At 44.2% G+C, this 288,358-nt stretch overlaps 2 protein-coding genes and 1 long non-coding RNA gene across 6 annotated transcripts in view; 2 read left to right on the top strand and 1 right to left on the bottom strand.

The window, feature by feature from the left end:
• Positions 1–4,730, top strand: part of CDYL2 (chromodomain Y like 2) — a 149,285-nt gene extending 144,555 nt beyond the window's left edge. Inside the window, exon 7 of the mRNA XM_025268438.3 lies at positions 1–4,730. This exon is cut by the window's left edge and continues 1,929 nt beyond it. The gene's annotated coding sequence lies outside the window, so the exon portion shown is untranslated.
• Positions 4,731–60,963: 56,233 nt separating this feature from the next.
• DYNLRB2 (dynein light chain roadblock-type 2) lies at positions 60,964–71,178 on the bottom strand. Its single transcript, XM_006041951.3, has 4 exons — positions 71,042–71,178; positions 68,509–68,584; positions 62,239–62,406; positions 60,964–61,212 (listed from the first exon to the last, which is right to left on the bottom strand). Exons 1-4 carry the CDS (start codon positions 71,042–71,044, stop codon positions 61,169–61,171), a joined length of 291 nt encoding a protein of 96 aa, XP_006042013.1. The 5' UTR covers positions 71,045–71,178; the 3' UTR covers positions 60,964–61,168.
• Positions 71,179–71,228: 50 nt separating this feature from the next.
• LOC112580196 lies at positions 71,229–272,207 on the top strand. 4 transcript variants are annotated; one of them, XR_006546283.1, is made up of 4 exons: positions 71,229–71,356; positions 157,628–157,663; positions 256,444–256,625; positions 271,559–272,207. It is a non-coding gene; the product is annotated as an uncharacterized LOC112580196 (long non-coding RNA). The 4 variants fall into 4 exon arrangements; XR_006546284.1 differs by lacking the exons at positions 71,229–71,356; positions 157,628–157,663 and adding exons at positions 235,526–235,625; positions 252,067–252,132; XR_006546282.1 differs by lacking the exons at positions 71,229–71,356; positions 157,628–157,663 and adding an exon at positions 235,488–235,625.
• The last annotated feature ends 16,151 nt before the right edge of the window (positions 272,208–288,358 follow it).

The raw sequence follows: 288,358 nt of genomic DNA, 5'->3' as shown, positions 1-288,358 counted from the left end.
GAGGCAGCTGGACACCCTGGGCCGGGCAGGTGGAGAGGACTCATGGTGCTGAGCTTTGCGTTTCGGAGGACAGGTGGAGTCTCTGCACTTGAACTAGAGACTTAACCTGGGTTCTCCATCCTTCAGATGGTCTTGGCTCCATCTGCAGAAAGCCCCATTCCTTTTCCTGTGACCTCAAGAGAATCAGGGAAGAGCACATGTCTCACTTGCTTCTTCCTTCGGCAAGAAGACAGCTGCCTTGGCTAAATCCATCCACGGCACGATGGGTTGAAGTCCTGTGTACACCACCCCCACCCCCTGCCTACCACTGTGGTCCACGTGGGATCCTGTAGGAACTGTTACCATAGGGAAGCACCTCCCTTTGCCCAGATACCTGTGGTCACATCTCTATTTGGGTTTGTCTCCTCCTTTGAGAAAGCCAATGTGTGCTCTGCCAGAGCCTCTGGACAGCCTCGTTATTGGCAGGTAATCTCTCTCCCATCACTAAGTCGTCTAAAGAAAGAGCACCTTGCTTTCTGTTTACCTTCTAGGGACAACCACTTCATCATCTCTAGAAGCAGAGTTAGGATTCCTGTTGGAGATGGAAGACAATGTTTGGAAATTTCTTTGGCTCAATGCCCATCTTTGTCCCCTTGCCAGAAAAACCAGAAGTGTTTTAGCTTTGGACTAAAATGTAGCTTTGGATCATCAAATCCAAACTTCTAAACACCTCCAGGATCTCTGATGATAAGGTAGGAACGTGAAACCATCATTCAGGTGGAATGCCTGGGCAGGTTCCACGTATAAGAGGAGATGTTTTACCCGACAGTCTGTGTTTGGCTGTTTCTATACAGTCAGTTCAAGAAGGATGTTCCACAAATTGGGCAAAAGTCAGTTTAATCTGTTGGCTACAGGGTAGACCAAACCACTGAGTTTTTCACTTTCTGAATAATTGCTTTGATAATGCAGAGATGAGATCCAGGTAACTTACGGCCAACTTACGACATGGGTTGTCGACTTACGGCCGACGTGGGTTGAAATTTGCCAAACCTGTGGCTGTGTCACGGTTTGTCCTCCATAGCCTTCTTGAGATGGGGCCCAGGTTTTCATTACTTATCTTCTACCCCAGAACCTTCTCTCCATCCATACGATCCTTTCTCCCCTCTCTGTACTCTGTCTCGCCCCCTCCCCACCCAGTCGGTCATGTCCCAGAGCCTGGGCAGGTCTTAGAGGAATTGTACTTGGTCTTGGCAGCCCTGTCCTGGGGTTGCCTTTGGGGAAGATGAGGGCACTTCTTTAGTCAAGAAGTCTTCTGGACAGTGCCCCCTGTGCCATCCTGTGGGGCATGCGTTAGGCCCCCCTCTCCTCCAGCCCCTGGTGATTAGCATCCAGGGCCTTGCAGTGGAAGCGCCTGAGTTAACAGCATGGTTCAGGAGGGCTTTTTGGAGAACTTTGCAAAGATGGTCAGAGCTCCAATGGCTCAGCCTAAGGCTGATATCCCCATATATCCCTTCCTGCTCTGAAATAATGTCTGTGGGTGAAAACCATAAAAAATGACCCTCTAGGAAATGAAATTGGATAACTCTAAGAAGCTAGTAGAGAATTGATTTAAAATATTATTCTTGTTTGGTATAAAGCAAACTGGGAAGTGTTCTCGCTGAAGCATGAAAATAGGTTTTTCCCATGTGGAGTTTAGTATAAGGATGGAAAAATGATAATCACACTAGACTTTGACCAATGCAACTCTATTTCCAGATATCCATGTTGAAAAATAGCCTTCACTGGATGCTGAATTGCATTTCCCATGATTAACTGTTGGTTTAAAAAATTTTGTACACTTTTTTAATTTGAAATTTAGTCACATTCATATAATTTTTCAAGCCAGTTTCTGTGGAAATTTTTTTAACAAAGAAGAAATATAGAAACACCTTCAGATCTTCCTAAGTGAATATTTAAAATGCAGAACTGCTTCTCTTCTGTGTTTCTGTATTCAGATACTGAGATCTGTTGTATATATTAGTTTAGACATCCTCACTAATATACACAGTATTTAAGACTCTAAATGAGATTTCTTAAGTATTTTATTTTATTCTCTGTAAATGGTTTTGTATGATCTTTAAAAATCTACACTTTGCTTTTGTAGATATTTAAGGGAAACCATTTGGGGGTTGTCTTGCATGTATATTTTTGTTGTAGATAAGTGTTGCTTAGTTATTTCTGCAAATTTTGGTTGAAATGCGTACAGACTTTAATACAGTATATATATTTTCAGAATATAAACTTTTATATTTCTGTGGTAAGTTAGGATCTGCGTTTTAGGCAATCTTTTCCATTAATATCACTTGTTCTTTCAAGAAATAGCATTCTGGTTTGGTGCCAATGGTTTTCTTTTTTTTTTTTCCCGTTAAAATCGAGTGCTCCTAAATTGTTAGAGAGCCGGTTAATTTTCGTTTTTTCAAAGTAATTGAGTTTGAAAAAATGTATTGAATTTGTGAATAAGCCTTACCATTAGGATCAGTAAAATTTTCCAACCTTCGCAACTAGGTATGTAGTTGAGGATCTCCCCATAAATTCTCACTGTGTGGCAGTTGATGGAGTTTGTGAACAGAGCCTTAAGCTTGTTGCAAAAAAAAAAAAAAAAGGTAATACGGGTTGTTTTTTTAAGCCGCGTAAGCCATGTGGATGGACTCTGTGCAGTCTGTACAGCATGGCTAATCTGGAGAGTGCGGTTGAGTTCACGGCAGCAGGGACCAGTTAGACACTTGGCGACTGTCTTGGCCATACTAAGGGGCCCCGGACAGCTGTTCTGGAGTCCCCTGCATACTGTTCATGTGGTGTAGACACGGCCACAGGGAGGGCCGCTGGTCCATTGTTTGTTTTGAACCAATGGCATTTCCTGCTGCTGACCTTGGCGGTTGACCCCAGGTTCCTTGCAGGTGACCTGGGAACGTCCAGCCTGGCTGCGGTCAGCACTCCTTGAGAGATGTTAACAAAGTTTACATGTGAGTCTTACTGTGTAGACAATCTGAAGTCGATTTCAGTTACGTCATCCGCATTCCCACATGTGCTGAGTGTCTTGTCGGTGAAGTAGGTGTGTTAAGCCATACTGAACCTGAGTGTAGCAGGGCAGAGGCAACCTAGGCGCGCAATGCACGCATCAGCCGAGCCGGTCTCAGCCCGCTCTGGGCTGTTTGAACTGCGCGTAAGTCGTGGAGCTCACTGGACGGGCGTCCACCAGGGTCTGATAAAACCAAGTAAACTCTGAAAATTAAACTTAAAAAAGTGATTCTTTCTCATTGGCCCTGCTTCTGTAGTTACCTCCTGGTTCTCCTTATCAAGGTTTCAAAGATGATCTTGAGACCAGGGCCATAGAATGGCTAAAGTCAAGTTATTCGGTTCATCTCAAAACATGTGTTCATAAAGCCAACCTGTCTCCCACTAGGATGGAGACTGGCTTCAAATATTTGCAGTGTGTGTGTCAATCAGAAAAACTGACATCTAGTTTTTAGCCTCTGCTCTGACCTCTCTGTGGGTTGACCCTGCCTTGTTGGCCCAACACCTGGCCTTGCTCTGGAGCTCATAAGGTGACCCTGGGCACTTTGGAGGGTGTGGGATTCTCCGTATAGTATTAATGTGTCCCTGCGCAATCAGTCCCAGCCTGAAGTCATTGCTGATGCCCGTGTTGACAGGACTGTGAAAATACTGCCTTTCATAAAACCAAGGACCAAAGAATTCCATTATTCCAGCAAAGCACGAGTTCCATAGATTGTGGGCACATGTAGGCAGAGGTGTGCATGCTTCATGGCACAGAGAAGCTGCCCCCGGCCACCAACCTCATGCTCCCCCCGGCTGGCCCTACAGAGGGATTTGTCCTCCCCTCGCGAAGGCTCTGGAAGATGAGTTTCTCAGATTGAAACGCGCTGTCCCAGGCGGGTGTTTCTGCTGTGTAGTCCCAGCCTTTATCCATGTCAGTACCATAGAGAGTGGAGGTCCGGCATCCTTCAGGGTCCCTGACCAGTGTGTGATTTGTCCATCCGTGTAGACACCTCCAGCGCGCGTTCTTCAGACATGTCTACACTGAGCAGCCAGATCCTACAGTTGCCAAATTTCCACCTCCTTTTTGTTCTCCATCAACCCATTCTGCTTCCTGTTTAGCCCTGGAAGAAATGTCTTCACTTCTCACACTACGTAGATGCTCCATGCTCATCCACAATGAAACCATTCATCCATCGGCTGGCTGAGAAATGATCTGATACTGAAGAAGTGGGATTCTAGTGGTAAGGCTTATTACCAAACCTCTGATAATGAAGCAGGCTACCAAAAAATGTATCCGGCCCACCCCGGCAGTGTTCAGATTTGATCATGGATCTAGCGCACACACCAAAATCCAAGGAGACCTTTGCAAATTAGGCTACTTGTTTTCTTTCGCCAGGTTATCATGGGAAAGTCTTTAACTAGTTCTGAATATCTGTAAGTATGAGTACTTCATAGACTTATAAAGCAGGTACACCGCCCCTTTCTCACCACGCTGTAAATATTACCCGAGACTGGGTGCGGTACTGAGGGATAATAATCTTCTGATTTATCAAATGCTGACTGTCTAGAGCAAATTGTACACTCTCTTTGTGAATGGTCCTGTACCGTGTATGAACACATTTCTGGGTGCCTTAGAAGTTGTATTTTTCATGTGTGCTAATATGCAGTATTTATACATCGTGAGAAGCTGCTTTGAATAAAAAGGTTGAAACTTGGTCTGTGTTCACTCGTGTCCTCCCTTTGGCAGCCTGGCAGGTGAAGTTCACAGATGAGTTCTGTGGTTTCCAAACAGAGACGTTTCTGGGGTCTCCAGGGGGTTGCAACAGCTGAGGCTTCTCGGTTGAGTCTGAGTTCCTAGGGAGCAAAGGTGCCTCCCACCCACGTCTACCTTGAGCTTCAGTAATTCAGGCTGGTGGATCACTGGGGGGCAATGGGCTGGTAACAGAGGACCTGGAAACGAGGAGGGGTGCAGGTAGGATTTGTCAGAAATCGGTAGGAGCATCCACCCCTTCCCTGGCCCACCCAGCATGTTTCTTTGCATAGCGATCCCTCCTCACTGGAGGTAAACCTCTGCAGAGCTTGGTTTTATACAGTCCCAGCTGCACACGTGGCTCACGAGCATGTTTGTCACTATGGAATTACACGAAGTCTCTTCTCTTTGCCTTGGTCTTCACGTCGTGGCTCTCAGAAGCATGCTGCTGAGGATGCCTGGCTCTGGAGATGACACGGGGGCCACAGGGAAGAGGAAGAAGAAGTCTGTCAGGGGCTCGAGGCAGCAGGGAACTCTGTGGAAGGAACTTGCACAAGGTCACATCTACCTGTCTGTCCATCCAGCGGTGGTGTTGAGCCCCCAGCTCTGCCTTGAGGCCACACCAGTGCTGACAGGCACAGATCACTCAGTCCCTGTCATGCAGAATCTTGGGGTCCAGAAGTGTGAGAAAGACATGTCATCCTGCCTTAATTCTCAGACTGCCCACAATGTGGTACTGGAAAGAAGAGCTTACATAATCTCCAACACCCTCAGAATCTAGAAGATGGTGTGGTGGTGTTAGTTCTCCATCAAATCCCCATCCAGCAGTGTGGACCAGCCAGCCTGGGCTGGAGTCCAGGATCGTCCCGCTGATGGTCCCCTCTCCTTTCTCTTGTTCTTGGTGTCCTCAGTATTGTCTTGTGCACCTCTCTGCCCTTTCTCTGAAGTCCTGACACCATCCTGAGTAGTCAAGGTCAAACCTGGAAACTCCTTTGCTCCTGACTGTGTCTGGTCCTTCCAGAAGACTGGATGAAGCCTTTCAGATGTTTCAGGGTGAAGCATCTGTAAGACTAACCCTTCTTCTTCTGACTGTCTCTCCCAGGCTACCTTTGATGCGATGTGATACTTGAAGGAAGCCCTCACCCAGTGGTGAGAACTGAGCTGAGGGTCTCACGTGGTCAGACACATCAACAATTAAACGGACCGCCAGTATGTTGGATGAACAGTAATGGAGTGTAATCCCCAAATTTCGTCTCTCACTGTTTTTTTAAGTTGGGTTAACTGAATAATCATCTCCTAGATGAAAACACAGGTAGGCTGTCAGTTCAGTCCAGTCACTCAGTCGTGTCCGACTCTATGCGACCCCATGGACTGCAGCACGCCAGGCTTCCCTGTCCATCATCAACTCCCAGAGCTTGCTCAAACTCAGTGTCCATCGAGTCAGTGATGCCATCCAACCATCTCATCCTCTGTCATCTCCTCCTCCTGCCTTCAGTCTTTCAGCAAATAATACAGTGTCACAAACACAATGTCAGTTCAGTTGTCAAGGATGGTTATCTTCCATTTAAGCATCAATGCTTCCAATTTCATTCAACGTCAAGACTTCACTCATTCTTACCGACTCTCATTTCCTTTCCTGGTTGGATTAGGGAGCACTTGAAAGATTTTATAAGGACCAAGTGGTGCTCTTGTCACATGGGGGCTCTCCTTCTCTGGGCCCAATAAATGTTTATACTGACTCTCAGGGAACCCATATGGCTTTCTTGGTGATTTCTTCAGTTGATGGTGGCCAGTCTCTTACAGTTGCCAAGTAAACTCTGCATCATCAGCACATCACTCCCTCCTCAGTCCCTAGGTAGTCTGGGGTCCGCTGCCAGCTTCTTCAGTGGACGTCTGGTTGTCCCTGTAGGGTAAGATGATCCCACATACCTAGACCCCATCTGGCTCAGGGGAGCATTCATGCAACCTCTGTTCACACAGACCAGGGATCACAGGCTGAATCCCAAACAGCAGCGACTGCCTCCCTGGTGGGCTAACTAGTCAGCTAGTCGGCCTCTCGTTCACTGAATTTCTCAGGCACGAGTCAGATGCCAATCTGCTGTGTTCCCTAAGGTTTAGGGGATACATATAAATTGCTAAAGCCTCGTTTCCTTTGACTTCAAATGAAAGGGGAGGACTTCTCACTCACTCCGGGGTGTGTATGTGTGTGTGTGTGAAGGGGTGGTAGGTAGCATAGTTCTCACCAAAGAAATTCTTAAAAACCCTCCTTAATAGATGTTAGATTCATACATTACATCCCAAAATGATTCAGGCTCTTGCGAGTGGTGGTTTCAACATGCTGGCAGGTCTTCGCATGGGAGACACGTGCTGTATGGCCTTGTGGGTTGTGCTGAGGATTCAAGTTTCCACTCTAAGGGAGGTGGGAGGGCTTAGGAAGGAGCAGCCAGGACTGACTTGTGCTTTTAGCAGATTTGCTGTAGTTTTGGGCAAAAGGGAGCTGAGGGCAAGGGGACCCAAAGGAGACCCTGGTAGTTGTCTGTCTGCCCTCGATGAAGGCTTGAATTGGGGATGGGGCAGTTGAGGTAATAGGAAGGAGTGACATCCTGAGTGTATTTTGAAGGCAGACTTAAAACGAGTCAAGTTTGGTCCTGGGATTTGGGGTTGCCCCCTAACTGAGGCAGGGACCGCTCTGGGGTTTGGGGGGGCAGATCTGAGTTGGGGTGCTTGGAGCTCACCTGAGTCCTGGTATCACATACTCAGGGTGTTTGAACTTGCTTAGCCTTTGGGAATTACAACTGTGCTCGCCTTCTAGGGAGTTTTTAAATGATTAAATGAGATTTATAAAAACATATGTATATATGTGACTGTATGAATATGTGAGAGTTTATATATATGAGATTTATTTACATATACAAAGGACATTAATTATAAAATTAGATTATGTATATTTATAAGAGTTGGCATGAAGTCTTTTTTAATGATTATATGAGATTTGCATAATTATATAGAGTCTCTAGAACAGTTGCTAACATAGTCCATATTTAATGGTTAAGTGAGATTTTCTTATATATGCAAAATTTATATAAATGAGATTTATATATAAGTATCATACATAAAGATGGAGAAGGCAATGGCACCCCACTCCAGTACTCTTGCCTGGAAAATCCCATGGAGGGAGGAGCCTGGTAGGCTGCAGTCCATGGGGTCGCTAGGAGTCGGCACGACTGAGCGACTTCACTTTCACTTTTCACTTTCATGCATTGGAGAAGGAAATGGCAACCCACTCCAGTGTTCTTGTCTGGAGAATCCCAGGGACGGCGGAGCCTGGGGGGCTGCCGTCTATGGGGTTGCACAGAGTTGGACATGACTGAAGTGACTTAGCAGCAGCAGCATCATATATAAATTTTAGAGATTATATATAATTATCAGTATATGTGGACTCAGATAGTAAAGAATCCGCCTGCAACGTGGGAGACCTGTGTTGATCCCTGGTTGAGAAGATCCGAATGGCAACCCACTCCAGTATTCTTGCCTGGAGGAGCCCATGGACAGAGCAGCCTGGAGGGCTATAGTCCATGGAGTCGCAAAGAGTCAGACACGACTGAGTGGCTAACGCACACACATACACACGTAAATGAGGTTTTATCTATGTGCAAAATGTTTAGAACAGCTGTTGGCACATAGTCGCTTTTTTAAATTGAAATATAGTTGAATTACAGTGTTGTGTTAATTAACGCTGTGCAGCAAAGCGAGTCCGTTGTACATAGACATCCTTTTGTGATATTCTTTCCATTATCGCGGGACACTGAATGTAGTTCCCTGTGCTCTGCAGTAGGACTCTACTGTTTACAAAGTCCATATATAATGTCCGCATCCGCTAATCCCAGATTCCCAGTCCGTTCCTCCCCATTGCCCCTCCTCCCTGGCAGTCACCAGTCTGTTCTCCATGTCCATGAGCCTGTCTGTTTCATAGGTAAGCTCCTTTTTGTCATATCTTAGATTCCACATATAAGCGATATCATATGTATTTGTCTTTCTGTTTCTGACTTCATTTAGGATGATAATCTGTAGTTGCATCTATGTTGCTGCATAGGGCCTTATTTTGTCCTTTTTTGGCTGAGTAATATTACTTCTTCTGTATCCATTCATCTGTTGATGGATATTTTGTCTCCATGTCTTGTCTATGTGCATAACCACTCTTTAGTGATGAAATGAACTTTACATATATGCATGAGTTTGTATATATATTCAGTCAGTTAAGTCGCTCAGTTGTGTCCGACTCTTTGCGACCCCATGAATCGCAGCACGCCAGGCCTCCCTGTCCATCACCAACTCCCGGAGTTCACTCAGACTCACGTCCATCAAGTCAGTGATGCCATCCAGCCATCTCATCCTCTGTCGTCCCCTTCTCCTCCTGCCCCCAATCCCTCCCAGCATCAGAGTCTTTTCCATGAGTCAACTCTTCGCATGAGGTGGCCAAAGTACTGGAGTTTCAGCTTCAGCATCATTCCCTCCAAAGAAATCCCAGGGCTGATCTCCTTCAGAATGGACTGGTTGGATGTCCTTGCACTCCAAGGGACTCTCAAGAGTCTTCTCCAACACCACAGTTCAAAAGCATCAATTCTTCGGTGCTCAGCTTTCTTCACAGTCCAACTCTCACATCCATACATGACCACTGGAACAACCATAGCCTTGACTTACATGGACTTTTGTTGGCAAAGTAATGTCTCTGCTTTTCAATATGCTATCTAGGTTGTTCATAACTTTCCTTCCAAGGAGTAAGCGTCTTTTAATTTCATGGCTGCAGTCACCATCTGCAGTGATTTTGGAGCCCCCCAAAATAAAGTCTGACACTGTTTCCACTGTTTCCCCATCTATTTCCCATGAAGTGATGGGACCAGATACCATGATCTTTATTTTCTGAATGTTGAGCTTTAAGCCAACTTTTTCACTCTCCACTTTCACTTTCATCAAGAGGCTTTTTAGTTCCTCTTCACTTTCTGCCATAAGGGTGGTGTCATCTGCATATATGAGGTTATTGATATTTCTCCCAGCAATCTTGATTCCAGCTTGTGTTTCTTCCAGCCCAGCGTTTCTCATGATGTACTCTGCATATAAGTTAAATAAGCAGGGTGACCATATACAGCCTTGACGTACTCCTTTTCCTATTTGGAACCAGTCTGTTGTTCCATGTCCAGTTCTAACTGTTGCTTCCTGACTTGCATATAGGTTTCTCAAGAGGCAGGTCAGGTGATCTGGTATTCCCATCTCTTTGAGAATTTTCCACAGTTTATTGTGATCCACACAGTCAAAGACTTTGGCATAGTCAATAAAGCAGAAATTGATGTTTTTCTGGAACTCTCTTGCTTTTTCCATGATCCAGCGTATGTTGGCAATTTGATCTCTGGTTCCTCTGCCTTTTCTAAAACCAGCTTGAACATCAGGAAGTTCATGGTTCACATATTGCTGAAGTCTGGCTTGGAGAATTTTGAGCATTACTTTACTAGCGTGTGAGATGAGTGCAATTGTGCAGTAGTTTGAGCATTCTTTGGCATTGCCTTTCTTTGGGATTGGAATGAAAACTGACCTTTCCTGTCCTGTGGCCACTGCTGAGTTTTCCAAATTTGCTGGCATATTGAGTGCAGCACTTTCACAGCATCATCTTCCAGGATTTGGAATAGCTCAACTGGAATTCCATCACCTCCACTAGATTTGTTCGTAGTGATGCTTTCTAAGGCCCACTTGACTTCACATTCTAGGATGTCTGGCTCTAGGTGAGTGATCACATCATCGTGATTATCTTGGTCGTGAAGATCTTTTTTGTACAGTTCTTCTATGTATTCTTGCCATCTCTTCTTAATATCTTCTGCTTCTGTTAGGTCCATGCCATTTCTGTCCTTTATTGAGCCCATCTTTGCATGAAATTTTCCCTTGATATCTCTAATTTTCTTGAAGAGATCTCTAGTCTTTCCCATTCTGTTGTTTTCCTCTATTTCTTTGCATTGATCACTGAGGAAGGCTTTCTTATCTCTTCTTGCTATTCTTTGGAACTCTGCATTCAGAGGCTTGTATCTTTCCTTTTCTCCTTTGCTTTTCGTTTCTCTTCTTTTCACAGCTATTTGTAAGGCCTCAGACAGCCATTTTGCTTTTTTGCATTTCTTTTCCATGGGGATGGTCTTGATCCCTGTCTCCCATACAATGTCACAAACCTCTGTCCATGGTTCATCAGGCACTCTATCTATCAGATCTAGGCCCTTAAATCTATTTCTCACTTCCACTGTATAATTAAGGGATTTTATTATATTAGATTTATTTAAAGTGTGAGATTAAGTGGGTACTTACCTACATACATATACAAACACACTCCCATCTTTAGGACCATTGTTGGCAAAGCATTGCTACTGAATCAAGAGTAGCCTTATCAGTACTTATGCTGGTGGAGGCCGGGGTGAGAGACTGGGTCACATCAGTCGGGGACTCGGGTATGTCTGTTAGACAGGAGCAAACGCAGGTCTGGGCTCAGGCAGAAGGTGGGTAGGAAAGTAATGTCCCTCTGCTCTCCCAGGTGAGAACTAGTCTCTACTGGTGGCTGAATGGACACTTCCCCAGAGAAGGCCCCTGGCTGTGACACCATGGCACACCCTTTTCCTCACTGGCCTCTGTGTCCTCCTGCATGTGGGGCTCATGCTGCTGCCTCTCTTAAGGTTATTGGGAGGATTTGATGAGAACGTGTGCGAGGCCTTGCTGCCCTTTTCCTTGGGGATTCCCTAAGGCGGCTCCGTCAGAAGCTCTTGGCTTCTGAGGTTTCCAGTGAGGTCTGTACTTCTCCATCCTCCAAACCCCTTCCTGGAAATGCAGATGCAGAGGCTTGGGCCCAAGGATGGTCCAGGAGCCTTCCTAAGCTGGGGGTGAGGACAAGAGCCCTTTGGGCACCGAGGCAAGTTGAGAAATCAGCGTCCAGGAGCCGATAGGCATCATGGAGGCACGAATCTGGAGTGGCTGGGAGGTTCAGGGCAGAGAGTGGGAGGGGGACACTTTATAGGGCAGCTGCCGTTTTGTTCAGGGATCAGGAGGAGACTGTCCAGGGCACCCCGCAGGCAGGAAGCACCAATACGTGTATGTACATCAGTGATAATTCCTTCTCCAAGGCTGTCAGTTTGTGAGAAATGTGGAGAGATCTTGCTGACAAGTGACTGGAGAGATCAACGGCAATGATGTCAATGGAAAGAGCATGATGTATATGATTGTTATACGGGCAGAAAGCCTTGCATTTACGTCTCTGATCTGACTTCATTGAATGGCAATCTTCATTTCCTAATCTGTGCAATGGGCACAAGAACTCTCACTACAGGTCATTATGATGCTCATGCAAGCTGAAGGCAGAAAGTGCCCGCAGTAGAGCTGGCACGTAGTAGGTGTCCTATACATGTTGATTGCCTGATACCTACCTCCTCCCCTTCCCCGTCTTTAAAGCAGTGGAAACCTGTCTGGAGCACAGGGGAGGAGCGGACGATGCAGACTGGGAGGCAGCAAGGGTCTCTGCAAGTCAGTCATCAGAGACTGACATTCAAGCTGGTGTAATTCAAGAAGTGCCAGGAGACCCCACCCACGTGGGAACCCCCCAGCCAGATGGTGACTTGTGGGGTGTAACTTAACCTCCTGGATTAAGGGCCTTAAAAATGATTTGTGGCTGTAAGACAGTTGGGGTCCACGGGCTTAGCCACCACGTGCAGAGCACACACACACACACACACGCACACACACACACGCTAATAGAGCACTTGTGGACTTGCCTGAGGGGCAGGGGTGGGGGACGCGTGTCCTTGGGATTTTCCATCTATTGTCAAACATGGGGCCTGGGCTCTACCAGGACAGATGGCAAATGAGCTGTCTAGCGGTGCCAGGGGGCCCGATGGGTTCTAGCTTCAGGCCACACTCGGTGTCCCAAGACGCCTCCTTGTCTCGCGCAGACACGCTTGTTTACACTTTCACTTCCAAAGAGGGGCCCGCAGGCTGCTCTCACAGCAATGTGGATGGTAACAAGCAGTTACTGACAAAAGAAGAGAAAACTCAGACGTTGTGGGCCAGTTCCTGGCAGAGGAGATCTGTGGTTGACAATTAATTTTTTTTTTTTTAAAGGAGTCTTGCGGTTGTGTCTTTAAGATTGTATCTCCTCTTGGCCACATTTCCTGTTTGATTGCGGAGTCTTTTCCTCCCCCTTCTCCTCCTCTCTGTGTCTTGCATTGGTTGTAGTATTATCATCATAGCAATGGCCAAGAGGAAGCCGGAAGCGCCTGGCGTTTGGTGTCAAATGGAGCTGAGTTCACGTTCTCCCTCCATCATGGTGTGATGTCATGTGATGACTCAGCTCCTTTTGCCTTCGGTACCTCTTCTAGGTTTTGTTTGTTTGTTTTAAGAATTAAGAAATATCGTAGGCAGACGCTTTATTGTCTGAGCCACCAGGGAAGTCCGTATGCAGACATACAACTGAAAAACGTGTACTCATTTTGTACCCAATTTCTTTGCCTGCCTCAGTCTAATAGGAGAGAAAAACTGGGGCTCAGAGAGGTGAAATGGCTTGCCCAAGGACACACAGTAGTAAGCAGTGAGTGGGAATTCCAGAGCGTCTTTCTATCCTTTCATTCTAAAATAATTTGACTTACAAGAAAGTTGCAAAAATTGTACACCCCCAAATTACACATACCCTGCACCCAGATCCCCCAAACGATAACATCTTGCATAAACATGGCAAGGTTTTAAAAATAGGAAATTAACATTAACAACAATACTATGATCTAATTATTTAGACTTTACTGACTGTCCCACGATTGTCCTTTTTCTGGTCCCGAATCCAACCCAACGTGATGCGTCACATTTAGTTCTCCTATTCCTCTTTAACCTGGAGCAGTTCCTTCACCTTTCTGAGATTTTCTTGACCTTGACAGTTGGAAGAGAATATAAGAAGCTAGTTACCTTTTGCAGTTTTGGGTTTGTCTCATCTTTCCCTGTTATTAGATTCAGGTTATGCATTTTGGGAGGAGGATCACAGAAGCCATGTCATGTCTCTCTGAGTGCATCGCATCAGGGCCATTTGTTCTCTTTCCGATGATGTCAACTTGATCATTTGGGTTTAGATTTCAAGGCTTCTTTTCTTTTGACTGCACCATGCTACCAACAATCTGATTTCTATATACTGGACTCAAGCTGTCAGAACTGATCCTGCCGTTAAAGCTGTTGAAAATAATATTAAATGATACCACAACTCAAGATGTTGCTTTTATACTGTGAGTTTCCTTGAGGGCAAATACCGATTTTGAATCTTTGGTGCTTTTGTGCCTTGCACAGAGAGAAAGCCAAGATGCTGTTTGTTGAATGAAAATAAATAAAATCATGAACATATGAGTGAATGGGATTCTCAGTTCAAGTTGAGGGCAGGAATATATACCTTATATATCCCTTTACTTTCTATATTGCCTACAAACAATGGATACTCAATAATTTGAGTGAATGAAACTAACACTTCCAAGTGGATATTTCCTGACTTACAAGAAGAAGGGGAAAATATCTATTTTGTATTTTTAAAAATGAAAAATATTTATTTTTTTCACAGCTCTTTCTTTCTTATTAAACAAAGGTATTTCTGCTTTGATTCTGGGTGTGTAAAAATAACTTTCTTATCTTTGGTTGTTTGTGGTGTTTCCACAGATGGAGACCATAACTGTTTAGTTTAAGAAAGCTGGTTAATGATTTGGGCCCGTGATAGGCAGAATACTGAGATGGCTTCAAGATTGCCACCCGATATAATCTCCTGTTCTTGAGTGAGGTGGGCCTGCTCTAATTGGTTCAACCATTAGGAGACTAGAGGTCAGAGATGGAGTATTCAGAGATTCAGACTTGAGAGACCAAAGGGAGAGAGTCACATGGTAGGGAATGGAAGGAGGGTTCTAGGAGCTGAGATCAGCCACCAGTCAGTGGCTTGTAGCAAGAAAACAGGGACCTCAGTCCACAAACACAAGGCACTGAATTCTACCAACACCCTGAGTGAGATTGGAAGGGGACCTGAGCCTCAGATGGGACCCAAACCCATTGACACCTTAATTTTGCCTCATGAGACCTTGAGCAAAGAACTCAGCTATACTGTGCCCCAACTCCCAGACCCATGGAAACTGAGATGATACATTTGTGTTGTTGTAAGTGGCTAAGTTTGTGATGCATTGTTACACAGCAATACTTTGGCCTTTTCTGAATGTCACATAGTTGGAGTTATGCAGTATGTGGAGAAAGCAGTGGCACCCACTCCAGTACTCTTGCCTGGAAAATCCCATGGACGGAGGAGCCTGGTAGGCTGAGGCCACGGTGTCGAGAAGAGTCGGACTCGACTGAGTGACTTCACTTTCACTTTTCACTTTAATGCATTGGAGAAGGAAATGGCAACGCACTCCAGTGTTCTTGCCTGGAGAATCCCAGGGGCGATGGAGCCTGCTGGGCTGCCGTCTATGGGGTCACACAGAGTCGGACATGACTGAAGCGACTTAGCAGCGGCAGCAGCAGCAGCAGCTTTTTCAAATGGGCTAATTTCACTTAAGTTTCCTCCATGTCTTCTTTGTGACTTGACAGCCAATTTTTTTTTTTTTTTTACTGCTGAATCAACTTGAGGCTCTAAGAGTCACATGGCCAGGAAATGGCAGAATCATACTTTGAACCTAGCTCTAGTTGAGTCATAAACACACATTATTTCTTCTGGAGGTCACAGCATGGGGTAGTCCCTGTGCCTCAGAAGAGGTGAGGGTGGTTTCTTTGTCTCTCTTCAGTCTGCCATTTTCCTCGGGTCTCACTCAGAATGGTTTTCCCTATCAGCTTGTAGATTAGGTTGTTATCAAGGGAGGGGGATAATTATTGATTACTTTCCATACACCGGGTACCATACATTGCCTTAAAATTTTTTTTAATACAATTTTAAAGGTTAGTTTCCATTTACAAAATATTGGCTATATTCCCCGTGTTGTACAATAAATCCTTACACTTAGCAGTTTGTACCACCCCTCCTTTTCACCCTCTCCCTCTGCTGATAACCACTAGTTTATTCTCTGTATCTGTGAGTCTGCTTCTTTCCTGTTGTATTCACTAGTTTGTCATATTTTTTTAGATTCCACACATTAGTGATATCATACAGTATTTGTCTTTCTCTGTCTGGCTCACTTCACTTAACATAATTCCCTCCAAGTCTATCCATGCTGCTGCAGATGGCAAAAATGCATTCTTTTTTGTGAGTAACATTCCATTGTGTGTATGTGTATACCACATCTTTATACATCCATCTGTTAATGGATGGTGAGGCTGCTTCCATCTTGACTATAGTAAATAATGCTGCTATGGACATTGGAGAAGGCAATGGCACCCCACTCCAGTACTCTTGCCTGGAAAATCCCATGGATGGAGGAGCCTAGTGGGCTACAGTCCATGGGGTTGCTAAGAGTCGGACACAACTGAGTGACTTCACTTTCACTTTTCACTCTCATGCATTGGAGAAGGAAATGGCAACCCAATCCAGTGTTCTTGCCTGGAGAATCCCAGGGATGGGGGAGCCTGGTGGGCTGCCATCTATGGGGTCGCACAGAGTCGGACATGACTGAAGTGACTTAGCAGCAGCAGAAGCAGCATGGACATTGGGGTGCATGTATCTTTTCAAGTGAGTAGTTTTGGGTTGTTTTGTATGTATACCCAGGAGTGGCATTGCTGAGTCATGTAGCTGCTCCGTTTTTAGGTTCTTGAGGAAACTCCATACAGTTTCCCACCGGCTGCACAAATTTACATTTCCATCAACAGTGTATAAGGGTTCTGTTTTCTCCACATCCTTGCAAACATTTGCTATTTGTGTTCTTTTTGATAGTAGCCATTCTGACAGGTATGAGGTGATATCTCACTGTGGTTTTGGTCAGCATTTCCCTGATGATTAGTGATGTTGACATCATTTCATGCCCACTGATCGTATGCATTTCCATTTTGAAAAGTGTCTGTTCAGTTTTTCTGCCCATTCTTAAGTAGAGTTATTTGTTTTTCTGATGTTTGTATGAGTTGCTTACTTATGTTGGATTTTAACCCCTTATCAGTCATATCGTTTGCAAATAAATATTTTCTCCCATTCAGTCTTTTCATTTTGTCAATGGTTTCCTTTGCTGTGCAAAACCTTGTAAGTTTAGAGGAGGAGCCAAGATGGCAGAGGAGTAGGACGGGGAGAACACTTTCTCCCCCACAAATTCATCAAAAGAGCATTTAAACGTCGAGTAAATTCCACAAAACAACTTCTGAATGCCGGCAGAGGACATCAGGCACCCAGAAAAGCAGCCCAACTCTTCGAAAGGAGGTAGGAAAAAATATAAAGACAAAAAAAGAGACAAAAGAGGGAGGGACGGAGTTCCCTCCCGGGAAGGGAGTCTTAAAAAGAGAGAAGTTTCCAAACACCAGGAAACCCTCTCACTGCCGAATCTGTGCCGAGCTTTGGAAGCACACAGGGCAACATAAAAGGGAGGGGAAAAAAATATAAACAATTAAAAATCGAGGATTGTGAGCCCTACGGTAACTCCCCCAGCGGAGAAGCAGCGCAGACGCCTGCACACGGCATTAGCAAGCGGGGGCTGGGCAGGGAAGTGCGGCGCGGGCTGTGTCCCTTAGAGTAAGAATCGGGCCGAATGTCCTGAGCGCTATCTGAGCGAAATAATTTGGGCTAGCAAACCAGACTGTGGGATATCTACCACGCGAAAAGCCAGCCCTAACCTAAGACACCGCCAGGCCCGCGCACAGAACAAAGGACTGAACAGAGATAGCCGGCTGCAGACCTTCCCCCTGCGGTGACAGGCAGCCAGAGCCGGAAGGGGGCAATCGCAGCCCCAGAGAGACACTATATATAAAACTGTAAGCAGGCTTCTTTGCTAACTAAAACTTCTTGGGGGTCTGGACGGTCAACATCTGCCTGAGAAGGTGCGCGGGTTTTACACCCAGATAACCGAGTGGCGGGGAGGCGATAAGTCACAGCATTGGCGCCCGCCAAACACCTCATCACCTGAGCTGCTCGACCTGGGAAGAACACAAAACGCAGGCCCAACCGAGTCTGCGCCTCTGAGGACTACCCGAGTGCCGGAACGTGAGCGGCTTGGACCTGGGAGCTCAGTCCAGGGCCGGCCTCTGATTGTTCCCTGCGGAACAACCTAGAGCCCAAGCAGTGTGGGCAGGGAGGCTACACGCGCAGTGAGCGGGGGCAGACCCAGTGTGGCTGAGGCACTGCGAGCGCACGCCAGTGTTATCTGTTTGCAGCATCCCTCCCTCCCTCCCCACAGCGCGGCTGAACAAGTGAGCCTAAATTAAAAAAAAAAAAAAAAAATAGTGTCCTCAACCATCCCCTTTGTGTCAGGGCGGGAACCAGACACTGAAGAGACCAGCAAACAGAAGAAGCTATAACAGAGGGAAACGCCTTGGAAGCTACAGGCCATAGATTAAAACCCTGTGGTTACTACGGATTACATAGGAAGGGGCCTATAGATCTTGAGAAATATAAGTCGGACTAAGGAACTGCCAAAAATGAAATGAACCCACAATACTCACAACAAAACCAGAGAAAGACCTAGATATATTTTTACTATTTTTACGATCAATCTTTCTTTCTTTTTTTTTTAATTAAAAAAAAATTTTTTTAAGTCCTCTATTGTCCTTTAATTTTCACTTTTATAACTATTACTTTGCAAAAAAAAAAAAAAAAGACCCTATTTTTTTTTTTTTCCTTTTCTTCTTCAGCAAACTTCATATATATATTTCATAATTTTTTGACCGTGGTTTTTTTTTTTTTTTTCTTTTTTCTTTTTCTTCTTTTCTTTAACATTGCATTTTTGAAATTCCAAACTCTACTCTAGATTTTTAATTTTAGCCTCTTGATATATGTTATCAATTTTGTACCTATAGTTTTTTTCATAATTGCTGTGACTTTCTTTTTTTCCTCTGTTTCTTTCTCTTCTTCTTTTATATAACATCGTATACCTGCAATTCCAAACTCTACTCAAGATTTTTAATTTATGCTTTTTGGTATTTGATATCAATTTTGTACCTGTATTTTCTTTATAATTTTTGCGACATTGTTTTTGTTGGTTTGTTTGTTTTCTCTCTTTATTTTTCTTCTTCTTCTTTTTTTTTTTTTTTAACGTTGTATTTTTGAAATTCCAAACTCTACTCTAGATTTTTAATTTTTGCTGTTTGGTATTAGTTATCAATTTTGTACCTGTAGTTTCTTTATTACTTTCACAACCTTGTTTGTTTTTCTTTGTTCATTTTTTCTCTCTTTCTTTTCCTTCTCCTTTTCATTAACATCGCATTTTTGAAATTCCAAACTCTACTCTAGATTTCTAATTTTTGTTTTTATGTATTTGTTACCAATTTTGTACCTTTAAGAACCCAATCTTCAGGACCCATTTTTCACTAGTGTACGAGATTACTGGCTTGACTGCTCTCTCTCCCTTTGGACTCTCCATTTTCTCCACCAGGTCACCTGTATCTCCTCCCTAATCCCTCTCTACTCTACCCAACTCTGTGAATTTCTGTGTGTTCCAGACGGTGGAGAACACTTAAGGAACTGATTACTGGCTGGATCTGTCTCCCTCCTTTTCATTTCCCCCTTTTATCCTTCTGGCCACCTCTGTCTCCTGCCTCCTTCTTCTCTTCCCTGTATAACTCCGTGAACATCTCTGAGTGGTCCAGTTGTGGAGTGCACATAAGGAAGTGACTACTGGCTAGCCCACTCTCTCCACTATTGATTCCACCTCATCTCATTTGGGTCACCTCTAACTCCCTCCTCCCTCTTCTCTTCTCCATATAACGCTGTGAACCTCTCTGAGTGACCCTCACAGTAGAGAAACTTTTCATCTTTAACGTAGATGTTTTATCAGTGGTGCTGTATAGAAGGAGAAGTTTTGAAACTACTGTAAAATTAAGACCGATAACTGGAAGTAGGAGGCTTAAGTCCAATCCCTGACTCCAGGGAACTCCTGACTCCAAGGAACATTAATTGACAGGAGCTCATCAAACGCCTCCATACCGACACTGAAACCAAGCACCACACAAGGGCCAACAAGTTCCAGGGAAAGACATAACAAGCAAATTCTCCAACAACAAAGGAACACAGCCCTGAGCTTCAAGATACAGGGTACCCAAAGTCACCCCAAAACCATAGACATCTCATAACTCATTACTGGACATTTCATTACACTCCAGAGAGAAGAAATACAGCTCCACCCACCAGAACATCGACACAAGCTTCCCTAACCAGGAAACCTTGACAAGCCACCTGTACAAACCCACACACAGCGAGGAAACGCCACAATAAAGAGAACTCCACAAACTGCCAGAATACAGAAAGGACACCCCAAACTCAGCAATTTAAACAAGATGAAGAGACAGAGGAATACCCAGCAGATAAAGGAACAGGATAAATGCCCACCAAACCAAACAAAAGAGGAAGAGATAGGGAATCTACCTGATAAAGAATTCCGAATAATGATAGTGAAATTGATCCAAAATCTTGAAATTAAAATGGAATCACAGATAAATAGCCTGGAGGCAAGGATTGAGAAGATGCAAGAAAGGTTTAACAAGGACTTAGAAGAAATAAAAAAGAGTCAATATATAATGAATAATGCAATAAGTGAAATTAAAAACACTCTGGAGGCAACAAATAGTAGAATAACAGAGGCAGAAGATAGGATTAGTGAATTAGAAGATAGAACGGTAGAAATAAATGAATCAGAGAGGATAAAAGAAAAACGAATTAAAAGAAATGAGGACAATCTCAGAGACCTCCAGGACAATATTAAACGCTACAACATTCGAATCATAGGGGTCCCAGAAGAAGAAGACAAAAAGAAAGACCATGAGAAAATGCTTGAGGAGATAATAGTTGAAAACTTCCCTAAAATGGGGAAGGAAATAATCACCCAAGTCCAAGAAACCCAGAGAGTCCCAAACAGGATAAACCCAAGGCGAAACACCCCAAGACACATAGTAATCAAATTAACAAAGATCAAACACAAAGAACAAATATTAAAAGCAGCAAGGGAAAAACAACAAATAACACACAAGGGAATTCCCATAAGAATAACAGCTGATCTTTCAATAGAAACTCTTCAAGCCAGGAGGGAATGGCAAGACATACTTAAAATGATGAAAGAAAATAACCTACAGCCCAGATTATTGTACCCAGCAAGGATCTCATTCAAGTATGAAGGAGAAATCAAAAGCTTTTCAGACAAGCAAAAGCTGAGAGAATTCTGCACCACCAAACCAGCTCTCCAACAAATACTAAAGGATATTCTCTAGACAGGAAACACAAAAATTGTGTATAAATTCGAACCCAAAACAATAAAGTAAATGGCAACGGGGTCATACTTATCAGTAATTACCTTAAACGTAAATGGGTTGAATGCCCCAACCAAAAGACAAAGACTGGCTGAATGGATACAAAAACAAGACCCCTGCATATGTTGTCTACAAGAGACCCACCTCAAAACAGGGGACGCATACAGACTGAAAGTGAAGGGCTGGAAAAAGATTTTCCATGCAAATAGGGACCAAAAGAAAGCAGGAGTAGCAATACTCACATCAGATAAAATAGACTTTAAAACAAAGACTGTGAAAAGAGACAAAGATGGTCACTACATAATGATCAAAGGATCAATCCAAGAAGAAGATATAACAATTATAAATATATATGCACCCAACACGGGAGCACCGCAGTATGTAAGACAAATGCTAACAAGTATGAAAGAAGAAATTAACAATAACACAATAATAGTGGGAGACTTTAATACCCCACTCACACCTATGGATAGATCAACTAAACAGAAAATTAACAAGGAAACACAAACTTTAAACGATACAATAGACCAGTTAGACCTAATAGATATCTATAGGACATTTCATCCCAAAACAATGAATTTCACCTTCTTCTCAAGCGCACATGGAACCTTCTCCAGGATAGATCACATCCTGGGCCATAAAGCTAGCCTTGGTAAATTCAAAAAAATAGAAATCATTCCAAGCATCTTTTCTGACCACAATGCAGTAAGATTAGATCTCAATTACAGGAGAAAAACTATTAAAAAATCCAACATATGGAGGCTGAACAACATGCTGCTGAATAACCAACAAATCACAGAAGAAATCAAAAAAGCAATCAAAATTTGCATAGAAATGAATGAAAATGAAAACACAACAACCCAAAACCTGTGGGACACGGTAAAAGCAGTCCTAAGGGGAAAGTTCATAGCAATACAGGCACACCTCAAGAAACAAGAAAAAAGTCAAATAAATAACCTAACTCTACACCTAAAGCAACTAGAAAAGGAAGAAATGAAGAACCCCAGGGTTAGTAGAAGGAAAGAAATCTTAAAAATTAGAGCAGAAATAAATGCAAAAGAAACAAAAGAGACCATAGCAAAAATCAACAAAACCAAAAGCTGGTTCTTTGAAAGGATAAATAAAATTGACAAACCATTAGCCAGACTCATCAAGAAACAAAGGGAGAAAAATCAAATCAATAAAATTAGAAATGAAAATGGAGAGATCACAACAGACAACACAGAGATACAAAGGATCATAAGAGACTACTATCAACAATTATATGCCAATAAAATGGACAACGAGGAAAAAATGGACAAATTCTTAGAAAAGTACAACTTTCCAAAACTCGATCAGGAAGAAATAGAAAATCTTAACAGACCCATCACAAGCACGGAAATTGAAACTGTAATCAAAAATCTTCCAGCAAACAAAAGCCCAGGTCCAGACGGCTTCACAGCTGAATTCTACCAAAAATTTAGAGAAGAGCTAACACCTATCCTGCTCAAACTCTTCCAGAAAATTGCAGAGGATGGTAAACTTCCAAACTCATTCTATGAGGCCACCATCACCCTAATACCAAAACCTGACAAAGATCCCACAAAAAAAGAAAACTACAGGCCAATATCACTGATGAACATAGATGCAAAAATCCTTAACAAAATTCTAGCAATCAGAATCCAACAACACATTAAAAAGATCATACACCATGACCAAGTGGGCTTTATCCCAGGGATGCAAGGATTCTTCAATATCCGCAAATCAATCAATGTAATACACCACATTAACAAATTGAAAAATAAAAACCATATGATTATCTCAATAGATGCAGAGAAAGCCTTTGACAAAATTCAACATCCATTTATGATAAAAACTCTCCAGAAAGCAGGAATAGAAGGAACATACCTCAACATAATCAAAGCTATATATGACAAACCCACAGCAAACATTATCCTCAATGGTGAAAAATTGAAAGCATTTCCTCTAAAGTCAGGAACAAGACAAGGGTGCCCACTTTCACCATTACTATTCAACATAGTTTTGGAAGTTTTGGCCACAGCAATCAGAGCAGAAAAAGAAATAAAAGGAATCCAAATTGGAAAAGAAGAAGTAAAGCTCTCACTGTTTGCAGATGACATGATCCTCTACATAGAAAACCCTAAAGACTCCACCAGAAAATTACTAGAACTAATCAATGACTATAGTAAAGTTGCAGGATATAAAATCAACACACAGAAATCCCTTGCATTCCTATACACTAATAATGAGAAAACAGAAAGAGAAATTAAGGAAACAATTCCATTCACCATTGCAATGGAAAGAATAAAATACTTAGGAATATATCTACCTAAAGAATCTAAAGACCTATATATAGAAAACTATAAAACACTGGTGAAAGAAATCAAAGAGGACACTAACAGATGGAGAAATATACCATGTTCATGGATTGGAAGAATCAATGTAGTGAAAATGAGTATACTACCCAAAGCAATCTATAGATTCAATGCAATCCCTATCAAGCTACCAACAACATTTTTCACAGAGCTAGAACAAATAATTTCACAATTTGTATGGAAAAACAAAAAACCTCGAATAGCCAAAGCGATCTTGAGAAAGAAGAATGGAACGGGAGGAATCAACCTACCTGACTTCAGGCTCTACTACAAAGCCACAGTTATCAAGACAGTATGGTACTGGCACAAAGACAGAAACATAGATCAATGGAGCAAAATAGAAAGCCCAGAGATAAATCCACGCACATATGGACACCTTATCTTCGACAAAGGAGGCAAGAATATACAATGGATTAAAGACAATCTCTTTAACAAGTGGTGCTGGGAACTCTGGTCAACCACTTGTAAAAGAATGAAACTAGAACACTTTCTAACACCATACACAAAAATAAACTCAAAATGGATTAAAGATCTAAACGTAAGACCAGAAACTATAAAACTCCTAGAGGAGAACATAGGCAAAACACTCTCTGACATACATCACAGCAGGATCCTCTATGACCCACCTCCCAGAATATTGGAAATAAAAGCAAAAATAAACAAATGGGACCTAATTAAACTTAAAAGCTTCTGCACATCAAAGGAAACTATTAGCAAGGTGAAAAGACAGCCTTCAGAATGGGAGAAGATAATAGCAAATGAAGCAACTGACAAACAACTAATCTCGAGAATATACAAGCAACTCCTACAGCTCAACTCCAGAAAAATAAATGACCCAATCAAAAAATGGGCCAAAGAACTAAATAGACATTTCTCCAAAGAAGACATACAGATGGCTAACAAACACATGAAAGATGCTCAACATCACTCATTATCAGAGAAATGCAAATCAAAACCACTATGAGGTACCATTTCACACCAGTCAGAATGGCTGCAATCCAAAAGTCTACAAGTAATAAATGCTGGAGAGGGTGTGGAGAAAAGGGAACCCTCTTACACTGTTGGTGGGAATGCAAACTAGTACAGCCACTATGGAGAACAGTATGGAGATTCCTTAAAAAACTGGAAATAGACATGCCTTATGATCCAGCAATCCCACTGCTGGGCATACACACTGAGAAAACCAGAAGGGAAAGAGACACGAGTACCCCAATGTTCATCGCAGCACTGTTTATAATAGCCAGGACATGGAAGCAACCTAGATGTCCATCAGCAGATGAATGGATAAGCAAGCTGTGGTACATATACACAATGGAGTATTATTCAGCCATTAAAAAGAATACATTTGAATCAGTTCTAATGAGGTGGATGAAACTGGAGCCTATTATACAGAGTGAAGTAAGCCAGAAAGAAAAACACCAATACAGTATACTAACGCATATATATGGAATTTAGAAAGATGGTAACAATAACCCTGTGTACGAGACAGCAAAAGAGACACTGATGTATAGAACAGTCTTATGGACTCTGTGGGAGAGGGAGAGGGTGGGAAGATTTGGGAGAATGGCATTGAAACATGTAAAATATCATGTATGAAATGAGTTGCCAGTCCAGGTTCGATGCACGATACTGGATGCTTGGGGCTGGTGCACTGGGACGACCCAGAGGGATGGAATGGGGAGGGAGGAGGGAGGAGGGTTCAGGATGGGGAACACATGTAAACCTGTGGCGGATTCATTTTGATATTTGGCAAATCTAATACAGTTATGTAAAGTTTAAAAATAAAATAAAATTTAAAAAAAAAAATTAAAAAAAAAAAAAAAACACCTTGTAAGTTTAATTAGCCCCTTTTGTTTATTTTTGCTTTTATTTAGTTTAGGAGATGGATCCGAAAACATTGCTGTGATTTATGCCAAAGAGTGTTTTGTCTGTTTTCTCCTAGGTGTTTTATAATATATAGTCTTACATTTAAGTGTTTAATCCATTTTGAATTTATTTTTGTATATGGTAGTATAGAATATAATTTTATTCTTTTCCACATAGTTCTCCAGTTTTCCCAGCACTGCTTATTGAAGAGCCTGTCTTTTCTCTATTGTATACTCCTGGCTCCCATGTTATGGATTAATTGACCATAAGCAAGTGGGCTTAGTTCCGGGCTCCCTGTCTTGTTCCACTGATTTATGTTTCTATTTTTGGCCAGTACCACACACTGTTTTCATTATTGTCACTTTGTAGTTTAGTCTGAGCTCAGGGCATGTGTTTCCTCAACTTCTCATGCACTGCCTTTTATATCTGCTGTTTAACTCTTACAGCAAACCAGTTGGGTAATATTATGGTTGGGTAATATTATGATCTTCTTATTTTACAGATGAAAAAAATGAGCCTCAAAGTCATTAAGTCACTTTTCCAAGTCACAATTAGTCCCAACTAGTAAATGGCAGCTGCTGGTTTGGAATGTGGAGTGGTCTTGTTTTAAGCTTTATGACCTGTACTCTGTGCTGATGGCCCTCATTCTTCTTGGTCTTAGGCACCTCTCTTTCTCTTAAAAGAGATTGGGCTGCAGCCCCTCATGAGTTATTACATTTAGCTAATTAATGATTGCCATTCCTAGTAATTTCACCGAAAGGGAGTCAACTGGACATTATTTTTCTCCTCATGGAAAGACATAATACCACCTGTCTCTAAATTGGGCTTGCAATGTCCAGGAACTGTATGCGAGAGGATATGTTAAGCAAAACTCTATCAATGCAATTAGTCAAATCTAGAATGGAGAAAAGTGCAGAAAAAACTATGTCAGCATTTGGTTCCTTTACTAGATGACTTTCAAAGGAGAAAATATCAATGGGAGAAGAGAACCTAGGAGAGACATATGTACCAAACATCATATGTAGATTGTGTCAGATCTTGATTTGAACAAAAAAAACTGTGTGCATGTGTATGTGTGAATAATATTAAGGAATTGCTGGTAGTTTTTGGATAGGATACTGACACTGTAGTTAGCCTTTTTAAAAATGTTCGTCTGGACTTCCTTGATGGTTCAGTGATAAAGAATCCACCTGCCAATGCAGGAGACACAGGTTCGATCCCTGATCCGGGAAGGTCCCACATGCCACGGAGCAACTAACCCTGTGCACTACAGCTGTGGAGCCACAAGTACTGAGCCCAGGAGCTGCACGTACTGACGCCTGCATACCCTAGAGCTTGTGCTCTGCAACACCAGAAGCCACCACGCTGAGAAGCCCATGCCCTGCAACTCCAGAGTAGCCCCAGCTCGCTGCAGCTAGAGAAAAGCCCTCACAAAGCCCACCGAGCACAGCCAACATCAGTAATAAATAAATCAAATTATTTTTTAAATGTTCTTCCATTTAAAACCTGTGTAGTTAACTTCTAAGTGCTTTACTTATATCACTTCCTCCATTTTTTTTTAGACAAAGTTAGAGGAGCCCCTGGAAGCTGTTTGTCAGTTTCACACCTGGGACGTGGCAGAGCTGGGCCTGAGGGCAGGAGACGCAGGCAAGTCTGTCTAGGTACAGCTTGTTGCCGTGCCTTTAGTCTCTGGTCAACCTTTTTCGGTGTGGATACACGTCAAACCATGTGACAAGCCTGCCAGTCGAGGAATTTCAAGCTGTGGCTTTCGCGGGATGCACTTTAGAGGTTTTTCTGTGGCAGTCCCTTGGTACAAATTTGAAAAATACTCAGAATCAGCTCCATACCAGGAGAGGTAGTTGCTAAAAGCAGCCTGATTGAGACCGAAACTCCAGATGTCATCAACTTTGCAGACACCCGCAGTTCCGTGGTGAGCAGCGAGCGGCAGTGGAGGCTGCTGACTCACAGGCTGGGAGCCACGGGGCCGGGGCTGTTCCTTCAAGGACATTTTGTAAGCCAGCTGCCATCTTGGCATCACCATGTGGGCTGGGCTGTCCTCAGAGTTGATGGTGGTCCTTCCACATTTGGGGGTCCTTCTTCATTCCAAACATGCACGGAGTTCAGCGAGCGCATCTTGCTTTGGAATTTCCGGTTGACAGCTCAGAACCTCATCTTCCGTACGATTAGCCCATGGGGTCGGGACGTGGACTTGAAGAGGTGAAGCGATGAGTCGGACCTCCCACGAACACTTGACCTTCCTGATGAGATGAGTGCAAGGAGACAGGAAGGAGGTTTGGCCCAAATCACTGAGTACTTACCACGAACTGAGAAGCACTCACACTGCCAAGCACTTATCTCAACAGTGCACAGGGTTTCTTACAACAGCAGAGGGAGACTGTGGGTGAGTCAGGATGAAACCAACCCAGAAGGTAACCGAAAGACATGGCTGTTCAGCAGCTCAGTCCCAGCCGGACAGCACCAACTCGTGTGTTCACTCAGAAGGCAGCAGAGTCCAGCAAGTCTAAGGGATGATGGGGTGGCCTCGTGGGGTTATTCGCCCAAGGCTTCTGGAAAGAAAGGTTCTGAGGGAAGAAATGTTCCTGGCTTCTAACCAGGAGCAGGGGCATGTGAGGACCTGCCATAAAGCCTGAGCATAAAATCAGAAGCCTGCTATCCATCCAAACTTGGAAAGGCGTCGAGAGCCCACGGCTGTGGTGTTCTGTAACCAGGGAAACAGGATGTAGCACAAATGGGGATGGGCACTTTCACAGTTGGGGGGGCTGTTGGAGCACAGAATGAGGTCATGCTACAGGGTCTCATGCTGGGCAGTGGGGCTTTGGGGACAGCAGTGACCCTCCCATAGAGAAATGGAGCCAGAGCTGGCCAGGAGGGCCATAGGGCAGACAGAGTACATGGGGTATCCAAGAGAGGCATGTTCTTGGGTTTATGCATGGCACCCCCTGTGTACTCAAGCAGGGAGCTGAGGTAATGTGGCATGTGTCATAGGGTCAACATGGGAGTTAAATGAAAGAATAAGAAAAGCATTGGTATTGTTATTGCTGTTTCATAATTTTAATTGTTATGTCAAATAAACCTCGGTTCTGATATCTATCTATCTATCTATATACACATACACAGAGGAACCTGGTGGGCTCCAGTCCATGGGGTCACAAGAGTCAGACATGACAGAGCGACTAACACACACACACACACACACACACACACACACACATACATGCCTGCATGTGGGCTCAGTCGTGTCCAACTCTTTGCGACCCCATGAACTGTAGCCTGCCAGACTCCTTTGGTCCATGGAATTTTCCAGGCAAGAATACTGGAGTGAGTTGCCATTTCCTGCTCCAGGGGAATCTTCCCGACTCAGGGATCAAATCTTCAACTCTTGAGTCTTCTGCATTGGCAGATGGATTCTTTCCCACTGTGCCACCTGGGAAGACCCTCGAGTTGGGCCATAAAGAAGGCTGAGCACTGAAGAATTGATGCTTTTGAACTGTGGTGTTGGACAAGACTCTTGAGAGTCCCTGGACAGCAAGGAGATCAAGCCAGTCCATCCTAAAGGAAATCAACCCTGAATATTCATTGGAAGGACTGATGCTGAAGCTCCAATACTATGGCCACCTGATGGGAAGAGCTAACTCATTGGGAAAGACCCTGATGCTGGGAAAGACTGAGGGCAGGAGAAAAAGGGGATGACAGAGGATGAGATGGCTGGATGGCATCACCGACTCAATGGACATGAGTTTGAGCAAAGTCAGGAAGATGGTGAAGGACAGGGAAGGCTGGCGTGCTGCAGTCCATGGTGTCACAAAAAGTCAGATACAACTTAGTGACTGAACAACAATGTACGATTAATAATTTAATTAAATTATATAAATTACCAATGTCTGTACATAGTAAGTGCTACGTACAGCTGCTAATTGCTTTTGTTATTTTTATGATTATGATTATCAATGGAGATGATGGTACTAGAATAGCAGGAGGACTTTAAAGATGGAGAAATACATTTTGATTATAATTACCATGATGCCTGTTTTTAATCCTGGGACTAAACATGGAGCCTGGAACTCATGGGTAATATTGAAATAAACGTGTTGAACTCAGTCAAAGAGAAGGAGAGAGAGACTCAGAACAGGGACTTTCAGGCTGCAGCTTCCATCTTGGTTCAGCCGCAGGGGTTGGGTGTCCACCCTACGCTGCCGGGTTAGGTTTGCTCGTGGTCCAGATGAATATGACACAGTTGGAGTAGACAGTAGGAGGCTGGAGATGCTTGTCTAAGATCTCCAACTGGTTGGTGTCAGCAGCCAGCACAAACACGTGAACTCCCACCTCTGACTTCAGATCCCTTCCTCCTGCACTGCTGTCTCAGGTGTGGGAGAGGCCCCCGGGGTCCTGGCTGTCCCTGCTCATGGGGACGAGCATGGAGACAAAGCGGGTTGGGATCCAGGCTCCCATCCGTGTGGCTGCCTCTCAGAAGAACGCCGTGGTCCAGCCCAGGGGAGAGGTGCGGGGTGAGCCGGAGAACTGGTTTGGCAGAATGTTCTAAATTTAGAAGGGGACTTGGATGCGCCCTCTGTGGCTTTCGACTGGTGCCCAAGCGCGGAGCGTGTTGGTGTTTTTCCTCTTTGGTTTCCCCGCGGGGTGGGGAAGCTGCCGCCCTCTCAGGTTCCTGAGGGCTCAGGCTCCGGCGCCAGGTTTATAAATACCCTCTCTCTTCCCTGGCCAGTTGTCAGTGATTCCAGGGCTTCTCACAGAGCCTCTGCGCTTCATTTTCTGGGATGAGAATCCAGGGTGGTGGGTCGCCCCCAGCGCTGGGGAGGGTCTGCGGCAGAGGCTCCGGCGGATGCGTTCTGGCGCTGCCTCCCTCCTCCCTGTGCCTCACCAGGCAGTCAAAAGCCTTGTGGGGAAATAGCACTTTCCTTTGTCCCATTCAGAGAAAACCATTTGGAGGTTTGTTCTGTCATTATAGGGGTGGGGACGTGAAGACAAGGTTGGGCCTGGGGCATTTGTAGACTGTGTGCCAGGCTTATGCCCGGTGATTTAATGCTGGTTGAAAACGTGAGCTGATAATGCGTGTTCTATCTGTGAAAGCTCCATGCAGCTGTTTTTATGCGGACTGTCTTATTTATTCACCTGTGTGATCCTTTAACATCTGTAGAGTGTTTTGTGGCTGAGGCACCTGAGGATCTGAGAAGTGATGGGACTGACCCAAGTCACACTTCACTTTCTTCCTTTCCACAAGCGCCATGTTGAGAACCCCTATCATCTCTAATTTGTATTTAATAGCATCCTGGGCAGTTAAGCAACTTAAAACATTTTGAAGACATAGTATAGTGCATGTGTGTGCGTGTGTGTGCTCTGTCGTGTTCGACTCTTTGTGACCCCATGGATTGCAGCCCGCCAGGCTCCTCTGTCCATGGGATTCTCCAGACAAGAACACTGGAGTGGGTTGCCATTTCCTCCTCCAGGGGATCGTCCTGATCTAGGGATTGAACTCCCATCTCCTGCATTGCGGGCGGATTCTTTACCACTGCACCATCTGGGAAGCCCAAAGACATGTAGACCGGGGCTCAAATCACAGCACTGCCACTTGCTCTAAGAATCCTCAAATCCTTTAAACTTATCTGAGCCTCAGTTATCTTACCTGTCAAATGGGAAGGAGAGTAGAGTCAGTGTGAGGACCAATTGAGACTGTGTAAAACAACTTGGGAAAGAGTGTGCCCTGAATCAGTGATAATGAATAATTGTAATAATAATAAAATGTTAATTCAGTTGGCCCTCCCTATGTGTTAGGCTATTCTGTGCACATTGTATTTTTTTATTTAATGCTCTCAACCATCTTAGGAAGACATGCTTTATTAACCTCAGTTTTCAAAAGATCTGAGGGTTAAAGAGGCCAAATGACCTGCCCATGGTCTCATAGCTGGTAAATGGTAGAATGTGGATTTGAATCCAGAGAGACTCCGAGTCCATATTCTCACCTCATGTGTGCTGCCTCTGTCATGTTAGCATCGTCATTTATCGTCGCCATCCTCGTCATTCTCCATCACTGTCATTCTCCATCACCGTTATCACCGTCGTCAGTATCCTCACCACCAGCATCACCATCACGCTCCTCACTGTCAGCATGGTACCACCCTCACCACCATCACCACTCTCATCACCACGATCCTCAGCAGCAGCTCTGTGATGATGTCATGGTTATCATTGTTCCTAACTGTGTCTGTCAGCTCTGGAGCATCTCTTGGATGGGGATGGTGCCCACACGAGCAGTAGGATCTCAGCACGTGTCTGTGGATTGGAAGCATGAGTGAGATGACCCTTCATGAGCTCAGCTCATCCAAGAGGTTTCTCATCCATGTCCCCAGAGCAGTCGAGGGATGCTGCTGCTGCTAAGTCGCTTCAGTTGTGTCCGACTCTCTGCGACCCCATAGACGGCAGCCCACCAGGCTCCCCCATCCCTCGGATTCTCCAGGCAAGAACACTGGAGTGGGTTGCCATTTCCTTCTCCAATGCATGAAAGTGAAAAGTGAAAGTGAAGTCGCTCAGTCGTGTCTGACTATTCGCAACCCCATGGACTGCAGCCAACCAGGCTCCTCCGCCCATGGGATTTTCCAGGCAAGAGGACTGGAGTGGGGTGCCATCGCCTTCTCCGGCAGTCGAGGGCTGCTGCTGCTGCTGCTGCTAAGTCTCTTCAGTCGTGTCCGACTCTGTGCAACCCCATAGACAGCAGCCCAGGGCTAGTGGATCTTAAACCTGAAATTCTTGTGGAAGGGTGCTCTGAGAAGCACATTGTTGCCAAAAACGCTCAGAAGCTGAGGATTCTCTGTTTTCCCTGCACTGTCCAACCAAAATGGAAGCCACTAGCGACTAAATTTTAAAAGTCAATTATTTAAAATAGAATAAAATGTTAAACTGAGTCCCATAGTCATGCTAGCTGCGTTCCCTCACTTGTGACTGGTGGCTACCGTGTTGGCTATGCAGCCGTTGACCGTTGATTGTCTCATTGCTAAAAGTTCTCTCAGTGCTGTCCTAGAAGGCCCTAATTCTCAGTCCCCATGTGGCCTCTGAGTACATTAATCTTTTCAGATAAGGAGGCTGGTCTCAGGCTTGGAGCCTGTGGTCACTGTGGCCAGCGCGCACCAGTGGGATGGGGAGAAGAACCAGAGAGAGGCTCCTGGCGGACTCGTCAGTCTTGCCGCCGTCCTGCCTAAGCTCACTGGGCTTAAGGTAAGGTGGTTGAAGTTACCAGCATTGGAGTCAGGGCTCAGATCTCCAGTTTTCAGCTGTGCAACTTTGAGAAAATTAATAAACCTCCCCGGGCCTCAGTTTCCCCAACTGTGAAATGTGTGTGCCACAACTTCATAGGGACTCATGGGAAGACTGGAAGCGCTGTGTCAAAAGCACTTGCACACAGCAGGTTATGAAGTATTAGTTCTCTTCCCCTCCGTCAGAGAGGGCCAGGGTGGGTGAGGTTCAAAGCCAGCACAAACTGCAGGGAAGTTCCCCTGCCCTCGCCTCAGCCTGCTTCTCTGGACCTGCTTAGTCCTGCTTGGAACCTTATATATTTGGGCATTTGGTGAGACGGAAAGTTGTTACATTTTGCTACCATCACCAGTAAACAAAATACAAGGCTTTCCCCAAAGGAAGCCATGCACAGGGGACTTAGTAAAGAGTTCTGTCAGCCCCAGAAATCAACTCCCTTCACCTACTCAATGCCCCTCCCCTTCCCCCCATACTTGCCCCACAAGACCCCATTTCCCTACAAAAAATCAGCACCTCTGTGGCTCTGAATTTCAAAATCACTAGTAGCAATCATACTCATAGCTATTGATTGTTGAGGTCCTTGATGTGCTGGGCGATGTTCAAAGGTGTTTACACACAGTATCATGGAAACCCTCTGATGGGCCATACCAGCCCATTTTACAGATGATGAAACTGAGGTCCAGAGAGTTTGACTAGCACACCCATAAACTGTTAGTTCAGTTCAGTTCAGTCGCTCAGTCGTGGCCGACTCTTTGTGACCCCATGAATTGCAGCACGCCAGGCCTCCCTGTCCATCACCATCTCCCAGAGTTCACTCAAACTCACGTCCATCGAGTCAGTGATGCCATCCAGCCATCTCATCCTCTGTCGTCCCCTTCTCCTCCTGCCCCCAGTCCCTCCCAGCATCAGAGTCTTTTCCAATGAGTCAACTCTTCGCATGGGAGGTGGCCAAAGTACTGGAGTTTCAGCTTTAGCATCATTCCTTCCAAAGAACACCAAGGGCTGATCTCCTTTAGAATGGACTGGTTGGATCTCCTTGCAGTCCAAGGGACTCTCAAGAGTCTTCTCCAACACCACAGTTCAAAAAGCATCAATTCTTCGGCGCTCAGCTTTCTTCACAGTCCAACTCTCACATCCATACATGACCACTGGAACAACCATAGCCTTGACTAGAAGGACCTTTTTTGGCAAAGTAAAGTCTCTGCTTTTGAATATGTTATCTAGGTTGGTCATAACTTTCCTTCCAAGGAGTAAGTGTCTTTTAATTTCATGGCTGCAGTCACCATCTGCAGTGATTTTGGAGCCCCCAAAAATAAAGTCTGACACTGTTTCCACTGTTTCCCCATCTATTTCCCATGAAGTGATGGGACCAGATGCCATGATCTTCTTTTTCTGAATGTTGAATTTTAAGCCAACTTTTTCACTCTCCTCTCACTTTATCATAACCTGTTGCGTGGCAGGTAAAAAATGGCAGAGCAGGACATTGAATTCAGGTCCACAGGAAGCCTAAGTCCCTGCTATTCCCACCATTTCACGTTTCCCATGGGGTCAAGAAGATGCTTATGTAAGAGTGACCAGCATAGAGTTTTATAACCATGATGGTCCAACTTGGAGGGGAGAGCTCAGGCTTTGTGGCACCAGTTCAGCTTTGAGATCTGGCTCTGTGTTGACTGCCAGGGCGATTGTGGACAAGCTGCCCCCTTTTATTAATAAAAACCACTTTAAGTTTCAGTTTCCCTAACTGTAGAATGAGGATGGTGATTAAACCTCATAGTGACATTTTGAGGATTCAGGGATTGCGAGCTGTGTTTGACCAAGTGTTTGACCTGCAGTGGGTGTTTGGAATTCATTAGAAGCTTCTGCTCCTGCAGGCTTCTCCCTACCCTGGACCAGAGTTTCTCACCCTCAGTGCTCCTGACCCTCTGAGCTGACAATTCTTTGGTGCGGAGGCCGTCCATGTTACAGGATGTTAACAGCATCCTTTGCCTCTACCCACTAAGTGCCAGTTGGAACAACCAAAAAGGCTTTGCTAAAACTGCCCCTGGAGCGGCAGAATCCCCCTCACACCCTCGGGGACACCTGCTGGAGCACCATCTCCAGTGCCACGCCAGACAGGAGGCTGCGATCAGCCTGGGGTGGCCGGTGCTGGCGCCTTTTGAGAATTGGCACCAGGCTCACTTTTTCAGCTGGCAATTATCTGAACAGAAGTATTCTAATTGCCTGAAGATCAGGTTTCCTCTGGGGGTCATTTCTTTGAAGGCTCCTGCTGCTGTTTATTTATACTCATCCCCATAAAAAACATGTGCTCAGCTGCAGGGGGTATTAATGATGGGAGGGTCGCTCCAGACGGTGCCCAGGGAGGCTCCTGAAGATCTCTCCTCCAGAGGTTTCTCATTTGCTGGATCTGCCTGGCAGGGCCCTGGTGGGAGTGAGGTGGGGAGTGTGTGTGCATGTGTCCGTGCACCAAGAGTGGGTGTTTGTTGCCTTTCTGAGTTAGCATTTATAATAACACAAATACCTCCCCCAAGGAAGCTTCTGCCCTCACATCTGGCCACTAGACTGGGCCTCTGCCAGTCTGGACTTCCTGCACCCATCACAGGCCCCTGTGGCTTCCAGTTTGACTCCTGGGGATGATGCCGAGCCGCAAAGCTAACCCAGCTGGTTATCCCCCTGGAGGGGAACTAATGAAGTAATGAGGATGCCATGCATGTGAGGGCTCCGTATTAGCAACAAGCTTTCTCATGGTGATTGTCACAATGTGGATATTAAATAAACAGCCTTTTCTGAGCACTGACTGTGTACCAACCACTGCACTGTCCATTCCTTCCTTCCTTCACTCGCTCATTCATTCACACAGACATTGAAACAGACATGTTTTGAGTACCACTAACCCCAGGCATCATTATAATGCCAGAGCAGTGAGAACCAATCAGATAAGCAATTAGCTCCCATGGAGCTGACGATTCGGGGAAGGTGGAGGGGAGACGGAAGCTCCTCCTCCCCTGCAATTACAACATTGTAAGCACAAAAATAAAAAAATGAACAGGATTATTTCAGTTACTGATAAATGCTCAAAAGGAAGTAAAACGGAGGAAGAGGGCAGAAATTTGTTAAGGTGAGAGGGGCCTCTTGAACAGGACGGAGCCATCAGAGGAGACCTCAGGCCAGGCCCTTGATGACAAAGGACGGGAGTGTTCTTAGAAGAGAAACAGCGGAACAAATGCCTTGAGGTGGCAACAAGCTGGAATTACTCATGGAGCAGAAAGGTGTCCTCGGAGGCTAGAGCCAGGAGAGGGAGGAGGTGGTTGGCGAGACTGGCAGGGGCCAGAAGTCAAGAATGTCTTCGGCCGCAACATTCGAGTCTAAGTATTGGGTTGGCCAAAAAGTTCATTCTTACTTTGGACTGATTATTCCATTTCTGCCCCACAAACAGCCCAATGAGGGCATCTTATTGTCTCCATTTTACAGTTGGGAAAAGTGAGGCTGAGAAGTGGGGCCACCTGACCAAGACTCCACGGGTGGAAGGTGGGTCAGGGACCCAGGTCTGCGTGACTCCAAAGCCACTGCTCCTAATACCTCCCCACCCAACCCTAGCAGCATGTTGCTCAGCAGTGAGGCCTTAGTTGAGTGGGTTATGTATTCGACCTATCTCTTACCTTCCGTGCCACAAGCCGTTGGGAGACTGGGGGCTGTCATCTTGTTGAGGCCTTTTCCCATTGACCCCCCCAGCTGGGGGACTGGCTGTGTCCCTAGCTGGCTGTCCTCTCACCCTGATGCGCCCACAGGCTTGGGGTGCTGTCGCGCAGATAGGAAGGGGCTTGGATAAGAGTCAGTGCGGTTGTGCTCTATTGTGTGAGGTCGGAGGGAGACGGAGACAAAATCCCATCTTCTCCTCCAGCTAAGCAGAACTCTTCTCCACCCCACCACAGCCGTGGGGGCACCTTCTCAGCTTTGGGGGTGGCTGCAGGGCCAGTGGACGCACCCCTATGACCTGGGACCCTGAGAACCCAGGTCCTGCTGCCAGCCTGCTCCGTGCCTCCAGGCCCTTAGCGTCTTCCAAGGGCTGGAACCGAGAAGGGCAAAACCATCGATTCTTCTTGCTGGAAGGTGTACCCTCTTTAAAAAGGCTGCTTGCTCTCCCTTGCCTTCCTTCCTTCTCTCCTTTACCTCCTCCCTCCCTCCCTCCCTCCTCTATCTCCTTCATCTCCCTCCTTCCCTCCCTTAGGCCCTGGGGCGCACAGTGGGGCAGGAAGCCAACCTCATCGCTGCCATCCTGAGGCTGAGGGCCTGGCCCAGCAATTCTCCTTCCCCTTGGGAAGCCACAATCTTGGAGGAACAGAACTGGAATAGGTGGGAGGTGGGGGTTACAGTCGAGTGGCAGGTAGTCAGCCTTCTGCAGTTTTGGAAATGTCTCTAGTTGATCCTAACTCCCGGAGGAGGGGGGGGGGCACTGAGAAGTCCTGGTCTGGAAGTCTCCTGGATTAACCCAGTAACTCTAAGTAGCACAGAGCTGCAGCCCTGAAGCGCTATGGGGGTGAGGAGTGTGGTCCAGAGGGGTTATTTGGGAGGTTGGACTTGGCTCAGGAAGTTAAGGAAGGCTTCCTAGATGAAGTGACTTTGGGTTGAGTTCTGAAGGGCAGATGGTAGGAGTGAACGAGGTAAAGAGGTGAGGGGAGAGGGTATGCAAAGTCCCTGTGCAAGCAGGAGCATGGTAAGGACACTGACCAGGCACTTGGAAGAACGGGTGGGTCTGGAGTTGTGAGGAGGGGTAGGAGGGGAGGAGGAAGGGGGAAGAGACTTCAGTGGGGGGTGGGCTCAAGGTAAGGAGGGGTGGGACAGGGGGGCAGGGGTCACACCACTCTGGCTTTGTGGGCCCATCATCCCGGGGCAGAAGCTTTGTCTTTATCCAGAGATCAAAGGGAAAGTGTGGAGGTGTTGAGCAAGGGTTGGCATGCCCACACTCACAAATTTGCCATGGGCTGTGCACGGAATGTGCAAAGAGGGAGTTCCAGGGTGCATCTTGGGGAGACCAGTCAGCAAGTCGCGCCCCAGTCCAGAACGGAGGCCAGGGACAAGGGATCACAGTATTAGCAGTTAGGAAAAGTGGCCAGGCGCCAGACGCTAAGTCACATGGCTGGGTTCTGCAGCCAGCCAGCTCAAACCCAGTTCAACTGCACAGTGCCCATGTGGCAAGTCATTCTGAACGCAGGTGTCCCCCTCATGGATGCGTGACATCATTTTTGTGGGTCACAACCAGCATTTGCAAATATATATATATGTGTGTGTGTGTGTGTGTGTGTGTAAAAGGAAAAGGAATGGAATGGAATAAAGTCCAGCACAGAGTGCTGCAGGTGGTAAGGGTGAGGATTACTTCATGCAGATGTGTTCTGTTTTGTATTCGGATCTACCAGGATGTGATGCGGCCAGTCATGGCCAAACAGGTCTGGAGAATGCTGCTCTGGGAGGTTTGGGGGTTCCTCCTCCACCCGCTCTCTACTGCTGAGACTGGATCCTAGTAAATGAGTCAGAGGAGAGACCGTCCCCCACTCTCTGAGCACCTCATGCTTTCTCATAATGCAGTGCTGTGAACTGGGGGCCAGAGGGGCCAGATGCATGCCCTGAGCCTCCATGGCGGGGATGTCCAGGGCTGAGGGGAAGGCCACGTGAATCCCCCATGACTCAGGGTCCAGCTCAGTCCAGACCCCTGCTGGCCGAGAGCTGGGTGCTCCGCCCCACCCCTCCTTCCCCGTCTGATCTGCCGCAGCATTCAGTGCTGCCAGCCCCTGCTGATGAGTCTGAGTCCCCGTGGCCCCAGCATCAGCCCCCCATCCCTGGCCTGTGAGGCAGGAGCAGGGCTGAGAGGCCTTTAATTTGTTTGATGTAAGACTTTGTCTGCAGATGGTGTGCACCGCCAGGAAGGCTTGGCCTGGCCTGGCCCCTGAGAACGCTCCCCCACACATCCCACAGACCCGATCCTGGAGGGCAGGAGGGTGAGGGGCATGCCCTTGCCACCCTCTGCCCAGGCCCCGAGAATCCCACCGGCCCGGCCCAGGGAGGAAACAGAGGGTGCTGGGCTTCCAAGTCCCCTCTAGTGGGTTCTGAGTCCCAGCTGTGGCCCTTCAGACTGCTTAACTCCCGTGTGGTTTGCACATGGCTGGCCAGCTTTCCCAACACCGCTTGCTAATAAGAGGAGCCTGGATGCCTCTCTGAGACTTCTGTTTTCATTGAGATACAGGACTTCTCATGTGGCTCAGTGGTAAAGAACCCGCCTGCCAATGCAGGAGACACAAGAGACTCCGGTTCCTTCCCCAGGTCGGGAAGATCCCTGGAGGAGGAAATGGCAGCCCACCCCAGTATTCTTGTCTGGGAAATCCCACAGACAGAGGAAGCAAAGAGTCAGACACGACTAAAGTGCCTAAACGCACACTCATGCATAGTTCATATGTACATACACGTCACTCTCTCAAAGTATATAATTCAGTTGTGCAGTTCTCGCCACTAGTTCCAGAACACTGTCCTCACTTCAAAAAAGAAACCCTGCACCCCTGAGTACCTTCACCTCCCCCCTCCCCCTACCTGTGGCAATCTCTAATTTACTTTCTGCCGTCTCTGTCTTACCTTTGCTCCTGGATAAGCAGGTCTAATCTTCCCTTAGAGCTATTTTTCATTATTTGCTCAACATTTGAATCTCCTTCCCATATGTGTGGAATTCCATAGTGTATGGCTAATTGTCGGAGGCCTTCTATTTTTTTTTTTTTTAGATTTATTTATTTTTGGCTGCACTGGGTCTTCATTGCTGCTCGTGGACTTTCTCTGCTTTCAGCAAGCAGGGGCTACTCTCTGTTGCAGTGCACGGGCTTCTCATTATGGTGGTTTTCTTATTGCAGAGCAGAGGCTTTAGGTGCTTGGGCTCTAGAGCTCTGGCTCAGTAGTTGTGGCACACGGGTTTAGTTGCTCTACGACATGTGGGATCTTCCTGGACCAGGGATCAAACCCGTGTCCCTTACATTCAGTTCAGTCGCTCAGTCGTGTCCAACTCTTTGCAACCCCATGGACTGCAGCTTGCTAGGCTTCCCTGTCCATCGTCAGCTCCCAGAGCTGCTCAAACTCAGGTCCATCGAGTTGGTGATGCCATTCAACCAATGGCATTCAACTGTCTCATCCTCTGTCATCCCCTTCTCCTCCTGCCTTCAATCTTGTCCAGCATCAGGGTCTTTTCCAATGAGTCAGTTCTTGGCATCAGGTGACCAAAGTATTGGAGCTTCAGCGTCAGCATCAGTACTTCCAATGAATATTCAGGACTGATTTCCTTTAGGATTGACTGGTTTGATCTCCTTGTAGTCCAAGGGAGTCTCAAGAGTCTTCTCCAGCACCATAGTTTGAAAGTGTCAATTCTTTGGCGCTCAGCTTTCTTTATAGTCCAACTCTCACATCTGTACATGACTACTGGAAAAACCATAGCTTTGACTGGATGGACCTTTGTTGGTAATGTCTCTGCTTTTTAATATGCTGTCTAGGTTGGTCATAACTTTTCTTCCAACTTTTCTTTTAAATTTCATGCTGCGATCACCATCTGCAGTGATTTTGGAGCCCCCAAAATAAAGTCTCTCACTGTTTCCACTGTTTCCCCATCTATTTGCCATGGAGTGATGGGACTGGATGCCATGATCTTAGTTTTTTGAATGTTGAGCTTTAAGCCAACTTTTTCACTCTTCTCTTTCTTTCAAGAGGCTCTTTAGGTCCCCTTACATTGGCAGGCAGATTCTCAACCACTGGACATCAGGAAAGCCTAGCCCTGTCTCTATTAAAGCTTTTAAAAAAAGCTGAATACGTGCTTTCCCAGACTCCCTTGCCGCTGGATCCCTGATGTGGGAGGCTTAGCCAATGATTTTAGCCAATCATTAACCGATGATTTAATGATCAACCAGTTAATCTTAACCAGTCTGGAGTTAGTGGCCCCCGAAGTCAGGGGCAGTGGGGAATCTCTTCTGGGAGCTGTGTGGCCTCAGTGATCGTGTCCAAGCCCATGGGCAGCTATGGTGATGGGGCCAGGGCCATGCTCAGTGGCCCTGGTGTCCCACTGGGCTGGTTGGGGTTCTGACTGTGGTTCTGGCCGTCAGACTCCCGCATTCCTGGCCGTTGTTTCAGCTGGGTCCTGCAGCCTTCCTGGCTCCTGTGTGAACCAGACCCTCTCTTTAGAATAGATTCCCTTTCAGCTAAAACCATCTTGAGTTTATTTCCATGCATGCAACTGAGAACCCTATCTCAGTTTCATGAGACATGTTTTATAAGACTAAAGTCTGAACAAAACAGCTTTGTAGAGATTATCCCCTAGAACACTGCATTTGGAGTGTGCCACATTTTAAAGACTGGCCCTGCCTCCTTCTGTGTTCTTTCTTATTCCTGCTGCGGTGCAGTGGTGAGCAGGCTTCTTCCTCTGGGAACATCCCCTAAGTAGCAAGTGAGCAGAGATGGACATCGAGACTCCAGATCAAAGGTGTTAAGTGTTCACCTGGGGGTCCCTCAGTCAGGGAAGAGGCCAGGTCTCTCCTTATCCTCTCTGAATCTCATTTAGAAAGTTAGAGTTTCTGGTTCTGGCTGCTTGTCCTCTGTTACAGGTTGAACTGAGTTTTCCGGAAAGATACATTGAAGTACTAACCTCACAGTATAAGAATGGGACCTTATTGGATAATGGGCTTCCCTGATGGCTCAGACAGTAAAGAATCCACCTGCAATGCAGGAGACTTGGGTTTGATCCCTGGGTTGGGAAGATCCCCTGGAGAAGGGCATGGCAACCAACTCCAGTACTATTGCCTCAGAGCAGCCTGGCAGGCTGCAGTTCATAGCGTTGCAAAGAGTCAGACATGACTTAGTGACTGAACAACAACAGGAAGTTAAACCACAGTTTGAACCCAAATCCCTGGCAAAAGCTCTGCTTAAGAATCTAGCCCTAGAGGCAGGCGGAACCGAGCGTGGGGCTTAACTCATCACTACCAGACATGTGGGTCGAGATCAGCCATTCACCTTCTTGGAGTCTCCATTTCCTCACCTGTGAATCAAAGATGAACGGACTTCTTTCAGGCTGTTAAACACTGGGACTTCTGTGGTGTCCAGTCTTCTAGTGCAGGGGGTGTGGGTTTGATCTCTGGTTGGGGAACTAAGATCCTGCATGCCAAAAAAAAAAAAAAAATACTGTTAAACATTGGACATAGTGCCTGGCATATAAGTGGCAACTATTGATGTTAACCAAGTGCTCCCTGTCGTTCTGAGGCCCCCATGATCTCTTCCTGTTGCGGGGAAGACATCAAAGCCTGCTCTTCGAATACAGATCAATGCCACGAATTATTCACAGACAATGAATTTTCTTTTCAAAAGAGAGGATAACTCCGCGCATGCTGTGTCCCCCAGCCTGCACCGTCTTTTAATATCTTTTTGTACTTCTGAGCTTATGTTGCAGGAAGACCCCCTTCTCAGGAAGGGTGGGTGCTAACAAGCAGGGGAGGGCCCGTGGCCCAAGGACAGAGACCTCCTCCCTGCCAGCCAGGCAGGGTCGAGGGGTGCAAAGGCGGCTCGGAACGGCTGGTGGGAAATCTGGCCTCCGATCTGGGGAGGCTGGGCGCAGCAGGTGGCTTTAATATCCGCTCTCCACGGCTTCATCTCCACTTGAGATGGCTGCTGATTGTGGCACAATAAAGCTGGAGTGATGGTGGGGGTGGCTCGGCCGTCCCCAGTTATTTCACTCAAAGGCAGCTGTAATCCCCTTCAGGGAGAGGTGGGCGTGATTCAAGGTGTTTCAGGAGCTCAGGGCTCCAGGACGTGTGCGGTTCCCTCTAGCCCGGGGGGTCTCATGAATCGAGGCTTGCGGCCCCGCAGGAGGGCCATCCTGACTGCAGACATGGGAACAAATTTAAAGGTGCATGGGTGGCTTATACAGCAATTATCCACGACCCTTGTCTGAGGGCAGTTTCCTTAGAAGTGGGCCCTGCCCGCGGAGTCCTGTGCATGGGACTAGTTCAGGAGCAGGGCAGGGCAGAGGAAGGAGGCGGCAGAGCTGTGATTCCAGGCTGAGACCCGTGGAAGGGAGCTGTAGGCTGCTCCCGCAGGGGCCTCTGAGTGGTACCCTGTACCTCTCCTGGGTTTAGAGGAAACTAATTCTACACCCTACCCCCAGCACCCACTGGCTGAGGGCCCCTGTGAGCTGGCACTGCCAGAAACCTGTTTGCACTGGGTGCTGTGGAATCCTCGATTCTCTGAGTGCATGAATCATCTGAGTATAGAATGGAATCAGGACCCAGGAAGGGTCCCTGTGTGTAAAAACTGAAAGATGGGCTTCACAAGGAGCCCAGGCAGAAGGAGGAGGGGGACGTTTCCTTCCTCGTGGGCGGCAGTTGTACCAGCATGGGAAGGGATGGTGGTCACAGATGAGGGATTGGTCCCCAGAGGCTATCCATGATGTTTGGAGCCCTGTGGCTCTGGTAGGAGCTCCAAGAGGGTTGGAGCAGTGAAGGCGAAGGTCATGAAGATGCCGCTTTAAAACTACTGGCCTGACACATGGGCAGCTGAGGTATCCCAGGGACCCCTCAATGCCTGTGTGTGAAACCTGGTTGGGGAATCAGCTTTGCCTGGATTTTCCAGGTCATCTCCTTCCTCTTTTTTTCTTTTTTTTTTGGTCAGGATTGGGGCATAAGTTGACTGCCATATGGCATCCTTTTCCTTGTCTCTCTAGCTCTTACTATTAGCCAGGCTTTGGGGGGCCTGTGCTTGACAGTGGAGGGAGATTTCAAGAGAACAAGGGTGGGCTGGCGGTGTTCATAAACTCCCATCCTAACCCCTCTCCCGGGGACGCTTGTTGGCGGAAACATAGGTTTCCTCATCCAACTTCAATGGGAAGAACACAGGTCCCTGGGAGTCTTTCTAAACCCAGAAGCAGGTTTAGTCTTTCTTAACCCTGATTCAGCAGGTCTGGGGTGGGGTCCCTGAAGGACTGCTGTGTGTAAGTGTGGTGGGGCGGGGCGAAGAGCAGGGAAGGGCAGAATGAAGCGCACCGCCCCCCCCCCCAACTTCAAGGAGAGCGAGCAGCTTTACTCATCGGTGTGCGTGAACGACGGTCTATTCCTAAAGCGAGATCGAAAGACCGCTGACCTAGAATGTGCCTCACTTTACACACCCTTAGCCCAGGTTGCTCTTTATCTCCCCCTAACTTTGTAAACTCCTGTTCGGCCTTCAGCCTCCAGCTCAGGGATATTTGCTTGCAAGCCACTTTCCTTAAACACCAAGCCTTGGTCAGTCCTTTATCTGCGTGGTGTTGGCACCGGCCCTCACACAGACTTCTTTGGTCACCATCATCTCACTGTGTCGAAAGTGCATTCTTTGCACGCCTCTCCTCTTTCTACGCCCAGAGCCCTTTGAGGGCGGGGATGACGTCAGTCATGTCCCCTCCTGGGCAGGCTGCTCCGATTTCCATGCTGAACGAGGCACCACCTGGTTCATACTTCCCTGACTAAGAAACACACCTCCTTTCAGTTCTCAGATGGAGCCAGTGTTTTTTATTCATTTGTAATTTCATAAATGATTATTCATCTCCGCCTGCATCTCCCGGAAATTACCTGGCTTGGGCAAGAGCAGGTAAACACGTTCAGATAACAGCCTCTCTCCTGTCCTCCTGACATTACAGACGGTGTTGTGTGTGCTTTTTTTTTTCCTTTCCTGAAGATACTAGATGTTCACATTCCCCCTCTGTCCCTGAGATATGATCAAATACCCAGCCAAAAGGTTCAGGGTTTGTGAACAACTTAAAGTTCATGTTGGTTAAAGGATCTGGCTGACAGCACCGTTTGGGGCATTATAATCTGATGAGGCTGGCGCCAGCCCATTCCTGTGAGGTCTGGGACTTGCTGACACAGGCCTCCCATCCACACTTCACAGAGGGTGCAGCTGTGAATACTGGACCTCTGCTGAGAAGCTGGGCCTTCTGCTCTCCTGGCATTGACGGGGAGGCCCCAGTATTTCCTGGGAGCCATTCAGGAAGCAGGAAGTTGTGCAGGAACAGATGCAGAAGGAGGCCCGTGGCACTCAATGAGCTGCTTTAATTCATTCTGCAATCTGAATCGAGACATTCTAAAGCTTCTAATTGGCACTAGCGGTAAAGAACCTGCCTGCCAATGCAGGAGATGTAAAAGACGTGGGTTCAATCCCTGGGTTGGGAAGATGCCCTGGAGGAGGGCATGGCAACCCACTCCAGTATTCTTGCCTGGAGCATCCCCAAGGACAGAGGAGTCCCCAGGCTACAAGCCCATAGGGTCACAAAGAGTCAGGCATGCCTGAAGTGACTTAGCCTGCAAGTGCAAACCTTCCAATTGGTCAGAACCCTGTCTTGAGTATTCTTGGAGGATGCGCACTTCAGAGGTGCTCAATAACTTGGTGAGCCCCTTTTCAACCAGGCCCATGATCCAGTGAACAGTGTTTCTAAAATAGGGCCTGGGTGGGAATAGAGATCTTGACTATTTACCCTAAGGACTGAGCACCCACCCTGTGCCAGGGTTTCAGCCAGATGCTGGGGTAGGGGTAAGGACAAGGCAGAGTCTGCATCCTTAAGCCTCACAGGCTGCCAAATGCACAATGTCTCTTGATTGAATTGTTGAAGCAATGCAGCCAGTTAATACGGATCAGAAAATCGGTCTGATGGATTGAATTGATCCATCAATCCAGACTGAATAAGAAAGCTGGTGATGTGCGTACACAGGGTAGGGAGAGGGAAGGAAAGAACAGTTCAAACAGGTTACAAATGTGGATGATAGGGGAGGGGGATTAAGCATAGTACAAATTAGTTTTATTGTAGACATCCTGGGAGGGGTAAAACATAGGCTTGGTCAGCATATTAAACAGTAGATGCCTTCTTTTTTATTTCTGATTGGAGGATAATTGCTTTATAATACTGTGTTGGCTTCTGCCATACGACATCGTGGATCAGCCACAAGTACACACGTGTCCCCCGCCTCCTGAAGCTCCCCCACCCCTCTAGTTGTCACAGAGCACCAGGCGGAGCTCCCTGCACCCCCGCAGCAGCTTCCCGCTAGCTGCGTATTTCACACACGGGAGTGTACATGTGTCAATGCTACTCTCTCAGTTCGCCCCACCTTCCCTTCCCCCCACTGTGTCAAGTCTGTTCTCTCTGCCTGCATCTCTATTCCTGCCCTGCAAATAGGTTCATCAGCACCATTTTTTCTAGATTCCATATGTATGTGTTAATATACACAATTTGTTCTTCTCTTTCCGACTTACTTTACTCTGTATAACAGGCTCTCGGTTCCTCCACCTCACTAGAACTGACTCAATTTCATTTCTCGATGGGGAGATTGGTCCTAAGAGCAGTCCCTGATATAATGACATTGCATGAATGGAGTGGTGGTTTGACATTGGAGACCCAGATGGATGGTTGATTGCTGGAGTTTGATGAAAGGATTAGCAGTAATTGGTCTACGTGATGAACCCCACAGGATACTGTCAAATGTCGACATTGTGACACTGATCATATCTCTAATGATGATGTAATTGCTGTGATGGTCATCTCCCGGCTCTTGCTGCTTCTCTAGAGAGTACTGATGATCATAGCAACTCCCCTTTGTTGAACATCTCCTCACTATCAAGGGCTTTATGTAATTTCTTCTTGTCTCCTGACAACCTACATTGTAGGAATTATGGCCTATATATATATTTTCAGTTAAGGATGCTAAGGCTCGGGCTCCCCTGGTGGCTCATGCAGTAAGAGTCTGCCTGCAATGCAGGAGACCACTCCAGTGCAGGAGACCCAGGTTCGATCCCTGGGTTGGAAAGATCCCCTGGAGGAGGGCCTGGCAACCAGCTCCAGTATTCTTGCCTGGAGAGTCCCATGGACAGAGGAGCCTGACAGACTACAGTCCATGGGGTCTCAAAGAATCAGACATGACTTAGAATCTAAACAACATCAGGCTAAAGTTCAGAGAAGTTGTGGATACTGCCTATAAGTAAGTAGTAGAGTCAGACTGTTGGTCTTATGATGTTTCAACTGCCCCATATTTATATCTCATGGGGTTTAATTGACCAGAGAAAGAGACTTTGAAAATCATTTCTGCCTATAGCAGGAATGTTCATGGTTGAGGGCGTCAAGAGAGGCAGTCCTGAGGTCATGTATGGTGAGGGGAAGAAGGAGGGGAGGTTTCCCAAAGTCAGAATCCAGGAGGAAGTCTTTTTTTCTGTGTCCAAGACATGGCTGAGCACATGGCTAATCCAACCTCTAGGTTAAATCTTGCCTAAGAAATACGGAGCAAAGTGTTATTCAGTTCAGTTCAGTTCAGTCGCTCAGTCATGTCCGACTCTTTGCGACCCCATGAATCGCAGCACACCAGGCCTCCCTGTCCATCACCAACTCCCGGAGTTCACTCAGACTCACGTCCATCGAGTCAGTGATGCCATCCAGCCATCTCATCCTCTGTTGTCCCCTTCTCCTCCTGCCCCCAATCCCTCCCAGCATCAGAGTCTTTTACAATGAGTCAACTCTTCACATCAGGTGGCCAAAGTACTGGAGTTTCAGCTTTAGCATCATTCCCTCCAAAGAAATCCCAGGGCTGATCTCCTTCAGAATGGACTGGTTGGATCTCCTTGCAGTCCAAGGGACTCTCAAGAGTCTTCTCCAACACCACAATTCAAAAGCATCAATTCTTCGGTGCTCAGCTTTCTTCACAGTCCAACTCTCACATCCATACATGACCACTGGAAAAACCATAGCCTTGACTTACATGGACCTTTGTTGCCAAAGTAATGTCTCTGCTTTTCAATATGCTATCTAGGTTGCTCATAACTTTTCTTCCAAGGAGTAAGTGTCTTTTAATTTCATGGCTGCAATCACCATCTGCAGTGATTTTGGAGCCCCCCAAAATAAAGTCTGACACTGTTTCCACTGTTTCCCCATCTATTTCCCATGAGGGGATGGGACCAGATGCCATGGTCTTCGTTTTCTGAATGTTGAGTTTTAAGCCAACTTTTTCACTCTCCACTTTCACTTTCATCAAGAGGCTTTTTAGTTCCTCTTCACTTTCTGCCATAAGGGTGGTGTCATCTGTATATCTGAGGTTATTGATATTTTACTCACCTAAAATATTCAAGATCCTAAAAGTAATCCAGACTTCCCTGGGGATGCAGAGTGTCCCTTATTAGAGATGGTTTTGTATTAGGGGGGCATTCCAGACCCGTGAGTCCCAGGATTTGAAATACTGGTTTGTCTTTTGTAAGACTCCTGATTGGAGGTGTTACCCTAACTCTGAAACGTCTGCTGTGGCCCAAAACATGATCTACTTTTTTCTTAAAACAGGAACTGTAAGACCAAATATTGGTTGATTGACTACCTATGGCTGTATTTATTCAAGGGCATATATTATTACACATTTTCTAAATGCAGAAGAATAAGGGTATTTCCCCCCATGTCAAAGACATATTGAGGATTGTGATTTATTGAAGGCCAAGAAAAGAGTGGGGCAGAATCCAAGTCTTAATCTATGGCAATTTTTGCTTTTGAAGAGGTGAAAAAAAAAGTGAAAATTGTTAGTTGCTCAGTCATTTTGACTCTTTGTGACCCCATGGACTGTAGCCCACCAGGCTCCTCTGTCTGTGGGATTCTCTGGGCAAGAATATTGGACTGGGTTGCCATGCCCTTCTCTAGGGGATCTTTCTGACCCAGGGATCGAACCTGGGTCTCCTACACTGCAGGCAGATTTTTTATCATCTGAGCCACCAGACCTACCCCTTTGAAGAGGTGATCTAGCTCAAAAGCCAGAACATACACAGTGAAAGTGGCTTTGAGAGGCAGACACTCTCTGGATCTTTGGGCAGTTTCCTGACCATCCTCTTCTGAAATGGGCTGACTGTTCAGTGATGAAAATTTGGGAGCTCATCATGCTAATGATGTGTAAATGCATTTTAGCTATTTTATTAAGCTGGTCTTCCCAGGTTCATTCTCATTAATATTGATGGTTGGGATATGTTCCTCCAGAGAGTCTGTGAATAGCTCTCCTATTGTTCAGATAAAATTTATAGCAAGTTGGACTAAAGGGAGGCCCCAGTGAGTCCAGGCTTGTACTTCTCACAGGAAATGAAAACTCTATCCGTGGTTTTGTATGAATGTGGACCTTGAGTCTATAGATACAGACATCTTGTGATATTTTTTTAAATGAGCTAATTTACTCTGCTGTTAGGAATCCGAGGGGAGTGTGAGTTTCTCTCTGCTGAGGCACAGAGACGTGGCACAGATTTCCTAATATCACATCCTCCTCCACTGTCACTGGGTTTGGCAAGTTCTCTACCACAGTCTCTGTCTCCAGCAAAGGGTTACAGTTTCCCTTGGAAATGTGCAGGCAGGACCGCAGCAGAGTTCCCTGCCCGGTGGAATGGAGGGAGGCTCTTGCTCAGAAGAGCCCACACAGAGTCCTGGCATGCGAAGCGGTGGCACCTGCGCCTGCCAGAGGTTTCCCACTGCTGCATCTCAAATGGGGCTTGAAATTTCTGGCCTGGCCCGGAGGGAGGAAGTGGCTTTCCCACTCAGCCGTGCATCTGCTGTTGAGCTCTGGGTGGGCTGGGAAATGATGGGGAGAGGACAGATTTGGGGATTGCAATCAAACATTGCCTCTGGTACATTGTATAACAGTGAGATAATCTCTACCTCCTCAAAACAATTTTTTCTGGGGGGTATGGAGGGGGTCTCACAAGAGCATGAACCCTCTGATGAGATCATGAGCCCCGATTCCAAAAAAGTGAAAAGTGAAGTGAAAGGGTTACTCGCTTAGTCGTGTCTGACTCTTTGTGGCCCCATGGACTGTAGCCCACCAGGCTCCTCTGTTCATGGGATTCTTCAGGCAGGATTACTGGAGTGGGTAGCCATTCCCTTCTCCAGATCTTCCCGACCCAGGGATCGAACCCCAGTCTCTCACACTGCAGGCAGATTCTTTACCGTCTGAGCCACCAGGGAAGCCCATAACGTGACCAGTTCAGTACCAACTCACATATTCGATTCCTGAAAGACATTGCACACCGGGCTCAGGTGAAACCTTCACCCCTAACACCAAGGACTGAGAGAGATGATGTCAATGATCCTCTCTGTCAACAGTGCATTTCCTTGCTGCTTGGCTTCTCACGAGATGCTCTTTATGTTGGAGATGGTCAGCACACGTAGATGTGTCCCCCGGACCACTGGGTATTATTATGGTACCCAGCCCTCTTTGGGTTGAAGGGTGAGGTTGGGTCCGTGGTGGTATGTCTGGTCTCTGAGTCATGACAGAAGGCAGGGGAAGCAGTCACCAGTAATGAAGACCTGCTCTAGGGCTGAATTTCCTCTACTCTTACTGGCAGCCCCTGGGTCCAATCAGGAGGGGCTCAAGGGGGATGGGGAGCAGATGGCATGGGGGACTCGAGGGAGAACAAGCACAAATTTGATACCACCTCGAAGTGGAGAATAGAAAACAGGGGTTCTGAAAACAGCTGAAAAGCTAGAGACATGACCACCCAATGTGACATGCTACCTTTGATAGAATGCAGGATTAAAACTTAGCTATAAAGGACAGGAGGGGACCATTGTGGAAATTTGAATATGACTATATATTAGATAATATTGTTATATCAATTAATACATTTCTTAAGTGTGATATTGAGGCCATAGGTATATAATATACCCATATAGTCTATATATGGAGAGAGATATGAAGAACTGTTGTAAAATATTGAGTCGGTAAATGTGATGAAACTTATGTGGGTGTCGATTCTTCTTCTGCAATGCCGAAATTTTTTAAAATAAAAAGTGTGGGGGGAAATGCTTGAAAGTCAAAGATGTGCCATAGTATACAGGTTCTCTATTCTGCAATCTGTCTCTTCTGTGTTTATTCATCCCCTTTTAGGAAGAACTCACTTCTGCTGTAATTTAAGCTCATTTCCTCATTTGTTCTGTTCTCTCCAGAGACAGAGTCAGCAACCTCTTTGTAAATCTAGGGCTCAGCTGGCTGGACGATGCGGGGGAACTGCAGGGCTGTTCCCAGGCTGGAACTGGTATAATATTTATCTGTTGCCTTGGGCTCCTCTCCTCCCCACCCCAGTAAGACCCATTGTTGAGTAACAGCAGCGGCTGTCAGCCTGGAGCCATACTGCAAATATCTGGAGAGCATTTTCAGAGTATATGCATGTTGGTCTTGCTTTCCAGGGGGCGCTGAGATCTGCAGTGGGGTGCAGACTTCTGTTGTGCGGATAGACTTAACTGTTTGGCTTCAGCCACCATGGTCTCTCTCAGCCTTGACCTGCCTCCTCTCCCGTCATCACGTGCTGAGTAAACCCATTTCATCTGAGGGCTTTGCCTCGGCCCTTGCTTGCTGCTCAGGTTACACGATGGTCTGCTTGAGTGGGGCTTCCCTCATAGCTCAGATGGTAAAGAATCTTCCTGGAGTGTAGGAGACCCAGGTTTGATCCCTGGGTTGAGAAGATCCCCTGGAGAAGGAAATGGCAACCCACTCCAGCGTTCTTGCCTGGGAAATCCCACAGACAGAGGAGCCTGGTAGGATGCAGTCCATGGGGTTGCAAAGAGTCGGGCATGACTGAGCGACTAACACATTGCTTGAGTGGGGCCACGGTAGCCCCCAGGATGCCAGCTGGCGCTGCGGCAGTGTGGAACTAGACTTGTCCTGCGCTGTCCCTCACTGTTGGCGTGCCTTGGAAGAGTTGTGGGGAAGTGCCTGTGGACCCCTGTGCAAGGTAACTTGAGCATCCAACAAGAATCCTCTGGGTGGGCTTCCCTGGTGGTTCGATGGTTACGAATTTGCCTGCCAATGCAGGGGAAACAGACTCAATCCCTGCTCTGGGAAGATTCCACATGCATGGAGGCAACTATGCCCATGCACCACATCTACTGAACCCTCTCTCAAGAGAAGGTGCCAGTGAGAAGCCCATACACCACAACTGGAGTGCAGCCTCCACTCACAGCTAGAGAAAGCCCGGCCAGCCGCAGCCAGGCCAGTGCAGCCGAGATAAGTCATTCGATACATCTTAAAACAGACAGACAGAAAAGCAATCAGCTGGGAAAGGAGAGGGCCGAGGCCTTGAGGGACAGATGGGCTTCAGTTGTACCCATAATGTTTTTTAATTTAAAAAATTTTAACAGTTAATGTTTTTTAGGGATTCAGATCAGTACATTTATTATTTAAAAGAGGAAGAAACATGCCAGCAAAGGATACAATCCTATTTAAAGCAACTCCTTTCTCCCCATAAAATTATATATACATTGTGTTTTAATCTTTTTAATTCAAGTGAATAATCAGAAATTTCTCTTATTTTTTGGATGAATCTCAACAAAACCGTGCTGAGTGAAAAAAAAGTCAGTCTCAAGAGGCTACATCCTGTGTGATTCCATCTATTGAACAACCTTCTGGATGTGACAGAATTATGGAAATGGAGGACAGATTGCTGGGTGCCAGAGGTTTGGGGGCTTGCTGCAAAAAGGGTTCCATGAGGCACTCTGGTGTTTATGGAAATGCCCCATGGCTGGGCTGAATTGGGGTCCACTTCCTGGTTATGATGTCGCACTATAGTTTTGAAAGATGTTGCCATGGCGGAAGCCGGGTAGAGTACACAGGATCTATGTTATTTCTTACAATTTCATGTGAATCCTTAGTGATCTCAAAATAAAACAATTATTAGGGGAAAAAAAGGATATAAGGCAAATATGCAAAAGGTTAACATCTATGCTCTGTGGGTCGTGGAAAATCTGTTGTATTTGTTCTATCATCGTTATTGTTTTTGGAGTGTTTGAAATACTTAGTAGAAATAAAGCTTCCTGGGACTTCCCTGGTGGCCCAGTGGTTAAGACTTCGCCTCCCAGTGCAGGGGGTGCAGGTCTGATCCCTGGTTGAGGAGCTAAGATCCAACATGCCTCCGGGCCACAAAACAAAACCATAAAACAGAAGCAGCATTGTGACAAATTCAATATTTTAAAAATTGTCAAAAAAAAAAAAATACCCTTCCAGAATTATCTAGGCAGTCTTAGACATGTGTGTCCTTGCTCAGAACCAGCTCCTGGTTTGCTCAGGCTAGTGCGATGGAGGAACAAGCCGGAGGAGTTTTGCAGGTGGTGGTGCTGATCCAACTGAAAACCATGCTCCTGACTTCTTACTGTCCTTGTTTAACCTGGGAAGACACTTAACCCTCCTCGAGGGCTGGGACACCCTGCTTCCTCTCCACCCCACAGGACTCTGCTGAATCTCCTGGGCATGTCAGCGAAATGGGCAAAATCACACTTCTGATTCTTGGTGGCCGTTCAGTTCAGTTCAGTCACTCAGTCGTGTCCAACTCCTTGTGACTCCATGGACTGCAGCATGCCAGGCCTCCCTGTACATCACCAACTCACGGAGTTTACCCAAACTCATGTCCATTGAGTCGGTGATGCCATCCAGCCATCTCACCCTCTGTCATCCCCTTCTCCACCCACCCTCAATCTTTCCCAGCATCAGGGGCTTCTCAAATGAGTCAGTTCTTCGCATCAGGTGGCCAAAGTATTGGAGTTTCAGCTCTAACATTAGTCCTTCCAAAGAATATTTGGGAGGCTGAATATTTACTTCTAGACTAAAAGAACTGTCACAAGGAAGTCTGCCTTGTCAGCAGAATGCTTCAGTTTTGGGTATGGCCAGAAAGTTCATTTGGTTTTTCCATGACATCTTATGGAAAACCCTGAACAAACATTTTGGCCAATTAAAAAAAAAAAAAAGAGAGATGGCATAACTATCAGAACTTTAAATCACAAATTTACAATACATTCAAAAGGGACTAAATGAGACATGTAAAGAGTTTAAATGTAAAAATAGAAAGGACTGTGCAAAAGATCACTTGGATTGGATTATAATCTCAGGAATCTTTAAAGAGTGAAGTGTTTTCAGCCTGGCATCACAGGGCAGAATTTGGCTGTTGCAGGTCTATTCACATGGATTCTGAATGACGATCAGAAGTCATTCCTTATCTGTGGAGAGAGATGGACAAAGTTAATCCACCCTAAAAATTTCTTGTGGTTAGTCACTAAGTCGTGTTTGACTCTCTGCGACCCCATGGGCTGTTCCCCATCAGGCTCCTCTGTCCATGGGTTTTCCCAGGCAAGAATACTGGAATGGGTTGCCATTTCCTACTCCAAGGGATCTTCCTGGCCCAGGGATCAAACCTGCATCTCCTGCATTGGCAGGCAGATTCCTTACCACTGAGCCACCAGCAGAGCCCACCTTATGTGTTCAGTTCAGTTCAGTTCAGTCCCTCAGTCGTATCCGACTCTTTGTGACCCCATGAATTGCAGCACGCCAGGCCTCCCTGTCCATCACCAACTCCCAGAGTTCACTCAGACTCATGTCCATCGAGTCGTTGATGCCATCCAGTCATCTAATCCTCTGTCGTCCCCTTCTCCTCCTGCCCCCCATCCCTCCCAGCATCAGAGTCTTTTCCAATGAGTCAACTCTTTGCATGAGGTGGCCAAAGTACTGGAGTTTCAGCTTTAGCATCAGTCCTTCCAAAGAAATCCCAGGGCTGATCTCCTTGCAGAACAGAATGGACTGCAATGAGAATGGACTGGGTGGATCTCCTTGGGAGTCCAAGGGACTCTCAAGGGTCTTCTCCAACACCACAGTTCAAAAGCGTCAATTCTTCAGTGCTCAGCTTTCTTCACAGTCCAACTCTCACATCCATACATGACCACAGGAAAAACCATAGCCTTGACTTAAATGGACCTTTGTTGGCAAAGTAATGTCTCTGCTTTTGAATATGCTATCTAGGTTGGTCATAACTTTCCTTCCAAGGAGTAAGCGTCTTTTAATTTCATGGCTGCAATCACCATCTGCAGTGATTTTAGAGCCCCCCAAAATAAAGTCTGACACTGTTTCCCCATCTATTTCCCATGAAGGGATGGGACCAGATGCCATGATCTTCGTTTTCTGAATGTTGAGCTTTAAGCCAACTTTTTCACTCTCCACTTTCACTTTCATCAAGAGGCTTTTGAGTTCCTCTTCACTTTCTGCCATAAGCGTGGTGTCATCTGCATATCTGAGGTTATTGATATTTCTCCCGCAATCTTGATTCCAACTTTTGCTTCTTCCAGCCCAGCGTTTCTCATGATGTACTCTGCATAGAAGTTAAATAAGGAGGGTGACAATATACAGCCTTGATGTACTCCTTTTCCTATTTGGAACCAGTCTGTTGTTCCATGTCCAGTTCTAACTGTTGCTTCCTGACCTGCATATAGGTTTCTCAAGAGGCAGGTCAGGTGGTCTGGTATTCCCATCTCTTGAAGAATTTTCCACAGTTCATTGTGATCCACACAGTCAAAAGCTTTGGCATAGTCAATAAAGCAGAAATTGACATTTTTCTGGAACTCTCTTGCTTTTCCCATGATCCAGCAGATGTTGGCAATTTGATCTCTGGTTCCTCTGCCTTTTCTAAAACCAGCTTGAACATCAGGAAGTTCACGGTTCACGTACTGCTGAAGCCTGGCTTGGAGAATTTTGAGCATTACTTCACTAGCGTGTGAGATGAGTGCAATAGTGCGGTAGTTTGAGCATTCTTTGGCATTGCCTTTCTTTGGGATTGTGTTAGGCTATCCTAAAAATTAAATTTAATAAATGAATTCAGCTCATCTGCTTGTCTCTTCAGCACATCGCTTGGACCTTGTGTAGACCAGTGGTTTACCAGCCTGGCTGCACGTCAGAATCACCTGTTGAGCTTTCAAAAACAAAAAAACCATTACCTGGGGCCCAGCCCCAGAGATTTGACTTTATTGGTCTGGGGTGGAGTTACAGGTATCAGTAAAATTTTATTTATTTTTAATTAAATGATAATTGCTTTATAGAATTTTGTTTTCTGTCAAACCTCAACATGAATCAGCCATAGGTATACATATATTTCCTGCCCTTTGAACCTCCCTCCTATCTCCCACCCCATCCCACCCCTCTAGGTTGATACAGAGCCCCTGTATCAACTAATCTGAAGTCAGGAAGATTGATTCCTCCAGCTCCATTCTTCTTTCTCAAGACTGCTTTTGCTATTCAGGGTCTTCTGCATTTCCATATGAATTTTTTTGTTCTAGTTCTGTGAAAAATGTCATTGGTAATTGAGTTTCCTAAGCCACACTGCAAATTCCCATTGGCTATTTTACATATGGTAATGCAAGTTTCCATGATGCTCTTTCCAACATCTCGCCCTCTCCTCTCCTCTCCCCATGTCCATAAGTCTATTCTCTATGTCTGTTTCTCCATTGCTGCCCTGTAAATAAATTCTTCAGTACCATTTTTCTGGATTCCATATATATGTGTTAGAATACAATATTTATATTTCTCTTTCTGACTTACTTCACTCTGGATAATAGAGTCTAGGTTCATCCACTTCATCAGAACTGTATCAAATACATTCCTTTTTATGGCTGAGTAATTGAAATCAGATTGATTATATTCTTTGCAGCCAAAGATGGAGAAGCTCTATACAGTCAGCAAAAACAAGACCAGGAGCTGACTGTGGCTCAGACCATGAACTCCTTATTGCCAAATTCAGACTTAAGTTGAAGAAAGTAGGGAAAACCACTAGACCATTCAGGTATGACCTAAATCAAATCCCTTATGATTATATAGTGGAAGTGAGAACTAGATTTAAGGGCCTAGATCTGATAGATAGAGTGCCTGATGAACTATGGAATGAGGTTCGTGACATTGTACAGGAGACAGGGATCAAGACCATTCCCATAGAAAAGAAATGCAAAAAAGCAAAATGGCTGTCTGGGGAGGCCTTACAAATAGCTGTGAAAAGAAGAGAAGTGAAAAGCAAAGGAGAAAAGGAAAGATATAAACATCTGAATGCAGAGTTCCAAAGAATAACAAGAACAGATAAGAAAGCCTTCTTCAGCGATCAATGCAAAGAAATAGAGGAAAACACAGAATGGGAATGACTAGGGATCTCTTCAAGAAAATCAGAGATACCAAAGGAACATTTCATGCAAAGATGAGCTTGATAAAGGACAGAAATGGTATGGACCTAACAGAAGCAGAAGATATTAAGAAGAGGTGGCAAGAATACACAGAAGAACTGTACAAAAAAAGATCTTCACGACCCAGATAATCACGATGGTGTGATCACTCACCTAGAGCCAGACATCCTGGAATGTGAAGTCCAGTGGGCTTTAGAAAGCATCACTACAAACAAAGCTAGTGGAGGTGATGGAATTCCAGTTGAGCTATTCCAAATCCTGGAAGATGATGCTGTGAAAGTGCTGCACTCAATATGCCAGCAAATTTGGAAAACTCAGCAGTGGCCACAGGACTGGAAAAGGTCAGTTTTCATTCCAATCCCAAAGAAAGGCAATGCCAAAGAATGCTCAAACTACCGCAGAATTGCACTCATCTCACACGCTAGTAAAGTAATGCTCAAAATTCTCCAAGCCAGGCTTCAGCAATATGTGAACCGTGAACTTCCTGATGTTCAAGCTGGTTTTATAAAAGGCAGAGGAACCAGAGATCAAATTGCCAACATACACTGGATCATGGAAAAAGCAAGAGAGTTCCAGAAAAGCATCTATTTCTGCTTTATTGACTATGCCAAAGCTTTTGACTGTGTGGATCACAATGAACTGTGGAAAATTCTTCAAGAGATGGGAATACCAGAACACCTGATCTGCCTCTTGAGAAACCTATATGCAGGTCAGGAAGCAACAGTTAGAACTGGACATGGAACAACAGACTGGTTCCAAATAGGAAAAGGAGTACGTCAAGGCTGTATATTGTCACCCTGCTTATTTAACTTATATGCAGAGTACATCATGAGAAACTCTGGACTGGAAGAAACACAAACTGGAATCAAGATTGCTGGGAGAAACATCAATAACCTCAGATATGCAGATGACGCCACCCTTATGGCAGAAAGTGAAGAGGAACTCAAAAGCCTCTTGATGAAAGTGAAAGTGGAGAGTGAAAAAGTTGGCTTAAAGCTCAACATTCAGAAAACGAAGATCATGGCATCTGGTCCCATCCCTTCATGGGAAATAGATGGGGAAACAGTGGAAACAGTGTCAGACTTTATTTTGGGGGGCTCCAAAATCACTGCAGATGGTGACTGCAGCCATGAAATTAAAAGACGCTTACTCCTTGGAAGGAAAGTTATGACCAACCTAGATAGCATATTCAAAAGCAGAGACATTACTTTGCCAACAAAGGTTCGTCTAGTCAAGGCTATGGTTTTTCCTGTGGTCATGTATGGATGTGAGAGTTGGACTGTGAAGAAGCCTGAGTGCCGAAGAATTGATGCTTTTGAACTGTGGTGTTGGAGAAGACTCTTGAGAGTCCCTTGGACTGCAAGGAGATCCAACCAGTCCATTCTGAAGGAGATCAGCCCTGGGATTTCTTTGGAAGGACTGATGCTGAAGCTGAAACTCCAGTACTTTGGCCACCTGATGCGAAGAGTTGACTCATTGGAAAAGACTCTGATGCTGGGAGGGATGGGGGGCAGGAGGAGAAGGGGACGACAGAGGATGAGATGGCTGGATGGCATCACTGACTTGATGGATGTGAGTCTGGGTGAACTCCGGGAGATGGTGATGGACAGGGAGGCCTGGCATGCTGCGATTCATGGGGTCACAGAGTCGGACACGGCTGAGCGACTGATCTGATCTGAATATTCCATTGTGTATATGTACCACAACTTCTTTATCCGTTCATCTGATGATGGACATCTAGGTTGCTTCCATGTTCTAGCTTTGTAAATAGTGCTGCAATGAACAGTGGGATACCTGTGTCTTTTTCAATTTTGGTTTACTCAGGGTATATGCCCAGGAGTGGGATTGCTGGGTCATATGGTGGTTTTATTCCCATTATTTTAAGGAATCGCCATACCATCTTCCATAGTGGCTGTGTCAATTGACATTCCCACCAACAGTGAAAGAATGATCCCTTTTCTCCACATCCTCTCCAGTATTTATTGTTTGTAGACTTTTTGATGATGGCCATTCTGACTGGTGTGAGGTGCTATCTCATTGTAGTTTTGATTGCATATCTCTAATAATGAGTGATGCTGAGCATCTTTTCATGCGTTTATTAGCCATCTGTGTCTTCTTTGGAGAAATAACTGTTTAGGTTTTTCCCCCACTTTTTGATTGGGTTGTTTGTTTTTCTGCTATTGAGTTGTATGAGCTGCTTGTATATTTTGGAAATTAATCCTTTGTCCGTTGTTTCATTTGCTATTATTTTCTCCCATTCTGAGGGTTGTCTTTCCACCTTGCTTATAGTTTCCTTTGCAGTGCAAAAGCTTTTTAAGTTTAATCAGGTCCCACTTATTTACTTTTGTTTTTATTTCCATTACTCTAGGAGGTGGGCCATAGAGGATCTTGCTTTGATTTATGTCATCGAGTGTTCTGCCTATGTTTTCATCTAAGAGTTTTATAGTTTCTGGTCTTACACTTAGGTCTTTAATCCATTTTGAGTTGATCTTTGTGTAGGTGTTAGGAAGTGTTCTAATTTCATTCTTTTCCATGTAGCTGTCCAGTTTTCCCAGCACCATTTTTTGAAGGGGCTGTCTTTGCCCCATTGTATATTATTGCCTCTTTTGTCAAAAATAAGGTACCCATAGGTGCATGGATTTATTTCTGGGCCTCTACCTTGTTCCAATGGTCTATAATTCTATTCTTGTGCCAGTACCATACTGTCTTGATGACTGTAGCTTTGTAGTATAATCTGAAGTCAGGAAGGTTGATTCCTCCAGCTCCATTCTTCTTTCTCAAGACTGCTTTTGCTATTCAGGGTCTTTTGCATTTCCATATGAATTTTTTTGTTCTAGTTCTGTGAAAAATGTCATTGGTAATTTGATAGGGATCACATTGAATCTGTAGATTGCATTGGTAGTATAGTCATTTCCACAGAATTGATTCTTCCTACCCAAGAACATGGAATATCTATCTGTTCACATCATCTTTGATTTCTTTCATCAGTGTCTTATAATTTTCTGTGTACAGTTCTTTTGTCTCCTTAGGTAAGTTTATTCCTAGATATTTTATTCTTTTTGTTGCAGTGGTGAATGGGATTGATTCCTTAATTTCTCTGAGTTTTCTTTGTTAGTATATAGAAATGCAAGTGATTTCTGTGTATTGATTTTATATCCTAAAACCTTGCTAAATTCACTGATGAGCTCTAGTAATTTTCTGATACTATCTTTAGGGTTTTCTATGTACAGTATCATGTCATCTGCAAACAGTGAGAGCTTTACTTCTTCTTTTCTCATCTGGATTATTTTTATTTCTTTTTCTTCTCTGATTGCCACAGCGAGGACTTCCAAAACTATGTTGAATAACAGTGGTGAAAGTGACACTCTCATCTTGTTCCCAGTCTTAGGGGGAATGCTTTCAGTTTTTCACCATTGAGAATAATGTTTGCTGTAGGTTTATCATATATGGCCTTTACTATGTTGAGGTAGATTCCTTCTATGCCTATTTTTAAAAGAGTTTTAATCATAAATGGGTGCTGAATTTTGTCAAAGTCTCTTTCTGCATCTATTGAGATTACCATATGGTTTTTATCTTTCTATTTGTTAATATGGTGTATCATATTGATTGATTTGCATATATTGAAGAATCCTTGCATCCCTGGAATAAACCCAACTTGATCATGGTGTATGAGCTTTTTGATGTGTTGCTGAATTCTGTTTGCTAAACTTTTGTTGAGGAGTTTTGCATCTATGCTCATCAGTGATACTGGCCTGTAGTTTTCTTTTTGTGTGTTGTCTTCGACTGGTTTTGGTATCAGGGTGATGGTGGCCTTGTAAAATCAGTTTGGAAGTGTTCCTACCTGTGAAATCTTTTGAAAGAGTTTTAGAAGGATAGGCATTAGCTCTTATCTAAACATTTGATAGAATTCTCCTATGAAGCCATCTGGTCCTGGGCTTTTGTCTTTTGGGAGATTTTTGATCACAGCTTCAATTTCAGTGCTTGTAATTGGATTCATAATTTCTATTTCTTCCAGGTTCAGTCTTGGAATATTGAACTTTTCTAAGAATCTGTCCATTTCTTCCAAGTTACCATTTTATTGCCATATAGTTGTTCATAATAGTCTCCTATAATCCTTTGTATTTCTGCATTGTCTGTTGTAACCTCTCCTTTTTCATTTCTAATTTTGTTTGATTCTTTCTCTTTTTTTGTTAATGAGTCTGGCTAAAGGTTTGTCTATTTTGTTTATCTTCTCAAAGACCAGCTTTTAGTTTTATTAATCTTTACTACTGTTTCAGAAACTTATTTATTATATAGTTAAATCACAAATTTATCATACATTCAAAAGGGATTAAATAAGACATGTAAAGAGTTTAAATGTAAAAATAGAAAGGACTGTCCAAAAGATCACTTGGATTGGATTATAATCTCAGGAATCTTTAGAGAGTGAAGTGTTTTCAGCCTGGCATCACAGGGCAGAATTTGGCTGTTGCAGGTCTATTCACATGGATTCTGAATGACGATCAAAAGATATTCCTTATCTGTGGAGAGAGATGGACAAAGTTAATCCACCCTAAAAATTGGTTGACTCTCTGCGACCCCATGGGCTGTTCCCCCCCAGGCTCCTCTGTCCATGGGTTTTCTCAGGTAAGAATACTGGAATGGGTTGCCATTTCCCACTCCAAGGGATCTTCTTGGCCCAGGGATCAGACCTGCATCTCCTGCAGTGGTGGGCAGATTCCTCACCACTGAACCACCAGGGGAGCCCATCTTATGTGTTAGGCTACCCTAAAAATTAAATTTAATAAAAGAATGCTTCAGCTCATCTGCTTGTCTCTTCAGCACATTGCTTCGACCTTGTGTAGACCAGTGGTTTGCCAGCCTGGCTGCACGTCAGAATCACCTGTTGAGCTACCTGGGCCCAGCCCCAGAGTCTATTGGTCTGAGGTGGAGTTCCAGGTATCAGTAAAAATTTTTAAAAAGATCTCCAAGCAATTCTAATGTGCGCCTTGTGTGAGAACACAGGTGCAGGTAAAGCTTTATTTAGTTTGTGGGCGACTCTGATTTTACAGCTGCATTATAGAGAAGTTTGCTCTAGACTAGATTGAGGAACATGAGTCCTGTTTTACACTGACATCCACTAACATAGTGAATGCACCTCCTTCGAGGAAAGAAGCATTTCTGTGGCGGCTGGCTTTTAGTGGCCCCAGTGAATGGGCTCCACCCCAGGGAAGGTTTGAGACCCAACAGACCTTTGACCCACCCTCTGCTTTATCCCCTGGATAGGAGACATTTCTCCCACTCTTCAGGAGGTCCGTGTGCTAAGTTCACGTAACAGGAAATCCATACCTCCTAAACGTTTTACTAACAACAGGTACAAACGGGCAAAATCCAACTTCTTGACTAATTTCAAGGAATTTTCAGAATCAAACTTCATTTTACAATTGAGGAACATGATGTGTCGTAGTGTATGTTAAGACCCACAATCCCCATCCTTTGAGACACAAAGCCTTTATCCAGTAAAGTAGAAAGATGCCTGAAATGTGACATGAAATGGGCCAGATTACCTGGAGCTACCATGATTTCATGTTTCTTGGATCTGATCCTAAGAAAAGTTAGGTCGTTCTGAGGGTCAATGTCACGGACGGTGCTCTTGGCTTTCATGGTCAGCTGATGAAGGAGACCTGCGTACTGAACTGTTGTTGAGTTGTCCAAGGTTGTTCGAATGGGAATGCCTAGTACAAGATTTAATTAAGGGTTAAACATTTTTTTTTCTTTTTATAAAAGTAATAGGTGCATCATAGAAATACTGGAAAATACTGGTCATTTTAAAAAGGAAGAAAAAGTGATGACTCATATTACTCACTGGAACAATTTTAATTTATTTCCTTCCAATCTTTCTGCCTCCACATGGATTTTAAAATTTAGTTGGATCAAATTATAAAAGTAGATTTGACTGTTGCTTTTTTCTTCATTCAAAGGGCAGCATACAAGTTTTCCTTGTTGACGGTGCCATCGACATTATTTTTAATGGCTCTAGACTTTACTATTCTTTGGATACAATATAATATAATCAACCCCCTACTATAGGATTGTTAGGTTGTGTGTTTTTGTTTTTGTACCTAATGGTGATGAACACTTTTGTATACAAATATTTTGGAAGTTGTTAATTGATTATTTCAGTAGTAACATGTTTCTATATGAAATGCATTCCCCTAAGCATCCTGTCTGGAGAAGGCAATGGCACCCCACTCCAGTACTCTTGCCTGGAAAATCCCATGGACAGAGGAGCCTGGTAGGCTGCAGTCCATGGGGTTGCTAAGGGTCGGACACGGCTGAGCGACTTCCCTTTCACTTTTCACTTTCATGCAATGGAGAAGGAAATGGCAACCCTCTCGTGTTCTTGCCTGGAGAATCCCAGGGATGGTGGAGCCTGGTGGGCTGCCATCTATGGGGTTGCACAGAGTTGGACACGACTGAAGCGACTTAGCAGCAGCAGCAAGCATCCTGTCTACAGTGAGGTGAGTTCACTGTGAGAAGCTGTGAAAAGTTCACTTATGACATGGTGCTAGTTTCCTGAGAACAGAGATAGAAGGGGGTATCTGCACCTGCTAGAGAGTGTATCAAAAGGGGTTTTCAGAATTTCTTTGTAACTTCCTCATACAGTATTTTGCAAACCTTAATTTTTATGCTAGAAAACACAGCCACAAAGATGCTGTAGTTTGGCTGGGCATGCCCTGGTTTGCACTCATTCTTGATTTAAGCGTGATTAGATTTGGCTACTTGTGTGCTCTATTGTTTCATTATGAGTGTAAAACAGAAGCTATTAATTTAGCAGAAAAAAACCTAGCCAGACAAATATGCGAGTATAATTTCATTCCGTTCAAATCCATCCAGCCTCTCTTCAGGTCACTCCGTGCTTATTGTGGAACAGGTGCCGTGCTAGCTGTTTTACATATATCATATCTAATCAGAGCCGACCTTCATATTATTTTGAAAACTACCAAATAAGCCAGGGAATTCCAAGGATTTGATTTGCAAATGTGCCTTGAGTTTTGGGGGACACATGAAGGTGAATCTGGGATTGCTGTCAAGTTCCTCAGGAACCCAAATGAAGGCCCATCAATAAAAAAGGCTAAGGTGGCCCTCTTGGTTTTTTCCCTCAGAGAATGTAGCTCCAGAAACTGGTCTGAGTGCTTCTAACTTGGGACTTTGTTTTTCATGAAAACCTTTTGAGAGCCTCGACTCTGACTTTGAAACAGACTAATTTCCTTCCCCTTTAAGAAATCTATTCTCTCCAGAGTAGGTCTTGCCAAACAAGATGAGGAGGACAATATTTATAAGGAAAATCTTTTCAGTAAATAAGGTTTCATAGAAAGCTTGTTAATTTCTGTATTATTGTTTGCTGGCCACTTTCTCTCCAGAAGTCAGTTCTGTCTTTCACACCTGGCGAACCATCACGTATGTGTCTTTACCAAGCAGGAGACTGAAAGTGGAGCAAGCACTCCACCTTTTAAGGGCGCTTTTTGACCAAACAGTTTTATTTTGCATCACGAAGAGTGACTATCTACAAAGTCTGCATTGCTCAGTGTCAAAAAAGAAATACAAGTAGAATAAATTATTTAAAGTGCAGATGACAAGATTATGAATCAGATGCTCGGGCCTACTTAGTCAGTCTATTCATGATCCAAGTCAATAAATAATAGACCTAGCCTTCCTGAATAATAAGTGTGCACCGTGGAAACTCTTGGAGTTCTTCATATCGCTGTGGACCCTTGGGGAAAAAATATCAATCAACAAATATTTATTGAGTTCTTGCTTGGGACCATGTGAGGTAATTAAAAAATAATTTATTAGGAAGTAATTTTAGCACATGGTATAAAATGCACCCACTTCTCCTTCTGAGAGGTAACCACTGCTCTCAGTTTCTTTGGTGTCCTTGCAGAGATAGTCTAAGTCTATTTAAGTATGTTCATGTTTGTATTCTTTAACTGTATCATTCTCTATTCTGTACCTTAACTTCTTCCATTTGATACACTTGGAAAGTTGTTGCCTTCTGTCCACATAAGGCTAGGGCATTCCCGTTAATGGCTGTATAATGCGTCTGTTGAATGGATGCTTTGTAATGCACATAACTAATATATCTTCCCGCCAAGCATTTGGGCTGTTCCCAATCTTTGCCTTTTATAAACAAGGCGACAGAATATGTCTGTGTGGATGCCATTTCACATTTGTATATACATGTGGGTAGGATAAATTCCTCAAATGTAACTTCTAGAACAAAGAGGATAAATCCAATATTCCTAAATTTACGACACTGCTTTAAAAATATGAATCTTTATGATCCCACCAAGGTGGCACTCTTCAACTGTACACTTGTATTTTGGTGCTAGATTATATTTCAAAAATAAAAGGAAATGGCTGGATGGCTGGATAAAATCTAATGAAATCCAAATGATGGATTGTTAGAAATGTCAAGAATATTTAAAATTAAGAGCCTGCAGAAATCAGGCTTATATACATAAGAATATACAACGGATATGACTGTCTAGGAAACAAATATGCATGTTCACCAGTATCTAGTTCAGTGATCAGGACTGTAATATGGTAAACAATGAATTATTTTATAAATGGGGAACCAATGTTAACAAAGAATCTAACAAAAACCTACACCCCTCAGCATTGGGTTAAACTGATAAGCTCATTTCATTGTCATGGATAAGTCTATGTTTCAAATAGTGAAACCAAAGGACTCTGCTGAACATGGCAGAGGATGAGTTTAAATGTATAACATGGTAGAAGGCTTACCTCACCACAATCAAAAACCTAAAAAACTGTTAAAATGATTTGCCGGGAATTAGTCAACTAAAACCATTGGTAGAGAGCAAGAACACACAAACAGCAGCTTAGTCAAATATTTACAGTGTTAAATTTCATGGGACTTCTGAATGCTGCAAAGCTACATTGTAATAAATGGCACTTTTAATAAATTCATTTAAACTTGAGTAGGCTGTTGAGATGGAGTATTTCATTTCATTCGAGTCACACAACTTATACCATATGCTATTAGTAAACATCCTTGTCATACACTCTGGTTGTTAATAATCTGACCATAAAAATAAGCCCCTCATTTATATTTTTTGCAAAAAGGTTGATTTGGCTTTCAGAAAAGTGCCCCGAACCTTAACACAACCTTTTCCTAGTAGAGGTTAATTAGAAGTTAATGAGTATGAAAAATAATATTGTGTTACCCTTGGATGAGAAAAGTGTTAATTGAGAGACCTCAGGAAAATAAAAGTCATTTTTAATTCAACTGCTCAAGAGATAATCACCGTTAACACATCCCTGCCTTTTCTTCCATATTTCAGTGTGTATGTATGCCTGGCTGTATTTAGGATTTAAAAATACTGGGTACTGCTTCGTTTCCTGCTTTTTTTTCATCTAATATTGTGAGTAGTTTTTCATGACTCTAAATATTCTTCAACATTTTAAATAGAGTAATGGTTCATAAAGTAAATGTTACATAATTAATTCAAAAATTTCCCTACTGTTGGGAGAGATTTATTTGCTTATTTGTCTGTGTATTTATTGTGGGAGAACTGGGTTCGATCCCTGGGTTGGGAAGATCTGCTAGAGAAGGGAAAGGGTACCCACTCCAGTATTCTGGCCTGGAGAATTCCATGGACTGTATAGTCCACGGGGTTGCAAAGAGTCAGACAAGACTGAGTGACTTTTGCTTTATTGCTGTTATATATGATGCCTCTCTGAGATCCTTTGCACCTAAATCTTTTCTTCATTACTCCTTAAATAAATTCCCAGGAGTGGAATTACAGATCAAAAGGTATGGATATTTTTCCGACATTTAAAGCATATTGCCAGAATTATGAACTTTAGACTAAGTCTGCCATTAGATACATTGTCCTCAGTGTCAGGATTGGTGAATGAATGTACCTGAGTTAGTCGCTAAGTTGTATCTGACTCTTTGAGACCCCATAGACTGTAGCCCACTAGGCTCCTCTGTCAATGGAATTCTCCAGGCAAGAACACTGGAGTAGGTGGCCATTCCCTTCTCCAGGGGATTTTCCTGAACCAGGGATCGAACCCAGGTCCTCTGCATCGCAGGCAGATTCTTTACTGTCTGAGCCACCAGATGGGTTGAATAGAGTCCCCTCCAAATTTCAAGCCTCCCCTAAACCTCAGAATGTGATCTTATATGGAAATAGGGTCTTTGAAGATGTGAGGTCATACTAGATCAGTGTGGGACCTAACCCAATGACTGGGGTCCTTATAAGAAGAGGAAAAAGAGTATGAAGAGGAAAACGCACATGATGAGGGAGGCAGAGGTGGGAGTGATGCGTTTACAAGCAAACACACAGCAAGGATTGCTGGAACTCACCAGAAGCCGGGAGAGAGGCAAGGAAGGATGCTTCTTTGAAGAGATCCTGGACCACTGACACCTTGATTTCAACATCTAGCCTTCCAGAACTGAGAGAGAATAAACATCTAATCTTTTTAAGCCACTAAGTATGCAGTGCTTTGTTATGGCAGCCAAAGAAAACAAATACAGCCTCTCTGTGAAGTCCTTCAAATCTTAGGGGGTGTGATAGAGCTTATGCAAATGCCTGGAACTAAAATCAGCTCAACCAGAACAATGGACTCAGACTGGATGGCCCCCTGGAAATATTAGGCATAGCTCTTGATTTACCTGTAGGCTGATGTTAAAACCTCTCCCTCCTGATCACTCAAGCTGGGTGAATTTATTACTTGACATTCTCTTGACATTGAGCATTTTTAAATTTTATTATTTTGTAAAACACATCAAATATTTTATCTGTATAAATAAATTAAAAATTTCCACATTCACAGAACTACTTCATTACAATTCTGTTAAGTATTGGGTATTGTGCCTGGCCCTTGACAATTATTATTTCACTTACTTGTCACAATCATCAGTAAAGTAGGTTATTTTCCATTTTTAATAATAAGGGATTGAAGTTGAGAGCTTAAACAGACTTTCAGTGGGTAGTTGCTCAATAAATATTTATTGATGGATTTGCTCCATAATAATGATTAGCTGTGAGAGTCCGTTGCCAAGCACTGAGTTGGCAGTGTGCCAATTCCGTGGTTATACCATGAATTATGTGAAGTAGCTACTCTTGTTTCAACTAACGTTCTGGGATCTGTGGCACCTCTCGCCCTTACAGATGCCTGAATTAGCAATGAAGCCAGCAGAAGCCTTTAAGAGGCTGCCACCATAGCTGAGCATGGAACAACGTGCCAGAGAGAAGGCTCTGTGGACTGTTAATAGGCAAGTTTCTGGAATACGTCTACAGATTTCATAGGTGGAAATGTATTGGCCCTCCTTTAACTATAACCATGAAGACTATACTATAAATTACATTAAAATTAATTCTCAAAGATTTCATTTACTATGGTGAAGGAACAGTTTCTTTTCAAATGAAGATTGAAACTCTGTACACTTTACAATTTCAAAATGAAAGCAAACTGCCAACAATGGTATTCTTATCTTCATTGTAATAGTTTTATAGCTCCTCCTGAAATGTTAGAAGAGAGTTTACCAAAGCTTTAAAAATTAGACAATGTACAGCACTTCTTAGGAATATATATACATTAAAATTTTTATTTCCCTACCTTTTAGCAGAGTGCTTGGCATATAATTAATAGACACTCAATAGATGTTTGATAAGTAAATGATTCAGCTAAAATATGTAAGATATACTTCTGACTTAAAATTCCAAGATGTTTGCCTAAGACTTCAAAGAAAAGGCTCTTGGTCTGCTTCTGCGTGTCAAGAAGGCAGCCTGTGATGTATTTACCTTCTGCATTTACAACCATTGTTCCTATAACCCCTTTATGGCTCTGGATCCTCTTTAGGGTTTCCTCCACCTCTGCCTGGAAGAGATCAGGAAAAAAATTAGCCAGAGTCTTCATGGTGATCCCAGTCCTAACAAGAGTAATGTTTAGAAAGATCCCTATTCCTCTGTCTCCTTAAACTAAGGTATTGGATGTTAAATCTCAGCTTTTGGAAGAGAGCTTTGAAACTGTCAAGACCCATATGCAAACTTATATAAGACTCTCTACATACAACCCTGAAAAATATCTTGCCCCGAACTTTTGTTGATACAGAAATCTTGCCTCACAAGAGCGTACTTCATTTTTATCTGTCTCTATTCACTGGAAAAGTATTCTTTATGTTGAACAGAAATCTGCTCCTGGTCATCTTTCATTCATTGATCTTTCTGTATTCATACAAAAAATCCCATTTCTACATTATAGATTTAAAAAAATATTTATAGAGCTATATTACGGCCTCCTTCCTTCTAAAAGCATCACTTAATAAAAAATCATATTCTCAGTTGTAAATGTCATCTAACTGGGAGTTCAGATGATTAAATTAAAAATATTCTGTGAAAACAATGTATCCCAGGATTCTATTGGTAACTACAACCTGGATCTCAGGGCATGCTGAATGTTCAACCATAAATGTTATAATCCCATTATTGGGTTTTAAATTTAGCTTTCTGAATCTTATGCATAGACTATATTGTACCAGTTTATTTCCTTCTACAAATGCTAAACTAAAGAATATTTTTTTCCAGCCTGCATATTTTTCATAACAGAGTAATCACTGGATATTCTGAATTCAAACAGTATTCTGCAGAGTCTTTTGATGAGAGTTTATAAAATAATTTTGTTTACAACATTGTATGGGTGAATGTTATGTTACTTTTGTCAAAAGACAGTTTTCTTTTGACTCAGTTTTCTTTTGACCCTAACGTGGGCGGGAGCACTTATTTCCTCTTTCCACCACTATAGCAGGTGTTTTCTGAATTTCAGGCATTCGTGTACCAGCTTTTCAATTTCTGCCATTATAAATAACATCTATATTATTCACCCAGCACATTTTTAGAATTATCTCACTGCTAAAAGTTTAAATGAATGCATTTTAAAAGGAAACTATACATCACTACCACAAATGCAAATCCTGTATCATTTGTCACAGGCAGAAATAATCATAAAAAAAGAGAGAACATATTATTAAATTCTACTCCAATGAAAATTATGAGCCTGAGGTTTGCACTTCAGGTGAAAAATCAAAACTACTTGATGATAGATGATAGTGGCATTCAGTTCAGTTCAGTCACTCAGTCGTGTCTGACTCTTTGTGACCCCATGAATTACAGCACGCCAGGCCTCTCTGTCCATCACCAACTCCCGGAGTTCACTCAAACTCATGTCCATTGAGTCGGTGATGCCATCCAGCCATCTCATCCTCTGTCGTCCCCTTCTCCTCCTGCCCCCAATCCCTCCCAGCATCAGAGTCTTTTCCAATGAGTCAACTCTTCGCATGAGGTGGGCAAAGTATTAAAAGGACCTAAAAGTGCCAGAAAGTCTCTCCTGGATATAGTCTAGAGGCTGAAAAAAATGAAAGAGGAATAACTTTCTCTGATGTGATTCACTCTGTGGTTTTTGGTATTTCTGAGCCATCTTAAAGTAGCAACTCATGTTTGCATCTCACTTTGGGAAACACTGCACTAAAGCATAATACCTGTACAGGGGATTAAATACTTTTTCTGTGCCATCTATAGGACAACGTCTACAGCTCCTTACAAGATCTGCTGACCTCTTTATTTCTGTTTTACTTCTCTCTCCCTGGTCGACCCAGCCTGTTCCTCTATTTTCCCAGGTGTTTTTTCCTTTCGTGATTTCTGAGCCCTCTTGATATAGTCTCTTAATTCCCATCGCCAATACCTTTTCATTCCTTTAAAACACACACACACACACACACACACACCAAAAACACTTTTGGTTTGTTCTTTTTCGACCTTTCCTCTTTCTCCATTTTCCTTTTCTTCGCCTCCCTTCTCCCATCCCTACTTCCTCTTTTCTCTTTATTTTTCTTTCTTCTCTCCTCAACAGCTCCTCCTTCTCGCCCCTCTCCATTCCCTTGAGCTCCCTGTCGCATGTCTTTCTTTCCCCTCGGGGTGATTTTTCTCTCCTCCATGGTGCTTCTTCCCCTTTCAAACTTCCCTCGCTGTCGAGGAGATTACTCATTCCCCTCAGGATCTTTCATCCCTTCCGTATCTCTTTCTCGATATTCTTCCTCCTCAAGTATTACTCCCAGAAGACACCCCTAGATATCTATTCCCCAAGAAAGCTTCCCCCATCTACACATCTTCCCTTCCTCCACGGTCGCCCCCTCTGGTCCCTCCAGCGTCTCCGTGCCGCCCCTCCAAGAAGCTTCTGGAGCTCCTAGCCTTCCCTGCGGCCCCGAGAACTGGGCAGCGAAAGGACCCTGCCTGTCGGCACCCTTGGCGGGCGGGTTGTTGACAGAGATCCCGGATTTACCATCTTAATGGGCGGCGAGACTCTGGGCTCAGACCTGCGCCACTGCGGCCTTGGATGTCAACAACGCTTCCAGCCGTTGCTAGGAGACAGTGGAGGAAGTGATCTCCCGGAAGCGTGGGTACCGGGGCCTGCGTGCGCGCGGGGCGGGCCCTGCGGGGCTTGCACTTCCGCCCGGAACTGGCTTGACCTTCCCGGCCGCCGTAGCCAGGGGCTGGGGACCGTTGCCCCCAGCACTCACCTGAGCTGAGGAGAACTGAGGTACTTAGGCCAGGCTTCGAGTCGGTCGTTCGAAGTTTCAGTCAGTCATTCCTTGAGGTACGCGTTCGGTAACCGCCAATTCCCCGTTTAAGAACGATTTATTGACCACTTACCGTGTCCCGTTCTCTGGGCCTCTGGTACATTCTAGAACGGGAGACAGACAAAATGCGCGAAACGAAGCAGTACTGTCCAAGTGTGATACGTGTTCTGGAGCAAATAAACCGGGGTGGTTCCGTCTGACCCCGGGGTGATATTAGGTATAGACTCAGCTGCCCTGTGACCCACAGAGTTCCTGAGGCGCTTGCCTTGTGCCGGGCTGACACATTTGTTCCCCCGCCCACCAAGCGCATTTCTTTTTAATTGAAGACATATATATATACACACACACATACAATAAGTATGTATATAGTAATATATATTTATTAAATTCCATCTCCCCACCCCCGACACCGTAGGTGAAGTGCCATCATAACGTCTCAGGTTCTCCTGGTGTCTCCTCACCCCCAAGCTGCTCTTCCCTCACTTGTAGAGCTGCTGCTACCCAGTAGTTATATTTAACCCACTAGAACTTTATTTTATTTTTTACAAAGCCATTTGCCCACATTTCTGAGTTGCTGAAAAGCGGCAGGTTAGAGCTGAGTTTCTGCAAATCTCGGTACAAGAGCAGTCCATTGGGTATTTGAGGAACTGAGGGAGGAAACAAGTTAAAGGTCAACTAGGGATGGTTACAAGTCTCTTGGTCTTCCGAGGGGCATTGATGTATCTTGGTAGTCTGGGAGGAAGAGACAGAGTGTACGCGAGGCACAGTGGGAAAATTTTGTGGTTGGGTCGGCATCTCGTCCTGGGGTTTGAAGAGAACTCAAATGACTGAACTCTAGACAGGTCTTCCCTGGTGGCTCAGTGGTAAAGGATCTGCCTGCCAAGTAGGAGGCACGGGTTCTATCCTTGGGTGGGGAAGATGCCCTGGAGAAGGAATTGGCAACCCACTCCATTACTTGCCTAGAAAACCCCATGGACAGAGGAGCCTGGTCCATGGGATCAAAAGACAGTTGGATATGACTTAGTGACTGAGCATGCATGCACTAAATATAAATGGTCGAGTTGGGACTGCTTCTCCATAGGGACCCCATTATAGCGGCTCCCTGTAATACTGACTCAGTTTGTGCTTTTGTTTCCAATAAAGTGCGTTACACCAAACAAGGCATGGTTATTGCTAGGGAAGTCATCTAGAATCTGAATAGGTCCTTGTCTTCCTGGTCAGGGATGCCCTGGAAAAATTTTGAACTTGGCTTGGGACTAGATGATCCATTTCAACTTGGAGTCTTACCCTTTTATGATACTAGGTTATGTACAGAAACACTCGCTGAAGCTCTAGTTCTGCTTCAATTTTTTTTCCTTTGAGAAACTTACTGCTTCTCAAAAAGCCAAGTCACAATGGCTAACTCATACCGCCTTGTCCCTCCAACTTGACACTCCAGCCAAGGTCGTTTGGAATGGGCAACTGAGATTCTTGGGGAGGAGCTGGTGTGTGTGTTTGCAGATGTAGTTCTGCACTGATAACTTGTATGCTTTTCAGTGATAAAAGTGCAGGCATATACTGCAATACTGGATGAACTGTATAAACACTGATTCTTGGGCTCTCTGGGTGTTTTAGATCCAGGAGATCCCTACTTGGTTGTGCAGCCATTTGTTTTGCTTCTAAAAATCAGTGGCAGTGCACCGTGTTATCGCTGATGTCAGTCAGCTTTAATGAAGGAACTGACTGCGTATGCGTGGTCCGCGAATCCCCTCCTTTCTGAAGTCAGGGTGTCAAACTCATTCAATAGCTGACAGCTGTGATTAGAGCAAAGAGAGACTCCGGCATGAAAGGCACTGGCAGGAGTATCCAGCTGCTGGAAAAAGTAATAAGAAGTAGCCAAACTGACTTCAACCAACAGTCAAGTTTGACTCACTGTGCACAGAAAATCAATGAGGAGAATATGAGCCATTTTCTCCGTATTGATTTTCACTTCTAATTATTCCTTAGAGGTAGCATGGTTTAATTTTTATGCGTTTTGAGGGACTATAATGAATATCCAGAGCTGTGCTGTATAAAGTATCTTGGCAGCATCTATCACGTTCCCTATACCCATGCTCAGTATATGGAAACCTCTGTTTCTCTTTTTCTCTTCTGTTCATCCCCTCACCACTTCTTTTGACCCACAGTAAATGCTAACTATAGTTCAATAACTTTGAACTAAAGTGAAAGACTTAATGAATAATACTTTTTGCAACTACTCTTGAAGTGACCACCAAAGTTGTGGTACATGCGAAGATAAAGTCTACTGTTCTTCACATATAATTTTGTGAAAGTGAGATGATTTTCTGCTGGAATCTCTCTAATAATTTGTTTATACTCTCTGTTTAATCTGAAGAAATCCAGGTAACTTCATGAGCTCGAGTTTTATCTTGGTATTTTCAGTACCATCCCATATAGAAACTGGCATTCCTGCCAGTTGGCAAATACTAAATAATGAGCCAAGGAGTATACTTTGTGCCCATTTTCTCATAAAATAAGGCATTATTTGTCAGTTTAAACACAACTTCTCCTAGTACTCTAGTGATATTGCTCAAAAAAGTGTACACTAGATTCTTTGACTTCCCTGATGGCTCTGTGATAAAGAATCTCTCTGCCAGTGCAGGAAACTCGGGTTCACTCCCTGGATTGGGAAGATCCCTTGGAGAAGGAAATGGCAACACACTCCAGTATTCTTACCTAGGAAATCCCATGGACAGAGGAGCCTGGCCTGCTACAGTCCATGGGGTTGTAAAAGAGTTGGACATGACTTATGACTAAACGGCAACAGCAACAACAGTTTGCTTGAAAATTGCCCTTAATACTGAAGCAGAATTAGGGGATGTCAGTGACATCAGTAAGTATTATAACTGACCCAGTACCATTTTAGAATGACAGATTTAAAGTTTCAGAAAATCAGCCATTTTCTACTTTATATTAGGACAAAGGCAACCTCTAGGGTAATTCTTTTCAGGACTCAAGTGTAATGTAAGCATTTACTTCCTGTAAGAGAATCTTTTCTGTTGTAATTAAATGGTTTCCTAGAGCACAGAATTTGGAGTTACATGCAGCTAGGAAGGCAATGGCACCCCACTCCAGTACTCTTGCCTGGAAAACCCCATGGACGGAAGAGCCTGGAAGGCTGCAGTCCATGGGGTCGCTGAGGGTTGGACACAACTAAGTGACTTCACTTCCACTTTTCACTTTCCTGCATTGGAGAAGGAAATGGCAACCCACTCCAGTGTTCTTGCCTGGAGAATCCCAGGGACGGGGGAGCCTGGTAGGTTGCCGTCTGTGGGGTCGCACAGAGTCAGACATGACTTAAGGGACTTAGCAGCAGCAGCAGCAGCAGCAGCAGCAGCAGCAGCAGGGTGATGTTTCTAGGTGTGTTTCTGTGAGTAAAGTAAGTTTTAAGAGCTTCTGTTTCCTCACTTATGAAATAGGAAAGACAGTATGTCACAGAGTTTATGTGAGGTGTCAAAGATATCATGTGGGTGAACTACTTGGCTTGTGTCAGGTGCCCACTATGGGTCATTTAGCCACATTACTTTCTGTGTCATTTCCTTTCTTTAGTGTCCTTCCTTATTTCTTCCATTCCTTTACTCCCTTCTTTCCCTCTTTCTCAGCTTTCTCTTTCTCTAGCCTTTCCCTCCTTACTTCCCTTCCCTATTTCTGTCCTCTTTCCCTTCTTGACTACTTTCTCTTCAACCTCCTTTTCCTTCATGCCCTCCCTATGAAAAAAAATCTATAATTTGTATCATTGACTTTCTCACTAAAGAACATCTTTCCCTTTGTTCTCTTATTCCTCTTCCCCAGTTATTCACTTAAAATGTTCATCTAGTGTAATTTATCTACCTCTCATCTCATTTTTTCACAATTCCCATTTTTAAACTAATCGCTCCAGCAAGCAGTTTCCATCGTTGTGCACTGCACCCAGTAGATAGTCTCAGTATCTTAGGGGTGAGGGAAAATTGTTACTATTTCCTGGTTTTTAATTTTGTTCAAAGAAAGGACTGAAGGGAGCAATAAGAGAACCATGTACTTTATATACCCCTTCTTTTTTCCTGATAATACAGTCAAAAGGTCTCTAGTCTATTTAGTTCAGAATTACTTTCATTGTTAGGTATAACACACAAGACAGTTTGGTGCACAAAAGTTGATTGGTGAGTTACTAACACAGGCCATGTGCCTAAAAGAAAATATACAATCAGTGAGTTACCACAAAGTGAACTCCTATGTAACCCCCAACCAGGTCAGGAGATAGAACACTGCCCACATTCCAGAAGCTTCCACATGGTCATTTCCAATCATTACCTTCACATTGTATGGCCTGAAAAGCCTAAAATATTTACTGTCTAGATCTTCGCTGAAAAACTTGGTGACCTCCGTAATAGACATTTTTTCCCCCTCTTGAGTCTTCTAAATATCTTTGATGGTTGAAAACAAAACATTGTTAAAAGTATGTAAATGCAATGTGTAAAATAATCACAACACAGAGTAGGGAGGCTAAAGGGATGTATCCTGACATTCTACTTGATGTGTTCAAGTAGTATTTCTAAGTAAACTCTGAAGTGAGGTGTGTAATCCATAGAGGAACCAATAAAAATTTATACAAATACAATGAAGTGAAGTCGCCAAGTTGTGTCTGACTCTTTGCGACCCCGTGGACTGTAGCCTACCAGGCTCCTCCATCCATGGGATTCTCCAGGCAAGAATACTGGAGTGGGTTGCCATTTCCTTGTCCAGGGGATCTTCCCGACTCAGGGATCGAACCCGGGTCTCCCGCATTGGAGGCAGATGCTTTAACCTCTGAGCCACCAGGGAAGCCCCAAAACTCCATTCAGTTCAGTTTATTTCAGTTCAGTCACTCAGTTGTGTCTGACTCTTTGCGACCCCATGAATTGCAGCACACCAGGCCTCCATCGGAGAAGGCAGTGGCACCCCACTCCAGCACTCTTGCCTGGAAAATCCCATGGACGGAGGAGCCTGGTAGGCTACAGTCCATGAGGTCGCGAAGAGTCGGACATGACTGAGTGACTTACCTTTCACTTTTCACTTTCCTGCACTGGGGAAGGAAATGGCAATCCACTCCAGACTTCTTGCCTGGAGAATCCCAGGGACGGTGGAGCCTGGTGGGCTGCCGTCTTTGGGGTCACACAGAGTCAGACACGACTGAAGCAACTTAGCAGCAGCAGCAGGCCACTATAGCATAATAGATAAACTGGAGTACTAAAAATTGTTCAAATAACCTAAAAGAGAAAGACAGACAGTGGGATGGAAAACAAATGGAACAATCAGAAAAAACAGATATAATTGTAGAATTAAATTCTGATTTATCAACAGTTACATTAAATGGATACAGACTAAGTACATGGAGAGATTGTCAGAATTCTTCAAAAAATGACCAGTGATTTCTGTTTTTGAAAGATGGAGTAGATGTATGTTTCCTTATTCTTCCCATGGAATATAACTAAAAGTCATGCAAATTATATGTACAAACCCAAGAAGACTTTGACAGATGGAGTAAATCAGGCAGATTGCCCAGGGACCTTGGGACCCAAGGAATGACATGAGTGTAAGTTACCTGGGTTTCTGTTTTGCCTCCTATATCCCAGACTAGGAACTGAAGAAGCTGGTAATGCAGAAATGCCGATAGGCACAGAAATGAAAAACAAAAAATCCAAAACCCTACTCTTGAGTCCAAGGATCAGGAAGGGCCAGCCAGCAAGATGGAAACACTTTGAAAATAACCACTGTACTCTAGCCAACTACTAGCAACCAGCCACCTTCATGTGGACAGGCAAACCCTGGAGAGACACCTCCAGCTGTGTTTATTAGCTCTCTAGTCACTTCCATTAAGGAGCCAGAAATACCATGTAAACATTAATCCAAATAAGCAAGAATGTTAATATCTCATAAATAGACTTCACAGCAAAGAAAATTACCACATATAAAAGGAAAATTATTTAAGGATAAAATGATCAATCCACAGAGAAGGTACAGCAAATCTAAAAAGGTATGCATCAAACAACAGAGCTGCAAACTATAGAAAGTGACAGAATTAAAAGAAATAGACACATCTTCAATAACAATTGAAGACTTCAAGACCCCTTTCTCAATGATTGATAGAAGAATAACAAAAACTACCAGTGATAAAGAACTTGGCATTATCAACCAACAGAATCTACTTGACATTTACAGAACACTCTAACCAACACCAGTGGAATATATGTTCTTTTCATGTACCCACAGAGCATATACCATCCTGGGCAATAAGACAAACCTCAACAAATATAAATGAACTAAAATCAAACAGAGTATGTTTCCAGGGGCAGTGGAGTCAGGTTAGAAATCAATGACAGATAATATTAAAATCTCCAAACATTTGGACAATAAACAACACATTTCTGAATAATGCAGGAATCACAGAGATCTTAAGAGAATAGAAATACAGTGAACTGAATGGAAATGAAAATACAACATATCAAAATTGTGGGATATAACTAAAGCAATGATGAGAGGGAAATTTATAGCCATTAAATTATTACATTAGAAAAGGTAAAACATTTTAAAGCGAGCTCTCATATCGAGAACCTACAAAAAACCAAAGGAAGCAGAAGAGTGTAATCATAAACATAAGAGCAGAAATCAAACATTTAAAACCAGAAGACAATAGAGAAGATCAGAATTGGTACTTGGAAAATATCAATAAAATTTGCAAACTTCTAGAAAGATGGACAAAGACAAAAATGGGAGAAAACACGCATAAGCAGTATCAGAATGAAACATGGAATGTCACTACATACTTTGCAGAGATTTAAAAAGTTAGGGAATAGTATGCACAACTTTGCATGCATACAGTTTACAGTTTAGATGAAATGGACCAAATCCTTAAAATCACCTGCCACAAAAACCCAGTTTGAAATACATAATTTAAATAGCTGTGTACCTATTCAAGACATTGAATTTATAATTTGAAAATTCCCCAAAAGAAATTTCCACTGGAGATTCACCAAAGAAATCTGCAAAATGTTTAAAGACTAATTAATATCATTTATACACAATCATTCCAAAAGTAGAAGGGGGAAGACATACCAATTCATCTTACGAAGTTAGCATTATCTTGTTATAAAAAACAAAGAGTATTAACAAAGGAAGAGAAGGAAACTATAGACCAGTATCTTTCATGAGTGTACATGTAAAACCCTTAACAAGATATTAGCTAATAGAAATAGCAATTATAAAGAATTATAAGCCATTACCAACTGGAGTTTATCCCAGGGAATGCAAGTTTGGTTCATCATTCAATAGTCAGTCAGTAGTCAATAGTTAACAGACTAAGGAAGAAAAAATAATCACATGATTAATAATTGATGCAAAAAGAGGAATTTGACAGAATTCAATACCAATTCATGATTAAAAAAAAACAAAAAACAGCACACTTGGAATAAAAGGGAATTTCTATAACTTCCTAAAGTGTTAGTCAGTCATATCCGACTCTTTGCAACCCCATGGACTGTAGCTTTATAAAGAGTGTGTAAAAAGCTACAGTTAATGTACTTCATGCTGAAAGACAAAAGCTTTTCTCCAAAAATTGGGAAAAAGAGAGGATGTCCTCTGTTGCTACTCCTTAACACAGTGATGGACCAGTTAGCCAGTGCAGTAAAGCAAGAAAAGGACCCAAAAGGCAAACGATTTTCAAAAGATTGAAAATCAAGAAATAAAACTGTCCCTATTTGGAGATTATTGAATATGTAGAAAATGCCATTGAATCTATGAAAACAACTTGTAGAAATGAAATCTTCAGGTGTAAATACAACAAAACTTGCATAGGGTTTGTATGCCTCATACTATGAACTGCTGATTGAAGAAAAGGAAGATCAAAGTAAATGAAGGGATGCCAGTTCTCTCCAAACTGATGTACAGGATCAATTCCTGCCAAAATCCCAGCAAAATTTTTTGAAGATTCAGAGAAGATTATTCTAATATTTGTATTGAAAAACAAAATATAACAGCAGAGACAATTCTGAAAAGGAAGAATAAAGTTAGAGAAACCACTGTACTAAATTTCAAGATATATAGCTACAATAATCAAGACTAGATTATGTTGGTAGAGAGGTAAATATATAGATCAATGCAGCAGAAGAGAGAACCTCAAAATAATCCCACACAAATATTCCCAGCTGATTTTTGTCAAAGGTGAAGAAGCATTCGGTGAAGGAAACATGGCTTTTTCAATAAATGGTGCTGGAGAAAATTGAACATCCATAAACAAAAGAAACAAACTAAATTAAAGCAAAACGAACAAAATGCTAGGCATTTGTTGTGCCTCTTGAAACTGTGGCTTGGTATCTTTTGTTCATTTCAGGAAATTCTTATTCTGTTTTTCCAGTTTTCAGTAATTATGATAAAAACATTTTTTTATGAATGAATAAAAAGTATAGCTTTGTCTAAGGTGACTGAGTGAAAAATGTTTACTCATCATACTCTGCATGTATATTTCCATCCATACAATTGCAAATATGGAAACAAAATGGCACAACTATATATGGTGTTACCCCTTTATTGTATCCTATGTGATCTCTACCACGTTCTTACTCTCAGAATCTACTGATTATCACTTAGGATATGCTTGGCTAATTTTTCTATAAGTTTTCTTTCTTAATTAAACCCATGTGAGGATGTAAGCAGTGAAATATTCTCTCCAGACCCTTAAAAACTAAATATAATTGGTATTGGGGAAGTCTGTGGTCCTTCTGTTAACAATTTCTTCTCTCTCATTTTTTGTTAGCTTGGCATAGTTTTCCAAGCACTTTGATATACCCTGCCTCAGTTGCCCTCACAGCGACTCCTTGAGCCTGTCAAGCTTGTAGATACAGTCTCTGAGGCAAAAAACCCAATTGACAGAATAAGAGTCCAAAGTGATAGATCCCATTTCATATCACTCTGAAATTTCCCAGGATTTCTCTGAGTGCCTATTTTACACTCTTGCGTTTACCTAGTTCCAAAATATCATAGTCCTTCCATGGATACAGTAAGTGGTCCAATCAGAAACAAAGATATCTTCCTTTTATGCTGTTAGGCCAACTGCATACAAGAGAGAAGACTTTGTTATCTACTTGTAAAGAGGGAGGGCTCTCATCTTCCTCCCAGTTGACTGCTGCTTCCTAAGAGAACACCAGACATCGGAGAAAGAGCCATCCTGCAAATATAATATTTTGATTGACCACTTCTCTTGCAGTGACGTAGTAGCTGAGATGGGTAGTCTGCAGATCCTAGAATCAGTCTGGAGATTGTGACCAGGCTGCCAAATGGAATTGCTGTAAGCCTTGACTAGCAAGAAGCAGCTTACATTGTGGAGTCTTGGGCTTTTCTTCTGACCGCTGTAGGGATTAAGAGGACAAGGTAAGTGAGGAAGCACAACTGAGGCACGTGTTTGGAAGGCAAAGTGATGGAGATAATATATGAAGCCTCAGAGTCCTTCTTGAGGTGAATCATACTTACATAGGGGAATTGTTCCTTCAAAAATATTGATGGAGTGTTTGCACAAGAACCATGGGAATACATGGGAATGCAGTGAATAAAATAGGAATAGCCCTGCTTTCATAGCACTTGGGGCTTCCCTGATAGCTCAGTTGGTAAAGAATCCACCTGCAATGCGGGAGACCTGGGTTCTATCCCTGGGTTGGGAAGATCCCCTGGAGAAGGGAAAGGCTACCCATTCCAGTATTCTGGCCTGGAGAATTCCATGGACTGTATAGTCCATGGGGTCGCAAAGAGTCAGGCACGACTGAGCAACTTTCACATAGCACAGTCATAAAGAATCAGACACTCGTTAGGTGAACAGATGTGAAGGTTGAATAAAAGGGAAAGAGTGGGCAAGAAAATGAAAGATGTTTCAGAGAACTAAGATTATTGCAGTTTGGTGTGACTTTAGCTGTGGCTTTTCCTTACCGAATGGGAAATGAGTTCTCTGGCTAAAACCTAGTCTTACTTCGAAAAACTAGGTTGAAGTGCTTAACTTGAAATTTAGAGAATCACCATGACTGTCCCCCACTGGCTCCCTACTGTTTACTAGTGTGTTTATGTAGGAACACTGACTTCCTATACACAGGCAAGAAGGTATGGCTAACTCAGATTTCTACATTTTGTCTTGCGTGGCAAGTTGTGAGTCTGTCCGTCCTGAGGCAGACAGCACCCTCAAGTGGCAGTGAAGATGAGCACTCTGCCTGCCTTACGGAAGGTGCATTTCTGCCATTCCCCCCTGAGGTTGCAGTCAGCTGGGAGAAGAGTCGGCTGCAATTCTGAAACCAAATAACACAAGGAGAGTGCTAGTTCTTATGAAGAACTCACTTATTATCTAAACATTAATCCTTTTAATTTGCCTCCAAAGCAGTTACCTGGTTGAGAAAAATTACAAAAAAAAAAAAAAAAAATGAGGACTATACAAAATGGGAAATGTTTTGTCTTTTCCCTTTCAACCCCACCCCCAGAACACTGGGCAGCAGAAGGGAGTTAGTAAGTGGATCTGCTGGTGTGAACAATAGAAAGTTAACTTCTTGACTCTTCTAAATAAATGTTGGAATAAGACTTTGACCTGTTACCAAATAGCCAGTCTGCTTTAAGTGCTCACCTGTCTGGGATTTAGGACAGAATAAGGAGGGTTTGTGCCCCAGGGAGGGGGACTGCTGTGGTTCACGTCATAATGTCCCAGGACACACCAATTCCCCTTCTTCTTCCAGGGAGAAAATTGGGATCCTCTGCACAAATGTGTTGTGATTTTCAGCATATTCAATTTTATTTAGCTATTCTGTAGAAATCTAAAGATTTAAGAAGGTGCCAAATAGATGGATAGAACTGCTCTAAATGACAGAAGACCCAGAATGCAGTACCTACTTTTCTTTCTGCCTAAATAGGAAGAAGGGCTGAGTCCGGGGAAATGACCCTGTGATGTTTTTAAGAATCCTCTAGGTGGCGCTGTTGCAATACATATCGGCTAGAAAAATTTTAAGCACTTAACTATCAAACCAAAACTTACTGAACGTCTTATATTCATGGTAATTGCTAATATGATCCTACTGATAATTTATACTATCACATTTACATCTTATTCTCCTAAGAGTGAGCCTATACACATAAATTCCACAACAAAGTAATTTCAAGAGTTGAAATACATGTACTTCTCTGGTTATTATTGCATAAAATAATGGACTTCCTATATGGCTGAATTCTTCCACACATGTTAAAACTGGCTTCAGGATTAGCTCTTTCAACCTCAAGTTGTGTTGGATGGTGTAGGACAGTGCCTTGTACAAAGTGGGTGCTAAATTAATATTTATCAAAGAAATTGATTCTATTTTGTTTTTCCTCTTTCACTACTGATTGGAAATGACGTGACTGCCTGGATTAAGGTTTTGCAGTGCTGGTCAGACATTGAATCTTATCTTTGCTAATGCTAATAAAAAGACTTGGGGGCCATTTTTTCTTTATTTTTTGAAAATAGCCTGAGGTATGTGTGTGTGTGTGTATATATATATATAAATATATATATAAATATATAAATCACTTCTTCATTTAAAAGCAAATTAGTTTTTAGGTTGGTTTCATTGAAATGCAGGAATGGCATGAAAAATCATGTTTGATAATTGCTCGAATATTAATCAAGATTTTATTAAAATCAATATTTGATATGCTGCTCAATTTAATTAAACTAAACCATAGAGAAATGGCTAATAAATGAGCTTGAAAATCAATCACAGGATAAGCTATGTTTCTTTTAATTAGTTTAACCTATGAAATGTTGGGTTAAGCAATTGCTGACCACAAAAGGAACAACAACAAAAATCACCACTTTTATTTCTACAGTATGGACAGCTAATATGAATGCGCACATACTCTGTGCCAGGCACTGTGCTAAACCTTGTATATTTAGTTTCTCCATTTATTTTGAAACAAAATCTTATAAGGTCTGTCTCCTCAGTTGAGCCAGCTGAGGAGTATCCCAGGTCATTCAGCCAGTAAATGGCAGAGGTAGGTTTTAGCACAATGATCCAGCTCTTCCCACTCCGTTAAATTGCTCACAACGAGGAAGAAAGAGAATGACTGTGGCTAATTTTAGAAAAGTTCATTGGTGATCATTTTCTTCCTAAGAGAAGTGTTGCATTTAAGACGACTGATGGATGAGAGGGGGAAACCCAAATCAAAAGGCCTGAGTGTTGACTTAGCAACTCTGAGTCTCATGAACTGGGAAAAAAAAAAGAGGTTCTTATTTTTTTGGATAGATACAGAGTATGATTATTTACTATATAATTTATGTTTATTGATAGTGGCAGAGATTTATGGCTTTAGTAAAAAAATGTTCTAATTGGGATTAGCTAATGAAAAAGTGGTTGCACTGGAGAAGGAGAAAGTCGGAAAATGTGATTTCAGTGGAGGTGTTTCTTCTCTCCTGGGAGGCCAACAAAAGGGCTAGTGTGACACACTAGGGCAAGAATCATACTTTTAATTAGGCCTTCAGCGTGCGGCCTGCACTCTTGGTTCTAAGTGTTAGCCATCCAAAGAACCGGCTCTAGGAAACTAAAGATATTCTTGTTAAATACCACTGACAAAGAAAACTGAACTGCAGCTTCAGTTCAGTTCGTAATAAGAACCTCCCTCATTTTTCTTTAGTGCTCGTTCAGTGGGATGAAAATGAAAAACCAACAACAGTCACAACTACATAACTGTGCGACTTCTCAGCTCTGGGTAATTCTCAACTTCTCAGGCTGAGGATAATTTTTCTTTCAACTCACGGCTTCCCAAACAACAGTCATTCATGTATCACATGCACAGTTTTTGACATCTCCCTGTACCTCTTGTGTTACTTAATATTTTCACTGAAAATGGTTCATTTTTAAAAACTGAAATTAACTACATCTATTTTAGAAGGAAACTTTATGTCACGACCACAAATGGAAGCTAAGGTTACTTGCACTAAGAAGGATATGAGTGAAAAGAAATATAGTTAGGTCAAAACACTGTTATCAAATTTTAACTCCAGGAGAGTACCCAGAGGCCATAAAGACATACTTGTATCAAACTGAGACTTCCTCTTTTATTGTATCCAAGGAATAAAAAAGATTTGAAAAGGGAATGATTTTTTTCATTACGTGAATCAATTTTGTCCAGCAAAGTGTCTATATACCACTTAAAATCATGTTCCCCACCAGAGGTGCATCCTCCAATCTTTATGATCAACAGCCCGTGAAGCTTTGTCTGCTGGTCACACAAGCCTTTACTGCTTCCCCCCACCCCATGCCCTGCCCTTTCTTTACTTCTTGGCTTCCTCCCAATAGTATTTGAACCTTGCTCTCCACCCATCCAATGCCACTGACCTTATTTCTTAACATTTAGAGAATGCTGTTAAGCAGACAGACTTGGGATGGGAAGAAGATTACAAAGTGAATGGTTTCTATTATTGGTTAACACTTCTGTTCTCCATATATGATGTTTGAGATAATTTTTCTTTAACCAAATGTGGCAAGCTTCTAAGAATAGTAAAGTAAACATTATGGACACGATGTCTGTTGCCACTCCTGACTTCATATACCCAGTTCTTGCCTCCAGAGGCAACCGCTGTTATCACTTTTTCTGTATTCTTTCAGAGGAATTCTGTGTATGTGCAAGTTTACTTGAACCCGTATTCCTCTACTTAAATGTCACACAAATGGAAGCACACTCTACGTGTAAATGGATAGAATGCTACATTTTGTTTATTTTAATCCAACAAAGTGTTTTGGATGTAGTTTCATATTAGTATCTATAACCCTAGCACATTCTTTTGAATACTGCGTAGGTAGATTCTTTGCATATGGACAGGGAGGCCTGGCGTGCTGCGATTCATGGGGTCGCAAAGAGTCGAACATGACTGAGTGACTGAACTGAACTGAACTGAATCCCCTTACTATAGGCACTTGGGTCATTACTTTTCCTTCTGTAAACAATGCTGTGTGCAGTATCCTTGCATAATTCTCTTTGGGCCCATGATGACCGTTAAGAAATAAATCTGATGCTGGACAGTACTCATTCAAGTGGATGGAGTTCTAATTATAATAATTAGAGTGGGCAAACACAGGCATAATTCTTTCAGGAAGATTGGCTTTCTCTTCTTGTTCCTTACGCATAATATAAATCCGTCTTTGCCATGGTGCCCTGCACAGTGTGAAGCATCTTGATGTGCATGTGTAGTTGTGGGTTCTAAGTTATGTTTGTTTCATTTGTCTAATACTGTTTATTTTTTCCTTGTCATGATCACATTTGAAATTAGCCCTATAGTTTTGTGCACAGTGCTTGTCTCTTTCAGTGGATGACAAACTCCATGAAGCCAGGGAGGGACCTGGGGTTGGTGAAAAGTCCTAAACTTCTTTGACCTTAGGGAAAATTATTGCCATATAATTTTACTAACAAATAGACACACATTCCTAGTGCAGCCTGAATGGGAAATATGAAGGGAAAAAAACAGAATGGGGAAACAATCCATGAGAGTTAGTGTTGCTATTTCTGACCAAACTGGAATTGGGAAATACCGAGTCTCATAGGAGATCTTATCCCTCTGGAAGACCATCCTGTCCTCTTGGCTGAAGAACTGGCATGTGTTTCTGTGTATATAATACTTTCAGACCCAGACAGAGGGCCAGTCTACCTTCTGACTTAGCCTGCCATTTATTATCATTCACAAGGTGGTGTTAGATGCTCAGCTTTTAAAAGAACTGGCTTTTCAGCAGTATTTTTACCCTTGAGAGTGTATAGAGAGAGCTCTGTGTTGTATATTAATCAGAGATTTCACGACTCTCTTTGAATGGTATTCGAAGTGTGTCTGGGAGTGTGGTGAATGAAATATGCCCAAAGTGTGCTCTATTATTTATTACTCAGGAGTCTTTCCATCTGAGACATAGGCTGAAATTAAAGGAACCAAATACCTACCTTTAATAACTCAACATTCTTCACAGCTTCTGCTCCATATATGCCCCTCACCCCCAAAAGGGGTGATACCTCCCCTTGATACCTCCTAAGAGTCAGTTTGTATCTAAAGTTGTACTAAAATTTGTATTTTTAAATTCCCCAGTCTTTCTGTAGATGTGTAGACCTCAGAGCACACAGTGCTATGCAAACATTTAACACATATGCCTGAGAGCTTTTCCTTCTAGAACCACTTCCCTTCCTTTCCCAGACGGCAAATCTTACTCATCCTGCAAAACCTGGTTCAAATGTCACTTCCTCCTCTGTCCTCCCTGATGGTCCCAGGCAGTGAGTCACCCCTTTCTCTGCTCTCCCAGCATCTATTTTATATACCTTAATCACATGTCTTCTCAGTTGGGCCAATATTGTCCCCAAGGGAGCAAAAATTCATTCTTGGGGGACAAAATATATTCTTTTAATGTCTAAAACACAGATATACATATAATACATAAAATATACTGTATATAAAATTTCATGGTGGGAGGAAATTAGGAAAACAGTATCCAAAAATGCTTGATTTGGGACTTCCCTGGTGGCTTAGTGGTTAGGACTCTGAGTTTCCACTGCATGCATGCATGTGCATGCATGTGTGTGTATGTGTGTGTGTGTGTGTGTGTGTGTGTGTGTGTAGGGTAGGGGGAGGTGTGCATGGGTCAATCCCTGTTTGGGAACTAAGACAGTGTGAGGCACAGCCAAAAAAAAAAAAAAAAAAAAAGAGAAAGCTTGACTTTAGGTTGGAGAGATCATGGAAAAAGGTTGAGAAACTGCTTTATTGTAACACTTGCTTCTTTTGTGACAGTCATTTCTTTGTATTATACTGTGTATCTCTTACTACTACTACTAAGTCATTTCAGTCGTGTCCGACTCTGTGCGACCCCATAGACGGCAGCCCACCAGGCTCCCCCGTCCCTGGGATTCTCCAGGCAAGAAGACTGGAGTGGGTTGCCATTTCCTTCTCCAGTGCATGAAAGTGGAAAGTGAAAAGTGAAAGTGAAGTCTCTCAGTCGTGTCCGACTCTTAGCAACCTCATGGACTGCAGCCCACCAGGCTCCTCCATCCATGGGATTTTCCAGGCAGGAGTACTGGAGTGGGGTGCTACCCTGGCTCTGAAACCCAGCCTCTAGCATAGTACTCATATTTACTGGTATTCACCATTTATTCACCATTTCTTCATCTGAAGAAATAGATGATGATTGAGATGTTTGCTTCTAAGTGTAACTGCTCCACATCAGAAACTCCTGTAAAGATCATTCTTAATACCAATTTCCAGGAATTACCTCCAGGTATGGAGTAGGACCCGGGAATATGCATTTTAAGATGCTTCTTGAGTGAATTTGTGAACTATCACTCCAGCCCTAGAATCACTTTCCTTTTCTTTACAAAGGTCTCCATTTATAAAAACAAAATCAGAATAGATGTGGGTGAGAATTTTAGATTGCAGGATCCTGTGAATGTGGCGGACAGTGTGGTCTGGCTCAACACCAGGGGAGCCCCGGGCAGGGTTTCTTTTGCTAGCCTCTGAAAACGATGGACAGATATGAAAAGTTAGGTGGTTTGGGTACTGAGTGAAGGTTTAGGGTGCTGGTTGATGGAAGTGTTGGTGATTTTTAGTGGCATGACCTGAACTCTTTAGTTCTGTCCTGGGAAAAATTGTTTCCTGGAAAAAATTGAATGGCACAGTGGGAGACACATTTACCAGATCATTGATGACACAACTCAGGAGGAATAACAATTGATAGAACAACAATTCTTTAACAACCGCCCAGTAGGTTAGAACCGAGATTCGCAGTCCTCTCAGGCCCAGTGCTCTCTCTATAGAAAATATTTTGTTATCCCACTTTTGTTATTGTGAGAGGAATGTCAGAGATGACATAATCTACCTATTCATTATGTATGTAATTCCCAAATATCACTGTAATGTCATGAATGTAATGACAAGAGAAATAAAAGGGAAGCAATTTTAGAATAAAATGATGCTAGATGTATGTAGTACATTCGGTTCTGCCATCATACTTGTTTTGGAAACATGAATTTGTTTCAATGTGACTGTAACATAAGGGCACAATTTAAGCATTTGTGTTTGCTTATGCATGGTTTTATCCACACAAAGGGAACGCAGAAAACCACACCCAAATGAATTCAGCCCATAGAATGCACAAAATAAGTGTGTGCACCACCCAGACATCGACCAGCCACCTCAGTTCACCTCGAGTTGGAAGCCGTGCGTGCCTGTTTAGTTGCTTTAGTTGTGTCTGACTTTGCGACACTATGGACTGTAGCCTGCCAGGCTCCTCTGTCCATGGGATTCTCCAGGCAAGAATACTGGAGTGGGTTGCCGGGCTATCCTCCAGGGGCTCTTCCCCACCCAAGGATTGAACCTGGGTCTCCTGTGTCTTCTGCATCGCCAGGCCACTCGGTAAGCCCCGAGTTGGAAGCCGCATTGACCCAAATCTGGTGTTACAGCTTGTCTCGCCATCCGGTCAGCCCACTCTCCTCCTCAGTAACACAAGCTGCAGCCCTTCCACTGCTCAGACTTGTACAAGCAAACCTCAGATCTCTTCCAAGATGACATGCCTCTAGTTACTTATGTATTCCTTGGCGCCGCCATTTTTATTAGGTTCTTTTTTTTTAATGTGTTGCTATTGAAATTTCTGAGCATTGCGGCCCTCATTCCACTTTCCCTGAGGCCCTGTGATTTATCAGGTGGTTTGCTGTAGAGAGGTGACTTTTTAGGAATGCATACATTGTGTTTTGTCAGAACCAACCAGATTCTTGCCTCTGATACAATGAATTAGTTTGGATTTAATAGATGTGAGACAATCTTCAATTGAATAGTATTGACACTTTTTCTATTGGACATTTTGAAATCAGGATGAAATAAATATATTAGGACATATGCATAGAATTGTCTTACTATAGCAGCTCAAATGCTGTGGAACTACGCTGGTGACCCAGATACCAGTGGTGCCATTGTTATAAATGATGTGATTTTTCTAAAACGATGAGTAAATTCTAAAGTTCTGACCAAACAAAGCATATCTCTCCCTTGATTTCACAGTAGCTGCATTCCTAGAAAAGTAGCTTACATTAAACTCATGCAAAACCAACAACAACAACAAAAAACCCTAAGTAACCATATTTATAACTGAAAGGGAATTTTATTCTGTCCAGGTATGTATAAGCATATTTTTCCATCTATAGGAATGACATGGGGGAAGTGACTTCTCTTAACCTCTATGAGACGTGCAAGGCCCTGCCCACTAAATAACTGTAGTGCCCCTCCTCATCATGTGACAACCCAAATTGCCTCCCCCCAGATTTCCAACATGCCCTTTGGGCTATTTCAGTGGACTTAGGATAATTAGAATCAATGTAAGTTCTTCAGTTGGGCTGAGAAAAATTACTGTATGGAAAACAGAATGGAGAAAAATGACTTTCCCAAAGAAGGGATAAGAAAAGTGCAGAAATGTTTGTTGACAGTAAGTGAAATATGAGTAAATAGGTCCATGTCACCTAATGGCCTTAGGCTGCTTGAGAGAGCACAATTACTAGACCAATGCTGTTTGGTAGAAATATAACATGAGTACGTATATAGTCTCAAGTTTTGCTCCACGGCAAGAAAAGCCACTGCAATGAGAAGCCTGTGCTCCATAACGAAGAGTAGCCTCCGCTCGCTGCAACTAGAGAAAACCCTCATGCATCTGTGAAGACCCGATGCAGGCAAAAATAAATAAAATTTTGAAAAATTTCTAGTAGCCACATTAAAAAAAAAAGGTAAAAAGAAACAGATGAAATTAACTTTATGAATATATTTTATTTAATCCAGCATATCCCAAAATATTTTTTCAAGGTGTGATCAGTATGGAAACTATACTGAGGTATTTTTATACCTCTAATACTAAGTCTTATTTTAAATTCTGTGAGTATTTTACACTTAGAGCACGTCTCACGTTCCAAGTGTTTGAAGATTCTGTACTACTACCAGCTAAGTCTTACTTGGTTATCACAGAGCTTAAATGTTACAACTTGAATTCTGTATTTTCTAAGATGCTGTTGAGGGCAAGTTGAAAATCCCCAATGCAAACTGCCTTAAACAATGAGAACATTTACTCTCTTACTTAAGTCAGGAGTTCAAGTGTGCCCTGGGATTGGTCAGTTCGGCAGTTTGTGATGTCATCCAGGCCATGAGTTCTTTCCATCTTCCTGTCCTGACTTCCTCTGGCAGGCACTCCTCTCAAGGTTGTAAGAGGACATCCAGGAGCAAGTTGATAGCTCACACTTTCTTGTTTGTGTCCAAAAGGAGGGATGAAGACACTTCTCCCCCAGACTTAGAATATTCATTCTTTCTTTCAGTCTTATTGGGCCAAATGCCATGTCCCAATTGGCTTACACAAATCATCTGGGTCAGACTATTGGACATACTTGTATCAGATGCAAGAATGCCTTTGGGCATTCCCTCTTCATTTATTCACCATTAGAGACACCATTTGTTATTGTCTTATACTTGATTTCTTTGTTCATTTACTGTATTCCATTGTCTCTCGAAGTGGTTGAGTTTGTGACCTCTTCATAAAACCTGGGCTCCAATAATTTTTGGCCAAGCCACACATGCAACGTTGTATATAATTTTGGTTTAAGAGGATATTAAAAAATGGAGTAGGTTTAAAGGACAGACCTAAGGTGACAAAGAGAATTGAAATCATATTATATGAGGAATGTTGGAGGGAAAGGCGGTGTAAACCCATGAGAAATAGAGGGCTGGTGGGCAGGAATAGAGTGTCTTACATGTCTCAGGGATGACAGTAGGTCTATTTGTAACAGTTCTCTGCTCCCATCAATTTAGCTGACTCTAATTTGTTCTGGAACTGGAAGCCAGATAATTAAGCCTGTTAGAATAACATGTACTATGAGAACAAATAGGCTGTGATTGAAAGGCTGAGGTGCTTGCCTAAGAATAAAGTATTTAAGCATCAATCCTTGAACTTGGTTACCCATCGTCTACCTCTCTACCTCTCTCAGGTATGCTTGATGCCTGAGCTTAGTTCTGACTAGGTAATATGATTTTATCACTTTCTAGCATATGCTAATAAATTTATGAATTATCACTAGTAAATAATACTATTGTGTGTGTGTGTGCTCAGTCTCTCAGTCGTGTCTGACTCTTTGTGATGCCGTGGACTGTAGCCCACCAGTCTCTTCTGTCCATGGAATTGTCCAGGCAAGAATACTGGAGTGGGTTACCATTTCCTACTTGAGGGGATCTTGCCGACTCAGGGATTGAACCCATGTCTCTTGCATCTCCTCAGTTGGCAGGCAGATTCTTTACCACTGTGTGCCCATGGCATCACAAAGAATTGGACATGACTGAGTGGCTGCTTCTCTTGGAATTGTGCAGAATTGTTTTACCAGCGAGGAAATTTTCAGTTAATTTTGCAGTTCACACCTGTCTCCACTCTTGGTTGACTCCACCTGTTTGAAGACTGTATATCCCTCACCTGCATGTTGTAGAGATTGGTTCATATTTAGGACCTCAGACTTTATCTGTGGGTAGTGGCATGCCATTAATACATTTTTGAGAATGGGAACACTGGGATCAGCCTTACAGTTTATTAGGATTCCTCTTACTTCTTTTGGGGAGATGGGATCAAAGTCAGAAGCCAAGGCAGTTCAAGAGCCTGTCTTTCCCAGGGCATATTTCCCCATCATCTCCAAGTGTCAGCCCAGCTCCACACAGCACTGTAGTCACCTCCATCAAATGTCAGGGGGATGGAGGCAGTGTGTCCAGAAACGGCATTAACCAACCAGCCAGCACATCTCCAAAGGGTCCTCCTGACCTCCTGTGTCTGTGCATAAGCCCCAAAGGAACCAGACTCTAACCTCTATTAGGCCCATTCATGACCAAATGAATCCCTGAATCATATAATAACTAGGGGGAAATTAGAAGGCCTTCTAGGACAAAGGGAGTATAAGCCATTGCCATTTTCTGAGAGGAAACTGAGAATTGAGGGCTGAAATATTCCTTAATTGCAGGGCAGTTCTAACAGCAGACTTTGACCATACCCTTAATATGGGCCATGCATTGTACAGAGTATGTTACATGAATTATACTTTATTCCCATCAGAAACATCTGAGGGAGTATTCTTATTCGCATTCAGCAGATGAGAACATTGAGGGCTCAAGGAGTTTGACTGACAGTCTCAGGGTCACATGATAGTAAATGATGGAGTCAGTTTAAACCCAAAAACTGTCTGACTCCAGAGCCAGCACTCGACACCCTAATGACTTTGGTTTCTCTGATGTTTAATTCAAGAAAGCTGAGACTGTCCCCTTCCACAAAACGATTGATGCCATACAATGAAACATCGCAAGGCTGAGTACTGCTGCTCTGCAGCACTGCCCAAGTATCACATGATCCTCATCACATGCAACTCAGACATACCTGTAAACATATAATCTCCACATTCCAGTGTGAGGTGCACCATCAGGCAGAATGCAATCAATTGTCAAGCAGATGGCCCTGGCAATTGAGAATTAAACCATCTCTACAAGGTATAAATAAATAACAACATGGAAAGAAAGAAGTTTGCTAGATGCAAGATGCCAGCTGTAATTTCAAGAAAATGTTGATTGCATGCTTCAGGAACTATTTCACAAAGCTTGCTCCAGTACAGATTTTCCTTGTAAGGTAGCACGAAAAAAAAGAGAGAGATTTTTATTTTTACTTGGTGTTTATTGTTTCTTCGTCAACAGCTGTGCCGACGTGGTGTTGATTATGCAGAGAAGAATTATTTTGATTATTGACAGTTGGCATTCTTCTCATAATTTGGAGTTCTTCATCTCAGAATTGTTTCCTCACCTCCTCTCCTGTCTGCACATGAATAAAAATTTAAAAGCACTTGCCAGGATTCTTCCCCAAAGCAGCTGTTAGGAGGAATGTAGTTGAAAGTTCAGATGCAATTTGATTTTAAACTCTCCCTGCCGTTTATTCCTTTCTTTGAGCATCACTTCAGAGCAGTGGAGCTTGTGGGGTTCATCACAAGTGTCTGAAAGGCCTCTCGAAAGGACGCCACACTCTTTATGGATTGCCTTTCCCATTCACCTTTGTTGGCAGGATGTCCTGTCTTTCCTTGCCATTCTATTCAGAACTGTGCGGCTGCAGATTACCAGTTAGACTTGGCTAAAATGAATAGTCTGTGCTTCTTTCCATATTTTTTTTTCTCAGAAAAAGACTGCTTGAAAAGCAAAAATGATCTGAAGGTCCCCCTTTTGGGTAATTTTCCCTTGGTGTTTGTAACAGATTCCTTTGGTGTCTCATGTCAAATCTCCTTACCTATCTGTTTAAGCTTGATTTAAGACAAATCACCTCTAGCACTCTTTCCCTGGAGGGAGTTAACACCCCTGAGGACAGTCTTCCATTTAGGGGGTCAGAAGCCAGTGGAAAATGACCCAGCTCCTCCTCCTGTGGGTGGGAAGTTCTGAGAGGCATTTTATCTACTTCTCAGAAATCCTGGAAGATTCAAGCATATTGCCTACATCAGTGACCCCAAAATACTTCCTTATGTTGGCTTTTTCTCTTCCTTAGCACGTACCTCTTAACCAGGAACATGCACCCAAATCCTGGTCTCAGGCTCTGCTTTTGGGGAAACACAAAACATTCTTTGTAAAAAAAATTTTTCCCACTGCAATTCTCTATTACCCTCTTGCTGTTCTTATCCATTTCTTTTGTGTTGGAGTAAGTAATAGAGTCTATTCTTTAAAAAAAAAATGTAGAGGTTATATAGATACATTAAAAATATTCTTTCTCTTCTTATATATATGTTTTAAAGTATATGTACAAATGTGTATGTGTATCTTTAATTTTTGCATCTCTTTGTGGATAAAGTACATTGTAGGCAGAACTGTCTTGGGTCAGACACTTGGGGTTGAATTGCAGCCCTGTAGCCTTCAAGTCTTCTGAACTTGGGGTAGTTATTTACTCTTCCTTGGCCTTAGTTCTCGCTCCCATAAACTAAAGTGAGCATATTTATAGGGTTGTTAGGCATATTAATTGGAATTGTGTGTTTGTAACGCACTAGCATGGTTCCAAGCATTTAGCAAGCACTTAGCATATCTTCTCTGGTAGCTCAGCTGGTAAAGAATCTTCCTGCAATGCGGAGACCCTGGTTCAATTCCTGAGTCGGGAAGATCCACTGGAGAAGGGATAGGCTACCCACTCCAGTAGTCTTGGGCTTCCCTGGTGACTCAGATGGTAAAGAATCCACCTACAATGTGAGAGTATTTGGGTTCGATCCCTGCATTGGGAAGATCTCCTGGAGAAGGGAACGGCTACCCACGCCAGTATTCTGGTCTGGGGAATTCCATGGACTATATATAGTCCATGGGGTCACAAAGAGTCAGACACAACTGAATGACTTTAACTCACTAGCATATCTTAGTGATTATTATAAAAAACAAAACAAAGCAAATTTCTCTATCACACTGTACATTCTTCCCCTACTTTCTGGGGAGGGATGGGATGGGGGCAGGAAGGAAACCATTGTGTCTGCTGTATATCTTTCCAAAACTTTTTCTGTGTTTGCACAAACTTAAAAAATGTCTATGTATATGTATTTTTGTATATTTACTTTCTCTTTTATGTGTGTGGGACCATAGTATACATACTCTTCTGCAATTTAACATCAGATCATGGACATTCTCGTATGTCAGAATATGTACATCTGTTGCATTAAAAAATGGCTGTATGATATTGTTTTGCATGAATGAACCCATTTGGGAAGCTAATTTTATGTGTCAACTTGACAGGGCCATGGGATGCTTAGATATTTGGTCCAACATTATTTTGGGTGTTTCTGTGAGGGTGTTTTTGGAGGAGTTTAACATTTAAATAATTAGAGTAAAGCAGATTTCCTCCCTCATGTCGGGTGGGCCTCATCTAATCCACTGAAGGCCTGAATAGAACAAAGGGTTGATCCTCTCCTGGGAAGGGAGAATTTCCTCCAGTCTTATTGCCTTCAGTATGAGACATCAATATTTTTTCCTGCCTCTGAACTCAAACTAAAACCCTCTTCCTGAGTCTTGAGCCTGTCTGCATTTGGACTGGAGCTGTACTATCAGCTCTCTTGGGTCTCCAACTTGCTAACTGTACATCCTGGGACTTGTGAGCCTCCATAACTGCATGAGCCAATTCATTATAATAAAAGAGCAGAGACATCACTTTGCCAGCCAAGGTCCATATAGTCCAAGCTATGGTTTTTCCAGTAGTCGTGTATGGATGTGAGAGTAGGACCATAAAGAAGACTGATGCCGAAGAATTGATGCTTTCAAATTGTGGTGCTGGAGAAGACTCTTTAGAGTCTCTTGGACTGCAGGGAGATCAAACTAGTCAATCCCAAAGGAAATCAACCTGAATAGTCATTGCAAGGACTGTTGCTGAAGTTGAAGCTCCAATACTTTGGCCACCCAATGTGAAGAGCTGAATCACTGGATAAGACCCTGATGCTGGGAAAGATTGAAGGCAGGAGGAGAAGGGGTGACAGAAGATGAGATGGTTAGATAGCATCACCGACTCAATGGGCATGAATTTAAGCAAACTCCAGGAGATAGTGGGGGACAGAGGAGCTTGGCATGCTACAGTTCATGGGGTTGCAAAGAGTCATACACAACTTAGTGACTGAACAACAACAACAACATATATCTATATCCATACTGTGTGTGTTCTACTGTGCTTAGGTGCTCAGTTGTGTCTGACTCTTTGTGACCCCATGGAGAAATGCCCACCAGGCTCCTCTATCCATAGGGATTCTCCAGGCAAGAATACTGGAGTGGGTTGCCATGCCCTTTTCCAGGGGATCTTCCTAACCCAGGGATTGAACCCAGGTTTCCTGCATTGCAGGCAGATTCTTTTCCGTCTGAGCCAACAGGGAAGCCTGAATCTATACGTGTATGTAAATTATAGGGGAGACATTCATACATTACATAACTAATGGGGGAAAGGGCAAAACAATGGTGTATTAGCCAGGCTTCTCCAGAGAAACAGAACCAGTATGTACATGTATGTTTGAGGGAAGCTGGTAAAATGACTTTGGTCTTGTCACGGAGACTCTTTGACTTTTTTAATTCACCAGAGACTTCCCCATTCCCACCAGCGCCTTTAAATAGATCAGCTTTCTTGGACTCAGTCTTCCTTCTTGATTTCCAGGCTCACTGCCTACTGTTTAAGGATACAGTCCCCAAGGATGTTGTGATGATGCAGGATAAAATCACTCTCAGGAGGATAACAGTCCTGGCTCCAAAGCTGACCCAAGGGAGCTGTTAGAACAGTGCTCTCTGGAAGTTCCTGTGCCTTCTCTGAAGATATGAGACATCTAAGAGTCAGATGGATTTTCATAACCTCTTAGCAATATCCAGGTCCTTCAATGTAGTGTTTCTGATGGCTGTAGGCAGACTATGGCAGACCCAGAATTCTTTATCTGTAAGTTTACTTCAAAAGCACTTTGTTCTGGACATATTTTTATGTCCAGCATCAGCAGCAGCCCTGAGCATGGAGCTTTCCAGCTCCAAGGAAGGCAAAGCTTAAAAGGGGACCATCTGCAGTTTAGGGTTTCCCAGCTTCTCTCCTACCTGGAAGTAAAAGAAGATTCCTGGTGTTGGATGCTCTGAACCGAGGGTCTCCAGGATGGAGTGGACTCTCCTCTGTTGAGTGGCCCTATTTTGATCTACAAAGCCCAGCATGAGCTGCTATGGCTCTCAGGAACCAGCTATTCACACAAGTTCCACCTCTTGGAGACCACAATGTATAAAGAAATAAGAATACTGGAACAAATCAGATGTCACGCAACTGTTCTGTTCCATTCTCCTCTCTTCTATTCCCTTCCACTCCATTCCATGCTGTTATATTTAGTTACTAGACATTCTAGTCTGTGTGGTCCCATTCCATTTGAACTTGGACTTTTTATTCTATGTTATTCTGGTTCGTTCTATTCCATCTCATCTCTTCCCACTCCATCGCATTCCATTCTATTTTATAGCTGTGTAGAATGAGTTCTTGCCTAATGCAAGGGATTTTACTAGATGTTACAAAGAAAGGCTGTGTGTGTGTGTGTCTGTGTGTGTGTATGTACACACGTGTTTTGAAGAATAGTTTTCAGGATATCATTATAGTAGACAAAAATTCCATATTTCTTGCACCTGTCTCTAAAAATGTTCAAGAGGCAGTTTTAAGTGAATTTGAAATGTTACAAAGTAAAGATTTACCTGGGCTTCCCATGCAGTCAGTGGTAAAGAATACGCCTGTCAGTGCATGAGACACAAGTCCATCCCTGGGTCTGGAAGATCCCTGGAGAAGACAATGGCAACCCGGTCCAGTATTCTTGCTTAAAGAATCCCATGAACAGAGGAGCCTGGTGGGCTACAGTCCATGGAGTTTCAAAGAGTCAGACACGACTGAGCAACTGAGCATGCATGCACAAAGTTTACCTAGAGAGCATTGGTACTTGCAGTGAGTTAAGGAGAATTCAAGGCTTTAAGTCCTTTATGTTTCTTTTCTAGTGCTCTGTTAGAGACCATGTTTACTAGCAATGCAAATCCTATGGTAAATTAAGATGAATTTTGGTCTATATTTAAAAGTTTAAAAGGTGGAAGACACCAAATTACAAACAGAACCATAAGCTGAATGTGTGTGTGTGTGTGGGTGTGCTCAGTCGTGTCCGGCTCTTTGTAACTCCAGGACTGTAGCCCACCCGGCTCTTCTGGCCATAGGATTTCCCTGCATAGACACTGGAGTGGGTTGCCATTTCCTCCTTCAGGTGATCGTTGCAACCTAGGGGTCAACCTCGTGTTTCCCGAGTCTCCTCCACTGGCAGCATATTCCTTATCACTGAGCCATCTGGAAATCCTGTAAGGTGAATAGAGAAGGCATATGCTTTCAAATGTATTTCTCAGCTATTCTTCTTCAGTGTTGGCTACAATGTGGACATGGACATCTTTTTGTTTTTTTCTTGGAAAGTCAGTTATTCTGGGAATAAAATATGTCCTCAAGAGGTAGTCCAGTATCATTGTTAATAAGATCATAGGCTTTTATAAAGAACTGAGTTAGAAGGTCAGTTCTAATTCTAGCCATATGAACTAGGGCATGTTCCTTAACCACTTGGATAATAGTCTCTTTCATGGTGTTCTTGAAAAAATTAAATGAGATAATACATATGGAGTGCTTAGGGTCATATTACCAATATTAAGTGGTCAATAAATGTCAGTTACTAGTTGAGAAATAGGGACAGTATAATGCTTTTAGGGATTTTTTTGAGGATGAACTGAGATGTTTATAAAGCATTTAGGTCACATGGTAAGCCCTCAACTAGATGTTCAGATCATCGACACCATTGTTTTTGTTATTACATCTTATCTGTACAATATGGATAATATAATTAACAGTATAGTTGTAAAGATGAATTGAGATAATGTGTGTGAAGTATATTTAGTGAGAACCAAATAAATTTTAAACTGCTGGGGGACAGGAATTGTGTTACTTACACTGAGCACCCCAGCCTCATGCTTGACACATAGAAGGTATCCAATAAGTATTTTGTAAATAAATGAATGAATCACTGTATTATAAATTAGGTTCTATTCTATCACAAATGTAAAAGGAGATCTTGGAAAAATGTTCTGGTCTCCTTTAGAATCTGATGACCCCTGAAAAATGAGGCATAAAATAAACCCGAGGAGACAGGATGTTCCCAAACTCTGAGATCATCATCCTAATCCCCTACATTAGAAAGGTCTTTATGGTTCACAAAGAATGTTCACATCCATTATGTCATCCAATATAAAAAAAATTAAAATAAAACAAGCAAGAAATGTCCTTAGGGTCCGCCTGGACAAGGAACTCAATCTCTTAAAAATGGTTTAAAGCCCCCTCTGTCTTCCTACAGATATTGCTTATAGAAAACTTCAGGCACAGAAATGCTACCCAGCTTGATTTAGCTTAAAGAAACCTTTTGTGACCTTATAAACAAACACAGCCCAGTGGGAACTCAAGTGGAATTTCAGAATTTTGAAGATGAGCTGAGAGAATTTGCTCAGAAATGGGGCATATTAAAACAATCTCTACCAAAGGAGTGAAACAATAAAGAGATTGACTCAGAAGAGAACAAAAAGGCTAGTCCTGCTTATTGGTGAGCAGTGAGCTCCTGACTCATTAGAACTGTTGACTGTAGCAATAATGTTTGGGAACATTGCAGTCTCATGAGCGAGCTTATAATGATGTTCATCTCGTGTGGATGGACGGCCTTACATAAACTCTGACTGCTCGTGGAAAGAGCTTCTTATCCTTAAAGTATGCTATGAGAATGAGACTGGGCAAGGCTGATTAAAAGACATTTTTATGAATGTAAATGTCAACTTTGAAATGCCTGTCCTCTGATACAGTGCTGTGTGTTCATGCATGCATTGGGTAAATGTGTTTTGACCTTTTGTCCTGAGTGAGTGGGTTAGGCCAGTTGGTTAATTGAGTCATTGAAAGAGAGACAAGTGATGTATTGGTCGAGGTCCCAGCAAGAAACAGATGCTCAAATGGAGTTTCAAATGGAGGGACTTTATTGACCAAGGTGTGAACAGAGCTGCTCCCAGATAAGTCAAATGAATAGACAAAAGGACTGAAGTGTGAGCAGGGTTACAAAGTAGGGACAAGGGGTTGTGAGTGAGGTCCTAGACACTAGCCGTAAGAAGCTGTGAACCCCTCAGGTGTATCTAGCATTAGGGCAACCCAAAAGCTCACAGGAGCTGTGATCCTGGAAAAACACAGATGCCATCATAGATGCGGGGAAGAAGGGAAGAGGCTCTGGCCTCTCTCCCGTCTCTCACTCTGGTTCCCTGCAGGTATTTCCCAGTGGTCATACCCCTCCGGTTGCTAGCAGGTGAGGAAACCTGGGAGGCAGTCTGCTGGGGCTCCCAGGGACAGAACAGGGCAGGAAAAGATGGGTCTCGGGGTGGGTCATACCATCTTTGTCACAACTACTCTTTCTGCCATTGTAGGGTAAAAGCCGGCATAGATAGTAAGGAAATGAATGTGTATAGCTGTGTGTCATTAAAACTTTATTTACAAAACAGTGGGCCAAATCTCCAGTTACAGTTCACTGACCCTTGGCCTTAACTTCAGGCTTATCAGAGAATGGTTTATACATGGAGTCCAGCATAAGCACAGTTACTGAGTTCCTGGGTAGCAGCAGACAACAGCAGCAATGTCCTCATTAACTCTTTCTGGCTGGGACCTATCTCCACTTGGTTTCTGCCTTGGTATCATATAAGTTGAAGCAATTGCCCCACACAGGCTTGATACACACCAGAGAAGTCTTTGGTGGAAGCCTTCAGCACACTTGAAATGAGGACATAAATAATTCAAGTGAATCCATAAATGATTCAAGCTTGTTCCAGTGGTGTGTGCAGGGACACAAGTGTGTGTGGTGTGTTCTGTGTCATGAGCAAAAGGGCAGCGTTGAGACTCACATATGGGTCAGTGGGCACAGCTCAAAGGCACATAATCTATCTCCTTGTTAAGCCAGTGGACTTTGGGGAGGTGAGAGCAGAAGTAAGCAATGACTACCCCAGTAAGAACAAACAGAAGCCTTTTATTAAAAAGCCTGTTATAGCAGGAGAGTCAACCACCATCACTGGTGTTTGGCAAAGACTCAGAGGCATGCAGGGGAGAGGGAAAGTTTTATAGTGAGAAAAGGGAAGGCTTCAGTGTGTGCTGATTGAAGGCTGTCCTCCTGGGGAGGCTGGGGGCAGGCCAGCTAGGAGTGGGGCATCCTAGGGGCTTGGTTTGGGAGCATATTTGGCTTTCTTTCATTGGTCCTGAGTTGGAAGAGAAGGCAAAAATGAAGGAAGCTGGCATCATTGACCAAGTCCTGCCTGGTTTGAATTGATTGCTACCAAGTTTGTGGTTTGGCCTCCCAGTCTGGGTGTTCAAGTGGTACAGTTGGTCTGGCCATCGGCCGTTTATGTATTCAGTCTCTCATGTTATACAGGTTAGTGCTGACTGTCTGTCCTGGCTCTGTCTCCACTTGGATGTTGTTAAGACAGGAAGAGCATCTCAGCAACCAGCTCCTCTGCTCTGTACCAACTCACGTGGGCCTCCGTGGCCATGAACATTTTTCCTTACTGCGACTCACAGTGGATCTCCAGTTGCCTGATTATCACAACACTGACTTAGTGTTACCAGGAGGAGCTATGGCCTCATTCTCTGAATTCCCCTATAAAATCACTCTTAGATCAGTCCTTTTATATAAATCTCACATCCTTCCCTCAATGACCTCATCCTTGCCAGCATAATCTCCTTGTTCCTCCCCAGGTCTCCCCATGAGGTGGACCCATGTACGCATGCTTCTCCAGTCATTCCTTACCTCATTTGCATATAGTTTGCTCATAATTTTATCACCCCAAGAGACATTCTTGAGCCAGGATGACCCTGTGTGGAGTGTACCTAGTGGAATCTCCATTCAGGCCTAACCAGCAGTGGTCAGATTCCTTCTGCGTCCAGGTTTCTCTTGTGTAGTGTGGGTAAAAGATTGCACATCCTTTCACAGGACTGTGCATTTTCTCTTCTTGCCTTAGTTCTTCCTTCCTACAAGGTTTATCTCTCTCTCCTCTGCACTTGGTTGGATTGAACTGTTTGTCGTGAATTTGCTAAACTACTGGATGCCTTCCCTTTCTTCTAAAATAAAATGTATAGCTCCCCAAATTTAGTTTCTGATCACTTCTCTCTCAACAGCCACTACCCTCTCTGCTCTGAATCAGATAAGCCTTGTAGGTAGTTTCTTTGTGTGTTTGTGTGTGCGCACGTGCATTTGTTCACCTGAGTCAAATGGCAACATTCTTTTTCATAGACTTGCAAACCCTTGGAGCTGAAAGGGATCTCAGAAGTCAGGGAGGTTAATATTCTCCAAATGGGATGCATAATTCTGGATGGGTGTACATGGTGATGTTGGCTAAGCATTTCATGTAATTTTAGTTGTTGTGTATTTATTTTAATCTATTAGAAAAATTTATGTAATTGTTACATTAAACTACGTGAGTTCATAAACATTACTGTCAAGGATGAGGCTGAGTCATATGGTATCTTAGAAACTTATTGTTCTCCATGTATATGAGCTGCAGGTACTACGGGTAGTACCTAGATATGACTAACATCATGAAAATAGAATTTTTGGAAGTGCTCCAACCTCCAAAGGCTACACAAGAGGAAACTGAGTCTTTGAGAAGAGACGAGTTTTATCCAGGGCCCCTCAGCTTGAAAGAAGCAGAGCTAGAGTTAGATCAGGTCCAGATTCCCAGCGTTCTTTCATTCAGTTCCCAAAGACTTCTCCTTGGAAACTCTGAGTTCAGCTGCAGAATGGAGACCATGATCTATAACGGCTCCTGGGGGATGGATTTGCAAAAGCACAAGAAGCTGGACAAAAGCCTATTCTAACTACATGGCGAATTACCTGAACAAGTCCAAGAGCCTCATTTTCAGAGATAAAAACTGCTCGTTTATTGGATCTAGAACAACGGAAACTTTGCTGGATAACAAGGTAAATGAATGCATTGCACCATTCACTGCTGTGGAGGCCCACAAGCTGCTGGTTGCTCTGCGTAATGGGAGATTCAGAATGCAGTTAATGGGTTAGTGTAGTTTTTATTGTAAAGGCAAACTAAATTAAACTGATAGTTTTAATTAAATTTGAATTGGCTGTGATTTTACTCAGTTTTAAAGGCCACTTGAGACACTAGCGTTGCACTTAAAATCTAGTGTTGTAATTAGTGACATCTACATTTATTATAATGGTTACTGCACTTTATTGAATTTATTCAGGGGTAAACAAAAGCTCAGCATCTAAAGAGCGTGTATTCCAAGCTAGGTTGGCTTTGGGAGCCTGTTTTGTTTCTGTTAGAATGTCAGGTGATGATGCTGATCTTAGAAAGGGAGGTCTGGGGTTTAGCCCTCCAGCCGCAAGCTTAACATCATGGGCTACCTCAAACCAGAACTGTCCCAAAATGCTATACTTTTTACTGTATTGTTTTTTATCTGGAAAATCCAAATTAGGTGTGTGTTTGAGCATCCCTCAATCCTCCAGTTCTTCTAGAGTTCAAGGTCCACTAATCTAGATTTGGAGACACCATCAAGCAACCATTAATTTGATCTGGAAATCATAGGAGCTTTGTGGCAGCTCCAGGAAATGTTAGCGAGGGAAGGTGCTGGCTTCTGGAGGAGGGCAGTGCCTGGGCGGCTCAGTATCATCTATTGTCCCCAACAGAACTGGGCCCTAAAAGGGGGTTCTCATAACTTGGTTGTGTGGAGGATTACCTGAGAGGCTTGTTGTAATGCAGTGTCGGGGCTTCATCTGTAGATGTTCTGGTTTAGTAAATGCCCGGGGAAAACCTCATTTTGAGAAAGTCTGCTCAAAGTGTTAATTCAGTCTAATGAAATCCTCAGAAGGACCCCTGATTAGCATAAGTGGGAGTATTTTCTCAGAGGGTCACCGTGTTACATACTCTGTCATGAGGCCTGTGTGGTAATGGTCACTTAGAATTGTTTGGTAAGAGTGAGATTAAAGCAAGGATTATATTTTTAATTAAGAATTAGTAAATGCTTATAATTCAGAAGTGTGTAACAGAAAAGATGAATTACTCTTGGTCCAGTCAGTCCTCCTCCCCAGGGCAAATAGCTCACTCTCTGGTATATGACTTCTGGAGAGATGTCTGCTTCCTCCTTTATAAGCATAGCTATAAGTAGATGCTTCCCTGCTAGAGTACCCTGCTTGTTACTTTGTTCTGTGTTCCAAGGGATTTCCTCTGCTTTGTCTTTTTATGTTCTTTGTTTATTCCTTTTATGTACCATTCTATTCTTGTTTAATGGATATAAAAACTTTCTCAAGGTTTTTGAAGATAACAGGTTTTTTTGTGTGCTTTTTTGCTTTTTGGATATACTATCTCAGTTTTCTCTGTTACCACATTTCTCATTGTTTTCCTTGATCTTTTTCTGGCAAACAGTAGGCATAGTGGTTCCCTGTTTCAGATATGAGAATGGACGCAAAAGGGAACTCTGGGTTTGGAGGGGACTACTTGACTATCAGATTTCTCTTCTGGTACAACAGGCAAGGATCTGAACTCTTTGCTTTGGGACTCCTAATGCCAACACGTGGCGTGCTGTCCACATTCAAACTCACTTTAGCTGCCCTGTTTTTCTCTTGTTTATTCAGTTTTTTTAGAGGAAGAGTTCTTGCTATTGTTATTGCAGTTTTTTTTTTAATTGCAGGTAAACATCTGCCTTTAGGACATTCTGAATATCCCATGTGTAGGAGTTTAATTAATCCCACTTTCTTCCTTCCTGTTCTCATTGATGTTCATGAATTCCAAACCTCACTGGAACTCTCTTTTTTAGACAGAGTGGGCAAAACTCAGAGTTTTTCAGGAGCATGACACATATGCTTACTAACCAGTCTAAAATTTGAACAAACCAGTACTAGTAAACAAACTTGGGTATTTTAGTAGGGACCAATACTTGGGCGCTTCCACATTATTCAGGTGAATTTTAGGTTTGAATCTGTAGGAACTGTGTCTGTAAAGAGCAGTGAACTTTGGTCAACGATGAAACAAATCTGAATCATTTGTGTCTGATTCCTTCACCCCAAACTTATTGACTTGGAATCTATAGGACTTGAGTCTATGTAATGGCAATCAATCAAACAATTAAAAAAAAATAACAAAGAAAAATCCCAAATTCAATGAACATGAATACAACAGGAAAAATTTTGTGATTTCTTTTTAATCAATATAAATTCAATTACTTGTATTCCTGTTTTCAGTGTCATCTTCTGGAGCATTGAACACCAATTTCAGAATTCCAGAGTTTGTTCACAAGAGCTATAATAATCAAACTATTTTAGACCTTGATAGGGCCTTAATGTATTGGTAAAAAATGAAGGAATCCATATTGGGAAGAAATTAAAAATTTAGGCTTTGAATTTAGGTAGGTCTGGGTTCTCATCTGCCTTAAAGGTGATACTATTGCTTCTCACATTCTGCTAGTGTCAGAACTAATCACATGACTCTATCCTCTGTTACATGACTGCAGGAGAATTTGAGAAATATGGAACCACACAGACTATTTGGGGAGCTCTCTTTGGCAGGTTCATTCATCGCCATTATCAAATCCAAAGGATGAAATACCTTTTGTTTTGTCTACAGAACCAGTCCAGTCATAGGTAGAGTTATGTTTTGAAGCAAGATAAGGAGTTTTGAGCCACAGTTGAGGGCTCTTATCTTTTATTCAATGTTACAGTTAAACTTCGGTTCCCAGAAGCTGAGCAATCTTCTCAAGATGTGGGATGAATTAGGAGTAGAGCTGAATTTTATTCTTTCTGCTTAACCACCCTGCCTGTCTTCTCCTGGATATTTCTGTAGTATCTTTTTGTAATTATTTCTGTGACGTTTTTCCTCCAAATTACCAAATTGTTTATTATCACCTAGAAAGAATAAGTCTTTCAGTGAAATGTATGAGCATGTAAATTTTATGATAATGAGAAACACTTCCTCCTAAAACTAGGATAGAGCATCTGGAAACATAAAATTCATATTAAAATGACTGAAGAGACGCCCCTCCTCCCAATCAAAGTAATTAAAGCTTGGTTGCAAGGATTTGTATTAAGATTAGGAAATTCTTCTTTAGGTTATGTTGTGGTGAAATCTTGTTACAATAACAAAACAGTCTTCTAACATGTGGGTGACCTCGGGGCTTCATTGTTGAAGAGCATTCTTCCTAGCAATATGAGTCTGAATATTATGTGTCAATAAAAATGTGTGAAGTTAGTGGGGGCTATCTACTTACTAGGTTGGCCTTCCATTTTGGTGGATTAAAAATGGCCACAGATTCTTTAACACACTTCCCAGGGAAAAGTGGGTTTCCCCTGAGAGAACAGCTCTGTGGCTGCTTAGACCAACAGGCTGAAAGAATATGGTGGGAGGGACAGTTTCCAGCGTAAGTGTACAGGCCCAGGCTAAAGCAGCTGCCATTTCATATCTCTGAAGATACTCATTCTGGAATCCTTAACCTTCATGCGGACAGACAAACCCTGAGAGAGAGGGCTCCAGCTGTACTCAGCTCTCTAGTCACTCCTGCTAAGGCGCCAGACATGGGGAAAAGAAGCCATCTTGGACATAGACCCCTCAGCCCCAATTACTGTGCATAAAGCTGCGTGGATCAGAAACAAAGGACCTGGCTGAACTTTTTCTGAATTCTTGGCCAATAAAACTGTGAGCAAATAAAATGGTTGTTTAAGCTATCAACTTTTTCTTATTTATAATTTTATTTCCCATTATGGTTTATATTTTTGTTGTTTCTTAGTTGCTAAGTCATGTCTGACTCTTTGCAACCCCATGGCTCCTCTGCCTGTGAGATTTCCCGACAAGAATACTGGAGTGGGTTGCCATTTCCTTCTCCAGGGATCTTTCCAGCCCAGGGACTGAACCTGCATCTCCTGCATTGCAGGTGAATTATTTGCCACTAAGCCTCCTGGGAACCCCTATTGTTTAGCATAGGATATTGACCTGATGTGAAGAGCTGACTCATTTGAGAAGACCCTGATGCTGGGAAAGATTGAGGGCAGGAGGAGAAGGGAATGACAGAGGATGAGATGGCTGGATGGTATCACCGATTCAATGGACTTTAGTTTGGGTGGACTCTGGGAGTTGGTAATGGACAGGGAGGCCTGGCATGCTGCGGTTCATGGGGTTGCAAAGAATCGGACACGACTGAATGACTGAACTGAACTGAACTCATTGAATATAGTTCATTGTGCTGTACAGCAGGACCTTGTTTATCCATTCAGTGAATAACAGTTTGCATCTGCTCACCCCGGATTCCCAGTTCATCCCACCTCCAGCCCCCTTGGCAACCACAAGTCTGTTCTCTATGTCTGTGAGTCTCTTTCTGTTTCATAAAAGTTCATTTATGTCATGTTTTCGATTCCACATATAAATGATATCATATGGGATTTGTCTTTCTCTTTTTGATTTACTTAGTATAATAATCTCTAGTTCCATCCATGATGTTACAAATGGCATTATTTCATTATTTTTTATGACTGAATAGTATTTCATTGTATATATACACCACATCTTTTTTATTTATTTATCTGTTGATAGACATTTAGGTTTTTTCCATCTCTTGGCTATTGTGAATAGTTAAGCCATCAACTTTGGGTTGCTTTATTACATAGAAATTGGTGACTGGTACGTCTCTCACCTATGATTCATATCTAGTTTTGAGTTTAAGCTCTGGAACTAGCCTTCTTGGGTTTAAACCTGATCACCAAGTCTTAGTAGCCATGTGATCTCAAACAAATTATTTTAATTCTCTCTGCTTCAGATTTTTCATCTATAAACTTAAAATACTGAAATTCATCTCATAAGGTAGTTGTGACTAAATATGTTAAATATGGTACTTAAAACAATGCCCAATAAATACTTACTCAGCAGTACACTGAGAACCTGCTGCTGCTGTTGCTGCTAAGTCGCTTCAGTCGTGTCCGACTCTGTGCGACCCCATAGACGGCAGCCCACCAGGCTCCCCTATCCCTGGGATTCTCCAGGCAAGAACACTGGAGTGGGTTTCCATTTCCTTCTCCAGTGCATGAAAGTGAAAAGTAAAAGTGAAGTCGCTCAGTCGTGTCCGACTCCTAGCGACCCCATGGACTGCAGCCTACCAGGCTCCTCCGTCCATGGGATTTTCCAGGCAAGAGTACTGGAGTGGGGTGCCATTGCCTTCTGCGACACCAAGAGCCTACTAAGTGGCAAATACTGTTCTTAGTCAGTTCAGTCGCTCGGTTGTGGCCAACTCTTTGCAACCCCGTGGACTGCAGCATGCCAGGCCTCCCTGTCCATTACCAACTCCCAGAATTTACTCATGTAAACTCATGTCCATTGAATCAGTGATGCCATCCAACCATCTCATCCTCTGTTGTCCCTTCTCCTCCCGCCTTCAATCTTTCCCAGCATCAGGGTTTTTTCCAGTGAGTCAGCTTTTTGTATCAGGTGGCTAAAGTATTGAAGTTTCAGTTTCAACATCAGTCCTTCCAATGAACACTCAGGACTAATCTCCTTTAGGATAACTGGTTGGATCTCCTTGCAGTCCAAGGGACTCTCAAGAGTCTTCTCCAGCACCACAGTTCAACAGCATCAATTCTTTGACACTCAGCTTTCTCTATAGACCAACTCTCACATCTATACATGACTACTGGAAGAATCATAGCCTTGACTAGATGGACCTTTGTTGGCAAAGTAATGTCTCTGCTTTTTAACGTGCTGTCTAGCTTGGTCATAACTTTTCTCCCAAGGAGTAAGCATCTTTTAATATCATAGCTGCAGTCACCATCTGCAGTGATTTTGGTATCTAAATAAATAAAGTCTGCCACTGTTTCCACTGTTTATCCATCTATTTGCCATGAAGTGATAGGACCAGATGCCTTGATCTTTGTTTTCTGAATGTTGAGCTTTAAGCCAACTTTTCCACTCTCCTCTTTCACTTTCATCAAGAGGCTCTTTAGTTCTTCTTCACTTTCTGTCATAAGGGTGGTGTCATCTGCATATCTGAGGTTATTGATATTTTTCCCTGCAGTGTTGATTCCAGCGTGTGCTTCATCCAGCCCAGTGTTTCTCATGATGTACTCTGCATATAAGTTAAATAAGCAGGGTGACAATATACAGCCTTGACGTACTCCTTTTCCTATTTGGAACTGGTCTGTTGTTCCATGCCCAGTTCTAACTGTTGCTTCCTGACCTGCTGTTCTAGGCTTGGGGCATATCAGTGAAAAAAATAGGCAGAAAGTCCTGGCTTTTTATAACATTTATCTTTTTTTTTAAGATTAAAAAAAAATGTGGACCATTTAAAAAATCTTCATTGAATTTGTTACAATATTGCTTCTGTCTTATGTCTTGGTTTTTCAGCCCTGAGGCATGTAGGATCTTAACTTCCTGACCAGGGATCGAACCCACACTTCCTGCATTGAAAGGTGAAATCTTAACCACTGGACTGCCAGGGAAGTTTGCCATATACATCTTAAATGAGCAGATGAATAAAACCCAGAACTCATGGAATCAAGGGCCTTCTTAGACTCAGGATGTATCAGTTAAATTGTGCTCCTTTGTGACATTTCTGCACAGCTCTGCTTTCTTATGTGGATAATCTTTGACTATGGTGATGGTTAAGTCACTATAAGAGAGATTATGATGACTTACAGGGATGATCAAGAGCAGCCTTCAAAAGGAAAGCAGCTGTGTATGGACAGCTGAACTCTCTGAGTCAGTTTCATTATCTGTAAAATGGACCAGTTATACTGAAAGCAGTTTAAGGTCTCCCCTATCTCTGATGACTTGTGTGTGTGACAGGAGGCCACCAAGAAGGGTGTGTGGGGAGGGAAGTTGGCAGTGGTGAGGGGATTAGAGCCATTTGGATGTTTTTTGCTAAACTTGGAATTTGCGTCCATAGTCTGATAGTCTAAGTGAAGTTTCAGGGACAATAGAAAAGCATATTTAAAGAGTGATTTGAGAAAGGTGAAGCACATGACTGCCATGCTGCAGAGTTATTTGCATGTAGGTGGCCATGAAGAGGATATTTGCACCAGCACGAGGCTCCTTCATTCTCATGCTCAGACATTCAGCACACAGCACTCTCTCTCCATCTCTTTCTCAAATTCACATGCCTTTTACAGCAGGGCAATCACTCTGATTTATTGAAGTTACCAATACCTCTGCTTGGAGCCTCACGAGTTGGTATTTTCATTTATTCATGCATTTGTTCTAGGACCGTGTGCAGTGCAATCATTTAGTGCTGGATATACACAGGCAACTGTAGTGTTTTGTGTTAATTGCACCAACAGAAGTTTTCCCAGGATCCCATAAGAGCTGGGGAAAGAGGCTTTGAAGGCTGGGAGGCTCAGGACAGGAGTCAAGGACATCTGTTGTTTTTGTCTTTCCAGCACCCCTTCCCTTCTTTGCAGGCAACAGGCCTCTTTCTAGTGAAGGATAAATCCTACGTGTTCTAAGTGGGACTGACTCAGCAACCCCGGCATGTGACCCAGACACATAAATGTCTCCCGTAGCAATTTTACGACACAGGCATTGGCAGAGACTCATTTTCTTAGGGTTGCTAATCTGAAGGGGTATACATTTGGGATGGCCACCGGTCATCTTTCCAATCATTTGAAGTAAGTCCAATTATGAATGGAACATACATTAAAACAGCTACAGAGACACTTCCCTAATCAATGGAAAGTAATTGAAATTTGGCTGCAAAGATTTATATGAAAATCAGAAAACACACCTTTTAAATTTTAGGCTGCTGCTTTCCTATTATAGTGATGACACTGTCTTGGAGGGAAAGACAAAGTCCTAATAAATAGCATTCAAGGGCCTGGATCCAGCCATGCCTGAAGCTAGACATTTAGTTCTGTGTTTGTTATATGATCCAGTGAGTTGCTCTCCCAACTTTTTTCCCCTAAGTTAGTTCAAGGTAAATTTGTATTATCTGCAAGTACAAAGTTTTGCTGGAGTATATAATGACTTAGCTGAGTTTTAATGGATGAATAGGAATTCATTAGGTGAGTTGAGGATGAGTAAGATTTTCCAGCAGATAGATCATACAACAAAGGCTTGGGGAGAAAATTTCTAAGGAAAGTATCTATACAAAATAATACAGTGGGAATTGTCCTTGATCCAGGCTCTTCACTTGGAAAAAATACTGCTATAGAGTGGCCAAAATTAATTTAGAAACAATACCCACAAGAGCATGGCCTTCTGAGTAAAATCCACAAAGCAGTAATGAGTTGGAAAAATATTAGCTCATAAGACTCACTTAAAAGACTTCTGGGATGAAGTTATAATTGTGGTAGATACATAAGAAGTGACAGAAATATTACCTTTAATAAGAAGTTCCATTTAATCTATTTGGACATGCTCAGAAACATTGGGGGAAATCAATCACATTCATTTGATGGTCTTGTTTATTTAGAATGGCTGAAAACTAAGGTGTTTTATAATTGCTATGGCTAAAAAACCATTTCACCTGAGATCTGCCAGTTTTCAAACACCACATACTAACTTTAATTCAGCTAATGATGAAAATGAATCTTTTGTGTCTTTCATAGCCAAAAGTATTTTCAGCACATCGGTCTCCTTGCTTGAAATGAGTCCTGTCTCCTATTCTCCTTTGCCATCTGGATTTACCCATCCTTTAATTCCCACTTCAAATTCTGTTCTTTCAAAAAGTTGCTTCTGAATGCTATAGCAGAATCAAGGCCACCTTCTTCTCAATACGTGTCTGAGGTTACCTCCTGGCCTAGACCACACTTACTGTCTTTATGAAGTTAACTTTGAATTACAACTTAACTTTGGATTAGAGGCCTACTTGGATGTAGCATCTGGGGCTGAGGGGGCTTTAATATCTGATCTTGTAGCTGCAGAGTAGATTCTATATATTACTCTCCAGGAGTCCCACCAATATTCCCCTCCCCTGAATGAAAGATATAGCCAGGAATTATAGTTTCATGGGGTACTGATAAGCCTTATGAAAAAAATGGACCTGTAATGAACATGTTTCATGTATTAGATGTAACAGTGTAAATTCAATAGTTCTCTAAAGTGAAGGATTTATCAGAGCCTTCAGTTGATTTTTAAACAACACAAGTTTGAACTGTGTGGGTTCACTTATACATGGATATTTTTCAGTAAATAAGTACTACCACACCACATGATCCTGGTTGATTGAATCCACAGATACAGAACTATACATGTGGAAAGTGAAAGTGAAGTCGCTCAGTTCAGTTCAGTTCAGTCGCTCAGTCGTGTCCGACTTTTTGCGACCCAGTGAATCGCAGCACGCCAGGCCTCCCTGTCCATCACCAACTCCCAGAGTTCACCCAGACTCACATCCATCAAGTCAGTGATGCCATCCAGCCATCTCATCCTCTGTCGTCCCCTTCTCTTCCTGCCCCCAATCCCTCCCAGCATCAGAGTCTTTTCCAATGAGTCAACTCTTTGCATGAGGTGGCCAAAGTACTTTAGCATCATTCCTTCCAAAGAAACCCCAGGGCTGATCTCCTTCAGAATGGACTGGTTGGATCTCCTTGCAGTCCAAGGGACTCTCAAGAGTCTTCTCCAACACCACAGTTCAAAAGCATCAATTCTTTGGCGCTCAGCCTTCTTCACAGTCCCAGTGAGGAGATACCCCTCGTCCAAGGTAAGGAGCAGTGGCTGCATTTTGCTGGAACAGCCGTGAAGAGAAACCCAAGTAAGACAGTAGGTGTTGCAAGAGGGCATCAGAGGGCAGACACACTGAAACCATACTCACAGAAAACTAGTCAATCTAATCACACTAGGACCACATCCTTGTCTAACTCAATGAAACTAAGCCATGCCCATGGGACAACCCAAGATGGGTGGGTCATGGTGGAGAGATCTGACAGAATGTGGTCCACTGGAGAAGGGAATGGCAAACCACTTCAGTATTCTTGCCTTGAGAACCCCGTGAACAGTATGAAAAGGCAAAATGATAGGATACTGAAAGAGAAACTCCCCAGGTCAGTAGGTGCCCAATATGCTACTGGAGATCGGTGGAGAAATAACTCCAGAAAGAATGAAGGGATGGCGCCAAAGCAAAAACAATACCCAGCTGTGGATGTGACTGGTGGTAGAAGCAAGGTCCGATGCTGTAAAGAGCAATATTGCATAGGAACCTGGAATGTCAGGTCCATGAATCAAGGCAAATTGGAAGTGGTCAAACAAGAGATGACAAGAGTGAATGTCGACATTTTAGGAATCGGAGAACTAAAATGGACTGTAAGGTGAATTTAACTCAGATGACCATTATATCTACTACTGCAGGCAGGAATCCCTCAGAAGAAATGGAGTGGCCATCATGGTCAACAAAAGAGTCTGAAATGCAGTACTTGGATGCAATCTCAAAAACGACAGAATGATCTCTGTTCGTTTCCAAGGCAAACCATTCAATATCACAGTAATCCAAGTCTATGCCCCAACCAGTAACACTGAAGAAGCTGAAGTTGAACGGTTCTATAAAGACCTACAAGACGTTTTAGAACTAACACCCCCAAAAGATGTCTTTTTCATTATAGGGGACTGGAATGCAAAAGTAGGAAGTCAAGAAACACCTGGAGTAACAGGCAACTTTGGCCTTGGAGTATGGAATGAAGCAGGGCAAAGGCTAAGAGAGTTTTGCCAAGAAAATGCACTGGTGGCTCAGTCGTGTCCAACTCTTTGCAACCCCGTGGACTGTAGCCCACCAGGCTTCCCAGTCCATGGGATTCTCCAGGCAAGGATACTGGAGTGGGTTACCATTTCCTTCTCCAGGGGATCTTCCCGACCCAGGGATTGAAACTGGGTCTCCTGCATTGGAGGCAGATGCTTTAACCTCTGAGCCATCAGAGAAGCCCCATACATGTGGAGGAACCACATATATGTGGGGCCAACTGTAAGTTATATGCATATTTTCAAATGTGCAGAGGGTCAGTACACCTAACCTCCACATTGTTCAAGGGTCAGTGGTTTATATATTCATATATTATCTTGGTCAACCTGTTTTCCATATAATTTATTCAACACTAGACTCAGTTTTCTAGAGGAAGATGTATTACACTTCTGTTGCTCAATCAATGGCTTCTAGAAACATCTCTTCTCAGATACCTGTTTCACTTGGGAGGCAAAATATTGCAGGGTTGTCATTTTACAATAGGAAACACTCTTGACCCAAGAGACTATGCAGTATTTGCTGGACTTTCAGTTCTTTCTCCTTCTTTAGGATAAGCCAGCAATGAAGACTGAAGGAGTTTATTTTACTAAATGAAGAATTCTATAACCTTCATTGCCTAGCAGAAACATACTCTTCTTTGTGAAAACCTAGTTCATAAAATGGCCAACTGGTTTTTCCTGCTTAACTCTTTCAATCATATTTGAATGTAAGAACTATTTTAAACATAGTAATTCACCACATTTACCTTGACTTTTATTTATATGTAGGAATTATACTTATTTCAAGTGGATTTTATGAACAATGATTTCTGTGCCTATATTTGGAAATGCTAGAAAGACTGTTTATTCTTCCTTTTACTTACGGAATTGGTGATTCTGGGAGTCAGGATGTAGAAAAAGTGTGGGCTGTGGAGCAAACCCAACTTGGATACCTGTTCTATTTCTTGCTAACTTCATGGATCTGGGGAAGGATTTCACCTTTCTGAACCTGTTTCCTCACAAAATTAGAACCCACTTAACCTCATTGGAAAGTTGTGATGTTCTTCTCTTGCCCTCCCTTGTCTTTGCAAACTGAAATGTGAGCTGATGCAAAGCCTCATTATTGCCCTGTGTCCATCTATTGCTCACCTTGTTTGAACCTGCGTTTCCCTCTGTTGTGACACTTCTTTTTTTCACACTGGCCTGCGCTCACCATCCATGCCTCTTCAGCACTCTGACCTTTTCTGCCTGTCTTATTGCCAGTTTTTCTGCACACGTGACATCCATGAGCAGTAGGTATCATGTGATTATTTCAGAATGTGTTTGGTCAATTAGGTCTTGATATTAAATTCTGGATTGTTTTGTTCAAATAAGATTGCCCAGTATTGGGCCTTATATGCCTTCTGTTCTTTTCTGAAATACCTTGGAACAAACTTAACTATAAGAGAAATCAACCTAAATTTATCCCCTAATATTTATGCAAAGCATAATAGTGTATGAGCCTCTTTTTTTGTATTGAGGAATTTGTTTTAACTTTATGAAAAATTTCAGACATACAAAATAGAGATAATAACAGATAATAGTATAATGAAATCTCATGTACCTGGCACAAGGCTTTAACAATGACCTGTTTATGGAAAATTTTGTTTCAACTTTATCTTCCGCTTTCTCCTTACCACTGAATTATTTGGGGACAAATCCAGTATATCTTTGCATTTCATTTGTGAATGTATCAATATGTATATTTTGAAATGATAAAGGCAGCTTCTAAAAATCTAACTGCAATACAGTTATCACACCAAAAAATTTAGAAGTATTTAAAAAATTTTACGTCAATCATTTTGAGTGGCGATGGTAGGGGGAGATAAAACGTGCAGTAGTTGAGGTTCACTACAGAGCCATGCAAACTGAGAAAACAATGCTGTGCAAAGCCTGAGTACTTTGTGACCCTGACCTTCACCCTGGTTTACAGATCAGAAGAATCTGGCAAATTCTAAAATCATGAAAAAGAAGGAAGGGAGGTCTCTGGGATGACCACCCAGTATTCCTGCTCCTACCCAGCAAAGATTACAGGGAGCCACAAGTTTCTGGAGATTGGTAGACACATTTCAGTTCAGTTCAGTTCAGTTCAGTCGCTCAGTCGTGTCTGACTCTTTGGGACTCCATGAATCACAGCACGCCAGGCCTCCCTGTCCATCACCATCTCCCCGAGTTCACTCAGATTCACATCCATCGAGTCAGTGATGCCATCCAGCCATCTCATCCTCTGTCGTCCCCTTCTCCTCCTGCCCCCAGTCCCTCCCAGCATCAGAGTCTTTTACAGTGAGTCAACTCTTCTCATGAGGTGGCCAAAATACTGGAGTTTCAGCTTTAGCATCATTCCTTCCAAAGAAATCCTAGGGCTGATCTCCTTTAGAATGGACTGGTTGGATCTCCTTGCAGTCCAAGGGACTCTCAAGAGTCTTCTCCAACACCACAGTTCAAAAGCATCAATTCTTTGGCGCTCAGCCTTCTTCACAGTCCAACTCTCACATCCATACATGACCACAGGAAAAACCGTAGCCTTGACTAGACGAACCTTTGTTGGCAAAGTAATGTCTCTGCTTTTGACTATGCTATCTAGGTTGGTCATAACTTTCCTTCCAAGGAGTAAGCGTCTTTTAATTTCATGGCTGCAGTCACCATCTGCAGTGATTTTGGAGCCCCCAAAAATAAAGTCTCATACTGTTTCCACTGTTTCCCCATCTATTTCCCATGAAGGGATGGGACCGGATGCCATGATCTTCATTTTCTGAATGTTGAGTTTTAAGCCAACTTTTTCACTCTCCACTTTTACCTTCATCAAGAGGCTTTTGAGTTCCTCTTCACTTTCTGCCATAAGGGTGGTGTCATCTGCATATCTGAGGTTATTGATATTTCTCCCGGCAGTCTTGATTCCAGCTTGTGCTTCTTCCAGCCCAGCGTTTCTCATGATGTACTCTGCATATAAGTTAAATAAACACGGTGACAATATACAGCCTTGACATACTCCTTTTCCTATTTGGAACTAGTCTGTTGTTCCATGTCCAGTTCTAACTGTTGCTTCCTTACCTGCATATAGGTTTCTCAAGAGGCAGGTCAGGTGGCCTGGTATTCCCATCTCTTTGAGAATTTTCCACAGTTTATTGTGATCCACACAGTCAAAGGCTTTGGCATAGTCAATAAAGCAGAAATAGATGTTTTTCTGGAACTCTCTTGCTTTTTTGATGATCCAGCAGAAGTTGGCAATTTGATCTCTGGTTCCTCTGCCTTTTCTAAAACCAGCTTGAACATCTGGAAGTTCACAGTTCACATGTTGCTGAAGCCTGGCTTGGAGAATTTTGAGCATTATTTTACTAGCGTGTGAGATGAGTGCAATTGTGCAGTAGTTCGAGCATTCTTTGGCATTGCCTTTCTTTGGGATTGGAATGAAAACTGACCTTTTCCAGTCCTGTGACCACTGCTGAGTTTTCCAAATTTGCTGGCATATTGAGTGCAGCACTTTCACAGCATCATCTTTCAGGATTTGAAATAGCTCAACTGGAATTCCATCACCTCCACTAGATTTGTTCGTAGTGATGCTTTCTAAGGCCCACTTGACTTCACATTCCAGGATGTCTGGCTCTAGGTGAGTGATCACACCATCGTGATTATCTGGGTCATGAAGATCTTTTTTGTACAGTTCTTCTGTGTATTCTTGCCACCTCTTCTTAATATCTTCTGCTTCTGTTAGGTCCATACCATTTCTGTCCTTTATCGAGCCCATCTTTGCATGAAATGTTCCCTTGGTATCTCTAATTTTCTTGAAGAGATCTCTAGTCTTTCCCATTCTGTTGTTTTCCTCTATTTCTTTGCATTGATCGTTGAGGAATGCTTTCTTATCTCTTCTTGCTATTCTTTGGAACTCTGCATTCAGATGCTTATATCTTTCCTTTTCTCCTTTGCTTTTCACTTCTCTTCTTTTCACAGCTATTTGTAAGGCCTCCCCAGACAGCCATTTTGCTTTTTTGTATTTCTTTTCCATGGGGATGGTCTTGATCCCTGTCTCCTGTACAATGTCACGAACCTCTGTCCATATTTCATCAGGCACTCTGTCTATCAGATCTAGTCCTTTAAATCTATTTCTCACTTCCACTGTATAATCATAAGGGATTTGATTTAGAATGGTCTAGTGGTTTTCCCTACTTTCTTCAATTTAAGTCTGCATTTGGCAATAAGGAGTTCATGATCTGAGCCACAGTCAGCTCCTGGTCTTGTTTTTGTTGACACATTTACTGGGCTACAAGTTTTGAGGCTCTCACTGATGTCAGTAATTGCTGCATCATTGACAGAGGTGGTCCCTTCTGTTTTGGAGCTGATGGCGTCTGCTGCAGCATGGATTTTGGTCCCAAATGGGAGAATCAGTACACTGATGATACCATCATTCCTCTCAGAAACTAAAAACAAGGAAAAAGGAAAAAAACTCACCAAAATAAGTTCTAAATGTGCTACTGAGGACCAGTCAGTATCCCTAAGTGGTAACATTTCTTATCAAAGTGTGACAGAAGTTCTTTTCTTAGAAAGGTGCCAAGTTAATTAGCACCTTATAGGGCCTTGCTATAATGCAGAATGACTTTCCATCTGCTGAAAATTTAATCGGTATACACGTGACACAAGGAAATCGAGCTTCACATTCCATTACATAATGTAAATCGGCAGTCAGTGAATGCTGCTTAATAGCTTGATGTCATTAATAAGGTTGTTTCTTAAACTTATAGCAAATATGAAGTTGTTTTCTCAGTAGGTTAAAAAATTAGAGCCAATCCATGTGGCAGTTTTGAGAGGTGAACAATCTGGGCACATCTGCCAGGCTTCTGGAAGTCATGGGCTGCTGATGGAAGAAGATCATGTGGGCACTGAGCTTGTTTGAGGTCAAGAAGGTTCTAGAAGGACATCCTGTAGGGAGGGCAGGGTGAAGGACCCTACAGCTGCCACTCTCCCAGGTTGTCTTTAGCACTGGGCTAGGAGTGAGGGATGGGTGCTGGTCCCACTCTGGAGGCTTGAGCCTGGCTGGCATGGAGATGCAGAGAGGCAGTGCTACACTGGGATGAGGGAAGAAGAGCTTTGTGAGCAGGTGGTCCCTTCTTATGCTCCACAGCCTTTCAGCACGGGGTCCAGAACGTTCTCTGCTAACATTCTGGGAACCCCTGAGGTCTGGTGCCCCAGCAGAGCAGCCCAGGGAGTCACCATACAACTGGGGGCAGCATGAGCCATGTCCTTGCTCCGACCCTCATCCCAGGGCCAGCCTGCATGGTGGGCTCTGTGCTGCCTGGAGAGGGGGCCCCTCCCCTGCTTGTCCCTGGAGTCGTTGGCCTCGCTCCATCCGTGACTTTGTTACATGCTCCCTCTCAAACGTCCCATTGCAGGTCAACAAGGAAATCCTTCCCACCTCTTTCAGGTGGAGTGGGATTGTGTTCAAAGTTAGGACACAAAACCAAAGCAAACAGACAAAAACATAGCCAAGTCAACAATGAAAACCTCTGTTTTCATTGGCAGGAGCTTTGGGCTGGCTGCAAGGATCGTAACTGTAGAAAGATCAGGTTGGGTGGAACAGAAAGACTGAAGATATCCTTAGATTGCTCAGGGTGTGGGCTGAGGGTTGACAGGAGTGGGTGTGACTGTCAGCAGCCTGGGAGGGTCTTGGGCACTGGGCACCAGTGAAGCAAATATGTCTGCAGCCTGGTGGGTAAAGTGCAGAGAATTAAGTCAAACTGGAGGCAGTGCAAGACGTGGTGGCTATTTAGCCAAACTACTAAGCTCCCAAACTACGTGAAATAGACTCCAAATCCAGCTTGCTCCAAGTTCTTGGAATAACAGACTGCCTAGCTTGAAACCTGTGTCTGTTTTCTTTTTGGTAATAAATTCATGGTGATTTCAGAAAATCATGAAATTTAAATAGTAAAAATAAAGACAAGCAAGGCACTTCCCAAATATTCTATTATGTAGAAATAAATCAGTCATAAATTTGATGGATTTTCTCCTTTCTTCCTTTCCTCCTTCTTAATCTCCTCTCATGTATTTGTGTGAGTGTATAAATATATAAGGGAACAGTGTCAGACTTTATTTTCCTGGGCTCCAAAATCACTGCAGATGGTGACTGCAGCCATGAAATTAAAAGACGCTTACTCCTTGGAAGGAAAGTTATGAACAACCTAGATAGCATATTGAAAAGCAGAGACATTACTTTGCCAACAAAGGTCCGTCTAGTCAAGGCTATGGTTTTTCCTGTGGTCATGTATGGATGTGAGAGTTGGACTGTGAAGAAGGCTGAGCACTGAAGAATTGATGCTTTTGAACTGTGGTGTTGGAGAAGACTCTTGAGAGTGCCTTGGGCTGCAAGGAGATCCAACCAGTCCATTCTGAAGATCAGCCCTGGGATTTCTTTGGAGGGAATAATGCTGAAGCTGAAACTCCAGTACTTTGGCCACCTGATGCGAAGAGTTGACTCATTGGAAAAGACTCTGATGCTGGGAGGGATTGGAACAAGAGAAGAAGGGGACAACAGAAGATGAGATGGCTGGATGGCATCACTGACTCGATGGACATGAGTCTGAGTGAACTCCGGGAGTTGGTGATGGACAGGGAGGCCTGGCGTGCTGCGATTCATGGGGTTGCAAAGAGTTGGACATGACTGAGCGACTGATCTGATTTGATAAATATATCATATATATATATATATATATATATATATATATATATATAGTATTCTACCTTATATCATACTTTTCCTCCTTAATATTGAAGACACATTTTCCTGTGTCTGTAATATTACTATTGATCACTGAATAGCATTCCACAGTATGAGTTATTCAATCTCACTGCTTAATTATTGACATGATGGTCTTTCTAGTATTTTCTTTTGGGAGATTATATTTCCTGACCTGCACCTCTAATCATGAGCCCCTACAGTTTGCTGGGAAGAAATGAGGAATGCTTATAGCCTCACAGACACTCAGGATGGGAAGAGAACTTGATTGCGGTTTTGGAAAACTCCGACCTCATTTTTTTGTGTTTTTGGTGCCATATATAGCCACCTCACCTCTTGGGTGGTCCAGCCTGAATTGACAGTGACTGGGAAATCACTATGTGAGAAAGTCAGCAACGAGCTTATTAAATACACATCAGAAAATTTTTTTTTTTTTCCATGAAATGATCCAGAATCTGCTTTAGAACATGGGGATCTGGAGCCAGATAGACTGAATCTGGTGTCCTGGTTCCTTTGCCCGCCAGCAATATGGTCTTGGACAAAAGGCTTAAAGCTCTCTAACCCTTAGTTTCCTCCTATGGAAAACAGGTATGATAAAAAAGGAGGTGCCTCAGATGGTTGTTAGGAATATTGAATGAGATGAGGCATGTGGAATGCATAGTAAGCGCACAATAAAAGTCAGCTGTGATACAATAATATCTGCACATTATTGTAACACAGAATATACTCAGTCACTGGCACCCGACAGACCCGTGGCAATTTAAAGGTGCTGCTGTGTCATACCCCTTACCCTGGTTTTCCTTTCTTTCGGGAGAGATTTCATAGGACAGCAATTCATATTCCTTCATCCCATCCCACTCTCTCTGCTGAATATACTCCACGTCTACCCACTTCTTCCTTCTCTTCCCACCCACCTCCACACTTCCCCGGACAAAACCTAAAGCCTCAGGGTGCTTGGACCTTCCAACAGTCTCCCCTGCCTCTCAGTAGTTTGATTAGTGAACACAGGAGAAGAAAATTTTTCTGTGGAGACTTTTCATGCATCAGTATTTTTAAGAAAAATGAAATACACAGTAGAGTTTTGGTTGGCAGAATTCCTAACCTTGACACAATGGGTAACTCTTTTGGTGCTGGTGACTCAAACTTTTGACAACTCATGTGACTAGAGCTGTCTGCTAAAAACCATTGTGTGACCAACAAGGTTGAGTGCTTTTCCAGGTCTTTCCACTCTGACCAGACATTTTGTCCAGCCTAGTGTCTTCCTCCCACTGGAATAGATCAGAGAAAATGGTGTCTTGCCTCTAATTATATTCTCATCTTTGCCCAACTGTTTGAAAGGGCAACTGTCTTAAACCTTTGAACTTTATTTGTAATACAAAACTTCAATTAGATAAAGGACAATAATTAGCAGATCTTTTATCTTTGGGCATAATTAAATCTTTAAGAAGGGACGTTTTAATCAATGAGTTGTAATGACAAGTTCATAAATTAATTAATCCCACCAATAGAGGCTTGGCAGTAATCAGTGGATCTTTAAAGAGGTTCAGGGTGAGGGGACACGGCTGTGGGAACACAGATGCTCACTCAGTTCAGTTTGGTGTAAAGATTCTAATTTATTAAGGATTAGCTGGTTCAAACGATTACCTATTTATTCAAGGGAAAATCATTTAAAATATTAACTTTTAATGGGAGGGAAAACCTTCTTGCAAGTTTTTGCTTTTGAATTTTCTTCTTAGAGCACTCAACTCAGACAACTGCTGCTGACATCCGTTTATACCCTTGTTCTGGGGCTGTTTTCCAATTTACTCGTTTGACAGGTAGCTTGAATTAGAGAAACCAAAACTGAGAATGACCACCCTTAGATGTTTAAAGATTCTTCTTCTAAAACCTCTAAAACCTGAGGGAGTCAGCAAACTCCGGCCCACTTGCCAAATCTGGTCCCCTGCCTGTTTTTGTGAATAAAGTTTTATTGGAACACAGACATGTCCATTTGCTTCTGTATTGTCCACGATCATTTCGCACTACAAAGGCAGAGTTGAGTAGTTATTCCAGGGACTATCTGGCCTCAAAGTGGAAGATATGTACTATCTGACTATTTGTTTTATAGAAAAAGATGTTTGTCAGCCTCTGTTTGAAAACATTGTGTCCTTTTTACCAAACCTTGAGAACTGTGGTGAAATTTAAACCCAATACAGTACTACATAGATGGTGTTTACTGTAAGAATGTAAATTAAATATTTGAAACATGAGGTTCTTTGGCTTTAATATCCTCTAAACCAGATTCCTGGGGGGGAAAAGCAAGGGAAAAGAGCAGCTAAGGGAAGAGTATTGTTGCTGTTGATGGCAGTGATAGGACAGCCATGTAAAAGCAGGAGCCTGGTGTGTCCCACAAACAGGAAAAACACGAGGGTCATGAGTGGTGTAGCAGGAGCTTGGGGGTGGGGGGCTGTGAGGCAAAACTGGAGGCTGGAGCTGTTATCAGGGGCCAGATAAGAAGGCTGGAATTCATTCAAACGGTGAATGGAAGCCATGGGAAAATTCTTAGTAGGGTGCACTTGCTTCCTGGAGGTGGTGGTGGGGGGGGGTGTCACACAAAATACCACAAACTTCATGGCTTCAAACAATGGGAATTTGCTTCCTCAGAGTTCTGAAGTCCAGAAGTCCTAAATTAAGGTGTCAGCAGGACCCTGCTCCCCTGGAAGGCTCTAGGGGATGAGCCTTCCTTTTCTATCCCAGCTTCTGGGGGCTCCAGGCATTCCTTGGCTTGTGGCCGTGTCACTCCAGTCTCTTCCTCTGTCTCACATGGCCTCTCCTCTGGGTCTGTGTATCATGTCTCCTTTCTTTTATAGGAACACTAGTCATTGGATAGAGGGTCCATCCTAAATCCAGGATGACCTCCTTTCAAGGTCCTTAAGTGCCTCTACAGAGATCGTTATTTCTAAATAAGGTCCCATTCATAAACACTGGCACTGACTCAATGGACATGGTTTTGAGCAAACCCCAGAAGACAGTGAAAGACAGGGAAGCCTGGTGTGCTGCAGTCCATGGGGTTACAGGGTCAGACATGACTTAGCAACTGAACAACATAGGTATTGGGGGTTTGGAAATAGACGTATCCTTTGGGGGGACACAATTCAACCCATCATCGGGGGGCTAACACGATCAATCAGCTTTTGAATTTAGGACCACAATGCCTGCTTTCCTGGGGCAGGAGATGGGATCGAAGTGGTACAAGCATGAAACCAGGAGGCCAGCTCAGAGGCTGCTGTGAGCTTTCACCACTCCCAAATGTGGTGGCTTTGTGGTGGGCAGGGGATGGAGAGGTGCCCAGAGCAGGACCTGTTTCTCCGGAAAGCTGTCTGTGACTTGGGGGGTTCTTTTACAAAGTTAGGTGATTTTTTTTCTTGCTTTCCTAAGAGTGAGTGTTCAAAGAGAAGGACTCAGAAGATCAGGGAGACATGAGTTCTTGGAAGGGTCTAACCCCGCACAAAGAAGATGCTCAAACACTCAACATATGCTGGTGGAATAGATGCAAGCAGAGGATTATTCCAGAAGCTTCCTTCTCTGAGTGTATGTTGGCTTTGGGCAAAGATGCAGGTCTCCCCTTCACAAACTGTTTTGAAAAATAAACTCTTTTGAACGGGGCTTAGAATTCTTTGGCAGGAAGACATTGGACACTTGGAAATATTACTATTATTTCTGGAGCCAAATTTAGCAAGGACGGCTCTGTCTTTAATTACTGGTTGATGCTGAGTTGTACAGGCAAATGATTACATGCACAATTAGTTGTTCCCACAAGTAGCCAATTATGGGAACGATTATTTAAGAAAATTGTGGCTCCTGCTAAAGGGACTTTACATTGTAGCCTCAAAGTACATTTCTGTATAAAATTTCCTTTTATTGCATGTATTATTATTTTTTCCCTTCTCCCGGGCTGCTGGAGAAAGTGGCCCTTGTGGTCTCATTTGTGGGGAGAGAGTCGTGGAAACCCAGAACTTTGGGACATGTTGAGACTCGGGCAAGAGTGGGGTTGACAAGTGGGGTTGGCAGCTCTTCCAGGGCCCCTTTTGCTCTGGAGACTGTGTCTTAACCCCAAAGGTGGAATGACTGGAGGAAGACTTAGGTCTCTGAATGGTGACAAGGGATCATCTGGAGGCACATGGAGCCCTGTAGCACAGCCACGTGTTATTGTTGACTCAATCTTGGCCTTTTCCTGCTTCTACATGACTGTGCTTCTTACCTAGGCCTCTCCTCTCCCGGAGCATCACAGATCCCACCACGTACCCAAACTGTCCTAAAACCATAACCTCTCAGAATCAGAGGGGCAGAAACATCATCTGGTCCATCTGTCTTATTTCAGAGATGATAAAACTGAGGCCAGAGAGGAGAAAGACTTGCCCAATGTTCATAAGCCCAGCTGAAACATGACCCCACCTTGCCCAATTCTAAAGCCTTGGCTCTTCCCACTGTGCTGTGCCAGCTTCTGGGGGCAGCAGCCATGGGGCAGTGCGGCCACTGGCATGTTGTGATCATTACAACTGAGGGGCTGATGGCTCCCTCCAGGCCCGACACACACTGGGAACCATGCCAAGGCACGGGGAAGGGAATCCAGAGAACCTTCTAGTTCCTTTCATTATGTACCTGCGTGGAATTGGAAAATATATTTACCTGAGATCCCCTTCTCCCTTTGAATATTTCTTATGATACAGACCCTGATACCTGCATGAGCAACCCTGACCTCACTCATGTAGGAGAAACCACAAATCCAAATGCCAGTGTTTGGCATCTGGTCCATAAAACCCTGTTCCATCCCCTCAAATGTTCAGTTGTGTTTCTGTGTTAACTGCTGTGGATAAAGAGTCTTTGCCCGCCTTGTTTTCATAGTGACACCTACTCTTCTGTCCTAATGTGGCTGTATTACGTGACAGCCCAACTCTTCTGAACCCTGCACTGGTATTTTACAGTCATACCCCTGCCACAGCCTCACGGTGCGTGAAATGTACTCTCCTGTTTTTGAATTTGGATTTGGCCATGTGATTTGCTTTGGCTAAAGAGTTGTTAATATATGTGGTGTGAGCAGAGCTTTGGAACGTGCCCGCACATCTGGCCTGCTGTTTGTGAAGGACTGTATCCTCAGTCACCCCACTTCTGGGCCACCCTTCGAATGTCTGGAATGAAGGAATGAAAGGGCAAGACACTGCTGTACTCTGACCGCAGATGTCCGTGCAAGCAAAGGATTCCTTTGTGTCATATTAGGAGAGAGACAGCAATGTAATGGGTGAGTTTTACATGTAGCTGTCATTTTCTCTCTCCTCGACATGAGATAAATGGCTTACAGCATTTTATAGCCCTCAAGTGGCTGTCTGATAAAGTCACCTGGCAAGACCTAACAGCATTTTGTGTATCTTCCAAAGACCACTGGTGACCTTTGCTCAGTAAGCTGGAAGTAACACCCGGATCTGCTAACCACAAATTTCTCTCCATGGCCACTCAGTGTTCTTTGCCTTTTGTGGAATCAGGATCTGGCCAGCAAAGATGCTCTCTTCACCTCATGGGAAAGCAAATCTGATTTGTTCACTGGGGGGACCATGGCATAACCTTCCCTTCTTCCAGAACCAAACCTTTCATGGCTTTCCATGACCTTGGCACATTTGAAGAGCACTAACCAGTTATTTTGTAGAGTGCCCTTCAGTTTGGGTTTCTCTGATGTTTGCTCACGATTAAGCTGAGGTTGTGTGTTGTTGGCAGGAAATCACAGAAGGGATGTGGGGCCCTTAGGTCTCATTGCTGTGAGGTTAGTCTTGATTACTTGGTTAAAGTAGCATCTGCCAGGTCTCTCCTCTTTAAAATTACTCTTTTCTTCTTTGTAATTAATAATTATCTTGAGGGAAGATTCTTTGAGGTTATGCAAATACCCTGTTTCTGCATAACACTATCAGCCCACTAATTTCAACATCTGCGGTTGGGGTTGCTTCTCCTCCTGCCTTTTAAATTGGGAATTCTTTAGGCCTTGGTCCTAGGCCCTCTCAACACCTTCCTATCTTTCCTAGGCAAACTCATCCCCCCCCATCCCCACCACAGCTTCACTCCTGCTAGAAAGCTGAGAGTTTCCTTTGATAAACTTTTTATTGATTAATCACCAATACCTGTTGATTCTGTCTCCTTAATCTTTCCAGTCGTTTCCATGTTCACAGCCAGTACTACAAATCAAAACCACCATCTTCATCTCTACCCAGGACTATTGCTTTGCCCTTAAAACTGGTCCCTGGTGCTTTGCACAGAGCACCCAAATGCAAGGCTATTCATGTCTCTTTCCTATTAGGTAGGAAATGTTGTGTAAATCTCAGAGACCCGCACTTGGGATACTGTGTAGCCATTGCTAACAGTGAGCTGATTATGAACTAGGGGACTTGAGCTTATCGAATAAATGAATGAATACATGAATGATGGAAAAAAGGGAACACCTTTCTCTCTCCTTATGGTGCCAGTGGCACCTTCCCAGGGCTAAGATTAGAGGCAGACAAATGAGGCATCCACCTCAGGGTAAAACATAAATGGGGAAGAGATGCCAAAACATTCTGTAAGGAAGATAATATTTTTAATTGAATATTTAAAAAAATTAAAGCAAAAATCTAAAATGAACAGAAAATCAAAATTTAATTTTTCTTGAAGATTGTTACTTAACTAACCCCACCCCTGGCCTTCCTATTACTAATGGGAGAATTTAGCCCTGCAGATTGTAATCACGTAGAATAGGAGTTCTTAAGAACAGTGGGGAATGACTTTACCCGCTGGGGTGATAGTTGGCATTAGGAGAAGTTTTGGGGTGTCACGCGGGTGTGTTGAGTGGGGGCAGGGATGCTACTAAACATCCCCCACAACAGATAATTATCTGGTCCTGTATGTCAATAGTGCTGAGTGATAAACCATGTCTTAGAGGTCATTAAAAAATACTGTGTCCTTGTCTTTAAAAGCTCTACATAACTAGAATATATCAAGGAGAGTGTGGCAGGGTAGTAAACAACCTCAGTAGTTGGGATATGCTTTTTTCCCCCTCTGCTAAAAAAAAAAAAAAAAAAAAAAAAAAAGAGTGATTAGTCTGAAAAGAAATACTGTGTTGTCTCAACTTCTCAGCCACGGAGTTCGCTCCTTCACATAGAGTGGGCTGGGCTAGAGGAAGGCCAGGTAGCCAGGGGTCTCCCTGAGCAGTTCCTGCATCTGTCTTTGGTCCCTGGACAGTGAGCTCCCAGTGCCCACACCTGGGGTGACTGGGTTGAGAGACAGGCCCCTTCAGGGGGTCCCCTCCCGGGCCACTGGTTGTTGACCTGGGGAAGCATGTGGGGGTATTTGAGGCCATAGGTGTTTCTCCAGGGCCTCTGTGGGCCTTGTTTGTTGCCTATTTACTTTGTGCCCCTCTCCTTAGTCTGTAGCACCGCTCCTCCTCCTCTGCCCTTGCTGTGTTGGTATTGGGAGCGGTGACAGTTTTGCCCTATTGCTGATCTGGAGGGGAGCCCCTACTCTGTGCTTGTTCCCTCGTCCCTGTCTGCATCCCGTGAGCCGCCTTTTCACTGTCATCCGAGCTATATGGGTTGATGTCCTTGCTGCTAGTACCCTGATAGATAACCCCCTGTCAGCTCTTCTCATTTCATTCCTTGATGACCTCAAGTTTTTCTGCTAGTTTGTCTTCCACCTTCCAGCTGGACTGAGTTCTCCGTGTAATTAGTGAGGTGACTGTGAGCAGGGCTCTGTGATTCCAGCAGCCTTGGCTTTCTCATCTGTTAAACTGAGATCATAATTATCTGGTCTCCGGACCTCACAGGGCAATTTCAGCCGTCTAAAGAAATCACGTTTGCCAGTGAGCTTTGTGAATTACAAAGCACGACACAAAACGAAGCTGCTATTACTGTTCTCATTTCTCCACATTCACACTATGTTATCACATCTGCTTTCAAAAGCCTCCCCCATGAATCCTTAGTGATGTAGGAAGGATGCCTGTTCTTTTTAGATTTCAGACAAAACAGACTCTAGTAAGCTTCACCTGGAGGTTGGCAATGGGGCTAAACCATGGAATCTGTAAAGAGCCCTCAGTGCATCTCTTCTGAGGTGCAGAGCAGTGGAGTATCCTGGTTATTGGTTAATTTAGCAGGCATCTCCGGAGTGTCTTGCATGAACTGGTACAGTGGTGTATAGCCCAGTGTCTTAGCTTAGGCTGCCATAACAAAATACCATAGAATGAGTGCCTTAAAAACAGAAATTTATTTACTCACTGTTCTCGAAGGTGGAAGCCCAAAGTCAAGGTGCCGACAGGGAGGGTTCTCAGTTCTTGATGAGGGCCCTCTTCTTGGCCTGCATACAGTTGCCTTCTTGCTGCGTCCTTCCATGGCAGGAGAGGAAGCTCTAGTTTCTCTTCCTTTTCTTATAAGGGCGCTAATCCTGTGAGGGGTCCCCATCCTCATGACCTCATCTAACCCTAACTATCCTGAAGACCCCAGCTGTAAATACCATTGCTTTGGGCACTAGGGCTATAACATGTGAATTTTAAGGGGGATACAGTTCAGTCCATACCACTTAGTAGTATCTGTTTTTTCTATCACCTGGGAAACTTGTTATTATGTCAGTTCTGACTCTGCAGAAAGTCAGTATGTCTGGGATGTGGTCAAAGACTCTATGTTTTCATATGCACCTCAGGTATATCCAGAACAAGTGGTCTCTGTACCACCATGTAGGAAACATCAGGGGTAATGGTTAAGAGCATGAGACTTCGAGCGTTCTCTGTTCCTTGCTAGTTGGGTGACCCAGCCTAGGGTATTCTCCATCTCTGTCTCTGGGTGATGAGGTTTGTTCATGCATAAAATGGAGATCATCACAGTCCCGTGCTTCCATGGGCTTTCTGTGGGGATTAGTTTAATATTATTGCCTACTCATTCATTATTGTTAAGTATTAGTTCTTTATTATTAAATATTCATTACCATTTGCAGAGTGCCTGGCAGACCTTAAATGCTTTAGATACACAACTATCATCACCAACACCATGAGGTTATTTTCTCTGCCTGCACATGATATTGTGACGTCTGCTTGCCCCTTTCTGGTGTCTGAAAGGATCTTAGGAGCTTGGATCAAGAGCAGACCCTCAGAATGCCGAGTGGGGAATGCTCAGCTGCCCCCCGGAGCACCCACGTTTGGTGGGTTTTTCTCCATCCATGGACACTTTTTACCATACCCGCCATTCCTTTCCCCTCAGCCACAGATCAGACAGACTGGCCCCGGCCAGGTTTTGCCTCCTGTGCTGTTGGTAAAGGCATGGTTGACCTTTGTTTTCCAAATGCCTTCCCTGAGTTTCTTGCAGCCCGAGACAATGGGTAGGGGTGCAGCTGATCTCCAGTGGAGCCACCAGATGGCAATGTCTCCCTTGTCATCACCGGAGGCCCCGCATCCTCCATGTCAGTGCCCAGCCTCCTGCTCCAGGTGCCAGGCCTCCCTGCTGACCCTCACAGGGTCCCCAGGGGCCATCTCTGGGATGTGGGGAGTGCAGCTCCGCTTTTCTCAGCAGAAATTTCATATCTTTGTACGCACAGAGCATATGTGGTGTTGGCCCAAGCAAAGCAACTTTCCCCATTTCTAGATGACCAAGCTATTGTTTGCTGACAGCTTTGGTCTGTTTTTGGAGAACTATGCCCAGAAGCTCACAGGGGTCAAACAATTGATTCTATGGATTCAATTGACTTTCCTTCCTCTCTTCTTTCTCTGAATGCTCCCATTCGTGGCTTTCTGATAAATACCCCAATAACTATCCTCCGTAACATGAAGGCAAAACCATTTCCCACACTATTTGAAAAGCAGAGAGTCCCCAGTTACCATGAATTGCGTGAGAACAGAAGCAGACTGCAGGCAAAACCCTCTGCTTTGATACTGAGAAAGGAAGTCAGCTAAGCATGTGGCCTTAGCCGCCTCAGAGTAATTTTCCTGCAGCTGACCTAACGCTGCCATTGGCTGCAGCACTCCCTGTAAACTACTCGTTTCTCCAAGCTGTTCACCTCCACCTCTGCTGGGAATCTATAGGCCTGACTTGTTTAGATGCCCACACTGGACCTTTTACTTCTCTCTTGTATTGACCACCCAGTGTACCCTGCAGGTGCCCCCGGTACTTCACACCAGCAGGCATCACGGCCGGTAATATGACACCAGCCATCAGCCTTGTGGGCTTGAGTCCTGACATAATTATTTCTTTCTTTTGTGTTTTGGGTAAATACTTTAAACTCTGATCCCAAGATGCCTTATCTGTAAAATGGGAAGAGTAACGATACATACATGTCAGGTTGCTATACAATGTAAATGAGGTCATATTTGTAAGATGCTTGGGACAATGTCTGGCATACTCTCAGAAGACTTTATTACCTGATTTAACCCTGTCAGAAGATACACAGAAGGAAGGGACTCAAGGAAGGGATGGAAGAGGAAGAGACCAGAGGTCTGAGTGGCACCCAGGGTAATGGAAATAGACACCATCTGGAGTGGTGGTGGGGTAAAGCAGCGACGGTGAGCTTCATGCGGCTGGAGCTGCCAGTCCCTCAGTCTCATCTTACAGAACTGATGAGCCATAGACTTTGACCCCATGATGGAAAGTCTTCACTAACTGCAGATGTCTGTGTGTGTGTTTTCTCCTTCCCATCCTTCTTTCTCTGTTCACAGCTCCTGCCTTTCCCCCTCCGCCCTCTCCCCTCGCAGGGAAAGCCGCACTGGCTCTGCAAACATCGCTCTGTCTTGGTTGTGCCCCAGCCCCCAGCCCTCACCGCCCTGCCCCTTCCCGCCTCCTCTATAACTGGGAGCGAGCGCCTCCAACTATGTGCCCTTGGCTCCTGACTCATTTCACCCTAGCCCTGGCCCTGTTACACTTAGAGCGCTTACAAATTAAATTATATGGTAATGGAAACAATTATTTTCTGTGGGCTCCCCGGGTGGCTCAGCTGTAAAAGTATCCATCTGCAGTGCAGGAGACGCAGGAGACCAGGGTTCAATCCCCGGTCGGAAGGATCCCCTGGAGTAGGAAATGGCTACCCACTTCAGTATTCTTGCCTGGAGAATTCCACAGACAGAGGAGCCTAGCGGGCTACAGTCCACGGGGTTGCCAAGAGTCAGACTTGACTTAGCAACTGAACCATCATTACCACCAATAGAAATAATATCACTAAATAAAGTTATGACCAACCTAGATAGCATGTTCAAAAGCAGAGACATTACTTTGCCAACGAAGGTTCGTCTAGTCAAGGCTATGGTTTTTCCTGTGGTCATGTATGGATGTGAGAGTTGGACTGTGAAGAAGGCTGAGCGCCGAAGAATTGATGCTTTTGAACTGTGGTGTTGGAGAAGACTCTTGAGAGTCCCTTGGACTGCAAGGAGATCCAACCAGTCCATTCTAAAGGAGATCAGCCCTGGGATTTCTTTGGAAGGAATGATGCTAAAGCTGAAACTCCAGTACTTTGGCCACCTCATGCGAAGAGTTGACTCATTGGAAAAGACTCTGATGCTGGGAGGGATTGGGGGCAGGAGTAGAAGGAGACGACAGAGGATGAGATGGCTGGATGGCATCACTGACTCGATGGACGTGAGTCTCAGTGAACTCCGGGAGTTGGTGATGGACAGGGAGGCCTGGCGTGCTGTGATTCATGGGGTCGCAAAGAGTCCGACACGACTGAGTGACTGATCTGATCTGATGTTTTTTAAAAAATCAAACATTAATTATAAAGCTCAGATTGTCTATGAGAGCCTTCCTCACCTGACGGTGATCCCCTGTATCTGTCTGGAATGATGTGGTGGGGCATCTACTGTTACTTATTTTGAAACGTGTCCCTCTAGACCTTTTTTTTTTTTTTTTTTTGGTCTATTACATTTGATATGCTTGTTTGCTTCACTGTAATGTTTCCCGATAACAATATTTATTGCATTATGTTGAATGTTTTGTTTCTGTATCTGTCTCACTCAAGAGGCTACAAGCTATGACACAAACTGTGCCCTATTTATCTTTCTCTCACCAGGACCCAGCGCTGAGGCAGGCACACAAAGGCTGTGTTTCTGTAGGGAGGCTGGTGAGTGTGTGCTCACTGGTGTGAGCTGGGGAGAAGGGCCAGGCAGAGTGTGCAGCAGGGAATGACAAGAGACAGAGAGGAAAGTTTAATTGGAGTGTAACCTCCCCACATGGGCTAACAGTCCTGGAAGATGTCTCAGATCTTTACAGGAGCCACGAGAAAGGGCAAAGTTGGAGCGAGCAGCTGAGCAGAACATTGAGTTAAGTGCGGGCGCTGATCCCTGAAAGGCCTGGCTCGGCGAGGGAGAGCAGGGGACCTGGGGTGCAGGACACGTGTCCCAGTGGCAAAACCTTCCAGCCCTGTGGCAGCGCATTATGATTTGCCCGGTCATTAAGATTCAGCGGGAGAAGCAGAGACTCTGTCTTGAAGAAACCAACTGAGAATAGACTGTACAGGCTCAGATCTGGACGGTAGAAGGACTCATGAATTATGTCTCAAAACCTGTGGGAGAAAGTGGTGTGAAGCGGCTTTTGTTATGAGAAGTCTATTTTATTACCGTAGTCGGGAAGGCTGTTTGCAGACGGGAAAGCTTTCCCCGGGATCCTCCCCACAGGTGGAGAAGGTTTTCTGTATTTGCAGCCTGTCTGCTTGCCTATAAATCATTCTGATTCTCTCCCCCTGTGCACATGTCACGGGCCTCTCTATTTGAAGACTTAATCGGTATTTATCTTGTAGCTTTTAATAAATCATTTGTTGATGGCATGTGATCCAGGGTATTTTACATGACTGGAACACCACCCTAACCCCACTCAACTACATTTCTTTGACATGTCTGAGTAACTTCTGTTCTGGCTCCCTCTCTCTGAAATGGGAGCTGGAAAATGGGTGAAGTTGGCTATGTCAGAATGCTTGTTTGGGAAGAAAGCGGGATTTCACTTGATCTAATTATCTGCAGTCATTGTTTTAGTCAGAGGGTGCACGTTAAAACAGAAACCTTTGTTAGAATAGTGTATACCACTGAAACGGAGGTTTGCCTTTCAATGGGGGGTGCGCTTTAATCTCCCACCCTCCTGAGTTTTTCCCATTTCTCCTAGGTTCTAATCCAGCGGAGGGCAAATTACTGCCCTCAGGCCAAGTCTGATTCACCTCCTGGTTTGTCAATAAAGCTTTATTGGCACAGGACCACACCTGTTTGTTTTACTGTATTCCAGGCTGCTTTTCATGCTGCAACAGCGGAGATGAGTTGTCGTGGCAGGTACCTTCTGGCCCATAAAACCTGAAACATTTACTCTCTGACTTTTTACAGAACAAGTTTGCTGGCCTCTGTTAATTATTTCAGGGATGTCAGTGGGTGGTGTGCCAGATCTCTGCCTAGGGGGTCCTCTACCGTTGCTACAAGTCTGAAGACAGATCCGGCAGGGAATGCCGCACATATGCCCCTGTGAGTGTGTATGTGTGTTTGAGATGCACAAGTGTGTGCTTGGGTGGAGGGACGGTCCTACAGGCTGTACCCCAGGCCTGTGTTCCTTTTCTCTTTACGTGTGTATATTTTTAATCTTTCTGCAGCTGCTGTATGCTAGTTATACAACAATAGCAATGACAAAGCTCTGCCTTTTTGTGTTGCCTAACTTTCCCCTGATGGTTTGTGATGGTGAATTTACGTTCCTGTAAAGAAATTGAGCAGAGGAAGTGCCCCTTGTGATCAGGGACTCAAGGAGGCCTAAGTGATACATGAGTGCATGGTTGAAGCTCTGCTGACACGTGGAGAAGGAGCAATTGAAGTTATCGTTTTGGCATTAAAACAGTAAAGTATGTGTATTTGTGTGTGTGTATATATATATATATATATATATATACACATGTAATTATTTTTCTCTCTTCCTCCTTTCTGTGCACCCTTTCTTTTCTCTTTATGTATCATCATCATTGTAATCATCATTATTTTATTCAGAGTAATGAGTATAGAATGTTTTGAGCAAACCAAACAATGTCTTTTGAGATAGATTAGTCCATTTACTAATGGATTCCATAGTTTCGAGCACCTTCTTTATGCCAGCTGTGGTGCTACGAGGGACCTTTATCACTGACCACATCCTAAATGTCCCCCTCCTTCCTCATACCCGCAGAGTCCTGCAGATTGATTCTCTTCGCTTATGTTCTGTCACCTTGTCTCTTTTCCTCCCCTTGGGGCTGCCATCCCCTTCTTCTCCAGAAACATTTCTAGTTGTCATTCAAAACCAAATTTTAGATTTTAACCTCTTCCTGGAATCTGCCCGAAAGCCCTCCTAGAGTGGGGTAGCTGCCTCCCCCCACGATGAGCTCTCCCCGTGGAATAGGACTGTCTGCAGAATCGTGATTCTCTGAGGGAGGGACGGTGTCTGGTTCTGTGCCTGGAGAGGGAGGAAGAGGAGCGCAGATCACACTGGCCCTGTGTGAGCATCTTCATGCGCCCCGTCTCAATAGAAGGAGCCTGTGCTGAGGTCCTTCTCACTGTGTGACAGACGGGGAGAGTCACAGAGACCTGAAACTGTTTGGTCCAGAGCTCTCAATGGCGGGCTGAGGCTGGAACCAGCTCTGACTTCCTTCAGATTCTGAAGTTCAGGGCTTTCCTATCGTGGGTCTTCTGTCTCCTGTTCCATAGAGAGAGGGAGGGAACAAGGGTGGGGGAGGGGCTAGCAAAGGGGAGGAAACAGGCCTGCGAAGAGGTGGCAGTGCAGTGTGGTCGTGGGCAGTGTTTAGCTGCCCACTGGGCATGAGGGGGGTGGTGCAGAGCTGGGCACCTTGGAGGGGGGAGTAATGCAAACACAGAGGAATTGCTTATACTGGTTTTTTTTTTTTTAATTGAAAATGAAAAAGCAGTTTTCTTTTTTTTTAATCTGGAAACTTACTGAAGAGGAAAACAGCCTTGGTGCCCTCCGACTCTGAGTGCTGAGTTTCCGGGCAGGGCCGCTGCTCCCTCGTGTCGGCAGCAGGGACACTGGCAGACCCGCATCCCGCCCTGCACCCCGAGGTCTGATGAGGGTCTGCTCTCCTGCCTTCCTGCCATTTGCCAATTGAAAACACACTTAGTGCCGACAGGTTTTTGGCAGGGCCCGTCTTCACCAGGTTCAAGTCGTCACACCGGAAATGGAAGAGTCAACATCCCGTTGGAAGAGCCGGACTCTGCTTCTTTGGAAAGAGCCTTGGCCTTGTCCCCCGCCCGCCTCTCCCGCAGGACTCAGGCCTCTGCACTGATACAGTCCTCTCTTTATTACCCCTGGGCACTCTTGAGGCCCTGTGTGGGATTCTGGAATGAAGTCCTCATTGGAAGCAGCAGCTTCCTCCCCTCACCTCCCATCCAGGAACTTGCGGAATGTGATTTTCCGATCGCGAATCTGCACCTTTGGACAGAGTGGTTCTCTTTATTGGCGACTGTATTTGGTCTGGTTTCCATTCAACTTTTTTAAGAAAGCCCATTGTGGCTGTTGTTTTGGCTGTGTGGCCGGGCAAATGGAGCCAAGAGCTGAGCCAGTCGTCTGGAAGAAGCAGGCTCCCAAGATTCCAGCTCCGTGTGTCTAGAAAACTAAGCCAGTGATGAAATGTTCGAGGTGGCTCTTTGTGTGCCTTGTTTAGCCACGCTCTCATGTTAGAGGAGGGGACCCTAAGGCCTGAAAGGGGGCAGGCACATGGCAGCTCTCCAAGGACACTGCTGGCGGATGCTGTGTTGGAATCCCTGCCTCTGTTGCAGAGCCGTCCCCACCCCCAGCCCCTCTCCACGCATCCCAGTGTCACTGCAGCAAGTACCTTCCTCTCAGGTCTAAACTCAGTGGGTGGAGCTGCAGGGGACAAAGATTCTCATATTTTGTCCTTTTCTGGCTAACTTTTGTGATAGGGATTTGCACGGAATCCAAGAAACCAGGCCAGTTCTTGATGTTCACAAGATGCTGGGTGAGGAGCGTAGACTTTGGAGCCTGAGCCCACTTGGGTGTGAGCATCAACCCAGCCACAGGGGACTGTGGGGCTGGGGCGGGGTCAAATCGGTTTCCTTTCCTGACATCCGGTTTCCTCCTTGCTGTGTTGAGTGTGATGGCACCTTCCTCACAGGCGTCAGGTGTAAATGAGAGGCCGTGGGAAATGCTGGCATCCCTGTCAGCTCACCACACGATGTGCCTCCCTTCTTCCTCCTCTCTTCCTTAGGTGCATCATGTCACCTAATTATGTTCACTTTTGAGATCCCTAAACCCTTGGGGGTGTAGTAAGGCAGGAAAAGAGGGGGAAGGGAATATTTGTTGAACAACTCCTTTGTTCCAGGCCATATGCTTCTGGAGCCATCTTGTAATTAACCCTGGGATGTTCTTCACAGGAGAAGTAAAATCTTTCTCTGAAAGCTCTTAGGTTTGGCCACTCATGTTCACACGTTTAGTCCACAAGAATGTTAAAGCAGGCCTTGGACTTAGTCCACATCTTGTATCCCAACTCCAACCACATCCAAGATGGTGGAGATACAAGAGAGGCTTCATCTCATTCCTCTGCCTGAGAGGGGACACGCTTCGCATTTCCCCACTTGCTTTACTTTCCATGAGAGAGGTGATCACCCAATTCATGGACAGGGAAGGTGAGGCTCAGAGTGCTTATACAACTTGCCCAAGGTCACTCAGTGAATGGAGTTGGGTTTTGAACATGGGCCTTTCTAATTTCTAAGCCTGCGTTTCTCTTTTGACCCAATCTTAGCTTTGGATTTTCCACAGACCTGTGTGTGAATGTCACAAGGCAATTTTGAGTAAACTGAGGTCATATTGGAAAATCAAGTCTAGAGAGAAGGCCTGTGTTCTTTAGATCTTTGTATTAACCAGCTCAGACTGCCACAGCAAAATACCTTGGATTGGGTGACTAAAATGACAGATATTTATTTTTTCACAGCTCTGCAGGCTGAAAAGTCCAAGGTCAAGGTTCTGGCTGGGTTTGGTTTCTGGTAAAAGCTCTCTTCCTGGCTTGCAGACTCTCTCTGTGTGCTCACATGGAGGAGAGAGGGTTCAGGCTTCTCTTTCTCTTTTCCAAAGGGCACCAGTTTTATGGCATTAGGGCCCCATCCTTATGACCTCATTTAACCTTCTGCTGCTGCTGCTAAGTCGCTTCAGTTGTGTCCGACTCTGTGCGACCCCATAGACGGCAGCCTACCAGGCTCCTCCATCCCTGGGATTCTCCAGGCAAGAACAGTGGCAAGAACAGTTAAGGTTCCATCTCCTATATAGTTACAGGATGGTTTAGAGCTTCACATATGAATTTTGGAGACATAAATATGCAGTCCATAACAATCTTTGTATTGGGGATTCACAGAGTTGGACATGAGTTTAAATGATGGATTCTGATCACAGTCTTCTTAACAGTAATAAGGCCCAGCTACAAAAGGGGAGCATGTTAGAGAGTTGAAGAAAGTATTTAGAAAAAGCCGGTCTTGTCTGAAGGACTATCCCTTGATTTTGTGTAACAATAGGGAACCCCAGACCACATATCTTGCCCTATTCATTTCTAACTCTGTTTTTATCTTCTTGGCTTGGTTTTCCCAACTTGTAACAAAAGTAGTTAACACTGTGTTGTTGTTGTTCAGTTGCCAAGTTATCCACTCTTTTGGACCCCATGGATTGTAGCCTACCAGGCTCTTCTGTCCATGGGATTTCCCAGGCAAGAATACTGGAGTGGGTTGCCATTCCTTTTCTGAGGGGATCTTCCAGACCTAGGAATTAAATCCACATCTCTTGCATTGGCAGGCAGATTCTTTACCACTGAGCCACCTGGGAAGCCCTAGCACTGTGTTAGATTATGCCAAATGTGTGTGAATGTTAGCTCTTATTATCCTCCTGTCTTGCTTTGGTAGTTATTAGTGCAGTTAACAAACTATTCCTGGATGCCCTTGCCCCATTCCTAGCATTTCTAGGACCCCTGAGTTGCATTTAGTTGTATAACTTGCTCTGGCCAATGAAATGGGAATGGAGGTGGTGGGATCACTTCAGGTGAAAGCTTTAAGATCTAGCGCAGCCACTCCAGTTTTCCCTCTGCCACTCTAACCAGAAGAGCTCTGTTTAAGGGCTCCTTCATAAGGCTGGGTCCTGGAGGGACAACAGTGTCGAACAGAGCTCCCAGCTGATCAGCCATGGACAAGAGGCATGAGCAAGAAAAAAACCATATTGGTTTAAGCCCCCAGATTCTGGGGAAATTCGTATTGTGTCATAATTTAGCTTTATCCTGACTGTTTCCTTCTTCGGACCCAACACTCCGCACTGTCTACACCATCAGCTCTTGATTCATTCAGCCCCTGGGGGTTCTGGGTTACCATCCCAGTTTGCAAAAGGGGACACCAAGACTCATAGTGATGAAAGCATATTGTAACTGGAGACACAACTAGGAAGTAAGTTTGATTTTGAACCCAGATTTTTCCAACTTGGGAGCTCATGAGATTGCCACACTATGTGTATACTCTTCTCATTTCTTCTCAGGAGTCTGCTGGCATTTCGACCTCTGAGTCAGGGTCTGAGCTGTCACCTAATCGAAGACTATCAGCCATTAGGTTAAGGGGTCTGCAAACTATGGCCCCTGGGTCTTATCTGTCCCTTTATTTGCATTTATAAATAAAGTTTTATTGGAAATTGACTATGCGCTGCTTTCTCACTCCAACAGTGCAGTTGAATAGTTGTAACAGAGACCAACTGTTTGGCTCACAAAGCCCAAAGTATTTGCTGACTCTTCAGAAAAGGTTTGCTGACCTTTAATCTAGGCAGACTATGTTTCATTTGAAAAGTTATGAAACTGAGACCAGAGCAGTGGAATATGCGTTAAAATGGAAAATTATTTTCACGCAAAGCTGTGCGTAACGAACCATTAGGCATAAGAAAAAAATCTTCGGGGTCTATGTGCATAACTGTTCTAAAATTATATAATTCCGACATACCATTCATTTCTCTCTGCATTAAAAACTGGCTATGTTTTTGCTTTTCTTAAAGAAAACTAATAAACTGATTTTTGATAACCCTAACCAGAGATTAAATGAGAGAAAAAAATCCACTTTTGAATTGGTTTGGAATTAAATGTTATGTTCGTTCTTACAATATGTCATAGATGGCATTGTCCCTGTTTTAGTTCATGCGACCTTATATCATGAGCATTTCCCAGGTCACTAACATTTTACATGAATGTAATTACTGATGGTTGCACAATGTTCTGCTCTATAGAAATGCTATAATTTATATAATCACTATAATGTTTTTGTTTTTTTAGAAAAATTTCCATTATACTGCGTCTTTTTGCATAAATCTCTGCCCACATTCCTGATTTTTTCTTGGCACAGATTCGTAGAAGTAGAATTCCTGGCCCAAGCATATGAATGTTTTAATGGCTTTGATTCATTCTATAAATTTCCTTTTTGAAAGAATTTTCCAGTTTATATTATACCTTGAGCTTTAGGTTGTTTGTCTTACTACAGTCCTTGAATCATTGTATGTTGTTATTTTTATGTCTTTCCAATGATGATATGTAAATATAGTATTTTATTTTCATTTCATTCAGCATGTTTTAATCACCATTCAAGGGGGATTGTTTTCATATGATACTAGCTATTTATGTTTTATGTTCTGAAAATTCTCAGTTCTCTTTATTTGACTTTTTATTAAGAACTCAAAATACTTTTTAGAACTTTCCCCGATCTATTTACTAAATCAGTTTTATTGATTACTTCTACTATTTTCATTTTTAATGGTTTTCTTACTTGGTTGGAAATGGCCCTTCCTGACCGTAACCCTGATCCCTAACCCTCTCTGTTCCTTCACTCCCCTCTGAGTGTGATATTTGTCATCCTCACAATCTGCATTTCCTCATCTCAGCCCTACTCTCCTGGGTTACCAGCTTCCTTTGCCAACTGCAAAGAGTATAAATGTCAATGTTGTGATTGCTCAACCACGACCCCACGTGTAGTCCCTTCAGCGTCACTTTTGACAGGCTTATTGCCTTGGCCTTCCATTGCTTCCATCTTCCAAATTCTCAATAAATCCATCTCATGTTTAATAAGTGGGAGAACTTCTAGAGAGAGTCTCAAAAGTGGAATCATTCAATGCATTTACTTGTTACATATTCATTGTGCACCTACTGTGTTTCAGGCACTGTTGTAAATGTTTGGAATATGTCCATAAACAAAGACCACTATGTTCAGAGAGCTTTTAGTCTATGGTGAAGACACACAGTGGTCAGTAAATTAAATGCGTCAACTAGTCACCAGTATTGCAGAAAAGGAAACAGTGGACAAGAAAAAAGGAGATCATAGGCTGGACGGTGGTTGTGATTGTAAATGACTGGTCAGGTTAGCCTTCAATAAAAAGGTGAGATTTGAGTGAAGACTTAAACGAGGGAGGGGAATAAATATGCGGTAGAAAAGCAATCCAAGCAATCCAAAGCCCTCAGGTGGCCCTAAGGAGAGAGCATACGTGGTGCATTCAAAGAAGGAGGGTGGTGGCTGGAGCAGAGCACTAACAAGGAGAGAGAGTAGGAGATGACCTGAGCCCCGACCCTAGCCCTAAGCAGACAGGTTAAGCCCGAGAGGCCAGGAAAGAGTGCTGGCCATGTCAGGCCACTCCAGGGAGCGTGGATGCTACTCTGAGATGCGGGAGCTGGCTGCAGCCATAGCATTGAGCAGAGGGGTGACTTGCCTCACACAGTTTGAAAGCCCTCTTCAGGTTGCTGCACCAAGAAGCCTCGATGGAGGGGCAGAGGCAGAAGCCGTGCACTGCACTGCACTGCTGCAGAGAGGCTTGCCGCTTGGTGCGGGTGGCAGCAGTGGAGTGGCCTCGGGTGCTGTGCTTAGTCGCTCTGTCGTGTATGACTCTTTGCGACCCCATGGACTGTAGCTTGCCAGGCTGTAGCGGTGGGGAGAGGTGATCAAATTCCAGACTTATTTTGACATTATGGCCAACTGGATTGACTGCTGGACTAGATTTGAGGTCCTGGAGAAGAGGAGAGAGAAAAAAAGGGTAACTGCAAGGTTTTGGCATTGAGCAGTTGGCAGGATGGGCTGCCATTATCAGAGAGGGGAGAGTTAGGGGAGAAGTGGGTTTTGGAGTTGAAGACTGGGGATTGCTTTTGGGCATGTGGCATGTGAGATGCCTAATTAGAATTCCAGGTGGAGATGCTGAACAGGTGACAGGACAGCAGGTTACAGGAGCGGGGTCTGAGCTAGAAAAGGAAGTTGGGAGTTGCTAGGATATAGATCGGAGAAGGCAATGGGACCCCACTCCAGTACTCTTGGCTGGAGAATCCCATGGACGCAGGAGCCTGGTGGGCTGCAGTCCATGGCGTCGCTAAGAGTCGGACACGACTGAGCAACTTCACTTTCACTTTTCACTTTCATGCATTGGAGAAGGAAATGGCAACCCACTCCAGTGTTCTTGCCTGGAGAATCCCAGGGACGGGGGAGCCTGGTGGGCTGCCGTCTATGGGGTCGCACAGAGTTGGACACAACTGAAGCGACTTAGCAGCAGCAGCTGCAGGATATAGATGGTATTTAAAGCTGTCAGTGTGCATGATATCCCAAGGGAGTTATTGCAGCTACAGGATGACCAGCTCCTCTACAAATGACTGTGCTCTGGTACCAGCTGGACTCTGAGTGGAGTGCAGATTGCTCATTCTTCTTCTTTCCCCTCAACTTACTAGCTCTGTGCTTTTCAATCTGAGTGATGACTCCTGCCAGGAATCACATGAAAGTTATATGGCATCACATGCTCTGTATCTTCCTTGACTTTATGATTCAAAAAACTCAGAAAAATGTTTATCTTATACTTATGTTTTATTGAGTAGCATACAAGTGATTTTGTTTTTTAAAAGGGAAACCACCATCTTTAACAAAAACAAAAAAAATCTCATGCTTTTTCTATGTTTTGTCTCATCGATCTAATTTGATCAAAGCCAGAGGTATGTGTTCCCCAGGTTAGGTATACTATGGTAGAAAATGAGGGAAGTAACCTCATGAATTAAGAAGAAAGAAAGTCCAGAGTTAACACCTTCACTCATTTTTAAATTGGGATATAGTTTCTTTACAGTGTTGTGGTAGTTCTTGCTGTACGATGAAGTGAATCAGATATGAAAGTTAAGTTGCTCAGTTGTGTCCGACTCTCTGCGACCCCATGGACTGTAGCCCACCAGGCTCCTCCGTCCATGGGATTCTCCAGGCAAGAATACTGGAGTGGGTTGCCATTTCCTTCTCCAGGGGATCTTCCCAACCCAGGGATTGAACCCAGGTCTCCCGCATTAGAGGCAGACACTTTAACCTCTGAGCCACCAGGGATATACGTATACATATATCCCCTCCCTCTTGGACCTTTATATCACTTGGCTTTAGAACTTTTGACAGTTTCTCAAGTCAGATCTTTCTCCCTTTGTGAAGGTTTCTAAAGCATGCAATATAGAATCTGAATGAATATTCCAAGGAAAGGATAAATGTGGTTTGGGCCAGGGCAGCATTTTTATAATAAATATGTGGCCTCCTATGGTAATGATTTTGTATTCAGCCCTTCTAAGATGTGTGATTTTTTGATCCATTTGTTAAAAATATAATTTTAGGTCTTTACATTTCATATAACTTGATTTATCTTCACAGTTTTCGCAGTTGCACATGTTTTAAAATTTTAGTCTCTCACACAGGATACACATGAACAAAGCAATGGGGAATCTGAGGGGCCCAGGAAACAATGGATCCAACTTAGAAGAGTGATGAAGGGAAGTCCTGGGTGTATTAATCTATGTTCCTACTACCCCATTCATTTAGACTGAAACAGAAGAGTGTCAGTCTTCAGAAAAGAGATATTTTGGGGAGAAAGTCTTTGATGCTTTCTTGAGACACTAGAAATACTTAAGGATTTGCTAAAGATGAATAGTTGGAGAATAGAAAGGCAACTTAAAATGCCACAAAAAACAAAAAGCTGTACAAACAGAGCGGTGTTATCATTGCACTTTAGTTAGCTTGATTAATCCCCTCCAAGGGGAGACCTGGACCACAACAGACTGGTTCCAAATAGGAAAAGGAGTACGTCAAGGCTGTATATTGTCACCCTGCTTATTTAACTTCTATGCAGAGTACATCATGAGAAACGCTGGGCTGGAAGAAGCACAAGCTGGAATCAAGATTGCTGGGAGAAATATCAATCACCTCAGATATGCAGATGACACCACCCTTATGGCAGAAAGTGAAGAGGAACTCAAAAGCCTCTTGATGAAAGTGAAAGAGGAGAGTGAAAAAGTTGGCTTAAAACTCAACATTCAGAAAACGAAGATCATGGCATCTGGTCCCATCCCTTCATGGGAAATAGATGGGGAAACAGTGGAAACAGTGTCAGACTTTATTTTTGGGGGCTCCAAAATCATGGCAGATGGTGACTGCAGCCATGAAATTAAAAGACGCTTACTCCTTGGAAGGAAAGTTATGACCAACCTAGATAGCATATTGAAAAGTAGAGACATTACTTTGCCAACAAAGGTCCATCTAGTCAAGGCTATGGTTTTTCCTGTGGTCATGTATGGATGTGAGAGTTGGACTGTGAAGAAAGCTGAGAGCTGAAGAATTGATGCTTTTGAACTGTGGTGTTGGAGAAGACTCTTGAGAGTCCCTTGGACTGCAAGGAGATCCAACCAGTCCATTCTGAAGGAGATCAGTCCTGGGATTTCTTTGGAAGGAATGATGCTAAAGCTGAAACTCCAGTACTTTGGCCACCTCATGTGAAGAGTTGACTCATTGGAAAAGACTCTGATGCTGGGAGGGATTGGGGGCAGGAGGAGAAGGGGACGACAGAGGATGAGATGGCTAGATGGCATCACTGACTCAATGGACATGAGTCTGAGTGAACTCCGGGAGTTGGTGATGGACAGGGAGGCCTGGTGTGCTGCGATTCATGGGGTTGCAAAGAGTCCGACACGACTGAGCGACTGAATTGAACTGAACACCCTTTTAAAAATTCTTGGGACTTCCCTGGTGGCTCAGATGGTAAGAATCTGCCTACAGTGCAGGAGACCCAGGTTCAATCCCTGGGTTGGAAACATCTAGAGAATAGAATGGCAACCCATTCCCATATTCTTGCCTGGAGACTCCCGTGAACAAAGGAGCCTGCTGGACTACATACACTTAAGAGTTTTTAAGCTAGTGGTTCTCAATCCGGGGCAGTGTTGCCCCGAAGAGACATTTGGCAGTAAGTGGGGAGTGCTCTTGGCTTGCAGTGGAGACCAGGTATGCTGTTAAACATCTTACAAAGCACAAGATCGTCCCCGCCTCGACCTGAACAAGGAATTATCCAGCCCAGAATATCAGCGGTGCTGAGGTTGGAAAGCCCTGCCCTAAATGAAGAGCAAATGCAGAGAAAGGCAACAAATACAGTTTGATTAGTATGTTTTTACTCCAAAAGACAATTGAGATTTTTGAGTGACTATTTACTTTCTGACATGATTTAGCAGTGTTTTGATAAAAAGATAAAAACTATCCATTTATAGTAATCTGGATAAAGCAACTACCCACTGGTATCCTGTCAAGGTTCAGGTATTTATAAAGCATATTGGTCAATATAATGTATATCCTCTGTGTGAGGTAGGCTGTGAATACATACTGGCTGTTGGGGTCTGCATGTGTGTGGGGGTGTGTGTGTACATGTATGTATGCACTTGCTGGTTTTGATGGGAAGTATAAATTGGGTTTTGGAAAAAGATGCCCCCAACTACCTCCAACTGTAAGCCTTGACTTCTTCCTATTAAGATTTCCCTTGCAACTTGGCCTCTTTTAAACTCCTATCTTGTGCATTCTGTCTTCTAATCTAATACCTCTGCGTACATATCTAAACATGATCAGTGACAGTTTTCGCTGCAGGGTGAGGCTTTCTCTGACAAGGCCAGTGAGCGCTGATTTGAGCCCAGCCATTGTGAGTGACTTCAGCTGTCTCTTCAAGTGACATCCAGCTACTTGAGAAAGGAGCGATGACGAAAGTTCTTTGGGCAGAAAACTTTCGCTGACAAGAAGGTGACAGGTCCTTGCACAGCTGGTCTCTGATATGCCTCGGAAGGGGCCCATGGAGTGACTAATTTGAGCTGTGCAGTAGCTGGGAAGAAGTGTGGGGCCCATGCCCTCTTAGGGCTTGTAGAAATCTGTAAGACACAGTGGCAGTGGGTGCGGACTGGAGGGACCCCTTGTTGCTGGGGCAGCAGGCCAGTAGTCCTGTCTGTTTAGAACATGAGAAGAATGAAAATTTTCATGGTGAGTGGACGTCTGTTATCTTTGCCTGCCCAGAATCTGTTCTTCCTCCTCCCGATCACAGCACCTCATTTTCCCTTCAGCAAGTCACCCCATCTCTACTTTCATTTGGAGCCAACCCTGGTTTCCTGGCTCCAGGGATTAGCGATTGACAGACCCGATCCTTTCATCACAGTGGTTGGTTCAGGGAAGGCTCAGTGACTCAAGACGATCCCAAGAGACTCAGTTCTGTGCCTTTGCCACAGCAGTTGGGAAGGAGGTGTTCTTCCTCCCTGAGGTCACCACACTGTGGATGGAAGCTTGGAACTTCTAGGAATCACAATGTGGAGCAAGTCACCTAGAGAATGAACCAACTCAGAGAATAGAAAAGCTGAGAAATGGAGAGAAAGAGACATTCCAGAATCAGTGAAATTATTTGGCCCCTCATTCAGCTGTGTCTGAAGGGCCCTGTATCCTAGACTTTTCCATTGTACGAACAATGAGTTCTTGTTTTCCCCTTAGTGTACTTATGTTTGTTTCTCAACAGAAAGATGCCTGATTGCTACAAACAGCGACCATTTTTGAGTGCCTGCTCTGTTCCAGGTGGTGTATGTCCAGGAGGTTGTTTATCCTCATAGTGACCTGTAGGGTTGGCACTGCCGATGTCCTCGTTCTAGAGAGGAGATGAGCACAAACTTGGTGGCAGGAATATAGGGTCTCACAGTTCTGGAGGCCAGAAGTCTAAAATCAAGGTGTTGGCAAGGCCACTCTCTCTCATAGTCCCAGGGGAGAGTCCTCTGTCTCTTCCAGCCTCTGGTGACATCAGGTGCTGCTTGGCCCTGGAGACACATCACTCTAGTCTCTGCCTCTTCTTCACATGGCCTTCTCCCTGTGTGTCTGTGTGTCTTGAATCTTCTTCCACTTCTCTTATGAAGAAAACTGGTGCTGGGTTTAGGGCCTGTCCTAAGTCCAGGATGATCCCATACTTAATTTAATCACAGCTGCAACAACTTTTTTTTCCTAGATAAGGTCACATTCATTGGTGCCAAGGGTTAGGACTTGGACGTGTTTTGGGAGCTACTAGTCAATCTACCCGGAGAAGGCAATGGCACCCCACTCCAGTACTCTTGCCTAGAAAATCCCATGGATGGAGGAGCCTGGAAGGTTGCAGTCCATGGGATCGCTGAGGGTCGGACACGACTGAGCGACTTCACTTTCACTTTTCACTTTCATGCATTGGGGAAGGAAATGGCAACCCACTCTAGTGTTCTTGCCTGGAGAATCCCAGGGATGGGGGAGCCTGGTGGGCTGCCATCTTTGGGGTCGCGCAGAGTCAGACACGACTGAATCGACTTAGCAGCAGCAGTCAATCTACCACAACAGGTGTTTAGAGTCTGAATAAAGACAGGCTAGTGGGGATGGAGATGAGAAAAATCTATATTTGAACAATATCTAGAAGATAATTGAGATTAATGCATAGAATGATACAATGTCCAAGATTTTCTTTAAAAAAATCCAAAAGTGGAAGGAAGAGAGTGGGTTATAAATTAAATTTCCCCAAGTCAGTAAATCACTGAAGTTGGGTGGGTATATGGAGATTATTATACTACCCTCTTTACTTCTGTATATATTTGAAAGTTTCCAAAATAAAAACATTTCAAAAGAAGATAATCAAGAATATTCCATTTATTTATGTTAATTACTTATTAATTAAATTTCAGTTTTGGTTAAGTCCTCACTGTATACCTGCCATTAGCTGAGTCCCTTGTTGATGGGTCATGGAGTAGTTACAGATGTGTTTGTTTTTCCAGTGATATGACACTCTCGTATCACCTGACAAATAGGCCTAAAGATTTACTTTATGTGGAGACATGCACATGTGTGAAAAGATTTTTGTCTTAGGCTAAATAGAGCTTCCATCACAGGTGAACGGGAGATTCATGTTACCTTGTCCAAACCCAGAGTCAAAACCTACAACTAGCCAGCGTCCTGCTGCAAGGAAGCAGCTTGTTTTCTTTAATCTTCCCAGTGTCGCCTTAAAAGTAGGAAGGAGCGACAGTGATCCCAACTCTGTAAACTAACTGTCACAAGGAAAGGTGAGCCTATTTAGCCACCAAAAACACCACAATATTTTAATTGTCTTGTCTCCATAGCAGACGTTAGTTATCAGAGTGGAGTAAGGGGAGAACGCAATGCACTATTAAATGCAAACTAGACATCTGGGTGAATGTGATTCTGTAGTTTAATCCACGTGCTTTTTTCAGATCCTTCCTCACTTCTTTGCAAAGCATGGTATAAAAATGATGTCAGAAGAATGGTTGGCTGAGTTGTTTAAAAGCCTGCAAACACCATTTACAAGGTGTGTTGTTGACAGTTAAAAATGATGTATCTATTATTCATGGTGTCCCCCGTGACAGAGAAGATGTTGCTTGAACTTGGCGACTGTAAATGAACAAGGAGCGAAGTAATGGAATCCGTGATGTAACCTGTGCTCAGTTGCTTCTGGGGACTGTTCTGAAAACTCAATATTGAAGTTTTCCTAGGAGGGACAACCAGCTTGGGGATATCTGAGTCTGATAGAAGCACCGCGTTAATGAAGTTTCCTTGTACCTCCAATTGTTTATCTCAGTTTCTGTGCTGTAATCGTCTTTGTTTAGTCTGCTACTTTCAGGCTGCAGGGTTTAGGAGCTCATATCTTGTGCTCAGCTGGTAAAGAATCCACCTGCAATGTGGGAGACGTGGGTTCAATCCTTGGCTTGGAAAGATCCCCTGGAGAAGGGAAAGGCTACCCACTCCAGTATTCTGGCCTGGAGAATCCCATGAACTGTACAGTCCATGGGGTTGCAAAGAGTTGGACACGACTGAGCGACTTTCACTTTCACCCTGCACTCCGGGAGACAGTGAAGGACAGGGGAGCCTGGCGTGTTGCAGTCCATGGGGTCCCAAAGAGTTGGACATGACTTAAAACCTGAATGACAACAACCCTGCACTGAAGTCCCAGCTCTGTCAATGGCTAATCTGGAAGCCCGAATCTAGCAGGTCAGCCCATCTAAGGAGCAGTTCCCCTTTTTTTAAGTGACCATGTTTCATAAAGCTGTTGAGAGAATTCAGTGGTGTAATGCCTGAGATACACTGAGCACAGTGTTTGCCTATGTGAATTACTCAGTGAACGCTAGGTGTTACAGAGGGAAGAAAATCAAATCCAGGTGCTTAAGTGTGATTTGCAGGCCCGTGGCAGGATCACCACTAGGGAGCTTGTGAGAAATACAGACTCTTGGGCCCCACCCTGGACCCGCTGAATGAACGTCTGCACTCTGCTTGGACCCCTGGATGATTCATATGTGCATTAAAAACACGAAGCTCTGGACACACTCCTGTTACAGGACACGGCGACAGAGGCTTTCCCTGTTGCCCTGGGGCTGGAAACACAGGTGCTGAGGAGCCCCTCCGTCAGAGAGCCGGACACGCTGTGGATGCCAGCCCACCCCAGCTTGCTGAGGGTCTGCGCGGCTGACTCTCCCACCGTCTGGCAGTCAGTGGAGGGTTATCAGTCAGGAGTGTTTGGCTGAGAGTACAGCAGACTTAAACATTTTTCAGTTTGTTTCCCCCAAAGCCAAGTAAGGTGTTACCTTCAGGCACATCACTCTCCAAGGCTGGGGATACTTTCAAGAGGCAGGAGGTGTGTCATACCCACTTGGTGGTGGCCAGCCCCGTGGGGTCATCTGACCAGCATGGAGCGTGGGGAGAGGTTGGCAGGTGCCTGCTGCCTCTGGAAGTGTGTCTGGACATAGGGAGTAGAAGCTGATGCTTCTTCTGGAGGTTTCTGAGGGCAGGAAGGGCCTGAGAAGAGAGCTGAGGACACTGCCATCACGGCGCCCAGGAGGGGGTTGGTGCTCCCTCGGTTCCACGTGAAAGGGCGTGGGCTTAGACGAGGAGTGGGCCCTGCGGTGCTGCTGCTCTGGGATAGGCGAGCCCGGCTGGCAGCATTAGTGTGGCTGAACAGGAGCAGACGCTTCCTGTCGGTGGTAGGCTCCTTGAAGACGGGTGGGGGCCAGGATGACGTTTTCCCCTGCCTGCGGCACCGTGGCTTCTCTCTGCGGAGACCGCCGTGTCGACAAGGCGCTTGGCAGTGGACAGGACCCTCAGCCAACATCAGAATGGCTGTACTCCTTCCCCACCGTCAGAGAGGCGACTGTTTCCCCCCTGTCCTAGGTTCTGGGGAGGGGTTACCTCAGAACCAGCCTTGGGGTTTCCACCCCTCAAGTGCTGGGAAGGGGGGGTGAAAAGGAAAGCCTCCCAGTTCCTGGGGCTCAAGCCCAGCTGGCCATGAGGAAGGAGAGGGGTTTCAAAGAGGATGTGAGTTTGCAGTTTCCAGGGCTGAATTTTGCATAGCTTTTAATAAGTGAACATGACCGTGGCATTTTGGAATCTACCCAAAATTTAACCAAGCAGATAGAAAATTACACTACAGTCTGAGGCAGTGACTGGAGAAAAGACTGTAACATTTCTGAATTACATTTCTCTATGTTGTTCCACTCTGAGCTCCAAACATAGGTTCCGTAGTCTTTTGGGTGTTTAACATCCACAGTTTGGGCCATCTGTCAGCAATCCTTGCCTTCATGATTTCCAGTAATTTTCAGTTTTGCTCAAGGCTGGATTTGAAGCCCTTGATTGCCACTGAAACCAGGGCGTGGGCACTGCCCACTCCCCAGCCTGCCCTCCTTGACCCTTCTTGGGCAGAGTCTGCTTGTTTTCATGTATGTACTTTTCTGTGTTGTTTGCTTGGAAATGGTACTAAGTCACTTCAGTCATGTCCGACCCTTTGAGACCTCATGGACCATAGCCCTCTGTCCATGGGGTTCACCAGGCAAGAATTCTGGAGCGGGTTGCCAATTCCTTCTCCAGGAGATCTTCCCGACCCAGGGATTGAACCCACGTCTCTTAAGTCTCCTGCATGGGCAAGCAGGTTCTTTACCACTAGCGCCACCTGGGAAGCTCTCGCCTGTAAATACTGACTCTGAAGAGAAGACAACTGCCCACTGAGCTAACAGTGGGCTACTGGAGACATCCAAGAAAGGCGTATTTCAGAGTTGGGGAGAATATGGAGAGAGGGATGTCCGCGCTGGTGACAGCTTCAGTTGACGCTGAGCACATTTTGGTTGGAAGCTCTGAGTCGAGATGAAGGGGCGGGTTGAACAGTTCGTGCCTCTTCTTCTCAGGGCTGAGCGTACCTTCCGCGCACCAGACTCTGCTTGTGGTTTAGTCACTGCTTCAGAGAGCTGAAAGACTGTGGCCTTGACTGTATCCCAGGGTACGGGCTCAAAACAATGGAAGGGAACATTGGGGCTTTGGAAATTCACTGGAGCAGTAGGCTGCCTTACAAAGGCATGGAGCTCCTGTCACATGAACCAGGAAGTTTCGGTGTTTTTAGAGCTGTCAGGACCTGTGTTGTGATCTACATCTCCTTGTCCAGTGTTCCTGATGCTACACCTACAGGTGATAAACCCAAGACACTGTCAATAGTGTTGAGATAGAAGGGTGAGCCCTGCTAGAGGGTTAAAGTCAATGCGTAATGGACCAGAAGAGAAATCTGCAAAGTCATTGTTACCTTAATCACAATAAAGTAATGGCTGAAATTATTGATTACTTACTATATGCCAGGCACTTTGCTGATCCACTCATCTGTTCATCCGCCCATTCCCCCACCCGCCCATCCATCCCTTCATGCATCTGTCCATCTACTCCTCTTCTTCTTAAATCCCCTGTGAGGTTGGTGTCAACATCTGGGTTTTATGGATACGGCGTGATTCCCAAGTCCACAGGTTTGATCTGTAACCTGACTGAGAATATTCAATGTCCAAAGATAAAACGCGTTTCTAGGGCTGGAGCTAGTCAGTCCTGAGAGTGTGGAAAAGGAGAGACAAAGAAGCAGAGTCCTGGAGGGCAAGGCCTACCCAGTCTCAGATTTATTCAGAGGAAGAGGATTCTTGCCCAAGTGTCCTCCAACTTCATGATATCCTGGTCACACTGACCCTTTCCCAGGGGAGGTTGTCTACTTCAGGAACTCCTCTTTGTTGTCGCTTCTGTGGATGTCAATTTGGGACAGGAAATAGGTTTTATTTGTATCTTAACTGAAACGTCATTAGGAAAATATAGTCTGTAATGTGTGCATGAGAGATCATAAATACATATGTGCATGTGTAAAATAGATCGTGTGTGATGTAGTGGATTATACCTGGCATAGATCTACAAATATATAATTTGTGTATGTTATGTTTTATGGCTTCCTCTCTTCTGTATTTTGTACACACATGTCCGCACTCATCGTTTGAGATCACCTGAGGCACTGGAGCGGGTAGAGGGCCAAGGCTTCCTCTCTGTGCTGGGGGCCAATATCTGTCGTGTCCCTGCTTTGCACCAGTTCCCTCTGGTATGTGGTAGAGCCAGAATTTGGACCCAACTCTGGCCACTTTCAAATGCAGGGCTCCTCCAGGTGAGAGCAGGAGGAGCTGTATTTCCTGCTCTTTCTTTGGAATACCGGGCAGTCGAGCAATCTTGTCTGTAGCTGAGCATCAAGTAGACATTTGCTCTCTCTAACTTACGCACAACCCAGAAAAGCAGCTGGGACCAGCGGCATGGGGGCCAGGAGCCGCGTCCCGGGTCTGGGCCCTTTCTCACGGTCCAGTCACTGAAGAGCAGCTACCTCGGCCCACGCCTCACGGCTCTGAGCTGGCTGTGGAGTGATGTGAGCCGAGGTGTCTGCAGTCCTGAGGTGTAAATAAGTCCACAGAGATCAATCTCAGCTGTGGAGGTGCGATTCCACTTCACTCTATGCTCCTCAGAGGCTTCGAGCAGCAGCAGTCGGAGCCTTTGCCCAGGAGGGCAGTCTGAGTCCATCTCCCTGAGCTGGGTTTCCGGGGGACCAGCTGGAGATGCGGCTGAGCCAGGCTGGACCTCAGGGTAGGAGCGTGGGGCTCATGTCCTGACTTTGGCCAAGGGCAAAGTTTCAGAGGTAAGAAGAGATTCTTTTAGGAAATGTATTAAGTATATATTCCTGTTTTTTTTCCATCTGTCTTGGTTTTTGTTGCTGTGAAAGGCAGTGTCTTTTTCAAAACCTACAACCATGTCTTCAAAGTAGGTGATTAGGACATTGCAATGATTAATTTTGTTTCTCCAGGCCTGTGTAGTTTCTTCTTTCCTTGCAGCCCCGTCCTCCCTTAGAATGCACCTGCAGTGGCGAGCAGTGGTTCCCAGGGGGTTGGACACTGCCCCCGCCCCCAGGGCGGTGCAGTGGAGCTGAGGTTGCCTCTGAGTTCACCCTGCATGTGTTTAAAGTCGAACTGCTTAGAAAAACGGAGCATTCATTTTGCCAGTCCAGGAATGCTGCTTGCTTTGGGTGGGAATTCTCTTTTCCTTCGTGCACAAGGGCTTCATCCATCACTGCGCTTCCTTGTCCGATTTCATTAACCTGAGCTTGTGTTCATCTTGTGGCGGCTTAATAACCTTTATTTGTGGAATCCCTCAAAGAAAGCCTTGGTTATAAATCCCACGTCACAAAAATGAAGGCATAAATGCCAATCGGTGTCACTGCATAATATTTATTATTTTAATTAAAGAAAATGGATAGTGACATTTATTAGGTCACAAGTTACTTGTTAATGGCAACAAATGACAAAAAAATTACTGATTTTATGAGCAAATCTTGGAACGTTCCTCAATGATTATTCTGTTACACTCTCAACGTGAGTGGTGCTAACAATGCATTGGGCACATTTTTGGAAGCTCATGCTGATTTTTGGTGAGACACACTTCCTGTGGGGTAAGTATTGGCTTAACCGAGAAGTGAAGTCAGAACTGACTGTGAACTCAGTTTTCCGCCCCCTAGCCCCCAGGTCTTTTTAGCATATACTTTGACTTCCTGAGATGTGTGTGTATGTGTGTGTGTGTGTGTGTGTGTAGGTTACTTCCAAAGCAGAATAAACATAGTTGTGAGAAACAAGGATGTTTATCACAGTGTTGTTCTGTGTTGTTTATCACAGAATACGTGGTAGCCCCTTACTAAAGCACCCATTCAGACCGGGAGACAAGTGAAAAAGAGTGAAATGCAAGAAAATAGTCCAAAGGCTGGGGACTTACAGTGTCTTTAAATGTGTATTATTTCATTTAATGTTCACCCTCCTGCCATGAGAAACGTACTCGCCTATCTCCATCTGTTTGTTTATTCGCTCAGTCAGTATATCTCATCGGGATTAGTTACTTTAGGGCAGAGTTTATGGACGAGAAAACAAACACAATTGTTTAGTAACTTGTACGTGGCGCCACAGCCTGGACCTGACAAAGCTGGCATGTGAACCTTTCATTTGTGTGGCTGTAAAACCTGTGATTTTATTAATATCCTGCCCTGTGCCCGAAGCAGTGTCCTCTGACCACAGGGATGCGGCCTCGACAGTGGAGCAGCTGAAGCTGGGTGGCTCTGAGGAGCTCACTGCAGCTGAAGTTAATTTTAGTTGGCCAGGGTAGCTGTGAAGTTACGTTTCGCAGGGTTTATTCTCCTTTGACTATTGTATGACTCGTTTCCTGAGTGAACAGGCTGAGGAACACTGCTGGAAGTTTAAGAAACTGGTCTCTTTCACAACGGTTATTAGCTTGTTTACAGTCATAACTGGTTGTGGTCTTTGTTTTGATGTATATTTTGTTTTCATCCTACTGATGACTAAACATTAAAATAAAAAGATTGTGTTGTTTTCACTTTACTTATTTATTTTTTTTTTTTTTATGCTTGGGGCTGGTGCACTGGGATGACCCAGAGGGATGGTATGGGGAGGGAGGAGGGAGGAGGGTTCAGGATGGGGAACACATGTATATCTGTGGCGGATTCATTTTGATATTTGGCAAAGCGAATACAATTATGTAAAGTTTAAAAATAAAATAAAATAAAAAAAAAGTGGGTTCCACTGTTAAAAAAAAAAAAAAATATATATATATATATATATATATAAATAAATAAGAAAACTTCCTGGGTGATAATTGCTGTTCAATTCTTTTTTTTTTTAATTTTATTTTATTTTTAAACTTTACATAACTGTATTAGTTTTGCCAAATATCAAATGAATCCGCCACAGGTATACATGTGTTCTCCATCCTGAACCCTCCTCCCTCCTCCCTCCCCATTCCATCCCTCCGGGTCATCCCAGTGCACCTATCCTGGTAGATTTTTATCCCTTGAGTCCAATGACAACAAGAATAATTTCGTTCTAAAGACAGAGTCCACATTTACAAGGTGGGCTTAAAGATAAAGCCACATGAGGAAAGAGAGAGAAACGGGTATTTATTGAATACATACTTTGTGTTAGCCATTATCCTAAACACTTTCCACAAGTTCTAGCATTTAATCTTTTAAGATATGCTCTATTATTTTCCCACTTTATAAATGAGATAACCAAGGCTGAGAATCTTCCCACTGTACAACCCAAGTGCAATGGTTGATGTGTATTCCCACAAAGCCTCTGATCCTAGGGCACTCACTGCCTGACCTTTGCAAAAAATTTTGAGGAATAACTTACATACATCAACATGTATATTAAGTGTGTGGTTCAACAAGTTGTGACAAGTGCATACACCCATATAGCTGACACCTCAATCAAAATATAAGACATTTTTTAACGTCACTGCAGAAAGTTCCCTCATGCCCCCTTCTAGCCAAACCCACCACCCACAGGCATCCGCTTTCCGGATTTCTTCACCATAGATTCTTTTTTCCTTTTTCTAGGACTTCATATGCATGGGATTGTATGGCGCACTATTTCATTTTTGGCTTCTTTCATTCAGCATGTTTTTTAAGACTCATCCATGTTGTATGTATCAATAGTTCATTCATATTTTATTGCTGATAGTGTTACATTACATGGGATGCTACTGTTTATTTATTAATTTTCCTATTGATGGATATTTGAATCCTTTCCAGTTAGGGGAGATTATGAGTACAGTTGCTATGAACATTTTTTCAGAGGTCCTTGTGCAAATCTGTGTTTTCATTTCTCTTGGGTGAAGAGCTAGGGTTGGGATCACTTGGTCATAGGGTAGGGAGATGGTTAATACTATAAAAAACTGTCAAACTGTTTACCAAAGTGACTGTACAATTTTATGCTCTCACTAGAAGTATGTGAGAGTTCTGGTTGCTCCGTATTTGCCAAATTTTGCATGTCAGGTTTTAAAATTTGGATCATTCTAGTGGTTTGTTGATGCCTCATTTTTTTGCTTAATTTGTATTGCCGTGATAATTAGTGAGGTTGGGCACTTTTACTGTGGGCTTGTAGGGCACTTGAATGTCTTCTTTTTAGGAGCTCCTACTCAAATCTTTTTGCCAGTTTTCAAGTTTTAAAAAATTTGATTGATCATGTAAATATTATTGATTTGAAAGAGTTGTTTACAATTTGAGGGAAAATTGATATCTTAATAATGATGATTTTTCAAGTCCATGAACAGAATATATCTCCCCAATTGTTAGGAACTTTGTTAGTTTCTCTTAGCAATGTTGTGTAGTTTTCAGGGTCTAAATCTTGCATACATGTTAAATTTGTTGTTGTTATTTAGTTGCTAAATCATGTCCTACTCTTTTGTGACTCCATGGACTGTAGCCCAGCAGGCTCCTCTGTTCATGGGATTTCCCAGGCGAGAATGCTGGAGTGGGTTCCTTTTCTAGGGGATCTTCCCGACCCAGCGATCGAACCAACGTTTCCTGCATTGGCAAGTGGGTTCTTTACCACTGAGCCATCAGCGAAGCCCCATGTTAAATTTACCCTTGTATATTTTTGGTGCTATTGTAAATGATATAATTAAAAATTTTTATTTTGTAATTGTTCATTACTGGTATGTTGGAATGGATTTTTTGTGTATTTACACTGTGTCCTATGATCTTGCTAGTTCACTTATTAATTCTAGAACTTATTTTACAGATTCCTTAAGATTTTCTATTTTACATAATTATGTCATCTGAAAATAAAGATATTCTTACTCCTTTTAAGTTTTATTTCTTATTTCTGCCTTATTGCTCTAGATAGGACTTTCTGCTAAATATTAAGTAAAAGTAGTGAAAGCAGAAATCCTTGTCTTATTTCTCATCTTAGGGGAAAATTTCATTTTCTCTTAAGAATGATTTTAATTGCAGCTTTTAAAAAATTAATACTTTTTATTAGATTAAGAGATTTCTTTTTGTTCCTAGTTTACTGAGAGTTTATTTTTTAATTATGAATGGGAATTGAATTTTGAACTTTGTCACAAGTTTTTCTGAATCCATTGAGATGACTGATTATAGCATATTTTTCTTTTTACTGTTGATGTGATCAATTACATTGATTTATTTTCTAATATTGGACCAATCTTGCATATTATTGATAAAGAGTATTTTTGTTGTGATATATTATCTTTTAATAAATTGCTGAATTTGATTGCGAGTATTCTGTCTAGGATTTTTATGTCTACTTCAGTGACATACATTGGGTTGGTTTGAAATTTCCTTCTTTCCTTTCTTTCTTCCCTTCCTCCCTTCTTTTTTTCCTTCCTTCCTTTTTTCCTTTTTGTATCTGGGTTATATTACCTTCATAAAATGAGTTGTCAAGTATCCCCTCCTCCTCTATTTCCTGAGTTTGTGTAAGATTGATAATATTTATGCCTTAAACAGATGATAGAATTTATCACCTAGACCACCTAGGCCTAAGCCTGGAATATTCTTTGTGGAAAATTCCACAAAGAAACTTTTAAATTATGAATGCATTTTTAAACAGATGTAGCACTATTAAAGTTTTCCATTACTTCTTGTGAAATTCTGGTGATTTATTTCTTTCAAGGAATCTGTCTACTTCATCCATGATAAATTTATTGTGATACATTTTTCATAACAGTCTGTTATTATCATTTTAATGTCTGTAATGATATAGTCTCTTTCATTATTGATATTGATAATTTATGTTTTTCCTTTTTCTTGTCAGATTTGCTAATAATGCTCAACTTTAGACCTCCTTTTGGTAAGTTTTGTTGATTTTTCACTATAGCTTGATTTTTTAATTTCATTGATTTCTCCTCTTTATTATCTTCTCTTTTATTATATATCTTTTATACATCGTCTCTTTTTAGTTACTTGATTTAAACTTGTTCCTTTTTTCCAGCTTATTCCTAGTGTTAGATCATTGATTTTACACCATATGGTTTTCTAATACAAATTTTTGAAGCTGTAAATTTCCCTCTAAGCACTACCCACATTTTGTGCCTTACTCACATTTTGATACATTTTTTTCCCATTGTTGTTCAGGTAAAACTATTTTCTTATTTCTCTAGTATTTTTTTTCTTCGAACCATGGATTGTTTAGAATCATGTATATTTTAAAAAAATATTTGGAGTATTTTATAGGTTTTTTTCTTACCGATTTCTTATTCAATCCTGTAGTTTCACATTGACTTCTGTCTGTGTTTTTCTCATAATATCTAAATTCTCTTAGTCCTTTAAGTCCTTACAAAAGGTTAATGTAGTAAATAATGCTGCAGTAAATATCTTTATGTGTGTATGTGACTATTTTTGTCTTCACTGTTTGCTTAAGACATATTATCAGAAGTAAAATTATGGACTTAGAGGGTATGCAATTTTTAAAATGGTCTTTTCTTTTAAAAATTTTTGCCAGGTTGTCTTTCATGTAGCTGCTACTCTTGCCCCATCTCTGTGAACAGGATTTCTATTTTCCTGGAGTTTTCCTGCAGAGATTCCTGTCTGCATGGAATTCAAAGCCCCAATGTCTCCTGAAGTTGTATAGTATGGCTGCTTTGAGGAACAACCCAAGTTTTAAAAACCTAGATTCCACAAGAGGTAAACAGCCTCTCCCATTTCCTGTCTCCAAAATACACTTTTATTTTCAAACTTTGTTGTTGCTCAGTCACTAAGTCGTGCCTGACTCCTTGTGACCCCCATGGACTGTAGCCTACCAGGCTTCCCTGTCATGGGACTCTCCAGGCAAGAACACTGGAGTGGGTTGCCATTCCCTTCTCAAACTTGGGCTGCGGGAATAATTGCTACTCAAAAATTCTGGCCACGTCCTAGGATCTATCCCACTTTTTTTTTTAATGAAGAATTTCAGTCTTTAAGAAATTTCACATTTCCATAGAAGGGCCCTAAAAATCACTTTCTTGGAGCACCTGATTTCTTGGTATCTTCCTAGGGTTTTTGAGCAATCAGGAAGGCTCACAAGAGACTCACAGATTGTATAACATTTCCTTTGTTTCTAAACATCTTGCATAGAATGCTAAATCCACCCAGGGTCCTGAAATCAGGCTATAGGGCTTATTTACTATCAACTTCTTCACAGCTTAGTAGAATCCCAAGACCTCTGAGAACCCATATCCTCCCCCAAGTTCCAATTGTCTCTAATAGAGTCATTACATTTATAGTAAACATATCATCTCAATCCTATTCTAGGGCTAATAATTAGTCTATGGTGCAGATATACATAGTGCTGGGATTTATAATGATGACAAAGAAGTCTCTAAGATATATGCCTATTTTACAGGGACTTATTCAGCTTGTGGGTGTAAACAAGAGTTCATTAACCCTAAAACCTTCACACTGTAATAGCCTCTATATTCAGGCACACTCCGCTTTTGAGTCCATGTGACTAACTTGTACTGATTGGTCTTGGTGAGTCTCACTGCTGTTTCTGCCAGATGCAGCTGAACCTGCTGCCTCTAAGGCCAGTCCAGGTTTAAAAAGAGAATTAGACTTTCCCTTTCACTGGGTGGAGTAGTAAATACTGCCATGTTTAATTTTCCACAAAATGAAACAAAACAAAAAACTGTTGTATCAGTCTGAGATTAGTCAGAAAAACAGAGCCTCCACATATATTATGGGAAAAAGAAGTTTACTGTACGACCTGTCTTTCATGAGTGTGGGAGAAGTCTAGATGTGATGGTTTGGAAGCCAGATGATCAGAGACGCAGTCACTGGTGACTGAGGCTTGACACTCAGTCACATGGAGGAGTCGCAGGCCCTGGGGAAAGGCGGGGAGCCAGGCACATGGTAGCATCCTGCGCCCGGGAGCTCACAGAGGGGTCTGTGGAGCTGCCCCACCTGGCTGTCACAGAGTCCCCGGCAGCGGTTTCTGCCTCACTGCCACCTTCCCGATTTCACATGAGTTCCTGTCATGGGAAAACCCTCACCTGCACCCGCATGAGCAAGGAGTTCCCAGATGCTCTTCCTTTGAACGCTTGGCACTGCCCAGGAGCTCTGTGAGGACAGCTACGCGTCCCGCGTCAACACTTAACTGGTGCTCTCTGGAGACCTTGCTCTATGCTGTGACGGGAAAATATAAAATCAGAGAAGCTGTAGGAAAACAAAAAACACATAATGACCTGTCTAGTCCTCAGCCCAGAGACACACAGGCCCTAGGACAGACAGAGTCTGCACGTGATCTGGCCTGCTGGCAAGATGCTTCTGTGCTGAATATTATCCCTCTGTGGAGCCCAAGAGTGGGTTAGTCATGTGGCTTTCCATTCTAGGTGGAGAGATTCAGTTGCTTTAACATGTATCCTTTTAAAACACAAACACCCTCGAAACCATGACATGGTCTCTGACTTTAGTGTAAACTCATCTTATTGACATTGCTTGCTGACATAGAAGTCCTCCTGTAAGCAGAGTTAGTGTTAGCCAGGGTGTGATGGATCTACAGAAAGACTCACTGAGCATCCTGTCAAGGGGTTATAAGGCATGTACTGGGGCCTCTGACCAGAAGAAGCATCGGATCACTAGGGGCATCAGACCTGGGGCCCGTGGGCAGTGAGAGGGCGGTGCACAGGCGCCACCTGGGGCCTAGAGGCAATGGGGAGAAAGCTCTCGGGAGAGAGGGAGGGAAGAAGATGCACATGTCACTAATGAATGACACTGTTCTTAAAAATTTGCCCCAGATTATCCACGCATATTCAGAAAGAGCCTAAACACAGAAGAATGAAGGTCGCACTCTTAGGTCCATTTGATATCTTGAATTGAGCTAAGATGGCAGCCAAATTGTTACATGGCATGAATTTTTGGTGATCCATAGGCAGATTGTAGAATTAGGTAGAGCGACATCCAATGGAGATACTGTGCTGTGCTAAGTCGCTTCGGTCGTGTCCAACTCTTTGCCACCCTATGGACTGTAGCCCCCCAGGCTCCTCTGTCTGTGGGAATCCCCTGGCAAGAACACTGGAGTCGGTTGCCATGCTCTCTTCCTGAGGATCTTCCTGACCCAGGGATGAAACCCATGTCTCTTATGTCTCCTGCATTGGCAGGTGGGTTCTTTATCAGTAGCACACCTGGGAAGCCCCGACTCAGATGCTACCTGACTGGCAAAGCTATCTACGATCATCCCAGTCCTGGTTAACACAAAAATCCATTCCAAGCCCACTGGAAGGGGATGCTAGAGTGCCAGACACACTTTCTATCTCCTCTTCTCTATAAATGACCCAAATGCTGTGAATTTGCCTTGCACAGCAGAAGCCAAACAGCTATGATGTCTAAGCAGCCTGTAGCAGCCTGTCATGTGACGGACAGCTACCAGGGAAACTTTTCCCTCTCCCTGAGGATATCACCAGCCAGCTAGCCTCATTTATCTTTTCTCTCCATCACTTTGATCAAAGCCTCTCATTGTTCATTGATTTAGCATTTTAAGTCTTACCTTGTATAGTCGAGTTCCCTTTTATTTACTTGCACCTGTCTAAACAAGTAATGGCAGAGTTCCTTCTTGTGTTTTTTAGCAGATAAGAAACCTTGGCAGTCATCAGCATAATCTTAATAGCCATTATCACCATCATGATGCCAATATCTATTGAGAATTATGCCCAAAGATCTTCTATGTGCTTAACGTGTTTCATCTAATTCTCAAAAGAGTTCTAAAGTTTGTAGCAGTTATTATGGGTTAACTTACTTGATCAGGGTCACACCTCAGAAGCAAATTCTTGGTTGGAATTCCGAACTGAAGACTGACAAGTCTTGTTTTATTGCCTGATAACTTGCTAAACTCAGAAACTAAGTAATTTCAGTAACCATGGGAGAGAAGTTAACAATTTCCTTATTTTTCTATTGCTTTTGAAGAATCTATAGGTACTAGCTTTGTTCTTTTGACTTATATTCCATTTTTAATTCTTAAAAGAAAAAAATATGCAAATTTTTCTTTATCATTACATATTTTCAATATTTCTTTGATTTTACTCTAACTTTGTTTTCAACAATATAGATCCTTCTATGTATGCATGCTTCTGAGAGTGATACTATAAATCATTCTTATTAAATTTAAGTTCATCTTCATACCCAACTCTAAAATCTTCAATAGAAATCTGGTTTTCATAATCTAGCCTAGACTAGATTGGAGACATGTTTCACAGATCTGTAAGTCTTTACATGGGATCTTAGACTAAAAAGGGCAGGTTGGGTATGAAAAGAGAAAAGATAGTTTAAGGTGGACAGCAGAGCCGTGGAGAAAAGCTTTGTGAAAAAGCCCTAAGGACAAAGGGAAGCAGAGGTCAAAGTTAAGTACTCTGGGTTTTCAGTGGTGTTAACACCTCTGAAAATGGTGACCGGTTCAGACTTGAGGGGTGTGATAGAACCTGGAATATTAGATAGGGAGAAGGCTAAGTTTGTATGATTAATTTAGGTCTTGAGAAATATGTTCTTGGGAATATGAGGAGAGGCTCATTAATAATTTTCCCATTTAAAGTGGGACAGACTGAAGAAACAATACTCCTTTGTCTTTCCCTCAGCTCAGGTCTCTGTCCATACTGGAAAACTAGCTCTCAGTTCTAGCACATGTATTGCTTTGTGTTTTGGTTCCAACTGTTTGCAGCTCAAGCTTTTTGTAATGAAGGAGATAGTGAAGTTCACTGTCAGCTCATCTAGCTGGTTCAGAGAAAGGCTGTCTCACTGAGACACAGTGCTGGAGATTCTATTAGCATTTTCACATTTTCATGCATTGTGGACCATTTTAAAATAATTTTATTTTTTAAAAAATTGAAGTATAGTTGATTTACAATGTTTCAGGTGTGCAAAAAAGTGATTCAATTGTGTATTTATATGAGTGGTTGTTTGTGCATTCATTTTCAGATTCTTTTCCATTATAGGTTATTATTAATATAGCATATTGAATATAGTTCCCTGTGCTTCACAAGTAGGACCTTGTTGTTTATCTTTTTTATATATAATAGTATGTATCTGTTAATCTCAAATTCTTACTTTATCTCTCCTCCCCTTTCTCCTTTGGTAACCATAAGTGTGTTTCCTATGTCTGTGAATCTATTTCTGTTTTGTAAATGAGTTCATTTTTATCATATTTTTAAGATTCTACATAGAAGTGATATCATATGATATTTGTCTTTCTCTGACTGATTTAGTGTGGTGATCTCTAGGTCCATTTATGTTGTCACAAATGCCATTATTTCATTGTTTTTAAACGGCTGACTAATATTCTACTGTGTATTGATGGACATTTAAGTTGCTTCCAAGTTTGTAAATGGTGTTGCTATGAACATTGGGGTATATGGATCTTTTCGAATTAGAGTTTTCATCTTTTCTGGATATATGCCCAGGAATGAGATTGCTGGATCATATGGTAGCTCTATTTTTACTTTAAGCAACCTCCATATTATTTTCCATAGTGGTTGTACCAACTTACATTCCCACCAACAGTGTAGAAGGGTTCATTTTCTCATTGTGGATCATTTTTTCCTGGTAATTTTCTCCTTTTTAGTTGCTTTGTTTTCAGATTGTCTTCTTGTAAGGAATTCTGAAAGAGATGGGAATACCAGACCACCTGACCTGCCTCTTGAGAAACCTATATGCAGGTCAGGAAGCAACAGTTAGAACTGGACATGGAACAACAGACTGGTTCCAAATAGGAAAAGGAGTATGTCAAGGCTGTATATTGTCACCCTGCTTATTTAACTTCTATGCAGAGTACATCATGAGAAACGCTGGGCTGGAAGAAGTACAAGCTGGAATCAAGATTGCCAGGAGAAATATTAATAACCTCAGATATGCAGATGACACCACTCTTATGGCAGAAAGTGAAGAGGAACTAAAAAGCCTCATAGTGAAAGTGAAAGAGGAGAGTGAAAAAGTTGGCTTAAAGCTCAACATTCAGAAAACAAAGATCATGGCATCTGGTCCCATCACTTCCTGGCAAATAGATGGGGAAACAATGGAAACAGTGCCAGACTTTATTTTTCTGGGCTCCAAAATCACTGCAGATGGTGATTGCAGCCATGAAATTAAAAGACGCTTACTCCTTGGAAGGAAAGTTATGACCAACCTAGATAGCATATTAAAAAGCAGAGACATTACTTTGCCAACAAAGGTCTGTCTAGTCAAGGCTATGGTTTTTCCAGTGGTCATGTATGGATGTGAAAGTTGGACTGTGAAGAAAGCTGAGAGCTGAAGAATTGATGCTTTTGAACTGTGGTGTTGGAGAAGACTCTTGAGAGTCCCTTGGACTGCAAGGAGATCCAACCAGTGCATCCTAAAGGAGATCAGTCCTGGGTGTTCATTGGAAGGACAGATGCTGAAGCTGAAACTCCAGTACTTTGGCCACCTCATCCGAAAAGTTGACTCATTTGAAAAGACCCTGATGCTGGGAAAGATTGAAGGCAGGAGGAGAAGGGGACGACAGAGGATGAGATGGCTGGATGGCATCACTGACTCGATGGATATGAGTTTGAGTGAACTCTGGGAGTTGGTGATGGACAGGGAGGCCTGGCGTGCTGGGATTCATGGGGTCTCAAAGAGTCGGATACGACTGAGTGACTGAACTGAACTGAACAGAAGGAATAGTTTGTGACTAAGTCATTTACATTGTGCTGTGGACTGAATGTGTTTTCTTAACATTCACATGTTGGATCTCTAACCTCTCTTGGACTTCCAAGCCTCAGAACTGTGAGAAATAAATATCTGTTATCTGAGCATCTGGGCTTCCCTGGTGGCTCAGACAGTAAAGAATCTGCCTGCAATGTGGGAGACTTGGGTTTGATCCCTGGGTTGGGAAGATCCCTGGAGAAGGGAATGGCTACCCATTCCAGTACTCCTGCCTAGAAAATCCAATGGACAGAGGAACCTGGCAGGCTACAGTCCATGGGGTTGCAAAGAGTCAGACACAACAGAGCAACTGATTCTTTGTTGTACTATCTGAGCGTCCAGTCAATGACAGTTTATTATAACAGCCCAAACAACTGAAAGTTGTGAAATCCTTAGGGGAACTAAAACCCTTTCAAATCAGTAAAAATCAATTGAGAATAGCATAATATGGAAAAAATACAAGCTTTAAAGTCAAGCAGAGTTGTAATTGTATCCTTGAGTATCAGTGTTTCCTAATCAGAAGGATAGAGATAATTATTTCTAAATATTCATACATATAAAATAAGTGTACTTCTTAAACACTAGGCTTGATATATGATAAAACCTCAGTAAACAGTTATTTGTAGCCACAGTAATGATCGATGTTTTCCCTGAGAACACCAACTGCTGGGGAGGATATGGAGCAACTGGAATGCTCATGCATGACTGATGAGAATGTAAGTCGGTACACCACTTTGGAAGACTTTGCCACAGTATGTGCTAAGACGGAACAAAACAGAGCCTATAACCAGTAATTCTACCTCAGGTATGGGCCTGACCAAAGCACATACCTATGAGACGCAAAACTTATGCACAAAGAAGGATCAGTTCAGTGCAGTTCAGTTCGGTTGCTCAGTCGTGTCCGACTCTTTGTGATCCCATGAGCCGCAGCATGCCAGGCCTCCCTGTCCATCACCAACTCCCAGAGTTCACTGAGGCTCACGTCCATTGAGTCAGTGATGCCATCCAGCCATCTCATCCTCTGTCGTCCCCTTCTCCTCCTGCCTTCAATCTTTCCCAGCATCAGGGTCTTTTCAAATGAGTCAGCTCTTTGCATGAGGTGGCCAAAGTACTGGAGTTTCAGCTTCAGCATCTGTCCTTCCAATGAACACCCAGGACTGATCTCCTTTAGGATGCACTGGTTGCATCTCCTTGCAGTCCAAGGGACTCTCAAAAGTCTTCTCCAACACCACAGTTCAAAAGCATCAATTCTTCAGCTCTCAGCTTTCTTCACAGTCAAACTTTCACATCCATACATGACCACAGGAAAAACCATAGCCATGACTAGACGGACCTTTGTTGGCAAAGTAATGTCTCTGCTTTTTAATATGCTGTTTAGATTGGTCATAACTTTCACAGAAGCACAATTCACATTAGTCAAAACCCCAAAACAACTCAAAAAACTGTCAATAGTAGATCCAGCAATGAGAAAAATGGACTATTGCTGCAGACAAGTATTTGGATGAATCTCACAAGAATAACATTGATGAAAGAAACCAGAAATAAAGGAGTATATAAGGTATGATCCCACTTATGTAAAATTCAAGGCAAGCAAATCTAATCTATGTAGAAGTCAGGAGAGTGATTACCTTTGAGGAGAAAATGACTGGTGACTATGGGTAACAGGGTCCAGGGACCGGTCACATTCTGCATGTTCTTAGTCATTTCTTGATCTTGTTACAAAAAGCCAGGCAGTTAGTAAAAATTCCTTGAGACACATTTATGATTTTTGCACTTTTCTGTGTATTTTTTTTTAGATTTTTTTTAATGTGGACCATTTAAAAAGCCTTTATTGAATTTGTTATAACATTGCTTCTGTTCGGTGTTTTGGTTTTTTGGCCATGAAGTGTGTGAGATCTTAGCTCCCCGGCCAGGGATCAAACCCATGCCCCCTGCATTTGGAAGGCGAAGTCTTAACCACTGGACTGCCAGGGAAGTCCCTGTATTTTTATAGTTAACAAAAAGTGTCTAAAACTGAAGCTGTTATTTCTCCGTATCATTTGCTAGCTGTCTCCAGAAGGGTTTGCTTTCATTCTCTTGCTTTGCAACCTCTGCTCCATCCAGAGCCTCTCGCCATGAAGGCAAGCCCAGCTCTACAGTCCTCCACTGTCAGCTGCATGCCACCCTCCTGGGTCATCTCACAGACAGCAGTGTAAAATCAGACTTGACTCTCCTGTACAGTGACTCTTCCCTGCGCAGGAAGGAGACGGCAGCCCTGGCCCTCAGGCGTGATGCCCTGCCAGCCCCTCAGAGCTCTTGGTTGATTGAACGCTACATCTTGCCGAGCTTGCAAAGTCCTGGATCCTGTTTAGATCTAAGCCCCTGGAGGGAGGGAGGCCTTGATGGAAATGCTCATATTCTGAACTCAGAGAATAAAAGGGGTTTTAAACTGTGTTCTTGGGCACAAGTTTATTCATGGATACTGCTATAAACTATACTAATGGCTAAGAGAGAGGTCTTGTTCTTAAAAAGGAGATGGATTATCTTCAAAGAAAAGAAAGTCATTTGAAGCCCTAATCTAAGTTGGTGGCAACTTCTCTCACCTTGATCTCCTCTGTTTCCTTCCCATATGAAGACCTGTGTCTTTTTAATCAAGCACCCGGTATGTACCAGACCTGGCATGATGCTTATACAAACGTTATTTCACATTTGATCTTCAAGGAAGTTCAGCGATACAGATATCCTTAGTTCATCTGTCCATATGTGGAAATTGAATCTCATAGAGCTTAATGTCCACTTATGGACATAAGACTATTAAATAAGAAGTAGCTGATTTTTGGAGAAGGCAATGGCACCCCAATCCAGTACTCTTGCCTGGAAAATCCTATGGATGGAGGAGCCTAGTAGGCTGCAGTCCAGGGGGTCGCTAAGAGTCGGGCATGAGCGACTTCGCTTTCACTTTTCACTTTCATGCATTGGAGAAGGAAACGGCAACCCACTCCAGTATTCTTGCCTGGAGAATCCCAGGGACAGAGGAGCCTGGTGGGCTGCCGTCTATGGGGTTGCACAGAGTCGGACACAACTGAAGCAACATAGCAGCAGCAGCAGCAGCAGCTGATTTTTAGGTATACCTAAAAATGTGAGGGCTGCAGCACAGTCATACCCAAACAGCAAGCTAAACACCATGAATTTCATGTCTCAAGAGCCGATGAGTCTTGATGCCAGGATTGTTTCGGCAGAAGGTCAGGAATAAATCTGTAGGTGAGTGGAGCTCAGCAAGCAGGAGTTGAACAAACCAAGAGAAGGCACCTTGGCATCTATACCATCACTTCTCTTTTTTTTGCAAGTTTCATTATTCTGTCATATTGCGATTTCATGGTTCAGGTGCTTGCCTTGGGTTCCTGGCCAGGATGCAGGCTTCCAGAGTGAGCACACACTCTTACACGCCTCACGTTTTGCAAGGTGTCTAGGCGAGGGCTGTGCACATAATGGCCCTGATGTGCCTCTCACAGTCAGCTCTGGTCATTAGTGCATCTTAATGGCCATGGGAAAATGCCAGGTCCTTGGCTCTTGGCCTCTCTCTGGGACTTCTGATTCGTGCAGTAAAAGGAAACCTTTAGGACATGGTGGTTTTTCTCTTGTCAAGCTGATGGGTAACTGCCACTCTGTCCTTTCATTTCCTCAGTCACTGCTCATTGGTTAACTCATTCCTTAAAAATCTGTTGATTAAAGATCTCCCACAATAGTGGCCCAAGTGACTAGAGTTACCATGCCACATCTCAGGGCTCCCTGCCAATTCCCTGGGCAGTTCCGCCTGCCCAATTAAGCACCTCACTTCACCCTGACTGCATCTGCCGATCCTCCTTTCTCCCTTCACCTGTTATGGAGCATTAAAGGCAAACTCAATTTTATACAGATAAATAGAGTTTAGTGGTAATGTGCCACATGACCTTTGAAGTGACAAGATGACATTAATTTTTAGGGATTCTACCTTCTCAGGCTGTCACTGTTGAGCATGTAACTTGATGAGAAGTGGAGGTCTCTGCATTTTGAGGACGCACTTACAGTTTAACATGCTGTTTCAAATGTAAGGAGGCTCTGTCTTTAATTTTTTTTCACCAGCTTGACAGTTTTTCAAACATATTCACTGTCAGCCCTAACAACCTGTCAACAAATGCCATTATGTGAAAATTGCCAAGACTCACTTGAAGACTGTGAATAGTGACAGACATGCCACACGGATAAGTTTCTCAAAAACCCAGGGCTGAAACTTTTGAAAGACACTCTGGCCCTTCCAAGGAAAAAATGAACAGTCAGATCTCCAGGAAAAAAAAAAAAAAAAAAAACATACACTTGTCATATCAGATATCTGTTTCTTTCCCAGGCAAATTAAGGTGTATGTGAAGGAATAAAACATACAGAGGACAATAGCTGCCAAGATCCGAGGCTGTGCCGTGTCTCCACTCTTATCAGTGAATCCAGGAAAGGAACAGAAAACCATTTTTTTTTCTCCCACTAGAGAATTTAAGGAGAGGTCGCCTTCATTTTTAGGTTGAATGTTTCTGGGAATAGGAACCAGGAAGCAACAGAAACCGAGATAAAGCAAAGTGAATCCCATCATGACATGTGAAAATGAGGACTTGTCCTAGTATCAGAACAGGACATATCTTGGCGGTAAAATATGGGATGGGTTGGTGGTGGGGATGCAGTGATGTAGTACAAAAAGCCTTGGATATGAAATTAGGAGACCTGGTTTTGAAGCTCAGCTGAGCTGTTTAAGCGATGTCTGGCCTTGAGCTCTTTTGTTTAACTGTCTCAGATTCCTCACCCGTGCACTGGAGATGGTAATAGCCACACTAGAGTGTTATACAGAGGATGAAATGAGTTAATCTGTGAATGGGAATTTCCTCAAAACATGGAGTTGAAATCCAAGACTCAAAACTGATGTGGCAAGAGAATGTCTCAACCCCAAGGGTCCAAGATCTCATTTTGGATGTAATCTGGTTCTTCATTTGTAACTGAGGTTTCTGTTTACCCAGATTCAACCCCAGTGAAATGCTGTGTATCTTGGGTGATGTTTCAAACCAAAGGCAACCCATCCATGAAAAATGGTGGTGAGAGGGTAGCTGGTGACAGAGGAGAGAGGAAAGCCCTCTGGACTGCAAGTGTCTAGCCCCTCCTGTCCAATAATCTCTGTCATTTGATTTACCCATGGGCCCTGGGACTGCTGGGTTGTGTCCTTGATGTTGTTTGGACATTCTTATTCTTCCTGTTTTAAACTGCAGGGCTTTACTATCTGTCTCCCTCTTACAGCTGGTGTCCCAGAGATGAGAAATTCTCCCCTAAAGAGGAACCCACATGGGAGAGCCACAAAGGGACCAATGGAACAACTGTCCATGGCATTCTAGAAGGGCAGGGAGGGTCTACCCTCAAGTCTTGAGTGTTTTGTTCTAAAGAGGCATAGAAAGGGGATATTTAAACAGAATTAGAGTGAAGCTTCCTAGGGACCCTGCCTAATTAGAATCTGAGGTCAGAGCACATTTAAGTGCTGCAGATACCTGTGTCTTTTCCTGCTTCTCCATACCTCACTTTCAAAGTCACCTTCCCATTTTCAGATATATCTGGGTGCCCTTAATCCTAGAATATCTTACATTTTCCTGCTGTGATGGAGGGGGCATCTTTTAAAAGAGAACCCTTTTTCCTTCCCTGTGGTTTTTCTTTGGACCACAAAGAAATGTTGATGCTGAATTTGTGGTTCAGAGGAACGTCTTTGGTGCTACTCAGGAGATGTTGATCCAGCTGGAGGTCTCAAATGATGATTGGCTGATGCCTGTCAAGGCCCTCAGTATCCCATGTAAAAGGCCAAGGGACAAATGCCTTCTGAATTGACTGGGTGTAAAATCCACATTTGTAGGGTCATGACCCCAGATTTATGATCTACACTGTGATGGAATGTGCGGATTACGGCGATGGTGCAGGGAAGGATGCAAAAGTGCCGGGAAGACAGGAATATGTGGCCGAGGATCCAGCTTGGATAAAAGCGTGTAAAAACCTTGACTTGACTCTTGTTTAGTAGATTAGGTAACTAATGTCTTTCTTAACACAGCTCACCTTCTCTGAGCCTGTGCTTCTACCAACTGTGAAATGGGAATGATGTCTGTGTTTCTGAGCATTTGGGGAGATGAACTGAGACTGTGTGTAAGAGGATGGAATACTTACTCTGTGACTACTTGTGGGGTCTGATCTAGGTGGGTGCTATTGCACTTCCTGCAGTTTGCTCTTGGAAACTATTTGACTTGAAGAAAAAAGTATCTAAGACATTCTCTGTTCTGCAAAAGTGATCACGTTGTTAATTGTGATGATGATGCTAATGAAATAATAATGACGACAGCCCTAGATCACTTATAGAATATTTACTTTGTACAGTGCATTCCCTGTTGGGGAAACAGTGGAAACCATGGCTGGCTTTATTTTTCTGGGCTCCAAAATCATTGCAGATGGTGATTGCAGCAATGAAATTAAAAGACACTTACTCCTTGGAAGGAAAGTTATGACCAATCTAAACAGTATATTAAAAAGCAGAGACATTACTTTGCCAACAAAGGTCCATCTAGTCAAGGCTATGGTTTTTCCAGTGGTCATGTATGGATGTGAGACTTGGACTATAAAGAAAGCTGAGTGCCAAAGAATTGATGCTTTTGAACTGTGGTGTTGGAGAAGACTCTTGAGAGTTCCTTGGACTGCAAGGAGATCAAACCAGTCCATCCTAAAGGAGACCAGTCCTGAGTGTTCAAGGACAGATGTTGAAGCTGAAACTCCAGTACTTTGGCCACCTGATGTGAAGAGCTGGTGGCTCATTGGAGAGTCATTTGAAAAGACCCTGATGCTGGGAAAGATAGAAGGCAGGAGGAGAAGGCGATGACAGAGGATGAGATAGTTGGATGGCATCACTGACTCGATGGACATGGGTTTGGTGGACTCCAGGAGTTGGTGATGGACAGGGAGGCCTGGTGTGCTGTGGTTCATGGGGTTGCAAAGAGTTGGACACGACTGAGTGACTGAACTTAACTGAACAATGCATTCTGTATATATAATATCATTTAGCCTCCCATCACAACCAGCTTGGTTGTAATAAGTTATAAACTTCTGTTACACTCCTTCTCAAGGTGAATAAACTGAGGTTTAATTGAAGTTAATCACCTTCTCAAGGTTATACAGCTAATAAATGGAAGAGCGAGTCCCACTTTTGTCCCAGTCCAAGTCTAGAGACTAGATCTCAAAGACACATGATTTTCACAAAGTCTAGAACTCGATTCCTAAAGTCCTTTATGCAGCTTCTGAGTTTTTACAATTTAATCTTCTTCTTTTTGCCTTTATGCCCTTGGGAGCAAGCCGTCACCTTGATTTTGGCTGTCATTCCCATTAACTCTAATGGTCGTCTAGCATGTCTCCCCAGTATGTTGGGATGGAGATTATTTCCCATCCAATTGTTTTAATGTTGTGGGTGTTGAATGAGTCTACAAACATTTAACCTTTGGTTTCATTATAAGGCTCAGAGCAGACAGGGTGTGGGGAGAAGATAAACCAGCACAAGGATGCTGGGAAAAGATGTATTGACAATGACTTTACGAGAGCACGGCACATGGAGTAATAGGAAAATAATTACAAGTACATTTGAGAAGTGGATGGATCTTTCTATTTCAACTTGGAGCACTGGATAGATATTGCCAGAATGCAGAATGGAAGATGCTAGAAGGAAGAAAAACAGCCCATGTTATATAAAATTGTGATATCATAGCTCTGTTTATTTTTCCATTATTTAAAAAAATAATAATATTCCTGAGTTTTTAGAGTGGATATGGGTTTTGTACAGATGACTTTAAAATTGTTATTTTCTGGTCTTCATGATAATCTTGCATGGTTTGAAGGTCTTTGGATGCCCTTGCTTTGAGTCCCACTAACACCACTTGTAGGTTTGCAACCTAGAGAAAGATAATCCTTCTGATAATAAGGACACATTCATACTTTGTGGAGTTATTGTATGAAATATACATTATGTGAAAGTAGTTATATGTGTGTGTGTATATATATATGTATATATATATTACCCTGTAAAGGGCTTGGACCTGATTAGGTGCTCAGTAGATGCTGTTGTAATAAAACTATTATTTTTATTCCACATGCTTCATTAATTCCACGAGTAAGCAAAGGCTCAGAGAGAAGACTTAAGTCTCCATGGTCACACAGCTCATTCGTGGTTGGGAGGGGGCAAGAGGTAGGGTCTCCTGATTCCCTCAGTGTCCATTTTTATTGGTTTTACAGGGCATAAATAGTTGGGAAAATGTGGTTTCCTGATTCCACTGATAAAGTCTTCAGAAAGCCATTCCCAAACCATTCTCAACCAGATCAAGCGGTTTCTGAGACCATTTCCATCCACAGCCTCACCTGACATCCCTCTCTCCCAGCTCGCGGGGGCAGCCGCCCTCTCAGTCCCTGTGTGCCCGTAACCTTGTGCCTGTTTTGCTTTCACTGGGAATCATGCCCCTGAGGTACCTTCGGTTACTAAGTCCCAGTGCCGGGTTGGTGTGCCGAGCTACCTTAGCGCTTCTGATTAACCAGATCCCTTTTTGTAACCCCCATCCCTCTCCCCAGGGTCTCAGTTTGGGACCTCGAGTAACTGCACATTGCCACAAGCAGCAGTTTTTCTCAGCCCATTGTCATCCCTGATGTCTTTCTGGAAGTTCTGTTTGGACATTGGACCTCATGAACTGGTCCTCCAATTTTCTTCACTTTTCTCCACTATATTCCATTTTTCTTTTTGTTTCTTTCTGAGAGATTTCCTATTCTGTATCTTCCAATTCTTCTATTGCTCCTACCCACCCCCACCCCTCTGCCCCATTTCTGCTATCAAGCTATCCAAGAGTTTTTCTTTTACTGTTTGAATGTTCCCTTTGTAAAGCACGTTTCCTCTGCAGAACTCGCTGTTTTTGCTTCAGGGTTACTATATCCTGTCTTGCTTATCTGGGTATAGAGATGATTTTGACAATGTTTTCATTCTCTGTATGGTCTTAAACTTCTTGAAGTTGCATTTTTCTGTTTTTGTTGGCATTTTTCCTCAGATAATCCAAGTAATCCTTGGTTGAGAAGGTGTGGGTCTGAAAAGCTGATTGAAAACTAAGCATGTATAAGGTTTGTCTCCTTTCAGTTTCACTGTAGAGTGACCTGAGTGGACTCGGAGTAATCCGAGTGATCTGAGTAAACTCTAGATATTAGTATCTGTATGTTTTTCCTCCTGGGTTGGTCAGGTATCCCTGAGAGGAATCGTGATCTGATTAAATGGGTAAAGGTCTGGCTGCTGGTTTTTTGGGAGCCAGAACTCAGTGGAGGAAGGGGTTGGGGAGTGTCTGCTTTTGGCATGCTTCCGTTCATTTACTCCTCTCTTCTCTTAATGAGACCCAGGCAACCTCCTAGTCCAGGTAGACTCATTTACTCTCTGCCAGGAATAAACATTTAGTCTTCTGGGGAGGGAGACACTCTCCACTCAGTGGCATAGAGTGGGGGAGTGGATCTAAGTATCTGATTGCTTCTCTATTATCTCTCACCCAATTCTGCCTAGTTTATCTCCTTACCTCTCCTGGCCTTAGTTCCTGCTATGACTGGTGGTGTCTGCTACCTAACCTTTTGGCCATTCTGCTGTGTAAATCAGGATGTTTCTTCACAGGTACCTAGAGTTGATAGTAGTCTCTGATTGTTCAGTTATTACGCATCCATCCATTGTCCAGTTATCAAAATTCTGCTTTTTTTCTTACTCTTCTCCCTGTCTTCGTGAGTTGTCTTTTCTATTTTCCTTTTAAATTCCTTTATTGTGTGTTATTTTTGCTTTTGTTTAACTGTCCTCACCTGCAACTCACTGATTAAAGTTTTCCATTAAAATTTTTTAAGGATAACCCTCTGAAAGAATTGGAATAGAATGTGTAACTCCAAATCAGTGGGGATAAGGGTGTTGAATAATATGTGGTCATTCAACTAGAAGCCAGGAAAGGAGAAAAAAGAAGCAAAGAAATGACTTAGGAGTTAGAAAACAAAATAAGATGATAGAAAGTAGCTTGAATATCTCCATAAACCAATACATTAATTTCAGATTAAGCTTGCCAGTTAAAGGAGAATAAAACCTTAAAAATATTAACTAAATGCTTTTTATTAGTAGATACATTTGAAATTTGGCTTCCCTGCTGGTTTAGCTGTAAAGAATCCATCTGCCAATGCAGGAGGCATGGGTTCAATTCCTGGGTCAGGAATATCCATGCCCTGAGAAGGGAATGGCTACCCACTCCAGTATTCTTGCCTGAGAAATCCTATGAACAGAGGAGCCTGGCAGGGTACAGTCCATGAGGTCACAAAGAGTCAGACACAACTTAGCAACTAAACAACAACAAAATATGTATTCCTAAAATTCTTCAGTGGTTCACTGCCACCATGAGGCACTACTGAGCTTTTGACGCGTACACAGGGATGAGTAAAGGTCACTTCTCTTGAGCCTAAATTTTTCAAAACTGAGGGTAAAGTAGAAAGAATCTGAGGAAGCTATTAGGAGAGTGAAGGGTCATAAGATCAATTTTCCTTGTATCTGGAATCTAATACAGAAATGAGACATGTTCAATCATTATTCACTCTAAGTTTGTCTGCTTTCAGGCATTTGGTTCTTCTTTCCAGTTTAGGGCACATGTAATGGGGTCAGCCTCACTATGGGTTTGCGCTGGATATTAGATGCTGTCTGCTGGCTGTTAATCAGGCTTAATTTGGAAACTGGCAGCTTTGGAAGGATCATGGTATTACTTGTAAAACCTGTAGGGCTGGTGTCTGAGCCCATTATAAAGAGGTTTACCTGTCATGTGTTCAGATGGATGTGTGAGTGTTCTTATTAACGATTTTGCTCAGGGAGGGCGAGTTTCTGAGTAGCAGTTTAAATTTATCAGACAGAGATTAAACCCTTCCCATTGTGCACCTCATTGTCCCTCTTTTCTCAGCGTAGGTGAAAACCATCGTGGTGAAAACCATCATGACCTCTAATATTTGGGACTCCTGTTCCTGAGACAGTAAACTAAGATGAATGTCTCCTGGTTCTGATGAGCTCAGAAAGCATTTGCTGCAGTGCCCATCTGACCTGCCGCTCACCGTCTCAAGGCGCCAGTGCTGTCAGCCTGCCCACGGGGCAAAGACCACCATCACTGGCAAGCTTAGCACGCCTTGATCACACACCCGCAGTGTTTAGAATCCCCTCTGTGCATTTCCTCTAGTTCTTCTCCATATTTCCAGGCATCTGTCTTAAGGGAATATGGGGTTTGCTTTAATCAGATTTGGTAAGACTTACAGACATGGAAATGACTGCCTTGAGGGGAGAAGTCTAGCAATGCTGGATGAGTAAAAAAGATAGGAAGGTAAATTTGAAGGAAGTCTAGTCTTTTTCTTTTGTAACTTGATATTCAGAAACTAGGAACTTTCTTTATGCAACATCACCTGAAACTGTGGTGAAGTAACTTCAGCAGTGTTAAGAAGAAGTCTGCAGATTCTTTGTATTTCATAAAACCGTGTAGACTTGCTGCTGCTGCTGCTGCTGCTGCTAAGTCGCTTCAGTCGTGTCCAACTGTGTGATCCCATAGATGGCAGCCCTCCAGGCTTCTGCATTCTTGGGATTCTCCAGGCAAGAACACTGGAGTGGGTTGCCATTTCCTTCTCCAATGCATGAAAGTGAAAAGTGAAAGTGAAGTTGCTCAGTCGTGTCTGACTCTTCGCGACCCCATGGACTGCAGCCTACCAGGCTCCTCCATCCATGGGATTTTCCAGGCAAGAGTACTGGAGTGGGGTGCCATTGCCTTGTCTGGTGTAGACTTGCACCACAAATTTAATACAACTGGGTGTTTATTTACTATTAAACCTGGATATCTTCAAGGACAACACACTTTTCTCTCTTGAGATGGATATTCTCCCAATTCAGATTCGAAGAACATTTCTTGAATGGTTACACTTTCCAATTACACTTTCACATTTCTTTGGTAAGGGTTGTGTTTATTCTTTAAATAAGGAAACAAAAATTCAAAGAGGATAACTGACTTGCTCCAGGTCACACAGCCAGAATCAAATCTAAGTCTGCTGTTTCTGCATTCTGATCCTCGTTGCCATTTAGCCAAATATGGCTACATAGTCTGTCTTATTATTGACCTTTCTTTCATTCTGGTTTGGGCAGCAGGGTGACTCTTCCAATCAATAAAAAAAAAAATTCTTGGAAGTTATTTGGAACCTGTAGTATTTCTTGTGCAGACTACGACTTGGGTGGAGAGGCACACAACTGTCCCTGTTGGTTAAGCACCTACTGAATCTCCCACGAGAATAAGGCTGCATGGCCTCTTCTTGAGGAGCTAATATCCCATGGGAGTGGACACATGATAAGGAAGTAAACAAATGAAGAAACAGGTAACTGTGATCCTGTGCCACGGGCTTTGAATGCAGTAGGAAGCTGAGAGACGATTTCTTTGTGGCCGAGAACTCTGTTAAATGGGGTAGACAGAGAGGAGTGACGTTTAAGCCAAGACCTGGAGGATGAATGATTACTAGTTATGGGCCCATGTGGGGAAAAGCATGCCAGCTACAGGGAAGAGCACTGGAAAGGCACACAGGTCAGGGCTTTCATCTTGGGCAGTTTTGTTCTGTTAGCAAGACGTGACGGAGGAGTCCAGGCAGACGGTGTGTGCAGCGCACCGCTTGAGAGGCTCCGCTGGGCAGGCAGCCGCCCAGCGACCAGCAAGGCTCCTACAAGGGCAGCTAATTGCAGACCACAAGACTGGTGCTCCTAGAGGGTTGATGAGACTGGCAAGGGCCAAGAATGCCGCCTGTGTCTGGAAGCACTGAGAGCCGAGGTCAGCCCGGCAGCACCTGTCCCCACCTGCCTGGGGTGGTGGCAGGCAGCTCGCGCCCATTGTTTCCACCGCGGTGCCGGCAGTGAATCGCAGCTGGTTGTTGCTGAATTCTGGGATTTGCTTCTTAGAGAAAAATAATTAACACTGGCAGGAGTTTGATTGTATTAATTCACAGAAAGAAACACCCAAACGATAAATCCATAGTGGGAGAAACTGCCCATATGTTACAGATTGGCTTAACATGGTCGAGGCATTAAATAAAAGAAGTCTGGGAAACAAAAACCTTTATCAGCTTTATTAACGTTGAACTCTGTGGCTTCCACTGGGGCTGACACACTTAATTAAAGATGCTCTGGTCTAATTAGGTTGCACATCAAATATATAAATACAAGCTTTTAAAAAGCCCCGTGACTGGAGTTTGGATCCCCTCTGCTGTGCATATTTACTTCATGACAACGCCAGGACCTTCTCTGGTGAGATATGGACACGGTGAGGCAGCTCCGCCCTGTTTGGAAGGAGTAGGTATGTGCTGCTTTGTGCTGAACTTCTTTGCATCCAGACGAAGCTGGAGAAAGCAGACTTTGATTTTCTTCATTTTTCTGAAGAAGAAGGATGCATTTTGGAAAATTCATCCAGAATGCCCTTTTGGCGACAGTTCTGATACAGCATTTGTTGGCTTATTCATTTCAGTCAGCCATTGTTATCCTCTTCCTCATCTGTGTCACAATCATTACCTATTTCTGAGGGTTTAATTCATATTGGTTGTTATATTAGTCAGTTTACTTACACTATTGTGGCTTTGGGAAAGTTACTTAATGTTAAGTAACTTTTTAAATCTTAGCTATCTATTGCTGCATAACAAATTACTCCCACACTTAGTGACTAAAAGAACAAACATTAATTATCTCACAGTTTCTACAGGTCAGGAATCCGAGCACAGCTCAGCTGGGTTCCCTATGTCAGCTGTTGCCAGACCCGTGATCTCATCTGAAGGCTCGACTAGGGGAAGATTTACTTCCAGGTTCACTTTTGTGGTTGGAAGGATTTGTTTCCTCACAGGCTGTGGGCATGAGCATCTCAGTTCCTCATTGGGGGTAATTATAGTGCTTACTTCATTTATTTCTTGTCCCTCACAAGGTTTAAAGTCTTGTGACAATTGTTTTTCAGTGTCCGAAACCAGCCATTTCATATATCCTGTCTCATTTTCTAGTTGTGCATGGCTGCATGGAAAGTCCAGTGCTGCTTATATCAACATGTTCAAAACTGCAAGTTGAAAAATTAGAGATAGCTATACATTTTGTATAGTAATTTATATTTTTTAAAAAGTGAGACTGTTCAAGTAAACCTGGGGCGTATCCACTGAGGAAACCAGAAAAGGTTGACATTTGGGGTTTCTTACCCTTCACTGACTCATCAGTCAAATTTACTTGAGCCAGTGGCCACCTGTGTCCTCAAACACTTGCTTTCTAGTTGTAAAACAGAACATGATGAAACCTAGTTGTGAGGCCTAACCAGCTCTGAAGAAGGGAGACCTGCAGAGGGTTTCTATGTAAGCCTCCCATCTTGGGGTAGAGAACAAAGTTTTTCTAAAATTAATGTTGTTGTCCCCCCCCACCCCCACCCCCGCCCTGGGAGAGTGTTTCCTAAGGCTTTAATAATCCATGGACTCCAGTAAAAATGCTGTTGTTTTAATCAATTTGTAAGTTCTATGAGTCCCTACCTATTTTCAGTTTACCTGTTGCCTCTGATGACATCATCTGTCTGATGTCCTGGAAAAATCTGGCAGTGAATGTATTTACCTAATGCACCCAGGGCAGAAGGGAAGCCAGGACTGGGTGAGCAGGCCTGTGCTCCACCACAGTTACCCTGGAGGGGCCCTTTCCCTTGCCCAAGAATCGCCTGAGTGTGATGTGAGGAATGGGCGCTTCAACAGCCACCGCCTCCAGTGTCCCAGGCTCCAGTGCAGATTCCCGGCCAGACTGGAAACCAGGAATGTCTGTCTCTTTCCTGATTCATCCTCTCTTTTCAACAACCTCCTGTAGCAATATTGTCTCATTAAGTCCCATGAAACTCGGCAGCCAAGGAATCCCCTGTGATGCTCAACCCACCTGTCCTTTCAGGCTCGTCTGAAGAATCAGCTGACCTCCCCATCCCCAACCCACATCCAAAATAGAGCTGTCCATTGTTTCCTTCTTAGGGTCTTGAGAGCTGACAACCATTAATAAGTGACTTTCTATTTGCTGGCTTATGTCTGCATCCTCTGTTAGTTTGTAAGCTCCACCAATATGTGGGATGCTCTTTGTCATTGTTGCCCCACTGCCCAGCATAGGAGTTGGTATATAATGGGCAGCCAGGAACCATCTGTACTGTAGTTTGAATAAAGGCATGGAAGGTTATACTCAGCTATACTTCAGTGTTAAGACCTAATTTGGTCTTAGAAGGCCTGAGATCAAATCCCAGCTCATTAGCTTGGAGATTTTTGAAAGTGCCTTTCCTTCTTAGGAGCCAAAATTGCCACCTCACTAGTTGTTGAGGAGCTCATTGTTGCTATGAGTTCTGAAATGAGAATATTTCTCATGGAGGGCTGGAATTTGGTTCATGTTTGGTAGAACCTGAAGAAATTTTCAGTCTGACATGCCCATGTCATTCCCTTAAAAAAATTAACCATTGATGTGGTGTACTCAAAAGTGCCCTAAGTCAAAATCTAGGTTTGTATTCTGGCTCAGTCACTTACCATTTTGGTGTCTTTGTTAGTCACTTAACTTCTTTGAGCTTCGCTTCCCTCATTTGTAAAAGGGGGCTAATATTATCTCCCACCTCCTGGAGTTGCGTTGAGGTGAGTTAATAAAGAGTCCACAGAGAATTCACAGCGCTGTGGTGTGTAGTCAGCTCACCATACTGGACAATCTCAGATGCATTAACCCATATAGATAGCTACATGGTTATTCAACCTTAGAGGTGGTGATGTTAAAACGGTTTAGAATGCAGGCAATGCCGTACAGATGTCTTAATGTGACTGAACTCTTGGAGCACAATAGTAGCTGCCTCTGGATTTGTGTTGAGAGGGATTCTGAAGTTGCCTTCAAACTCAGAGAAAAAGATGCTGTGATGGATTAGCAATCCCTGCCCTGGTAATAGTGGCAGTTCATACACTAATCTCATCTCATCACATCTCAGACACTGATCATCTCTGAGTCTTCTTAGTGAAGCCGTTTTGGTGGTCCAGTGTGGGGTGAAGGATGAGAAGGATGAGAGATTTGGACATCGAATGGGGAAAGAATAAGAAGGGAGGTGTGGGCAGCTCTCCTCAGGGAGACACTGTGTCCCAGACCTCCTGAGTGTGTTTCCCCCTGATAGCTCACCTGTGTTGCCAAGCTCCTTCACAGCGGGGCGAGGTCGCATCCAGTCTCTGTGTTTAATGAGCCCCTCTTTGTTGCTCTGTTTGCGTCCACTGCGGACTCTGAATTTGTTTGCTCAAAGTTTCAAGGCTCATTAAGCAGGCCAAGTTGGGCTTTCCCTAAAGAGCAACTAGTTGCTTTTTGGATGATCCTTGGCAACCTTTTCCTCTGATTTCTTTGATACTCCTCACCCTGGCGCCAGGCATCACTCTTCACTGGTTCTTAAGCTAATTGGAGGATTTTCATTTTCTTGGAGGTGGTTGACTTTTATGCCAGCCCTGCTGATGACCTGCAATTATTAACCAGTGTAACTGAATGGGGACGGGGAACGTGAACGAGTAACTGGACACATTTTGTGGAAAGAACCCCAAAGCACAGCACTTTCCAAAGGCTTGTCTCAGTGAGGTGAAATAAAAGAATGCATGCAGAAATGCTTGGGAAATTAAAAATTACCTTAAAAACATGCACCATTTTGTTGTTTTTCATACAGGATTTTTTATTTTTTTATTTTTATTTTTTTTTTTTTAATTTTATTTTATTTTTAAACTTTACATAACTGTATTAGATTTGCCAAATATCAAAATGAATCCGCCACAGGTTTACATGTGTTCCCCATCCTGAACCCTCCTCCCTCCTCCCTCCCCATTCCATCCCTCTGGGTCGTCCCAGTGCACCAGCCCCAAGCATCCAGTATCCTGCATCGAACCTGGACTGGCAACTCGTTTCATACATGATATTTTACATGTTTCAATGCCATTCTCCCAAATCTTCCCACCCTCTCCCTCTCCCACAGAGTCCATAAGATTGTTCTATACATCAGTGTCTCTTTTGCTGTCTCGTACACAGGGTTAATGACTTTTCCTCCTAGTGCTTTGCCTCACAAGCTTCTTAACTTTCTCATCTTATCATAAGCATCACCACTTCAGAGATGCCTTTTCTGACACCTTCCATTGCTTGGGCTTCCTCTGTAGCTCAGCTGGTAAAGAATCTGCCCGCAATGCAGAAGACTCGGGTCGATTCCTGGGTCAGGAGGATCTCCTGGAGAAGGAAATGGCAAGCCGCTCCTGTATTCTTGCCTGGAGAATCCCATGGACAGAAGAGCCTGGTGGACTACATACAATCCATGGGGTGGCAAAGAGTCAGGCGTGACTTAGCGACTAAACCACCACCACGACCTCCACCGCTTGCCGTTGCTCTAAGAGATTATCGACTGCTGAAACAACTGGTTACGAGTGTGTTTAGCATTGTTTTGCCTATTTATTTTGTTTCCTCCACTTTAAGATTCATGAAGGAGGTCAGGTCAGTGTAGTTAACCAGTTTATCCCCAATATCTGGTATATACTTGGCACATAAGGAGTGCTTAATAAATGTCTGTTGAATGAAAGTGAAAGAGGAGAGTGAAAAAGTTGGCTTAAAACTCAACATTCAGAAAACTAAAATCATAGCATCTGGTCCCATCACTTCATGGCAAATAGAAGGGAAAACGATGGAAACTGTGAGAGACTTTATTTTCTCTGACTCCAAAATTACTGCAGATAGTGACTGCAGCCATGAAATTAAAAGATGCTTACTACTTGGAAGAAAAGCTATGACCAACCTAGACAGCATATTAAAAAGCAGAGACATCACTTTGCCAACAAAGGTCCACCTAGTCAATGCTATGGTTTTTCAAATGGTCATGTATGGATGTGAGAGTTGGCCCATAAAGAAAGCTGAGAGCCAAAGAACTGATGCTTTTGAACTGTGGTTTTGGAGAGTTCCTTGGACAGCAAGGAGATCCAACCAGTCCTTCCTAAAGGAAATCAGTCCTGAATATTCATTGGAAGGACTGATACTGAAGCTGAAACTGCAATACTTTGTCCACCTGATGCGAAGAACTGACTCATTGGAAAAGACCCTGATGCTGGCAAAGACTGAAGGCAGGAGGAGAAGGGATGACAGAGGATGAGATGGTTGTCAGTGACTCGATGGACATGAGTTTGAGTAAACTCCAGGAGTTGGTGATGGACAGGGAAGCCTGGTGTGCTGCATGCAGTCCATGGGGTCACAAAGAGTCAGACATGACTGAGCAACTGAACTGACTGACTGACTGAATAAATATTTGAGACAAAACATGATATAGGAATGGGCTTAGTGTGGGACTGAAATAAATGGAATGATGGGTCACGTCCTGGTTTCATCTCTCAGTGGTGTGATGTTAGAGAATTTACCTTACTTCTCATTAATAAAGAGAGAAAAATGAGAAGAAAGTGATGAATATAAGCCAGTGTGCACAGTAACAACCTAAGGTAAAGTACTTTATAAATATTAGCTATTATTATTATTAAAATGATTGGATATTATTTCCTTATTCATTCAACAAAAATTCACAGAGTAGTTATTTGTTTATGCTGGACACTGCCAGGAGGGTTTCCTTCAGAGAGGACCGAGCAGCTCAGATGTGATAGTCTTCATTCCTTCCCTTGCTACTCTTGTTTCCCCCATGTGACTGGGGACTAACTGTTGACACGTTCCTCTTCCTCTCTCCATACATCCGAATGACCCCCAAGCCCTACAAATTCAGCCTCCTAGATGTCTCTCGAGTTGGTTCACTTCTGTCCATCCTCACCTGCAGTCTCCAAGTTCAGGCCTCATCACCTCCATGACCACATCACCTTCTAAATCCCATCTCCCTTCACTTTCATTGGCCCTCCTCACAACATCAGAGTGATTGCTCTGCAACTTAGTTTGGGAATTAAGTCCAGTCCTGAACCTCTGTTAAGTATTTGAAATGAACTTGCTCCCTCCGTCTGAAAGATGAACGTGCTGTCAGATGAGTCAGACACTCAGCTCAGGTTCTCATCTGGCCTTCCTCACTGTTAAAGGACCCTCCTAGCTTGGGATCTGTTTGTCCCCTAGGGATCCTCTTCTCTCTTTCCTCCCTGGCCAGCAAAATATGAATAATTCATACTGGAGCCCAGCACCTAATAAGCTCTTCCTGAATACTCTCTTGAGAGAGGCAGCTTTCTATCTGGTCTCTGCCTCTCTGATGGGGCAGAAAGAAATTGGAGATCAAGACAGCTTATGATGAATACCTTTGGGTTGAATCCTAGCTGAGAAGGGTAACAAGAGCCTCTTCCTCGGGGCCTAGTTTCAGACAACCAGGAGAATGTTCTTTAGAAGAAACATACCATTAAAAATATTTATTTTCTAGCAAAAATGCATGGTGAAGATGCCTTTTCCTTTTTCAGGGCCACTGTTCCCTGCCAAAGCACACATCTGAGGGGGACTAACCTCCTGCCTTAGCATAAAGAGAAACAAATAGCTTAGAAACACAGCTCCAATTACATGGCAAATTTCTAGAAGACCGCTGATACTCTTCTGGGTAACTGACAAATTCTCACACCACCTAGAAGAAATTCTTATCAATTTCATGTTTTCCCTTGTAGATACCACTCCACCCCCCAATCCTTTGAGATTTTTACTATTTACCCCATTTTAAAAGTGATGAACTTGAGGTAAAGAAGATTAAGAAATGTTCAAACTTATTTCCCTGTGTCAGAGCCAAGATTTAAACCTAGGTCTGTGTCTACAACTCACTGTTTCTTTCTGTTCTGATTCTAAAACAAAGAAAATAAAACATTTAATCATATAAAACAACTTTTAATCATGACCTTTAGATAACTTTCCTGATCTCTTCACTATGGGAATATTTACAAAGAGCATTTTCAGCTTTTTGGGAGGAATTCTGAGACTGGGTAGGAGACATTGACCCCATTCATCCACCAACACAATATGCCGAATCTGTTTTGAGGGTGGGGGAGAAAAGAGAACAAGAGAAGAAGAATCCAGAGGAGGGGCAGCCACTGAAAGAACCTAATTTTGTAAAGTTATAGAACAATACATATGCTCATAATACACATTCTAGATAAAACAGAAAAGTACAAGAAACAACGAACACCATATTTAATATCATGCTAAGATGTGGTAGGCAGCTGTTATTTGTCTGCTCAGCCCCTCATCCTTGCTTTCCCCATTGCCTTCAGAAGCTTAGTCTTTTTTTTTTTTTTTTGGTGGTAATTTCTTTTCCTGCTCCTACTTTAAGGTTCCCTAGAAACTTCCATTTTGTCCCATGATTCTTATACTCCTCCCACTACCCCCTAGTAGCCAAGGGTGATTGGTTTGGGAGGAGAACCTGACTCAAAATGGGCTAGTCACAGCCCTTCCCTTGGATTTTTAAATCTTGGGCCAGAAAGAGCATCTGTTTTTCTCCACTAGTGGAAGGTATGAGATGAAAAAAAAAAAAATTATTTTAGATATTCAGTACTTGTATTTCTACAAGGTGGTGGAAATTGGCTTGTAGTAGTCAGTAATAAATATCCCTGCCTAGTCCAGGTTCAGTTCCTTATTGTACTCTTTACCAGGGGTGTGACACGGGCAAGTCATTTCACCTTTCTGTGCCTCAGTTTCTTCATCCGTAAAAAGGTACTGTGCTGAGGACTGAATCAGTTAATCGGCGTAAAGTGCTTGGATCACTGGTGTACACTCAGCAGGAACCACATAAACGCTTGCCGCTGCTGGTGGGCGGCGGCAGTGCTGGGAGCAGTCGTGGTGGTGGTACGAGGAGAGAGGCAGACTCCAGAGTGGGTGAGAGAGTCCTGGGGCGCTTCTGTTTCTTGGTTCAAGTTTGTTTCTAAAATCTCCTGCAAATTTGTCCTTCCCAGGGCTCAGTCTTTCAAACTGTCCTGGGACTCTGTGAGTCAAAATATTCCATTTTCATCTAATCTGGTTGACTACAGTTTCTTACATTTGCAACAAGAGTGAAACAACTAAATTTATTGGCACTTAGCATGTTTAATATAAATGAGTTAATTATAAAAGTAATAGAACAATTACTCCAATTCATTAATTAGAAATAAAATTTAATATTTTGATGTTGTGCTTCATAGTTTTATTTTTATAATTATAATTATTACATAAAATGTGACAGATATTGTTGATGCCTCCTTGCCCCCCACCCTCAGAGAAAACTAGTATCTTGGGGCATATGCTTCACTTCCACAGTTTCATACATTTGTTACATGAGTGTGTATCAGCAGATAACACCTGATATTAAAATACACTAGTGGTACATTACAAGTGCTTATCTTTCTGAAATTTGCTTTTAAAATTCAATATACTTACAAATCAAGTTCTTTCATTTTAGGTGTTGAATTTTTCATTCTTTGAATATAACATAATTTGTCTCTTTCTTTCCTCATGAACACTTAGTTGCTTTTCTCTTATCTATTTATATATTTACTAATTTTGCTCTCACAAATCATTAGCATGTTTGCTAATTTCTTCTTCTCTATGTCTGTGAGCATTTCTTTGAAGTACATACCTAAGAAAAGTGGGATTAATGGCTGACAAGGTTTGAGTGTTTTTTTTTTTAACATTACTAGGTGTTGTCAAATTGCCAAAGTATACATTTACCAGTAGCATGTACATGGTCCCCCCAACATTTGATATTATTATTTTAAAAAATATGCTAATCTTTAGGGTGAAAATGAACTCCTGTATCTCTTGCTTTTTTCTATAGGATTGTTGGGTTTTCTTTCTCTATTTATAGAAACTTTAAATATACCTGAGATGTTAACTTTATTGTGATATAGATTGCAAATATTTCCCCCTGCTTGTCATTTGCTTTTTACTTTGCTTTTTGTTCTCCACATGTTAAAAACTAGTTTGCTATTTTTTCTTTGAATTGTTCCCCTCATCATTCATTCCCCCCTTCCACCCTTCTGACCTCAACAATTACTGGCAAAGAGATAAATTTAAAATGCTGAGTTCTCAAAAAGGCAGAGACAAGGCCATTCTTCCAGGAAGCTATGATCACCTTCAGGAAAGGGGCTTTTTGTGACCAGGGACTGCAGGTTTAGGAAGAAACCTACTTTCTCATGAGGACTCAGGAAGGAGCTCTGGAGAATCCACACTACTGGAATTATCTGAGTTGTGAAAAGAAGAGTGATCTGATGTTAGAAGTTGGGGTTTGACTTCAGTTTTGGGTCAAGCCAACCCACCATCACTGAGACTCAGGTCACCTCCATCAGGAGATGATGTTGTCACTGAGTGCTCAAGGATGTTATGGCGCCTTGCATTTTCTTAGCCCTGGCTGTTGGTGAGTTGAGAGTGAAAAGATGCCCCTTTCCCATGATATGGGTGGAGCCGTTTTAACTTATTTCTTTCCTGGTTATCGTTTTGCTACTCATCAAGGGCAGCTGATTAATATCTTCTTCCTCTATGTCTGTGGTTCTTTCCAGCAAGCAAGCAAGTTTCCTTTTTTGAAGTCCTTTTCTTCCTGTTGGTTCACAGACCTCCCATGGAATACCTCCTACCAGCTTCCAGGCCTTGATTTTTCACAGCTGAGTTACAAGTAGCTTAGGTAGTTCAGGAATGCCTGCATGCCTTCTTCTCAGGCCGTTGCTGGGAGATCTCATGGTTTCATCGCCTATTTACTCCACATCTTAGACATTGTGCCTGAAATTATATTGTTGCCCAATTTGCCTTCAGTTTGAATATGAAACTAATATGAAACTAACATGAAAATAATACAAATTGTAAAAGAGAAAGCAAATATTCTTGAGAAAACAAATATTTTACAACATGTGTCCAGCTCCACTCCTGTTGGTTCTGCATCCAAAGTGTCTCTTCCACCCAGCCAGTTCTCCCACTGCCACAGCCACCTCCTCGGCCCAAGCCACCAATGCGTCTTGCTTGTATTCCTGCAAAAGTTTCCTAGCTATATTCACCTCTTATTCACTTGCAACCCAGTTCCTTCCAAAGCTGACATGAATGTGTCACTACCTGGCTGGAAACACTCAGTGTCTTTTCAGTATACTTAGTTCCTTGTTGCATCTGCAAGGGTTTGTATGCTCTGACCTACGTCTCTGACCCCCACTTTGTTTGGTGTCCCCATCAGTCAAGCCAGCCAAGTTCCTTCCTGCTTTAGAGCCTTGGACTTCAGCTTGCTCTGCCTGGGATGTTCTTTAGGAGTGGACTTGTTGCCGACTCTGCCTTATTCCTGATTTTGCTCCAATGTCAAGATCTCGAAGAGGACTTTCCTGACCATTGTATCAAAAGCAACTCCCTGACTCCAGTCGCTCTTACAGATGGCTCGGTTTTATCTTCTTCGTAGTTTTTACATCTGGCATCTTGTTGAAATGTGACAGCTGACTCACAGCCTTATCCCCACTACCTAGAACTCTGCAGAGTATACATGTTAATAGTCCACCCATGACATGGACACACCTGGACAGCCAGCATCCAAGGAGGCCCAGTAACACGTGACATCCTTGCTGAGTGGAAATCCCGCGTGCTGGGCCGTGGTCCATTCAGTTCACCCAGCTTTCATGGAGCCGCCGAGGCCGCTCATGTGGGGCTCCGTTTTACAGATGAGGCCGCCTTGCTAGACTGCTAACTGTTACATTGTGGCTGAGGCAGGCCAGGAGTTGCTGACTTCCAGTGCAGTGTTTCTGTAAGTACCTTTCCTTCTGCTCTGGACTGCAGGCAGAGAAAGTGAAGATGAAATAAAAATGAGTCGTTTCTGCAGGGCATATGACCTGAAAAGTAAGTTTTCCAGAGGCTTAAAATAAAATTAAATGCCCAAATTGAGATTGGAACTGAAAAGTAAGCGAATGTTCATTTCAAAGAAAGAAAAAATATTTATTTATTTTTAATGCCACAGTTAGAAGAAGGAGGGAGATGGGCTGCCAAGATCTGGCATAACTGTTTCACACGCTGCCTGCTGGAGCTGTTTCCTTGACTTCAGCGGCTTGTTTTCCTGTGGCAGCTGGGAGACGGGGTTGCGGTGGTGCCGGCTCGTGGTTGTCTTGGTCGGTTAAAGGTGAGCGTAGGAAGGGTCAGGGCTTTTAGAGATCTGCTTACTGCCTCTCCCCTTCAGCTCAGGGTGGGATGAATTGACAAAGCTGCTCGTGGGAAACATTTCTCCGATTTTTAAGGAAGGTGAGCGAGGTGCTGGCGTCTCAGGAGTGTGGACTCCTGTTGACCTTTCCTCAAACCCCTGTTCTCAGGCCCTGTCTCCTCCTGGCTGTTTCTCACTGGCTTCATCACGGCCGAACCACAGAGAAAACAAAACAGACTTGAAATCTGCATCCTACAGACTCATACACAATAAATACTTAGGAACAAAAGTGGTAGAATTCAGTCAGACTGGCAGATAAGCATGTATCCTTGACATTGCCAGTTAACTAACATCTCCTCTAAGAAATCTGCTTTTGCCTCCACAGACTGTCGTGCTGCAGAAACCATTTTATGAGCACTTCATCATTTTATGATGTTCTTTTTAAAATGTTTATCTCAATAGGCTTTGGAACTGGAAACAAAATCACTGATTCCTTCTCTCCCCACACCCCACCCCAGGAGATAGCTTCAGCTTTCTGATTTATTTTACTTTTAATAAAATATTGAATGCCATTTTCTCTAATTATTTCTTATTGAATGTACTCCTTAAGTCCCCCTTTTTCAAATAAAAAGAATAAAACCGACCATGTAATAGGACAATGGTTCTATCACTACTGATAATTATACATTTTGTTCTCATTGTAATTGCCCTGGTTTGAACTGTGCTTATTTTAGCAGAAAGCGTTCATTATTTTATCAACAACTGGCAGACCCCGCTGGTATTTACTGACTTTTCTTTAACCAAAACAAGGATTATAGCTCCTATCCATGGCTCAGCTGCTAAATCTTTGCTAAGAAATTTGGGAACCCCTTTTGAATGAAACACTGTACAAAGCTTTAAGCACTCTTTGCAACTGAGTTGTATTAAATGATAGACAAAAAAAGCCCTCTGAAGAATTGGTGCTTAATTACAACTTAATTAGCATAATTATGCATGCTAATAGCATCTCAAATGAATAGCAGTTGTCAGGAGGTTGGGACCATCTGTAAGAATGTCGGATTAATACATCATTTTTTATTTCTAACAACGCTGTAACTCTTTCCCTGAAAGTGATTTTCATTAATCAAGTTCATTTTTATTATATAGAAAATTTGGCATTTTTCATTATGGGCCATTATCTGTTTCCCCACGCAGCCCTAATACAATACTAATGAGCCCCCGTGTGGCCGGCGCACACTGACAGTGGCGGTACAGGTGTATTATTATAATTGTTACAAACAGCACAGTGCACCTCTGGAGCAGCGGGGTTCTGATCTCCCAGCACCCGCGTTTCTACTTGGTACCTCCCTGGGGCCTAGTACAATTTTCAGAGCTTTATGAAAAACATACATGTTTGTGGTTACAAAGAAGCTATTTAAAGAGAAAGAGGCCCATGATTACCTGCAGCCAGGATGCTGTTTTGCTGAGAATCCCTTTTGTGGAAGCAGAAAGCTTTGGGGGCAAAAGGAGGTCTGTGCCTGGGCCAGCCCCACTCTGGGGAGGATGAAGGCAGCGGCTGGGAGGCCCGGGCATTTGCTGCAGGATGGCTCCGTTCCGTGCAGCATCACTCATTGCTAAACATGGTCATAAAACCGCAGGGGGGACATGTGTCTTCATGGTTCTTAGCCCCAAGAAGCACCCCAAATGGCAGTCTCAAAGTTCACATCTGGAGCCACGCACACATGTTACAGCAGGCTCTGTAAATATCTGGAGTCTGTCTCGTCTCGGAGCTGCCTTTTACTCTTAGCCTAGGCTTTTGATTGTTTGGAGGGTTTATCCATGCTCCACCTCTGCCCTAAAAGAAACTTCCCCTGGCTTTCTCCCTGGACGCGCATCCACCCAGGCTCTCTATACTCTGTTCTTTTCAGAGGAGCCTCATCTATTCTTGCACCTACACCCCAGCCTGAAACCCGGGGTTGATGCCCTGCAGAGGGGTGGGAGGGTCCTTCAGTGCTCTTCACCCATTTCCAGGCTCAAGGGAGCATTAGCCTCATCCACTTCGTACAAACGCAAAACAAAATGGCTACAGCTTTATTCTAAACCTCAGTTCCAGGGAGTAGAAACAAGCTACTTGCTGTGTAGATAAGCCCCATGGTCCAGAGGTGAATAAAGACCCCTTCCTTTGGCACCGCAAGCTGCATGGGGGCCGGGAGGGAGCTCTGTGTGGGGCCAGTGATGCATGTGTATACCCTGCACCCGCAGATGGGAAATAGGGGTGCTGGAGAGAGAGGCTCACGGCCTGGGTGGAGTCAGAGAGCACGGGGAAGGCTGCGGGCACCTCCCCCACTCAGGATCAAGTGCAGGTGAGTCTGCCAGACCCTGCTCTGGCCACACGTCCCGGGAAGCACACTGTGTGTGGAACATGCAGTCTGTGGAGCAGGGATACCGCCTGGGACATTCTTATGCTAAAACAGTTACTTGTCATCTATGTGGTTTTATAATTTCCCAAGTCTGGAAACGCTACTCCAGAACCAGACTGCCTGACCTTGAATCCTGGCCTTGCCCTTACAATCTGTGTGACTCTGAGCCACTTACTGAACCTCTCTGTGCCTTGTCTCCCCTGTAAAATGAAGATGGTGTTAGCGACTTTGAAAGGTTGTTGGGAGGATTAAACGATTTTTAAAAGGTCAAGCATCTAGCGTAATATTTGGCAAAAAGCTCTCATGGCGTGGTAACTATTAATGTTGTCTCCCGAGAACTGTTTCCTTGGGTTCCAAGATCGGGTGTAAGATGCCACTAGCAGTCTCAGTGTAAAGCAGGAGGGCAGCTGTTGCAGGTGGGGCCAGTGGGCTCAGAGGTGGTGCAGAACGACAGTTCTGAGCACAGGCTTTGGAGCTCAAGGGGTCTGGGTTCCCAAGGCCTCCAGTTCCTAACAGCAGGCTCTTCCACAGACTCTTTGAGGTGACATCCTGTGTCCTTATTGACAAATGGAGTTATGCACGGCCCCTGCCTCCCAGGGCTGCTGGGAGGACCACCCAAGATATGTGTAGATTGCTCAGAACAGTGCCTGAAGTATAGACAGGACCTCTCCCCTGGAACCGCAGCCTAATGGGGAATAGTGACGGGCCAAGATTCCTGTTCCACGTCTGCCACATATTGTGTAAGCTCTGTGACTCTAAACAAGTTACTCGACCTCCATGCCTCGTCTTCCTCCTCTGTAAATGTGTATCATAGTACGACTGACGCCCCAGGTGATGATCGGATGAGCCTAGCACTTAATTAGTTGCTAGGATAAGATGTTGGGGTTTCAGCAGCTGTGATTCCTTTTCTCCTGCAGACTCTCCCCATGTAGGCCCCAGTTTCTCGCCAGAGTGGATTCTCAGGCAGGGCGTCTGCCAGGCTTCCAGCGAGCTGCCACTGGGAGATGCACTGTGTCCGTGACAGCTCCAATCAGCTCGGAACAAAAGAGCGCCTGGCAGTCCTGCCGACCGCCTTTTCTCGGGGGCGTGGGGTTCTCCCGAAGCTCATGGGTGCTATGCTTTTGTTTCTTGTTGCTTTGTTTCTTTGTACTCAGGTATGCACATGCACACACAGACACACCCCGTGGTCACTGTCCTGCATGGGCCCAGGTCTGCTGTTTGCTCCTCTGCACCCACAGGGTCACCCTGAAGAACACAGGTGCGACCTAAAGGAAGACATCTCCCTCCACACTCGAGAGGGGAGAGACCTTGTTAGCTTCCTGATAGAAGAACTGGTAGTAAAACCTATTGAAATAACCGTGAGACCCTTACTAAGCGCTCGCTATTCACTCCACCACCCATTCAGGATTCATGGATTATTTTAGCAAATCTTTAATGAATTACTTTTCCCTGCAAAGAGAGGAAGGGTCATCCCATGGGACTCTGTGAGGAATGGGATTTTTTTGTTTTGCACGGAGCTTTTGACCTAGTTGAGGATGGTACATGAGTGCTTTGGGGGCAGGGGAGAGATTCAAGGGGGCTGGAGGGAGCCGGAAAAACAAACCAGGCTTATGGGGGTTTCTACTGATTCTGTCTGGAGGCTGCCTTAAAACCTGTCTCCAGTTCAAAAATGTCCATCATGTACAAGCTAGCGTATCCACTACTAAGGGTTTATCCTCCAGACCTGTGTGTGAGACTGTTCATTCAACATAGATTTGAGGAACAAAAGACTGGAAACAACCAGGATGTTCATTAATAAGAGAATGGTAAATAAATGATTGTCGTTTAAACAATGGGATATTATGAACTTGTGAAAAAAGAATAAAGTGGATCTCTATACGGTGACATGGAAAGAACTCAAAGCTCTTTTGTTGAGTGAAAAATACTGAAGGCGATATAATGAGTGTGGAATGTTCCCCTTGGTGGAAAGAAACTGGAGATATACACAGATGCAGGGAAAAAAAAAATATGATAAGCAGTACTTGCATCTGAAGGCAGGGCCTGGATCTGGGAGTTTGACAGAGACTTAATTTCTTTGTATGTCATTGTTATGTTCTCATTTTTTTCAGTGTGTGTACATTAATCTTTTAGTTGAAGAAACAGAGCAGAAAAAGAAAACCTCCCCCTGCCATGAGGCACAGAGAAGGCTGTTCAGGAGAGCAGGGTACGGGCAGGGGGCTGGGGTAGGGAACCCTTTACAGCCCTCCCGCCTGAAAGAGTCCTTCCAAACCCCTTCTCGAAGATTCTGACTTGTCAAATCCTGTCACTGGTAGAACCACCTTGTTGCTAATTTCCCAATATCATTTTGCCCCACGGGGAACGTCAACAGAACTTCATCTGAATGCAACTTGTACCTGTCTGTCTTGTTCCTGGAGTTGAAGTGGTTTAGGATAGAAGAAAGTGGATTTCCTAGAAGGGGTGGATCAGTTAGAACCAAGAAGCACCTCTTCTGAAGATCATCAGAAAGTGAAAGTGAAGTTGCTCAGTTGTGTCCGACTCTTTGTGACCCCATGGACTGTAGCCCACCAGGCTCCTCTATCCATGGGATTCTCCAGGCAAGATACTGGAGTGGGTTGCCATTTCCTTCTCCAGGGGATCTTCCCGACCCAGGGATCAAACCCAGGTCTCCCGCATTGCAGGCAGACACTTTAACCTCTGAGCCACCAGGGAAGCCCAAGGGCAGTGGCGTAAATGGTAACAACCCCTGGTTGTGCTGCTGTTCTTGTGAGACAGAAACATGGGTTCACTCTTCCGAACTGCTGGAAGAAGGCTGAACTAAAACCAGGAGCCCTGGGCCCAGCTGGGGTGCCGGTTGGGATACCGTTCCTTCTCGGCCTCAGTCAACTCGACTGTGAATGGGGCAGTCACTGCTCCTCCCTGCTGGGGCCCTTCAGTTCTCGGAGCCCATGGTTTTATCGAGCTTAGTGAAACAACGGAAGTCAAGTGGCAGGAGAGAATTTTTCTACCCCGTGAATACCAAGATGGCACTGCTGACACTTGCTGGCTGTATCCGCCTAAACCGTTTTTAGCTTCAATACTAGGATGATGTGGAAACACCAGTAACGCGGAGTTCAGACAGCTGCTTTAGGCTTTCTGCCTCCTCACTGTTTGTTTGAAACTCTCCCCTGCCTCCACCCTCCAGTGTTCATGACCCATGTGGGTATACTTGCTCTAGAGACCCTGCCCCTAGTCCCCTGCCCATGTTGGAGCTGATACCGGCCCTGGGTCCCGCAGACCAGCTTTAACCTCCTTTGGGATCCACGCGCTCCTTCTGCTTTTCCCACAGCACTCTCTGCCCGCTTCACCAGGCCTCCCGAGGGTTGCTGCTGCTGCTCAGTTGCTTCAGTCGTGCCCGACTCTGCGACCCCATGCACTGCAGCCCTCCAGGCTCCCCCGTCCCCGGGATTCTCCAGGCAGGAGCACTGGAGTGGGGTGCCATCGCCTTCTCCAATGTGTGAAAGTGAAAAGGGAAAGTGAAGTCGCTCAGTCGAGTCCGACCCTCAGCGACCCCATGGACTGCAGCCTACCAGGCTCCCGTCCCTGGGATTCTCCAGGCGAGAGCACTGGAGTGGGGCGCCATCGCCTTCTCCAATGGATGAAAGTGAAAAGGGAAAGTGACGTCACTCAGTCATGCCCGACTCTGTGCGACCCCATGGACTGCAGCCCACCAGGCTCCCGTCCCTGGGAGTCTCCAGGCAGGAGCACTGGAGTGGGGCGCCATCGCCTTCTCCAATGCAGTCGAGTCTGACCCTCAGCGACCCCATGCACTGCAGCCCTCCAGGCTCCCCCGTCCCCGGGATTCTCCAGGCGAGAGCACTGGAGTGGGGCGCCATCGCCTTCTCCGCTCCCGAGGGTTAGGATCCTCCAGTTCCAAAGCCAAAATGTTTTCTAGCTTGTTTCCCAACTGTATATAATGTTACTTTAAAAGGGGGAGAAGGCAAGAAAGAAAGGAGGGAAAGAAGGAAGAAAGAAAGAAGCTTAAAATGCTTCATGAAGTCAGGGTGAGAGGGGGAGTGGCATGTACTATTCACCAGAATTCCTGTAGAGTAATCAAGTCTTTTCATTCCAGAGGGTGTTATTGCCTGGTAATTAATATTAGATCTGATTTTGAAATAAGCCTAATGATGATGACTTTGGGGGTATATATTCTTTTGCTGTATTTGCATAAAGCCTCTTTCTCAGCTTTGCATATGGAAGTTAAAAAAAAATGTGAGTTTTGCCTATAAGATTCTTCTTGGCATACTGTGTGGCAGAAAAGGTGATTGTCGGCAGGGACCACAATTAGGAAAGTGAACTTAATGGTGTTCAGCGTGCTGCTTTCGAAAGTACGTGGCCTTCCTTGGGCTGGCCGGTGCTGGGAGGCTCGGAAGCACTGGGGATCTGGAGCCCCTGGATCTTTCCTGGGACCTGACACTGGGCGTGGAGGGATGCTCAGCTTGTCATATGTGCCTGTCCCACAGACCTTTGTCTCTTTGTTGTCCTCTGCGCTACGGCAAACTCCTCTGTATCCTCTGCATCCCCATTGTGACTCACAGGGTGAAGTTAGCGGCACGCACACAAGGTGGAGTTTTATCCTGTATTCCTTACTTATTGCTTTGTAACAAATTACCCTAGGATGTAATGACTTAAAATAGCAAGCATTGATTATCTCAGTTTCTGTAGGTCAGGAATCTGGGAGTGACATTCCTAGGTGCTTCTGGCTCAGGAGCTCATTTTCCTCTCTTCTTATCTGCACACAACTTTCTCTCTGCTTAGAGTGCTAAGCCTTGGCCTTGCTCTATCAAGAGGCAAACTCCTTTCTTACAAAACCCTGATTAAATAACCCAGGCTCTTATTTCTCTCTGTGCTCTCCCCAGAAATTGGCTTCTACCTTTCGGCTCCCATGACATTTGGACATACTTCTGTTAAAATGACAGCCTCTGACTTAAAACAGTTTTTGGTTTTTGGCCATATTGTGCGGCATGCAGGATCTTAGATCCTCAACCAGAGATTGAAACTGTGCCCCCTGCATTGGCAGCAGAGTCTTAACTACTGGGCCACTGGGGAAGCCCCAAGAACCCTGGACTTTTCAATGTGTGTGTATGTGATGTCCTTCACTTGTGGCTCATCTGTTAAAAAATCCACCTGCAATGCGGGAGACCTGGGTTTGATCCCTGGGTTGGGAAGATCCCCTGGAGTAGGGAAAGGCTACCCACTCCAGTATTCTGGCCTGGAGAATTCCATGGACTGTATAGTCCATAGGGTTGCAAAGAGTTGGACACGAATGAGCGACTTTCACTGACTCACACATGTGATGTCCAGACCTAAGGTGTCCAATATGGTAGTCATATGTGACTCTTTAGGTAAAATATTAAATTCAGTTTCTCAGTCACACAAGCCACTTTCAAGTGATTGCTAGTCACACATAGATGGTGTCTGCTGTTCTGGACGGTGTGGGTAGAGAGCCTTGTCACCATCATAGAAAGTTCTACTGGACAGCATTACTCTAGAGTGTTAGCTTTTCAACTGTGGAGTCCTGTCCTCTTCATCCAAAAAGCAACACTTTCTGGTCCAAAGCAGCAATTATTTGGTCTGTTCACCTCTGTGTTGCCTGGGTCTGACATAATGTCTGGTTGAATAAATAAATTTGCAAAGTGGTTTCTGGGGGGGCTCAGAGACTCATTTGACATATGTTGAGTTCCCGTTCTGTGTCAGAGACTGAATGTCTGGTCCCTAGGACTGACAGAATGCGAAAGGGCTGGCCTGGCACTCAGTGTGGATTGACTGGCTCAGTCTCTGTTTACACCTGTCAGCCAGGGGTGGCAGCAGGGCACAGTAGGCCACTGGCTGGTGTGGGTATAAGGCTGCTAAGGGGCCCCACAGTGCTCTTTTGCTTTCCACACACTGGTGTTGTCACAGTGATCTTTTTAGACCTAGGAGATGAGCAGTTGGCCTTTTTCATCCACATTGAAGTACAGATGTGACAGGCAGGGGCCGTGGCAGCTGTTCTGTGGCCCTGAGGTGGTGAGTGAGCACACTGAAATGGCAGAGCAAATGATAGAGAAAGCAAGGCATGATGTTGTGGAGTCTCTACACCAGCTCGGGACCACACTTCTCTACGTTTCTTATTGTGTGAGGAAAAGGTAGATATCTGTTTTTGAAGATACAAGTATATTAATTACTTGCAGCCAAATGCAATTCTAACTAACACAAATGGAATGAATAGAAATTCCAATTGCTCCTAATGAAGAAGAATTCAAAACTTAGTGTTTAGGACCTTCTGCCGCAGGGAACATAGCAGCTGAAGGTAACATTTCTGACCAGATTATCAGATGAGGAACTGGAGACTGGGCTCCCTGGAGACCCTAGAACTTAGTCCTCCCCAGGTTTGATCGGCTGGTCCTCCACCTGGTTGCTCTACTCTCAAAGCCTTCCATGACCTTTCAGGCTGGTGTCACTGGGACTGTTACCTAAGGGACACCCTAGAGCACCTGTACCCCCACTGATGACAGGACCTGGGAAACACACCACCAACCGAGGTCCAGGAGCTCTGACACCGGACAGTCCTCTCTAGTCCCAACCTGCTGCAGAGCGCGGAAGGGATAAGAAAAGCTTATGGACTGACTTTGGAGTCCTTCCCTTTGTACATATCTTCTATTATGCTTTTGACTTAAAGCAGGCCCGAGAAACTACTTGATTCTGGCTAAACTCAGATTCACGGGGTCGCAAAGAATCGGACACGACTGAGCAACTGAACTGAACTGAACTGAAACTCAGAGAAATTTGTCAGTGAATGAGAATTTCAAACATAACCTTGCTTTGATCTCAGTCAGATCTCCCCTGCATCCCATTTTAATGTGTCAATTAAGTATTTTAGTATGTTGACAGAGGGCCGTATGGTGTGCTTATCATCCGGGGGAATAAAAACACTTGCTGATCCTGAATGAACAGGGCACACTTTGCTGTAACGGTCGAACCCCATTCTGAGCAATGCACTCTTGCTCGGCCACTGGTTTGCAAGACTTCAAACCTTTAATTGGCCCATAACAGCAGAGTGACAGCAAGCAAGGTTTCAATCAACATACTCATGATTTGCCAGTATTTTGAGCAATAAATTGCTAGCTAATAAATTTCCCGTAGCTTCCTTTGTAAATGCCAGCTAAAGGCCTAAACATTCCGTGTAGATTTAATTACACATTTAGTGTTCCTGTAATTTTGAATTAATTACATGCCAAACAGATTTATGTTCCATGTACTTAATAAACCTTGGTAAGTGCCCTTTTAGCAATCAATTGGTATTTAGGACCTGGTTTGTTTTTTAAAAATAATGGTTCACATCACTGGGTCTTGTTGTTCCTTCCATATGTTTGGGTGTTGATAGAATTAGAGGCACCAGATGTTGATACTAAAATGAAAACAGAGTCACTGGTGGATAGCAGGGTTCGGGGGTGTGGGGCGAGGAAGGGGGATGAGCTCATACTTGGACGTCAGGGAGCCAAATCATCAGCTTCATCAGCAGGTTTGGGTTCTGCCGATTATCTCAGCCCGTTGTGTGGTAGGGAGCCCAGGCTGACCTTGGGAGGAGAGATGAACTGCAGGAGATGGCCAGTCTCCTTGCCATCTCCAGGTGTTTGGGACCCTGATGGCCACTAAGATTTTTATTTATTTATCTATTTTTCTTAAGGTGCTGCTTCTTATTGTAGTCTTTGTCAGGACAGACTTGTTTTCCAGCTCATTGGGAATCTCAATTGTGTTTATCGAGGGTTTACTCAGTGCTCAAGAGTGTGTTAGGTGTGTTTGAGTCCTGTTTCCTGATTTCTGATTACAACCGTCTGGGGTGGGGGAATAGCAGAGGCAGGGGAACCCATTTGTGCTTCACAGATGAGGAAACTGCGGTCCAGAGAAACGAAGACGCTTGCCAAGGTATCAGTGAGCAAATGATGGAGTGGTCCTTCAGCCTGGGGCAGAACACACAGATGTCCGTTACTCCAACAGCATTTTGATCTCAAGTTTTTTTTTTTTTTAATATTCTGTCTTAGTCTGCTCAAGCTGCTCTAACAAATTACTATAGACTGGGCGGCTCAGACAACAGACATTTGTTTCTCATAGTTCTGGAGGCTGCAAGTCCGAGATCAGGGTGCAGCATGGCTGAGCTCTGCTTAGAGCTCTCCTCCCCACTTGCGAATGGCTTGCTTCTGACTGTGTGCTCACATGGTTGCCGGGCAGGGCCAGGGAGAGCAAGCTCTCTAGAGAGTCTTCTTAAGGCCACCAGTCCCATCATGGGGGCCCTACCCTCATGGCCTCCTCTAAATCCAATCACCTCCCCAAGGCTTCACTTCCAAATCCCCTCCCACTGAGGATTACGGCTCCAAGAAACCCATTTTGGGGAAACATAGCTCTGTCCATAGCACCTTTGAAATGTCTAATGATAACTCAGATTGGGAAGAGAAACCAAGACTCTGACCTCTGGGATCTCTCAGGTGTGCATGACATTCCTGCTTCAGAAGCAAGCTGCAGAGCCGCCTCTCGTCGCGGAAGCAGCCACCACATCTCAGAAGAGCCTTCAAGAGAAATCCTGGCCAGGGCAGGACTGGAAGAGGCAGGCAATGCCCTCCGTCCGTGAAGATAAAAGTCAATTGGCTGGGGAGTGCAGAGGCAGGTCGGGGTGGTGAGGAGAGGGCAGCAGTGAAATGAGAAAGCGGCTTCCGGGGGTGGGATGGGAATTCCACATGAAAGAGTCGCATAGGTTACCCTCGGCAGGGCCAGCGTCTGATTTCCCTTGTTGTCAGAGGTCGGGAGGCCGGTTTACAAGCGCTGGCTAAGGGACGCTGCAGGTCACCAAAGATGCTCCTCTCCGCCTCCTGTGAAGGCAGCTCCGGCAGAGCGCGCCCACCTGCCGCTGCTGCCGCCGCAGCTCCTCTCTCTGACCCTCCCGTCCGTGTGACGGCAAGTTCCAAATTGAGCTCTGTTAGATACAGGGAGAAATGTGCCGTTTTTGCCTGCATCCTCTCTTTATCTGGAAACGTCCCCAGGCCTGTGAAATTAAGCAGTAACGTAGCAGGCGGCCATCATTATTGCTGGATAATTGACTGGGTATCCCGAGTGAAACAAAGGTGGTTACAGAATGGTAAAGTCAATTATCAGTTATTAATGGTGGTTATAGAGCATAGCAGAACAATTTATAAATTGAATTTCTAAGTTGAACAGCTTTCCATTTATATTTTTAAAGGCAGGAAGCAGATATATGAAACAAAGCATGTGACCTTTGCTGGTGACACCGTATGGTTTCAGGAGATTCTTTTTAAATAAATTCTTTATTAGGCCACTTTTATGATGGACCTTGTTGTTTTGGACAAAAACTGCTGAAGGAGCTAACTCTCTCCATCCGATTTGGATGCCTGTGTACAGTCACTATTAGTGCCTGTATGTGAGTCATTATGCGTCCACACACATATGTGTGTCTTTACCCGTCAGAAGAGTCCATGCAGAAGTAACATGGAAAAGCCTGGAGCAAGGCCTAAGAAGTGTGCATGAGCCTCATGATACTTTTTCATCAGGAAGTGTGCCATTTTAAGTAGCCCTGAAATGGAGAGAGAGCAAGATCCCTGAAAAACCAGGGGAAAGATCACTGCTATCAGAGCTGGGTTTTATCAGAGGGTGGTTTAGGCTTTACTGCCTCTTAAAGATAATTTTGTCTCTTACGGTGACTCATTTTTGGCCTCACTGGGCCTTGTTGCTGTGTGCGGGCTCTTCTCCAGTTGCAGTGAGTGGGGCTGCTCTCCAGTCTCCGTGCTCGGCCTCTCACCGTCGTGGCACCCCCTGTTGTGAGCACAGGCCATAGGACATGCAGGCCTCGGTGGTTATTGCTCCGTGGCCTGTGGGATCTTCCCGGACCAGGGATCGAACCCATGTCCCCTGCACTCGTGGGCGGATTCTTATCCATTTTGCGATCAGGGAAGTCCAAGGCTTTGCTGCTGTGTAGCATTTTTGCCTTTAATAAAAGGAAGTTTTTAACTTGACACTGCTGATTAGCTACAATAAAAATTTATGGCAGGCTGAGTGAGTTTCTACAATTTGGAGGGGGTTGAAAAACTCCTTTATAATGCTTCGAATGAATAAGTGGGCTAGGGAGGTGCCATCTGTGAGTTTAAAAACACTTTGGCTCTTTCCACTCGTGCTGTTGGCACACACCTCAGCGGTGATGGGAGATCTTGTTTCTTCCGTGATTTCATAACTCACAAGACTCATTAATTTACATTCCAAGCCACACTTTCACCTGCACGTTACCTCACGAACTGAGCCAGAAGTAAAGGTGACCCCCGGGGGCTTTGTCCCTCGTCCTCGCTTGGCTTGTGCAATTTTGTTTTTAACTACCACGTGACTAAGCTAGTTCTCCTTAAACCTGCCGTGCTCGACAGAGCTGCTTGAAAGGCGCAAAGCTGGATGTCAGTGTCTCCTCTCCCCCCTATTTGAGGCGTTATTCACCGCGATTTGTGGGCAGCACAAACCATTTTGCTATCTTACCCCCTTCCCCAAACACCCTTTCTTTACCGTGATGTTTGGGGCCCAGGAATGTTCCGGCTCTCTGCAGATGTTGCCTCATGCGTGATAAACACAATGGGCGATTGCACAGCTGGAATTCCCCCAGACCCTCCGTTCAGCGAAGATTCCCTCCTGTCAGCCCCTCCTCTCCACTGTGAAATCAGCCACGAGCCCTACCCTCTCTGTGTTTCCATTAATTTCTCCTTCAGCACATCTGATTTCGATTGCAGGGTCTCTGGGTAGAGCCCTGATTAGCTTTTCTTTTGGAGTTGGTCCTCACATTGCTTAAAAAATGAGTGCAAATCATGAAAATGACTCTAAACAAAATCCACTAGCTGGAAATAGTGTGGGGAAAGAATATTGCGGTGGGGGTGATGCGTATTTCAAAACTCGCTGAGTTGGAAGCCGTTTGCCAGAGATTCTGCATAAACAGTGGTGATTGTTGGGACTTATCTTTCTTGCAGTATTTCTGCTGAGAACTGTTGGGCAGGCCATATCTGGAAAATTCTCTCTCTCTCCCCCTAAAAAAGGTGGTGGTGGAGGGGATGGGGCAGAACACTCATCATCTCTCCTAGGCATCCCACTTCTAACTTCCCAGCCCACTCAGCACTGACTTGGAATTTCTGGCCCCAACCAAAGCTTTTGTGCCTTTTTACATAATGACTGGGCCCCTCTGCAGAGGGATGGGTTGAGTGACAATTTTCTGCATTGTGTCTGTGTTCCGTGACTGGGTCAATAGTCCATCCCTTAGAACAGGAAAAATAGCTTATGGGTGAAAACAAAACCATCATTTAAAATCCCCACACAGTCGCCCCCTCCGCCGCAGACCGGGCTGACATTTGGGAGCGCTGGTCTCTGGAAGAAGCACAGTGCTGAAAACGCAGTCTGCCAGCATCTCCGAGTCAAAGGCAAACAGATCCGCCTCCCTCCCCCGCTCTTCTCCATTCCAGCCAAACTTCCTGCACTGGTTATAAATATTTAAAGCTACAGTCAACAAAGTTTAAAGATGGGGAAGTGAGGAAACCCAATCCCGCCTGCGATGCCTTCTGTGTCCTGTGGCCTGCCTCTTCTGGCCTTCGGAGTAAGGTGAAGGGCACGAGGCTCAGAAGGAGCAGGTGCCTCCTCATGCTCAGGAAAGCCATCAGCACCAGGGAGTGGCACAGACTTTTCATTTTATGGTCCTGACTCTGCAGAGTGTCCGATGTGACCAGTTTGCTGGAAATAAAGTTCCTGAAGCAGCTCGCTATTTTAGACCCCTGCTCTGGATACCTTTAGTGCAAGAAGCCTAGAAGGAGCACTCAGGCTTTGCTGGGCATGGTGCCGGGTGTGGCGCATGCAGAATCCAAAAGCTGCAAACCCTCCCCTGCAAGAATCCGTAGTACAAGGTGGTACATCATGGGCCATCAGGAGGATTATCAAGAGTTATGCAGAGTGCTGTGGGGGCTCAAAAGACTGATTCATTCATTCAACCAACACCTACCTATATGCCCCTACTATGTGCTAGGCAGTGGGTGAACCTCTGAAGGGTCAAAGATAAAGCAGGGATGAGAGTGGGGTATAGAAAACTGAGATAATAAGGCTTCATCTATGGGAGTACTGTTGTTGGATCTTGGAGGATGAGTAGGAGGTTTCCAGGTAAAATAGTGAATAAGGACTGGGGAGAAGACATATCTGGAAGAGAGAAGTCAAGGGCAAAGTTGTGCAAGAGGCCCAGCATGACTAAAAGGTGGGCAGAAAACTCACGGGAGTTTCCCCGGTATGTGGGTCCCTCACAGGCAGGGACACCGCACACCAAGGAAAACATGGGTCTCATCCAAGCTGGAGACTCTGGTCCAGGGCTGTGTCACTCAGAGAGTGAGGTATGTTTCTCAAAACTGCTCCAGCCAGAGGTAATCCCTTCCCCAATTCTGACAAGCACCCTGTCTATCATCCCCTGTCTTGTGAAAACAGCTCTGGTCCATCCCTCACCAAGAAAGCAGAACTCCTTGATGGGTGGGAGAGAAGGAATTGCCTCCTGTCCCGCCCTTGCTTAGGAGCTGACTGTACTCAGCTGACTGTCCAGACAAGCAGGGCGAGGATCGAGGATCATTCTGGCAGAGGGGATGCTGTCTGCAGCCTGCAGAGCGGGACCAGGGCTGAGGGCTGCCAGGTCCTGCCCTGGACGCAGTTGCAACTTAGTGAGTTGTAGATGTCCTCTTGTTGGATAATACAGGTTGGGGGCAAACTTTATAGTCAGAGTGTACACCCTAGCCCAGAGGCCAGTTTCTAGCTGAGGTGAGGGTCTCATATCTGTGAATGGAGCTGTCCTCGTAATGGGGCAATGACCGCCAGGCTTAATTTTAAAGGCGTCTTTTAATCAACTGCAGCAAAACTTTAGTTGAATAACGTGAAACATGTTTTTACAAATGATATGTGAAGTGCATTTGAAAATAAATTTTGTTTTCTTCCCTTGGTGAAAAATCTCTAATTCTTTACTTGGCCTAAGCACATCATGGTTTATAAAGCATTGTCATATATTTACTCTTCCCAAGAACTTCCTGAAAACTGGGGCAGGGACTGGGGAGAAGACAAGACAGAGACTTGTGGTGGCATTGGCCTGCGTCTGCGTCTGTGTTAGCTCAGGTGCCTCACGGGGTCTGTAAGGGGCTCATTAGGCCCTGGAACCCTGCTCACACATCGTCCTGCAAAGGTTGATCACATGTCCTGCCTGAGGGTTTTGGGGCCAAAAGGGCTTCATTCTGCTGCTGAGGAGCTGTGGCTTTAAGGGACACATTTAGTGTGTATCTTGGGGTCCAGGAGGCCTGAGACGGCCCTGTGATTGCTCCTGCGATAAGACACGTCTTCTGTCCTGCAGATGATGGCAGCATGGCCCTGGGGGAAGGTTCAGGGCGCTGGCTCAGCAATGGCCCTGTGGCAGTGAGGGGCTCACACAGGCTTGGACTCTCAAAAGTAACCAGCTGGGGACCCTGCCCTTCTGAGGTCACTGGATGGCAGAGCTGAGTTCGCAGTTGTGATTCAGCAGTTTGAAGTCACCTGTAGGGACTCCATACTACTTAAGGGGCCTGAAAGAGGCCCCTTAAGACTTTGGAAGTTGGCTTTTCTGATTGCTGGGCAGTGGAGTATTCATCTCAAGCATCAGTACCTTCGTTTGCCCTCACAGGGAGAAGCTGGAAACAGTTCCTCCTCTCCTGAGTCACACTGGCCCGTGACTCGTCTTGGAGGCTTGCTTATACGCTGCCTTATCTTCTGCCCCCGCTCCGTGTTTACCGTTCCCCGTTTGCTGTTCTACAACGCTGTGCCCTGGTGCGTGCTCTGAACTGGGAGCTCAGCTGTGTTTGGAAACCCAGGAAGACCAGGCGGCCACAGTTGCAGTTGGTCCTGGGGCTTTGTGACACCCAGGGGTGAGGCAGTACGCGCCTTCATGCCACCTTCCACAAACCTGCCACTGTCGTGCCTGTGTTTGTAGTGTACCTGGGCAGTGCTTCCTTTCTGGGACAGTGCTGAGAGTCACTGTCTAGGAGGCCTCCGTCAGTCCTGAATCAGCCTTTCTCTCTGCCTCCCCTCACCTCTATCCACACAGTTACAGGTGCTTGTATGATGCAAACTTCTGGAAGAGGTTGCAGAGTTAGGTCACCCGTGGATTCTCACGACTAGTTTGACTCTAAGTGGTTATGGTTTTAGTAGATGGTGAGGAGACCTTAACGTACTCAGCAGTACATTTCTGTAGGAAAGTAGCTCCAAAGGAAAATCATTTCTCTTGGTGCAGGAATCACGAATCCCAGCCTTTCCTGGGCCTATTCCTCCAGGATGGGAATTGGTCCCTGACCCTCTGCAAGGCAAAGCCTCCTGGGGATGGGAGGACGAGGTGGGCTGAGGAGTCCGTGCCTTTAGAATGGTTTTATGAAAAACAGGATGTGGTTCCCGAGATGAGAGACCATCAAAAGTGACCAGCTTATTTATACAGTTAAATGAGCAATTCTGCACCAGAGTGTGTGAACAGAGCTCATGTTCTGTGACTGAGGCCTGTTTATGAGACAACATGCTTCATGGGCAACAGTCACTGTTAAACAGAAAACTCAGTGCCTGGGGAAACACGTGCAGACTGGCTTTAGAGCTGTCTTTTATTTCTTTAAATACAGATCACCCAAGTCATAGGCCAATTAGGAAGATAGTATAGCTCAGTGAGAGTGACTGGGTTTAAATCCTGATTTGACCTGTGCTAGTTGCATGACCTTGGACATGTGAGTTAATCTGTCTTACCTCAGTGTCCTCTTTCTGCACAATAGGAAGAGAAACACCACCTTCTTATTTTAGGCTGAAAATTGCCTCCCCACCTCACAGATATCCATGCCCAGATTATCCTGGATAATGTGGGCGGGATTTTAATGCTGTTATGATGGTCCTTATAAGAACCGGGCAGAGGGAAATAGGAGAAACTTGAATATCCTGGCCCTGGAGACTGGAGTGATGTAGCCATCACCAGGGAATGCTGGCAGCCACCAAATGCTGAAACAGGCCAAGAATGGATTCTTCCCTGGAGCCTCCAGAAGGAACCAGATCTGCTGACTCCTATATGTTAGTCAGTGAGATGTATTTTGGACTTTCGGCTTCCAGAGCTGTCAGAGAATACATTTCTATTGTTTAAAGAAGTTTGAGATGATTTGTTATAGCAGCCACATGAAACGAATACGCACCTTCATGGTGTTGTCAAGAGGATTAAATATGGTAGTGCACACAAAACATTTGGAGTAGTCCTGCTGTTACACAGTAACTCTAAGCAAGTATGAGCTTTGATTATTGTTTTATCTTGAAGCTGGGAGAAAGATTTGCAGAGGGCAAGGAGAACTGGCTGAGGGGGTCAACAGGGGTGGGTGTCAGGGCCTGGCTGGGTCACTGTCACTTGCAAGCCAAGCTTCTGTTTTCTCCTTTGGCAAAAGGAGGCCACCAAGTCCTCCCCCGAGTTACGAGGATCAAATGAGTTAATGAACGTGAAACTGCTTTGCACGTCACCTACGTAAATCGTTAAGCCGTGGTTACAAACAGCGGGACCAAACTGAAGCAGCGTGGCAGAGGGCTGCGGAGAGCTTTGTCCCTCCGGCTCTGTGAGGTGAGGTCATCTCTTTCAGCTTTTGTTCTTGTCTCTCTGAGCTCATTTGCTGGTTTTCCCCCTAATCCGGGCCCCTTTGGCCCCGAATGGAGCTTCAGATGACAAAGCTCCAACAGTCCCAGCCAGCCATGAGCCACCCCTGGGGCATATTTCTTCTCGTTACCATTTTTAAGAGGCACAAACAAAAATAAAAAAAAAAAAAACCCAAATACACTCATCTTAAAAATGATTTGCAATGCCCGCCATGGAGATTAGGTCAATGGATTCCAGTTCCACTTAGCTGAAGTTTGAGATGTTTTCAGTCTATTTTTCAGGCCAGAGACCCATGAGACCCAGCATCGGGTGTCAGCTTAGATGGGAACAAGTCAACCTTTGTCAAATGCTTGAAAGCGGTGAATTCATCTGTAAAGATACCCAGCCTCCCAGGAAATGTGCTGTTTTAGCCTGAGTAGGCAAAGGCCAACACATAGGAGTGAAGCAAACCATTTCTGCCCGCGATTTGCTTTGTCTTTTACTGGTCCGTCCAGTAAAATCTTCACACTCCCTAAGATGGTCAGAGGTGTGTGTTGTAACGACAGCTCTTTGCTGAAGGACTCGGCAGATTCCTCCAGTTCACTGATTCAAATCTACTCACCTACCGGAAAAGAAAGGACCCCATTCATATGCATTTATCTCTAACAAATGGATCATGAAAACCCACAGCGTTCCAGGCACTGAGGGGACGCTACTGACCACAATGCGTGTGTGTTATCTGGAGTTTGGAGCTGACTGGGGATGACATTGGCCAAAAAGTGACATGACATGGACAAACCGCAACAGTGGTACGACAGGAGCTTCTAGTACTAACAGGGGCTCCAGTGGAAGTTTCTCCCGGCAGAGAGATCCCGGGTTTCAATTCGGGAGGCATCCAGGGATCAGCTGAACCCAAAGTAAGGGGAACACGCTAAATGTGGAGAGGATGGCGCGTGCAGAGGCCCCAGAGTGGAAAAAAACAACCAAAACCATGACATGTAGGAGGAATCAAGTAGAAGCCGGCATGGTGGAAAGCAGAGGAAAGAGTTTGGGGTGAGGCTGAAGGAGTATGAGGGACCGAGATGGGGTCCTGTTGGCTCTGTAGGGTGCACACTATTTGAGGAAGAAAGATTCACCTCCTGGGTCCCACTCCACCAGAGACGCATCTGTGTGGCCCTCACTGTGGGCCCCCCAGGTCTGACCAGGTCTATGCTGAACCTGGCAGAGCCAAGGCCTAAGAGAGAACCTGAGAGGCGGGTTCCCTGTGGCTCTGCCATTTCCTTGCAAGTTTAGGTCTCTGCTCTGAACTCAGCAAGACTTGCTCTAGCCTTGAATTCCGCCCCCCACCACCCCTCTCCAATTTGTTCATTCACTCAACAAATATTTATTGAGTATTTGTGATGTGCCAGGTCCTGGGCTAGGCCCTGGCAGGCAGAGTTGAGTGAAAGAAGGCCTGCTTCCTGCTCTAGAGAAGCTTCAAGTTCGGTGTGGGGGTAAGGGTAATAGCTTGGGCCCCCCACAGTCAGACATCAACTTGTCCTCTGCCCGTTGTCTGAACTTCCCCCATCACCACTTATGGATTGCCAGCCAGCCACTTTTCCTTATCACAGGGGCTTAGGCCAGACTCTCAGTCATTCTGAGTGGACTGCACTGATCCTCCCTAATATGGACCAGGGTTTGGCCCCAGTCCAGTCCCAGATCCATCCTCCTGCATCTTGGCTGCGTAGCCCCAGGTCCAGACAACAAAACCATCTTGCTGAGATCCACCTCCCTCTGCTGTGTCTCCAGGTACCTTGTTATTTCCCCGTGGGCACAAATCTTCTGAAGGCAGCATAAGTTCCCTCCAACAGCAGCATATTCCCACTTGCCAGCAGTTAATGAACTGTTGTTGGGGATGGTTAATGCCCTGTGAAATCAGTCATTAATTGTAGAAACAACTGATCTCAGAGAGATCGCGGCAATTATGAGCCGTTTATGATGGCAGAGGCATAACAAAACACACTGCCATGCTGCCCATTCGTCACAAGGGGAAGATCTGCAACTTAGTTTTGAAGCTGTCTTCTAACGGGAGTGGTCACGCACTGCCCAAGCTCCCTGCAAACCACACTCTCAACGCCCTGGCTGCAAAAACCCAGAGCTAGTAACCCTGCTTGGGAAACAAAAAGATACACCTGCAGAGGGCCGGCTGAAGGAGGCAGCATCGGATAATAGATAAAGCGGCTCGCGGGCTGTGGCCTTTCCTGGCCTGGTGGCTTCTGAACTGCGGACTGCTGAAGGAGCAGAGAAGGTTTTCCTGGTGGCCTCTGGGCTGGCCTCTGAGGGTGGTGATTCTGAGACGTATTCTTCATCAGTTCTGTTTCAGGGGAGCGTTTAAGATAAGCTGACCCCTTTGGTGGTGGTGTATCAGAAACATGCTCATCGTTCATTCTTTTCATGATGAATGTTCCCCTCCTGGCAGTCAGAAACTGGTCACATTAACAGAAACGTTTGCAGTCTTTCTCTGAGCTGTCCCTGGTAACACTGCCAAGATTTTCAGTTTTCTGCCTTCAAGTCTCCCAGCTGTTTCTGGAGCCCCAGACAGCAGAGAAGGTTTTCCTGGTGGCCTCTGGGCTGGCCTCTGAGGGTGGTGATTCTGAGATGTATTCTTCATCAGTTCTGTTTCAGGGGAGCGTTTAAGATAAGCTGACCCCTTTGGTGGTGGTGTATGATACTGAAATATTGGGACTGCCCTGAATGATCAACAACATAGCCTTAGCAAAATGCATTTTGGTATTCCAATAGGGTAGAATCCTATGCAGCATTTAACATGATTATTAAAATCTATGTTTATTGACATGAGAAAAATGCCCATGGTCTATTACTGAGTAGAAAAAAGCAGGCAACCAAATTCGCTCGATCCTATTTTACAGAAAATGTGCACACATGTGGGAATGTGGCATGTGACGATGACGGTCTTTCCTGATGCCCCGCAACATGCTGCAGTGCTTATTCTGAGAGACTGAAGCTGACTTAGAAATTCCTCCTTGTGCTTTTGGATAGTATCTGAATTTATTGTGACACGTGCGTCTTGAACTTACAAGAAAAGTAATATATATTTTTTACATTTATTGAAACCTGCTCTTTTATCTATTGTAATAAAATTATGTCTTATCAGGATTTTCTGAAGCTTTTTACATTACATGTCCTTATTGGCCAAACTAAGACACAATGCTATTATAAAAATTTGGAAAATGATATCTCCAAAGAATTTGAAAGATTAAGTTGTAAAAGCTGAAAAATAAATGGTTTGCCTAATATCAACTGGACAGCATCAGAGAAATAGACTTGGCTGGGAGTGGGGGAATGGGAGATGGGGGCAATGGGCAAAGATACAGGAGCGTTTGGTGGCAAATAGGCAAACAGAAACAATGGTTTTACAATGATGGGGTGGTGGTCTAGTGGATGTAGATGACCTGTAGGGGTCTGTTGTGACCACAGAAGGGATTCTTAGGCAAACAAACTTGTAAATATGTGACGTCACTGAAATTTTCACTCTGCCTTTAAATTTAGACTTTTCTTGAATTCGTGTATAATTCCATATTCAGTCACACTTTCTCCTGTAATCTTCTGTCCTGTCTCTAAATGTTGGGCTTCTGCTTGGCCCCCGAGCTAAGAAGTGGCTGTGCCCATAGCCAAGGGAATGGCTGTGACCCCCTTGCCTTTCTAGATGTGGTCTTTTTCTTGTTAAACATCGTCGTGTGCAAACTTCATTTTAAAATACTGCAGCACAGTTGGAATTTCAGCCAGTGGTGCTTTTGAATTCCAAAACAAGAAGTGATTTCTTTAATGAAATTTGATGCAAAGCGAAAAACCTGAAATATAAAATCAATATGGTGAATCCAGGTTTTAGCTAGGTTATAAGGTGGCTGGAAGGAGGAATTTTTTCAGACAAATTAAATAAAATTATTTTAAAAATTATCTTTGGGGCTTTATATAAACAACAACAACAAACATGCATTTGAAAGTGGCCTTGTAATCATGGTCAGCGAAGAATTTCTTAAAAAATTCCACAGCATCATAAGCATCAATTTCATTTTATTAATGGAACAAAAATAGTATTTATTCCACAGATCCTATTTTTTCCTACTAAAAAAATATCCTGTGACTTGTCCGAAGTTCTCTAGCTTTGGGAAGATAATTCATAAATAAAGCAATAACATGAAATCAATGCAAGACATATTCTGACTGGAAGTGGAGCTAATAAAAATGTAAGATGCAGGTCAAAAATGAAAAAACAGTGAGTTCTCCAAATTATCTCTTTGCAGTGTAGTCCCAGTGATGAAGAAGACAGTCTGTTCTTTATTATCTACACTAATACAGCTTTAAAATAGCTTCCTTCATTGTTTCATGGATCTATAATTTGTTTCTCTAGCAAGATTTTGGGCTTGTGAGGGCAAGGGACCATTTCCTCTGTTTGTGTGATATTCCCTACTCCTGAGTTTTCAGGAGACTTGGGAACATGTGAAGTGCTTCACAATCATTTATGCACTGGGAAAGAAAGAACTGGAATCAGAAAATAATAGGTTTAGTTTTTTCACATGACTTGCCAAATCCAGTTGATTGCTAATAGCTTCTTGGAGTCCCAGGTTAAGAAAGAGTCTGAGCATCAGCTGGCACCATGTAAAGAGTATTTTTGTTGATGGAGGTAAAGTCTGTCAGGGCTGTAAGAGCAGTATGAGCTCAGTGCTCAGTTGCGAAGTCGTGTCGGACTCTTCTGCAGTCCCATGGACCGCAGTCTGCCAGGCTTTCCTGTCCATGAGATTTTCCAGGCAAGAAAGCTAGAGCACGTTGCCATTTCCTCCTCCAGGGGATCTTTTGGATCCAAGGATTGAACCCGCATCTCCTGCGTGTTCTGCATTGGCAGACAGGTTCTTTACCACTGTGCCACCTGGGAAACCCCAGCAAGAGCAGTGGTACCTACGATAGTTTTAGTCCCTGTCCCTGAATTAACTGACCCCAGACCCATCACGCCTTCAGACTCTGTTGGGTGAGAAAAACACATCTCATTATTTAGGCTACTTTGAATCAATTTCTCTTACACATTGTTGAAAGCATCCCATATGATACCGTCTCCTATTTCCCGAACCCAAAACTTCAGCAGAAACTTTTTTGACTCATGATTTCCCCCCCCCCCCACTAAGGAATTAATATATTTTATTGAAACCCCACATGAGATACAGGGTTGCAAAAGTTCTTACATATTGATTCTCCTACTTACTAGTCGAGTGACCTCTGCTTAGGTTTTCTTAAAGCTCTAAGTCTCTGTCTTCTAATCTGGAAAAATGGGACAATGTATATCTCCCCAAATTATCATGAGAATTAAATAAGACAATTGAAGTATGTGAGCACAGGAAACGTAGCGGCGTGCCCCTCAGCGGGATTTCTTTCTCTCCTGACCTCCCTGAGGACGTTGAAACTCAGCTGCTTTGTAACAACACCGGCTTTACTTCACGGCTGGAGTTCAGTCCCCAGGTCTCTCCACAGTGAGCTCTGGCAGTTCTGGCGGAAGGCAGCGGAGGGCGCTCCCTTCGGGATGGTGGCTTTCTTCACCGAACCGTGTGCCGGTTCTGGCCTCACGTTCCCTAGCCCTGGTGCAGCTGAAAGGCAATCTAATCAGGAAAAGAAATTCAATGCGAACTAATACACAATTTGGAAACCTTCTGAGAGTAGGTGTATTTTTTTTTTTTTTTTTTAACACATTGGAAGGTTTTGCTGTCATTTTATTACGGGGCCTCCTGATAAATTAAAGAGAGATGAGCTATTCCGCAGCCAAAGAAACCCTTACATTGAAATTAGTGTTTAAACCTTTTCTCTGTTTGCTCTGTCAGACCCATAGGATGGTGTCAGAAGGGACTAGAACTATGTGACACTGTTTTATAGTTGGTTTTTTTTTTTTTTTTTTTCCGGCGGGGTGGGGGGCGGGGGAGGGGAGGGAAGGTCCTGTTGACTTTTTCTGTGATTCTGTAGTCTGGCATTAAAATGTTGTTCTTGAATAAAGAGGAAGTGGCTGAAGCTGTAAGGAGAATGACTTAACATTGAAGAATTGATTCAACAGCTAGTGCATTTCCTAATAGTTAAGAGAATGGGTTTAAAGTCCAGACAGATTTGGTGTTTGCTCATCCTGCTTAACAGCCGTATGACCTTGAATGGTTAGTTGACCTCTTCAAGCCTCTGTTTCCAGATCTGTAAAATGGGTATGATGCTTGCACTGTTCAACTACTGCTGTATGAAAGCCTACCGGCCACGATCGCTTTTATTTCTCTGGCGTCTGTGTGTCACATGGACTCATCTGCTCTTGGTTGGGTGGCTCCGCTCCTCTAGGCTGGACTCACCCACATGCCGGTGGGTGGCAGGGGGTCAGCTGGGGTGACTCTGCTCCACGAGACCCTCACCCTGCTTCGAACAGCAGGGCTGCTGAAGCTCAGTCTTCTCGTGGTCGTGGCGGGGGCTGGAGATGTGAGACCGTCTTTTAAGCCCTCGTCAGACCTTTGGTCATGCCTGCTGCCATTTCATTGGCTGAAGCAGGTTCCACAGCGCCTCACGGAGTCAAGGGGTTGCGCTCCTTCTGCGCCTTCCTCCTCCTTCCCGCCCTCTTCTTTCTTTCTCCTCCTTCCACCTCTCATCTCCTCCTCTCCCTTCTCCCCCTCCTCCTCTTCCTCCTGCTGCTCTTCCTTTTTTGCCTCCTCTTCTCTTTCTGGGCAATTTGAAGCGGGGAACAAGCCATGTTGCATTAACCTCTCCCCACCTGACACTGTGTAGGTACCTGATTCATGTTGACTTAACAGAAACCATAAGGCAGTTTATACAGAGCTTATGGAGCTGTGTGTGTTCATGCAAACATATGTGTGCCTGTGTGTGCGCTCATGGGCTTACGCACACACACACACACACACACACACACACGGTTGAAGATGTTGGACTATCTTCGGTTATGAATAATAAAAAAAATGACCTCAGTCTTGTCAAATGCTTCAGGAGAGAAAAATTTTTTTTTCCTCTTTTATGCCATCATTTGCTCAAAGGCAGATCCAGAGTGTTCATTCAAATGTTTCTTCTCCCCTGATTATCTTGTACAAAGCTCTCCATTTGGGAATACTTGCAGGTTTCCTTGTCATTCTCCAGCTCTGGTTTATATAAAAATGGATCATTTGTTGAGGCAAACTTCAAAGCCAGAGAGCGCCCTAAGTTATAAATGGTCCGTCTTTTAATTCAGGCATAATCCTATTAGAGACACAGCTCTCAGGCCTGGGGAATCCTTTTAGGACTCTTTGATCAAGGGAGCACTTTTGAGTTCCGTGGCTTCAGCCTTCCAAGCCCTAAAAGTAACAGGGAACCCATTTAATATCTGGAAATGTCCGTGTCTCTCATTTCTGGTGAAAGAAGTATATTCTCGAGTGCAGCAGGACCCGGTTTTGAAATCAGGGGGAAATGTGGGAAGCAGGAATAGCGTTGCGCTGCGTGCCCACGGTGTGCAGGACTGACTCTTGCTGATGCGCCAGACAACTTTAGGTGGCATTATATCTGAAGGCGTTTGACACTCTGTTCATTCATTGCCCGCCTTCAAACGATCTTTCTGATTACATGAGATAGAAGTTTCAGTTTGGGCTTTGTCTTTAGCGTCTTGAAATCTTGTTGTCACTTCTGTTTCAGAGATGGTCAGCAAGTCTTGAGCTGAGACTCCAAGGCTTCACACATGCTCTGCTCTGCTTCCGCACCCCCACCGCTCCCCTGTCAGCTCTGCGTTTCTCATCCAGCCTCACTCACGCTGCTCCCGTCGTGGGGTTGACCTCTTTGCTGTGTGTTAATGCACCAAACACGTTCATTCCCACCTCGGAAACTTAGCACTCTTTGTTCCCTCTGTTCTGGCATCTCGTCCCCTGTTAATCCATGTGATTCAGTCCCTCATCTCTGATCTATAATCAAATGCTGCCTGGCAAGTAGAAAACGCTCACTGAAATGTTTGTTGACTGTATGAATGGGAGAACTGAGTTTTGACACTGGGGAGTGATATTGTCTAGTTAGAGTTCAGTAACATTGCTGCTTGCATTGTAGGTATTTTTACCTGCACTTTCTATTTAGGGCAAGTGATACCAGCATCTGGGCCCACAATTCCTGGCCCAGAATTCCTTTAAAATTACACCTTCTGATGCCTCAATCATCCATCAAGGCTCTGAGTTTGTGGCAATATTCAACACACTCCTGGGATCACTTACAGTGCAAATGAAATATGTATCTCATTGGGCTCTGAAATGAATATTTTGAGTCCCTGTATCAACTTATGTCTTTGTTTTTTTTCCTGAGTTTCTCATATACAGGCCACATTTTTCAAGATCCTAGAGAATGAAATTTATTGACAAGAAGTCTGTGTGCTTTTTAAAGGGGGGCGGATCTTTCCTCAAATGTAACTGAAGAATTTACCAGTGGCATTTAGATTTGAACTGCACCCCAAGTACCATGTTGGAAGTAGCGCAAGGGGCTTGTCTGAGACCAAGCATGTGAGACACGTCCAGAAACACAGGGGATTTTGTCTAATGAAACATTCTCATCAGAGAAATGACAAATGGTGGAAAAAAATCTTTAGGGAGGCAAAAACTTCAGGGTCTGAGCTAGACAGTGATTTGGGGGCAGAAATTTGTGACTCTGAACCAATTCAGGTGGATCTGAACACTCCATCCTCAACTGGGTGCAGTGACCCAATTAATTCATTATGCAACAAACTTATCAAGTTTCTGCTATATTCCAAGCACTGTCTAAGAACTGGCTGCCCAGTGATGAGTAGATGGATAAGACCCTTTGATCCTGGTGCCTAACCTCTAGCAGACGAGATGACGCACAAGCCAACGCTCCCAGATGTTGGTCTGGTTACAGCAGCGGGATGGAGGCCCTGGCTTAGGCTGGGGGTGAGGGCACTGAGGACGCAAGCCGAAGGTCTGATGAGGCCCCCCGTGAGGCCCAACCTCTGCCCTCTCCTTTCTTCACCTGGAAGTCCTTCCTGCCTTTCTCTTCCTCACTTTTTTTAAATCTGAGGCCACTGGTCATTAAGCTGGTGATTGCCATCTTTTAAAGGAGATGACAAATGACCCTGGGGCCCTTCACAAACAAAGGGACTCTGGGTCTCCAGGGATGGGTCCAGGGAATCTGCGTTTTGAAAGATTCTGTGGCTGGCTCAGGTTTGGGAGCTCTATTTAATCATCCAGGGGAGCTTCTGAGGTCCCCCTACTTCTCCCACCAGATTACTCCCTGAAACAGTTTGGTTTAAATGCCAGCCTCTGCCTTCTCTCCTTCATTTTTACCATCATTGTTCTGGAGCCCAACCATAGTGGACGATGTGATTGACTCACCTGTCCAGAGGCTGTATAGACTTTTCCTGAAACTCTAAAGTGACCAGAACCCTCTTCTCTTGCATCTTGTCACAGGTACATAAGATACAGTTGTCAATCACGTAACACTCCTGCATGCCAGACCCTGCACAGGTACTATACCTGCCCAGGTACTATACCTGCCCAGGTATTATACCACTTAGCTCTTAGGGGCACCTCTGTTGAATGCTCAACCCACCTACACTGATAGGCACGCTTTGGTCATGTCAAAGTCACTTGAAGATCCTCGCAAACGTACAGACCCAGCTGCTGCCATGCTTCAAGGACCCTGGACCCTGGCCGTTGTTGTTCAGTGGCTTTCCCGGCGACTCTGATGCACATGTTTGAGTTCCTCTGCACCACGGCAGTGGTCCTCACGCTTTAGAAAGAACACCTCAGAATTGCCTGGGCGAGCTTTCCAGTGCCAAGACAGCTGGTGCTCATGTGATCATAGGATTCAGGATCGCATCTTGGGCTTCATTCTCATCTGCAGCTGCCTGCAGTCTGGGAAGGCAGAAAGTTGATTGCTTCTCCTGAGTCTTAAACATTCCAGCTCTCTCTTTGGTGCCATGCTCTTCAGTCTTCTGTGGGAAGTCTGGGTGCCTGACATCCTGTGAGCAAAACCCTGGGAAGGAGGCTTCTGCCTTTTATTTTGAACACAGTGCTTTTTCTCGAGGTAACTTTTGGGTTGGGTTGTTTTTTGAATCCCAGGTTAACGTGATTTACTAAAATTTGTAAAGCCCAACACTCAGGTTTTATCCACGTGGGTTAAGTTTAAGGTAGATTCTGTCTCTGGTGAAGCCTGTTACTCTGTTGCATTCTCCTAAACCTGTTCAGACCCAGCCTCTCTTTCAATAAGTTCAACAAGATTTGAGGGGTTGATTTTACAAGAGGGGAGACTGAAGCACAGGAGAGATGATGTGACCGGCTTAGTGGCTCCCGGTAAATGGATCACGTGGCTGGGGCAATAACCGAGGACCTGTGGCTCCCAAGCAGTGCTTGAATAGGCGGTCCTGGTCCCTTCACGCTGGCTCCCACCACATCAGTGATCCCTGATGCCTGGAGCTGAAGGTGTGGGTTGGGGTAAATCTCCAAAAACGACTCTTAACAAGGCATTCATAAAGCTTCAGCTTTTACCACAAGCCACAGCGACACTAGCTAGACTTAGGGCTCTAGTGATAAATTGGTAGTAATGAAATCTCAATATCTATCCACGAAGAGAAAAACCAAAAATCCATAATGGGCCCTGATGGACCATTAGGTGTTAATGGGAATAATACGAATACCCAACAGAGTACATTACTGAACTGAGTGAGCCTCGCCTAGCCCGTCACAATCTGTAATGTCTCAATATTTTAACTATACACATATATATGTTGGATTGAGAATAACAATAGCTGAGATTAGGGAGTCTGGGCAGTAAGAGTTAAGATAGCGCATCGTCACTGTAACTGAAGGACCCGTTTTTGCAGCTCTCTAAGCTTCTGCTTCTATCTGTAAAATGGGTACAATCACGCTGTCTTACAGGGTTGTTGGGAGGACGAAAAGAGGTCACAAGATCTCATTGTTTTAGCTTGCCTCTCCCTGATTTCTGGATGAATTGAGCACCTTTTCCTGTGCGGCTTTCAGAAGTTGTTTTGTGAATTGCCTGTTTATCTGCTTAGTTCAGTCTTCTTTTGAGATGTTGACCTGTATGTCTCGATATTAATCTTTCTGTCAGATGTGTTGCAAGTTGTCTTCCCATCTCTTTTTTTAAACAGCTGTGTTGAGATGTAATTTATATACTACAAATTGAGTCATTACAAGGGTGCAATTCAAGGATTTTTTGTAAATGTATAGAGCTGTGCAGCCATTACTGCAGTCCATTTTAAGACCTTTTCTACCAACCCAGAAGCTCCCCTGTGCCCATTTCAGTTTACCCTTGCTCCCACTCTGCAGCCCGAGGTAGCCACCAATCTGCTTTCTGTGTCAATAAGTTTCCCTTCTCTGGATGTTTCATCGCAATGGACTGATGCAGAGTGAGGCTTTTCACATCAGGTTTCTTTCACTTGGCACCGTGGTTTTTAGGTTTGTCTATTCTGTAGCCTGTGACCCCACGGACTGCAGCCTACCAGGCTCCTCTGTCCATGGGATTTTCCAGGCAAGAGTACTGGAGTGGGGTGCCATTGCCTTCTCCATTCTGTAGCATGTGTCAGGACTTCATTCCTTTTTGTTGTTGAGCAGTATTCCACTGGAGGAATATATCAAGTTTGTGTCCTCTCCAGTCCCTGCTCTGTGTGTGTGTGTGTACACAAACCCAGGAATATAGTGTCTTACACCATGACCACAGCTCAGACAACTAGAGCCGTTGGCCCTCCCTGCCTCCAGGATCATCGTCTCTGCTGATAATACCCTTGGGCTTGTACGTTCCCCTGGCAGGTGTGTGAAGCTGCCGCTCCTCACTGTTACCTATCCTGGTAGAGCCTCTCCTGACCTAGCTGGTGATGATGGTGGTGGTGATGGTGGGAGGGTGATGGTCATAGCGATGGTGATGGTGGTGGTGGTGGGAGGGTGATGGTCATAGCGATGGTGATGGTGGTGGTGGTGGGAGGGTGATGGTCATAGCGATGGTGGTGGTGGCGATGGCGATGGTGGGAGGGTGATGGTCATAGCGATGGTGGCGATGGCGATGGTGGGAGGGTGATGGTCATAGCGATGGTGGTGGTGGCGATGGCGATGGTGGGAGGGTGATGGTCATAGCGATGGTGGCGATGGCGATGGTGGGAGGGTGATGGTCATAGCGATGGTGGTGGTGGCGATGGTGGGAGGGTGATGGTCATAGCGATGGTGATGGTGGTGATGGTGGGAGGGTGATGGTCATAGCGATGGTGGTGGTGGTGATGGCGATGGTGGGAGGGTGATGGTCATAGCGATGGTGGTGGTGGCGGTGGTGGTAATCATGATGGTAATGCTGGTGGTGACTGAGCTGGTGGGGACTGGGGGGTGCCATCCCGAGACAGAATGCCAGAGTCCCACTGCTCTTACCTTAAAGTCCAGCAGTTTTATAAGCATAAACACTTTTCAGATTGTTGTTTAACTTTGGTGATTTCCAGGGTATTAAAATGGTAATTTCTGTCAATTTTTTCCGGCTTTAGAGTTACTTTTGGGGAACTGATTGGCCAGTCTCCTTAGCTGGCCATAGCTGGAAGGCTCCTCTTGCTTCTCAGTCTCTCCATTGTCTTTTAACTGAGCTGTGAGTTCTATTGTCATATAATGATTTCAGATTTTTTTTTTTAATACTATAGCTGTCCTCCATGTATCCTCCCCTCTATTTCAACATTTATCATTACACTGTCATTTTTGTTTCTATTAGCCCCTTCTCTTTTTTTCTTTCTTAATTCATTTATTTTTAATTGAAGGATAATCACAATATCATGTTGGTTTCTGCCATACATCAACACAGATCGACCACAGGACGACATATGGCGCCCCCCCCTCTGGAGCCTCCCTCCCACCTCCCACCCCACCACACCCCCGAGGTTGTCACCGAGCCCTGGTTCAGCTCCTGAGTCACACGCACATTCCCACTGACTATTCCACATGGTAGTGTGCATGCTTCCATGCTACCCTCTCCATCCACCCCACCCTCGCCTTCCTGCTCCGCCTGAACGTCCATGAGTGTGTTCTCTATGTCTGTGCCTCCATCGCTGCCCTGCAGATAGGTACATCAGTACCATGGTTCTAAATTCCATACGTATGTGTTAAAATACGATACTTGTTTTTCTCTTTCTAATTCACCCTGTATAATAGGCTATAGGTTCACTCATCTCATTAGCACTGGCTCAAATGCGTTCCTTTTTATGGCTGAGCAATATTCCATTGTGTGTATGTAGCATAGCTTCTTTACCCATTCATATGTCAATAGACATCTAGGTTATTTCCACGTCCCAGCTATTGTAATTAGTGCTGCAATGAACATTGGGAGACATGTCTTTTTCAATTATGGTTTTCTCAGAGTATGTGCCTAGTAGTGGGATTGTTGGGTCATATGGTTGTTTTATTCCTAGTTTTTTCAGGAATCTCCATACTGTCTTCCATACGACTGTATCAATTTACATTCCTGCAAACAGTGCAAGAGAGTTCCCTTTTCCCAGCACCTTCTCCAGCATTTCCTGTTTGTAGACTTTTGATAATGGCCCTTTTGACCAGTGTGAGGTGATATTGCATTCAATTTTTGTGTAGACATGCGTGTCAGTATTTCTATTTTGGCGTCTGTGTTTTTTGGTTTATTTAGGGAGCCTTTCTCCATCCTGAGATCATTAACAAATCCTCTTATCCTTTCCTGTAATATTTTTTGCAGCTCTGTGACTCACATTTAAAGACTCTTGATTCATGTGAATTTGCTCTCTATAAGAATTGTACCCATGTATATTTATGCCAGAAAAATATCAGAATTTTTAAAAACTATATCTTAGCTAGCATTAAAATTTGTGTATATTCTCTCACCATTAAAGTTTATTGTTTAATTAGTTGTTTATCTTGTTTTATGAGTTTATCTTATTTTCCAAATATTTCTTATGAAGTCTTTATATACAGAAGATATTGAGCCCTTGTCTATCATACTGCTGTGAACATTCACCAATATGCTATTTGACTATTAATTAGTTAATTTTTTATAATATCAATGCAAAATCATTTTAGAAAAGTGAGAAAATAAGCATGGCTTCATTAAGACCTTATTGTATTTACTCTTCCTGGTTGGTGTATGTTTAACTACATGTTTACCCAAAAAGGCCACGTGGCATGTAGTACTTTCTCAATTGTTGTATCATAAACCTTTCTCACGGGCACTTTATCCTCAGCATAATTTTAATGTTGAGTTTTTTTTTAATTTATTTTTTATTGAGGGATAACTGCTTTACAGAATTTTATTGTTTTCTGTCAAACCTCAACATGAATCAGCCATAGGTATACATATATCCTCTCCCTTTTGTATCCTCAGCATAATTTTAATGATTGAAAAGTATTCTATTATATGGGTATATGGAAATTTAATTCATTTCCTTCAGTTAGTCATTCAGATTCTTTGCATTGTTTGTCTCTTACATATAACACTCTGAAGAACAAAAGTAGCTAAATTGTTGTGAGTATTCTAGGCAGCTTTGTCAGAGAACATACCAATTTCTGAAGTTTCTGATACCTATTAACAAATTGGCTTCTAGAAAAGTTATTTCAGTTTACATTCTCACTGGTGATATATGGGTAGCTTTATTCCTAGGACAGCAGGAATTAACATTTTAAGAAAATCTCTGCAAATTTGGTAACTAAAATTTTATCCTTCCAATGTATTTAGAATACAGTCATAAATTTATATATTTTGTAATAAGTAAATGTGTAAATATGTATTTTTATATATGTATTTATATGCATATATATGTTTTGATTGCAGTTATTTAGTTACAAAAAGGTTAGACATTTTTCAGTTTAACAATCACATTTCTTTTGTGAGTGGCCTCATCATGTCACTTATCCAGTTTTTTAAATGAGTATCGATCTTTTTCTTAATTACTTACGATCTTTACATGTAATTTCATTTTACAATATAAGACTACAGTATTTTGTAGGGTGCCATTCTTAGACTATGTAGTTACTATAATTCCATATCAATAGTATAATTTAAGCAGATTGGTACCATTTTACCTTCTCTCATTATTCTCTCCCCAGCTATGGTAGATTGATTACACAAATCAATCAGAAAGTCCCCAATTCTCTAGCCTTTCTGCTGTCTGTGCCCTTTGCAATGTGACTTTGCAACTCCTCCAGAGATGGAGCTTTGAGTCCATGATACCTGGAAGACCTGCTTTGGCCAACAGCATGGGGTGAAGGTGACGAAGCCCCACCGTGCGAGGTTTCGCTTGCTCGTGCTGTCTCTCCTGGAACTCTGTCGCCGTCACGTGAGCAAGCTAGCCTGCTGGGTTATGGGAGACATGTAGCTGTATCATCCTATGTCCTTGGCAGACAGCAGCCCAACTGCCAGACTGGTAAATGAGGCTCTCCCTGACCACCGGACCCCGCTGTGCTGTGCTATGTGTAGTCGCTCAGTCGTGTCCGCCTCTTTGCGACCCCCTGGACTGTAGCCCACCAGGCTCTTCTGTCCATGGGGAGTCTCCAGGCAAGAATACTGGAGTGGGTTGCCATGCCTTCCTCTAGGGCATCTTTCCGACCCCAGGGATCAAACCAAGGTCTCCTGCAGTGCAGGTGGATACTTTACCAGCTGAGCTACCAGGGAAGGCCCCAGACCCTGCTAGCTAATCACAGATGCATGAGAAAGTCAGGCTGAGATCACTTAGGCAGTCCAGATCAACAGAACCATCCAACCATCCCCGAATGTGTGAGTAGCAATACACAGTGGTGGTTTTGAACCACTAAGTATTGGAGTCATTTGTTGTATAGGAACTGATATATTTCTTTTTAAGAAAGTGAGATGGTACAAAATATGGAATTTCTTTTATTCTGCAGATGATTGTTATTTCTATGTATTATATCTTTCAATGGTTCAGTTCAGTTCAGTCACTCAGTCGTGTCCAACTCTTTGCGACCCCATGAATTGCAGCACCCCAGGCCTCCCTGTCCATCACCAACTCCCGGAGTTCACTCAGACTCATGTCCATTGAGTCAGTGATGCCATCTAGCCATCTCATCCTCTGTCGTCCCCTTCTCCTCCTGCCCCCAATCCCTCCCAGCATCAGACTCTTTTCCAATGAGTCAGCTCTTCGCATGAGGTGGTCAAAGTACTGGACTTTCAGCTTTAGCATCATTCCTTCCAAAGAAATCCCAGGGCTGATCTCCTTTAGAATGGACTGGTTGGATCTCCTTGCAGTCCAAGGGACTCTCAAGAGTCTTCTCCAGCACCACAGTTCAAAAGCATCAATTCTTTGGCGCTCAGCCTTCTTCACAGTCCAACTCTCACATCCATACATAGTTAATTTTATTTCATTTGTACTTTATAAGGATATGGAGGTTTTCAATGTTAACTGCCAATCATTTTATACAAAATGCTAACATTTCAGTTCTTCATTTTGATTTATCTTTTGTTCTATTGTTCTGCACACTGATGAGTCAAGATGCAGTACTTGACTTAAAATGTTTTTGTTATAGTCACCATTTATTCTTGAAAGAAAAAGTAACTTTTCATGAAATATAGTCTTGAAAAAGTCACCATTTATTCTTACTTATTCATAATTTGTACCAGGTAGAAGAAAGATATTTTCTGTTGGTTTGTTTCATAGCTCCACGATGATATGAACTGTTTTTATGTTGGTTAAAATACTTACAACAACTTCAGTACAGTCATGATTGTTCTGTTTGTGAGTAAACTAAACCAAAAAACACAAAGAGCAAATAAAAATTCACCATTGTGAAAAATTAACTGTTTAGAATTTTAACATTATATAACAACAAACGACCAAAGTTTAAGAAGAATTGTACATCAGTGCTTCAAATGAAAAATATCACTCAGTTTTTTAATGATAAAAACATACTTCTAACAAAAAGGGACTTTTACCGTGCAGAGGCTGATATTCATATTCTCGCTATTTTAAGGCATCTGACTTTTCTCCAGCTTTTACCTTCATCTATATTTTAGGGTGTAATTGTTTGTACAGTACATCATATTCTCACAGATTTGTATCAATAATAAAAATTTATAATCTCTCAAGGTTCTCTGTCATCTGTCTTAAATTTGATTTTAATTAAGGCTGAATGAAAAATATGAAGTTTATAGTTTCACCTTTTCCTAATATTTTAGGAATGTCCCCCCCCCCAAAATCGTAAGTAAATGTTAAAATGTATGTATTATTATTTATCTAATGATATCATTTAATTATCTTCATATGCCCCTGTTTGGCTGGGTATAATATTCTTGAAACACTGTTAGGATGGACATTTTTCGGGTTTCTTCCCTCATGGAGTATTGGAAGGCCATGTGATTTCTCTCCCTGAGACTTCTTAATACTCTTCTGTCCTTTTCCTCTAAAGTCAGGAACAAGACAAGGGTGCCCACTTTCACCATTACTATTCAACATAGTTTTGGAAGTTTTGGCCACAGCAATCAGAGCAGAAAAAGAAATAAAAGGAATCCAAATTGGAAAAGAAGAAGTAAAACTCTCACTGTTTGCAGATGACATGATCCTCTACATAGAAAACCCTAAAGACTCCACCAGAAAATTACTAGAACTAATCAGTGACTATAGTAAAGTTGCAGGATATAAAATCAACACACAGAAATCCCTTGCATTCCTATACACTAATAATGAGAAAACAGAAAGAGAAATTAAGGAAACAATTCCATTCACCATTGCAACAGAAAGAATAAAATACCTATAATGTAAAATATATTAGGAATATATCTACCTAAAGAAACTAAAGCCCTATATATAGAAAACTATAAAACACTGGTGAAAGAAATCAAAGAGGACACTAATAGATGGAGAAATATACCATGTTCATGGATTGGAAGAATAAATATAGTGAAAATGAGTATACTACCCAAAGCAATTTATAGATTCAATGCAATCCCTATCAAGCTACCAACAGTATTCTTCACAGAGCTAGAACAAATAATTTCACAATTCGTATGGAAATACAAAAAACCTCGAATAGCCAAAGCGATCTTGAGAAGGAAGAATGGAACTGGAGGAATCAACCTACCTGACTTCAGGCTCTACTACAAAGCCACAGTTATCAAGACAGTATGGTACTGGCACAAAGACAGAAATATAGATCAATGGAACAAAACAGAAAGCCCAGAGATAAATCCACGCACATATGGACACCTTATCTTTGACAAAGGAGGCAAGAATATACAATGGATTAAAGACAATCTCTTTAACAAGTGGTGCTGGGAAATCTGGTCAACCACTTGTAAAAGAATGAAACTAGAGCACTTTCTAACACCATACACAAAAATAAACTCAAAATGGATTAAAGATCTCAACGTAAGACCAGAAACTATAAAACTCCTAGAGGAGAACATAGGCAAAACACTCTCCGACATACATCACAGCAGGATCCTCTATGACCCACCTCCCAGAATATTGGAAATAAAAGCAAAAATAAACAAATGGGACCTAATTAACCTTAAAAGCTTCTGCACATCAAAGGAAACTATTAGCAAGGTGATAAGACAGCCTTCAGAATGGGAGAAAATAATAGCAAATGAAGCAACTGACAAACAACTAATCTCAAAAATATACAAACAACTCCCACAGCTCAACTCCAGAAAAATAAATGACCCAATCAAAAAATGGGCCAAAGAACTAAATAGACATTTCTCCAAAGAAGACATACAGATGGCTAACAAACACATGAAAAGATGCTCAACATCACTCCTTATCAGAGAAATGCAAATCAAAACCACTATGAGGTACCATTTCACACCAGTCAGAATGGCTGCGATCCAAAAGTCTACAAGTAATAAATGCTGGAGAGGGTGTGGAGAAAAGGGAACCCTCTTACACTGTTGGTGGGAATGCAAACTAGTACAGCTACTATGGAGAACAGTGTGGAGATTCCTTAAAAAACTGGAAATAGAACTGCCTTACGATCCAGCAATCCCACTGCTGGGCATACACACTGAGGAAACCAGAAGGGAAAGAGACACGTGTACCCCAATGTTCATCGCAGCACTGTTTATAATAGCCAGGACATGGAAGCAACCTAGATGTCCATCAGCAGATGAATGGATAAGAAAGCAGTAGTACATATACACAATGGAGTATTACTCAGCCATTAAAAAGAATACATTTGAATCAGTTCTAAGGAGGTGGATGAAACTGGAGCCTATTATACAGAGTGAAGTAAGCCAGAAAGAAAAACACCAATACAGTATACTAACACATATATATGGAATTTAGAAAGATGGTAACAATAACCCTGTGTACGAGACAGCAAAAGAGACACTGATGTATAGAACAGTCTTATGGACTCGGTGGGAGAGGGAGAGTGTGGGAAGATTTGGGAGAATGGCATTGAAACATGTAAAATATCATGTATGAAACGAGTTGCCAGTCCAGGTTCGATGCACGATACTGGATGCTTGGGGCTGGTGCACTGAGACGACCCAGAGGGATGGTATGGGGAGGGAGGAGGGAGGAGGGTTCAGGGTGGGGAACACATGTATACCTGTGGCGGATTCATTTTGATATTTGGCAAAACTAATACAATTATGTAAAGTTATAAAATAAAATTTAAAAAAAAAAGACAAAACAAACAAATGACAAGAAAACAGGCTTTGTCAGGTGTTGGTTCCTCCACGTTGATTTTACCTGCCTTTTCACTTACAGAGTAAGTTATGCAGCTTTACTGTGGCTTTGTGTTTGACTTTTGTTTCCTTTGTTTTGGTTTCCTGCAACCTGGATTATCCATCTGTTGGAACTGGAGCTTTGTCGTTTGTTTTTCTTACCTATTACCTTCCCTCTCAACTTCTATTCAGTCTTTCACTTGCTCTTCCGTGAAAAGTACACCAAGCATGTTCTCCACATTTTTTTTTTCCAATGTAAATTTAGTCTTCATGATTATTAATGCTATTTCCTTTTAAATTCAGTTGTGGGGTTGTTTTGTTTTTCTTTACACATGTCAGGAACCATTGTATCTCTCTCTGTTGTCTTATCTACATGTCTTATTTCAGTTCCCCACCCCAGAAGCAGATCCAGTGACTGTTTAGAGAAGCCAGTAAGCAATGAGATGTGAATGGCTGACAAGTGGCTAACTGCAACTAAATCCCAGGTAGAAACACTTGGAAATATTCCAAGTGATCCCATCCGAAGTGTGAGGAATCTGGAGTGTTTATACTGCATACCTGTCAGGGCCATCTCCAGGGGCTGGTCAATTTCCTGGGAACTACCATCTCACCACGTCCTTGGCATGTAGGGTTTCTGCAACCTGAAGAGATTACTCCAAAAAACATTCAGGTGTTGGCCCTTCTAAAAGAAGCTAGTATGCAGAGAAATTGTAGGATGGTTTGAGGGACTAGGGAAAGAGTGTAATTTTTGGCTACATCCGGTGAAAAGTCCACAAAACTAGGTGCTGCCCTGAAAAAGCTTTGATGATCAGAATGTGTTCTCCCCTTGTGGCTCAGCTGGTAAAGAATCTGCCTGCAATGCTGAAGACCTGGGTTCGATCCCTGGGTTGGGAAGATCCCCTGGAGAAGAGAACGGCTACCTGCTCCAGTGTTATGGCCTGGAGAATCCCACGGACTGTATAGTTCTGGGGTCGCAAGGAGTCAGACACGACTGCACAACTTTCCCTCACTCACTTGCACTTTGAAGCCTGGATTTAAATTTAGTTCACTTCGGCTGCTTCTTGGCTGTGTCGAACACCGCTAAGACTTCCATTTCCCTGTGTGTAAAGTACGTATTGTCCCAGCGTAGCTTTGAGGATCAAACACTTTAGTGCCAGGTCTCTAACTAAGCACTTACCGTATATATTTTAATTTTAAAAATTCAGCCTGGACTTTACCTTTGAGTGCAGTTTTGATCTCTCTCTTCGTTTTGTGATGTAATTAGTATTCTTCTGTGTGTGATGTTCTAAATGTGTGTTGTGTGTGTGCAAGCTCCTTATCCTACTTAAGGCCATTTTAAAGAGCTGCCCAGTTGCCAGATTCAAAACATACAAACAAAAAACGGAAACAACCAGTTGTTGGCGTTTAGTCGCTCAGTCGTGACCCCATGGACTGTAGCCCACCAGGCTCCTCTGTCCGTGGAATTTCCCAGGCAAAGATACTGGAGTGGGTTGCCATTTCCTCCGCCAAGGGATCTTCCTGACTCAGGAACTGAACCCACATCTCCTACATTGGCAGGCAGATTCTTTACCATTGAGCCACCAAGGAAGCCTGAGACAACCAGGCTTTGCACCTATTTTGTGTTTTGATATTTGAAGTGCTTTCTTCTGAAATGTAAATCTTTTTCTGTCCCAGAGTAGTCCTGTGAGTTTCTATGCATGAAGATTTGTGCTCAAAGAGATTAAGCAATTTATCCAAGGTCACACAGGAGTAAGTGACCAGAATCAGAACGGGCACCCAGCTTCCTCTGACTTCTGTTCCAATGATTTTCCAATAGCCTCACACTCCTTTTGTGTGGTGGACTGATAACGGCCTCTGAAGATGTCCACGTCCTAATCCCCTGAATATCTGATGGTTATTTTGTATGGCAAAAGGGACTTCGCAGATTGAAAAAGGCTCTTGGATGCAGGGATTCTCCTGGATTATGTATGTGTGGAATCCTAAGAGTTGTCATGAGGGGCTGCGGAGTCAGAGGAGGAAGGGTGATGAGGGAGGCAGGTGAGGGGCACTGGGTGAGAGGTTGGGGCGGGGCTGGGTGGACGGATGGAGAGCGAGAAGGGGACTGAGAAACAGAAGGAAGCCGGGCCTCTGGCTTTGAAATGGTCAGGAGGGTCCTGAGCCAAGGGTGGCAGGCAGCCTCTAGAACCTGGAAGGGAAGGAAAACGCTTCTCCTTGGAATCTCCGAGGGACCACAGCTCTGCCACCACTTGGCTTCAGCCCCATCAGAGCCCTTCTGGACTTTCGACCTCAGAATTGTAAGATAATACATTTATGCTGTTTTACGTCATTAAGTTTGTAGTAATTTGTTACAACAGCCACAGGAAACTGATACTTTGTAATGGTAACAGGTTTGCACACCTCTATGTGTGCTGCAATGGCACCCCACTCCAGTATTCTTGCCTGGAAAATCCCATGGACGGAGGAGCCTGGTGGGCTGCAGACCATGGGGTCTCAGAAGAGTCAGACATGACTGAGCGACTTCACTTTCACTTTTCACTTTCATGTATTGGAGAAGGAAATGGCAACCCACTCCAGTGTTCTTGCCTGGAGAATCCCAGGGATGGGGGAGCCTGGTGGGCCGCTGTCTATGGGGTCGCACAGAGTCGGATACGACTGAAGCGACTTAGCAGCAGCAGCATGTGTGCTGCAGGCATTTAGAAATTGTTTATTCATTTTTCATGCAAGGAATTGTACTAGAAAGGCCAGGCAGAGACGAAGGGCCGTCTCCTGCTGGCAAAGACCTCAGACCCAAAGCAGCAACATGGACAGTTGGAAGCCCTTGCTGGTGGGTTACACTAGAGGCAGACTTAGGGCACCACCGGGTGGAGAGCGCAAAGTCAAGGGCCTCTTGATGAAAATGAAAGAGGAGAGTGAAAGAGTTGGCTTAAAGCTCAACCTGCAGAAAACTAAGATCACGGCAGCCAGCCCCATCACTCCATGGCAAATAGATGGGGAAGCAATGGAAACAGTGACAGACTTTATTTTCTTGGGCTCCAAAATCACTGCAGATGGTGACTGCAGCCATGAAATTAAAAGACGCTTGCTCCTTGGAAGGAAAGCTGTGACCAACCTAGACAGCATATTAAAAAGCAGAGACATTACTTTACCAACAAAGGTCCATCTAGTCAAAGCAATGGTTTTTCCAGTGGTCATGTATGGATGTGAGAGTTGGACCATAAAGAAAGCTAAGCACCAAAGAATTGATGCTTTTGAACTGTGGTGTTGGAGAAGACTCTTGAGAGTCCCTTGGACTGCAAGGTAATCCAACCAGTCCATCCTAAAGGAAGTCAGTCCTGAATATTCATTGGAAGGACTGATGCTGAAGCTCCAATAGTTTGTCCACCTGATACGAAGAACTGCCTCATTGGAAAAGACTCTGATGCTAGGAGGGATTGGGGGCAGGAGGAAAAGGGGACGACAGAGGATGAGATGGCTGGATGGCATTACTGACTCGATGGACATGAGTTTGAGTGAACTCAGGGAGTTGGTGATGGACAGGGAGGCCTGGCGTGCTTCAGTCCATGGGGTCGCAAAGAGTCAGACACGACTGAGAGACTGAACTGAACTGAGAGTGGAGAATGCGGGCTCAGGAGAGGCAGGGTGCAGTTGGAACAGAGTCTGAGGAATGTTCCTGTTCTATTTACCCTGGGAAGTAGGGACAGCATGGCAGAGCCACAGAAGTTAGTGGGTGCACGTGGGTCAGACGGAGCACAGGCAGCAGCCGGAGCCCTGTTCTGTCCATGCAGGGGAGGGTAGCACATGCCTGGCTGCCTCCCCTGCCTCCTAAGCTCCCTTGTGCTTCCTGCGATGGGCTGGGATCTGTGCCTTCCAGCAAGGTCCCTGTGGGCTTGCCTCAGGCTCTGGGTTGGGATCTGGGTCCTCCTCGCTGGAATAGCAGGTCAGCATCCACCAGCAGTCCTTTGGCCAAAGAGGCGCGCTCAGACTGCTGATTCATAAATGGAGAGTGTCAATAGAAACAATCAAAGGAAACCAGCAACTCATAAATAATATCGACTCCAAAACAAGTAAGATGCAAGGGGCTGGAGTATATTGGAGCAACACGCGCTTGAGTACTTGGATGAAGTTCCACGGTATAATGTGTTTTCTGTATCAGTAACCCATGCCGATCAAAAGATCGAAACAGCAATGGGTTGGTTTTCTGTGTGGAGGGGAAGACCACATTCTTGCCCCTTTTCTGTGCGTCTTCTCTTGGAGACTCACCTTCCCAGCAGAGTTGGGCCCTGCACGTTTGCGGGTTTCCCAGGTGAGGCCCCCCGCCCTCCCAGTACCAGGTCTCAGGCTTGGTTGAGCTCACAGACTCCATCCTGTGACTGTTTTATGCCAGAATTCAGATTCCTTTCTATCCTGCCCATGGCCATAAGATTCACGTAGCAAACACGTGGATATCCAGCTCACGTAAAAAATCTGGACTAGTATGTTTTGAAGTGTATCGTGGAGCAGACTGCTTTCAATATTGGGAAGAGGCGGCAAAGATTAGATACTAACTCGGCCTGCTTGGCCTTTCTTTTAGCCCCTCTTGCCTGGTTTAAGTAACCGAGTTAACTAGCAGTGGCTTCCAACTTTCCCCTTGACCTCGTGCTGTGTGGACAGAGCCTGACACCCCAGGGCTGGATGAACCGGGTGATCTATGCTTAATCTCCCCTCCATGTTATTTCACTTCATTATTTATACTTTGTTTATACAGCATGTCCTATGTGCCAGACATTCTGTCAAGCACTTAACAGATAGTAATTCATTTGATCTTTGTAATCATCCTATTCGGCAAGGACTGATGTTATCTTGAGTTTGATGAAAAAACTGAGGCACGGAGAGGGTAGTGAATTTCCTTCCCAGGGTCCCGGGGCTCGTAAGTGGCAGGGTAGGGTTCAGCCCAGACCGTTTGGTTGAGTTGTCATGCTGTCCCATGGGAATGAGAGATTTGGTCCCTCTGGTGTCTTCCTGCTTGCCCACCTCTGCCCTGGGTCAAAACCCACATTCTCATCACTTAGGTCTTCTGGCCTCTGCTATAGCAGCCGCATGCGCTTCTGAAGTGGTGGACTCTGTCTGAGGGCCTGGTCTTGGCCTTGGCAGCATCCTGAGGCCAGGAGTGAGGAGTGGGACATGCCCCCCTCTCCCCTCCTTTGCCAGGAGCCACCAGGCCCTGAGCCAGCCACCCCAAGGCAGGAGCTTGAACACCCTGGGCCTGCTGCCGCCCACAAACCTGTCCTTTCCCAGAAACATAAACAGGTCCTTTCTTGGAAACTGACAAGGGGATGACAACAGACAAAAAGCTTAAAGGTCCTGCTATATCCACCCTGATTGCCACCTATACCCACTACAGTCCCAGAGTTTGGGACAGAAATACCCATGTTCTTTTATCAGCTCCTTTGAAGTCCCGTACTTTTTCTGTAGGGCTTAAGGGATGTAGTAATCCCTTGGAGTCATTCTCCTAACACTGTAGACGAGGTAGCTGGAACAAAGGTCTGCAGGATAGGCCTTTGTTGTTAAAGGCATAGCCCTTGCATTGACTGTGTGCCCTGTACACAGAGTGATTTTATTTTCTGAGTTCAGGATGGTGCTTGAGCAATTCCCTTCTGCTGCTTGTTCACTCAGTCAACAGATGTAGACAAGCCAGGCCCCGTGCAAAGCACACAGAAACCAGAAAGAAAGCAGCCCCAGCTCTTGCCTCATTGAGCTCACAGTCTCCTGGGGGGAAAACAAATAAACGAGCAATTGCACCTGAATAGAGAGATGCTTTGATAGTAGCAAACAAAGAGGGAGAGACAGGTAGCCTACTCGAGGGGGGCCTGTCAGGAGCTGATGCCTGCCCGGGGTCCTGGGGTGGGTTACCTGCACAGAGGAGAAACGGAGAAGCTGTCCAAGCATAAGGAATAGCGTATGCAAAGGCACGAACGGGGAGAAAACACTTCTGAGTGATGCACAATGTGACAGTCGATCATAGGATTAAAACCTATCAACCAGGGAGGTGCTCTTAATGTGAGCAGGTGATGTCTGGCACTGCAGCAGCCACCTTGTGATCACGAGGCCTGAGGCTCAGAGCCAACTCCTTTGGGATGATTGGGAAGTATTAAATACCCTTCGGATCTAAGCAACTTTTTGTGTTGTTGTTACTTTCACCGTAAAGGATATTAACTGATATGGTAAGGAATTTGGCCTTTACCTTATGACAATGTGAAGACATATAATGTTAAGCAGTCTGCCTTTATAGATATGTTACATCTGTGGTGGATGTGTGTGTGTGTTTCCCAGCATCGCACACTCCAGTTGTATCCCTGCTTTATCAGTCTAAACAAATGGCAGTTTAAATATAGTGATAGAGGTAGACACATTTCTGTCCCATCCCACTTCCCAGAACAGAAGGTTGTGTACAGTCACTCCTCTAACAAGCCACTCTCCTGCAGATGTTCACAAGGAGGACACCAGCTCTTTTCACACCCGCCCCTTGCTTCTGAAAAACTTTTCAAATTCATCATTATTTATAAAGTTAATACTCATAATGCAAAGGTTTCTCTTTGATGTGGGAGTGTTTTCGAAGCCTCGGTGACCTATATTGCCGACATGCTCTGTGCGAGGTGAGGCAGGGACCGGCTGGGGAATTACCCGTGTTTAATGAACACTAAAATTAGAATTTGACTGAAATCCACAGAAATGGCTCGACAGCAAGTTCGAGATGCCCCTGGGGAGCTGTGGGCAGCTCAAATTTACCCACAGGCGTTTTTGAAAAAATTTTTTTTTTTTTTTGAATCAGCATAGTTGGCTGTTTTGAGCCGAGAATGGTGCTTGCTCTCAAAGCCTCTCCCAGCCCCTCCCCCAGCCCCTGACACGATGCTTCGGGGTAGCTGAGCGCCTCCGCGGGCGTTTGTCATGGTGGTCAGGCCCCAGCGAGCACGGTGCACAGAGCAGGGCGGTGGTCTGTCTGTCCTGTCGCCAGTGGTCACACCCCTCGTGGAAACTTCTAAGAAAAATCGCAGCATCAAAAGCGAGTGTAAAAGAACCCTGGATATCCTCCTGTTCCGTGGACCCTACGAAGGGGGACTTGGGGTCGATTCTGGCGTGCTGCGATTCATGGGGTCGCAAAGAGTCGGACACGACTGAGAGACTGATCTGATCTGATATCCTAAAAGAGTTAATAGAAATTCTCCTTTTAGTGAGAACAAAAGCCCTAAGTGAATACATGAGCTTAGTTTGGTGACCATCACTTCAAACCCAGGAGTAATAAAGACGACAAACCACTGAAAAATGAAGTCCTGGTTGGCGATTGGGCGAGAGTTTGAGGTGCAGTTTCAGCGCAGCAGCCTCATCTCCCAGGAGAGGGAGCGTCTAGGAGGTTGGGGCAGAACCAGCGTTTGGAACTCAGACATCTCTGTTCGGAAGCCAGCGTGCTCCGTCTGGGGTTCCTCAGCCCACGGCGCACTCCGATGTTGTACAAAGTGCATGAGAATTCTGGGGGAGTGCTTTTATATACTTGTGTAATTCTAAAACTTTATTTTCTAAGTTATAAGAGCATTTATAAAAATGCTTGTTTGGACACTTTTTAAAATAGAAAAAGTAAATAATGACTTCCAATTCTCCTCCAGTCTCTCCTCACTAGGAAACTGATGGTAACATTCAGTCTTTGATAGTTGATAGTTTTTGATAGGTCTTTGATAGTTTTTTATATTCTTAGATAAATGTACAAATATATAAACTATAGGCATATATGTCTGCATGTTTTTAATAGGATATTATATTCAGCATTTTGCTTTTTTACTTATAAAGTATCAAAAGAAAGATGACAATTAAAAAAACAACACATCAGAAGTATCTTTCCTCATATATCATCTAATTCTCCTGACTACTATAAAATGAATTTATCAAAATTTATTCACCAGCCCTTACTGATCCTTTCATTCACTTTTCCAGAATATAAATTCACGTACCTTCCTCTCTCTTCTGTCATGAGCACCCTGGGTACTCAACTTGAGAGCAAATAAGAACCACCTGGTGATTTCTGGAGTCCCACTTCAACAATTTTGAGTCACCAGGTGTAGGTGGGCCCGGGAATTTGCATTTCTAAAGCAGCCAGGTGTGGTTTGATGCTGATAACTGAAGACTAGGTTTCAAGTGTCTCTGCCCTTCTTCAAAATCCTCAATCAGCTCAGGGGTGTTCGGGAATTTGTCTCTTTACCAAAACAGCTACTGAAATTTCATCTTCCTTTCAGCCTCAAAAACACCTCCCTGTTAGCAGAGGTCCTAGGGCCAATGTCACACGCTCTGTGGTACCCTCTTCCTGTACCAAGGGTGGCTCCTGATGGCTGCAGGCCTCACAGTGGAATTGAATTATCATCATATCCCACATTACATCAGTCATCCACACTCGAACCTCAGACAGTCTGCTCAAATAATGCTAACCTGGGGCCTGTATCCTGTTATTTTAAAAGAGAAAAAATTTATGGCATTACACATCAACCCTAAAGTTTCCAGTTTCTTGCATCGTAAAGCTCACCTGTATATGTAACAAGCTATCAGTCAGAGGGTAAAATGTTTCAACCTTCGGTTCTGAACCCCAACCACCAAATGACCTGGATTGTTATCACTCAGCTGCCTGTCTGCACAGAGGCTGTGGTACTTCTCATCACCAGCTTCTTCTGACACATGTGTCCCTTTTACTGCCCCTCAGGAAAATATATTTAAAAAAAGATAGCTCTTGAAAATATCTACATAGCATTCTGACATTCTTCTGATTTTATTTGCAAGGTCACTCAATTCTTTGTTTTTACATTGTTTTAAAATATGTGTTGCACGGTCTATAGGGGATCTAAATATGTCTCCCTGGATATTTGCAGAAGAGTGTGATGTTGAGAAATAGTTGCTTTCTATGAAGTTCAAATATTAAAAACACAGACATTCTGCTGCTAGAAAAATGTTAACAGAGGAGATGTTATCTTTGGTGGGGCGGTGCAGGAAAAATGCGTTTTCCACTAATCCCAGCCAATCAATAGCACCACCTGGAGAACTTTCTTCTTCAGATGATTCACAGGCTCCTCCCCCAGAGATGGGATCTAGGGATCCGGTCCTGAAATAACTGAAATGAGCAGGTTTAAGGATTGCTGGTTTCCGTTTCAGTCTTTGTCAACTAGATCATGAGTCTTTCGACGGCAGGTACTGCTGTGTGTCTTCTGCCTGGGTGCCTGGAGTGGGGTGGTGTAATAACTGAATAAGCGCTGACGCTGCGCCGCGGGCCTGCCTCACTGCTTTCCTAGACGCGCTTGTGTGCAGCCAGGCAGGCGTTTTGAAGACTGTCCTTCGCTGCTGCTGTAGGACCACGCGTGTAAGCAATCATCTGAGAGTCTTTGTTGTGATAGATCTGGGAGAATATTTTGTGCAAAACATTCCCTCCCCCTCCCCTACAGACTCAAGCAGGTTTTGTTGTTCTGCAAAAGTCAGACTTTCCTGAAGCATCTGTGAGCATGGAGTGAAGCCTGATGTCATCTGGTTCTCGTATCCTTCTGTCTACCCTGGGGCCAGGTCAAACTGCCCCCCTTCCTAGCACTCACCTCCAACCAAACTTCCTGCCCTTGACCGTGGGGTCCATCAGCTTGCCCTTCGCTTTGCCTCTCCAGCAGATTCAGGGTTGCCTCTGGGGTTCTCACCTTTCATTTTATTTCCACTAACTCCTTCTGGGGCTGCTATTTTTATCCTTATGTTTGAGGTGTCGAGACTGTTTAAGATGAGGCCTGTGCCGTGGGCACAGCTCTCTTCCGCAGGCTGGGGGCTGCTGTCCCACTCGGCCAGCTTGCAGCATTTACCTGGACACCCTGGGTGACTCCCATCCTCGTTCTTCCTCCCCTTCACTCCACACAGCTGGAACGCAGGCACACACTGCTGTTTATTTGTTAAGCCGATAAGAGGGGAAAATGTTGGTTTGCAAATTTCTGAAGTCACCTGCTTTTCCTGCACCGGTCACTTCTCTTATCCATAACTCCTCTGCTTCTGACTAGTGTCGGTGACTTGCTTTTTCTCCTGTAATATCCTGCCCCTGCAGTAAGACTCTTAAACTCTTTGAGATTGGGAGTTCATCTCACCGCTCTCCCTGTAACACCCAGGGGGGCCAGGAGAACTAAAAGATGGCTTGTTGAGTGAAATGTTAGGGCCCAGATTTCTGAAGACACAGCCATTGATGCACAGCAAATTAAAATGATCATAAATGAAATTCTAATGGTTTAGTTTTGAAAATGTGCAAAATGTAAGTTTAGTTTATGAAAGCATTTACGAAAATGTTTTAATAAGTAAGAAAGAAAACATAATTAATTTCTCCCCACCTTTCTCCAGTCTCTACAGGTTAGGGTGCTGATGTGAATGTTTTGATGTGTGGCATTCTATATAGCTTTTCCTACTCTTATGTAAACAGTCAAGTATGTAACTATATAGGCATGTGTTATGTTTTTAATGGGATTTTTCACGTGTTACTTGTTTACAATTAGACATAAACACCCCAAAGCTGCACCCTGTGACAGCTGGCTAATTGTCTACCTCAGTGATTGCCAAGGAGATTCTCAGTCACTGTTGACTCCTACTGATATTACATAGCAGTGAGCAAATATGTGTTGGTGTATTTATTGGATGGACAGGTGAATGAATGAATGAGTGAATTTGGATGACTCCAAAGGAGGCTCAGACCCTAGTTTCCCCTGACTCCGCCAGATGCCCCTCTCTGCCCATCATGCTGGAAGCCAAACCCGACAGGCCCGTCTCCCGGTGGAGAACCGTGCGGTCATTGTGTCTCTTCCCCTTTGTTCTCCACCCTTGTCTGTCCCTGGGAAGGCTGGGCAGGGGCGCTGAGCAGCCAACACCAGACAACCCCTTTTATTCCTTTTGACGGCCCCAGGGAAGTTTGATGGGGATATTTCCATAATCGATGAGGGAGCCCTGTCACCCCAAACATGGAGTCTTTAAAGAGAATAGGTTTATGCAAATTAGATATTGATGGAGTAATGATTAATTGGCTCTGAGCCTTTGTTAATATGCAATTGTAGTAACAGAGATACATTTATAATTATTTTGGTTAATTGTTCAAACAAGCACTCAGGACTTAATTGCACAGAGTAATTGAAGAGCCTTGGTATCAGAATTATTTCTTTCCAGAGAAAAATCAGAGTTCTTTAACTAGTTGGATTCCTGTGCCGAGGAGCTTAGGTGAGTCTTTGAGGTCCTGGTATCGGCAGAGGAGAAGGGATAGCCACATATTCGTAGGTCTTCCTGTGTCTGCAGATGGTTGGGGATGTGGGCTTTGAATTTGGTCAGATAAAGGTTCAGAGTTCCAACTCCACCTGTTCAGTAGCTCTGTGGCTTTCGGCAAGTTATTTAGTTGCTCTGAGCTACAGTTGCCAAATCTGTGAAGTGAGAGGGATAACCCTTCTCTTACGCAATGGGAAAAATACATGAGGCGGTCCGTGTGAAACCCTCTGCTCCTTGGTGCCTCGTCCCTGGTAAGCAGCCCCGATGGGAACCAGCGCAGCCGTATTTACCGGCAGAGGCGAGAGAACGGCAATGAGTACAGGCTGCCCAACACCTGTGAGCCCACGAAGGCATTCAAGCGCCGGGGGCAGGAGGGGCACCAAAGGCCTGACTTGGAACATTTTTAAAAGCACAGAGGTGGGAACAGATGGGAGGAACATGTGTCCACTCCGGACTGGTCTGTGAAAATGATGACGGTGTTTTGCCAAGGAGCTGGCTTGGCTGCCCACCTCCTGAACACTGCTGTTGGCATATTCCAACTTTTCTCGCAGTTACCTCTGTTCAAAGTCTCTCTCTCTCTCTCTCTCTCTCACACACACACACACACACACACACTACAAATCTTGTGGTGGGGAGAAAGAACTTGATGCTGCTTGAAAAGGGGCAGGCCTTCCCACAGCCCTTGTGTTTCTCTCTCCCTCCTCTTGAAAGTGGCCACTCCCAGCCATGCAGGACCAGAGGCTGCAGGATGAGCCAGCTGGAATGGAGGGAGTATGCAGTGGTGTTCGGAGCACGGGCTCTAGAGCTCAACCAGTGTCTGTGCCAGCCCAGGCTTTGCACTTCAAGGCTGCGACAGGTTTTGGAAGCTCTCTCTGGCTCATTTTCCCATCCACAGTTTGGGCCTCATCGGACTGAAGGGAGGCATAAATGGGATGGTACATGTAGGGTATTTATTTAGCACAGAGCCTGGCCACTGTAAGCGTCTGACAGCTGTGTGGTGATGAGGATGGAGATCAAGATCCTGGGGAGCTCAGGCAGCACTTCAGGTGCCACCTGAAGGGGGTCACACTCGCCCACATCACCCCATCAACTGCAGCCCCCATAGAGGCACCCAGAAAGGCTGTCCCCTGGTCTTCCTCATCTCTGGGAATTTAGGAGCCTTTTTAGTCTATGGCTCAAGTCATCCCTGTTTATTTAACTCTTTTCCCACCTGAGGTTGAAACCAGGAAGCAAAGAGCTTCTTTCTGTGGTGGGCACCATCCAAGAATTTCAATCACAGCAGCAGCTCTTCTCCCACCCAGATGTGCTCTTCTCACTGTCTCTGGAAAGATTCTTTGTTTCCAGGTTGACTTTGCACACTGTATCCACGAGACCTCTCTGTCATGCTTTTTGCATCTGTTTACTTTCAGCCTTTGTCTGTCTTCATGTTTGAGACACATCTCTGGTAGGCAGTAAGAGTTGGGTTTTGATTTTTTTTTTTTTACCCATTCTGACAATTTCTCTCTTTTAAATTGAGTGTTTATTCTATTAATATTGAATGTCATTATTGATGTGACTGGATTTAGGCCTGGTTTACTATTTGCTTTCTATTTGTCCCTCCTTCTATTTTATTTTTGTTCTGTTCCTGCTTTTCCTACTTTCTTTTTGGTGTTTGAAAAAAAAAATATATATATATATAATTATAAAACATATTAGAGTTCCATATTAATCTATCTATTGGCTTTTTATACTTGAATATTATCCTGAGCCAGGCGCAGTTTCCTGCCGGCTAGTGTTGCCTCACTTCTAGTAGCGTGCGGAAAACCTCCAGCCATATGGGTCCATTCACTCCCCCGACCCTCTGTGTTACAGTTATATGGAAGTATTATATCTGTAGGTTATAAGCCTCACCTCACAATACAACTTTATAATATTTGTCTTAAACGAAAAATTATAGAGATTGGCAAACTCTGACTTGCAGGTCAAAAATTGACCCATCACCTGCTTTTGCAACTAAAGTTTTATTAGAACACAGCTGTGCTTACAGGTTTATATTGTGTTTGTGGTTATGAGTAGTTGTGACAGAGACCGTATACCTGCAAAACCTAAAATATTTACTATCTTCTGGCTTTTTTCAGAAAATATCTGCGGACCCCTGCTTTAACCATTCATGTATTATAAAGAAACTAAAGGGGGGGGTGGTTTAATGCCTTTTACAGTTTCCCAGGTATTTACCACATAGGAAGCCCTTCTTTATCTTAGTTGAAATATAGCCCCCCTGTGCTTCCCTGGGAGCTCAGTGGTCAAGAATCTATGTGCCAATACAGAAGACGTGGGTTTGATCCCTGAGCTGGGAAGCTCCCTTGGAGAAGGAAGTGGCAATCCACTCCAGTATTCTTGTCTGGAGAATCCCATGGACAGAGAGGCCTGGCAGGATACAGTCCATGGAGTTGTTAAGAGTCAGACACAACTTAGCAACTAAACAACAACAACAATCTCCAGCTGTAACAAGGAGTGATACCAGGGAATTTTGAATATCAGATTGCAGAGCTGACTGTAGAAGGGGAGAGCTGCACTCAGTACTATGGGTTTTCTGATATTGTATGAATATTTGAATGTGGCTTAGGCAAGGAATTTCATAAATGTAGCTAGCGTTGTTTTTATGGGATGACTGGGTGCCAGTCACTGGGGTAGATGCTTGCAGTGGACTGTCTCATTGCATCTTTACGAAACCCTCTGACATGGTTGTGGTTAATTCACCTGAAGGTCCAAGGGATGAGCATTACAGTCAAGGTCAGGCATCCTCGTGGAGCCAACAATCAAATCCACGGCGTGTGATGGCCTTATGCCCTTGCCCAGCGTTCTGCTCGGCCTTGTTGCCCTTTGGGGTGTGTCTCTGTCTGGGCAGACTGTCAGCTCCCAGCGTGCATAAGCTAGGGCTTTCTTGCCTGGAGCAATATCCACAGGCCCACAGCATTGCCCAGCCCCTGGTGTGTGCTCATGGGTGTTGAAAGGCAGGGCTAATGTGAACTGTCTGGTGTAGGGCAGATACCAGAAATGGAAAATCAGTGGAGTGTTAGAGAATCAGCAGACTTTGAGGGGGTGGGGGTGGGTGGGGCTAATGCCAAACCTTAAAGCAGGAACTGGGGAGGAGGTGTGGGCAGGGTTACCGGCAGGGCAATACCAGAGACTTAATAAGGAAAAACAAATTCATCTGAAAGAGGCACAACTGATGGAAGACACACATCCATGCCCCAAAGAGGGAAGGGATACATTTCAGGACCAGGTGGAGAATCAGGCTACCTAGAGAAATCCCTGGATGATGTTCACTTGCTTTTGGAGGGTTCAGAATCTGCCAGCCCTTCCCCAGCCGAATGTAAGAGAATATACCTCTCTGTCTTTCTTTCTAGTTTCAGCTCCTGGAGTCTGGCTCCTAATATCAGGTGCATAATAAATCCTTGCTGAATTAAATTAAAATGTTTAAGGAGCCATTTTCTGAGCCAGGCCTTTCTCTGCTGTCAAGGAAGAATTTATTTAACAAGTCCTACACTTTGGCACACGGATTCTACTTCTCTTGGCTGGTCTGTGGCCATGATTTAAGATGCTGAGGTTGCTGCCCATTGTTGGGAAATAGATTCTTGGTTGGGGAAGGGGTGTGGCTTAAAGGTTTGAGAAGAAGATAATTTAAAGGAGTTTTGAAAAAGACTGTTAGTTTATACGCTGGTCCCCCTAGAGGTCTCTGGATCCTTGAACTGTATACTTGGTCTTCAGAAGTCATAATTCTCTGAGGGCAGTTGGGTTTTGCATCAGCATGAACAACTCCAGGTCATCTGTCTGCAAGAGGCAGGGAATATGGTCTGGTGTAAGTTTTCCCCGACCCCCTCCTCCTGCCATGGATGTTGTCCATTGCGAGCATCATCGTAAATACGATGAGTATCTGCAGTACCTGGGAGCAGTGATCAGCACTTAGAAGACATGGCCCCTGGTTATAACTCCATGGTGTGTCTTTCCTCTTATTTCATGACCAGCAGCAAAATCTTTCCTCCCCTGAACTTCCCTGAGCTTGAAAAGGCTATATCCTTTTCGAGACACCCAGAGCTAAGATGGAGTGTCCGTGCCAGGACTTAATGATCACCTGTTTCTCAAGAAGACAGCTCCAGCAGTTCGAATGAGCCTCGTGATTCAGTGAGTTAAGAAGGAAAGGAGACGTTTTAATTTTAGTGGACGAGTGCCGTGTGGCTTCTGGGAATCCAAGCACTCAATCTCCACTCCTGCAAATGCCAGCTCTTGTCCCCACTTCCAAGGGATATGAGAGCCAGACCCTCCTTGCCAGGGAGGCATGGGCAAACCAGCTCTTGCTTCTTCAGCAAGCACCAGGGAGGCAGAGGAACAGAGAAACCCCTTAGGTACTGGTCTGGGCCCATGTATCTCTGGGCAGAATGCTCAGGATGCCATTAAATTCTTCCAGATCTAGTACTTGGGCTCAACACACAAGTTGTAACCTTCTTTATTGGTCTCTTGAGCTGGACCTTCAGATCCTTCCAGGTATAATTATCTGAGAAGTAGACTCTGTCTGCTTAATTATGTAGGATTCTCTACTAAGCCTAAACAGTTCCTTTTGCAGAGGTGACATGAAAGATGGAACAGTATTTCACAGACACCAAACGCTTAGGCAAAAGGGAGAGTTGGTTTTACCTTCTATTAGTGAGTGCTGAAGTTATCCATGAAGTTAGATGCTTCCGTTTAGTTTATCTTGACTGGTTCAGCGTGTAGTGAAGACAGTCTTATTCTGATCAGAGTTGTCTGTCTGCTTCTGTTTAGTTTTTCTTTGAAGCCCCTTTCAGCAGGTGTTTTTCTTCTTTGGATGCTTCTCCCAAATACTACTCCTGAATATTTTACACTAATGAGCAACACAAAAATATTAGTGACTTTAAAGATGGGAAATCTGTGACCCCACCCTAACTCCTCATGACTTCATTTTTATCTCCATATTCCTATATAATTTACACAAATAAGGTAATACTTAGCCTACTCTTTTGTGTTTTATTTGTACCTCATCACTTTCCTCTGTGGTGCTGCAAAGTCAATTTAATGATTCCTTAGTATTCCATCCTATTGTTTAACAAATACTAAAATTGTCCCCAAGTATTGAGCATATATGTTGTTTTAAGGACTAGCTTTTAGAGAAAATCTGCATTAGATATCTGTGTGCATATTATTTTATTTTCTTATGTTTCTCTTGAATCGTATCATTGGGTAAAATTCACAGAAGCAGGACAGTTACGTTCAGGACTGTTTTCATGAATCTTGTTCCTTCTTATAACAGTTTCCAACATGGCTGTGCCAGTTTACATGGAATGAGTGAATGAATGTAGGGCTCGCTGAAAACTCACCAGGATTGGATGTTATGATTTGTAAAATTTAGGTTTGAGAGATTATGTCACTTTTGCTTAATTTTCATGTATTTGATTTCTCTCCAAGCTTTTGATCTTCTTTCTAGCAAGAGAGACCTGGCTGTTCCCAAACTAATCAAAGGCAGTGTTTACTTGGCTTTAAAGCATACGCAGTCATTTTTCTAAGTGCTGAGAACTCCTGTAGCTTCTTCTAAGAGCCAAACACAAAAGAGAGGGGAATGAGTTATTTAGCAACATGATAACCTGGAGTTACCTTTCCCCAAACAGAAAAAAAAAAAAAAAATTCTGCTTAATTATTTGTTTCTTACATTGAAGACCTCAGTTCTGTTATTTGTCATTAATCCAGCGGAAAATTTTCAGCCTTCATCCTGCTTGAACCTCCATGGTGCTTGTCCTGGGCCATTCTCTCCCTGAAATGATTTCCTCGTTTGACCTTGTTTCCCATTTCCTTTCACTTCATCTGCTCTTTGGGATCCTGTTTGGCCTGTCTCCTCCCACCTGGCCTTTGAGTGTGGGATGTTCTGGGACTTAGTCTTAGACTTCTCCTCTTCTGTGCTCCCTGGACAATCTCATCCCCACAGAGTCTTCCATTACCACTTCTCTGCCATCTTTACCTCCCACTGGAGTTCCAGATTTGGAGATGTGAGCGTCACCTTAGTACCCCAGTGGCTGCTTGGAGTACAGCGTGGTCTGCTCTAGCTCCTTTGGAGTCCTCCACCCTGGTCTAGGCACGTCTACTCATTGGCAGACCAGAAAACAGAGCAGCGTCCCTGATGCCTTTTACCCCTCGCACCCCTCATCTCTGCCTGCGTCAGACCTCATTAACTTCACCTCTAAAACCTCTCTTGACTCCATTCAATTCTCACCGTCTCCCGGGCCGCCTGCCACCTGCATATACGTGGACTGGTCTTCCCACCTCGGCTCAACCTTGCCTCTCTGCACTTTACTCAATTCTCTTCTTTTCGCTGAAGCAAATTTCTTCTTTTGCTTGAAAAATCTCTGTGGCTTCACATTACTCTTAGAATGAGGACCAAAACCCTACCGTGGTCCACCTGGCCCCATGTGACCTCATCCTGCCTGCTCTCCAGCTTTGTCTCATTGCACACTCATGCCTGCTCTCCACACCCCAGCCCTCCGTGGGCCTTCTCTCCATTGCCCACATGCTCCAGGCTCTCTGCTGCCACAGGGCCTTTGCACATACTGTCCCCACTGTTGGGTGTATCTCCTTCCTCCTTTGTCTCTGGTTCCTTTTAGGGACGCTGGGGTGAGTGTGGGGGGCACTGCTCACTATTCCCACTCAGCTCACAGGACTATTGTCAGCTGATAGTCGAGTCTTTCCCCAGGGTTTGTCCTCAACTGAAAGGAGCTGCCTTGCCCAGAGAGTTATGACTGGTTGACGGGGGTACAAAGTCTAAGACTCTGATAAGACTTCAGGCTCTTGGCCAGGTCCTCTGTTGCTGCTTTTCCCTCTGCCCCATGCAGCCTCCCCCACTCCCTTGCAGGCGATGTTTCTGAGAGCACCCCACCATAGACCCTTTGTACTCAGATCTGCATGTCAGAGTCTCTTTTTCTGGGGAGTTGAACTATGGCCCTTCTCTTCATCCTTTAGATCCTGGTTCACACATCACATCCTCAGGACATCTTCCCCAACTCACCTCGGTCTCTGTATTCATTAGTGTTATTTATTAATGCATGACTAGATTTTAAGCTTCCAGAAAGCAGGGAGTTCACCAAATCCCCCACTCCAGGTTATCCCCACGCTATCTCCCCAGGTGACGTTGAGTTAGCTGTCAGACACGGAAATGAGACCACCATATCCAGCCCAGATGAGTTGGCTCAGATCAGAAGACCTGCTGGTCAACCCACAGAACCATGAGAAATTAAAAAAAGAAAACGTGTGGGAACAAATTGCTGTAACCTATTGAGTTTGGGATGCTTGTTCTTTGTGTCTTCTTGCCAATTAAAAATGTGAACACCTGAGACAACTATAAGAGTTAAAGTGTCTTGAGTGAGTAGATTGGGTTTTGTCAATAGTTGAATGTTCTTAGCTCATCCAACTTTACGGCTCAGCTGGTAAGGAATCTGCCTGCTGTGCGGGAGACCCGGATTCGATCCCTGGGTTGGGAAGATCCCCTGGAGAAAGGAAAGGCTACCCACTCCAGTATTCTGGCCTGGAGAGTTCCATGGACTGTAGAGTCCTTGGGGTCGCAAAGAGTTGGACACGACTGAGCTACTTTCATTCATTCATATCTAACCAAGGATTTTTAACTTGGAAATTGCTGTCCTGACCAACTCTACTTCTGACTAAAGATAAGAGAGTAAAACCAGGTGGATGTGGAGGGAGGGGATGTGCTATCCTGGGGGAGCATAAAGGTATCCAGCTACAGAGTTGTTGTTGTTTTTTTTTTTTTTTTTTGCTGAAAGGTCTTAAACCAACTCAACAGTCTCTGTGGAGTACTGAGCCCAGCTTGGCAGTGAGCCATAGAATGATGCTTCTTCCGTGTTTCACATCATTTAGCTCATCTGTAGACGGACAGGTTTCTTTCCAAGGCAGGCTCCTGCAGACACGTTCACCTTTATTTTTTTTTTTTTTCTTTCTTTTTTTTTTTTTTTTTTAATTTTATTTTATTTTTAAACTTTACATAACTGTATTAGATTTGCCAAATATCAAAATGAATCCGCCACAGGTTTACATGTGTTCCCCATCGTACAGCCTTCATGTTTAGATTCCCTAATACAGTGTTTCAACATACTTTCAAAATCCCCCCAAATCACTTATCTCAGACAGTGGTACATCTTCGGGAAAAAGAAATATTTGCATCAAAAACCAGAATACCAGTATTTCTCAATAAAACTGGGGGAAAAAACCAGAGTAGCAATTAAAAGGCATAGAGGTCTCTGCAGGTGAGTGTAAATTGAATTGGGAATAGGATGTACAACAAACTTTTCAAAAAAAAAAAAACACCAAGAACTAATCATTCAGTAAGCCAACAAAGTTATTTTTTAAAGCTTATCCTTTCAACGGCTTCTACTTTATTTTTTTTTTTAATGCTTCAGTGACTAAAAATGGCAAAAACATTTTATTTATGTAAAAAGAAATCACTTGTATGCAAAGTTGCAGCTGCTTCTTATAGGTATACAAATGGATAAAAGCCTGGGAACATGCAGTTTTTCTTTTTTTAATGGAAATCTTGATTTGCTCTTTAGTGTTGAGTTGAGAATCCTTCATTCAGTGGTATCTTGGAGTTTGAACTGGATTGACAGCAAAGAATGAAATACTAGAAAGACATTTGTATCCTGGTTATATCTCATTAGATCCACTTGTGCTTTTGAGAACTGTAACTTTCTGGGTTAGAACAGAAAATAAAAATAGTGATGATGCTGATGACTGTAATAATTTGTAAAATGTCTGAAGTTTCTAATTGTTTAATATTACTTGGTCTGCTTTCCCCATCCTCCACTCCCCTGTTTTAAAAATAAAGAATGTTTAAAATAGAATAATAACATGAAAATCATTCAGAGAAAGAACCCCCAAAATGTTGTGTACTCAATTAGCTTGTTTTTGGTGACTTGGAAGAAAAAAGACATTCACTGTATATACTGCAGATAGGAATGATGCTTTTGTAAAGAAAAGCAAATAATCCTTTATCTTTTGGTGCACAATTCGGGCTTGTTTATTTATCTTTTTTTTTTTTTTTAAGCCAGTTAGGTCAACTTCTGAAGGCAAAGGGGGTGGGGTGGGGTTTAAAGGACGTGACCTGGGCAGGACTGAGATGGAGTCATGGTCAGACCTTATGTCTGGGCTCCTGTCCTGCGGAGGAATGGCTGGGCAGAGTGGGTTCAGGAGAAGCTGACCTTGAACTTCCTTGAAAAACCTGTTGATCCTCTGCTCTGACCCATGATCTAGCGGCAACTCTTAACCAGGGGCGACTCCGTCCCCCAGGTAACAATGACAAAGTCTGGAGATGTTGTTGGTCGTCACATTTAGAGAGAAGGTTGCTCCTGGCATCTAGTGCGTGGAGGCTAGGGTGCTGTTGACCACCCTGTGATGCACAGGACAGCTTCCGCCACAGAGAATTGGGGCCCAGATGTTATTGTGCCCAGATGGGAAACCCTAGTGCAGTGGGACTATTTGGAATTGCTTCAGAGGCTCTCACTTTTTTGTGAAGAGGAGTGTGGGTGACTGGTACCCTCCCAGGGTGTGTTGTCAATGAGAAAGCAGAGTCACAGAGATAGTTAGCAGAACCCAAGCAAGAACTCAGGTCCTCAAGTATGAGCAGGTCTAAATTTTCATTTCCTGCATGTGGCTCCCACCGTAACGGACCCTGCTGCACACCTGGCAACAGCAAGGTCTTTGCTTCCACTTCTGACTTTTCTCATCACCAGCCATCCCCAGCCCCCAGGCCTTCAGCCATCAGTAAATGCCCTCTTGTTCCAGCATTTTAAACCTCTCTCACCAAATCTGTACCTCCGTACTCAGCCGTGTGTGAATCAGTTCCATCCCCCAAAGAAAGAAATGAGAAACAAGCCATCAGGAGAGCTTCTCTTGCTCTGCCTCACTGTCTCCCACGTCCCCGTCTAAGTACGACTTCCTCTGTCCCCACTGACTTCCCCCCTTCACTCCGCAGCCACTTCAGGGATGTTCTTCTGTACTTTCCCCTTATTTCCTTACTTAGCGCTGGTCTCCTTATACTAGAACATGAGCTCCTGTGTTAGGGTGCTTTTCCCCTGCTGCCCTGTCTGCCCAGCATAGAACAGGGCAGGCAGCGTAGATTCTTACCAACTGTGTTTGGAACGAACACATGATGAGTGATGTTCAGTTAAATCTCTGACATCATGGTCTTCCCTGGGATGAGGAAAGTGGTATTTCTAGAACCATGGGAAGTTGTGTTTTTCAGCTCCCAGAACAGCCCCACGTTCTGTCTTTCCTTTTTTAAAAACCGCCTACACGTAATTGGTGACATACACTGATGGCATGGGATACCTGCACACGTATGTCATGCTTGGTGTTGTCCACGCTCTTAGGCCAATCAGTGCTACTCGAAAACTGTCAGGAAACAGTATCCTTTTCTTCTTCTGGCCTCAGCTTTGCTTCCACTTAGTCTCACTCTGGTGGAGGTCAGTTGTGAATGATGAACTCACAGTGCTGAGGGTTGGATCCTGTCCCTCCCAAAGATACGTGCAAGTCCTAAGCCGCAGCTCCTGTGGATGCGGCCATATTTTATTTGGAAATAGGGTCTTTGTAGATGTAATCAGGTTGAGGCCCTAAGTCCAGTGATTGGTATCCTTATGAGAAGAGGCCTTTGGGACATACAAACATGAAGACATCCAGGGGAAGACCATGTGATAACAGAGGTGAAGAGTGGAGTGATGTGTCTGCAGGCCAAGGGGTGTCAGGGATGGCTGGCAGCCCCCAGAAGCTGGGAGAATGGCCTGGGGCAGATTCTCCCCAAGAGGCTTTGCCGGGAACACGGCCCTGCTGACAGCTTGATCTCAGACTTCCAGCACCCGGGCTCAGGAAACACACTTTTATAGTTTTAAGCCCTCAGTTTGTGGGAATTTGTTGTAGCAGCCCCCGGAAACCCACATGCAAGGCTGCTACTGCTGCTAAGTCGCTTCATTCGTGTCTGACTCTGTGCGACCCCATAGACGGCAGCCCACCAGGCTCCCCCGTCCGTGGGATTCTCCAGGCAAGAACACTGGAGTGGGTTGCCATTTCCTTCTCCAATGCATGAGAGTGAAAAGTGAAAGTGAAGTCGCTCAGTCGTGTCTGACTCTTTGAGACCCCATGGACTGCAGCCCACCAGGCTCCTCTGTCCATGGGATTTTCCAGGCAAGAGACATGCAAGGCTAACAGTCGCCAAATGTGCAGGTCCCTTCAGCCAGCCCTTGCAGCTGAGAAAAGTTGTGTTGGAAATAAGCCCCGGGCTCTAACTGGCCGGCTCAGCACTGTCAGACAAAGGGCGTCCGTGTGGTGAGGCAGCGAATTCCTCTCTCTACAGATGAGGGAGGCGACAGGAGGTGGCTCTGGGAGCCCTGGGCCTGAGCCCTGTGGGTCTTGCACAGGGTCTCATGATCTGGGGCTGCTGGGGATCCCTGGGTCCCAGAAAAGTAAAATGGGGACCCGAGCGAGGCTCCAGTTTAGAGGAAGTCATCTGAGATCATGGACCAACTCGGGACATGACTTGAGGGAACCAGAACATGGAGGCTCTTTGCTTCGGGGACATGTGTAACGTCAGAGCCGTCATTCTGACCCCTTGGGTAGATTCTTGCAGCTTCTGTGTGTGCCCTTTGGAAGGGGCACTTACTCGTGTTTACTTACCAGATACTCATCTCGAATGGGAAGCCCTCAAGCTTTACGAGGGAAAGGACCATTTCTGTCTACTTCTCTTTCCCCAGCACACCGCCCGGTACCTGATACACTGTAAGCCTCACAGTGTATATGTGATGGGATTGAATTGATCGTACATCCTTAGGTAATTAAAAAATGAGTTCAGTTATTGTTTGTAAACGTGGTTGCTTTAGTACTTTAAAGAAACTTTTAAGGAATCCTTAGGTGCTAAAAGGTGTAGGAAAAAAACAATCTAAATCGAAGCATCTCACAACCCACAGACCTGCACAACACAAAACGTGAACCCTAATATAGACTGTGGACTTGAGTTACTGATGTGTGTCGTATTCGCTTATCAGTTGTGACAAATAACCACACTAATGATGACACTAGTTATCGGGCAAACTGGGTGGAGGAGAGAGAACAGAAGGTAGACGGGGACTCGCATGTTCTGCTCAGTCTTTCTACAGACCTGAAAGTGCCTAAAAAACAAAGTCTATTAATTAAAACCTCTAAACACACACAAAAAATCTAACCTCCTTAGATTTTGAAGACTTGCACGTACTTTGCAGGATTACTATCAAGACTGCACACACACACACACACACACGAGTTAAATAGTTGATATGAAGTTGGCTGTCGAGAGGAGACATGAGGAACGGCTTTGCTCTCTTCACTCCATACACTATTATTGGGAGCCCCTGTGGCAAGAGTTTGTATACAGATTAACTCCATAGATTAATTTTTATGTGCAGAAGCTCAGGAAAGGATCAAATGAAATTGATAACAAATTACGGAGTTAATGCTCCGAATCTTGTATCATCATTTCTGCCACATATACTCTCTGATGCTGGGAACTCCACCTCTTATAGGATTCCAAGATCTCCTTGACGCAGCCTCTCATGCAATTTTTATCCAGCTACTCTAAACTTTATTTCAGCTGGAAGGCAGTGTTCTGGCCAGCACCGTGATCTGTATTTTGATCTTTATTTCCTTCTGACTTTTGGAGAAAATCCAGAAACTTCATCTGACAAGCACAATGTGACAGGTATGATATTAGTGACGTGAGAGTGTTCAGAGGCCCCCTCCTCCTCCAAAGTCCATCAAACAGGAATTGGTCAGAAGTGGTCAGTAAGTTGGTCTCAGCTAGAGCCTCTGCCAGGGCCGTTTCTAGAATTTCAAGAAGCAGAACCGCCGCGTTAGGCATTACTGACAGAACGCAGAAGGCCAGAGAGTCTAGTTGTGATGAACCTAGTGAGAAAATCAAACAGCTACTCAAAAGCATAATGAATGGGTTGGAGGAAAGAAAGTAAGGACTGAGCAGGGTAGGGAGGTGAAGGCGGGTTGAGGGCAAGTTTATTACGTGAAAAGTGCTAAAGAACCTGGGAAGTGAGCTCTAGGAGGAGAGAGAAGGGACTCAGGACAAGTTTCTGGTCTGACCAAGAAGTTCTCTGGGGGTAACCAGTAAAGGGGAGGATTCATCCAAGTCACTTATTGGCTCTTTAATTGTCGGCATTGTTTGTTTTTTAACATGATACTTCTCTCTGTGTTATGGAAATGCATATCGTGTCTTCAGGACCCCTTGCGAACAATTCTTTGTGGGGCCCTTGTCTATAAGTAATTTCATTATAAAATTTATTGTGAGCTATGGTGATTTACTGATGAAACTGTCGGACAGAGGGCAGAGAACATGAGTTTTTTATTGTCCAGTCTCCACATACAAGGGCACCATTACTTCAGGTCCAGAGACCACTTCTTTGTGCTTTTTATGGTCAGTAAGTCATTCCTGGCTGATTTAACATCTTCCATCATAAGCAAAAAGTAGCAACCCCATTATTATTCATAATGCCATGGCTTTTCATAACCAGTTTATACTGAAAATAACACAGATATTCTTGCCTCACAGCTCCCAATATCATTGATTAAGCTCTGGTTCCAATATTACTCATGACGCAGCGTCATCCTTCACTCTACCTGTGAATGCAAGCTCCCACTGATTCAGAGGCTGTGCTTTGTTGATGTTGACCAGAATACAACCTTACCAAGCGCGTGCAGGAAAACAGGCGTGATGATTCACTTTCCGGGCATGTTAAACCTACCATTTGGAATTTTCTCTGTATTGACACGAAATGCAGAACACCCCGTCTTCCGGTGGTGTCTCCTTTGGAGCTGTCGAGGGCCTCATCACTGGGTGCCTCGCATGTGGTCTCTTTCACTGCTGTTGACACCCTGCCACCCACAGAGTGGGACGCGCAGGAGAGGCCAGGCAAGAGGCCTGTGGGCGGAGAAGGGAGAACAGTCCACTTGGCAGGAAGCGTCTCTTTCTCACCCAGCCTGACCTGCCAGGCCATGTTCCTGGAGCCAGGGTCTGGCCATGGGGCCTCAGGATGACCTCACAGTATGAATCCTGGAGCTTTGGGGGCATTGACTCCACGTCCGGGCTAAAGGACCCACGAGTGCTCCAAAAGGGAGGATGAAGACTGTGGTCTGTTTCAAGGGAGGGACTCTCAAGTATGGGGTCAGTGAAGTTTGGGCCTGGAGGGCACACTGCCTGTGTACAGTGAGATTACAAATTGCATGTCTTCACATGGTATCACTGCTCCCTGATTTCCTGATGCACTTCCCTTTGACCCCCATTCAGGTCCTGTGTTCCACCAGCTCTTTGTTCCTTCAATGCAGTTTCCTGTGCCAGGCCTCTGATAAGCAGGTATTACAAGTGAATTTCTGTCTCCAAGAACACCTTTTTCCTTCTTCTTCTTCTTCTGAGTACTTTCTATTCTTCAGATCCAGCTTACTTATTCCCTCTTTCATCAAACCTTCCAGAAGCTTCCCAACTGCCTCATCAGAACATCCATTCTTTCCTTCATCCAGCCAATGAGAACTTTTTGGTGAGCAGCTACTGCTCTCTGCCAAGCCCTGTTTCAGGCGCCGTAGCAACAACCGTGACTAAATAGGCCAACCATCATACAGGCTCCCTCTGGACTCTGTATCTGTTTCCACTTAACTTGTGTTGAAATTGTCTCTGGTGGTGGTTTAGTCACTAAGTCTAGAGCAACTCTCTTGACCTCACGGACTGTAGCCCACCAGGCTCCTCTGTCCATGGAAGTTCCCAGGCAAGAATGCTGGAGTGGGTTGCCATTCCCTTCTCCAGGGAAATTATCTGTATTTGTCAGCAAATGTTTTCTGTAAAGGGTCAGATAGTAAGTGGGCCTTGTGGGATGTATGGGCTCTGGTAAAATTGCTCAGTCCCACCACTGTTGTGGCACAGAAGCAGCCAGAGATAGGAGGCAAATAAGTGGGTGTGGCTGAGTGCCAGTTAAACTTTATTTACAAAACAGGTCACGGGCCTTGTTCTGCCTACCATGTATAGTTTGCTGCAATAGATGATAAGCTCCATTAGAATAGATCCTGTTTTCTTTACTCTTTCTATTTTATTGTTTTTTACTGTTATCTTAGTGCTGAGAACTTGGTGCTAAGCACTTTGCACACACAAGGTATTTGACATAAATTAAGCAAGAGAAGTAAAGGAATGTCATCCATTAAATTGGGAAGTTTTTGAAAGACGGGGTCCATCTACACAGTGATCAACATGAATAGGTGTTGAATAGATGAGTGAGCTACAGGAACACCTTCCTCCTGAGACTTCCTCCTGGTTGGTGCCTCTGGTGGGTGGGCAGGAACCAGGCAGGTCCAGGCCAGCCTTGTTATCCTGTCCTATTGCAGCTGCCTCCTCGGCAGGCTGAGTCGAGCATGAGGAACCAATAAGAGAATTACAGGCAGGCCCCACGGCCAGCTCGGTGACAGCCTGCTGCAATCTTGCAGAGCAGCAGTCCAGTCCAGGGAACTCGGCAGCGGAAATGGCCATTAAAGTGAAACACGCCTGCCTGTCAGAGAGAAGCAGTGACCACAGAAGCCCGATCGCCACCGTCAAAGCGCCTGTCAGCGCCAGCCTGCTTGTTAAGTTTCTGGGGCCCACCTTCCTGAGCAAGGGTCAGCCAATTGGCTCTGACAAGCTGGGCCCTGGCGTTTGGTGGGGCCTGTCAGCTGAGATCCAGAGGTGAAGCGGGTGCTGCTTTGGAAACGGGGGCCTGACAAGTACCACCAGATCAAGATGAGACGGAGAAAGGGTGGGGGTGCTGAGCTGGGGGGCTCCGGGCAGCGGGGCCTCCCCCAGGAAGGAAGCGGCTTTGCTTCTGTGTCGTGTCAACTTTGCTGTCGCTGGACAGTTGGCGAGATTTCAGACAGATCACCGCCCCTTTGGGAAGCCCGAATGCCTTGGCAGACAATTTCAGGCCTTGATTTGATTGATAAATCCTTTGTGACGGGAGGGGATGAAACAGGCCCCCAGTTTGGTACATACAAATAGGAAATTAGCTGGCAAAGTTGTCAAAGATAATTAACTTTCCGATTCTGCGGGTCTATTCAGGTTGACATCCTGAAATTATTTAGAAATGCACATGTCAACGCTCTGACAGAATCTGCGGCTGATCAGATAAACAGATTTGGAGATGTTTGATTGTAAAATGATGTAAGCGCTTAGCCGGTGTTTTATCACTGCGAGTTTCCGATTGCCGCTGTGGCTGATGTTCAGGGAGAGGGTTTGGTGGCTAGGGGTGGGTGGGGGCCACGGGTGTAGGGGTGGAGAGATTGAACAGGACGCACCAAGTACAACAGACTTGCCTTCTCAGTTTACTCTCGATGAGTCGAGAAACTCCTAACCTTCAATTCAAACACAGTTAACCTTGGACTCAACCCAAGGACTCCTCTCCAGCCCTCAACCCCCAGTACGAAGGAGAGTTTTCCAAAGGATTTGGCAGCAGGCACGTGGTTCCTCTGTCAAACCCAGTCTTGGCCCCACAAGTACAGGGTGCAAAATCACCTAGAATCGCTGCCGTTTCTTATTCATCCCGAGTCTGGGTAGATGACTGGCTTGTCATTGTTGCTGTTAGTTGCTCGGTTGTGTCCAGCTCTTTGTGACCCCGTGCACTGCAGCCCGCCAGGCTCCTCTGTCCATGAGATTCTCCAGACAAGAATACTGGAGCGGGTTGCCATTTCCTTCTCCAGGAGATCTTCCCAGCCCCAGGATTGAACTCACACCTGCTGCATTGCAGGCAGATTCTTTAGCGCTGAGTCACCAGGGAAGCCCAGATCACTGGGTCACAGGCTATTAAGAGCAGAGAACACCTTTTCAGCATTTCCATCTTGTTACTGCAAATTGCTTCTTTAAAAGACCAGTTCGGAGCCAAATTCTTTCAATGAAGAAATTCCTTCCTCCAAGTGAGTGAAGATGAACGAGAACTAACATTGACTGAGCACCTACTCTGACAGAGGTCAAGGTGGACACTGTATTGTGTCATTTGCTTCTTGTAACATTTTTAATTTCCATAGTAGATAAGTCTTTATCGTTTGCCTGGTGAGAAAATAGATACTCAGAGAGGTTAGCTCAGCTACTGAGGTAGGCCAGCTATCTAAGAAGTGAAATTTGGACTTGAGCATGGTTTGGCTACTTCTGCTCTTGCCCCACCATGCTTTTCTGGTTAGTAGAATTGTAGGCTCTCAGATGGATGCCTGCCAGTGCAGGAGATGCAGGAAATGTGTGCTCTATCCCTGGGTTGGGAGGATCCCCTAGAGTAGGAAATGGCAACCCACTCCAGTATTCTTGTCTGGAAAATTGCCTGGACAGAGGGGTCTGGCAGGCTATAGTCTGTGGGGTCACAAAGAGTAGGACATGACTGAGCAACTGAGAACGCACACATGCAGACTCTCAAATAGAAAGGATTCTGAAGGTCATAGAGATCAGGGTTCAGCAACCCAGAATCCATGGGCCAAATCCAGCACTTGTTTTTGAAAGGCCTACAAGCTAAGAATGTTGTTGTTTTTTGTTTTGTTTTTTTTTTTTGCATTTTTAAATGGTTGGGGAAGAAAGAAAAATAATGTTTCATGACAGGAAAACTACATGAAGTTAAAATTTGAATGTCCATAAATAAATTTTTTTGAACATAGCCTCACTCATTCATTTATGTATGTCTATGACGGCTTTTGTGCTATATTTGCAGAACTCCATAGTTGTAACAGAGACCATATAGCCTTCAAAGCTGAGAATATTTACTGCTTGACCCTTGACAGAATACATTTGCTGACCCCTGGTTCACTGGTGTCTCAGTGAGAGCTTATTGAGCTGGCAAAATTATTTGCACTGGCAAAATTCTCAGCAGGTATTATCTATCTTAACTACTCAAGGGGGGTGCTCATAGGTGAAGAGATGATAGGTTCAGAGAGGTTCAAAAGCTGGTCAGGCTAACTCAGTAGAGCCAGGATTCATGGCCTGAGTTCACACTCAAAGCAATGCACTCAGTTCCCTTATTTTATTGCCATTTCGCTGTAATTCACATTACCTGGATGTAGCTTGAGACACAATGGTGATTACCACTGAGGTGGGCAGAGTAATGGCCCCCAAAGATGTCCTCATCCTAATTCCCAATACTGTGAATACCCTCCATGGCACAAGCGACCTTGCAGGTATTATTAGGGATCTTGAAATGAGAAGGTGGTTCTGGATTATCCAGATGGGTTTAAGGACAAGAAGGAGGCAAGGAGGTCGAAGAAAAGGAAGGAGACAGGGTGATGGAAGCAGAGGCTGGAGTACTGTGGGGCCACGAGCCAAGGGATACAGGTGATCCTAGAAGCCGAAGAACAGAGGAGGTGTATTCCCCTCTGACCTGAACGGCACGAGGATATGTTTGTGTTGCTCTAAGATGCTAAGGCTGTGGTCATTTGTTACAGCAGCCACAGGAAGCTAATATACGCTTCCAGCATCCTTGGCTTCAAGCTGCTCAATGTGGTAAAGGACCCCACCCATCAACAGAAGCAGATTTCAAAGAAAAATCTGTACTGCAAGTGTTAAAAATAAATAACTTCTTGGGGGTGGGATCAGTCTAGAGGCCTTCCTAAGAAGGGGGTTAGAGGGCTTGCAGTGCTGCAGAGCTGTGTCTTCAAGGAGGTCCTTTCTTCATTCCAGTTTCTGCGGCTGGATGCTGGCGTCTCCCAGGATCAGCTGCATGATGTAAAGAAACAGAAGAGAAGAATCAGAGGCAGAAGGACAGATGTCTGTCGTGCGTTTGTCTCAGCAACTCACACAGCACTTCTGAGGCTAAACTCGGGCTTTCTGGCACGTGACCTAACCTGATACCATGCTCCTTGGTGAGTTTTCTCCTCCTGTTTACGGAGGAGCTGAGCTTCTGCAGAGGGGAAACCAGAATCTCGCCTGCATTTTATTAGTATTGTGACCATTTGCAAATTAATTTGGAAGGCAATATAATTTACCTCTTGCATAGAATTCAGTTTTGATTACCACCATGTCACTGAATTTCCTGCTTTCATGAAAGCTCTTATTATGAGAAATTAAGATACCTTCCTCCTTCATCCAAATAAAATAAACATATGGCTGTGGGATGCTGTTGAATTAAAAAATATCATTTAATCCAGGGAAGATAATTATTTGAAAGAAACTGGAGAGGAGAGACTCAATCTAGGGTTTGAATGTTGACATGAAATTGTGAAGGCTATTTTCACTCATCACTGACTTTTAATAGCACTTTGTACAGAGTAATTTCCAGCATAAAGCTTGTTAATGTGATATTGGTTATTTCAGAATCATGTCAGGGAGTCGGAGCCATTCCCCAGACCACTGTTGGGGTGTCCCGGTATGTGGGCCTAGGTATTTAAGAAGTGGTACTTAATGACACATTGCCTTGCCTCTCAGTTGACTTTATTTTCTGTAGTCATGCTTTGTTCAAAATGGCATTTGGGAAGAGAGCAGAAAAATTAGCTTCTGTAGACATATTGAGTATATGCCAGTCTGTATTATATGAAGGGTGTGTATGTATGGGGCACGGATAGATTTGAGAGAGTGGTCTTGGCTTTCCATGCTGGCCCGTGTGCCCTGAGTTTTGTTACGGTCCCTGTCACACATGTCTGTGGAACTTAGCACTTGGAGGCATACCCTGCCTGATTTCCAGCCTCCAGTTGAGTGCTCTGTCTGGCCCCAGGAGCCCCCTCTGTCAATTTTGAAGCAAGCTGGAAATGTTTAGGAGCACGAGTCCTCAGTCAACAGCTCACCTGAACTGGTGGGGAGAGAGAGAGAATGCCTCTCCTGGGACGAGGGTGGGAAGCTTGGACATCTCATGGCTCTTCTGCTGCCCTCCCAGTGTTACCCAGAGAGAGCCCGGTTGCCCTCAGTGGTAATGTGTGTGAGCTTCCATGCTTTGCAGCTTCTGTCCCTTTCTCATCCCTGTCTCTTACTTCTTGGCTGGTTTTTTCCTGTAATTGCCTCCAAAACAAACCACTTGCACCCAAATCCTTGTCTTGTTGTCCTTTGGTGGGGAAACCAGTTCAAAACAATCATTATTCCAATGAGTTCATTCGCTTATTTATTAAACCCTGGTTGGGAGCCTGTTCAGAGCAGGCAGCTGAGAACCACGTAAGACCCCTGCCTGGAGGAACACAAACCCTATCAAGCAGACAGATGTTAAACAAGCAAACAGACACAGAAAGGCTAGTTTTTTCAGGTTGTACCTCCGTGTCCTGCTGGAAATAAACAGGGCTGAGGGAGAGTGATTGATGGGAGAAGATTTTCATAGAGTGGTCGGGACAGTGACTAAGGCCTGGAGGACGGGAGGGAGCCAGACGTGCCTCAATGAGGGCTGTGTTGGAGATCAAGGAGCGCAAAGGAGGAGGGTGGGCCTGGAGTGCTGAGGACAGGGAGAGATGGGGTCTGACCAGAGGGATGACCCTGATAGGCTCTCTAGGCCCCCGTGGGCTGTGTTAAGATCTTACACTTCAAGGAAAACAACGACTCAAGTTGCTGAAAAAATCGTTAGGCCAGATGATCACTGTTGCTGATAAAGGGTAACAGGGCTTAACAGTAATGATGAGGGTGAGCGGCAAGCCTGTAATACTTGCTGTGAACTTAAGGCCACCCATTGGACACAGAGCTCCATACCTTGTAAGACCTCACTTTAATACTTCGAGCAAAGCATTAAGTTGGGGTGTTTGTCATCCCTGTTTACTTGATGAGAAAATGTCAGACAAGGGAGTTTGGCTAGCTTACCTACAGCTGAGTAGGTTACGTGGGCTTGAGATTTGAACCTAGATCTCTCTGGCTCCTGAACTAATGCTGTTCCCATTGTTAAACCACACTGACATCTTTGCTTTATTAAAAACACTGCTTAAAAATCATTAATAAGCAGTAAGTTACCAATAAGACTCTTTGTGACCCCTTGGACTGTAGCCCATCAGGCTCTTCTGTCCATGGGAGTCTCTAGGCAAGAATACTGGAGTGCATTGCCATTTCCTTCTTCAGGAGATCTTAAAGAGTTGGATATAACTGAAGGGACTTTGCACACATGCGCACACCAATAAAAAAATTAGCCTGAGATCTTTTGATTCAGTGAAGAGAATCAGGTTATGAACTTAACTGCTCTATAATTTACATGTTTCCTGTTCAATGAAAGTATTAACATATTTTGATCATTCTACATCAAGCTTTGTGTCAAGCTTCTTCTCTGCTCTTGTTCTATTTGTTGTGCTTAAAAGCCTCGATCCCTGGGGGGAAGGGGGGGCGGTGTGGGTAGAGTACCCTGCAGATACAGTGGCTGACTGCCATTGGCACGTTCATACACAGAAATTAAAAAAAAAAAAAGGAGGAAAATGCTTATCTCTGTTCTGGGTGCCTATCATTAGAAATGAACCTCTCCCCTCCTCTGGCTTGTATCTGTAGGATTTGCTTAATTAGAGAAAAGCTTTGCCCATCAACTGTAGGTGGTTAAAGTGGTTCAATAATTTCCTAACAACCCTTATCATTTGCCAATAGAAAGAGAAGGAAGAGGTGTGAATATAAACAGAGGAATATGTTTATTACTCTCTAAACTCCTCCACCTACAATTGATAAGCAATTTAGTTCTTTCTTAGCTTGTTTAGCTAGAGAAATGGTCACTGGCTCCCAGGGAAAGCCTTCGACTGGGACGATGGGATGTAGTGTGGAATCCTGGGGATGTCAGGGAGTCTATTAAAGTCTGGAATACTTGCTGGATTAATATTAGCAATTCTGTTTGGATACGCTTTGAATTTTATCTTAACAATATTGACTTCAGTAGCTAAGTCAACTCAATCAAGTTGATTTTATTATTTCAATTGACAGGACCTCTTAACTCATTTAAAAAATAATTGTTGAGGACCTACTATATGCTGAACACAGATGATATAACCATGAACACAACACAGAAGGTACCTACTGCTGTGGAGCTTTGGTGCAACAGGGGTTTCACACAAATAAATAAATCCCCAAACATCAGGTATACACATGAGTTATGATGCTAAAACATAGTGGAGTAAAGAGACTGGGGGCGGGGAGGGGGGCGTCCTCAGAGAGTGGCCAGGAAAGGTATCCTGAAGAACTCACAATCAGCTGAAATCTGAGTGTCCGGCATGTCACTATGTAAAGATGTGGGAGAAGAGCTTTTCAGAGACGGGAATGTGTAGATAGTACCAAGATGGGAATGAACTTAGTGTTTTTAAAGGTCAGAAATAAAGCCACGTGACATGAGCTGAGTAACCAAGGGGGAGGGAGGCAGAAGGAGATGTTGCCAGTAGACAGGGTGAGGATTGTATACCAAACTGTATACGGTTTTGGAAATCATTAGATGGTTTTTGTCAGACTCATAACATGACTGGATATTCTTCTTTAAAAAGATCATTCCAGTTACTTTAAGACAGCAAGACCAGAACCAAGAGGACCAGCCAAGGAACTATGGTGGCTGTTGGAGAAGAAACACTGGTGTCTGGCATCAGACAGCAGACGATATGGAGGGACCAGTGAGTGGGTTTGGAAAAGGTTTTTGTGTCATACAATAGAAAATCTCTCTATAGTGGTTTAAACACAAAAGGCTTATTCTCACAAGTAAAAGAATTGGAGCTCGACAATCCAAGGCTGGTATGGCAGCATTATGAAATCACCAAGGGACACTGGCTCCTTCTGCCTTGAAGCTCTACTCTTTTTAGCCTGCTGCCCCATGGTCCAAAATAGCTATAGAAGCTCCAGCCATTATACATATATTCTAGGCCACAAAAAAGTAGAAGGCCAGACCCCTTCTTCTTAAAGGTCATTTTTGGAAGTAGGCACCCACACATCTGGTTATAATTCATTGTCATATGTCTATACCTTGCTTCAGGGGAGGCTGGGAAAGTAGTCTATTTGTAGAATGACATTTGCGGAGAAATAGACAGTGGATATTAGCAATGATCTAGCATGCATGCGTGCTAAGTCACTTCAGTCATGTCCAACTCTTTGTGACCCCATGGACTATAGCCCACCAGGCTCCTCTGTCCATGGGATTCTCTAGGCAAGAATACTGGAGTGGGTTGCCATGCCCTTCTCCAGGGGACCTTCCTGACCCAGGGATCGAACCTGTGTCTCCTGTAGCTACTGCATTGCAGGCAGATTCTTTACCGCTGAGCCACAGGGGAAGCCCTAAGGATCTAGCACTAACCTAGTTTACTTGCCCAAGACCACGTAACTTAAAACAGGTGCGAGGGGCTGAGACCTAAATTTTACTATTATTTGTTCTCTTATTTTCTGCCTTTCCTATACTCAGCTTTTCTATTATCTTCACAGTTGAGAAAATGACTAGTTTTTTTCTCAAACACCCTGTCAGAGCTATTTATTTTCCCATTTTTAGCACCAGGACCATTCTCTGAGTTCTGCAAAGTGTTATGGGGAACAGAAGAAAGGGAGAGTACTGATTTCAACCTTGCAATGCAATCACTCCCTGCTTCCATAAATCAGCAGGTTTTTAGGAGTCGGCAAGGAGAGTGCCATCTGATTTTTACACACTGATTCACGATAAAATCTGCACAGGGGCTTCTGGGGGTGCCTATTTCCCAAAAGGCTGAGGTAGCAGAAATCCATCTATTATATTAGGGGAGAAGGATTCACCCATTTAGAAGTAACTGCTAAATGCTGGTATAGAGCATTTTAACTTCCAATATCCATTTTTAATACAATTCGGTGGAGTGTATCTCTGCACGTGTCCTAAAACCCCCAGAGAGGATCCTTAATGACTTTTCTGCTATAAACCAAAGCTTCGTTTAAAAAATAACAGTGAACACTGGATCTCAGATCTCTTTCACTGACATGAATGTGTGGCTTCATGAAGTCCAGTAGCGGTAACTCCTCTTGCTCTTAGAAGAACCATCCCTTCTCCTCCCTGGGTAAATTCACACCCGCTGGATGGCATGACATGGCATTAGTGTGTGCGTGACTCTAGGGCCATACATGAGCATAAAGGCAAAGCATGGCTCACCGGGAACAGAGGCTGCGGTTGGCCCCGCCAAGTTTTGGGTCTCAGGTTTCCTCACCCCTCAAAGGAGGTTGGTTTAGACCATTTGGGATTTCCATGCTCCTGGGCAGGGCGAGGAGGTGGTGAGAACAGGGATCAGTAATCCTAAGCATGCAGTTCCATGACTGGGGTTCTCAGCGGGCATCTGTTAAGTGCGCTGCTTTAATGAAACATCCCTGCATGTGCCCTGCAGAGCAGGGGCTGCCTGGCCTGCGTGTTCTCATGAAGTGCTCTTGGTGGTCTGATGACATGGTGCCATCATGCATACTTTACAGTAGAGGAAACTGAGACTGAAGAGAGGCCAGTAGCTCATCCTCACTCTATTCTCTAGTGGGACCCAGATCGGAACTCAGGCATATGATGCCAATATATGGGCTTTCTTTCAGGAAAGCCAATTCATTACATGTATATTCAAAATAAATTAAGTTTTAAAACTTAGCAGCACTGAACATAAATAGATTGAACCATTTGGAATTGCCAATACTTGATAGTATTTGTGCTAAAAAAAAAGTCAATCCCATGTGGTTCAATGGGTAGATAAAGTAACCCATTGCAAAGTCATTGTACTCAATTTGGAGTTTGGCAAATACAATTACTGAAGGACTTCTGGTGTATGTAATTCTAATCCAGATGGGTATAGTACCCTCATCTAAAACCAGCAAGTAATGGCATTATCAAAAGACTTGGTCATTACTCCTTGCTAAATATCTATCATCTGCTTTCCTCTGTAAGGAAAGGGCTTAGAGAAGAAAGCCCTGTACCAGCTCCTACTCTGAGATCCAGTAATGCTATCTCATCAGAGATCAGAGTAGTACTTCCTAAGTGATGGGTCTCTTTATGTAATTTCTGTGGTTGCATTTCAGGAAAAAAATTTTTTTGTTGCTACAATGATTAAATTACAAAAGATAAAAAGATTTACGCCAAAGAAGTTTATTGCAAGAAGAGTCACAACATGTCTGTGATATTTCAACCTATATGGAAAAATAGGACTGGAGAACATATGAGGGTTGATTAGTGTCTGTGGAATGGAGCTGAGTTTTGTTATATTTCCTCCCTGCTTCTTTGCATTTTCACATACTTTCTAATTTTCCTGTCTTATATTACTCCATATGAGAGGAAAATCAAGTCAAATCCTCAAAAATGAAAGAAAACTCTTCAAAAATAGAATTTAAATATGGCAGGACAAAAAGATTAATGTGAAAAGAAAGTCTAATTCTGCCTTTTGAAGGAGAAAAATGTTGATTTGCTGAGAGAGGAGCTGAGCATGTCTACACAGGGAATGTGGAGAGTCAGGTAAAAGAAAGAAAACAGAAAGGATGGAACAGTGTGACGGTGAGCTGGGAGGATATGAGAAGAAAAGGAAAGCCAGGGTGGCCCAATGCAGATCTTCCCTGCAATGCCGCAGCCTCTAGGAGGGCTCCCTGAGCCCCCTGCCTCCCCACCCCCCACATATAGGGTGACCCTATAAACTGATCCTGTTTAACCAGGGCCTCCTGGTTTTAAGGCTGAAAAGTCCCAGTTCCTGGGAACCCGCTGGGGGAGGTCGGTCAGCACCTCTCCTCTCCCCTACTCTGCACAGTTGTAGCACAAGGTTACAGTTGTAACAAGTTAGCACAGTTGTTACAAGATGTGCCATTGCCTTGTCTCTTCAGTTTCCTGGTATCTATCTTCTCCCATCTGGCAGAAAATTTCAGGAAGACAAAAACCATCCCAGTGACTTGTATTTGTGGGTGTTGGTGGATTTATTGAATGAGGAGATGCGCTGGCCAGGCACGATTGGTCCAGGCTGAACATGTGTAAAGATGGAGCGGGGGCAGAAAGCCTGGTGTGTCAGGAGCTGAGAGTCTTCCCGCTCGGCCAGTGAGAGGTGTGCAGGCTGGAGCGAGGCCATGCTAGAGCGTTAGCATTCGGGGACCGTCACACCCTTTCACTGTCTGCTGAAAGCGCTGGACCTGCTGCCCACGGAAATGCTCAACAGTTGCACATTATTTCGCATATAGATTCAGAATTTTGGGCGAGAGTGGCATGACTACAGCCAGTGGTATGTATCTTGTAAACGAAGTTTTGTTGGCACATAGCCACAGCCATTCATCTACATATTGCCTATGGCTGCTTTCTTATTCAAGCACAGGATTGAGTGGTTGTAACACACAATGTGATGAACTTATGAAGTCTCAAATACACCTTTCAGCCCCTTACAGAAAAAGTTTGCCAGCTCCTAATCTGGGGAGCAGTTGAGAGCCTGGGGGTGGGTGGTGCCTAGACCCAGGTTAAACCCTTGCTGTAGACGTGAGAGAGCTACTGAAGGAAGTTAAAGATGACAGCAAAGTGGTTAGTCCCACTTTGGTTGGTATGGATGGTGTGGAAGGCAGGAGGCTGGGAGCAGGGACACCTTTGTGGTGATAGCCCAGAGGAGAGGCGGTAAAGTCTGAATGAGGCCGGGGTTGAGGGGGGGGGAGTGGCCAGCAGAGATTTCCACATGCCTACCTCACCAGCTCTGCTTGGTTCTCTACACCCTCAACTCGGCCCTGGCCGCCCACACCCCGGGCAGTTCTAGTCTGCTCTTGACAATGAGCTGCTGCTGGGTTCCATACAGATACTGTCAGATCAGCCCTCTAAGGCTCATTACTGGCAACGCGCAGAGCTCTAAGCAGGGAATGCACTCATCCACTTCTGCTTTGTGCAGTGTTGGCTTTAAAAAGATCTAAACCCAAAACTTGGTGAAAAAAGGATCTAAAACTCCCTGGGGTTCACCCAGCAAGTCAAAGAGCAAGCGCTTACTGTTGGCATTCAAAACAGCCGCTGCCTCTGAAGTGAGAGGTCTTGAAGGGTCTGCGTTGGCACAAAATGAGGGTGTGATGAGGTCTCCCTGGTCACCACCTCATCCACAATGCTGGGAGGTGTACCCTCAAAACTGCCCCCCCCACCAGGGACCACCCGCTCTTCCCGCTCACAATGTCAGGGTTCAGGGGCCACATTTGGAGGTGGGATCCTGGGTGTGAGAGCTCATTGCTGCACTGGCCCTCACTTTTCTCCGCCTCCACCTGGAAGAACTTGTGCTGTTACTGCCATAAGCAGTGTGCTCAAGGAACCTCTCGGCTAGTGCCAGGCAGCTGTGGGAACCAGGGGTGTTCTCAAGGATGACAAGGTGAGCAAAGAGCTGCGAGGGGGAACTGCACTGAGCCATGCCTCAGTGTGGATGCACCTCCAAGACATTCTGCCAAGTGAAAAAAAAAACCAGTCACCAAAGACCACAGATTGTGTGATCGCATTTATGTGAAATGTCAGAATAGGCAAATCTGTAGAGACAGAAAGCAGATGAATGCTTGCCAGCAGCTGGAAGGAGTGAGCGGTGAGCGGGGAATGAGCGCTTAATTGGTCTGGGGTTTTCCTTTGGAGTTGATGGAGACATTTTGAAACTGGACGGAGGAGATGAACAGCATTGTGACTATACCCGATGCCACAAAACCGTTCCCTTTAAAGTGGCTGATGTTATGTTGTGTGAATTTCCCTTCAGTAAGTCATTTCAGGAAGGAAGAGGAGCAGGGGGAGGAGGAGGAGGCGGCAGGACGTGGCACCTGGGGGACTCCGTCCTGCAGCCGAGCAGCTGTCTCCGTGTTGATGGCCATGCTACCCGTCCTCCCATCGCTGGTTTCTCTCTGTGCCCTGCTACCACGTGCCGCTGGCTGGCCTCCAGAGTTCTCACATTTCCCTGTTCTTTTCCTGTCTCACCGTCATCCCCTTCCTCTAGGACCTTCATCCCCCAGCCCAGGAAATGCCCTCTCCCCCTGCCTCCAGGCTCCTTGCCTCCACCCTGCACCCCTCCACCCACCCCTGGCCATAGCGTTCCTCCTATAGCACGTCTCGCTGCTGGGCCCCGTGTCTTCTCTAGCTCCCTTCCTTTGGTAGGAAGGAGCCTGGTGTGGCAAACTGAAAAAGACCCTGGACTTGGCTTCGGATGCTCCAGAGCACCCTGGTTCCGACCTTGACTAGTGACCCATGAGGGTGTCTAAACACAGGTTCTATCTCGTTTCTCCCTTTGGTTGCACAGTGGCAATGACAGTCCATCGTGGGATTTGGTGATAAAAATGAGATTGCATGTGGCCCAGAGTTACTGAGCATTGGCCCAGGCCAACCTTGGACTAAGGACATCATTTGAGTCTTCTCAAATAATAGAAGACTGCATTCAACCCGCGACTGTGTGTATATTTGATCCATCTGAGGAGCCTGGTAGGCTGCAGTCCATGGGGTCTCTAAGAGTCAGACACGACTGAGCAACTTCACTTTCAGTTTTCACTTTCATGCATTGGAGAAGGAAATGGCAACCCACCCCAGTGTTCTTGCCTGGAGAATCCAGGGACGGGCTGCCGTCTGTGGGGCTGCACAGAGTCGGACACGACTGAAGCGACTCAGCAGCAGCAGCAGCTCTGTCATCATCACTCTAAAGTCACCTGCAGTGTGCTCCAGTGCTCTGCCTTTTTGCTTTTATTCTGTGCACGATAGATCAGTTTACCACCCGTACCTGTGTGTGCGTGATGGCTTCACACCATTGTCTGGACGGTCCCCTCTACGGGGAGCTCCCACTCTTCCCTCAGAGTCAGGCCACTTGTACTATCTCTAAATAGCATAGTTTTCCTCCAGGAAGGTCTGAGAGGACTGAGGCTGTTTTCCCAAAGATTCCTCAGACTCAAGCTGGATCTTCAAAAGTTGAGTAGCCACAGAGAGCTGAGAGAGACAGAGACGCCCAGATCTTTTAGTCCTTGATGCTGAGCCTCCAGCAGAAATTTACCCCACACTTGCAGCCACGTGGTCCAGAGTGGTCCCATGAGAAGGCTCGTCCTGATTGGCCAAATTTTAATCATGCAAACCTTTTGCATTCACATATTTTACAAAGGCCTTAATCTTTGGTTAAAGTGCCAGTCGTGGGTGGGGCGTTTCTTGTAAACGCCCATGACTCTTCTGAGGGTGTCCGTATGCTCATCTTTAGTGTGGCTGATCCTGGCTCTTGACTCCCTGCCCTGGAACAGACCCGCTTCTTTCATTGGTCCAGAAACTTGGCTGCTGCTGGACAGCGTCTCCTTTTCCTCTGATAACTCAGGTTGTGTCCAGGAGGCCTCATGGCGTGGGAGGTCTGTAAGGAGGCAGGAAACTGACGATTGTTTTCTGATCGCTTGACAAAGAATATGACTTTCCAAATACCCAAAGAAGAACAGATTTCTTCCCTCCCTTCATCCATCTCTTTATTCTAATCCCAGTCGTGGAACTGGCTGACAGGGAGCATAGAGGCCCCAAGTCTTGGCTGAGATGGTATGAACAGTGCTCGGTTTACTGATTCCTTGAATAAATGTTTATTCAGCACATACTCTGTGTCAGGGATTTTGCTAGGTGTTGGAATGTGAGGTGAAACACATGGACATGGTCACAGCCCTCTCAAGGTTTATCACGTAACAGGAATGACAAATACGGGATTACCAGCAGACATGTTGATCCCAGTGGCAGAAACAGGAGCGTGAAACGAAGGCACTTCCCTGGTGAGGAGCGGTCTGGAAGGCCCCCTCTGGTAGTCCTGGTGGAAGCTGAGACCTGAAAAATGGAGAAGCATGAATATGGGGGAGTGTTACCAGCCACCAGACAAGACACAGAGAGGCTCAGAGAAAGAGGCCACTCGACACATCCCAGGAAGCGACAAGGCATCATCATGGTTGGAGTGGATGGAGAGCTCTACTGGGTTTCTGAGGATGGCGGGGAGGAGAATAATGAGAAATGAGGCTAGAGAATGTTGCTGGGCCTGACATCCAAGTGCCTCCCGGGCCCCAGGGCGCCCAGAGAGTCTCTTCTGCACAGGGTTATGGTAGGGCTGGAATGACAGGGCCCCCCTGAATTCTATCTCCCCGGCATTTAAGAGCAAGTTATTGCTACTCAGAACCCTAGTGTCTGCATCTACAAGGGGGCACAGTTGACCTGGTCATACATGGAGATAGGACTGGAGGTGGACACGTTTAGTTACCATGAGTTCAAGGCTTTCCTGGAGATGCTGATGCTGTGGCTGCTGCTCAGACCTGGCCCCTACGCCCCATCTGGCTTCAACCAGCAGGCACAGAGCCTGAAAGGCTGACCAGCAGGCAGGCAGCTCATCCACAGGCAGAATGCCTGTCATTTTTTTCTGACTTGGAGGAGAGGACTTGGGCACCAAACAGATGCAGACTAGGCTCTTGATGGTGTCATCTGTTCATTTTGTTCATCCAGTCACTCTCTCCAACATAACTTCTCAGCACCAGGGAAGCACTTGTCATGGTGAGCCAGACAGGCATTGACCCTTGCCACCCTCAGAGTTTACCATCTGATCAGGAAGAGAGAAATTAAACATTAAAGAGGTTCCTAGGTGACCGCAATGTGCACCAAGTTTGGGAACCAGCACTCTAGCCCAGCCCTTCTCACATGTCCACGTGCCTATGAATCAACTAGAGTCTTGGAAAAGACTTCTGATTTATTAGCTCTGGGATGGGACTGGAGTGTTTACATTTCCAGCAGGGCCTGGCGTGTCCTTTGCTGGGGTGATTTTACCTCCAGAGGACCTCAGTCAATGCCTGGAGATGCTTTCAGTTGCCAGAACTTGTGGTGAAGGAAGGTGGTGTTAGCAGCCAGTGAGTGCAGGTCAAGGATACTGCTACACATCCCGCAGTGCACAGGACAGCTTTCACAACAGAAAGATTTCTGGCCCCAAACGTCACCAGTGCCAAGGGCTGAGAATCCCTTTGCCAGGGTGAAGCTGATGCTGCTGTTCCCACTGACCACACTCCGAGGAGCAGCAGAGTCCCCTCCTCCAGCTCAGCCACCACTCTGGGCTAAGCTGTCCAAGAGCGACCAAGAATTCCTCACAAAGCAAGCCGACGTGGTGAGCAAAGATGAATTTTGTCTTTGGTTGGGGTTTTGGTGAAAGGCAGAGAGGATGTCACCAGCTCCAAATAATTGGTGTTAAGAGAAGCGGCCGTTTGAACGTGTGTAAGGATGTGGCACTGAGAAATCAAAAGGAAGCTCCCACGTTTCCATCGGGTTTAAGCAGCAAAGACAAAAGAACTAAAGAAGGCAAGCGCATGAATTATTAACAGGCCCGGGTGTGAAAGTGTGGTGCAAGCCTTTTTAACACTGTTTGAGATCAGGATGAGGAAAAATGGGCAGAGGCTTAATTGTTTCATTGACTTTTGCAGAGGAAACCCAGAGTCATCAAATACACACAGGGAGGGCAGAGGAAGAATTCATGCACAACACTCTCCTCCCTCACTTTTCTGTTGAGATTAATTTGTAATTTATGGCTCTAATGACCTGCCTGGTGATGGGGTTCAGATCTGGATGCAGGATTCATGGCACGGCCGCCCTCGCTCAGCTCTCCGAAGCCTTCCCTCCACCCCACTCCCCCCGCCCTCTTCAAGACCCCCGACATTTCTCATCCAGATGAGCGCCGTGGGCTCCCACATGGCTTTCCTGCATTTGCTCTGTCAGCCTTCCCTTCGAAGTGTCTCCACATGGTGGCCGACGGGAGGTGTCTCAAAAGAACAGCTGACCACTGCTGCCCAGGGGAAGCTGTTTAATGACACCTCAGGCTGTGGTCAGTTAAGTTTCCTAGGGTTCCCCTATTCTCTAGATCTGTGTTCTTCTAAGCATGATCCGTGGACCCTGCCGGGTCCCCAAGAGTCTTTCAGGGGGTCTGCAAGGTCTAAACTGTTTTCATAATATTAAGACATTACTTGCCTTTATCGCCGTGTTGACAGTTTCCCTGATGGCACAAAAGCCACGGTGGACGGCAGCGCTGGTGCCTTAGCAGGAGTCGAAGCAACAGCCTCCAGCTGTCATTGTGCCCTGCATGACTGTGCTCTCTGGATGACACAGAAGACAAGCAAATAAGTACACAAAGCAGTTTTCCCTTAAGAATGTCATAGATAAAGCAATACTAATGATTAATGGAATTAAATCTCAACTCTTGAATACACATCTTTTCATATTTTGTGTGATGCATGAGGAAGCATGCAGAAAGCACTTCCACTTCTGCTGCCTGGCAAAGCACAATGGTGGCCTCCGGGCAAAGCACTTGTGTGTTTGAGTTGTGAGCTCAACTAGCCACTTTCTTCATGCAACACCATTTCACTTGGAAGAGCAACTGACAGACAAATTATAATTATTCAGACTGAGGTATTTGGCAGATATTTTCTCAAAAACAAAAAAGATAGACCTGTCACTTCAAGGAAAACAAATGAGAGTATTTTTTGCCACTGTTAAAATGCAACCTTTCAAGTGAAAATTAGAATTTTGTACAACTTGTATCTGCAACTGCAAGCTTGACAGCATCCCAACACTTGAATAGTTCTGTGATGAGATTTATGGTATTAATATTGTGTGTGTGCTCAGTCATGTCCAACTCTGTGTGACCCCACCAGGTTCCTCTGTCTGTGGGTTTTTCCAGGAAAGAATACTAGAGAGGGTTGCCATTTTCTTCTCCAGGGGATCTTCCAGAGCCAGGGATCAAACCTGCATCTCTTTTGTCTCCTGCATTGGCAGGTGGATTCTTTTATCATGAGTGCCAGTAAATGTGAGTTTTTTAAAAAATGTGGTACAAGCAAAATATTAAAATATTTTAAAATCTGCATAACTCAGAGAATCTATATTTTCCAAATGAATTATTATGAATGGGTTCAAGAACCATTCAAAGTATGAGATGGAACCCTGGGTTTTAACTGGGTATAGTACAAAATAAATTATTGATAAGGTTTCAGATTCTACTATGCAACTAACCTTTAAGAAATACCTTTTGTTGAGTTTTGGTGTAGTATCAAACAAGACTACCCACAGTCACTTGGAAAAAACTATTATAATATTCTTCTCTATTTTTGTTACATGTCTATGTGAGTCTGGCTTTGCTTCATATTCTTTAACCAAAAATTAAATTATAACAGATTGAATGCAGAAGTCTATGTGAGAACCTAGCTGTCTTCTAAGCCAGACATTAAAGGGATTTGCAAAAACTGTTCAACAATGCCACTCTTCTCAGTAAATTGTTTTCTTAAATTGAAAACTATATTATTATTAAACAAAGCTGTGTTCCTTACATTGACATGAAATGGATTTAGTATTATTATTGCAAATAAGTAGATGAATATTAAAATTTCATCAGTTTGAATCTGTAAAGGGTAAATACTGATAGACATAATTCGCATAAACAAAAGCTGTTTGGGAACCTCAGTAGATTGTAAGTGTGTAAATGGGTCCCCAAGACCAAAAGTTTGAGATCTGCCATCCTGGAGCTTCACCCATGTCACCTCCGATCTTCTCTGTGCTCAGAACAATGTGCGACTCTTGTTTTTAACCTGTAATTTGGACCACCCTAGGGAGCCTTGCATTTCAGAGAGTGATCACATTACATTATGAGCTGAAGTTTCGCAGGGCTAAGGAATTTGGGAGTTTGGGAGACTTAATGAATTGCATCATGGAAAGCCATGCTGTGAAAAATAATACCAAACAGCTGGTGGGAACTGAATGCCCACCGAGAGCTGCCCTTGGGTGCGTCTGTCTTTCACCCTGAACTCACAGAACCTGTAACTATCAACCTTCCCGTGCAGCAGGAGCTGGGCTGGGCCACGTGTGGATTGCTTCTCAGTCAAGGGCCCTACAAAGGGCCCTTGCAAAGGATGGGTTGGATTCACTGTGTTGCCTCCTCAGAGTGACATCTTTTTTCTCCTTTCTCAGAGCTGACCTGAAAGTCACCATCAAGAGCCGAATAGGCTGGTTTCCCATGAGAATGCTGCCCCTTCCACAAGCCCACCTCCTCAGAGCTGCAGGCATTTTCAGGCCTCATTAAGCCTCCTCATGGAGTAAGTTGTCTTGGCCTGGACCAGATGGACTCCCTGAGGAGATTTGGCTAAAACATCTTCTCCTGAACGTCTGAAGCTCCCATGCTCACAGGCACCCATCTGTTCCTCTTGTAAATGCATCTCAGCCATTGTGTTTGGAATGATCTGGAATTTTCACTGCAAATGAAATATCCCTGCCCCATTTCCTCTGACACCCAATTCCCACTTTCACGAGTGTTTGGTTTGCTGGGCAGACAGACTTCAGAGTGACAGTACTTTGGATTTTCGTGTCAGATTGTAGCACCTGAATCCTGCCATTCACCCTCCCGTTCTCCAGCCTCCTGAGTCAAGCTTGCTGTATGAATAAGGACAAAGACTAAATGGAAAATGCAGAAAGGCTTAGATGGAAATCCATTTCTCTTGGAATGCTATATAGTCCCCCTCTAGGGTTTTTTCTCTTTTGGATAATTTTGAACCAGTGGATTCGTTATATATGACTTTTTTTGACTGGCTTATTTCACTTAGTATAAAGTTTTCAAGACTGATCGTGTTGTAGCATATGTCAGTTCCTCAGTTGTTTTCATTGTCAAATAATATTCCTTGGTGATATAACACATTTTATTTATTCATCCATGAGTCGATAGACATTTGGCTGTTTGCCAGTTTGTGGCTCTAAGGATACTATGTTCATTCATGTAAAGGTTTTTGTGTGAACCTCAATTCTCAGCCCTCTTGGATGTATGTCTAGGAGTAGAATTGGTAGGTCTTATGGTGACTGTCACTTCATGGGAAATAGGTGGGGAAACAGTGGAAACAGTGTCAGACTTTGTTTTTGGGGGCTCCAAAATCACTGCAGATGGTGACTGCAGCCATGAAACTAAAAGACGCTTACTCCTTGGAAGGAAAGTTATGACGAACCTAGATAGTGTATTCAAAAGCAGAGACATTACTTTGCCAACAAAGGTCTGTCTAGTCAAGGCTATGGTTTTTCCTGTGGTCATGTATGGATGTGAGAGTTGGACTGTGAAGAAGGCTGAGCGCTGAAGAATTGATGCTTTTGAACTGTGGTGTTGGAGAAGACTCTTGAGAGTCCCTTGGACTGCAAGGAGATCCAACTAGTCCAGTTTGAAGGAGATCAGCCCTGGGATTTCTTTGGAAGGAATGATGCTGAAGCTGAAACTCCAGTACTTTGGCCACCTCATGTGAAGAGTTGACTCATTGGAAAAGAGTCTGATGCTGGGAGGGACTGGGGGCAGGAGGAGAAGGGGACAACAGAGGATGAGATGGCTGGATGGCATCACTGACTCGGTGGACGTGAGTCTCAGTGAACTCTGGGAGTTGGTGATAGACAGGGAGCCCTGGCGTGCTGCAATTCATGGGGTCACAAAGAGTCGGACACGACTGAGCGACTGAACTGAACTGAACTGATGGTGACTGTATGTTTAGCATTTCAGAGAGCTGCCACGTTGTTTTTCACAGTAGCTGCACCATTTTATAATTCCACCAACAATGTATGAGGGTTCTAGTTTTTTTATATCCTCACCAAGACTTATCATTGTTGGTCTTTTTGATTCATTCATTCATTCATTTATTTATTGAACAATTAGGGAATTTCCTGGTGGTCCAGTGGCTAAGACTTCACGCTTCCAATGCAGGGGGCCCAGGTTCCATTCCTGGTCAAGGAACTAAGCCCGACATGTCACATCTAAGAGTTTGCATGCTGCAAGCAAAGGATCTCGCATGTGGCAACGAAGATGGAAGATTCCACACGCTGCAACTAAGACCTGGTGCAGCCAAATACACAAATGTTAACATTAAAACCCAACTAGTCACTGAGTGCCTGTGTGTGCTGGAGCCTAGAGAATAAGAGTTGGGAATCACGTAAGGAGCTTATGATATTTTGGCAGAGACCGACAGACCAAATGAAAATGCAAATAAAAGTGAAAATGCAAATAAAAGTAAAAATGCAATTATGAGGGAAATTACAGAGGGGTGGTTGTACATGACGTTATGTGACTATATACCAGGGAGGTTTGACTTTGTCCAGGGGCTCGGGGAAGGTTTCCCTCAGGAGGCAATGATTGAGCTGAGATGTACAAGCTGAATAAGAGCTTAGTAGATATTTGATTATAAACAAGAGTGTTAATGGATCTCTGCCTCAGTTCTGCCTTTGTCATGGAGAGTTTGCCAGATCCACATAACAGAGTGGTTTGGGGAACTCAGTGGAAGTTATTGTTAGAGAAGGATTAGACCCCTCAATTAGTGATTCTCTGGTTTCCTTTTGTAATCTCCTGCCCTCCCTCACTCTCCAGAAGGAAGGGTCTCTAGACAGACGATAGTATTGATGGTGATGGTGGCCGTGATGATGTTGGGGTAGCTCTGATCTGATGGGTGCCTTCTGTGTCGAGCACTGTGCTAAGTAATTTAAAACATCTTTTTCATTTCTTGTAATGACATTGCAATAGAAGGAGGTCAGCATGAGATCAGAATAAAGAAGAAAAGGGAAAAGGGAATGCGGAAGATAGGCACTGAGTTTAGGTATGAAGGAATTGGACTTGTAGTTGAAGAAGTGACTCTTTGAGATAAATGTTTCTAAGTCCATATTCACAGAGCACCTGAAATAGACATTTGGTTTCAGAAAATATACTTTCATGCAATTTAATTCTGTTTATACTTAGAAGGGTATTTTAGTTCTTGAATATGGAATGCAGTTTCTATTATTTTAAATTACTTCTCTGGTATTAAACTAAATAGTTTAGCTTAATCACATATAACAAACCTCCCAGTATAAGGGCCTGGATCCCAAATCTTGCTACAAATTAGTTTCCAGCCCAGGCAATAAATGCATACCTGGAGCAAATTCAAGAAGGGAAACCACTTTAATTAGGTTTGAAAGTGTCTCCAGTCAGTTCCAGAATAGCTGTCACTGGATTTATGATGTACCTTCCAAATTGTAACTCTTTTCATATTCAACTGAAGTGAGAAGGCCACAGAGAAATTGAACTTGATTTCTTGAAACCTAAACATTTATCTCCCCAAACAAGAGCCTCTGGAAAAGATGAGCAAGACTGATGGAAGGCAGGCTGGCTCACCTGTCGGTTAGCCTCTACGGTAGTTTCCACTTAATTGCAAGGGTTCTAGAAGGATTAATCCAATCAAACCTTCCTTGGAACATTTCCATAAGTATAGTCTGACCCCACTAATCTGTCATGCAACAATTGCATTCACTTTTACATTTGTGCCCAAATGACAGTAACGCACAGCTTTCCTGGAGGAGGAGCTGGCGCTGAGACTCAGAGGTTAGATGACTTGCAGAATATCACTGACTTCTAAGTGTCAGAACCAGGATTCAAGCCCAGATTACTCCAATTCCAGTATTTTGAGCCCGAAGAACATATTCAGAATAAAATATCAGCAACAAAAATAATGATCAGTCATCTCATCTATGTGATTTCCAGCTGTTTTGAAACTGAGTCGCCTGTTAATTTTTGTTGGATTCTTTTAGCCTTGTTTTCGCAGCCATAGTACATAAATGTGGCATAATTCAAGAAAGTGGACCGCAGGGCATGGCAGAAAGGCGTGATGCCAGAGTAGGAAAAGTGGGAGCAGAGCCTGGCTTTCCACTTCGCACCACTGCAACTTCGGGCTTAACCACTCTGACATGAGTCCGAGCAAGCTCTGGGAGTTGGTGATAGACAGGGAGGCCTGGAGTGCTGCAGTCTATGGGGTCGCAAAGAGTCAGACACGACTGAGCGACTGAACTGAACTGACCTGACTCTGACGCTTTGTCTCCTCCTCTGGGTAGAGGGAATTAACATAACACCTCTGGGTAGAGAGCTGTGATGAAGTTGAAGGGAGAAAATGCCTTGTGAACTCTAAATTGCCCTCACATTGCTTACTACTTTTATCTAAAAGAATACCATGAAGTCTGACAGGAGTGGTATGCAAGGTCTGCTCTGAAGGTAACTGGAGATGTCGTACTTTGTCAGAAAGTCCCCATGGCTCTGAGCCTTGATCACTTAGCAATCAGCTCTTTAATCCTTCTGTAAATGGCATAGTAATTGTGAAGAAGATAGGGTATCTGGGTTAGAATTCCTCGTGTCTCCACAGTGTGCTGGCCACTGTAGAAATACTTTATGAATATTATCTCATTAAATAAATGTATGTGATTGGCAGTAGCATTATAATCCTCCCTTCACAGACGGAAACTGAGCATGCGTTAGCTCAATTCACTTTAGTCCAGCTAAACGGTAATTCCCATTGATTCCCAGCCTTTTCTCCCTTCTATTTTACTTCTTATTATCAAAGTAGTTTGCCAATGGAGATTATATAACTCTTTCTCCTAGATGACTGTCATTTAACTTTGACTGTAAGATGATGTGGTAGGCAGGGGACTCCCCTGGTGGTCCAGTATCTAAGACTGCACTCCCAGTGCAGGGGGCCTGGGTTCAACTCCCGGGTCAGGGAACTAGATTCCCACATGCGGCAACTAAGACTTTGCGTGCCACAGCGAAGATCGAAGACCTTCTGCAACTAAGACCTGGTGCAGCCAAATTAAATCAATGAGGGGATAAATGAATAATATTTTTAAAAAAGATGATGTGGTGGGGAGAATAAGCCTCCCCCATTGGCCGCCCACCACCCCCCCCAATAAAAAAGATGTCCACGTTGTAATTTCAGGACCTGTGAATGTGTTACCTTACATGGCAGAAGGGACTTTGCAGATACAATTAAAGTAAGGCTTTCAAGATTGGGAGATTACTTGAGATTATGTGGATAGGCCCAATATCATCAGAAGTTTCCAGGATAATTAATACAAATGCCAGAGACAGAGATATGAGGACAAAGCAAAGGCTGGAGTGATGAATTTTGAAGATGGAACAAGAGGTAGGAGTCAAGGAATGCATGCAGTCTATAGAAGCTGTTGGGGAAGGAAATGGCAACCCACTGCAGTATTCTTGCCTGGAGAATCCCATGGATAGAGGAGCCTGGCAGGCTACAATCCAGGGGGCTTGCAAGGGTCGAACACGACTTAGCCACTAAACCACCATAGAAGCTGTAAAGGATGAGGAAATGGATTCTCCATTAGAGCCTCTGGGAGGAGCCCAGTCCTGCTGACACTGCGGTTTTAGTCCAGTAAGACAGACCTACTTTGGGCTTCAGACCTCGAGAATGCTGAGTTTTAAGCTACTAAGCTTGTGTTGAGTTTGTGGTCATTTGTTGTAGCAGCAATGGGAAACTAAGACAGAAGTCAGACCGAACGCGTGTTCTTGGCAAGCCTACCAGGCAAGCCACAATCGTACGCAGTCAAGCACGTGCAGCGGTGCTGCGGGCTGTAACATTCTCAGCAGCAGTGGATTGTGAAGCCAGCCAGTGAGGCCAAGCCCACTCAGCTGGGGAGCGCAGCTCCTGGAATCCAAGTTCAAGTCTTTCCAACCGCATCACCCTCCTTGTTCATAAATGTGGTTTGCGTGGTGACTCACTCCAGGGCCCACAGCCGGTTGCCAGCAGAGCTGGACTGAAATGTGGTCCTCACGCTCCAAATACATTTCTTCAAAAGCAGTGATGTGGACCACAGACTCCTCACAGAATGGGCGTGTCTGACCTGGTCCTTCTGCCTCTCCCTCTTGACTATCTCCGAAAGCGCCTGAGTGTGGTGCTCCCCCTTCACTTGTGACTAGCCTGTCCTCACTCACGGTTCCATGAGATAACCGACTGGCAGACGATACAGCCCATGGTGAAGTAATCACCACTGAAGTGGTTAATGTTTGCTGAATGTCCCAAGACTGCACTTTGATTCCTTGTCACCACCGCCCGTTATTGAGGGAGAGTCCTGATAGGGGAATGTCTTGGCATAAACGAGGGCTGGGGTTGCTCATGGTTCAGGGCATACCCTATAGAATACTGTGTCCTCCCCAACGCTGAGCTTAGGATGCAGCTAGATGATAAAGGGTTAGTCACTCCGTTGTGTCAGAGACTCTTGTGACCCTAAGGACTGTAGCCCACCAGGCTCCTCTGTTCATGGGATTCTCCAGGCAAGAATACTGGAGTGGGTAGCCATTCCCTTCTCCAGGGGATCTTCCCAACTCAGGAATCAAACCTGGCCTTCTGCATTGCAGGCAGATTCTTTACCTTCTGAGCCACCAGGGAAGCCCACAGTTGTGTTTCTGGGGGAAGGAAGGAAAGTGAAAGTGGATGGGCACCCCTTTTGTACACAGAATCACACCCAGTGAATTCAGATGGCTTTGTCTCACAGTGGCATTATGAAGGATTATGGTTCCTCTTTCTAAATGTGGAAACTGAGGCACACATCCAGTGGGTAACAGGACTAGAAATGGTGCTGGAGAGTTTAGAAGTGTGGGATTAGTGAGGAAAAAACCAGAGTTATAGTTCATACCTTTGGGTAACAAAAGGCGTTTAATGTCCTCTGCTTCCACCTGTGAACAGGAGTGTTCACATTGCATCACTGACTCACATATGTAGTTTATTCTGACCTACTAATGTCCTGAATAGAGCTGATCTAAATCCTCTTGTGTGGGGTGCTGGGTTGATGCAAACTACACCAGGGTAGGTTTCAAAGACTTGACTTGTACTTTGGATATTATTATTATTTTATCTTGGACAGATTAAAAATTTTGAAAGAGGCTTTCCCCTGGACTTTCTTACCTATTGAGGTAGCATAATATAGAGAATATCTTAGGTTTTGAAAACAGGAAAACTAGATTAAAATTCTGGTTCTGTTATATATGAACTGCGGCCTTATGCTCCTTAACCTCTCTTGCCCTCAAGTTCATCATTAGGAAAATAACGATAATTATATGGAGCTAGTTGGGCTGTTTCATCACTGCAAGTGATAAATGAAAAGCACCCAGAAGGCTCACTGGTGCCTGGTTTCCCGTAAGTGGTGGCTCTCCAGTGAGGGACGTTTGTCTAAGTCACCTCTGGATCTCCTGCACATCTCTCGTTTTCGTTTCTTAAAGCCTTTGACTACTGTTTATGGGAAACTTATTACACAGTAGGTTAAATGCCAAGGATTATACTTGCATTATCTCAATAAAGCTTCATCACAATTTTGGGAGGTATCAGAATCCTTGTAGATAAGGAGAAGATAAATAAGTTGTCCCTGTAACTAAAAATACTGATAGAATCAAGATCTGAATCTAAATATGACCATTTCCAGAACTCCCACTCTTAAAATTAAGCTCATATTCATTCATAACATGTATGTCTATACATATTATCACTTTTGTAGAAAAAAACTGGACACCAATTCTCCCCCCTCCCCCCAATGCAAGTTGACAACCCTGTGAATTACTGAGTCCTTGCGAGTCCCTAGGTGGCATTGCTGCTGCTAAGTCACTTCAGTCATGTCCAACTCTGTGCGACCCCAGAGATGACAGCCCACCAGGGTCCCCCGTCCCTGGGATTCCCCAGGCAAGAACACTGGAGTCGGTTGCCATTTCCTTCTCCAATGCATGAAAGTGAAAAGTGAAAGTGAAGTCGCTCAGTCGTGTCCGACTCTTAGCGACCCCATGGCATTGGGATGAGAAAAACCCAGTACGAACCACACCAATGCTTTCTACCAAAAGTTGTAACTGAGACTAATTGTCAAATGTGTGAGGAAAGTGAGATTCAGATATCTGACTTCCCATGTTCTCAATGAGTGGAAGAGTTGCTGCTCAAAGCTGATGGGAACTTGCCTCTCCGAGAACCAATCAGGAGAAGTTAGGGTTCTCACCCTAGTTTTTTCTCTCTTCCTTCATGCTGATTCTCAACCATTCTATAGGTTAAGACATAGGTTGGGAAAGCAGATAACTGAATTCTGTAACTTCATCCAGCCCACTTCCCCCAAAATTCACATTTAGTGAGCTTCTGTAATCTGCCAGGTAAGCTTGAGCAACAAGAATATGGGACTTCCCTGGTGGTCCAGTGGCTAAGACTCTATGTTCTGAAGGCAGGGGGCTGAGTCCAACCGCTGGTCAGGGAACTAGATCCCACATGCTGCAACTGAGGGACCCACATGCCACCCCAAAGACTGAAGACTCCATGTGCTGCAACTAAGACCCAGGACAGCCAAATAAATACTTTTTATAAAAAGAGTGCCAGAAAGATAAGGTCCTTATCCTCAAATAAAACTTTAAAAAGCCTTGATTTGCAGCATCGGCCAGCATCTGCCAGTGGTGTAAATACTCCCCCCAAGGCCCATTTTAAGCTTCGTATGTGATGTTACTGAATGTGGAGTTGGGAAGAGCTACCTACTGGCTCTGGTAAACCTGTACTATCTGGCTCCAGCCTTCCCCCTGTCTTCTTAAATTTCCTCTTTGCTGGAAAACATGCCCCTCCTTTGCCTAGTTAGCACCCTCTTATCCTTCAGATCCTCAGAGTTGTCACTTCTGCAGATGGAAAGCCTTCTGAGAGCTTGAGAGGTCTTTCTAGTCATGGCCCTCTTTCATGAAATACGAGCAAGCGCTTCCAGAGAGGTTTTGACTGTGACTGCACATGAGAAGGGCTTCCCCAGTGACTCAGCAGTAAAAGAATCTCTCCGTAATGCAGGAGATGCACAGGAGATCTGAGTTTGATCCCTGGGTTGGGAAGATCTCCTGGAGAAGGAAATGGCAGCCCACTCCAGCATGCTTGCCTGGGAAATCCCGTGGACAGAGGAGCCTGGTGGGTTACAGTCCATGGGGTCACAAAAGTGTTGGACACAACTTAGCGGCTAAACGACAAGAACACATGAGAACCTCTGATCAGGGCCTAGAGATGAGTGTGACGTGAACAGCCTTGAAGCAGTCTTGTGAGAGGAAACTTTTCTGTCAAAATGGCTCTTGGACTGAGTCCTGGGTCCCAAGGAAACTTCTACAAAGCAAACCCAATTTTCCCACAAAACAACTGAAAAGGGTTAGGCCAGCTGACATAGGCATCCCCCGATACTGAAATCCCCTACTCCGCGTGTTCATTACTGAGCCCCGGGTAGCGCTCTTGTTTTAAGCCGCGTGAGGCTCTGCTTCCAGTGGCATGTTAGGCGCCTCAGGGCAGCGTCAAGACGTTTAGTTGCGGGCTTTGGGAATACCGCAGCAGCGCCATGGCCTTCTCTCTAGAGGCTGCTGCGCTGATCTGGATAAAATAAGAAATGGCTTCGCCCCTTAGCCTCAGGCAAAATCAGGACAAAATCAAATGTTTGAACTTTCCCAGAGTTCAGCCCACTCCTGCCCTATCGGTCTCACTTGCCTCTGCCTTCCCTTCCCAGTGGCCACTCACAGCCAGCTGTGAGGATGTCCTGCCTGCAGTCAGCTCTGCCCGGGGTATTTCTGGCCTCACCCAAGATAGAAAGAACCCGAGGTCTCCAGAGGTCACCCATCTGAGTTTGCAGTCAGGCGAGAGAGGAGCATCTGCAAGACGGAGTCAATGGCTGAACTCGCACCTGCTGATCAAACTAAAGCCGCTGACTCTGCAGAGGGTCACCTTGACCACTCGTCACCATCGCCTGCGGAGTCGCTTCTTTTCCCTCATGACCTGCTCTGACACCAAAGAGCTTTCTGGTGCCTCCTCCTGGGTCCAGGCGGCCTTTATCCGAAAAGGCCGGACCAGGGACACTTCTATTGAACTCCTCCTGTGCAGGTAGAACGCGGCCATCCCTGTCTTCACTTTTACGGCTGCCACTGCCAACGTTCCAGAGCTCCAGTGGGTCCTCTGTCCGTGGGCCTTCCCAGGCAAGAGTACCGAGGTGGGTTGCCATTTCCTACTCCAGGGGATCCTCCCGAACCAGGGATTGAACCTGCATTGCTTACATCTCCTGCATGAGCGGGTGGGTTCCTTATCACTAGTGCCACGTGGGAAGCCCGCCTCTGATGGTAACTTTGGCTTAACAGCTCTCTGATGACTGTGCCGAGCTTTGCTCACATTGAGAAGTGGTCTAGGATCCTTGCTCTGCACATATTGTGCCTGTTGTTCCTCTAGTGTATTCCCACTAAACTCCTATGTATCTGTTTATGAGTTTCCTGTTGTTGCTCCAAGAAATTGTCACAGATTTAGTGGCTTAAAAATACACAAATGTATTCTCTTACACTTCTGGAGGTCAGGAGCCCAAAATGGGTCTCACTGGGCTAAAATCAAAGAATCGCTGGGCTGCATTCCTTATGGAGGCTCCGGTGAAGAATCTACTTCCTTGTCTTTTTGCAGTTGCTGGAAGCCACCTGCATTTCTTGGCCCATGGCCCTTCTTCCATCTTCAAAGCTGGCAGTGTAGCATCTTCAAATCTCTCTGCCTCCGACCTTTCTTCCTCCCTCTTATAAGGACCCATTTATTATGTTGGGCCCATCTGGATAATCTCACATACTCTTCCCATCTCAGAATCCTTAATCACATCTGCAAAGCACGGTAAACATATTCACAGGTTCTGGGCATTAGGAGGTGAGTGTCTTTGGGGACCATTATTCTGTCTACCATAATCTCCTGATGATTCAGGAATCGGCTCTTCTAGGAAGCCTTCTCTTACTCCTAAATCAAAAGCAACTACTCATCCCTATGAAACACATAATTTTAATTTTATCATATATTATAATATTGTATTATTTAATAAATCACCCAACACTGCCCTTATTTTCTTATTTATGTCCCTTAAACTAGATGGTGAGAACCACGGGGTGTAGGGTCATCTCTTACTCAACTCTGTAGCCCCTAAGCTGAGCAGTCTGCCTCAGTTCAGGTTTCAGTAAATGCTCACCTGAACTGAAGCATGCCCTTTGCGACATGTAGATTGCATTTTGACGGGGACAATCCAGAACATCATTTGTAGAGTGTCCAATATGTAAGACCAACTAGACAGAGGGTCCATAAAACAGGTAGAAATTTGGGGCACTATCACAGTCCAGCCTAATTTAGAAGGCTGAGTGGAAGCACCAAGGCTGGGAGTGTGATCCAACATAGTGTCTTGGGAAAGTAACGATCTCTTGGAGTTGCTGAAACGTAAAATTCAAGTAGGAGCAGAGCCTGAAGATGAGGCTAGAGGGAAGAAATAGAAATTCAGGCCAGACTCATACATTTTTCTAAGGAGTTGGGACTTTGTTCTGCAGACAATTGGGCTTCCCTGATAGCTCAATTAGTAAAGAATCTGCCTGGAATGCAGGAGACCCCACTTCTATTCTTGGGTCGGCAAGATCCCCTGGAGAAGGGATAGATTATCCACTCCAGTATTCTGGCCTGGAGAATTGCATGGACTGCATAGGCCATGGGGTCACAAAGAGTCAGACACGACCGAGCGACTTTCACTTTCACTTTCTGTAGGTGATAGAGAGCCAGCATGTATTTCTTAGTTGAGTAATATGATGGAATTGATATCTCCTGAGTGTGGAGGGTGAGGGAGGAGATGGCAGACAAAAGGCGGGGAGATTGGGATGGTTCACAGGAGGAAGACGTATGCTCTGGGTCAAGTCTGTGAGAAACGGGACAGAGGAGCAGAGCTCCCGGTTAAACACTGAGTTCAGTGAGGCAGTGACTGCCCGTTTCGACTCATCATTTGTCCCAGGCCCCACAGAATTTCAGTGGACACTCAATGCACAGGTATTTGCCAAGTAAGTGACAAGAGTGATTTGAGTGATGTTTAAAAAAAAAAGGATTGATGCAACTGGGTAATTTGGGAACTACAAATAAATATGTTAGACTTAGTTGGCGGCATAGCGCAGGAGTGTGCTAGGAGGGTAGTTTTAACTGGCTCTCCTTTGGCTATCAGATGACTGACTCGGAGTGTGACTGCTGTCCTGTTGAACGTGTGTTGGAGGTGGGCTTGGGGAGGGTAGCGGCCCCTCCCTCTTGGTTTCCATACACTGGATCTTCCAAGCCTCCTGCCCCTTGACCTTCGAGGCACCTCTCCCCCGCCCCTCCCTGCCTGGGCACACCCCTCTGGGCTAATTCTAAGCTACTCAGGTTTCTAGTCTAGCTTGCCCCAGAGGGCATCCTGCATAGCATTCCTTCTCCAGCCCACTCGGGGATTCTTAAATTTAGCCTCATTTACATACTCCCAGCATTTGCCAGCAAGCAAATTCATTTGGACTCATTTTGAATAAGCTCCTGGGTGCTTGGCTCAGACCTTAAGTATTTCACTTGATTTGTGTTTGAGAGGGGAGGGGAGCCCACAAACAAACAAAAAATGATGGCTCTATATAAAATGACAAATATTTATTGGACTTTTCAAAATGCATGCAATACTTTTAAAGGCCTCTGGGAAAATATTAAATTAAACACTGTGCATTAAACAACCTGTGAAATCAACTGTTCTTGGTACATAAAGGTCTGTTTCTCCCATTGGTGTGTATGGGCTTAGACCATTTGGCCAGCACTGTCTTTATAAACAGAAAATGGTGATGAAACATTGCATTTCAGTGATTCGTAGGCTAAATTAAAAAAAATACACCCTCACCAACAAAATTCTTTCTTCCCTCTTGCTTCAGTATGTGATTTCAGTTCAGTTCAGTCACTCAGTCGTGTCCTACTCTTTGCGACCCCATGAACTGCAGCACGCCAGGCACCCCTGTCCATCACCAACTCCAGGAGTTTACCCAAACCCATGTGCATTGAGTTGGTGATGCCATCCAACCATCTCATCCTCTGTCGTCCCCTTCTCCTCCCGCCCTCAATCTTTCCCAGCACCAGGGTCTTTTCAAATGAGTCAGCTCTTCGCATCAGGTGGCCAAAGTTTTGGAGTTTCAGCCTCAAAATCAGTCCTACCCATGAACACCCAGGACTGATCTCCTTTAGGATGGACTGGTTGGATCTCCTTGCAGTCCAAAGGACTCTCAAGAGTCTTCTCCAACAACACAGTTCAAAAGCATCAATTCTTTGGCGCTCAGCTTTTTTTATAGTCCAACTCTCACATCCATACATGACCACTGGAAAAACCATAGCCTTAACTCGATGGACCTTTGTTGAAGGTAGTGTCTCTGCTTTTTAATATGCTATCTAGGTTGGTCATCACTTTCCTTCCAAGGAGTAAGCGTCTTTTAATTTCATGGCTGCAATGACTATCTGCAGTGATTTTGGAGCCCAGAAAAATAAAGTCTGACACTGTTTCCATGGTTTCGCCCTCTATTTTCCATGAAGTGATGGGACCGGATGCCATGATCTTCATTTTCTGAATGTTGAGCTTTCAGCCAACTTTATCACTCTCCTCTTTTACTTTCATCAAGAGGCTCTGTAGTTCTTCACTTTCTGCCATAAGGGTGGTGTCATCTGCATATCTGAGGTGATTGATATTTCTCCCAGCAATCTCTATTCCAGTTTGTGCTTCATCCAGCCCAGCGTTTCTCATGATGTACTCTGCATAGAAGTTAAATAAGCAGGGTGACAATATATAGCCTTGACATACTCCTTTTCCTATTTGGAACCAGTCTGTTGTTCCATATCCAGTTCTAACTGTTGCTTCCTGACCTGCTTACGGGTTTCTCAAGAGGCAGGTCAGGTGGTCTGGTATTCCCATCTCTTTGAGAATTTTCCACAGTTTATTGTGATCCACACAGTCAAAGGCTTTGGCATAGTCAATAAAGCAGAAATAGATGTTTTTCTGGAACTCTCTTGCTTTTTCAATGATCGTTTTTTTCAGGTCATAAAGATCTTTTTTGTACAGTTCTTCTGTGTATTCTTGCCACCTCTTCTTAATATCTTCTGCTTCTGTTAGGTCCCTACCATTTCTGTCCTTTATTGAGCCCATCTTTGCATGAAATGTTCCCTTGGTATCTCTAATTATCTTGAAGAGATCTCTAGTCTTTCTCATTCTATTGTTTTCCTCTATTTCTTTACATTGATCACTGAGGAAGGCTTTCTTATCTCTTCTTGTTATTCTTTGGAACTCTGCATTCAAATGGGTATATCTTTCCTTTTCTCCTTTGCTTTTCACTTCCCTTCTTTTCACAGCTATTTGTAAGGCCCCCACAGACAGCCATTTTGCTTTTTTGCATTTCTTTTTCTTAGGGATGGTTTTGATTCCTGTCTCCTGTACAATGTCACAAACCTCCATCCATAGTTCATCAGGCACTCTGTCTGTCAGATCTAGTCCCTTAAATCTTTTTCTCACTTCCACTGTATAGTCATAAGGGATTTGATTTATGTCATACCTGAATGGTCTAGTGGTTTTCTCCACTTTCTTCAATTTCAGTCTGAATTTGGCAATAAGAAGTTCATGGTCTGAGCCACAGTCAGCTCCCGGTCTTGTTTTTGCTAACTGTATAGAGCTTCTCCATCTGTGGCTGCAAAGAACATAATCAATCACCAAATCACTGATTTTGGTGTTGACCATCTGGTGATGTCCATGTGTAGAGTCTTCTTTTGTGTTGTTGGAAGAGGGTGTTTGCTATGACCAGTGTGTTCTCTTGGCAGAACTCTATTAGACTTTGCCCTGCTTCATTCTGTACTCCAAGGCCAAATTTGCCTGTTACCCCAGGTGTTTTTTGACTTCCTACCTTTGCATTCCAGTCCCCTATAATGAAAAGGACATCTTTTTTGGGTGTTAGTTCTAGAAGGTCTTGTAGGTCTTCATAGAACTGTTCAACTTCAGCTTCTTCAGCATTACTGGTCAGGGCATAGACTTGGATTACCATGATATTGAATGGTTTGCCTTGGAAACAAACAGAGATCATTCTGTCGTTTTTGAGATTGCATCCAAGTACTGCATTTCTGACTCTTTTGTTGACCATGAGGGCTACTCTGTTTCTTCTAAGGGATTCCTGCCCACAGGTGTAGATATAATGGTCATCTGAGTTAAATTCACCCATTCCAGTCCATTTTCGTTCGCTGATTCCTAGAATGTCGATGTTCACTCTTGCCATCTCCTGTTTGACCACTTCCAATTTGCCTTGATTCATGGACCTAACATTCCATGTATGTGATTTACATGTCTGTAATTCAATTGACTTAGAGAAATTGATCCATGAGGAGATTTTTAAATCTATAGTTTTACCACAATTGGGAGACTATGGATAACATAATTGACCAAATATAATTCTCATCTAAAAGGCTCACCCCTAATATGTCAATATTTCAGAAAGGAAAGAAACCAACAGTTATTGAGTACCTACTATGTGCCAGGTTTTGAGCTAAGTGTCTTTTTGATCCATTCTTATTTTAGCTTCATCTTTGCTGTAGCAAAATATATATGTATATGATCTCTATCTTATAGATTAGAGAAGGACAGCTCAGGAAAGCTAAGTGCCTTGTGCAGAATGACCCAAGAAGTGGGCAAAGCAGGATTCAAGAATTCAAGCAGATGTCTTTAACCTGCAGAAGGAATGGTCATAGGAATGAATGCAGGGACAGTTGTCAGACACCTCACTGGTGATTTTCCTCCTCTGTCCTGGTTTGCAAAGCATCAGCTCAGGCACTGTACATGCCAGTTAAATGGATTCAGAGGTAGCTGTGTGCAAGAGAGGAGCCTCCTCCAGCAGGCCAGACTCTCAACTATAGTGATTCCTTGGGAGTTACTTACTGTCTTGTTGCTGAAATTAGTGGGGATTCCCTTGCTGTAAGGGGTGATGTTGGCTTTGGGTTAAGATGGTGTATTTGTTTTCTAGGACGGTCTTAGGCTTCCCTGGTGGCTCAGATGGTAAAGAATCTGCCTGCAATGTGGGAGACCTGGGTTCCATCCCTGGGTTGGGAAAATCCCCTGGAGGAGGAAATGGCAACCTACTCTATTATTCTTGCCTGGAGAATCCCCATGGACAGAGGAGCCTGGCAGGCTACAGTTCATGGGGTCACAAAGAGTCAGACATGACTGAGCGACTGAGCCCACAGTGCCCAGGGCTATCCTAACAAAGTACCACATCTTGGGTGGCTTCAAACAATAGGAATTGATTCCGTCATAGTTCCGGAGGCCAGAGTTCCAAATCAAGGTGTTGGCAGGGTTGATTCCTCCTGGAGATTCTGAGAGTGAAACTGCCCCTTGCCTCTCTCCAGTTTCTGCTGGTTGCAAGGACTCCTTGGGGTTCCTTGTCCTGTAGATGCATCACTGTGGTCCCTGCCTCCGTCTTCACATTGCCTTCTTGTCTGTCTAAGGACCCCCCTCATTGGATTTATCACCCGCCTTAATCCAGTATGATCTCATCTCCATCCTTACCTTAGTCACACCTGCAAATACCCTTTCTCCAAATAAGGTCACATTCTAATGTTCTCAGTGGACATGAACTTTTTTGGAGGGCACTATTCAAACCATTACAGATGGATGTTGTTTACGGCATTTAGAAAGTATTTAGATAAAATGCTAGCAGCATTTAATGCTTAATTTTATTAAATATCTTTTTGACTTTCTCTGAGATTAAAAAAATATACATCTTTTTTGGCAGATTGAAGAGGGTCAATCTATTAACAGACTCTCTATTATTAAATGGTAATTTTATGATGGTATCGAGTTTTTCTTAGCGTGTGCTATTATTGAAATATATTACTGGGTTCAGTAATCTCTTATTTAGAATTTTTATATTTATATTCCAATATAAAGGAGAACTGCAGTTTGTGGTTTGAAGTATTTCAACTCAGTTACAGAATCATTCCTGATTCAAAGCAGATTAGGAATTGCCTATCTTTTAAACATTCTGGATAACATTACATGTTATGAAAATCAGTTAATCTTTGAAATTACTTGCCTATTAAATCTTCCAGACCAAATGCCATTTTACTTAAGTGACAGTATGAAACTTAAAAAAAAAGTTCTATT

The sequence above is a fragment of the Bubalus bubalis genome, chromosome 18, assembly GCF_019923935.1.
Source record: "Bubalus bubalis isolate 160015118507 breed Murrah chromosome 18, NDDB_SH_1, whole genome shotgun sequence".
NCBI classification, from domain to species: domain Eukaryota; kingdom Metazoa; phylum Chordata; class Mammalia; order Artiodactyla; family Bovidae; genus Bubalus; species Bubalus bubalis.
This window is presented reverse-complemented; position numbering and strand designations above follow the sequence as displayed.

Bases quoted from the DNA above. Each gene is read 5' to 3' on its own strand.
- DYNLRB2 (XM_006041951.3), bottom strand. The intron at 62,407-68,508 runs GTAAATACATCA...ATCTTGTACTAG, and splicing joins AATGGTTGTAAATGCAGAAG to GCATTCCCATTCGAACAACC. The intron at 61,213-62,238 runs GTAATCTGGCCC...CTCTCTCCACAG, and splicing joins TGAAATCATGGTAGCTCCAG to ATAAGGAATATCTTTTGATC.